General features: G+C 47.4%; 4 protein-coding genes, 1 long non-coding RNA gene and 1 pseudogene across 10 annotated transcripts in view; 4 read left to right on the forward strand and 2 right to left on the reverse strand.

Annotated features, from left to right (window-relative positions):
* The first annotated feature begins 5,176 nt into the window (after positions 1-5,176).
* Positions 5,177-106,239, forward strand: PAK1 (p21 (RAC1) activated kinase 1). 2 transcript variants are annotated; one of them, XM_083499711.1, is made up of 16 exons: positions 5,197-5,428; positions 23,918-23,979; positions 63,562-63,772; positions 70,176-70,276; positions 73,163-73,310; positions 74,992-75,029; positions 85,177-85,293; positions 85,894-86,071; positions 88,723-88,786; positions 92,299-92,347; positions 92,564-92,676; positions 98,745-98,862; positions 100,874-100,973; positions 102,921-103,117; positions 104,459-104,596; positions 105,441-106,239. In XM_083499711.1, the coding sequence occupies exons 3-16, from the start codon at positions 63,583-63,585 to the stop codon at positions 105,525-105,527; spliced, it is 1,638 nt and encodes a 545-aa protein (XP_083355837.1). In that variant the 5' UTR covers positions 5,197-5,428; positions 23,918-23,979; positions 63,562-63,582; the 3' UTR covers positions 105,528-106,239. The 2 variants fall into 2 exon arrangements, with proteins under 2 accessions (XP_083355836.1, XP_083355837.1); XM_083499710.1 differs by lacking the exon at positions 23,918-23,979 and having other exon boundaries at positions 5,177-5,428.
* LOC310705709 (large ribosomal subunit protein eL8-like) lies at positions 21,927-23,468 on the reverse strand (annotated as a pseudogene). The gene is made up of 2 exons: positions 23,036-23,468; positions 21,927-22,358 (listed from the first exon to the last, which is right to left on the reverse strand). The product of its transcript is annotated as a large ribosomal subunit protein eL8-like (transcript).
* Positions 106,240-112,477: 6,238 nt separating the features above from the next.
* On the forward strand, positions 112,478-118,886 carry LOC310705321 (uncharacterized protein). Its single transcript, XM_083499965.1, has 2 exons — positions 112,478-112,764; positions 117,837-118,886. Exon 2 carries the CDS (start codon positions 117,884-117,886, stop codon positions 118,775-118,777), a length of 894 nt encoding a protein of 297 aa, XP_083356091.1. The 5' UTR covers positions 112,478-112,764; positions 117,837-117,883; the 3' UTR covers positions 118,778-118,886.
* A 9,093-nt stretch (positions 118,887-127,979) lies between these two features.
* On the forward strand, positions 127,980-168,875 carry GDPD4 (glycerophosphodiester phosphodiesterase domain containing 4). 4 transcript variants are annotated; one of them, XM_083499666.1, is made up of 16 exons: positions 127,986-128,167; positions 135,347-135,541; positions 136,516-136,619; positions 143,396-143,489; positions 144,531-144,590; positions 147,571-147,669; positions 148,768-148,861; positions 153,628-153,773; positions 154,976-155,058; positions 156,063-156,213; positions 158,308-158,532; positions 158,995-159,152; positions 161,446-161,593; positions 162,715-162,797; positions 164,903-164,985; positions 168,312-168,875. In XM_083499666.1, exons 2-16 carry the CDS (start codon positions 135,374-135,376, stop codon positions 168,338-168,340), a joined length of 1,725 nt encoding a protein of 574 aa, XP_083355792.1. In that variant the 5' UTR covers positions 127,986-128,167; positions 135,347-135,373; the 3' UTR covers positions 168,341-168,875. The 4 variants fall into 4 exon arrangements, with proteins under 4 accessions (XP_083355790.1, XP_083355793.1, XP_083355792.1 ...); XM_083499664.1 differs by lacking the exon at positions 168,312-168,875 and having other exon boundaries at positions 127,980-128,167; positions 164,903-165,104; XM_083499667.1 differs by lacking the exon at positions 147,571-147,669 and having other exon boundaries at positions 127,984-128,167.
* A 334-nt stretch (positions 168,876-169,209) lies between these two features.
* The window catches only part of MYO7A (myosin VIIA), a 177,150-nt gene continuing 137,699 nt past the window's right edge, over positions 169,210-208,660 (reverse strand). Inside the window, exons 32-51 of the mRNA XM_083499152.1 lie at positions 205,646-205,819; positions 202,053-202,280; positions 200,249-200,419; positions 197,827-197,944; positions 196,733-196,859; positions 195,656-195,825; positions 194,141-194,331; positions 193,230-193,354; positions 190,102-190,259; positions 188,223-188,376; positions 187,157-187,312; positions 185,536-185,641; positions 184,376-184,489; positions 183,430-183,517; positions 182,017-182,123; positions 178,633-178,818; positions 177,383-177,499; positions 175,869-175,952; positions 174,908-175,027; positions 169,210-170,021 (exon numbers count right to left, since the gene is read on the reverse strand). Coding sequence (XP_083355278.1) covers positions 169,932-170,021; positions 174,908-175,027; positions 175,869-175,952; positions 177,383-177,499; positions 178,633-178,818; positions 182,017-182,123; positions 183,430-183,517; positions 184,376-184,489; positions 185,536-185,641; positions 187,157-187,312; positions 188,223-188,376; positions 190,102-190,259; positions 193,230-193,354; positions 194,141-194,331; positions 195,656-195,825; positions 196,733-196,859; positions 197,827-197,944; positions 200,249-200,419; positions 202,053-202,280; positions 205,646-205,819 — 2,784 coding nt within the window. The 3' untranslated portion in view covers positions 169,210-169,931. The remainder of the gene's footprint in view (positions 170,022-174,907; positions 175,028-175,868; positions 175,953-177,382; positions 177,500-178,632; positions 178,819-182,016; positions 182,124-183,429; positions 183,518-184,375; positions 184,490-185,535; positions 185,642-187,156; positions 187,313-188,222; positions 188,377-190,101; positions 190,260-193,229; positions 193,355-194,140; positions 194,332-195,655; positions 195,826-196,732; positions 196,860-197,826; positions 197,945-200,248; positions 200,420-202,052; positions 202,281-205,645; positions 205,820-208,660) is intronic.
* Positions 200,434-208,660, forward strand: part of LOC310705444 — a 15,834-nt gene continuing 7,607 nt past the window's right edge. Inside the window, exons 1-2 of the long non-coding RNA XR_014525288.1 lie at positions 200,434-200,724; positions 202,105-202,303. This is a non-coding gene — a long non-coding RNA (uncharacterized lncRNA). The remainder of the gene's footprint in view (positions 200,725-202,104; positions 202,304-208,660) is intronic.

Genomic DNA, 208,660 nt, shown 5'->3' on the forward strand with positions numbered 1-208,660 from the left:
CATCAACATAATAACCATGATAATCATAATAAAAATAATAATAATAAATATTATATTATTAAACATGCACTATTTAATTAATCAGGCGGTGAAGGTCCTGCGTGAGTGTCTGGAGGCGGTTGGAGGATGGATGGCGGCTAACAGATTGAGGTTGAATCCTGACAAGACAGAAGTACTGTTTTTGGGGGACAGGAGGCGGGCAGGTGTGGAGGATTCCCTGGTCCTGAATGGGGTAACTGTGCCCCTGAAGGACCAGGTGCGCAGCCTGGGAGTCATTTTGGACTCACAGCTGTCCATGGAGGCACAGGTCAATTCTGTGTCCAGGGCAGCTGTTTACCAGCTCCATCTGGTACGTAGGCTGAGACCCTATCTGCCTGCAGACTGTCTCGCCAGAGTGGTGCATGCTCTGGTTATCTCCCGCTTGGACTACTGCAATGCACTCTACGTGGGGCTACCTTTGAAGGTGACTCGGAAACTACAACTAATCCAGAATGCGGCAGCTAGACTGGTGACTGGGGGCGGCCGCCGAGACCATATAACACCGGTCTTGAAAGACCTACATTGGCTCCCAGTACGTTTCCAAGCACAATTCAAAGTGTTGGTGCTGACCTTTAAAGCCCTAAACGGCCTCGGTCCAGTATACCTGAAGGAGCGTCTCCACCCCCATCATTCTGCCCGGACGCTGAGGTCCAGCGCCGAGGGCCTTCTGGCGGTTCCCTCATTGCGAGAAGCAAAGCTACAGGGAATCAGGCAGAGGGCCTTCTCGTTAGTGGCGCCCGCCCTGTGGAACGCCCTTCCAGCAGATGTCAAAGCGATAAACAACTACCTGACATTCAGAAGACATCTTAAGGCAGCCCTCTTCAGGAAAGTTTTTAATGTGTGATTTTACTGTATTTTTGGTTTTATGGAAGCCGCCCAGAGTGGCTGGGGAGGCCCAGCCAGATGGGCGGGGTATAAATAATAAATTATTATTATTATTATTATTATCAACTAATGCACAATTTGCTGCTTTTTTGAGATAGCCAACTCTGCTGCCTGAGGCAGCTGTCATATTCTGCCTAATGCCTGGGCCAGCCCTCCATTCACTTGCAGAATGAATAAGCCATGTATACAGTTTCCTGGAAGAGAATTTCTGAAAACCAGCTGATGCAGCTGCGGATCCCAGGGTGTGCTTTATGACTTGGAAAGCAACAAAGGAATTGCAAACAAGGGGAGGGCGTTCTGTCTCTATGTGGCATGCTCTCTGTCCTGCTACTTCTCTAAGACAGCCTTTGGAGCAGATCTCCAGGTGTTCCACCCGAGACAAAAAGCTGTTAATGAAACCCCAAGCACTCCTTCGGAATCTCAATGGGGCAAGCATTCCAAGGAAGCCAGCCGGTTTCTTGCATAACCCCAACCAAGGAGAAAAACAGCTATATAGGAAACAATGCAATGACCCATGGGGGCGTATTAGCAAGGGAAGCTGTCAGAAGCTGTGGACTGCTGTGCTTAGGTGATGAATCAACATTCTCAGCAGGGCTGTGGCCTCCACCTTCCTCAAGCCTGGAGGGTGGTTTAGAGGTTGTCACAAAAGGTTTGCTTCCAAGTAGTAGCCGTTAAACCACAGAGCCTAGGGCTTGCCGATCAGAAGGTTGGCGGTTCGAATCCCCGCGACGGGGTGAGCTCCCGTTGCTCCGTCCCTGCTCCTGCCAACCTATCAGTTCGAAAGCACGTCAAAGTGCAAGTAGATAAATAATTACCGCTCCAGCGGGAAGGTAAACAGCATTTCCGTGTGCTGCTCTGGTTTGCCAGAAGTGGCTTAGTCATGCTGGCCACATGACCCGGAAGCTGTACGCCGGCTCCCTCAGCCAATAAAGCGAGATGAGCGCCGCAACCCCAGAGTCAGTCACGACTGGACCTAATGGTCAGGGGTCCCTTCACCTTTAAACAGCAGCAGGGAACTGCATGTGGCACTGTAGCCCCCCACATCACAAAGAAAGTCCTCTCTCCCTTCCACTTTAGAAAAGAGACGAACTCTTCTATTTTTCCAGAAAACCACTTTGCTGATGTGCAAAAGCTATAGAAAGGTAGAAAGGGAGGACAATTACAGAGGGAGCGGCGTGATAACCTGCTGTTGCAGCAACACACACACACTTGTGAGGCTAGCAGTACCTTAGAGATCGATCACTTCTCCTACCTAGGCAGTTATCTTTCCACAAGGGCCAACATTGATGCCGAAATCCAGTATCACCTGAGCTCTGTGAGTGCGACTTTCTCCCGATTGAAATGCAGAGTGTTTGAGGACTGGGACATTCGCAGGGAAACCAAAATGCTCAAAGCTATTGTACTACCAACCTTACTGTATGCCTGTGAAACATGGACCACTTATAAACGCCATCTCCAACTCCTCGAAAGATTCCTTCAATGGTGTCTCCAAAAAATTTTACACATTACTTGGAAAGACAAGTGAACTAATATCTGGAAGAAGCAATGATTCTTCAACATCAACTTCGTTGGACTGGTCATGTTATGTAGATGCCTGATCATCGCCTTCCAAAGTAACTACTCTGTTCCAAACTTAAAAATGGAAAGCGTAATGCTGGTGGTCAACAAAAGAGGTTTAAAGACTCTCTCAAGGCAAATCTTAAAAAATGTAGTAGAAACACTGACAACTGGGAAACACTGGCCTGCGAGCGCTCCAGTTGGAGAACAGCCTTTCCCAAAGGTGTCATGGGCTTTGAAGACACTCAAACTCAGGACACAAGGGAGAAACATGTTAAAAGGAAGGCACGCTTGGCAAATCCACACCATGATCGACTCCTGCCTGGAAACCTGTGTCCCCACTGTGGAAGGACATGTGGATCCAGAATTGGCCTCCACAGTCACTTACGGACTCACTGTTAAGACCGTGTTTATGGAAGATAATCTTTCTCGGCTATGAGTGATCGCCAAAGAAGAAGTATCATGGGAGCTGATGTGGTTTCACCCTAGCACCTCATGGGCTGGAACAATGCAGGTTGTTTGCATGGCTCAACTGGGTGCAGGAGGGCTCTCGATCCCCAGCTGAGCCAGCCCCGGTGCTCCCACCACACTTGCGCGAGAGGTGGAAGCACTGGGGAGCCAGTGTGGTGTAGTGGTTAAGAGCCGTAGTCTCATAATCTGGGGAACCGGGTTCGCGTCTCCGCTCCTCCACATGCAGCTGCTAGGTGGCCTTGGGCCAGTCACACTTCTTTGCAGTCTCTCAGCCCCACTCACCTCACAGGGTGTTTGTTGTGGGGAAGGAAGGGAAGGAGAATGTTAGCCGCTTTGAAACTCCTTCGGGTAGTGATAAAGCGGGATATCAAATCCAAACTCCTCCTCCTTTGTGCAGCCAGCATGGTGTAGTGGTTAAGAGTGGTAGACTTGTAATCTGTGAACTGGGTTCGTGTTTCCGCTCCTCCACCATGCAGCTGCTGGGTGACCTTGGGCTAGTCACACTTCTATGAAGTCTCTCAGTCCCACTCACCTCACAGAGTGTCTGTTGTGGGGGAGGAAGGGAAAGGAGGATGTTAGCCACTTTGAGACTCCTTAAAGGTCCCCCTGACCATTAGGTCCAGTCGTGGCCGACTCTGGGGTTGCAGCACTCATCTCGCTTTATTGGCCGAGGGAGCCGGCGTACAGCCTCCGGTTCATGTGGCCAGCATGACTAAGCCACTTCTGGCGAACCAGAGCAGCGCACAGAAACGCTGTTTACCTTCCCGCCGGAGCGGTACCTATTTATCTACTTGCACTTTGACGTGCTTTCAAACTGCTAGGTTGGCAGGAGCAACGACCGAGCAACGGGAGCTCACCCCGTCGCGGGGATTTGAACCGCCAACCTTCTGATCGGCAAGCCCTAGGCTCTGTGGTTTAACCCACAGCGCCACCTGCGTCCCAATAGTAGCACCTTAGAGACCAACTAAATACAGGTATGTTCTGGTTACTGTACAAGCTTTCGTGTGCATGCACACTGCGGGACTAGATGGGGTACTGGCCTGATCCAACAGGCAGAGTCCTAAGCTCTCTTTTTCAAATTTTTCTTACTTCTGTACTTCAACGTGCAAATTTACTCTCAAGTAAACTTTGTTTAATAAGGAAAGCACAACCTGGCTGGTCAGTATTTCCCAGGAACTGCATTTTGTGTGAAAGGTACTTACTTCTTATTTTCCCCTGTGTTTGGCTGTTTAAACTCTTGAACTACCCGTGCACAGTGGTACCTCGGGTTAAGTACTTAATTCATTCTGGAGGTCCGTTCTTAACCTGAAACTGTTCTTAACCTGAAGCACCACTTTAGCTAATGGGGCCTCCTGCTGCTGCCGCACCACCGGAGCACGATTTCTGTTCTCATCCTGAAGCAAAGTTCTTAACTTGAGGTACTATTTCTGGGTTAGCGGAGTCTGTAACCTGAAGCGTATGTAACCTGAAGTGTATGTAACCCGAGGTACCACTGTACTTGTTCTTCTGGTGGCTGAGTAACGATTTCCCCCCTTCCTGTATGAACACATAGACTTTGTAGGCTGAGAGATGAACTGCCCACCCTAGATCTTAAGACCTGTTTAAAGGGTTCTGATTGAAACTGGGCATTTCCCTTTCCCGTTTAATTCCTTAGTGAACGCTTGTGCCTGCATGATAGAAGAACGACCGTGTGACCTTCCCCAGTCGTGTTTGCGTGCCTATAATAAGGCAGCGTTAATCTTGCTGAGAATTGGAGGCGTTGTATGTTGAGATGCCTGCATTTCAGGGGGTTGGACTAGATGACCCCAGGGTCCCTTCCAACCCTACAAATCTATGTCTATGAATGATGGCCCCCCCTCTCTCTTTCTCATATTCCAGCTGATTCCCATTTCCGCCGATCGATCCCCGAAGCTCTCACGCAGCGAAATTCCCCGCCGTGCGTAATTACGCTTCGCCATCCCTAATCCTGCCGCTTCCACCGGGAAATCATGACGGTGCGTTTCCCCTCTCCAAACTTTCCCCGGCGCTCTGCCGGCCGGCGCAGCCCTTTTGGCTACGAGCTCCCCTCCTTCTCCGCCCGCTTCCGACCCCACCTCCCCGTCCAGCCTCCCTACCTCCTGAAAAAAGGCGACGGCGCCGAGCAGGACACCCCCCGCAGCCATCGGAGAGAGGCGGGGCCGAGGGAGGCGAGCCAATGGGCGAGGCGGGGGTAGGTGGCCACGGGGGCGGGCGCTGCCGCAGTCCTCGGGTGGGCAAGGTAGGAGCAGGCGGAGGCTGGCCGGCCGCTCTGACAATAGGGGCGGGCCGAGGGCACGACGCGGCTGGGCGGGCGGCCTCGCCTCGCTGCGGAGCGCCGGCCGAGGGATCGCCAGCCGGAGGAGCCGCGGAGAGGAAGGCGGAGGAGAGGAAAGCCATCCCGGCTGCGCGCCCGCCTGGCCGGCTTGCAGCAGCAGCAGCAGGAGGCGGGGAGAAGCCGGTAAGTCCCCTTAGCGCGATGCCACCAGCCGCACACGCGGAAGCAGCCGCAGAGCCAGCGCTGCTCCGACCAGCCGCGTCTCCAAATTCCCAGGCGCGCGCCGGCGCTGCCAAGTTTGCGCCTTCGCCGGCAAGACTTCCTTCTCTCTCTCTCGCTCTTTTTCGCAGCTGGAAGGGCGAGGACGAAAGGGATCCTCCTGGTGAAGTTTTTTTTTTTGGGGGGGGTCCGATTATTTATTGGGGGGGGCGTTGCGTAGTGCATCTGCCGCACCAAAACGACACGACACGACAGTATCGCCCTTCCTGGAAGGGCCGGTTCTCGTTCTTCTGCATTTCATAGAATCCCAGCTTTCCCCGCCCCCCCTAGGTGTGGGGGGTGTGCGCGCATGAAATTGATTTTCACACACACACACGCCCCCACGCGAAAAAGGCACCTATGGAATTAGAAAAGGCGCTCGGCAGATGCTTCCTTGTCAGAATGCAAAGCTGCAGGTTTTGTTTGCCCACCTCTCTCCACGCCCCCTTCCCCAAATAATCAAATAAGAAGATCTCCCCCCCCCCCCGAAAGTGGATGGCGATGGGCCGACTCCGTGTCCCTTCCATTCAAAAGAATCTCCGCTCTTTCGACGGGCCATTTAACAAAGGGACTCGACTCTGGGCTGCCGGCGCCCCTCCTCTTTTCCCAGGCTGAGTTGAGGACTCCTTGCCTCCGGTGGGAGGATGGGGGCCGCCGGGTGTGTGAAGCACCTGGCTCCTTTTATCCGCCATCCGCTTGAGGAATTTAACAGCCCCCCCTCCCACAACAAAGGCTTTAAAAATTGTTTGGGAGGCTTAACAGTACAATTCTCAGAAGTATGTCCACCGCCCCCCAACACAATTAGGTTCATTGGGACTTACTCCCTGGGAAGTGTCTTTGGGGTGGCAAAGATCCGTGCGTGACATAAATGCAATTTTTGCAGAACTGCTGAAATGTTTAGTTCCCCCTTAAAAAAAATCAGTTTTGCTTTGCTTTGGTATAATTGCAATGTGCTTTGGACACTGGAAGAAGAGGGTCAGAGTTAAATTTCCCTAGCAACTCAGGGAACAGGATGAAACAAAAGTTGATCTGTTTTGTCCAAAGCTCTAAAGTATTAGTGGGATGGGTAGGTGTGAGTGAAATTTCCCAGCCTAGCCTTTTCTGGTGGGGGGGGGGGGAATCTTTTCCAAATAACAAACCAGGGCTCTTATTTTCTAATTGCCCCTGTGCACCCTGGGGTATTTCTGGTGCTGGTGGGATTGCATACTGAATATTGCTTAATGCAAATTAATTGCGACTTAGTATGCCTTAAGGGACGTGGGTGGCGCTGTGGGTTAAACCACAGAACCTAGGACTTGCTGATGGTCGGTGGTTCGAATCCCCGCGACGGGGTGAGCTCCCGTTGCTCTGTTCCAGCTCCTGCCAACCTAGCAGTTCGAAAGCATGTCAAAGTGCAAGTAGATAAATAGGTACTGCCCCGGCGGGAAGGTAAGGGGCGTTTCCGTGCGCTGCTCTGGTTCGCCAGAAGCGGCTTAGTCATGCTGGCCACATGCCGGCTCCCTCAGTCAATAAAGCGAGATGAGCGCCACAACCCCAGAGTTGGCCACGACTGGGGTCCCTTTACCTTTAGTATGCCTTAATCTTTTCATTGACCGCAAAATCACTGGTATGGTGGGTTGTTTTTTTTTTTAAAAAAAGCATTACTTTGCCCTTTGGAGGTGTTGATTCAGATCTGCCTGCAGATCGCTTGATGACTGCAACATGATGACTCGCATGGGGGAATGAGGCATCATAGAGCAAACCTTTATACTGTATTGGCCCACCACTCTGTTTCTCAGTGGAGGCAGTTCACACATCTGAGCAATGTACATTTCACATGTGAACTAGACTTGATGTATGTGATGTGGGATGGGAGCAGAAGAGCATTGAGTGTGCTCCTGCAGCACGTGAGACTGGAGGTGCAGATCTTTGCTAGTTGTGGAGAATGAAAGCCCAAATTGAATAAAAGGTAAAGGGACCCCTGACCATTAGGTCCAGTCGTGGCCAACTCTGGGGTTGCGGCGCTCATCTCGCTTTACTGGCCGAAGGAGCCGGCGTACAGCTTCTGGGTCATGTGGCCAGCATGACTAAGCCGCTTCTGGCGAACCAGAGCAGTACACGGAAACACCATTTACCTTCCTGCCAGAGCGGTACCTAGTTATCTACTTGCACTTTGACGTGCTTTCGAACTGCTAGGCTGGCAGGAGCAGGGACTGAGCAACGGGAGCTCACCCCGTTGCGGGGATTTGAACCGCCGACCTTCTGATCTGCAAGCCCTAGGCTCTGTGGTTTAGACCACAGCGCCACCCGTGTCCCCTCCCAAATTGAATGGGATGCGCCAACACAGTACCATGTAGGCTGGTGCTTCCACTTCCACAGCTGAGAGGTAGAAGGGGTGCTTTTCATTCAGAAGGTTTCCTGCTCATTCCCTGGTATCCCCAGGTAGAGGCAGAAGGATCAGGTAGGTGGTGGGAAAGACTGTGCTTTGATACTTTGGGGAGCTGCTTCCAGTTAGAATAAACTGAGCCTGGGGTAAATGGACCAGTGGCCTGACCCACTTTTTGTCGTTCTCGTTGGTACCGTATGTCTCGAGACGCCTCCAGGGTTGAAGCCAAACCGCTGCTTTTGCAGCACAGAAATGACCTCCCTGGGGCAGAAGCCTGGGCAGTGTTTATGGAGGCCCAGACGACAAGACCCCTCTTTCGGCCTCACTGATATGGTCCCAAAAAAAGCCGGGCAAGATGTTTGCCACCAGCTTTGCTGCGGGAGTTGCCAGGAGGAGGCGTACAAGGCCCCATCCAACTGTCTTAGGGACTCCACTGGATTAGCATAGCCTTTAATTAGCCGGAGGAAGCCTTTTACAGAAATACCGTATTTTTTGCTCTATAAGACTCATTTTTCCCCTCCTAAAAAGTAAGGGGAAATGTGTGTGTGTCTTATGGAGCGAATGCAGGCTGCGCGGCTATCCCTGAAGCCAGAACAGCAAGAGGGATTGCTGCTTTCACTGCGCAGCGATCCCTCTTGCTGTTCTGGCTTCTGAGATTCAGAATATTTTTTTTCTTGTTTTCCTCCTCCAAAAACTAGGTGCCTCTTGTGGTCTGGTGTGTCTTATAGAGCGAAAAATACTGTAAGTATCTTGGATCCTGAAAGCCTTGCGAGTCAAACATTTTGGCTCCCGAATGCTGAAAAACTGGAAGTGAATGTACCGGTTTGCAAACATTCTTTGGAACCCGAACGTCCGACGCGGCTTCCGATTGGCTGCAGGTGCACGTCTGTGCACACACAGATTGCGATTTGGTGCTTCTGCACATGCGCAAAGTGCGATTTAGCGCTTCTGTGCATGTGCGACTGCCAAAACCCAGAAATAACCCATTCCAGTACTTCTGGGTTTCTGCGGGCCTGTAACCTGAAAAAACGCAACCTGAAGCGTCTGTAACCCGAGGTATGACTGTACAGCCGTACCTTGGTTGACAAATGTCTTGCGAGTCGAACGTTTTGGCTCCCGAATGCTGCAAACCTGGACGTGAATGTTCTGGTTTGTGAACATTCTTTGGAACCCGAAATTCCGGCACAGCTTCCGTGACTTCCGATTGGCTGCAGGAGCTTCTTGCAGCCAATCAGAAGCCGCGCCTTGGTTTCCAAACGTTTTGGAAGTTGAACAGACTTCTGGAACAGCTTCTGTTTGGAAAGGCAAGAAATGGATAATTTCTGAGCATCAGATCAGTAATGATTTCCCCCAGCAATTCCTCTTCATCTCTCTCTCTCTCTCTCTCTCTCTGCTTAGTTAGTGGAAATACTTTCAGGAGAAGCACTGGATTCTCTTCAAATTTGAGTAGCTCAGGCTTTGCGGGTGGCTTGTGACCAACCGTCTGTGGCAGCGCATGATTCCTGGGAATGGTTTGGGTGTGCATTGTTTTATCCGGTCGGGGTCATCTTGCCTAAATGCCCTGGGTCAGTTTCCCCCACTGCTGCTGCGGAGAAGGATGGGGGAGTTGGGAGTGCAGAGACGGATCGTGCTCTTTCTGCCGGGCAGAACTCTATAGAGGGCATTCACTTTCAGAAAGGGAGACTCACCAAGAGGCTCCTTCTCTATTGAAGGCATTGTTCGCCAGCCGTCAATGCAAAGTGTCGGGACGTGATCTTTGCCCCCGTTAACGGCCCCTGCAACCGTCCAGTAATGCCAGCGTCTTCGGTGCTGGCAAAACAGAGCTGCAGCCCACGCATTTCTCTGGGTTCAACTGAGCTTTTATGGGGAATTGGTTTGCACTAAGATAAAAAGGAGCAGAAGGCTGTTTCAGCACATGGCCTGAGTTTCCTGTAGGCCATCACAGCCAGACCATCATTTGAAAAACAAGATTTCAGAGCCATCTTACCAAAAAGGGCAACCAGACATTCCATTTTGGCGACTGCAACTTTGGTTTAAGGGGCCATTTGGTACCTAGCTTATATATCTTCAGCTTCTTGCGCTGCTTTCAACCTCACCTCGTGTATCATACCCTGAGTTCAAATCTCGCCTCTTTCCAGAAATGAGTCTCTATGCTATACAGGGCACTTTTTTTTAAAAAAAGCTTCAAGCTACTTCCTTTTCAGCGAAAGGGAGTTAATCGCAGGGGTGCCTGATGGGTTGTTAAAGCTGCGAATGAAATAAACGGCCTTTCTTCTGAAAGCCCTTAAAGACCTAATGGGAGGCTGGCCGGCCGCTCTGTTGGACACAAGGATCCCGATTGTGAGTGTACAGTTTCTAATGATGTGTTTTAACAAGAACCATGTGTGATTTGAAAACATTCCAAAATAACCCCAAACAAGCCACGCTCCTCTGTTCTTTTTCGTCCGCCCGCTCCTCACGCCGCCACCCCCTGACTAATGCCAGCCCACACGCCATCTCGAAAACCCGTGTTCCAACTGCAGGTCTTGCATGATTCCAAACACCTAAATATTTGAGACTGGCCCATTCTGGGAAGCCTTTTGCTTCCTCCTTACTTTGCAGGATTTTTTTTTAAAAAGTGATGCTGCAGCCGGGTCCTTTGCAACACCTCCTTTGTCTGAAACGGATTACACAACCGCTAGGGTTGGAAGTACAGAAGCTCACTGTGCAGGCTGTTTTGCTTTCCCGAGGAACCTGTATACAGCAGGGGTTAACGTTTAACCTGCCCCACCCTGCCCAATGACCCGGGCCAGAATGACAGACTATCGATGCTTAAGGAAAGCAAAAGCCCTTGTTCGCAGCTTTGAGCAACTGAAAGGCAAGATGTGATATGCCTCTGTGGGTTCGGGATCCAGGCCTCTGGCACACCTATGGTTGTGCACTGCAGTCTGGAACCCAGCTGGAGATCTGGTATCAGTAGATCAGCGCCTGGGCTGTGCAGCTTCAGGGTGTGGGTGGGATCTCACAAGACTGACTGCGTCTCCTCGCAGAGGTTTTCCCCACACAGAGAAAAGTAGCTTGTCTGGGAGAAAGCTAGGCTACTGCCCTTCTAGCTGATATGCCAATACGACTTCTTGGTTCCTGAAATTCCTTCTGATTAAATGAATATAATATAATATAAACGGCCTCAGTCCAGTATACCAGAAGGAGCGTCTCCACCCCCATTGTTCTGCCCGGACACTGAGGTCCAGCGCCGAGGGCCTTCTGGGGGTTCCCTCATTGCGAGAAGTGAGGTTACAGGGAACCAGGCAGAGGGCCTTCTCGGTAGTGGCACCCGCCTGGTGAAATGCCCTCCCATCAGATGTCAAAGAGATAAACAATTACCTGACATTCAGAAGACATCTGAAGGCAGCCCTGTCAGGTTAAGAAAATTTTCAGGTTAAGAACGGACCTCCAGAATGAATTAAGTTCTTAACCAGAGGTACCACTGTATTTGCCTCCCACAGCTAGAATCCCCATACTGGTTTAACATTCCATTTCTCTTCCCAGAAGCCATGATAGTCACATCCATACAATACATTTAAAGCACTAAGTCCTAAGAGGAGCAACTGAAAGAACTGGGTAGGAGGTCCCCTAGGCATGTACCTCCAGATGGTGGAGACATCAGGCGCAATCCTGGCACCTGGGCATCTTCACTTGGTTGCAAGTGGCTGATAGCCAGGCGCAAAAATGCTCCTGGGAGGAGTGGGAGATTAAGGCGGACATGATTGGCTGCCTTCAAATTTTTGAAGGGCTGTCGCTCAGAAGATGAAGCAGGCCTGTCCTCTCTTGCTCCAAGTGAGCAGCACGAGATCCAGTGGGTGGAAATTGCGGCCAAGCGAATTTTGGCAAAACGTTGGAAGGTATTTCCAGAATGCGGCAGCTAGACTGGTGATTGAGAGTGGCTGCCAAGACCATATAACACCGGTCTTGAAAGACCTACACTGGCTCCAAGCACGTTTCTGAGCACAATTCAAAGTGTTGGCGCTGACCTTGAAAGCCCTAAACGGCCTCAGTCCAGTATACCTGAAGGAGCGTCTCCACCCCCATCATTCTGTCTGGACACTGAGGTCCAGTGCTGAGGGCCTTCTGGCGGTTCCCTCCCTGCGAGAAGCAAAGCTACAGGGAACCAGGCACAGGGCCTTCTCGGTGGTGGCACCCGCCCTGTGGAACGCCCTCCCATCAGATGTCAAAGAGAACAACAACTACCAGACTTTTAGAAGACATCTGGAGGCAGCCCTGTTGAGGGAAGCTTTTAATCTTTATAGTGTTATAGTGTTTTGTTGGAAGCTGCCAGTGGCTGGGGAAACCCAGCCAGATGGGCTGGGTATAAATAATAAAATATTAGTATTAGTATTAGTATTATTGATGGTAGGAGATTCTTGATAGTGGAACAGGTTGTCCCAGGAGTGGGTGAGCTCTTCTTCGCGGTAAGTACTTAAGGTGAAAGCCAGGTGGCCATCTGCCAGGGATTCTGGAGTTTGCTTCTTGAGCTGCAGATCCTGCAATCTGCATGTGGTTGGACTGGGTGACGTCCAAGGTACTTTCCAAGGTTCTTTGGGGGAAAGGCCACAGCTCAATGGCACAACATCTGCTTTGCAAACTGAAGTTCCCAGGTTCAATCCCCAGCTTCTCCAGGAAGAGTTAGGAGAGATTCCCTGCTAGGGCTGGGCAACATCTGGTTTTCAACATCTAGATATACCACCACCTAAACTTTGCGATATACCAATATATCACGATGTCTGAAATAAGCGTGGGGCTATGTAGAGGCATTGGCTGGTTTCATATGACCAGTGTGGTGTAGTGGTTAAGAGCGGTAGACTCGTAATCTGGTGAACCGGGTTCGCGTCCCCGCTCCTCCACATGCAGCTGCTGGGTGACCTTGGGCTAGTCACAGCAAGCACAGCTGCCTCCCGACAGTATGACTTCACCCCCAAAAGGTGCCCTCCTCCATTGTCTCCCGAGATAGAGGGATGCCAGCAACAACCATTGTTTGATCTGCTTGATTTTGTTGTGAGCCACCTAGGGATATTATTGTTTTATTAAATTCTTGAAATGCTAAGACCAGTAATGATGGACAAAGTCTGTCTACTGCTGCTGCCAAACCTTTCCTGCAGTGCCGTGTTCATGTGTTCATGTGAGGCAAGGCTGAGATCTAGAAGGAAAGTTCTGTGGAAATATCAGCCAGTGTGGTGTAGTGGTTAAGAGCAGCAGATTCGTAATCTGGTGAACTGGGTTCGCGTCCGCTCCTCCACATGCAGCTGCTGGGTGACCTTGGGCCAGTCACACTTCTCTGAAGTCTCTCAGCCCCACTCACCTCACAGAGTGTCTGTTGTGGGGGAAGAAGAGAAAGGAGAATGTTAGCCGCTTTGAGACTCCTTTGGGTAGTGATAAAGCAGGATATCAAATCCAAACTCTTCTTCTTTCACATCTGCCGTTGCTCAGGGATTCTTACGAACACCCATATCAGCTTTGAAAAGTCCGTCCTGCCATCTTGATTCAAAATGATGTCCAGTTTTATCAAGACGTGGGCAACAGCAGATCTCATGAACTGTCTTGCAAAATTTGGTTACGACACCCTCAGAGGTGTCCAAATGCATAACAAGTAGTAGATTTGGGCTGGCAGTTTTTGGAGGGCCATCGGTGCAAAATAAGCACAGTAGCAGTTGGGTTTCATGCATGTGTATTTGCTTGTGTATATGTTGTGCAGCCAAGATGAATCTAATTCAGGGATAGACGGATTCCGTTGGCTGAATTCCCACATGTTGGCATTGGGTTGGCCAGAAGCCAAAGGGGGTGTGTGTCTCATTTTCTGCCCCCCTGCCCCCCCAGCTGCCATGGAACGGACAGAGTATTCTTTCCAGAGATCAGACCTGATTTCTTAGCAAAGGCTGTATACAATGTCCTGATCCAATCCACTGCCCAGATACATTTATATATCCTTTTTATATGTTCAGATTCTAAGTATGCAGCTGACTTAACTCTCAATGTATGCATGGTCATTATAATGTATGTGTGTGGAAAGCACTCTGTACGTGGCCAGGAACACTGCAGTAGGGGCTCCCTACAAATGCCCCAACCAACATGTTTCCCGCCTGCCCTGCCCCACTGTCTGTTTGCTGTAAGCCAGGGGTCAGCAAACTTTTTAGCAGGGGGCCGGTCCACTGTCCCTCAGAACTTGTGGGGGACTGGACTATATTTTGGGGGGGGAAATATGAATGAATTCCTAGGCCCACAAATAACCCATAGATGCATTTTAAATAAAAGCACACATTCTATTCATGTAAAAACACCAGGCAGGCCCCACAAATTACCCAGAGATGCATTTTAAATAAAAGGACACATTCTAAAAATACGCTGATTGTACGCGGGCCAGATTTAGAACGCGATTTGGCCGGATCCGGCCCCCGGGCCTTAGTTTGCCTACCCACACATTCTGTATATACCTGGCAAGGGCTCCTGTAGAAATCTGAAGAATTCTAGGGTAAGTTTGTGTAAGCGAAACAATTTTTCGAAAGGAAGGGGGAGTAGGGGTGCAGACTAAGCAGGGGGTATCCCTTGCAAGTCAAGACTGCTGGAGCGCTTGACATAAGTTGCAGCAGCTTCCCTGTGGGTGGTCTGAGTCCCTCTTCTTCCCCAGTGCCTGTCAGTTGCAATTCCACTGCGAAAAGAGGATTGTCCAACTCTTAAGGCTGTAGACAGAAGCACTCTGGTGGGAGCCTTGGATATCACCCGCTTGAGTGGCTCTTTGTGACATTCCTTCCCCTTCTCAGCACTGTAGCAAACGTGCCCGTTTCCATCAAAGATGCTTCAGTCTGGTTCTGCAAGATCAGTTCATGCGGGATGCTCAGCGTGGATCAAAGACTTGCAGCTTTGGCTTGCTGCTTCCTATCGATAGCCTTAATTTGGATTGCTCTTTATTTTTACGGAGTGAGATCCGGTTTTCCTGGCAGTGATTTTTTCTGCATCGGCGGGGGAATTGGACTAGATGACTTTTGAGGTTCCTCCTCTAGTGACACTCCTCTGTCAGCGCTCACAAAACTTTAGGAGGTGGAGGGCGGGGGGGGGGTAGGACCTTGCCCCTAGGACCTTACAATCTAAAAAGCCTTCACCTATTCCCCCATTGGGGACGCGGGTGGCGCTGTGGGTTAAACCACAGAGCCTAGGACTTGCCGATCAGAAGGTTGGCGGTTCGAATCCCCGCAACGGGGTGAGTTCCCGTTGCTCGGTCCCTGCTCCTGCCAACCTAGCAGTTCAAAAGCACGAAGTGCAAGTAGATAAATAGGTACCTCTCTGGCGGGAAGGTAAACGGCGTTTCCGTGCGCTGCTCTGGTTCGCCAGAAGCGGCTTAGTCATGCTGGCCACATGACCCGGAAGCTGTACGCCGGCCAATAAAGCGAGATGAGCGCAGCAACCCCAGAGTCGGTCACGACTGGACCTAATGGTCAGGGGTCCCTTTACCTTTATTCCCCCACTGGAGCCTTTTAAGGGGCCTTTGGATGAAGGGTGTTATACAGTGGTACCTCCGGTTATGAACTTAATTCGTTCCGGAGGTCCGTTCTTAAGCCGAAACCATTCTTAACATGCTGCGCGCTTTCGCTAATGGAGCCTTCCGCTGCTGCCGCTGCGCGACTTCTACCTGTGTCCCAGGGCAAAGGTTGCAACTAGGGGCGTCTCCTTCTGGGTTAGCAGAGCGCGTTACCTGAAGCATTCGTAAGGGGGACAGTATATAACATGAGGTTCCACTGTACAGATTTGATCATTGTCAACAACATATTGTCAACTCTTATCCGTTGGTGATCTCCCACCTACACTCTCATGTGCCTCCTTGATTTATAGCAGTGGTGGCCAAACTCCCCCCCCCCCCAAGATGTTTTGGGACTACAATTCCCATCATCCCTGTCCACTGGCTCTGTTAGCTAGGGATGATGGGAGTTGTAGTCCCAAAACATCTGGAGGGCCGAGTGTGGCCACCACTGATTTATAGGCTCGTAAACCACTGCTTGATGCGGGCAGACACCCAGGGCTAGAGCATCTGTCTGTGGGTCCCTAGACGTTGTTGGACTACAACTCCCATCATCCCTGAGCTCTTGGTAGCTAGCTATGGGTGATGGGAGTTGTAGTTCAACAACATCTGGGGACCCACGGGTAGAGAAAGGCTGGAGCTGGTGCTTGAAGGCCTTCAGCCAAAGAGAGCCCACCTTTCCTACAGGAGAGAAATTAGAATCTTTGGGAAGGCTCTGCAATATTTCTGCTGTTCAGCGAATGGTTTTAGGGCCATAATTCCTGAATTGATCAGCTACTGTGCCATTAAGGAAGGAATAGCTGGCTGGAGCAAATGTTTCATTAAAGTGCTTCTCCATGCTAGAGATTTCTTGCTCTCTCTATAATTTATTGCTTTGGTCCAATCAGCCTGTGCTGGAGATGGTTAATGCTGCTGTCTCTGCATTGGGCGTAACAGCGGTTAAGAGACTGAGCCATAAACCTCTCCCATCTTTGTATTCCTATCTGCAACATGGGATAATAACGCTAGACTGCCTTACAGGGTGGTTGTAAGGATTATTAAGACAGCAGATGTTTTTGACACTCAAAGTGTGTTTTGAATGCAAGTAGCAGCACTTATTCCAGATGCAGAGGTGCTGAAGAGGGTCCCATCATTGGAGGGAGGCTGTTGTGTCTCTGCAAGAGTTGCTGCTCTGGCTTCTGTAGTTCTGTTGCTTCTGCGTTTTGGGTGTGGCTGGAACACTTGGTTATGCCTTGTTCAGATATACAGCCAGCTGGCACTCAGAGAGGCTTCCTGGTTTTATCTCTGAGTTGCATTCGTAACTCTCCATATCTTGGTTAAGACACTCGTGCAGAAACACGGGAGAGACTTGCCTCACCAGAACGCGGGAAGAGCCCTGTTGCGTCAGACCAAAGGCACATTTAGCAGAAGAAGAAGAAGAGTTTGGATTTGATATCCCACCTTTTACTCCCTTTAAGGAGTCTCGAAGCGGCTAACATTCTCCTTTCCCTTCCTCCCCCACAACAAACACTCTGTGAGGTGAGTGGGGCTGAGAGACTTCAAGGAAGTGTGACTGGCCCAAGGTCACCCAGCAGCTGCATGTGGAGGAGCGGAGACGCGAACCCGGTTCCCCAGATTATGAGACTACCACTCTTAACCACTACACCACACTGGCTCCCCTTTTCTGCAGTGGCCAAGGAGATGCATCCAGAAAGCCCAGAAGTTGGTGTGAAAGCAATAGCCCTTTCAGGCCTAGCAAATGGAGTTCAGCAGCTTCTTGTTGTTGTTTAGTTGTTTAGTTGTGTCCGACTCTTTGTGACCCCATGGACCAGAACACGCCAGGCACTCCTGTCTTCCACTGCCTCCCACACTTTGGTCAAACTCATGCTGGTAGCTTCGAGAACACTGTCCAACCATCTCGTCCTCTGTCATCCCCTTCTCCTTGTGCCCTCCATCTTTCCCAACATCAGGGTCTTTTCCAGGGAGTCTTCTCTTCTCATGAGGTGGCCAAAGTACTGGAGTCTCAGCTTCAGGATCTGTCCTTCCAAGTGAGCACTCAGGGCTGATTTCCTTCAGAATGGAGAGGTTTGGTCTTCTTGCAGTCCATGGGACTCTCAAGAGTCTCCTCCAGCACCATAATTCAGAAGCATCAATTCTTCGGCGATCCGCCTTCTTTATGGTCCAGCTCTCACTTCCATACATCACTACTGGGAAAACCATAGCTTTTACTATACGGACCTTTGTTGACAAGGTGATGTCTCTACTTTTTAAGATGCTGTCTAGGTCCCTCCAGATATTTCGGACTAAAACTCCTATCAGCCCAACACCAACATGATCAAATGGTCAGGGATGAAGGGAGTTGTAGTCCCACTTCTGGAGGTTTGCGGGAAGGTTGCCTTACCTCTTACGAGATTCCAAACTAATCTAACAAATACATTTATGGGGATGGGCTATAGATCAGCGGCAGAGTGTCTGGTTTGCAAGGTCCAAGGTTCAATCCTCAGGATCTCCAGTTAGGATTGGGAGAAGTCCCGGACAGCTGCTGATAGACAGAACTAATCTAGATGGACCAGTAATCTGACTTGGCATAAGTCAATTTCCTATGTTAACACATCGGTGAAGCGCAGGGATTCTAGTTGTTGTGGGGGGAGACCACCCAAGGGAACGACACCTCCGAGGCAGATCTGAAAGTTCCCCGCTGTTTCTTCCTGCAAAGCTTGACTGCCAATTCTCATGTAATATAGTGACTGCAAGGACAAAGGCAGAGTTTCCAGTGTGTACAAAATTAATTAGCAGCGCAGGAAAAGAATATCGCTTTTGGTGAGCGCTCCCTTATCAACGCAACTGCAAGCACAGCAACTTTAAGGCAATTGTTCTAGGCCTTTATCAAGCAAAAGAAGGAGACAGAATCTCGTTTTCCCCTCTTTCTGTATCCCCATTCGTCCCCCAAACCCTCAATCATCTTGCACTGGCTTTTATCTGCGATGCTCTACTGGCACAGCAGAGAGCATAAGCCAGACTCTTGCTGAAGTCTCTCGAAGTCTTGCGGTTTGAAAAACGTTGCCAACCCAAACCCACTTGGCGTCAGTGGTCCATTGCAAGGGAATGTCTCGAGCGCCAGGAAATTCGAACTGCCACCAAGAGTTAAATCTCTTTTGTGGTCTGAGGAGGAAATGGGTGTTTCCACCACTGAAGGCAGCCCTGATGTATCACTTTCCAGGTCGCAACGTGTAAAATTATTCCCCTCTGCACAAACGTGCGCGCGCACACACACAAAAAAGGAATTTGGAATTTATATGTTTGGGTTTTTTTAAAAAGGTATCTTAATTGTCTTAATGAATTAGTTTTATAAATATGTGAAAGCCTGGCTGTTGCCAGCTTTTGAAGCCCCCCACCCTCCCCAGCCTAACAATTTGCTAGCTTTTAGTCTTCATACCCAAAAGCTGCTGCCTAACTCTGTCGAATGATAGGGCCAGTCCCAAGAGTTGTTGCTAAACACCGTGAACAGAACTGAACCAGATATAGATCAATGGTCTGGCAGCCTTTCTGTGTTGCTAAAATGGAACCGCCCAAATTCATGAACAACCCTATCGATGGTTACTGGCTAGGGTGCAGTGTTAGTAACACAAATATATAAGCTAATTGCCAAATGGCACCTTAAACCTGGGTTATGGGGGCCACAATGAAATGGCTAGGTGAATTATTATTATTATTATTATTATTATTATTATTATTATTATACATTTCATTTCTATACCTCTTTATATTTTAAAGAGAAAAGCTCAAACTGGTTCACAACACATTGAAACACCAAATCAAACAAAATAAAACGAATTCAAGCTTCCAGGAAAGTCTTTCAGATCCTTCGCTAAGGGACATTTTGCTATCTCATATTTACCGTATTTTTTGCTCTATAAGACTCACTTTTTCCCTCCTAAAAAGTAAGGGGAAATGTGTGTGCCTCTTATGGAGCGAATGCAGGCTGCGCAGCTGTCCCAGAAGCCAGAACAGCAAGAGAGATTGCTGCTTTCACTGTGCAGCGATCCCTCTTGCTGTTCTGGCTTCTGGGATTCAGAATATTTTTTTTCTTGTTTTTCTCCTCCAAAAACTAGGTGCGTCTTGTGGTCTGGTGCGTCTTATGGAGCGAAAAATGTGATGCGTCTTATAAAGCGAAAAATGCGGTATTTACCTACAGCCATACCTCCACTTACGTATCCCTCTGGATATGTAATCTTCAGGATGCGAACGCGGCGAAGCCAGAAATATTTTTCCAGGTTTCTCCGCACGTGCATGCGCAGAAGTGCTAAACTGCGCTGCGCACATGCACAGAAGCGGTCCTGCGGTTGCGAATTCCTCGGGACTGTTCTTGCAGCTACCAGCATGAGTTTGACCAAACTGTGGGAGGCAGTGGAAGACAGGAGTGCCTGGCGTGCTCTGGTCCAGGGGGTCACAAAGAGTCGGACACGACTAAACGACTAAACAACAACAACAACAACATCTGGAGGGACACCAAAAGCGATGTGTTTTTTCTTTCTTTCTGGAAAATGTTAAACTGTTCTCCATTTCCTGGGTGGGTGAACCAGAGCTGTAGCTGAAGTGAGGTTGGAGTTGAACCGGAATAAGCTAGCACTGCCTATGGGAGCCTGATGGGGTACTGTTATCCCAGCAGCGGATGGGGAGAGACTCCAAGGCAGTGTTAGAAACTCAGATATAAAACCTGGGTGCCAAATGGCTCCTTAAACCAGGGTTTCAGTTGCCAAAATGGAATATCTGGTTGCCATTTGGGGGGCAGACAGCTCGACAGCCGTATTTTTCTCTATGACTTTTTGCTTCCTGACATTTGTTCTGGTTGTGCAGATAAAATATCACAGATAGAATTCTACAGGGTGCGTTGTTAGTGTGTGAAAACAGCCCGATCCAAGGATCCCCAGGCGTGCACCTCCAGATGGGGAGACGTCAGGCGTCATCCTGGCACCCAACCATCTTCACTTGGTTGCAAGTGGCTGATAAGGTAAAGGGACCCCTGACCATTAGGTCCAGTCGTGGCCGACTCTGGGTTTGCGGCACTCATCTCACTTTATTGGCCGAGGGAGCTGGCATACAGGGGTAACTGTGCCCCTGAAGGACCAGGTGTGCAGCCTGGGAGTCATTTTGGACTCACAGCTGTCCATGGAGGCGCACCATGGTCTACCAGCTCCATCTGGTACGCAGGATGAGACCCTGTCTGCCCACAGTCTGCCTTTTCCAGAGTGGTGCATGCTCTGGTTATCTCCCTCTTGGACTACTGCCAGGCGCTCTACGTGGGGCTACCTTTGAAGGTGACCCGGAAACTGCAATTAATCCAGAATGCGGCAGTTGGACTGGTGACTGGGAGTGGCCGCCAGGACCACCTAACACCGGACCTGAGAGATCTACATTGGCTCCCAGTATGTTTCCGAGCACAATTCAAAGTGTTTGTGCTGACCTTGAAAGCCCTAAAAGGCCTCGGTCCAGTATATCTGAAGGAGCGTCTCCACCCCCATCATTCATCCCGGACACTGAGGTCCAGCTCCGAGGGCCTTCTGGCAGTTCCCTCGCTGCGAGAAGTGAGGTTACAGGAAACCAGGCAGAGGGCCTCCTCGGTAGTGTTTGCCTCAGACGTCAGCAAGACTTGCCCTCAAATCAACTCACCCAGGACTGCAGCATGTTATGAATGAATAGTTATTTCCATATATATGTTTATGCAGTATCAGGCTTCAAAAGTTGCCAGTTTTCGGACTCCACGCATCTCAGTGTACCAGATGCAACACAGAGCCACTGTAGCGACGGTCAGCCTTTTTGAATCTGGCGCCTCTTCCAAGTCATAGAATCATAGAGTTGGAAGAGACCACAAGGGCCATGGAGTCCAACCCCCTGCCAAGCAGGAAACACCATCAGAGCACTCCTGACATATGGTTGTCAAGCCTCTGCTTAAAGACCTCCAAAGTAGGAGACTCCACCACACTCCTTGGCAGCAAATTCCACTGTCAAACAGCTCTTACTGTCAGGAAGTTCTTCCTCATGTTTAGGTGGAATCTTCTTTCTTGTAGTTTGGATCCATTGCTCCGTGTCCGCTTCTCTGGAGCAGCAGAAAACAACCTTTCTCCCTCCTCTATGTGACATCCTTTTATATCTTTGAACATGGCTATCATATCACCCCTTAACCTCCTCTTCTCCAGGCTAAACATGCCCAGCTCCCTTAGCCGTTCCTCATAAGGCATTGTTTCCAGGCCTTTGACCATTTTGGTTGCCCTCCTCTGGACACGTTCCAGTTTGTCAGTGTCCTTCTTGAATTGTGGTGCCCAGAACTGGACACAGTACTCCAGGTGAGGTCTGACCAGAGCAGAATACAGTGGCACTATTACTTCCCTTGATCTAGATGCTATACTCCTATTGATGCAGCCCAGAATTGCATTGGCTTTTTTAGCTGCCGCGTCACACTGTTGGCTCATGTCAAGATTGCGGTCAACCAAGACTCCTAGATCCTTTTTGCATGTACTGCTCTCAGGTGTCACCCATTCTATTTTTTTTTTTTTTTGCAGTATTTTATTTTTATGGGAATAACTTCTTGAGGCAAATCTGACCCATCTATCCAAATTTAGTGGCCAGTTCTTTAGCCTTGGCTTTTTCAAGCTTAGCAATGCGGGCCACTGACTTCGGCCCCAGAAGATTGCCGCCCCAGTGACGACGAATCTCGTCGTATCTCTCATTGTAGTTGGTCTTGACAGCTTCCACGAGTTTAGCTAGAGCTCCCTTGTCCTCGGAATTAACCTGAGTGAAGGCAGCACAGGTACAGGTCTTTTGGTGGACAAGGCGGCCCTTGTCTTGCCTTTGATGATGCAATAGGGCACTCTCATTTTTCTGCACAAGGCAGGCAGGAGAACTACCAGCTCAACGGGGTCTCCATCATGTGCGATCACCACCAGCTGCGCCTTCTTGTTCTCCACCAGAGTTGTAATAGTAATAATAATAATAATTTATTATTTGTACCCCACCCATCTGGCTGGGTTTCCCCAGCCACTCTGGGCGGCTTCCACAAAGACCAAAAATACACTAAGATGTCACACATTAAAAACTTCCCTGAACAGGGCTGCCTTAAGATGTCTTCTGAATGTCAGGTAGTTGTTTATCTCTTTGACATCTGATGGGAGGGCGTTCCACAGGGCGGGTGCCGCTACCGAGAAAGCCCTCTGCCTGGTTCCCTGTAGCTTTGCTTCTCGCAATGAGGGAACCGCCAGAAGGCCCTCAGAGCTGGACCTCAGCGTCTGGGCAGAACGATGGGGTGGAGACGCTGCTTCAGGTATACTGGACCGAGGCCGTTTAGGGCTTTCAAGTTCAGCACCAACACTTTGAATTGTACTTGGAAACGTACTGGGAGCCAATGTAGGTCTTTCAAGACCGGTGTTATGTGGTCTCGGCGGCCGCCCCCAGTCACCGGTCTAGCTGCCGCATTCTGGATTAGTTGTAGTTTCCGGGTCACCTTCAAAGGTAGCCCCACATAGAGAGCATTGCAGTAGTCAAAGCGGGAGATAACTAGAGCATGCACCACTCTGGCAAGGCAGTCCGCGGGCAAGTAGCGTCTCAGCCTACGTACCAGATGGAGCTGGTAGACAGCTGCCCTGGATACATTTCTAATGGTGTTGACACCTGCTCTGATAGAGACGTCACCTTTCCCTGCAGCCTTTTGCTCTGCACGGACCAGCAGCCTCTGCTTCTTCTCCTGCTTCGTCTCAGGCCTGTATTTGTGCGCCCATTTCAGAAGCTGAGTAGCTGTCTGATGGCCCAATGCTTGAGTGAACTGGTTAACTGCTGGAGGCACCTTCAGCCTTTTGTAGAGGTTGGCTCTTTGGCGTTGAAGTCGGATATAACGAGGCCATTTCACAAAGCGAGTCAGGTCCCGTTTGGGCTGAATGTCCTGCCGAAATTCTTGGGCCTGTTCTCAAAGAGAGGATTTACAACCTTCATGGCCTCCTGTTTCTTGACCACAGCAGGGGCCGGAGCCACCTTCTTCCCCTTGGCCTTCTTCCCCTTGGACATCTTGGCTTCTGCTTCGAAAAGGAAAGCAACTTGGCATTCTAGTTGATTAACCTGCTGATCTAAAGCTTAGGTAAAGGTAAAGGGACCCCTGACCATTAGGTCCAGTCATGACAGACTCTGGGGTTGCGGTGCTCATCTCGCTTTATCGGCCGAGGGAGCCGGCGTACAGCTTCCGGATCATGTGGCGAGCATGACGAAGCCGCTTCTGGCGAACCAGAGCAGCACATGGAAACGCCATCTACCTTCCCGCCGGAGCGGTACCTATTTATCTACTTGCACTTTGACGTGCTTTCGAACTGCTAGGTTGGCAGGAGCAGGAACTGAGCAACGGGAGCTCACCCCGTCGCGGGGATTCGAACTGCCGACCTTCTGATCGGCAAGTCCTAGGCTCTGTGGTTGAACCCACAGCGCCACCCGCGTCCCTTGATCTAAAGCTTAGGCAATAATAATAAATTGTTTTCTTCTGCCCCAGCTCATTTTCCTTCCATCCTTTTTGGCACGAGACGCCATCTGTTTCAAGTTTCTGCAAGGACAGTAAGTTATGTGTCTTAATTATTATATTCGGCTGCGGGGGTTTGAATATTTGATTTGGGACAGGGGCCCTAAGCTCCTCAGTCAGCAGGAGGGGCTTTCACGACGAAACAGCTGTGATTGGCAGAAGCTGATCTCCATGAAGCGGGTTTTTTTTTTTTTTGAAAAAAGGTTATTAAAAATTCCAAAGCACCTGCTTATGTTATTCCTGGTTCAGTTCCCCCTCTTTTTATGAACAGTAAGATTCTCCATTCGGAGCGCTCCAAAGGCATCAGAGCAAAAGGGAGGCTGTTTTATTTATGTGCAAGCTGTTCTGTTTTCCTGGGTCTCCTTTCATCAGTGCTAGAATATTGCAAGCAGAACCAGCAACAAATGGCTTGCAGTCCGAAAGTTCTGCTCTTCGGGATTCCAGCCACTCCGTTCCACCCCCCCCCCCAATAAAAATAAAATAAAAACCAGGTCCAATCAGAAGAAGTATTAGCTGTGAAACCATTCTGGGAGTTGTAGCTGTCTGAAAGAACTGGGTGTCCCCTAGCAACTATCAACACCCTTAAACTACAGTTTCCAGGACTCTTTGGGGGGGGGGGGAAAGCGATGGCTGTTAAGGTGGTATCATAGTGCTTCCAATTGTGCAGGTAAAATATAACTGATATACATTGGTACCTCAGGTTAAGAACTTAATTCGTTCTGGAGGTCTGTTCTTCACCTGAAACTGTTCTTAACCTGAAGCACCACTTTAGCTAATGGGGCCTCCCGCTGCTCCTGTGCCGCCGCCACGCAATTTTTGTTCTCATCCTGAAGCAAACTTCTTAACCCGAGGTAATATTTCTGGGTTAGCGTAGTCCGTAAGCTGAAGCATCTGTAACCTGAAGCATATGTAACCCGAGGTACCACTGTAGAATCTTAAGAGTCGGAAGGGACTGTCAGGAGTTAATCCTACACTCGAGTAGGACCCTGGCAGAGACACATGTCCAACTGGCATGTTCTCTCCCTCCTGGTAGATTGTTCGGGAGCTTCAAAAGCTTTCTTCAGCCCGAATATCACAGCGACCGATGCCAACCGACACCGGCACACTTAGGGATCTGCAGAGTTTGCGCACCATGCGTAACAAACCTCAGCAACTCAGCGTTTTGGCTAATCTACTTTATTTACATATAAACACACACCGAGCACTGCAACATGGCTCCCTCTCTCTCTAGCATCAGACAGCAAAGAGAAAAAGAACAAAGGACAATAGTCCCACTTCACGGAACACAGTAACACAAACATCCTGTCTCCGTCACTTCCCACTCGGTGGAGTCAAAACATGCACCGTCATGTGAAAGACAACAATCCCATGACTGCAATCGTGGAGCAGGAATTCTAACAGAGACCCCGAGGGTCATCTAGTTCAACCCCTCTGCAATGCAGGAATCTCAGCTAAAGTATCCAGGATAGATGGCCATCCAACCTCTGCTGAAAAGCTTCCAAAGAAGGAGAGTCCACCAGGTCTTGTAAGAGTCTGTTCCACTGCTGAACGGCTCTTATTGTCAGAAAGTTTTTTCGAATGTTCAGTCGGAATCTCCTTTCTTGTAACTTGAAGCCATGTGTTCGAGTCCTACCTTCCAGAGAAGGAGAAAACAAGCATGCTCCCTATTCCATGTGATAGCCCTTGAGATAGTTGAATATGGCTATCTTATCTCCTCTTAGTCTCCTCTTTTCCAGGTTTGATACAGGTGAAACTCGAAAAATTAGAATATCTTGGAAAAGTTCATTTATTTCAGTAATTCAACTGATCAACTGCTAGGTCAGCAGCCTTCCCCATGATTGTGCTTCCTACTGAACCAGACTGAGAGACCATTTCAAGGCTCAGGAACCCATTGCAGGTGTTATGGATTGAATAGCTACTGCACCTTCTCACAATATTCTAATTTTCTGAGATTGTTAATTTGGGGTTTTCATCACAATTATAACAAATAAAGAGACAGAATGTTTGTGTTACTGTGTTTCATGAAGTGGGACTATTGTCCTTTGTTCTTTTTCTCTTTGCTGTCTGATGCTAGAGAGAAAGGGAGCCATGTTGCAGTGCTCCGTGTGTGTTTATATGTAAATAAAGTAGATTAGCCAAAATGCTGAGTTGCTGAGGTCTGTTATTCAAGATGCGCAAACTCTGTGGATTCCTAAGTGTGCTGGCTCCGAACGATCGACCAGGAGGGAGAGAACATGCCAGTTGGGCATGTGTCTCTGCCAGGGTCCTACTCGAGTGTAGGACGAGCTCCTGACATGAAATACACCCCCTTCCAGCTCCTTTCCACTTGGGGAGGAAAAAAAATTGGCACCCCCCACCTTAGTGTAGACTGTTTCCCCCAGGATAGTTCACCAACAGCATGCGGCTTTACCCCAAAGATTATCTTTAAATTGCAAACGACTTATCTCTGATTGATGTCATCTTCCCCGGTGGCCTTCAGAGATAGGGGCACGTGAATTATGTATTAATTAAGAGTGAAGAAGGAGCTGTTTTGCATAACCCCATTCCAGAAATCTATATTGGGAGAGGCAAATGTGCCCTAAGGGATTGCCAGGGGCAAGGCAGCGTGGGGGTGGGGGGTCTGGCAGGTGGGGGTCTTGCTTAGAGAATCTGTCGAGCACTGCATTTTTTATCCCATCCAATTGTGTTCACACACCGGAGATTTCCTTTAGCGACCGTAGTTGGCGGGATAAATCTGCACTGGAACAATTTTGTAAGAGGCTTCATGTCATATCTGTGTCGAATAGGCACACAATGTATAGAAGGGGGAAAAATTAACTCAAAAGTCTTAGCGAGCTTTTCTTGGTGCAGCAGAACAAGCCAAGCGAGGGGAACAGTGTTTGTGTCTGTGTGTTTAAAAATGCAACGTGCTAGTTGCGGATTCATACAGGACTCTTCCGCCAGGCCAGGGTGTTCAGGAATGAAAAATGGTGTGTTTTTGTGTGTATTTATTATATACAATTCATATACCGCTTGGTTGTAAAAGCAGTACCTCAAAGCAGTTTACAAAAGCAATGAATATAAAATTGTCGATAGTTTTGACCATTTCGAAACCAACTCTTACATAGAATTGCCGAGTTAGAGGGACACCTCTGTAAGTGTGGAAAGGCCCTTACATTTAATAGAATCGTATTAAATCGAGGGAGACCGTTCCACTGTTGAACCATCAGAAAGTTCTTCCTAAAGCAGGGGTCAGCAAACTTTTTCAGCAATGGGCCGGTCCACTGTCCCTCAGACCTTGGGGGGGGGACGACTATATTTTGGAAAAAAATATTTGGATCAATTCCTATGCCCCACAAATAACCCAGAGATGCATTTTAAATAAAAGCACACATTCTACTCATGTAAAACCACCAGGAAATAACACAGAGATGCATTTTAAATAAAAGAATACATTCGACTCATGTAAAAACACGCTGATTCCCGGACCGTCTGTGGGCCGGATTTAGAAGGCAATGGGGCCAGATTCAGCTCCCAGGACTTAGTTTGCCTACCCATGCTACAAACGCACAGCTTAAAAGTGTTTAATTAATAGCACAATGAATAAATGGATATAGTACAGGATAAACCATTTTTTAAGGCAACTACTCCCCAGAAGCACATATACTGTATTTATGCACTATCAATTTAATGTGTTGATAGTTCTCAGAGTCTTCTTTCCACCACCGCCCCTTGAAATCTAAATAATGCAAGCAAAGTGGCACGCTGTCGAGTTGTCATGTCTCAAAACATTTCTACAAGTGTCCTGATGCTTGACATCTTATGGGAGGGCGTTTCACAGGGCGGGCGCCACCACCAAGAAGGCCCTCTGCCTGGTTCCCTGTAATCTCACTTCTCGCAGTGAGGGAACCGCCAGAAGGCCCTCAGTGCTGGACCTCAGTGTCTGGACAGAACGATGGAGGTAAAATGCTCCTTCAGGTATCCTGGACCGAGGCCATTTAGGGCTTTCAAGGTCAGCACCAACACTTTGAATTGTGCTTGGAAACTTACTGGGAGCCAGTGTAGGTCTTTGAAGACCGGTGTTATATGGGCTCGGCGGCTGCTCCCCGTCACCTGTCTAGCTGCCGCATTCATGCTGTGGAAGACTCCTTAAATTTCCAAGGATGGCTCTTTAAAAGCCTTCTTCTTTTTTCTGTCCCCTTTTCTTTTCACCAATTTAATTTTCAGGCTCATTCTGCGGTCTCTCTTAGCATTCCCACATGCTGAGCTTCTACGTAGGTGAGACCCAGATTTTTCAGGTGCTACTAAAATATCTCCCTTGGTCTGGTCTCATGGGAAAGTCAGATGAACCCCAGCTATCAAACTGAGGAATACCTACGTATTAGAATTACTTGTTTTGATTTCACACCTTATTGCTTTCTTCTCACCTTTTTTGGGGGGGGGGGCTAATGTGCTATTTTCTAGTCTCCCCCAAAGCAGGCAGCTGTAATATTCAAGGGCCTGGCTTTGGACTGTGTATTTATTTGTACAGCAACTTGATAGTCTGCTCTTAAAATAGTTCTGGATAATATATCCACCTTTCCTCATAGCGTCTGCTGCCCTAATTTAAAACTTCCTGTCCAACACAGCCATGATTTTCTTCAAAGAAAAACCCTCAAAAATTGAGAAAAGGCTGGTAAATCTTAAAACTGATAAGCAACTTAGGGGATAGATGGCTACGTTTGTGGCTTTGAGAGACAATTAGTCTTGCATGTGTCATCTTCTTGTCATGACATCTGAAACATGTGGACTTTGTGTAAACTTTTGAATCGGGAGGGTATTTTGCTGCTCTGTAAATTGAATTGGACCCAATTTTTAGCATGTGCGTTTGACTACAATTTAGTTAATGGGGAAAAAATGTACTATTTTGGTTTTATGTGCTGTATAGCTGTCAGAATTTTGACCCGTTGCTTAAGAGCTTTTGAACTAAAGGGAAAGGTAAATAACTTTTATATACCACACTGTGCACTTTCTATTCAAACAAATGCAAATCTCTACTTGGGGATTAATTTCCTCGGGACACTTGTAGAAATGTTTTGAGACATGGCAACTCGACAGCGTGCCACTCTGCTTACATTATTTAGATTTCAAGGGGCGGGGGTGGAAATAAGACCCTGAGAACTATCAACACATTAAATTGATGGTGCATAAATACAGTATATGTGCTTCTGGGGAGTAGCTGCCTGAAAAAAATGGTTTATCTTGTACTATATCCATTTATTCATTGAGCTATTAATTAAACGCTTTTAAGCTGTGTGTTTATAGCATGGGTAGTCAAACTAAGGTCCGTGGGCCGGATCCAGCCCCATCGCCTTCTAAATCCAGCCCGCGGACGGTCCGGGAATCAGTGTGTTTTTACATGAGTCGAATGTGTCCTTTTATTTAAAATGCATCTCTGGGTTATTTCCTGGTGTTTTTACATGAGTAGAATGTGTTCTTTTATTTAAAATGCATCTCGGTTATTTGTGGGGCATAGGAATTCGTTAATTTCCCCCCTTCCAAATACAGTGGTACCTCAGGTTACATACGCTTCAGGTTACATACGCTTCAGGTTCCAGACTCCGCTAACCCAGAAATAGTGCTTCAGGTTAAGAACTTTGCTTCAGGATGAGAACAGAAATCGTGCTCCCGCGGCGTGGCAGCAGCAGGAGGCCCCATTAGCTAAAGTGGTGTTTCAGGTTAAGAACGGTTTCAGGCTAAGAACGGACCTCCGGAACAAATTAAGTACTTAACCTGAGGTACCACTGTATAGTTCGGCCCCCCACAAGGTCTGAGGGACAGTGGACCGCCCCCCTGCAGAAAAAGTTTGCTGATCGGGTATTTATAGTGGTGGAAAAATTTCTGCGAAAAAAACACAAGTCTGTTCCTCTCTCTCTCCTGCCCATTCTTCATTGCCTTTCGGGGTGAAATCGGCACATTCATCCCTAGCCTAAGCTTCACTCCTCTTGTCATTTGAGAAGCCCGGATATCTGTGAACAGAGGTGTGCGCCCTGATTCCTTTGCACTCCAGGCTTGCCATTTCAACCCTTGCAGTCCTCTTCTGCGGTGATTCACTCATTCCTCAGTGCCCTCAAAAGACTAGCTGTCAAAAAATCTCCCCCCGGGCCAATTTTAAAGGCTGCTTTCTCTCGCCCCTTGTGTTATTAAACTTCCCTGACAGCTGGCGAGATTTGATTTGGGCTTGTGTGAGGGAGCTCCCTAATTTGTGATTTAGCTGCCTAATCCGGGGGAAATGGTTCCGGGAATCCCTGCGGCTACGATTGGGCTTTGGGGCATGATGTGAAAGCGAAGGCAGAACAGAAGCAGGCTTATTGTGGAACAACTCAGCGAGGCTTGCTTCTGAATAAGCATTCCTAGGGCCAGGGTGTGGGGTTGCCAACTCCCAGAGACACCCCTCCCTGCCTGCTTCTCGACTCCCCAGCTCTCCTCTGGCACCCATGCGCACTCATCGTGATTCGCAAGGTATCGCCACATTGAATACAGTGGTACCTTGGTTCTCAAACTAATCCGTTCCGGAAGTCCGTTCCAAAACCAAAGCGTTCCAAAACCAAGGCATGCTTTCCCCATAGAAAGCAATGCAAAACGGATTAATCCGTTCCAGACTTTTAAAAACAACCCCTAAAACAGCAATTTAACATGAATTTTACTATCTAACGAGACCGTTGATCTATAAAATGAAAGCAATAAGCAATGCACTGCAGTCACACAATCAATCAATCAATCAGTAGCAGAACTGGGTTCCACACAGTCACAGAAACAAAACAAAAAAGCCTCAAAAGCAGAAATGCAAAATAAACAGCAAAAACGGACAGACTTCAGTGTAACACTCAAAACGGAAGCATAACACTCAAAACGGAGCATGTTCGGCTTCTGAAAAAAGTTTTCAAACCAGAACACTTCCTTCTGGGTTTGCAGTATTTGGATTCCAAGTTGTTCAAGCACCAAGGCGTTTGAGAACCGAGGTACCACATTGTATTATGAAACTGTTTCCACAACATGAACTTCAGACCAATTTTGGATGTATTGATACATCGCCCAGCCCTAGCCATAAGAATCAGGATTCTGGGTGTGCCACTCAGCAGAAGGGAAGGAGACAGATAGAGCAGGGATCAGCAAGATTTATCTTGCCTGGGCTGGATTCTGAAATTTACAAACAATTGTCAAACAACCAAAATAAAAAGAGAATTCTGTAGATTCCCCTTGAATTCCCCTCTCCTCTTTGTGGGTCCTTAGTTAACCTTTTCGTCTTGCATCTTCTTTATTAAATCTGTTACATTTCCATTACAACCATAGTTCAACATTAAACTACAAGTATTATTTCAACCCTACTAATAATTTTAATTGTTTAACAATGGTTTTTAAGGTAAATGATATATTTTCCCCATTCCTTATTAACGTTTTGGTCTTCCTGATTTCTGATTCTTCTGGTCATTTTTGCCATTTTGCCATAGTTCATCAACTTAATCTGCCCTTCTTGTGTGGTAGAGACTCTGTCTTCTTTCCATCTCTGGGCTAGTAACATCCGAGCAGCCATGGTTGCATACATAAATAGTCTTTTCTCATCTGTTGGTATTTCGGCACCTAGAATTCCTAGAAGAAAAGCTTTGAGTTTGTTTTTTTAAAAGAAAAAGTTACTTAAACATTTTTTTTCAGTTCATTGTAGATCATCTCCCAGAATTCTTTTCCTGCTTTACAAGTCCACCACATATGTTAAAAGGTGCCTTCTTTTTCCTCATATATGAGTTTCTAACACCAACCAACCATTCTGAGGTTGGTTGGATGGGTTGAGATAAATTGGGCAGCCTTCTCCATCTCTGATTTTTAATCTGAGGCAGAGAAGAACTGAGGACCTTATAATGTTTGTCTTCACTATGTGGCGACCATTACCCAAAACCCTTAAATTTGTTCCTGGGCCTGAGTCCCGCATGTTTTGCCAGCATCACTAATGAGAACCATATTCCCTTTCAAGTGAAGTATCAAAAGCTTAATGGAACCCCTGGTTTTTAGTTGTATTTTTAGCCAGTAGAAATTTTGCAGTTCTTTGGAACAGCTGCCGCATTTCCCCCATGTCTAATAATCTAGGTACCCTTCTACATGTTACGGGCATCTTGGCACAATTGGGTGTGCACAAAAACTATATGCAAGCAGATGTTCACACAGAGACTCCTTTGCTGCAGATGACCACAATAATGTCTATCTTGGGACCGTGGTGGAAACAAAGGGCTGTGCACGTGCTTCAGAAAGAACCCAAATTCTTCCAGATTTCGTGATGCTAATGAATTATGCAAGCTGATCAATTTTGCAAAGATCTGCATCTTTTACATACTGTGTTGTGCTTGTGTTGGAACAACCAACTTCACTGAACACCAAAATTATATCCTTGGGCTACTGGGAATCCCGATGGGTCTTCCCGTAGCTTCGAAAATGTGACCAGGTGTTGCCCGTATGTGATATTTTGTTCTTTGTATAGTCTCTGTATCCGTAAGATCTATAAACTTCAAAGCCCTGGGTTCAAGTTATTCAGGGTAGTAGATTCTGGACTTTGATACTAAGTCCTGCAATTGTGTGGCGTAATTCGTATTATTTGCAGTTCGTTTGTTTATTGTGTTTATATCCCACCCTTTTCCTCCAAGTAACTCAGGTAACCTCACCCATCTCATTTAACCCCCGCAACAACCCTGTGAGGTAGGGTAGACTGAGAGGCAGTGGCTGGCTCAAGATTCACCAAGTGAGTTTCACGGCCATGTGGGGGTTTTGAACCCTGCTCTTCCAGGTCCTAGTCTGACACTCTAACCACTACACCACACTGTTTCCATCGCTGTACACAGCGCTTCTACAAATAAATGCAAGCAACGAAAATGTGTAGGTCTCTGTCCCGAAGAGCTTACAACAGGGGTTAGCAAACTTTTTTTTGAAGGGGGCCCGTTCACCGTCCCCCAGACCTTGCGGCGGGCTGGACTGCGTGTGTGTGGGAGGAGGTGTGTGTGTGGGGGGGAAATGGTGCCAAAAAAGGTGCCAAAAAAAATAACATTAACAAACAGAATCGCTGTTCCATGGAACGTCCGCTGGCTGGATCCTGAGGGCAATTGGGCCAGATCTGGCCCACGGACCGTAGTTTGCCGACCCCTGGCTTACAACCTGAATTTATATTTTATTAGTAGATAGGTAGCCGTGTTGGTCTGCCATAGTAAAAAAAAAAAAAAAAAAATTCCTTCCAGTAGCACCTTAAAGACCAACTAAGTTAGTTCTTGGTATGAGCTTTCGTGTGCATGCACACTTCTTCAGATACACTGTGTATCTGAAGAAGTGTGCATGCACACGAAAGCTCATACCAAGAACTAACTTAGTTGGTCTTTAAGGTGCTACTGGAAGGAATTTTTTTTTATTATTATATTTTATTGTTTGTATAATTGGCTTTTCATACACGTGCATGGCTCAGAATGCTATTTTGGCATCAAGCAGTATATAAAGAAATAATAATAATAATAATAGTGCCACGTTTGATTCTCAGGGAGGCTTCAAAGTGGAACCAGAGATGATTGTGGGGAGCTGTGGATAACTCTACCTTGCCTCCAGCTGGGGATGAGACCCAAGGGAGGTATGCTTGCCACCCAGGTTATGTTGAACGGAAATTAGAATCCTGCTGACGAGGCTTTAAAAACATCCATATTGGTGGCCTTAGGGGAGACATCTTGCCTGCGTTATCTGTCACTCTTTGATTCCGTCTTTAGCAGTTTGACCGTTGGGGAGAATCATGCGACTCCAAAGGCCTTTAATGAGGCACTTGAGAGTTGATGGATTGTTCCTGATGACATGATAGAAAGCGTCTCCCCTTAGCACTAGGCGCACAGAGCCAGCTGTTCTCCGTTGGGAGACCTGCCTGCCACACAAATCGTCTAGCTGCATGATCAAGATAGACGCGAACCCTCCGTGTAGATTTGGGGGGGGTGCCCTTTACGGTTGTTTTGTCAGCAGTTTTGGGGGGCAGGAATCTTTGCAAAGCGCAGTGACGTGTATCTTGGGGGTGAGGGGCCCGCACAGTCTGCCATGCTGCTCCTCTCAAAGCCGCCCCTCCCCGCCGTGCGTTTGATTTTCGCTCCATTCTTCAGGAACGCCGCTCGGTGCCGAAGGCCAGTGATGGAAAACGCAACTCATTGGAATTGCAGATCGTTCTTCGCTCCTGCATAATGCATGTGGCTGGCGATACATCTGTGCAGGCTGGGTGGACGGCAAGCAAGGGGCGTGTTTGGGGAGGGGAGGAATCCTTTGCTAAAACCTTAAAAAATATATGACAGGATTAAATGACACACTCACCCGTGTGCCCTTAATTTCATAGCCCCCTACCCTGTATGGACCTCATCCTTCGCTGTGTCCGGCCACCTCTGCTCTGGAAGTCTTTGTCGAAGGAAATTGGGGAGGGGACACGTGGAAGGTCCTCATCTCATCTCCTTGCGTCTCCGATTAAAAGCAGCGGTGACTAACCGTTTAGGCTTGAGGGCTGCCGCTGCCCTGCTTTTCAGATGCCACAGAGCTGTGGTGCGTGTGGCCTAGGCAGTTTTACGCACACTGTCAAAGAGTGAGCCGGCCAGCTCTTTACTAGCAAAAAACATGTTGAGAAAAGCAGCTCATCTCTGCTGGGTCTTGCCCCATGCATCAGTTGCCGAGACTGAAAAGTCCCTGCCTAAGTCCCCCCCTTTCCAGGGTTTGCCCAAGCAATATGAGACTGCGCCTGCATGAAGCCTCTCCCCTGCCCTTTTCATGCCTCTTTTGGTTCTGGGAGACAGCAGGGAGGGGAGCTGGTCGCAGCCAATGTTAGAAACTCAGATGTATAAGCCGGGCGACAAATGGCTCCTTAAACCAAGGTTACAGTTGCCAAAACGGAACGCCTAGCTGCCATTTTTGGGTAAGACGGCTCTAAAGTCTTCTTTTTCAACTGATGGACTGACTGTGATTGATTCTCAGTTAAAAAAACTGGCTACTTCAGATGGCAGCCTTGAGCTAGGTTAAGAACTGTGAGAACTTAAAAGAACAAAAGTCACTTGATCCAGGGACAGTCCGCGTCTCCGTTGGCCTATTCCAACCTCTTTTTCCTAATGGTGACTGCTCCTGCGCCACAACCCCATAGTCGCTTTAGACTGGACTTAACCGTCCAGGGGTCCTTTACCTACTAAATAACTTATGTATCAGTCAATAGGGAAGCAATTTAAAACATAGCACCAAGGTCACCTGAAATCTTTATTCTCAAACCTGGAGCTGTGTCAGGTTTGCAATCCCAATAATGCAAGTGATCCTTAATCGTTAAGAGTTTATTTCAGCAAGAAAGTCCCCAAGCTGGCTCACAGAAGTTAACACACAAATACAAAATTCAATGAAAATAAAAATGCAAAAATTCAAGACAGTGGAATCTTACCGTTTCAAAAAAGGCCCAAGTCCTATCTGCACTGTACATTTAAAGCTGTGTTGTACCACTTTAAACGCTCATGCCATCCTGCAATAATCCTGGCAACTGTAGTGTGTTAAGGGTGCTGAGAGTTATTCCCCTTGCAGTGCTACAATCTTCACAAGCGGTTTAGCAGTCAATCCTTCTACAAAGGGAACTCTGACAGCTGTGAGTGGAATTAATCATAACTGCACATTTAAATTTGATACAAAATAAAAAGACGATTGTTATCTGTGATGCATCACGAAAATGCCTAATAAATTGTAACTCATTGAACCCACCAAATGTATCCAGACCCACATAAAAATGTAAACCGGGATGGTATTTCATTGAGATATTTCAGTTTTGTTGTATAATCAATGAAATCAGGCCAAAAAAATTTAAAATCTGCGGGGGGTTTTATCGCCACCCTAAATAATTGCACTTTCTGGGTCAACTCCCCTGAAACTGCCAAAAGTGATACCTTTTCATACCACGCCTGTCTAGAGAAATTCTTGAGGGCTGACTACAGAGAGAGGGAGGATTGGCCTCATTCTGCCCTCTGGGTTTGAGATTCCTTACCCTGTGCTAATAAGAAACCTTCCGTCAGGAGAAGGATACCGTTGAATTCAACCCAACATTTGCGTCCAACTCATGATAGGAAATGTAATCAAGTGCAGCAACTTTCCTGTAGGAGAATGACCAAGAATTCATCTCCCTCAAGAATATTGTGTGTGTGTCCTTATTTTCAACTCTGCGCCAAGGTTATATAATTCTGGCTAAAGAGAGAGGCAACATGGGTCATCGTTGCTCAACAGCATTTAGACAATGTTCAGGAAGTTAAAAAGGTAAAGGGACCCCTGACCATTAGGTCCAGTCGTGACCGACTCTGGGGTTGCAGTGCTCATCTCGCTTTATTGGCTGAGGGAGCCGGCGTACAGCTTCCAGGTCATATGGCCAGCATGACTAAGCTGCTTCTGGCGAACCAGAGCAGCACACGGAAACACCGTTTACCTTCCTGCCAGAGAAAGCACTTTGACGTGCTTTCGAACTGCTAGGTTGGCAGGAGCTGGGACCAAGCAACGGGAGCTCACCCCGTCACGGGGATTCGAACCGCTGACATTCTGATCGGCAAGCCCTAGGCTCTGTGGTTTAACCCACAGCGCCACCCGCGTCCCTGTGCAGGAAGTTATCCTACTGTTAATCCTGAGTTCCTGGGGCTCATGTGTGTTTTCATCCAAAATGCCCAGAGGACCCCCAGATTGGCAAAGGTCGTTCTCCAGCTTCAGCTTATTTGTGTTGCAAAAGCCTTCTTTTCTTTCTCAAGTATATGTAACTGGAGCACTTTTAACTCAGCCTGGCAGGGTTGTTGTGGTTTAGTCGTGTCCAACTCTTCGTGACCCCATGGACCAGAGCAAGCCAGGCACTCCTGTCTCCCACTGCCTCCCGCAGTTTGGTCAAACTCATGCTGGTAGCTTCGAGAACACTATCCAACCATCTCGTCCTCTGTCGTCCCCTTCTCCTTGTGCCCTCCATCTTTCCCAACATCAGGGTCTTTTCCAGGGAGTCTTCTCTTCTCATAAGGTGGCCAAGGTATTGGAGCCTCAGCTTCAGGATCTGTCCTTCCAGTGAGCACTCAGGGCTGATTTCCTTCAGAATGGAGAGGTTTGATCTTCTTGCAGTCCATGGGACTCTCAAGAGTCTCCTCCAGCACCAGAATTCAAAAGCATCAATTCTTCAGCGATCAGCCTTCTTTATGGTCTAGCTCTCACTTCCATACATCACTACAGTGGTACCTCGGGTTACATACGCTTCAGGTTACAGACTCTGCTAACCCAGAAATAGTGCTTCAGGTTAAGAACTTTGCTTCAGGATGAGAACAGAAATTGGGGTACGGCGGTGCGCCAGCAGCAGGAGGCCCCATTAGCTAAAGTGGTGCTTCAGGTTAAGAACAGTTTCAGGTTAAGTACGGACCTCCGGAACTTAACCCGAGGTCCCACTGTACTGGGAAAACCATAGCTTTAACTATACACACCTTTGTCGGCAAGGTGATGTTTCTGCTTTTTAAGATGCTGTCTAGGCTTGTCATTGCTTTTCTCCCAAGAAGCAGGGTATCTCCAGGTAAAATGAAAATAGCTCTTCCGTTTCTACGCGGTGGTCTCTTTCCAAAGCTCTTTTTGTTTTGTTTTGTTTTGGAGCAACTTGTAATTCCCAGCTTTATGCAGTAGTGGCACAAGACACTCACTCGGCTGAAGTCTCTATCTCCCCTCCTAAAATCTTCAGCGCTAAAGTTGGTTCCTGATGCCTTCTCTGCTGGCTCTGCCTTCACAGTACCTGCAGTTCTTTAAAGAACAAATGCATTTTCTCTCCAGAGCATTCGGATGGAATACTGAACCTTAATCTATCATTTTGTGCACGAGTCTTGAGATTGTGTGCTCCCATGCAGTTGCATGCAAGAGACCAGAAATGCCTCCTTTAATTTGAAATCAACTGGTTGGTTGCCCTTTCACCCAACAGGGGCAAATGTGGTGGGTTTAAACTAGGGTGGGGTGAACCTTTAAAGCTCAACACCCTCACTCCCTGGAGCTGAATGCTAATTGTGGGTGAGGCCAGAGGCAAAGGTGTGTGTCTTTCATGGGGGCAGCGGCTTCCTATTGCTGGAGGACACAGTGCAATGCATGGATCTGATAACGGTCTATGCACTGATGCGCTGATACGATGGGGAGGAGAACCCAGAGCATCCCAAGAAAAAGAAACCAGGATTCCTTGAATGACACACAAGGAAAAAGGTACAGGGAGGGAAGAGGAAAAACCCAAACCAATTCTGACATGGTTCTTATAATGACCAGCTGGCTCAGTTCAGGGGTAGGAGGTGCCTGACGGAGCTGAGCTTTTGGCAAAGATGACGGGGTGAGCCCTGCTTTCCCCATCTCTCCCGCTGAGGGAGTTTGCTAGAATGGCTCCCCTCAGGTGACAGCTGAGGGAGGGAAGGCCTGAAGGTGCTGATCTGTCACAGCAGAACTGATGGAGATAATCCCTGTGTTCTGGTGACGGGTAAGGAGGGTCTGGCACTCTAACCATTGCACTATACCACCACTTTGACGGTGCCATGTCATCAAATGGATGGAATGCAGCGAGGCCTTTTGGTGATAGGAGAGCTCGTTGCTGGGACTTTTGCTATTCCCTCTTTGCTGGAGGGCAGACGATGAACCGCGGTTGCTGTTTGAATCGTATCTCACGTAACGGCAGTAAATACATAATAGATAAATGCTGTCAGAGCAGTGGAAGAAAAGGAAGAGGGCTTTTCTCTTTTTTTGCGGGTTCCCTCATCTTCCATGAAATGCTATTAAATCCGGCAACAAGCTTTGCTGGGTGCAATTAATCAACAAAATCTTAATCCAGTTTTAAAAAGCTTCAACAATGGGTCTGCCGACAAGCAAAGCACTTGGGTTGGGGGCTCTGCCACGTCATAGGTTTCAGAAATGTGCAGGCTTTATAATGAGAGTACGCGGCCTCTTTCTATTTCCAAATTTATCTCGGAGACTAGGAGGGAGCCTGTCCTTTCCAAGGTGAAACTGCAGTTCTTTTTGGTCAAATGATCATAAGAACCGCAGGTTGCCGAAGCTAACAAGGATTCGCTGGTATTGATGTATCTTTGCAAAATATGGGTCTTTCCATTCTTCTGTGTCCTTTTGAATTTATTTCTATATCTTTTCAGCCACGTTGACTCTGCTGCGATAGGGAATGTTTTCTAGGTGGGAGAAAAATAATTACCGTATTTTTTGCACCATAACACTCACTTTTTTCCTCCTAGAAAGTAAGGGGAAATGTCTGTGCGTGTTATGGAGGAAATGCCTACGGATGGCATGCCTACAGATTTTCCTCCTCTAAAAACTACGTGCGTGTTATGGTCGGGTGCGTGTTATAGGGTGAAAAATACGGTAGTCCAGTGATGAAATTCTAGGTGCACAAACTCTGAAGTTAGTCCTGTTGCGTTCAGCAGAGTTTACTCTTCAGTAAGTGCAGACTGGATTGCAGCCCCAAAATGGTTTTTTCCCTTGTGGTGCAGCCTCCAGATACTGTTGTGTAGCCTTATTGGAGTTCACCGATTGGGTCTCCGTTGCTCCCGGACAGGAGGAAGGAACTCAAATGACACCGAGGGTTGGTTCAGAGAAAGAGTTCTTTATTTCTGCTCTCCGGAACAGCAGAAAGGCACTTGCGTGGTCAGTCCACAGCAAGTCCAAAGAAAGAGAAATTTAATGCAGTATATATATCCTCCAGGCACCCTCTCCCTCCTTCCCCAGGAATCCAACCACGTCAGCCTATACACGCAGGTTGACATCACATATGTTCCTGCTCCGGTATTCTTAACCATAAAAGGGTATTCCTTCCTGTACTTCTGACCATAAAAGGGTATTCCTGTTCCTACTCTTATCTTGGAGCAAGAGGTCACCAACTCCAAGAACACACTCTGCCGCTGTTCCCGGACTAGGTCTGTGCATCAGGACGTAAGATAAGACCTAGACATGTCATCCCTACTCCACTGAAACAGCCAAGGTCATCCTTGCCGTCATGACCTGATAAAGGAGAGGGCTCTGAAAAACTTCCTCTCTTTTCCAACACATGAAAGAAACAGGACACGAAATTAATTTTGCAGATTCCAAATTGCTCTTTAACATGGAACATCACCACAAGAGAATAATCATGGAAGCCATCGAGATAGAGAAACACCCTCACAACATGAACAAGCGTGACGACACGTCCCGCCTGCCAGACATCTGGAAATTAGCCCTTCCCACAAAAACCGACACCAGAACCAGAGGCACACAGAACACCATCACCAATCAACCACACCAGACCCAAACCCAGACCCTCTCCACAGATAAATTACAGACACCATCCAGTAGCCAAACCATAGTGGCACCTCCGGATGCTGCACCCCCCTGCAATCCCGACACAGATCTGGCTGGCACAGGGCACAAAACCACAGCTCGCCCCTATACACGAAGCCAAGCCAGAGCACAACTAAGTGCAGTACAGCCATCTTCTCAGAAAAACTCTTCATAAGCTCAAGAGGTCAAGACACGAAAGCTTTAGCAACTAATCCACACTTAATGACCCACCTAAGTGGTACTCAGAATATCACTCAAGAAATCACTCAAGATATCCCTCAAGTAATTAAGGAACAAAAGAAGAAAAGGCACACTAACCTGGGAACTTCCTCTCTGCCCAGAACGTTGGAGGCTATACACCACACCCCCTCAACAGTATTTATAGGAACTCAAACACTGAGATCCTGCTCTGTTCCAGTAACAAGAAGCCGAAAGCACCAGCCTGAAGATGACGAGTGAGACCTCGTCGAAACGTCGCCTAGACACCCCAACTCTTACACGGGAAGACACCCGAAGACACCAAAACCTGCATTCCTATACCCGTGAAAATCTACGAAAGCAAACAACCAAGTTTTTGTTTATACATTGACTCAGAGCTCAAGTTAATGGATTTTAGCTAAGGAAAAATAGGGATTTTGGTGCCCGTTTCAAACTGCCTGCACAGTCAGTTTTGGGTTTGGGAAACCCCATTCCTTCAGTTGGACTGCAACTCCCATCAGCTCCAGCCAGTTTGCCCAATAGTCAGGAACGACAGGAGTTGGAGTCTAGCATCAATTGTCATTTCAAGCCATAGGAAACGGGCTTATCTCTGATCTTAGTGCTGTAGACTCACAGCGCTAAGCCTCTGCTGCTGCCTTTAACCACTAAGCAGAAGCTTTTCTCCTACCATGGCGCTAAGGTCGGAGAATAGAGAAATGCTGGCTTCTCTTTGAGAGTTGACTGTGAAAGTGTAGGCAAAGATTTTTCCTCTGATATTAGCGCTCAGCACCACAGCGCTACAATCGGAGATGTTACCTTTTATTTTAGCGCTATGGTGCTTAGTGCTACAATCAAAGATAAGAGATCCTTTATATTCAGTCTTGATGCATAGCAGCTGAAAGGTGGCAATCCTTGCCCAAAATGCAGTGTTTGAAATGCAGGTATATCAGGTAATCAACAAATGGCACCTTAAATCTAGGTTACAGTCACCACAACAGAATGTCTAGGCACCCTTTTTGCAGTGAATTTTTAAATTGTTGTTATTGTTGTTGTTGTTCATTTAGCCGCCCTGAGCCCGGCTTCGGCTGGGGAGGGCGGGATATAAATAAATTATTATTATTATTATTATTATTATTATTATTATTATTATTATTATTATTTCATTTCATTTCTATACTATATATTTTAAAGGAAAAACTCAAAGCTGTTTACAACACATTAAAACACCCAATAAAACAATCCAGAATAAAGCAAATTCAAGCTGGCAGGGAAATATTTGAGCTCCTTCTCTAAGGTGGAAACTAGGCACATAAAAAAAAACACAACGATGCGAAAATGCTTTTTTTTTAAAAAAAAAAGTTTTTAAAAATATACTGAATTTTCCATAGCTCACCATTGCCATCTAGTGTTACATTTGTATAATGCACATTTTAAACATTTTATTTGCAGCTGTATAGCTGAGTCTTAAGTGACGTTTTGCTTTCCCCATATTTATTTCCCTTCTTAATTTATAGAGCTGCCCCATAGCAGAAGGACTCTAGGAAGCCCGTGTGGTGTAGTGGTTAGAGTGTTGGACTAGGACCTGGGAGGTCTGGGTTCAAATCCCCACTCAGACTTGGAGCTCACTGGGTGACCTTGGAGTCAGTCATAGCCTCTTGGCTCTACCTCACAGGATCGTTGTAGGAATTATCTGAGGAGGGGGAAGAACCACGTATTCCTTGGAGAAAAATGTGAGATGTAAATGCAGTCTCGGTATTTCGATTTCTGGGAATACCGAGTTGAGAGATGACCTAACCTGGGGAGAAAACAGCAAAGACCAGATCTGCTCTGGTCAGACCTCACCTGGAGTACTGTGTCCAGTTCTGGGCACCACAATTCAAGAAGGACACTGACAAACTGGAACGTGTCCAGAGGAGGGCAACCAAAATGGTCAAAGGCCTGGAAACGATGCCTTCTGAGGAACGGCTAAGGGAGCTGGGCATGTTTAGCCTGGAGAAGAGGAGGTTAAGGGGTGAGATGATAGCCATGTTCCAATATATTAAAGGATGTCACGTAGAGGAGGGAGAAAGGTTGTTTTCTGCTGCTCCAGAGAAGCGGACACGGAGCAATGGATCCAAACTACAAGAAAGAAGATTCCGCCTAAACATTAGGAAGAACTTCCTGACAGTAAGAGCTGTTTGACAGTGGAATTTGCTGCCAAGGAGTGTGGTGGAGTCTCCTACTTTGGAGGTCTTTAAGCAGAGGCTTGACAACCATATGTCAGGAGTGCTCTGATGGTGTTTCCTGCTTGGCAGGGGGTTGGACTCGATGGCCCTTGTGGTCTCTTCCAACTCTATGATTCTATTCTATTCTAAGAGAGCACAGCAGAGGTTATATTTTCTGAGAATCCTCTGGATTTCCACTACTGGGGAAACCATAGCTTTAACTATACAGGCCTTTGTTGGCAAGGTGATGTCTCTGCTTTTTAACATGCTGGTCAATAGCCAAGTGCAATATATGCGTCCCTTGGTGCTTTCTGAGCCAGATGATCTGTGGGCAGCGCAGCACTCGAAGACAGCATTTTTTTTTTTTGCTGCGCTTTCCCGCAGATCAGCTGATTTGCACAGCAGTGCAGCACCAAAAGAGGCATTTCTTTGGGTGCAGTGCCACCCCACAATGCAGCGGACTGGCACGGCATGGCAGCAGTGCCAGCCAGCTAGATGGAGATGTTAGTTGCCAAACTTGGCGACCAGACATCTTCACTTTCTCGGAAAAGGCCAATTGCCTGTTGCAGTACAGTGGTGCCTCGCAAGACGAAATTAATCCGTTCCGCGAGTCTCTTCGTCTTGCGGTTTTTTCGTCTTGCGAAGCACGGCTATTAGCGGCTCTTAGCGGCGCTTAGCGGCGCTTAGCGGCTATTAGCGGCTTAGCGGCGCTTAGCGGCTATTAGCGGCTTAGCGGCGCTTAGCGGCTTAGCGGCTTTAAGAAAAAGGAAACAAACTCGCAAGACGTTTCGTCTTGCGAAGCAAGCCCATAGGGAAATTCGTCTTGCGGAACGACTAAAAAATCGCTAAACCCTTTCGTCTAGCGAGTTTTTCGTCTTGCGAGGCATTCGTCTTGCGGGGCACCACTGTATGAGACTGGTGCCTGGTTAGTTTTGAATGCTGCTAGACTCTACTGAGCTAAGTAGACTCGTAGGCGCTATTGAGAGATTGTTGAAATATTACATAGCATATAAGTTCTTCCAAATGAAAAATATGCTTCTGTGTTGACACAACCTGAACAATCTTTTTGAGTTTTCTTATCTTTAGCTAGGGTTGTCTTTATGTGTGGAATTTCTCAGACAAAGTCGGAATACAGTGGTACCTCAGGTTACATACACTTCAGGTTACATACGCTTCAGGTTATATACGCTTCAGGTTACAGACTCCGCTAACCCAGAAATAGTGCTTCAGGTTAAGAACTTTTCTTCAGGATGAGAACAGAAATCGTGCAGTGGCAGCAGCAGGAGGCCTCATTAGCTAAAGTGGTGCTTCAGGTTAAGAACAGTTTCAGGTTAAGTATGGACCTCTGGAACGAATTAAGTACTTAACCTGAGGTACCACTGTACTGCATTCGGAAGCAATGTCCAGGCGGATATTGCTGAAATATCTGGGAAAAACCGGACATATGGAACTCTGGATTTTGATGAATTTCCTTAAAAATAGCTCAGAAATTCTTTTTTTTTTTTTGAGATTTTGCCCACCCCCAAAAGCTCAGTCGTCTGGCCAGCAATTCCCTGGCTCTGATTTTTGAAAATGAGCAGCCCCTGGAAAAATTTAACAGGAAAGGTAGCTTTTGAGGGAGATTTTTTTTGAAAAATAATTCCTCCTTCAGCTCTTTCGATCTTCTCAGGCAACGAAAGGAAACTCAAAGCCTCTCCAAACATCAAAAGCCAGCTTGGATGCAAAGCTAAAGGGACTTGTTATAACTAATGAAATGCAATTAATTAATTAGGCACCAATTAGGAGTGGTGCCCCATGCCTGCAAGTTTTGCTAACTTTTTGGGAATCTTCTTTCCTTTGATGCCTACGAAAATGTGAAAGGGAAACTGCCTGGTGTCTCTCCTCCTGCCCCTCTTGCTCTGCTCCAAAGCAGGAAAAATGTTTTTGGGGTTGATGTCATGCGTCAGGTGAAGGCTTGCAGCATCAAGAGACAGGTTGACATGTGGCAAAATGCCTTTGGCCTTTGGGATGCTGCTGAACTACATCTCCCACCAACAGGATCTTCAGTCCTGGTCTAGCCTATCACAGCAGCAGAATGAAGTGCTGGAGCATACTGGTTTCTCTCATATATAGTGGTACCTCGGTTTACGAACTTAATCCATTACAGTGGTGCCTCGCAAGACGAAAAGAATCCGTTCTGTGATTCTCTTCGTCTAGCGGTTTTTTTCGTCTTGCGAAGCAAGCCCATTGAAGGATTAGCGCTATTAGCGCTATTAGAGGCTTTTAGCGGCTTATCTGCTGATCGGATCAGCTGATAAGCGGCTTACCGATATTAGCGGCTTATCTGCTGATCGGATCAGCTGATAAGCGGCTTAGCACTATTAGCGGCTTATCTGCTGATCGGATCAGCTGATAAGCGGCTTAGCGCTATTAGCGCTATTAGTGGCTTTTAGCTGCTTTTAGCGGCTTTTAGCGGCTTATCTGCTGATCGGATCAGCTGATAAGCGGCTTTGCGGCTTAGGAAAAGGGGGGGGGGAGGGAAAAAAACCCAGCAGGAACTCGCAAGACATTGTCGTCTTGCGAAGCAAGCCCATAGGAGATTCGTTTTGCGAAGCACCTCCAAAACGGAAAACTCTTTCGTCTAGCGAGTTTTCCGTCTTGCGAGGCATTCGTCTTGCGGGGCACCACTGTACTTTTTTTTAAAAAAAATTGTTTATTAATTTTTATATGAAATTTTTAAAAAAAACATACAACATATTTTCTCATCTTGTTCAGACAATGACATCTGATGATTTTTTCAATCTTTATCACTTAATGTGCGTTTCATTAATTTCACTATTACTTTTAATAATCCTTCACTAATAGTTCTATTCGTACTTTTCTCTGCAATATTTCACATAGTCCTCCTTACAAAATGTCTTGCAATCGTACTAGCATAATCTATTGATTACAATTGCTTTTCAAATAGTTCACATATTTACTCCAGTCCTCTGAGAATCTCTGATCCCACAGGTTTCGAATCCTTCCTGTCATCTTGTCTAATTCTTCATAGTCCATTAATTTTGTCTGCCATTCCTCTTTCATCGGTAATTCTTCTTCTTACCATTTCTGTGCCCGAACTTAATCCGTTCCAGAAGTCTGTTCTTAAACCGAAACCGTTCTTAAACCAAGGCATGCTTTCCCTGATGAGGCCTCCCACCACTGGTGCCCTTCCAACGTTCGGATTCCGTTCTTAGACCGAGGTAAAGTTTGTAAACAGGGACACTACTTCTGCTTTTGCAGAGTTCGTAAACCAAATAGTTCGTAAACAGGACTGTTCTTAAACCAAGGTACCACTCTGTGTGTGTGTGTGTACACACACACACACACACACACACACACACACACTCATATCTATCTATCTATCTAATCTCGACACCCACCCACACATTGATTCTGGAAGGAATAAGTAGACTGAGTGGTTCATTAAATTTAGCCACCACCCAATAAACAGGAATGTCAGGTGCAGAGTTGTTGCTGCTGCTATCATTCTGCCTCGAGAAACAGTGGAACGCACCTCTGGAGGTGAAGCTAAACCGCTGAGTTAGCAGCACCAAAGTGACCTCTCTGGGGCGCAAGCCTGGGTAGTGTGTCTGCCCAGATGACAAGACCACCACCCCTTTTGGCCTCACAAATTCATTCATTCATTCATTCTGTATAGCACCCTTTACAGTGGTGCCTCGCAAGACGAAATTAATTCGTTCCGCAAGTTTTTTCTTCTTGCGAGTTTTTCGTCTTGCGATGCATGGTTTCCCATAGGAATGCATTGAAAATCAATTAATGCGTTCCTATGGAAACCGCCTTCAGACCAGGTCCGGGGACAGTCTGTCCCCCGACCTCTTCTGAAGGCTGGGGGGGGGACAAGGGCTTTTCTTCCCACCCCCAGCATTTTAAAAACCCCCGGGACAGCGGAGGACTTCTCCGCTGTCCGGGGCAATCTTAAAATGCTGGCGGGCGATGTAAAAGCCCCTGGGAAGGCAGGCAGGGGGGACAAAGACTTTTGCCCCCCCCGCCTTCAGAAGAGGTCCTGGACCTCTTCTGAAGGCGGGCGGGGGGCGAAAGTCTTTGCCCCCCCGCCTGCATTCAAAAGCCGTCCGGGACAGCGTAGAAACGCGCTGCCTTTCTCCGCTCTCCCGGGAAGGCAGGCAGGGGCGAGCAAAGACTTTCACCCCCCACCCGCCTTCAGAAGAGGTCCTGGACCTCTTCTGAAGGCGGGCAGGGGGCGAAAGTCTTTGCCCCCCCGCCTGCCTTCAAAAGCCGTCCGGGACAGCGGAGAAACGCGCTGCCTTTCTCCGCTCTCCCGGGAAGGCAGGCAGGGGGGAGCAAAGACTTTCGCCCCCCGCCCGCCTTCAGAAAAGGTCCTGGACCTCTTCTGAAGGCGGGCGGGGGGCGAAAGTCTTTGCTCCCCCCCCGCCTGCCTTCAAAAGCCGTCCGCAATAGCGGGAAGCGCTTCCCTGCTATCCCGGACTGCTTTTAAAATGCTGACGGTGGGGAGCAAAGCCTTTCGGCCCCCGCCGGCCTTCCTGGACCTCTTTTGAAGGCCGGAGGGGGGGGAAAGGCTTTGCTCCCCACCACCAGCATTTAAAAGAGGTCCCCGGAGATTTCCCTATGGGCTTTCGTCTTGCGAAGCAAGCCCATAGGGAAATTCATCTTGCGAAGCACCTCCAAAACAGAAAACCCTTTCGTCTTGCGGGTTTTCCGTCTTGCGAGGCATTCGTCTTGCGAGGTACCACTGTATCTGTAGATCTCACTAGATTTGTAGATCTTAGTGCAGTTCACAACATAAAATTACAACACAAAAACCCTAAAATACATAATAAAAATATGCATTTGCAGTCCAAAGGAAAGCAGAGCAAGACGTTTGGCACCAGCTTGGCTGCTTTACTTTTTGAGAATACTAAGGAAAAACCATCTTCCGCAGAAACTGCTGCTTGCCTTCTATCACTGTGCCATTGAGAGCGTGCTCACTTACGGCTTATGTGTGTGGTACGGAAGCTGTACTACCCGGGACAGGATGGGGTTGTGCAGGGTTGTTAAGGCAGCAGAGAGCATTGTTGGCTGCCCACTCTCCACCTTAGAGCAGATTTATGCCACAAGGTGCCATAGGAAGGCACTGGACATAGTAAAAGATCCATCGCATCCTGGTCACTGTCTCTTCGAGCTCTTGCTGTCGGGACGGAGATACAGGACGATGAAGACAAGAACGAGTCGTCTTAAGAACAGCTTCTTCTCCAGAGCGATCTCGGCCCTGGATGGGAAGCCCGGACTTTGAAAGTCATCTAATCTCCCTTGCTGTATTATACTGTATTGTTTAATTAGTGTTTTTATGGAGCAGTCAAGTAATTTCGTTGTCCCCGAAGGGGGCAATGACAATAAAGATGATATTATTATTATTATTATTATTATTATTATTAGATGCCGGAAGGAGGCGTACAAGGCGCCATCCAACCGCCTTAGGGACTCAGTTCCAGGTTTTCGTAGGGTTGACGTAGGGAGATATCCACAAGACAGTGGAAGTTTAGGATAAGTGTTTTCCTTCTGCTAGATGGGTTCCTTTCCCAGGTGGATGAGACCCATCTGCCCCTCACATTTACAGCTTGTGCAGAAGCCGCCTTTGGTCTCGTCCGCTCCATCTAGGCAGAGTGAAGATGGTCTCCAACTCCTGCTCCTGTAGACTGACATACGGTTTCTGGTTCTCCTACCCGGTTTTTGCAGCAGGGACCTTGCATTAAGCCTTCCTCTGAACGGAAGGCCACTGGGGCAAAGCTTCAAAACATTAGCTGGAGAGAGAAGCGTCCCTTGACAGGCGAGGCTAAGAAATGCTGGGTGCCTGCCCAGTGATAGCCTTTCGGTGAATGGCGGGGTACAGGGTTTTGCTGAGTGAGGTGCTTTATAATTAGAAACGCTCAGCTCCATCCAAGCAGCCCTCTTGGGAAGGGATGTCAGCTAAGAGAATAATGTCTCTGCACCTCTGCCGGTTGGCTGAAGCCAGGGCCGTTGCTTGCAGAAATCGGATGAAACCAGGACTCTGTTAAATGGGGGCTGTGGAAGCTAGCAGGGCTGTGTTTGTGCTCAAGGAGGTAGTTAGGAAGTTGGCAGTAGCAGCATGGGAGCTTTTTGGTGGAAGGTTGTTGTGGTTTTTCTTCTCTGTTGAGGGTAAAAGGTGAAGGGACCCCGGACCATTAGGTCCAGTCGCGGATGACTCTGGGGTTGCGGCGCTCATCTCGCTTTATTGGTCGAGGGAGCCAGCGTACAGCTTCCGGGTCATGTGGCCAGCATGACTAAGCCGCTTCTGGCGAACCAGGGCAGTGCATGGAAACGCTGTTTACCTTCCCGCCGGAGCGGTACCTATTTATCTACTTGCACTATTTATCTACAAGTCCTAGGTTTAACCCACAATGTCACCCGCGTCCCTATCTGTTGAGGGATCTCTGGATAAACCTGCCAAGTTTGTGCCAGATGTAATCTTGGTCATGGTTTCTGGACGCGAGCCATGCCCCAATTAACCAGAAAATAAAACTTCCAGGTTTTATTAAATGATAGTTTACTGGTAGAGTTGCAGCAGGAAACCATGGCTGCTTCCAAACTAAAAGGTAAAGGGCCCCTGGATTTAAGTGGGATATCCTGGAATTACAGAAGCAATTCCTGGCTTCTGACTGGATCCCAGAATGTTTTTTTGTTCCAGCGCTCTGGTGAGTCTGCTGGCTCTCATGGGACCCCAAAAAATCTGAGCATCCCAATTTGGATCACTCGGATGTTGATGGGTATGGTAAAGTAAAAGGCAAAACGTAAAGGACCCCTGGACAGTTAGGTCCAGTCAAAGACGACTACGGGGTTGCGGCGGTCATCTCACTTTGAGGCCGAGGGGGCCAGCGTTTGTCCACAGACAGCTTTCTTGGTGATGTGGCCAGCAGGACTAAACCGCTTCTGGTGCAACGGGACACTGTGATGGAAACCAGAGCGCACGGAAACGCTGTTTACCTTTCCGCCGAAGTGGTACCTATTTATCTACTTGCACTGGTGTTCTTTTGAACTGCTAGGTTGGCAGCAGCTGGGACAGAGCAATGGGAGCTCACCCCGTTGCCAGGATTCGAACCGCCAACCTTCCGCTCAGTAAGCCCAAGAGGCTCAGTCGTTTAGACCACAGCGCCACCCGCGACCCGCTTCCTAACTAGCATGTTGGTTTCATATACAGTGGTACCTCAGGTTACAGATGCTTCAGGTTACAGATGCTTCAGGTTACAGATTCCGCTAACCCAGAAGTAGTATCTTGGGTTAGGAACTTTGCTTCAGGATGAGAACAGAAATCATGCGGCGGCAGTGGGAGGCCCCATTAGCTAAAGTGGTACCTCAGGTTAAGAACAGTTTCAGGTTAAGAACGGACCTCCAGAACGAATTAAGTTCTTAACCTGAGGTACCACTGTATATCTAAACACAAGTTGTTTCCTGAAGAAAGAAATAGTCTCAAGTGTTTCATTATATGTAGCCAAAATCCTACATATAAAGGATGCGTGTAAAGGTTGCATAACTCGTCTCTGCTACTGTCTCGCTTGGTCACGGGGGGATGCCTTGTTCGTTGGGTGAAAAACTGGCGATTCCTCGGCAAGGGTACAACAGCTACAGCTGAGATCTTTTGCAGGATTGGTCAGGAAGCATTTCTTAGTTAGCAGGTTTAACCTGCACTTAAATAAAAAAAGAAAGACAAAAACTCGCATATGAAAGAAATGAGATTAGCTCAGCAGTTCTGTCTGCATCTAGGCGTGCATGAATTATAAATGCTGTGCTTTTATGAGTGCTGGTGAGACTCCAACAATCAATATGCTTTAGATATCCTTATCTGTGTGCCCTTTAGATACCCTGTACCTGAACTATATGCTGCTGATGAAATGGTGAGGGCCACAACTTACGTGATTTTCAGACAGAATTAAATGAAGGATATCGGTCTGTCAAAGCTATTAGCTGCATCACCGAAACAGAGCCTCCATATTCAAAAGCAGTTTATCCTGTGTACTGACAACACACTGCTCTTCAGAGCATGGGTCTTTATGTACCCAAAATGGCCGTGTCAACACAGAACAAGGAGTCGACGGCTGACTTGAGGAACAACGGCACCATTTTCAGAAGTACAAAAAGTGGTTTGGGGAAAAAACCCAAGCGGGATGTGGAGACGAAGGACCCCTGGGAGGTCTTCATGCTCAGTGTATGAGGGATTCTCGCTGATTCTTGAGTGGGAGGGAATGGGAAACCATGGGGTACGTAATGGAGTGTTCTGGAAGTGGGCATGGCTGGCTGGAGGGAACGCTGAGCAGCAGGAGCCTGCAGTGAAACGCTTTATTGCAGACCACACATATACTTTTGAAATTTTCAGGGGAAAGCCATTGTTTCCGTGTTCTGTGTAGCAGATGCTTCTGGCTGACTATTTCTTTAGAGGTAGATTCTTGGACTGGAGATGTAATCGCCATCTTCAGATGTCTGAAGGGCTATCACGTTTTGCTCTGGAGCAGGGGTCAGCAACCTTTTTCAGCTGTGGGCTGGTCCACCAACCCTCAGACCATGTGGTGGGCCGGACTATATTTTGAAGGGAAAAAAAAAAGGAACAAATTCCTATTCCCCACAAATAACCCACAGATGCATTTTAAATAAAAGCACACATGCTACTCATGTAAAAACACCAGGCAGGCCCCACAAATAACCCAGACATGTATTTTAAATAAAAGGACACATTCTACCCTAAACGGCCTTGGCCCAGTATACCTGGAGGAGCGTCTCCACTCCCATCGTTCAGCCCGGACACTGAGGTCCAGCTCCGAGGGCCTTCTGGCGGTTCCCTCATTGTGAGAAGGGAGGTTGCAGGGAACCAGGCAGAGGGCCTTCTCGGTGGTGGCTCCTGCCCTGTAGAACGCCCTCCCATCAGATGTCAAAGAGATAAACAACTACCTGACATCTAGAAGACATCTGAAGGCAGCCCTGTTCAGGGAAGTTTTTAATGTGTGACATCTTAGTGTATTTTTGGTCTTTGTGGAAGCCGCCCAGAGTGGCTGGGGAAACTCAGCCAGATGGGCAGGGTACAAAGAATAAATTATTATTATTATTATTATTATTACTCGTGTAAAAACACGCTGATTCCTGGACCGTCCGCGGGCCGGCATGAGAAGGCGATTGGGCCGCATCCGGCCTACGGGCCTTAGGTTGCCTACTGTCAGGGAACTGACATCAGAGGCACGGGAGAAGGAGAGGGTCTCTGATTCTGCAGGAGAAGGTCCCAGCGCTAGGGGGAGACTCAGCTGGGAAGAAGGGGAAGAGAATGAGTGTAACACCAGGGATCCAGGAGAGCAACGGGACAGGGAGGTGCAGGGGCTCCAGGACTCTTCATTGGAAGTTAGCAAGGAGAGCCCAGGCACCCCGCTGCCCACGCCCACCCTGCGCAGGAGACTCCCGCGCAGTGAGAGGCGGAGACGCTTGGGCGTCAAACAGCTCTTATGTTGGCAGCGCTTTAAGAAACGCCCACAGACAGATTCTACGAGTGACTAAGGGCAGCCACGCTGAGATGGGCTGTGCAGTCCGGAGGGTTTAACCAGGCAATCCAATGCTCAAACGGGGCAGGATTACACACGAGTAACTCCCAACCACTACACCTACCCATGAGGGTAGGAGCCAAACCGATGTATTCAAGTTAGAAGAAAGCAGATTCCAGCTTAACATCAGGAAGAACTTTCTGACAGTAAGAGCTGTAAGACAGTGGAATGGTCTCTCTCTGAAGGTTATGGACTCTCCTTCCTTGGAGGTTTTTAAGCAGAGGTTGGACGGCCACCTGTCATGGATACTTTAGTTGTAATTCCTGCATTCCAGGGGGTTGGACTAGATGACCCTGGGATCCCTTCCAACTCTACAGCAGTGTTTCCCAACCGGTGTTCCGCGGCACACGAGTGTGCCGTGAGACGTTGCCTCGTGTGCCGCGAGATGCCTGGAGGGAGGCGGGCGAGTCGGGCGGCGAGAGGCGGGGCGGCGGCGGCGAGGAGAGGCTGCGTCTCCTGCTGCTGCCTGGCGCTCCTCCTCGCAGCCGGCAGCGCTGCCTGGGCGCCTCCGCGCGACTCTGCCTCGCTGGGTTTGGTCTCCCAGCAGAGATGGGTCACACGCGCACCTCCCTCCCTCCCTCAGCCTGCGCGGAGGGAGAGCCAGAGAGAGGCATCGCTCCTGCGCGGCGGGAGAGGGAGCAGCCGGAGCGATGCCCCAAACGAACGCATGGGACCGGAGGGGAAATCCTCTCCGAGGAGGATTGAGCGCAGCCGAGAGAAGCCTTTCGAGGAGCTGCCGTGTCCCCTGGAAACCCCCTTCCCAGCTCTGCCTGCCTGCCTGCCGTGGGGCTCGTATCGCCCTTTAAAGGGCGCGGGAAACTAGAAATGTGGGGACTTGGGGTTTTCCTCAGGCTGAATTCCGAGCTGAATTCCGAGCGAGGGACTGAGGGACGGCGGCAACTGAGGCGGCGGCGAGGATCCGCGTCGAGCCGGGGGCGGCTCCGCGGTGGTGGTGCCGAGCGGCGGGGCAGCGCGTGCAAAACGGAGGAGCGCGAGACAGCGGAGGAGGAGGAGGCCGGCATGTCCGGGCAGCAACAGCAACAGCAGCAGCAGCAACTCCCGGCGACGGCTCCTCAAGCCCCGCCGCCGCCCCCTCCTCCGCCCGCTATCGCCGCCACCACCACAACAGCCGCCGCCGCCTCAGTTGCCGCCGTCCCTCAGTCCCTCGCTCTGCTGCCTCCTCCCACCCCCAAAGCTTGGAGGTTCCCCGGCAAGGGGAAGGGAAAAAACTTTCACTTTTGTGCGTCCTCCCGGCGTGACGCTGCGCGCTGACGTCACGGGGCGGGGCTTTAATGGTGGTGTGCCGCGAGATTTTTTTTCAGTAAACAGGTGTGCCGTTGCCCAAAAACGTTTGGGAAACACTGCTCTACAGTTCCATGATTCAATTCTGTGATTCTGTAACTGTGGTTTGATCCAGCAGGGCTGCTCTTCTGTGCTTGGATGTCTGCATGAAATCTTTTCCGCATGAGATCAGCTGCCAAGTGGGCTCTTCTCCACAGTTCAACCTTAATGGTTTTGGGTTGTTGTTTTTTTACTTTCTCAGCCGAACTTTCAGATTGTGATCTGAATTAATACACACACTTGAAGTATCCAATTTGGTTTTCTTGGCTTCATGTTGATTACAGGACAGGTGGTGGCGACTTTGAAGCTGACGCAGAGGAGTCTAAATTTAGTAGCTTTGGGAGATGTGGTTAAACGTCGCTGTTGAGAATTAATAACGCTCTCCATTTAAATAATGCTTTCAGAGCCAGCCTCGCACACATTATTTGAGTGTGAATGGCAAAGATACTTCAAAAGCTGCAATTATCACTGGTGTTTTGTGCCTTGGATGGAAGGCATCAATTTCTGAGCTTTAATTTCTCAGACTTCTTTTGAAGAACTCTGCTTTACGCAGCATATATATATATATATAGTCCCCGCATTGGTTCATTTTCTGAGGCTTGACCTGGAAGATGATATATGAAGGCAGTGCGATTGTGCCAGAGCATGAAAGAATTGTCCCCGTCTGAGTCGTCGTGAGAAGTTGGCTGCTTAATTGGGTTCTGCCTTTAATATTTACAGATGATGAATTTGTAAGACGACTCTTCCTTTCCCTTTATAGCACTGTGAAAAACACTAAATCTTGCATAGCTCATCAGCCTCTCTGGATTTTTTATTTTTTCTTTGCTTTGTGCCCAGAAGACTTCCAACAAGGATTGTGGGTCTGTGAGGGTGATGTGCTGGGGCAACAATGGGCTTTGCTAAAAGTAAGGATTTGCAGGCAGCGCTGGGATTTCAGCAAAGTGTGAAAGGGACAGCCAGCCTTCCTCTGCCATTCCCTGCAAGATGTGGGGCAAGATTAGTTGGGAGGGACCGGTGGGGTGGGGAAGGAACTGCTGAGTCTGCGCCCCCACCAAGCAGTAAATGTATCTTTTTATTTTTTTTTATTTCAATTTATATTGAAGTTTACAAGAAAAGAAGAAAGAGAAACAAAGAACAATACATAACACCGTAAATACATTTATACACATGTTTTCCAAAATGCAAACTAAAAAAAAGACAAAAATTATTGGTTATGAAAGGTATTTTTTTCTTTTCTTTTAATCAATAATATTACCCAATTCATGCTTCAAACCTTACAATATATAAATCCTAGTTAAAATAATACAAAAGTCTTCCACCGCATTCACCGCACGTCTCTTAGTTATCTCGCTCGCCTTTCCATCTGTTCTCCAATCATTTCCCTTCCTTAGGTTCTTTCATAATCCGTCAAATCTTTATGTTCTCTATATTCTCCACAAGGTAAGTCTTAGCACAACCAAACTTTTGTATTTGAGCCCTGCTTGTATAGATATTCATTTAAGCGTTCCCATTGATTCTGAAATATAGTTTTGGGTTTATGCCTTATTAAATCCGTCAATTTTGCTAACTCCAGGTACTCACATAGTTTACTTAACCATTCCCCTTTTGTTGGGAAATGTATCTTTGTCTGCAGACGGCGTTCGAAATTCGCCAGGCACCAGGTGCATTTTGCACTTGGCTGTCGGCCCTTGCGACCAAGTGAAGATGCCCGGGGGCCAGGATGGCGCCTCGTGTCTCCACCATCTGGAGGTGCTTGCCTGGGGATCCTTGGATCGGGACCGTTTTCACACACGAAAAACACACCCTGTAGCCTTCTATCCTTGATATTTTATCTGCACAGTCAGAACAAATATCAGGAACCAAATTCATATTGAAAAATGCAACTTTTGAGCTGTCTGGCCCCAAAATGGCAACTAGACATTCTGTTTTGGCGACTGTAACCCTGGTTTAAGGAGTCGCTTGGCACCTAGTTTATATATCTGAGTTTCTAACACTGCTTGCAGAAGGTCTCAGGGCTAATCCTCAGTATCTGCACTTTAAGAAAGATCGGGTTAACAGGTTTTATTACAAAAGAATTTCATAAATAGACTGGAAAGAGAAGTTGCTGAATTGCAACTTATTACCAACTTATTACCAAACTTAAAACCATGGAGAGACCTGGTCTGAATAGATACCCTGGATTCTTATCTTATTATACATGATAAATATAAATATCCATTTAATAAATATAAATATAAACATAAATATACATTTTTAGCCATCTCAACCATTGCTTTTTCCTGTAAGACCAATTGCAGTCATTAACAGTCATCAACAGGTTTACCACACCTATCAGCCAATCACCCATTCCCACCACCTTTCTGAGTACAGTGGTGCCTCACAAGACGAAAAGAATCCGTTCTGTGATTCTCTTCGTCTAGCGGTTTTTTCGTCTTGTGAAGCAAGCCCATTGACGGATTAGTGGATTAGCGCTATTAGCGGCTTTTAGCGGCTTATCTGCTGATCGGATCAGCTGATAAGCGGCTTAGCGGCTTAGAAAAGGGGGGGAGGGAAAAAACCCAGCAGGAACTCGCAAGACAATGTCGTCTTGCGAAGCAAGCCCATAGGAGATTCGTTTTGCGAAGCACCTCCAAAACGGAAAACTCTTTCGTCTAGCAAGTTTTCTGTCTTGCGAGGCATTCGTCTTGCGGGGCACCACTGTAATACCCCTCCCCACCCTCTCACTATATATAAGGGACTGGTGACTTCTCTTTCAGTGTGTCTGAAGAAGTATAGTGCATGCACACAAAAGCTCATACCAATAACAAACTTAGTTGGTCTTTAAGGTGCTACTGGAAGGAATTTTTTTTATTTTGTTTTGACTACGGCAGACCAACACGGCCACCTACCTGTGACTAGGTGATGGCTTAGAAAGAGATCCATTCACTTCAAAGGAGAGAAGTATACTAATGGCCATTATTCATGTAAGCATAGCCAACCTGCAAGTCCAAAGTCAAGACTTGATTTTCATAGACCTGGGGTTCTAAACAGGTACCACAGTGCCTTCAGATACCCAATAGCGCCTGCCAAGGCCCCTTGCCTTTCTGAATTGTTAAATTTTTGCTTTTGTGTGCATGTGGAGGAGCGAGGGCTGGTAGCTTCTTCTTCTTCTTCTCCTCCTCCTTCTTCTTCTTCTTCTTCTTCTTCTTCTTCTTCTTCTTCTTCTTCTTCTCTTCCTCCTGTTTGGGGGAGAGGTTCTGAGAATCACCACTATATTTCTTCCGTGAACTGAATATTTTTGTGATTCCCACAGCAGTTTCTGGCGTTTCCAAGCATGTCTCTGGTCTGGAAAAAGGTGGCCATCCCTGAGATGGGGGATAATAACCTGTTATCCTGTTAATAACCCCCATTCCACCCCATTTTTAAGTTCCTTACTCCCTTGCAGTTCTGAGACTGCATGCAATTGCTGGCATGGTTCACCTTCCATCGTTAGACGATGTCGGCTATTGAATGAGCATTCAGTCTGATTGTTCATGGGGAGGTTGGACGATGTTGCGCCAAAGTGTCACCTCACACTTTCCAGTGCCTCTGCCCCACCCTCACTGCCCTTAAAAGTGAAAGTCCAATCTTTTTGGGGAAGTGGATTTGTTGCCCAACTCTCCATCCCCAAATCCACTGCTCCGCCTGAATTTTGTGGTCTCCGATTGAATCCCACCCAAAAAGTGTGGCAGTCCGGAAGCGCCCCATGTCACAAGCATAGCTGTCAACCGTCCCTTATTTGGCGGGAAAGTCCCTTATCCCAGCGCCGTGTCCCGCTGCTGTCCCTTATTGATGATGTCCCTTAAATTTCCCGGGTTTCAAAGGAAGCAGCTCCTCTCTCTCCCTCCCTGCCGGCCAGGGAGGAGGGAGGCTCCAACTGTGTTGCTTGGCTGCATTGCTCACCCAATAAGGAGTCTAAGAATGACTGGGGGGTGGAGCTTGCATGCCTTGTGCCGATCAAATGGGCCGCGTTGCTGGGGACTCGCCTTTGCTCAGCGCTTCCCAGCGGAGAGGTGACGGTGGTTTTCCTTGCTGCATCCCCTTTGCCAGGTTGCTGCGCTGTGGGAACCACCGCTTGAGGCTTCGTTTGGCTGCTGGCTGGGCTTTCTGCCTTTGGCTTGGAGGGGCTCAGAAGTTGAACATACCTGTGCTGGGAAAATCCCTTATTTGGGCTGCTGATCCCTTATTTTCGAGGCTGCTGGTCCCTTACTTTCAAATCTGTAAGTTGACAGCTATGGTCACAAGTGATGTATTTTATTGACAAACACGACAGCGCGTTTTAAAATGCAGCCGAGGAGAACTCCCCGGAAACTTTTCAAGCAGCTCCGCTTCTCTGTCTCCCCTTTCCCCAATCCACCTGTGCCTCCAGCTGTCAGTTTTCGTTTTTCTCTGGCGTGAGATCACGCTGGGGGAATGTCTAAGGTGGCTGGCAGCCAGGGGCGTGAACAGCAGGAGAGGGAGAAAGTTGGTGTCTGAAACACCCACCTGGACAGCGGAGCTTGCTGGAGAATGCTTTCATTTGCCAGGGAGAGAACTTTGCCCAGTGAACAAATCCCTTCCTGCGGGGATTTCCTAATAGAAAAATGTCCCGGGTGCTGAGAATCAATTACGGTGCCGCTCGTTTAAAATGCCTCCTGCGCCGGTAAATCAGGAATGGACAACTCTGAGCTTGGAATCCTGTAGGATGCCAGCTTGGGTGAAGTTTTTGGTACTGTGTTTTTGGATTTTGCAAGGGTGTGTGTGTGTATAAGATTTTGCATGGGTTTGGAGAAAGAGACTAGGGAGAAAACTTCTGACATAACGCTAGAACTTTTGGACACCCAACGAAGCTGATTGTCAGAAGGATCAGTACAGGCAAAGGAAAAGACTTCTTCCTGCGGCGCGTAGTTCAACTGTGGAACTCACTGCCACAAGAAGTAATGGTTGGCTTTAAAAGAGGGGTAGATAAGTTCACGGGGGATAGTGCTATTGATGGCTACTAGTCATGCTCTCCATGTCCTGCCCATTGCATGCTCACGGAGTCCCCTCAGCCATCCAGTTGGCCGCAGTGAGAACAGAAAGTTAGGTGGGCATTGGCCAGATCCAACAGGCCTGTTCTTCCCATCTTGTAACCATCCAAAATACATTTTCGTTATGTGAATAAATGCAGTGCAGCTTACATAAGTAGCACACACCTGATTCTTTTATTTAAGACAGTTTCTCCCTTTTAATTCCTCCCCATCAGCCATGGATATGTGAAAACAACAACAACAACAAATTTATTTATACCCCACCCTCCCCTGCCAAAGCTGGGCTCAGGGTGGCTAACACCAGTACAATTCAGGGAAACATAAGGGTAATAATATTAATTTATTTATTTATTTATTTATTTATTTATTATTATTATTATTATTATTATTATTATTATTATTATTATACTATATTACTTATACCCCGCCCATCTGGCCGGGCCTCCCCAGCCACTCTGGGCGGCTGCCAACAGAATATTAAAAACACATTAAAACCTCAAACATTAAAAACTTCCCTAAACCGGGCTGCCTTCGGATGTCTTCTAAAAGTCAGATAGTTGTTTATTTCCTTGATATCTGAAGGGAGGACGTTCCACAGGAGGGCGCCACCACCGAGAAGGCCCTCTGCCTGGTTCCCTGTAACCTTGCATTTTGCAGCGAGGGAACACACAAAAAACAAACACGCAAAATTAGTTTCACTTCATCACATAATACAGGCAAGGAATTTGGATCCCTGGTGTTAGAATGCAGCGTTCCAACAACCATAAAGGTTAAGGGACCCCTGACCATTAGGTCCAGTCGTGGCCGACTCGGGGGCTGCGGCGCTCATCTCGCTTTACAAGCCAAGGGAGCCGGTGTACAGCTTCCGGGTCATGTGGCCAGCATGACTAAGCCGCTTCTGGCGAACCAGAGCAGCGCGCGGAAACGCCGTTTACCTTCCCGCTGGAGCGGTGCCTATTTATCTACTTGCACTTTGACGTGCTTTTGAACTGCTAGGTTGGCAGGAGCAGGGACCGAGCAATGAGAGCTCACCCCGTCATGGGGATTCGAACCGTTGACCCTTTGATCAGCAAGTCCTAGGCTCTGTGGTTTAACCCACAGCGCCACCCGCGTTCTTCCGACAACCATGGCGTTCATTAAATTCAAGCAAGTTTTTGACCTTATGGCAGCGGAGGCTGTTATGCCCTGATGCTTGGGGAAAACATCAGCAAGGCTGAGCCAAACTTTAGCTGGGTGAGAGGTAAGCAAACACCAACGTTCTCCCTAGATGTTTTCCTCTCTCTCTCCCGCCTCCTTCACACACCGCCCCCCCCCGGCCATGTTCTGCAGAGGCAAAGCAAATTATGCAAAATAAACCGGGCTGCTTTGCATATCTGATTTGAGATTGCTGTGTTTGCGTGACCTTGGGGCACACTCTGAATGCTTTCCTACACTGGTTCCCGTTTTGGTGGGAGCGGCGGTTTTCAGATTTCTCCTCATCGTGCCGAGAATCCTTCCTAAGTGATAATATATAATAATTTATTATTTGTACCCCGCACATCTGGCTGGGCTTCCCCAGCCACTCTGGGTGGCTTCCAACAAAGATTAAAAATGCATTAAAATGTCACACATTAAAAACTTCCCTGAAGAGGGCTTGGTCCTCTGCCGGGTGATGGAAGCACTGAATGACCTATGATCTGTGGGCTAATATACCCAAAATATGAGTCCCGGTTGCAAGTATTTATGCAGTGACTCCAGCTTCCTTGGGGTGATTCCCCAGGTAATGCAGTAATCTACAGAAGGTGCCAGAGAGTTAGCAAGTCTGTCTTACCATAACGTAAAAGGTGGCGCTGTGGTCTAAACCACAGAGCCTAGGACTTGCTGATCAGAACGTTGGCAGTTCGAATCCCCGCGACAGGGTGCGCTCCCATTGCTCTGTCCCAGCTCCTGCCAACCTAGCAGTTCGAAAGCACACCAGTGCAGGTAGATAAATAGGTACCACTGTGGCGGGAAGGTAAACGGCGTTTCCGTGCGCTCTGGTTTCCGTCACGGTATCCTGTTGCACCAGAAGCGGTTTAGTCCTGCTGGCCACATGACCCGGAAAGCTGTCTGCGAACAAATGCCGGCTCCCTCCGCCTGAAAGCGAGATGAGTGCCGCAACCCCGTAGTCACCTTTGACTGGACTTAATTGACCAGGAGTCCTTTACCTTTTGCCTTTTACTTTACCGTACCCATTAACATCCGAGTGATCCAAATTGGGATGCTCAGATTTTTTTGGGTCCCATGAGACCCAGCAGACTCACCAGAGCGCTGGAACAAAAAAACATTCTGGGATCCAGTCAGAAGCCAGGAATGGCTTCTGTAATTCCAGGATATCCCACTTAAATCAGGACAGTTGAGCTGTATGTTTTAACACCTTCTTCCTCACCTTTCTCTAGGTTGAGGTCCTCTTCAGCCACTCAGATACACACACACACACACACACACACACACACACACACACAGTGGTACCTCGGGTTAAGTACTTAATTCGTTCCGGAGGTCTGTTGTTAACCTGAAACTGTTCTTAACCTGAAGCACCACTTTAGCTAATGGGGCCTCCTACTGCTGCCACGCTGCCGGAGCTCGATTTCTGTTCTCATCCTGAAGCAAAGTTCTTAACCTGAAGCATTATTTCTGGGTTAGCGGAGTCTGTAACCTGAAGCGTATGTAACCTGAAGCGTATGTAACCTGAGGTACCACTGTACACACACACACACACACACACACACAAATATAGTACAAAGACAGGAAGAAACACTATGGACAGAACAAGAAGAATAAAGACAGAGTATGAATGCTTCACCTATAGGATTATAAATCATTTAATGTGTTAATGCGAATGGAAATCGCTAAAATTGTAGCTGTGGTATAAGGGTTTGTTTTTCTGACTGGTGTGTAATCGCAATAAGATTATGGAACGCAGAAATTATGTAAATAATCAAACTCTAGCAGGCGGGTGGCCGCATAAATTGTACAATTTGGCATTTGAAAGATTGGCATTATTAATTGTATTATAATTTGGTATTGACATATTGAGGCTTTTATTGGATTATTGCAGTGCTTTTTTCTGGGGGTACGCATACCCCTAAACATTTTGTGAATCTAAGTTTGACCTCATTGAGGGGGCAGTGTTTCAATATGAGTAGGAAAATGAGAGTACACCTAAACATAATTTTTTAAGAAAAAAAGCACTGGATTATTGAAATTGAAAATTAATAAAAAATATTACTGGGGGGAAAGGAACTCAGATATGTAAGTCTCTCTATTAATTCATTTAATCCTCTTTTAAAGCCTCCAAGTTGGCAGCCGTCGCTGCCTGCTGTAGCAGCGAGTTCCATAGTTTAACTAAGTGCTGTGTGAAGAAGTACCGTATTTTTTACTCCATAAGACACTCTTTTTTCTTCCTAAAAAGTAAGGGGAAATGTCTCTGCGTCTTATGGAGCGAATGCGTGGTCCCTGGAGCCGAATTGCCCAGGGGCAAAAAGCAAATCATGCTCTCTTTTTTTGGAAAGAGGGAAGTGGGTGTTGAAACAAAGCCGCTGATCGCAAGCGATCAGGAAGGGAGATAAGGGACGCTAGCGATAAAGGAGGCTGCCTGGGAAGGGGGAGGTAAATACAGCAAACTTGCAAGGAGAGGAGACAGGAAGACTAAAGCAATGAGGAGAGAAATTAGAAGAAAAGGAGGAGCAAAAAACTGCTCCCGCTAAGGAAAAGACACTAAGGCAAACAAGAGGGAAGAGGGTGCTAAAAGGAAGCAGCTGATCAGTAAGCAATTGGAAGGGAGATAAGGGACTCTAGAGATAAAGGAGGCTGCCTGGGAGGGGGGAGGTAAAAGCCCATGGATCCTCAGGATTTTTACATTGGGTCACCCCAAATTCACCATCAGATCACATAGCGTGTCCATGGCTACAGCCTGCACCAAAAAAATCACGCATCCACTGTTTTCTGGGGTTGCAATGGCGCAAAAACCTGGGTACAAAGCACGGAACCACATGGATTCTCAGGATTTTTGCATTGGGCTACCCCAAACTCACCTTCAAATCACCACAGCATGAACCACAAAAATCATACATCCACTGTTTCGTTCAGAATATTTTTTTTTCTTGTTTTCCTCCTCTAAAAACTAGGTGCGTCTTATGGTCAGGTGCATCTTATGGAGTGAAAAATATGGTACTTTTTTACATACATTTCAGGCCAAGCACCGCTGAGGCTTGTTGGGTCTCCGAACTGGGGTGAAAACCCCCCTCTGCTGATAGCTGCCATCTTTGCCAGCTGCTGGCGGCACAAGAGCAGGCACTGCCAGTTTTTCATCTGGCATCCCTAGCCCTGCCATCATCGCCAACTTTTCTCATTTTTGCATGTGGCTAAAAATAGTTGGAGCCACTTGCTTTCTAACCGCTGCCTGACCTGTGGCAATTTAGCAGGGGGAAGCTTTTCCTACTGAATCGATAACTGGAAAAGCTTTGACTTCCTCAACTCTTGCTTGCTGCAGAGATCTTTCAAAGGCACAGGTAGCGGCGACTGCTGGTTGGAAAGCTGGGATCATGAGATTCAATCCATCATTTTGGTTGAATTTTAACTAAACAGTTCTAATTGGATTTTGAATAAATATGCAATTATTCGTGACTGCTTCAAATGTCATTGTGATATTATCTTCCTTAGCAGTTGTGCACACCGCTTTCTGAATAATGCTTTTTATAGGGGAGGGAGCTGTATGCCGGCTCCCTGGGCCAATAAAGCGAGATGAGCGCCGCAACCCCAGAGTCGGCTATGACTGAACCTAATGGTCAGGGGTCCCTTTACCTTTACGACTGTACATGGAAAAATATGTTATACCCGCCTCTGCCTGATTTCCGTGCGCCTCCATTGACCGTGTCCAAACCCCGTGTTTCTTTTGATCCTAGTTGTAGCTGTCGTCGCTGAAGATGTCCAATAATGGCCTAGAAGCAGAAGACAAGCCCCCGGCTCCTCCAATGAGGAACACCAGCACGATGATAGGCAGCGGGAGCAAAGAGGCGGGACCCTTGAACCACGGCTCCAAACCTTTGCCTCCTAATCCGGAAGAGAAGAAGAAGAGGGACCGCTTTTACCGCTCCATCTTACCAGGAGACAAAAGTACGCTGGCTTCATTGTTGTCTTTTGCTCACTCATTGATTTCATTTGAGAATTGCTCCCCGTGAAACCGCTGTTCTTCCAAGAGGATGTTTTTAAGCAGAGGTTGGGTGACTGCGATTCCCTGCGTTGCCGGGTGTTGGACTAGAGACCTTTGGGTTCCCCTCCAACCCCACCTTTCTAGGATTCTGTGTTTCTAGAGTCTCGGAATCGTGTCGCAGAATTGCAGAATTGGAAGGGACTCCAGGGATCATCTAGTCCAGGCATGTCCAACAGGTAGATAGCGATCTACTGGTAGATCGCCGGGTGTTCCTGGTACATCCTGGTTGATCTCTGGCCCTGCAGCGATCTTCTTACAAAAAAGCACCCCCCCCAAACTTTGGCTTACTAAAAAAAGCTCCACAACTTAAATATCTGAAGGAGCGTCTCCACCCCCATCGTTCTGCCCGGACGTTGAAGTCCAGCTCTGAAGGCCTTCTGGCTGTTCCCTCACTGCGAGAAGCCAAGTTACAGGGAACCAGGCAGAGGGCCTTCTCGGTGGTGGCGCCCTCCCTGTGGAACGCTCTCCCAGCAGATGTCAAAGAGAAGAACAACTACCAGACTTTTAGAAGACATCTGAAGGCAGCCCTCTTTAGGGAAGCTTTTAATGTTTGATGCATTACAGTATTTTAATATTTTGTTAGAAGCCGCCCAGAGTGGCTGGGGAAGCCCAGCCAGATGGGCGGGGCATGTATAAATAAATAAATAAATAATAATGGTTAGATCAATGCCAGTTTTTTTATACTGTGATTAGATCGCAGTCTATGGGGAGTTGGCTGTCCCTGATCTAGTCCAATGCTGGACTAGTCCAAGAAATGCAATTGCTTGGTTTCATTGACACGAGCCCTTCGGATCATTTGACAGAGCCCTCTGTTGCCCCTTGCCATCCTGGTTTCGCACCCTTCTTTTTCTGGCAGGCCTCTTTCTGCGACAGGCCAAAGCTCAACAGGTGAAGCTTCGACACCGCTGCATCTCTATGCTGGGAAATGCCTAACCTGTTGAATGTCTGCCAGCCACATTGCCGTTTAAAAAGCAAACTCTTCTATCGGCAGGAGATGTGGCTTCGGCAAGTCAGATCAGGAAAACATCTCATTGCTGTTTCTTCAGTCGTGAAGAAGTCAAACAAATCCTTTGCATATTTTTAGCAGCGAGTCAAGATTGTTTACTCTTGGGTTTAAGTTGCAATCTTGAGCTAGAATTCTAATTGAGGCTAGAATCCTCAAGACACGTCCTTGGGTGCAATTTTTATTTTAAAGCGAGAGAACCTGCGGCTCAAGTAAATATGTTTGGAGCCGACATATTTACTCAGACATAAGCAGCAACTTTGAGAGAGGCCAGAAAGGGAGATGTGGACATCAATAAAGTCTTTCCGAAGGAATTGCTTCCCGTGAGACACCCCCAAAGTGATTTCGATATATGTATAAAACAGTTAAATATATAACATCTTGCTTATTGGAAAACAATGAAAAAAATAGATATAATTTTTTTTAAAAAGCAACCGCACGGACACAAAATCAGTATTCAGTCGTACCTTGGAAGTCAAACAGCTTAGTTCCCGAACATTTTGGCTCCTGAACATTGCAAACCCGGAAGTGACTGTTCCGGTTTGTGAACTATTTTTGGAAGCTGAAGTCTGATGGGGCTTCTGCGGCTTCCGATTGGCTGCAAGAGCTTCCTGCAGCCAATCAGAAGCTGTGCTTTGATTTCTGAACGTTTTGTAAGTCGAATGGATTGCGTTCAGCTTCCAAGATGCGGCTGTAGTTCCAAGTTAGATGCCAACGGGGATAAGTGTTTTAGAAGGCTTGTTGAAAGAGGAATGCCTTTAACAGGGGCTGAAAAGCTGATAGAGAAGGCATCCCCTCTGATACTAATAGGAGAGAGATCCTATTAGTAGAGGAACAATCATATCAGAAGACCCAATTCTGACATCATGAGGATCAGACCTTCCTGATAGAATGGTAGCCGTGGGTTGCACTTATGCAAAACACAGCTATCGGTTGGATATGTGGGAATATTTTGCCCCTCCCAAGCTATGTAGGGCTTCGTACATCAAAAACATACCTTGTATAGTATTTCCTTACTATTTCTATATTAAATTAATATGCTGCCCTTTATCCGAGGATCGCGGTGCGGTTCACAGTATAAAAATGCAGAAATGCATAACAAGGAAAACAATACCCCCCTCCCCACACGTTTAAAAGGCAATAGATTATTTAACTAGCCCAAGCCCTGGAAAGAGAAATGTTTTTGCTTGGCACCCAAAGTTATATGTTGCCACCCTCTGGACCTTTCCTGGAGGAAGCACACAAAGAAGGGCCACAGATGATGGTCGCAGGGGCCGGGTGGGTTCATATGGGGAGAGGCGGTCCTTGAGGTATTGCGGTCCTGAGCCATTTCAGGCTTTATAGGTCAAAACCAGCACTTTGAATCGGGTCCGGAAACCAATTGGCTGCCAGTTTAGTCGAACCGGGATTGGTGCTCAAACCGTCTTGTCCCAGTGAACAGACTAGCCGCCAAATTCTGCACCAGACTGTCTTCAGGGGCCGTTCCAGGTATAATGCATTGCAGTAGTCTAACCAAGAGGTTAAGGGACACGGGTTAAACCACAGAGCCTAGGACCTGTCGATCAGAAGGTCAGCGGTTCGAATCCCCGCGACGGGGTGAGCTCCCGTTGCTCAGTCCCTGCTCCTGCCAACCTAGCAGTTCGAAAGCACGTCAAAGTGCAAGTAGATCATTAGGTACCGCTTCGGCAGGAAGGTAAACGGCGTTTCCGTGCGCTGCTCTGGTTCGCCAGAAGCAGCTTAGTCCTGCTGGCCACATGACCCGGAAGCTGTACGCTGGCTCCCTTGGCCAATAAAGTGAGATGAGCGCCGCAACCCCAGAGTCGATCACGACTGGACCTAATGGTCAGGGGTCCCTTTACCTTTAACATGAATTTCATTATCGAACGAGACCATTGATCCATAAAATGAAAGCAATAAAGAATGTACTGCAGTCACACAATCAATCAATCAATCAATCAGTAGCTGAACTGGGTTCCACACAGTCACAAAAGGTAAACGGCGTTTCCGTGCGCTGCTCTGGTTCGCCAGAAGCGGCTTAGTCATGCTGGCCACATGACCCAGAAGCTGTACGCCGGCTCCCTTGGCCAATAAAGCGAGATGAGCGCCACAACCCCAGAGTCGGCCACGACTGGACCTAATGGTCAGGGGTCCCTTTACCTTTACTCTAACCAAGAGGTTGCCAGAGCATAGACAGAAGTAGTTAGGCTATCCTTGTCCAAATAGGGGCACAGCTGGGCCACTGTGGCCAACTGAGCCCCAAGCGGCAGCCAAGGGTCCAGAAGTACCCCTAAACCACGTACCCCCTCCTCCAGAGGGAGTGTAATCTAGCCCAGCTTGGCCCCCGACCCACAAAGGCTGAAGGACCTTCGGCCCCCTATATTTGGCGTCCCAGCATGCCATGATCTTCTGCACAACAACCTGGTGGAAGTTACTGGTTTTTGGCTAACCTTCTACCAGTTTGGGGAAAGATTAACCCGTTAGAGAAGGGAGAGGCCCGCTTTTAAGAATCCTGGTTGTAAAAGTTTTAAAGTTCTGGCCTTGCTTTTAAAGGCCCCGTCGAAAATTCTCACAAACGCTATCAAAAGGGATTAGATTGCAAATCCGGGTTCAGTGGGCCTTAAAATTGCTAATCCCCGTAAGCTCCTGCCTCACGCTGCTCTGTACAGTGTTTTAGCATTGCGGGGGGAAAAAGAGAGAGAGAAAAAAGGAAAAAAAAGGATTATAGCGTTAATATTTTAATGCGTTCAGACTCAGACCGCCAAAGCTCTTCGGATTTTGGACGGCGAAAACCATCTGTTGCTCGTATGCTCTTGTAATCCGCCCCCATCCCATAACAACGTACGGGCCAGTGGTATTTAACGGGGTTTGAAGGTAATTAATGTAGTTCTCCGTAGCTGCAGTCGTGTGTTTTGCTTTTAAACTGCTTATGCAAGAACACAGAAAGAGTTAATGGCATTAGGAAAGAACCTTCCACGCTGGGCTAATTTAGGGGGACTCTCTAAAGTGGGCAGCCGAGTGCCCCTAGTTAGCATGGGTTTCTGCATTTTAACAGCTTTAGGATAGCATTAAAATACCACATGAAAATTAAGAGCGAACTCTTAAACGTTCTTTTAAAAATTGTGTTCTAATATTCATGTTTTTTACTGAAAGAATTACCATTTAAAAGAAATAAAGTGGTACGAAGAAAAAAAGGGAGGAAATGAGGGGGGGGGAGAGAACAAAGATGTGTAAAAGAAAGGGGGGTGGGAATCTTCAAAAATGCAATGTAATATACTCCCATAATACATTCTTACATAAATTGATATAGTGTTATTATCTCAATGCATATATAAACGTTAATAGCCTAAGACATTCCAAATGTTATCATATTTATCCAAACAAAGTATATCTGTAAGTAGACTGTTCATAAGTTGCAAGTGTTGTCTGGGGAAACCCAGCCAGATGGGTGGGGTATAAATAAGAAATTATTATTATTATTATTATTATTATTATTATTATTATTATTATTATTATTATTGATTCAAGGCTTTCATATTCTTCCAATTCATCAATATCACTCTTAATAAAAATAAAAATAAATTTTATTTATACCCCGCCCTCCCCAGCCAAGACCTGGCTCAGGGCGGCTAACACCAGGTAAAAACAATTGATTAAAATACAACTTAAAAACAAGATTAAGTACAACATTAAAATGCAGCCTCATTTTAGTAGACACTCAAATCAAAAACTTTTGGGGGATGAAAACGTCAAATCTTCCCCAAGGCCAACTATCCAGACTGGTCCTACATGGGCCAGAAAAAAACCAGAGAAGTCCACATCACAGAAGGAGAAAGGAAAAAGGTCACCATTAGGGCACGTAGAATTTTCGGTGTCCTGTTGTTAATTTCCATACTGCAGGTATATCGTTCGAAAGAATATTCTCTGCTGAGAGATTTAACTTTTTCTGCACAGTCAGAGTTATACAGTTCAGCACTTCCTCCTAAAACTTGTTAAGTATATAACGCTCAAATGTTATTGTGAGTTTCATTCCTCTCCCCTAGCTGCCTCCATGCTTAACAGCTGAAAGAGCAACCTTTCCATATACTTGGGTTTCTAGCTGAGGAAGAGCCATACCAGTTGGATTTCTGCCTGCCCACAAAACTTCGGGGATTTTAAAAAAAAATCAGTCTCAGCCCTACCCTCTTGTTTAGGAGACCGTAGTAGCTATTAGCTCACTAAGGCCCCGTCTGCACTATGCATTCAAAGGACTTCATTAGCACTTTCTACAGTCACGGTTTCCCCCCGAAGCATCCTGGGAACCGTAGTTTGCTAAGTGCAAGGGCTCTTGAGGTTTAGCAGGTCCGTGTGGGTACAGTCAAATAACCTGCTCCCAACCTGCTTAGGGCAGGAATAGGGAACCTGCTGCCCTGAAGATGTTGCAGGACCCAACTTCCATCATCCCCAGCCAGGCTGGCAAATGCCCAGGGATTATGGGAGTTGTAGTTCAGCAGCCTGCAGGTGAGCTCTCTGGTCTGTGCTGAGAAAGACCTGGGAGTGGGGGCTTATTCCATCTTGTGCGCCAATCCTCTTATCAATATGGCAGCTTCTTTCCCCATGGCTCAGAGCTTTCCAAACCAGGGTGGATTTGATTTAAATCACTAGTCAGTAAGTCTTGATTTGAAGCATGTATAAACTATCTTGTCTGTCTATATAAATCATAGAATCATAGAATAGAATCATAGAATCATAGAGTTGGAAGAGACCACAAGGGCCATCGAGTCCAACCCCCTGCCAAGCAGGAAACACCATCAGAGCACTCCTGACATATGGTTGTCAAGCCTCTGCTTAAAGACCTCCAAAGTAGGAGACTCCACCACACTCCTTGGCAGCAAATTCCACTGTCGAACAGCTCTTACTGTCAGGAAGTTCTTCCTAATGTTTAGGTGGAATCTTCTTTCTTGTAGTTTGGATCCATTGCTCTGTGTCCGCTTCTCTGGAGCAGCAGAAAACAACCTTTCTCCCTCCTCTATGTGACATCCCTTTATATATTTGAACATGGCTATCATATCACCCCTTAACCTCCTCTTCTCCAGGCTAAACATGCCCAGCTCCCTTAGCCGTTCCTCATAAGGCATCGTTTCCAGGCCTTTGACCATTTTGGTTGCCCTCCTCTGGACACGTTCCAGTTTGTCAGTGTCCTTCTTGAACTGTGGTGCCCAGAACTGGACACAGTACTCCAGGCGACACAGTAATCAACAGTAACAGTGCTGGCTAACGTAGTCCCTTCCCTTTGGGGGATGGTTTTTTTCTTCCCCTTCAAACAGCCAACAAGAAGAAGGAGAAAGAGCGCCCTGAGATCTCCCTCCCTTCCGACTTTGAGCACACGATTCACGTTGGGTTTGATGCCGTCACAGGCGAATTCACAGTAAGGAGAAACGGGGGACAGCCGGGGTGAGGGGTGGCAGCGAGAGATATGAATGGAAATGGTGGACGGTTCTTACCTACTTTGCAGATGGATATAAACTGCAGGCCATCGGTGATCTATTTAGTAACTGATGGTTGGGGTATTTATTTTCTCTCTACCCAGTGATTCATTCATGGGCCTCACTGTGGGGTCTTGCCCTCACTCTTTTATTCTGACAACAACCCTGCGTTTTAGGGCTGGGCAATATCTGGTTTTCAGCACTGCAATATTATCACCAGTGATATACTGATAACATCACAATGTCTGAAATAAGGATAGAGTTTTGTAGAGGCATTTACTGATTTTTTGAATAGCACACACACAGAGCATGATTCGCGATATGTTGCCATGTTCAGACCGAGAAACCTCCCCCCTAAATAGATTCACACTTGACTCAAATTTTGGTTTTTGACAGAATTTAGGCCACAAATTTATTGATTACAGAAAGCAAATGGTTGCATAGGCTCCGGTTCGACTAGCTTCCTGCCAAGCAGGTAGCACTGACCCAAGGTTCCGGCACAGGTCAGCCAAGGGTGAACACCTGGATAAGCGGAAAGCCAGGAACAGGCTATGTCTGCCACCCAAATGCCCCCCTGGACTCAGGCACGGGCACAACCCCCTCTCAGGGGTTGACCAAACCATCAAGCCCCTGGATTCCTTTAATGGAATACCCTTCACATAGGGATGGCGAGAGCGTTCTCCCACCCCTATCACCTGAACCAGAGCCTATCTGCAACCTTACAAGTTGTGACGATTTGCTACGTGGCAGGCGAAACCCAAACGGCAACAGCCAATCAGCCAAGTGGGGGAAATTCCTGCTGTGCCCCTGTCCCAACGATACACGATGGCATAGCAAGGTCAAGCGCAAAGCCCTAAAAGTAGGGAGAGGTGGGCGGGTGTTCCAAATGCATGCGCTGAAAGAGGGTCACGTGCATGGGCATAAATAGGTCCTTCGAACTGTTTGGACTGCGTCCCATTGGCCAGATTGCACCCAGCTACGAGGGACCTGGGATGCTGGGTGGTGCTGTGGGTTAAACCACAGAGCCTAGGACTTGCCGATCATAAGGTCGGTGGTTCGAATCCCTGTGACGGGGTGAGCTCCCGTTGCTTGGTCCCTGCTCCTACCAACCTAGCACTTCAAAAGCATGTCAAAGTGCAAGTAGATAAATAGGTACCACTCTGGCAGGAAGGTAAGCGGTGTTTCCGTGTGCTGCTCTGGTTTGCCAGAAGCGGCTTAGTCATGCTGGCCATATGACTCGGAAGCTGTACGCTCGGCCAATAAAGCGAGATGAGCGCCGCAACCCCAGAGTCGGCCATGACTGGACCTAATGGTCAGGGGTCCCTTTTACGAGGGACCTACCAGTCGGGTGTTGTGGCTGACCAACTGTACCCACCCCCACACAGGGTGTCGGTTATCCAGGTCTCACCGCAATATGTGCCCCCTTAACGGAGGACCCGATCTCTGGAACCGACATCACTATATGGACTTCCAAAGTGGTGTTGGATGATCTATTGATATATCTCCCAGCCCTACTCTGCGGTAGGAGGGGCTGTGAGAGAAGGTAGCTGAGCTACGCTCACCCATGGCTGAGAAGGGAGCGCCCTAACTGTTGAAATATGGCGGCTCTCTTAACAATGCATGCTGAACTGAGTGGCACCTTGATTTTTATTTACCCCCGCCCCCTCCATAAAAAAGCACACCTTGTGCTCTTTTAAGCAGCCTTGGCCAGCTGTGCTGGCAGGAGCTGGTGGAAGCTGTCGTTCACAATATCCAGAGGGCACCAGCTTGGCACCAGCATAAAGGCTGCTCTTTATGCATGAGTTGCACGCGTGCGATTGCTTAAGGTAATAAAACTGCAGCCATTGCTGTGGTCCTGAATGGGGTAACTGTGCCCTTGAAGGACCAGGTGCACAGCCTGGGAGTCATTTTGGACTCACAGTTGTCCATGGAGGTGGTCAATTCTGTGTCCAGGGCAGCTGTCTATCAGCTCCACCTGGTACGCAGGCTGAGACCCTACCTGCCCGCGGACCGTCTCACCAGAGTGGTGCATGCTCTGGTTATCTCCCGCTTGGACTACTGCAACGCGCTCTATGTGGGGCTACTTTTGAAGGTGACCCAGAAACTGCAATTAATCCAGAATGCTGCAGCTAGACTGGTGACTGCGAGTGGCTGCCGGGACGACATAACACCGGTCCTGAGAGATCTGCATTAGCTCCCAGTAAATTTCCGAGCACGATTCAAAGTGTTGGTGTTGACCTTTAAAGCCCTAAACGGCCTCGGTCCAGTATACCTGAAGGAGCGTCTCCACCCCCATCGCTCAGCCCAGGCACAGAGGTCCAGCTCCGAGGGCTTTCTGGCGGTTCCCTCATTGCGAGAAATGAGGCTACAGGGAACCAGGCAGAGGGCCTTCTCGGTAGTGATGCCCACCCTGTGGAACACCCTACCTTCAGATATGAAGGAAATAAGCAGCTATCCTATCTTTAAAAGACAGCTGAAGGCAGCCCTGTTCAGGGAAGTTTTTAATATTTAACGCTGTATTGTTTTTAACACTTGATTGGGAGCCGCCCAGAGTGGCTGGGGAAACTCAGCCAGATGGGCGGGGTATAAATAAATAAATAAATAATAATAATAATAATTTATTACATTCTGCTTTGTGTTCAGAAGGCCCCAGGCTCAATTCCTGGCATTCCCAGCCATGGCCAGGATTTCTCCCCGTTTGAAATCCTAGAGAGCTGCTACCGTTCAGTGCAGACAGTACTGAGCTATATGGTCTGACTCTGTGTAAGGCACCTTCCCGCGTTGCTACAAAACTGTCCTCATGGCTGCGCTGCTTGCCCTCTTCCCAGGGGATGCCTGAGCAATGGGCCCGCTTGCTGCAAACCTCCAACATCACCAAATCGGAGCAGAAGAAGAACCCTCAGGCCGTGCTCGACGTCCTAGAGTTCTACAATTCCAAAAAGACCTCCAATAGCCAGAAGTATATGAGCTTCACAGGTAGGTCATGATGAGTGGGTGGATGAGAAACCCTTCTGTTATGTACTGAGTTGAATAGGATCCAAAATGCAGCAGTCTGATTGGTCCTAGAACAATAGGATTCAGAATGCAGCAGTCGGATTGGTCCTAGAACAATGCAGTAGTATGATTGGTCCTAAAACAATAGGATTCAGAATGCAGCAGTCTGATTGGTCCTAGAACAATGCAGTAGTATGATTGGTCCGCAGGAGCCACCCAATCCAGCTCCAGGTGGAAGTGAATCCACAACCTGATTGGCCTACAGGAGAATCCTGGAATTAGCCAATCACGTGCAGCCCATTGTGTAAATAATGTATATAAAGCAGATATTGTGGGGGAACTTCCATTCCTCCTCACCACTATGAGCTGAATAAAGAGCATGAAATCCACTCTCAACTCCGAGTATATTTCACCTTCCTTGCACAGGTAGTCAGGTGCGCTTGGCTTGCCTGTGAGGTATTTGTTGTTTTTTTTGAGACGCCAAGAGAATTTGCACATATCCTGGCTACAAACCGACCTGCTGGATGTTCTGGTGGTGTTATATATATATATGTGTGTGTGTGTGTGTGTGTGTGTTAGCGGGATTAAGGTAAATTCAACAGTACAGTCATACCTTGGTTTTCAAACAGCCTCGTTCTTGGACTTTTCGGCTCCCAAACGAACGCAACATGGAAGTGAGTGTTCCGGTTTTCGAACGTTCTTTTGGAAACCGAATGTCCAACAGGGCTTCCATGGCTTCTGATTGGCTGTGGGAGCTTCCTGCAGCCAATCAGAAGTCACGCTTTGGTTTTTGAACGTTTTAAGTGATTAAAAATGAGATAGTAGGTGCTCTTGGTGATGGAAGCAGGTGTGTTTTTCCCTTCCTCAATGTGACGTTTAGGGACACTGGTGGCACTGTGGGTTAAACCACAGAGCCTAGGGCTTGCCGATCAGAAGGTTGGTGGTTCAAATCCCCATGATGGAGTGAGCTCCCGTTGCTCGGTCCCAGCTCCTGCCAACCTAGCAGTTTGAAAGCACGTCAAAGTGCAAGTAGATAAATAGGAAGGTAAGGAAGGTAGGCAGGTAAGGAAGGTAGACAGGAAGGTAAACGGCGTTTCTGTGCGCTGCTCTGGTTCGCAAGAAGCGACTTAGTCATGCTGGCCACATGACCCGGAAGCTGTACGCCGGCTCCCTTGGCCAGTAAAGCGAGATGAGCGCCGCAACCCCTATCGTCTGCGACTATACCTAATGGTCAAGGGTTCCTTTACCTTTACCTTTAATGTGACGTTTAAGCCTCTTATCCTGAGAAGTCTTGGACGGGGGACTAAAATTGTGTAAGCCTTATTTATTTAAAGTATTTTTACCCCACTCTTCAGCCAGATCAGTTTGCAGTGGTCAGTTCTAAGATGCTCTCTGCCTTCGGCCTCAAATTGGAAAAGAAACATCACAAAAGGAAAAGGGATTGGGAGGGAGGAGGAAGAAAGCAAACTCCAGCACTAGCTTTTGGTTACAAAGTTCTTATGGAGGAAAGGTTGTTCTGAAACTAGTGGCTCTGCAGACTTAGTCTCTTTGCCTTTTCTGTTGGTGATCGGAGAGAATATGTCTTCAGTGGTTTGATCGGGATTGCCTTTGGTTTTAATTTGATTTCATCTGAAAGGTGTTCTGTTTTTCTTTCCCCTTCCAGATAAATCTGCAGAAGACTATAACTCCTCCAACACACTGGTAAGTTGAAGTTCAGTCTTGTAGCTATATCAAAGGCTGCAGTCGCAGGCAGAGTCAGCGCTAAAACCAGGAGGCTGATATGTCCCTAACTCAGGGGTGGGGAATCTGGGGTCTGCAAAACCACCTTGCTCAGCGGTTCCTAAGCACCTGGCAGTGCCAGTGCCACAGAGCCAGTGTGGCGTAGTGGTTAAGAGTGGTGGACTCGTAATCTGGTGAACCGGGTTCGCTTCCCTGCTCCTCCACATGCAGCTGCTGGGTGACCTTGGGCCAGTCACACTTCTCTGAAGTCTCTCAGCCCCACTCACCTCACAGAGTGTTTGTTGTGGGGGAGGAAGGGAAACGAGATTGTTGGCCGCTTTGAGACTCCTTTGGGTAGTGATAAAGCGGGATATCAAATCCAAACTCTTATTCTCTCTTCTGGCAATCTGCTGATTGTTGGGCGCTGCCAAGCTCTATCATCATCACTTGGAATGCAGAACGTGTGATGCTTTCAACATTGAGGGACTCCAGTTTGCATGTGCCCCAGGTAGCATGGCAGCATCTAGGGAGCCACAGGTTCCCCATTAACCCCATCACTACACCAAATTTTCTTCTTCTTCTTTGGCGATCCCTCGTAGCCGAGTAAGATAGTCTTCCATGAACACAGTCTTAACAGTGAGTCCGTAAGTGACTGTGGAGGCCAATTCTGGATCCACACGTCCTTCCACAGTGTGAAGATAGGTTTCCGGGTGGGAGTTTATCATGGGGAGGGTTTGCCAAGCGTGCCTTCCTCTTAGCTCGTTTCTCCATTTCATCCTGAGTTTGAGTGTCTTCAAAGTCCATAACACCTTTGGTAAAGGCTGCTCTCCAACTGGAGCGCTCACAGGCCAGTGTTTCTCAGTTATCGGTGTTTATACTTCATTTTTTTATAGATTTGCCTTGAGACAGCCTTTAAACCTCTTTTGTTGACCACCAGCATTACACTTTCCATTTTTAAGTTCGGAATAGAGCAGTTGCTTAGGAAGATGAAAATCAGGCATCTGAACAACATGACCAGTCCAACGAAGTTGATGTTGAAGAATCATTGCTTCAACATGGGTGATCTTTGCTTCTTCCAGTACACTGGCATTGGTTTGCCTGTCTTCCCAAGTGATATGTAGAATTTTTGGGAGACCATTTATGGAATCTTTCAATTTTCTCCCGGTTGAAGTGCAGAGTGTTTGAGGACCATGACGTTCGCAGGGAAACCAAAATGCTTGTTTACAAAGCTATTGTACTACCAACGTTACTGTATGCTTGTGAAAAATGGACCACTCATAAACGCCATCTCCAAATATTTGATGGCTTTCAGCGGAATGTGTGAGAAGACTTTATGTCCTGTTCTGAAGGGAAGAGGGTGATAGGTACCGTATTTTTCGCTCTATAAGACACACTTTCCCCCTCCTAAAAAGTAAGGGGAAATGTGTGTGCATCTTATGGAGCGAATGCAGGCTTCGTGGGCTATCCCAGAAGCCAGAACAGCGAGAGGGAGCGGTGCACAACGCTCCCTCTTGCTGTTCTAGCTTCTGGCTTAGTTGCGCGGAGCCTCCGCAGGGCAGTGGGGAGCCTTCATCCCACTGCTCTGTGGAGGCTTTGCGCAGCTATCCCTGGCTTTTGCGGGAGGTGGGGGAAGGGACAGAGCGCGTGGCTCTGTCCCTTCCCCCACCTCCCAGAAAAGCCCCCAAGAGCCGCGCTCCCTTTAAAGAGCGGGAGGTCGGCGGAAAGCCAGGAGGCTTGCTTTCGCTGAAGCCAGGAGAGCAAGTGGGATCGGTGCGCACCGATCCCGCTTGCTCTCCTGGCTTCAGGAATAGCCCCACAAAGCCTCCTGAGCGAAGAGGGAGGAGCGCTCCCTCTTTGCTCCGGAGGCATCTTATTTCTTGTTTTCCTTCCCTGAAAACTAGGTGCGTCTTATAGAGCGAAAAATACGGTATTTGGGGTTTTCTATTATCTGTTGCCCTGCTTCCCAGTTTGTGTGAGATTAGGTCCCTCCGATGTCACTGGCATAAAGAGAGCATTGTGATAGGTGCTGTTGCATCAGGGATGGGGGCCTGTGGCACTCGGGTTGTGGCTCCCATCATCTCTGGGGCCGGTGGCCTTTGGGGCCCGAGAACAGCTGGAGAGAAATAGGCTCCCCATCCCTGCATCACATCTTCGTTTTCCAGCCTCCACCTCTCCCATCCCACCGTGGCAGATGTGCAAGTAAATGGGTAATCTCCTTTCAGATACCTTTTCTGTGCTACCCCAGTGGTGGTCATAGTATACCCACCTTCGATTTCGGCCAGTTTGCTCCCTTACGCTCACTGGAGGCAGTTGGAGAATGGATGACGGCTAACAGATTGAGGTTGAATCCTGACAGAAGTACTGTTTTGGGGGGACAGGAGGCGGGCAGGTGTGGAGGATTCCCTGGTCCTGAATGGGGTAACTGTGCCCCTGAAGGACCAGGTGCGCAGCCTGGGAGTCATTTTGGACTCACAGCTGTCCATGGAGGCGGTCAATTCTGTGTCCAGGGTGGCTGTCTACCAGCTCCACCTGGTACGCAGGCTGAGACCCTACCTGCCCGCGGACCGTCTCGCCAGAGTGGTGCATGCTCTGGTTATCTCCCGCTTGGACTACTGCAATGCGCTCTACGTGGGGCTACCTTTGAAGGTGACCCGGAAACTGCAATTAATCCAGAATGTGGCAGCTAGACTGGTAACTGGGAGTGGTTGCCGGGACCACATAACACTGGTCCTGAAAGATCTACGTTGGCTCCCAGTATGTTTCCAAGCACAATTCAAAGCGTTGGTGCTGACCTTTAAAGCCCTAAACGGCCTCGGTCCTGTATACCTGAAGGAGCGTCTCCACCCCCATGATTCTGCCCGGACGCTGAGATCCAGCGCCAAGGGCCTTCTGGCGGTTCCCTCATTGCAAGAAGTGAGGTTACAGGGAGCCAGACAGAGGGCCTTCTCAGTAGTGGCGCCCACCCTGTGGAACACCCTCCCATCAGATGTGAAGGAAATAAGCAGCTATCCTATCTTTAAAAGACATCTGAAGGCAGCCTTGTTTAGGGAAGTTTTTAATATTTAATACAGTACTGTTTTTAACATTTGATTGGGAGCCGCCCAGAGTGGCTGGGGAAACTCAGCCAGATGGGCGGGGTATAAATAATAAATTATTATTATTATTATTATTATTATTATTATTATTATTATTATTGGCTAAGAGACAGGCTAAGGGACTTAGGCGATCAAGACAGGCTTAAGCAGGAACAGGTGTGCTGAATGCAGAAGGCATGAAGTTGAATCTCTATCATTTCCGCACACAGCAGTTCCTGGGAAAGGTGTCTGCCTTAGATCTTGGAAAACTGGGTAGATGATTACCACCGTCTGACATTTAAAGCAGTCTCATACCAGTCATGGCTCCCCCAAAAAAGAATCCTGGAAACTGTAGTTTGTTATGGGTGCAGAGCGTTGCAAGGACGTCCCCTTTTCCCCTCGCAGAGCTACAATTCCCAGAGTTCCTGGGGAGGAAGGATTTGATAGTTAAACTCAGGTTACCGGACGTCCCCGTTTCCCAGATTTACAAATCAGTCCCCTGACAAAATCCATCTATTTACTAGGAAGTTGAAAAGTGTCCCCGGATTCATTGGAAAAAAATCTGGTAACCTTAGGTTAAACCACTCTGTGGAACTCCCTTCCATCCGATGTCAAGGAAATAAACAATCACCTGGTTTTTAGAAGAAATCTGAAGTCAGCCCTGTATCGGAATTTGTTTTTCAAAATCTGATGTTTTCCAATTTTTAATGTGTTGTAAGCCGCCCCAGAGTGGCTGGGGAAACCAAGCTGGATGGGTAGGGTATTATTATTAATAGTAGTAGTAGTAGTAGTAGTAGTAGTAGTAGTAGTAGTAATAACAATAATAATAATAATTTTATTTATACCCCGCCCTCCCCAGCCAAGACCGGGCTCAGGGCGGCTAACAACCAATAATAAAAACAAGTTAATTGAAATACAACTTAAAAAACAAGATTAAATACAACATTAAAATGCAGCCTCATCACAGGAGGAGAAAGGAAAAAAGAAAGAAAGAGGGGGAGGGAGTCAAATTGATTCCAAGCCAAAGGCCAGGCGGAACAACTCTGTCTTACAGGCCCTGCGGAAAGAAATCAGATCCCGCATGGCCCTGGTCTCATTAGACAAAGTGTTCCACCAGGCTGGAGCCAATGCTGAAAAGGCCCTATCTCTGGTTGAGGCTAATCTGACTTCCTTAGGGCCCGGGACCTCTAGGGTGTTGCTATTTATGGACCTTAAGGTCCTCTGTAGGGCATACTGGGAGAGGCGGTCCCGTAGGTACAAGGTAGGTATAGAATCATAGAATCATAGAGTTGGAAGAGACCACAAGGGCCATCGAGTCCAACCCCCTGCCAAGCAGGAAACACCATCAGAGCACTCCTGACATATGGTTGTCAAGCCTCTGCTTAAAGACCTCCAAAGAAGGAGACTCCACCACACTCCTGGGCAGCAAATTCCACTGTCGAACAGCTCTTACTGTCAGGAAGTTCTTCCTCATGTTTAGGTGGAATCTTCTTTCTTGTAGTTTGGATCCATTGCTCCGTGTCCGCTTCTCTGGAGCAGCAGAAAACAACCTTTCTCCCTCCTCTATGTGACATCCTTTTATATCTTTGAACATGGCTATCATATCACCCCTTAACCTCCTCTTCTCCAGGCTAAACATGCCCAGCTCCCTTAATTATTAATTTAATTGAGAATCATAGACTTGTAGAGTGGGAAGGGACCCTGAGGATTATCTAGTCCAACCCCAAGCAATGCAGGAATATGCAGCTGAATTGTAGCGGCGCGAGAGGAGTAGGGGGTCCGCGAAGGACTTTCAGCACCCTTAACAAACTTCAGTTCCCAGGATGCTTTTGGAAGGGGGCAAGCCATGAATGTTTACAGCGCTGAGATACTGCTTTAAACATTTAGTGCCGGTGAATCCTTAGACCGAGCTGCTATACGGACCGCTTCTCTTATTCATTGCTCAGTGGAGATTTGAAACCTGAATCTCACCTGCACAACAAATGGGGGGGGGGGAGAGTGTTGTTGTCCCCAGGTCCTACTTGTGGCCATCGTGAGAGAAGGATTCTGGTCTAACTGGGCCTTTGGACTGATCCAACAAGGCCTTCCTTATTTCTTAATAAGTGTTAGTGCCTCCAGCAGCTGGACGGCAGGCAGAAACTCCACAGGTCAATAAAGCACTGAGCTTCCAGGCAGGGGCACGCTTCACCTGTGGAATTTTGGCCTGTTTTCAGCCGCTGTGAATGACAGCAGCTCAGGAGGTTTGCTTTCCCTTTTAAAAAGTTCAGGTGAGGCCTAAGGGCAGAGGGGATGGGAAATGAATCTGACGTCAGGGAGAACCGGCAGGGCTGGAAAAACTGTTTTGCAAATTGGGAAGGTGATCTAGTTTTGCTACTGTGGTGGTTGTTCTGTTCTTGCCGGAAGAAAGGAAAAAAACCACACACACACACACACACACACACACACACACACACGAGTTGAAATCGAAAACAAGCGCAGGAAAAATAGTAGGCATGATGTAATTGCATTAAAACCATCTCTTCCAAAGAACGAATAAAACTAGACATCTGTATTTAACACCTACACATTCATCTAGCTTTCTCACTTTGGAGAGATCGTGCTCATTTTTCTTTTGCCAAAGATATTGTTGTGGACTCTCCTTCCGCGGAGCTTTTTAAGCAGAGGTTGGATGGCCATCTGTCACCAGTTATTTAGTTGCGATTCCCACACTCCAGGAGGTTGGAATAGATCATGGGTAGGCAAACTAAGGCCTGGGGGCTGGATCTGGCCCAATCCGGCCCAATCGCCCAATCTCAATCCGTCCCACAGACGGGCCAGGAATCAGCGTGTTTTTACATGAGTAGAATGTGTCCTTTTATTTAAAATGCATCTCTGGGCTATTTGTGGGGCATAGGAATTCGTTCATCCCCCCCAAAAAAATATATAGTCCGGCCCCCCACAAGGTCTGAGGGACAGTGGACTGGCCCCCTGCTGAAAAGGTTTGCTGACCCCTGGATTAGATGAACCTCAGGGTCCCTTCCGACTCTACAATTCCATGATTCTACAATATCCTGCAAGGCAGCAGAGATATAGGATCAAAGCCCTCCTTAAAAATGTGGGTTTATCAGGGACTGAGGGAAGTTTTAACTTCTCCCTGTCTTCCCCAAGTGTTCCAGAAATGAGTTTTCTGCAGGAGCAGGGAGGTGCGAGAAGTTGCCCAGACACTTTCTGCCACCTTCAAAACTCTTTTCAAGACTTCAGTAGAGGCGACATCTTTCCACCTGGCCCATCTACAAGAATAAGCGTTTTATTGTTGTTTAGTTGTTTAGTCGTGTCCGACTCTTCATGACCCCATGGACCACAGCACGCCAGGCACTCCTGTCCTCCACTGCCTCTCGCAGTTGGGTCAAACTCATGCTGGTAGCTTCGAGAACACTGTCCAACCATCTCGTCCTCTGTCGTCCCCTTCTCCTTGTGCCCTCCATCTTTCCCAACATCAGGGTCTTTTCCAGGGAGTCTTCTCTTCTCATGAGGTGGCCAAAGTCTTGGAGCCTCAGCTTCAGGATCTGTCCTTCCAGTGAGCACTCAGGGCTGATTTCCTTAAGGATGGAGAGGTTTGATCTTCTTGCCGTCCATGGGACTCTCAAGAGTCTCCCCCAGCTCCATAATTCAGAAGCATCAATTCTTCGGCAATGGAAGTGGTCCAACTCTCACTTCCATACATCACTACTGGGATGCGTTTTATTTGTCAGGTACAAAAGGCATGTGGCGTTCTTATTACCGAGCAGGTGAGACAGCAGTGCTTCGCGAACAAAAGAAGTCCGGGGAGAGCGAGCGAGAAAGTGCCCAGCGAGTGTTTTGATAACCAGAGCAATCAAAGCAGTTGGCGTGGGCCGTCGGCCAAAGTGTCCTTCGTTAGCATGGCAAGAGCACGTTGCTGTGCCAACGAACTGCCTTTGATGTCGTCTGGTGGTTTTTCTAAAGAGCGAGTCTGGGGGAAATCGCTTCGCTCTCAAGCGCGGCGGTGGCAAACGGTCTCTTCCCTCCCCTCGCCCCCTGCGCTTCTGTTTTAAAAATAAATGGCTGTTTATAAATTATAATAACCACCTGAAGTTAGGGAAAAGTTAAGCCTTTTGGAAGTATGGGTCTGATTACAAAACATTGCAAATGGTTGCCTTTTCTTTGAATATTTTAATTGGCCGACGTGTCTCTTTCTTTGTTGTTGTTGTTGTTGATTAGTCGTTTAGTCATGTCTGACTTTTCGTGACCCCATGGACCAGAGCACGCCAGGCACTCCTGTCCTCCACTGCCTCCCGCAGTTTGGTCAAACTCATGCTGGTAGCTTCGAGAAAACTGTCCAACCATCTCGTCCTCTGTCGTCCCCTTCTCCTTGTGCCCTCCATCTTTCCCAGCACCAGGGTCTTTTCCAGGGAATCTTCTCTTCTCATGAGGTGGCCAAAGTATTGGAGCCTCAGCTTCAGGATCTGTCCTTCCAGTGAGCACTCCGGGCTGATTTCCTTCAGAATGGAGAGGTTTGATCTTCTTGCAGTCCATGGGACTCTCAAGAGTCTCCTCCAGCACCATAATTCAAAAGCATGTCTCTTTCTTTAATATGCCCAATTTATACCCTTATCCATACATGCAGTTTCACGAGCTGCCAAAAGTCATTCCTTGTGGAAAAATCTGGAGATTGTGGATTCTCCTTCCTTGAAGGTTTTTAAGCAGAGGTTGGGTGGCCATCTGTCATGGTTGCTTTAGTCGAAATTCCTGCACTGCAGTGGGGTTGGACTAGATGACCCTCAGGGTCCCTTCCCAATCCACAGTTCTGTGATTCTTTATAGAAGACACAGATACTGTCCCTTTTTTCCAAGACCACCTTTGCTGCCACCAAAATATTAAGCGTGAGTATCTTCTTTGCTCAGTCCATTCTAGGTGACGGCCTCTTTTAAGATAATTCTTGAATCACCCATGCTTAGATTCATATGAGTTACCTGAAAGATTTCTGTGTCGCATTCCACCAAGGCACCTTGAGCTTTGACCACCTGATAGGATAGGATAGGATGGGATAGGGACGCGGGTGGCGCTGTGGTCTAAACCACTGAGCCTCTTGGGCTTGCTGATCAGAAGATTTGGCAGTTCTCTAACCCAGCTCCTGCCAACCTAGCAGTTCGAAAGCACACCAGTTCCAGTAGATAAATAGGTACCAATGTGGCAGGAAGGTAAACGGCGTTTCCGTGAGCTCTGGTTTCTGTCACGGTGTCCCGTTGCGCCAGAAGTGGTTTAGTCCTGCTGGCCACATGACCGGGAAAGCTGTCTGCGGACAAACACCGGCTCCCTCGGCCTGAAAGCGAGATGAGCGCCATAACCCCATAGTCATGTTTGGCTGGACTTCACTATCCAGGGGTCCTTTACCTTTTTACCTTATAGGATGCAGATCTGCAACATTAGCACTCTACTTTCCTACCATCTACGTGTGGGTGGGCAAACTGCAGCTGTGCAGCACAATGCGCCGTCTCTCAAACCCAGACCCCTTTCAATGGACCATCCTGTTCTCTTGTCAACTATGCTGATAATGCTTCCGGCTTGCTTGCTTGCCTCTGTGGATCTCTGACTTCTGCCTGCCTGGAATGCAGCCAGCTGTACGAAATGACATCCATAGTCCCGCCCATGTTTTCCCTCTGGCCCCGCCCACCATTGGCATGCGGCCCCCGGAAGGCTTCTCAATAGAGAATGTGGCTCTTGGGCTCAGGAACGTCCCCCACCCATGATCTAGTAAATTGACCTGAAATACATTAGCTTTTGTGACATCGTCGGTAGAGCCCAGTTCTCTTAATCTCAGGGTTGTGGGTTCGAATCCCACGTTGGGCAAAAGATTCCTACATTGCAGGGGGTTAGACTAGATGACCCTCATGTTCCCTTCCAATTCTACGATTCTAAACATTACTTCCTTCAAGATCCGCAGTCTCCCCCCACCTCCTTTCTTTTTTTTAAAGTGTCTTCTTTTTAGGAGGAAGAAAGAAAACAGGCCGGCTGAAGTTTGCCAGCAGGAGAAAAACAGATTAGGAGGAAAGTTTGGCTTTCCTTGGCAAAACAGTTGTCCTTATCATGCAGTTTGTACGTCAGTTTTGCCAGTTCCGCATAGTCCATCAATTTCTCCTGCCACTGTTCTTTTGTTGGGGTTTCTTCATTCTTCCATTCTTGTGCTATTAAGACTGTTGTCGCATACATAAATATGTTCTTGATTTTCCTTGGCAGGTCTTTTCCTACAATCCCTAACCCAAAATGCTTCTTTTTTTTCTTTTTTTTTACAAATGTTAATTTAAACATTTTCTTCAACTCATGGCCTGCTATACATTCCCATCCAGATACACTAAACCCACAACTTACACATAGGTTTTGGGGACCATGCCTGCAGCGAAAATTGCGTCTAATCCAAACACATTAGATTGAACGGTGGGTGGGCTTGCCAAAGTCTTTTCCCCCCAAATGCCCGTCCCTTTTATAATATTCTTAAATTTGTTTTGCCAAGTGTGTGAAACTCAAGGCGCACAAGTTACCGTATTTTTTGCTCCATAGGGCGCACCGGACCATAGGGCGCACCTAGTTTTTAGAGGGGGAAATCAAGAAAAAAAAATCTTACTCCCCCCCCCAGCCCCAAAGAGCAGCGTACAGGCTGCGCACAACCTCTCCCCACTGGAGGGGTTGCGTGCGGCCATGGCACAAGCCAAGACAGCGAGTGGAGACCCTTCTGTTCCTCCTCCGGCTTCCAGGCGGGTGCGTGGCTGAAGCCTTTGGAGCGCAGTGGGACCTCGCGCTGCGCTCCAAAGGCTTCGGGTTCCTTTGGCTGAAGCCAGGAGAGTCTTGCTCTCCCGGCTTCAGCTAAAGGAACCTGAAGCCTGAGGAGCGCAGCAGAAGGAGCCTGCATTCGCTCCATAGGACGCACACACATTTCCCCTTAATTTTTGGAGGGGGAAAAGTGCGTCCTATAGAGCGAAAAATACGGTAAATGTGCGTGAATTGAGAGCTTGCTGTGGTTTCATTTCCCTGCCTCCTAAGCGCCTCTCCTTTCCATGCAGAATGTGAAGGCGGTATCTGAGACCCCCGCCGTCCCCCCTGTGTCGGAGGACGAAGATGATGAAGACGATGCTGCCCCTCCCCCGGTCATCGCTCCCCGGCCCGAGCACACGAAGTCCGTAAGTCGAAGTCTCAAAGCGTCTGAGCACCTTCGGAGAATTGATTCGGGTGTCTTCTGCCCCGCAAATATAATGTTGTCTGGTGAAGGGCAGGCCCCTATCCATTGCATGAACGTAACCATGATAATAAAAAATTATTATTAGATAAATTATGAGTAGGGATTTGAACTCTGCCCAATACCATCCCTGAGGCCCTGCTTCACTGCTTAAAAGTGCAGAATTATGTTATTCAGTCGTTGGCTAGCCAGATGCCTCAAACTTGGGTCTCCGGCTGTTTTTGGACTACGATTCCCATCGTCCCTGACCACTGGTCCTGCTAGCTAGGGATGATGGGAGCTGTAGTCCAACAACGGCTGGAAACCCAAGTTTGAGAAACCCTAGAGCAGGCTTTCTCAACCAGGCTTTCTCAACGTGTGCTGCTCTGGTTCGCCAGAAGCGGCTTGGTCCTGCTGGCCACATGACCTGGAAGCTGTATGCCAGCTCCCTCGGCCAATAAAGCGAGATGAGCGCCGCAACCCCAGAGTCGGCCACGACTGGACCTAATGGTCAGGGGTCCCTTTACCTTTATTTACATATATATTCTACCTCCCCTCCCTGCAGATATACACCCGGTCGGTGATCGAACCCCTTCCTCCAGCCCCGACCCGAGACGTGGCCACCTCTCCGATCCCATCGCCTTCCGAAAACAGCACGACCCCTCCAGACACGTTGGCGAGGAGTACGGAGAAGCAGAAAAAGAAACCCAAAATGACAGACGAGGAAATCTTGGAGAAATTAAGTACGTCTTCTCACTGCTGGGTTTTTCAAATGGGACCTCAGGGAAATGGATATATTTCAGGTCACCTCACACTGTGAGGTTGTCGCCACTTCACAACTGCACTCTTCTCTCTCAATCTCTGTCACACACACACACACACACACACACACATTCTCCCCAGGCTCCACCTTGTGCAAAATTTAGCGCTTTCACGACACCGAAGAGATGTTTTCGTTCTTCAAAAACCCCCAGCTTTCTGAATCCTCTCACAGTGGTGTCAGCTGGTGGGTTCAGCTTCTTCAAAGGAGGAGAGATGCTCTCTCTCTGTGTGTGTTTCTGTGTTAGGTGTGAATGTCAGAGCTACCCTAGAAACTCCTTTCAGTTTCAAAACCCTGGGATGTGTGAGGCTGTATTCTAGCCTTGCTGGGGAATGCAAAAACATTTTGAACGCAAGAGCGGCCCTGTTGGATGGGAACAAAGCCATCCTGTTTTCCAAAAGTGGCGAACCGGACGCTTCGAGAAAGCATTCTGGTCGTGTGTGAATGCAACAGCCTTCTCATTGCTGCCTGTCCTCTGACCCACACCCCACTCCTTGAAGCTATATATTTTGGAAAGCATGCTATGGCCCAACGTGGGCATTCTGTTTAGCCTGCTGGTAGACCTGTCCTTCACGCGACATTCCCTCTATTTCAGATGTCTGGACAGTGAGTGCTGTTCCTTATGACGCCAAAATGCATTCATGCCCATGCGCAAGAGGGAAGTACAGTGGAACCATGGTTCTCAAACTTAATCCGTTCCGGAAGTCTGTTCCAAAACCAAAGCGTTCCAAAACCAAGGCACGTTTTCCCATAGAAAGTAATGCAGAATGGATTAATCCGTTCCAGACTTTCAAAAAAGACCCCTAAAACAGCAACTGAACATGAATTTTAAGCGGGTGGCGCTGTGGGTTAAACCACAGAGCCTAGGACTTGCCAAACAGAAGGACGGCGGTTCGAATCCCTGCGACAGGGTGAGCTCCTATTTCTCAGTCCCTGCTCCTGCCCACCTAGCAGTTCGAAAGCACGCCAAAGTGCAAGTAGATAAATAGGTACCGCTCCGGCAGGAAGGTAAACGGTGTTTCCGTGCGCTGCTGTGGTTCACCAGAAGCGGCTTAGTCATGCTGGCCACATGACCTGGAAGCTGTACACCGGCTCCCTCGGCCAATAAAGCAAGATGAGTGCAACAACCCCAGAGTCGGCTATGACTGGACCTAATGGTCAGGGGTTTAACATGAATTTCATTATTGAACGAGACCATTGATCCATAAAATGAAAGCAATAAACAATGTACTGCGGTCACACATTCAATCAATCAGTAGCTGAACTGGGTTCCACACAGTCACAAAAACAAAAAAGATCCTCAAAAACACAAAATAAATAGCAAAAACAGACAGACCTTAGCGTAACACTCAAAACGGAAGTGTGGCACTCAAATCGGAAGCGTAACACTCAAAACGGAGCACGTTCGGCTTCTGAAAAATGTCCGCAAATCAGAACACTTAGAGTTTGCAGTGTTTGGGTTGCGAGTTGTTTGAGTACCAAGGCCTTTGAGAACCAAGGTACCACTGTATTTGCAGACTTTGACGAAGCCTAGGGTCAGTAAGGTAATCAACAACCTTTAGAGCGTCCCCCACCAAAAACAGCCCACAGAGGACTTGCTCGGTATCGCAGAATTGTAGAGTCGCAAGGGCCATCTCTTCCATCTGTGAAATATATCTTATAATTTCTGTTCATATGTCTTAGTTGTAGTGGATTGGGATCAGCATGGGACTCATATAGAACTTATATACCCTGTATATAATGCATATTTGTGTTAGAATTCCTGCTCCACGATTGCAGTCATGGGATTTTTGCCTATCACATGACGTGGTATATTTTGACTCCACAAAGTGGGAAGTGATGGAGACAGGATGTTTCTGTTGCTGTGTTCCGTGAAGTGGGACTATTGTCCTTTGTTCTTTTTCTCTTTGCTGTCTGATGCTAGAGAGAGAGAGAGGGAGCCATGTTGCAGTGCTCCGTGTGTGTTTATGTGTAAATAAAGTAGATTAGCCAAAATGCTGAGTTGCTGAGGTCTGTCATGCAAGCTGCGAAAACTCTGCGAATCCCTAAGCGTGCCGGTGTCGATTGGCATCGGTCGCTGGGATGTTCGGGCAGAAGAAAGCTTTTGAAGCTCCTGAACGATTGACCAGGAGGGAGGGAACATGTCAGTCGGGCATGTGTCTCTGCCAGGGTCCTACTCGAGTGTAGGACGAGCTCCTGAAAATTTGATGCAGGCACCCTGAAGGCATCTCATATAAAGGACAAAAGCAGCAAAACACCACAGTGGTTAATGTATCAGCTGACAGCTAAAGCAATATTCCTGAATACCTGGGAACTTTAAATCACAAGACAACAGAAATGGTTATGCCCAGTGCCTAAGAGGTAACAGAGATGGCACCAGGTGAACGTGTCCTTAGTTTATCTGCTTAGCAAAGCTAATTGCATTCCCAGGGGTCTGAGGTCTTGCAAGGAGCTCTGATCAGCTCAGATTCTGTCATGCTTGCTTTTAAATTTGTTTGTTCAGGAGAGCTGAGCGGCCTTCCAAAGCTCTTTCATTTTATCCTAATTTTTCTTTTCCTTCTTTTTTTTTGGAAGGAGGTATTGTGAGTGTGGGTGACCCCAAGAAGAAATATACAAGTTTTGAGAAGATCGGGCAAGGGTTAGTATATGGTCTCTGGCTTCCTTCACCTCTTTTGCCTTCAGCATGAAATGAGCATGGATCTGGAATTTCTCAAAATGCATTTTATCCTTTGCTAGAGCATAGCGACCAGTTGTGATGGCGTATTACTGAATCCCAATTGTGACTTATTAAAATTTAAAAATCCCTGGGCTGTTTCCCAGTTTGATTAGGTGTGACGAGATGACTCTACAGTTCTATAAAATCATAGGATTGTAGCTCTGGAAGGGACCCCTAAGGTCATCCAGTCCAACCCCCTGCAGTGCAGGAATCTTTCCCCCCCAATGTAGGTTTCGAACCCACAACCCTGAGATTAAGTGTCTCACGCTCTCCAGCTGCTGAGCTGTGAAAAAGCAGTCATAGCTGATTTGATTGACTCAAATCCACACACATCTTCCAGTAGAAAACAGCAGTTTTAAAGAAACCAAAGCAAATACCGTATTTTCCCGTCTATAAGACGCCCCCATGTATAAGATGCCCCCTATTTTGTGGGGACTCCGATTTAAGAAAATGTGGGGAGATACTATCTGTGTATAAGACGAGCCCAGATTTTGAACATTAGTTTAGAGCAGGGGTCAGCAAACTTTTTCAGGAGGGGGCCGGTCCACTGTCCCTCAGACCTTGTGGGGGGCTGGACCCACCGCCTCCCGAAAGCACCCCGCCTCCCGAAAGGCCCCCCCGCATATGCCACTCACGCCGCAGCTGCTGACGCTGCCTCGTCTTCGGCAGTGTCGGCATCCTCTGTCTCTGCGGGGCACAGAGCCCTTGCCGTTGGCCTGGGCGGCGGAGGCAGCCTCCATGCTGCTCCCGCTTCCTTCCTGCTCTGCTGCTTCCTCCCACTTGGCCACCTTAGCGGGAAGGAAGAGGCGGTGCCCAGAGGTGTCCTGCTTCCTGCAGCCAATCAGAAGCTGTGCCACGTCGTGGAAGTCAGTCTCCGCACGGCGAGGCCTCTGCACCGCGCCTGTTTACCTATGGGGGCTTGGTGAAGAGGTTGACTCACGGTCCGAGCTGTGAAAATCTTCAGCCGAGGCGAGCGTTTGCCTTGATGTCACGTGAAATGAGCTGGCAAGCATTTGCAGAGAGCAGTTCAGAGAAAGTCAAGCTTAAGCATGTTAAAATTAGCTGAATGTTTGCCTCTAAGACAGTGAGGATGAAAAGGTGCGCACAATATTCCTTTTGTGTGTGTGTGCGCGCACAAACGCTCTTGACTCTCACAGCTATTGTGTTCACCTTCTCTATGGTCTATTCTGGGGCTGCTAACTTTCCCTCCCAGCATGATCCCAACCCATTAGTGATGGTCGTGAGACCAGAATGATGTCATGGCGCCATACAACCAATTGCCTCTTGCTGTGCAGTCATGCCGCCAAATAGAAACAAAGCCTCAGTGAAAAATCCAAGAATTCTGAAGCTCTGCTGGAATGACTAACCTTGGCTTCCTCCTACTGACTACCAAGCTTTTGCTTACCTAAGTTGCTTGCAGGCCACTTAACTTGAGCTATTCTTTTTCCAAACTCTCCTCTATCTGTGGTTGTTTTTAGCTGAGTTTGGCTTGTAACAGGCTAACTTCCCCTGAAGGCCTATAGCTTAGTTGCAGAATATCTGCTTTATGCACAGAAAGTCCCTGGTACAACCCCCTATAGCATCTCCAGATAGGACCATTCCCCGCTTGCAACCTTAGAGAGCCACTGCCAGTCCGTGCAGACAGTGCTAAGGTGTTGTGGTTGTTTAGTCGTTTAGTCGTGTCCGACTCTTTGTGACCCCCTGGACCAGAGCACGCCAGGCACTCCTGTCTTCCACTGCCTCCCGCAGTTTGGTCAAACTCATGCTGGTAGCTTCGAGAACACTGTCCAACCATCTCGTCCTCTGTCGTCCCCTTCTCCTTGTGCCCTCCATCTTTCCCAACATCAGGGTCTTTTCCAGGGAGTCTTCTCTTCTCATGAGGTGGCCAAAGTCTTGGAGCCTCAGCTTCAGGATCTGTCCTTCCAGTGAGCACTCTGGGCTGATTTCATTAAGAATGGATCGATTTGATCTTCTTGCATCTCAAGAGTCTCCTCCAACACCATAATTCAAAGCTATGGTTTTCCCAGTAGTGATGTATGGAAGTGAGAGCTGGACCATAAAGAAGGCTGATCGCTGAAGAATTGATGCTTTTGAATTATGGTGCTGGAGGAGACTCTTGAGAGTCCCGTGGACTGCAAGAAGATCAAACCTCTCTATTCTTAAGGAAATCAACCCTGAGTGCTCACTGGAAGGACAGATCCTGAAGCTGAGGCTCCAATACTTTGGCCACCTCATGAGAAGAGAAGACTCCCTGGAAAAGACCCTGATGTTGGGAAAGATGGAGGGCACAAGGAGAAGGGGACGACAGAGGACAAGATGGTTGGACAGTATTCTCAAAGCTGCTAAAATGAATTTGACCAAACTGCGGGAGGCAGTGGAAGACAGGAGTGTTTGGCGTGCTCTGGTCCATGGGGTCACAAAGAGTCGGACACGACAAACAACAACAAAAAGTCCACGATCGGTCAGAGAATAATGTATGGAGGCAGGATCCAGTGGAAGAAAGGGAGATCTTTATTTTTAGGTTCCAGCAGAGACACACACACCCCTTGCAAGGAGGTGAAGCCAAAGAACAAAGTGCACAGGAACCTTTAATTATTTTAGGTGTTGCCCAACCCCTTGGCTAAAGACCACCCAAAAAGCACCGTTTATACATCACAGAAAGAGGCAGCTTCTCTCCTGTCTGTCAAGGTGACCTGATAATGTTTTAACGATTGCATTACCTGGGTTGCCTGGCCATTCTTTTGAGACAGTAAGTAGGTCACACAGGCCTTACCCTATTCATACAGAAAATATGCCCTTAAGACAGGATTTGTATGATTTGTAAGTGAAAAGAACTAAGGGGAAAGGTTTCTCAAAGATATTTCCTTCTGCAAAGGAAATATTTGGGGTCATGAAGAATCAAGATGGCTTCAGGATTGCTTTCCTGTACTATTTCAGATATGGGACATGGGTGGCGCTGTGGGTAAAACCTCAGTGCCTAGGACTTGCTGATCGTAAGGTCGGCGGTTTGAATCCCCGCGGTGGGGTGAGCTCCCATCATTCGGTCCCAGCTCCTGCCCACCTAGCAGTTCGAAAGCACCCCTAAGTGCAAGTAGATAAATAGGTACCGCTTTCTAGCGGGAAGGTAAATGGCGTTTCCGTGTGCTGCGCTGGTGCTGGCTCGCTAGAGCAGCTTCGTCACGCTGGCCACATGAACCGGAAGTGTCTTCGGACGGCGCCGGCTCCCGGCCTCTTGAGAGAGATGAGCGCGCAACCCTAGAGTCGGTCGCGACTGGCCCGTACAGGCAGGGGTACCTTTACCTTTACCTTTACTATTTCAGATGTGGAATTTATATACTTGTGTATACGTGTGTTTTACCTTGTGCATTTATGAACATTTATTTATTGAACATTTACAATAAAAGCATGCCTTAACGGGTTGTCCTTCCTTTCAGAGCTTCAGGGACAGTTTACACGGCGATCGATGTAGCTACAGGACAGGAGGTAAGTGTTATGGGGATACTGGAGCTGTTTCACTAAATGAGAGGTGTTCTGGCTTTGATTTTGAGCCTCACTTCTCGACCCCTGCTCCCCAATTCGCTCCAATTCGGAATTGTGACAAAGGGCACAAGAGTTGGAAACTTAAATTAGACCCAGCTTCAGACAGCTAGAGACTTAATTGTAATTATTCCTCTTCCCTGTTCCCCGCCCTCATTTCAGGTTGCAATTAAGCAGATGAACTTGCAGCAACAGCCCAAGAAGGAGCTGATAATTAATGAAATTCTCGTCATGAGGGAAAACAAGAACCCCAACATTGTCAACTATCTGGACAGGTATTCACAGTTTTTTTCTAAGAGGGAAGGTCACGCGTACAAGATTCAGGGCAGATGAAAGAAATCACTTATTTATGAAGTGCATCGTTAAACTGTGGAACTCTCTGCCACAGGAAGCAGTGGTGGCTGCAGCTTGGGTGGCTTTAAAAGAGGATTGGACAAATTCAAGGAGGAGAGGGCTATTGATGGCCACTAGCTGTGATTGCTATGTTCTACACATAAGGCTGGAGGCAGTAATGTTTTTGAATGCCAGTTCCTGGAAACTGTAGGACGAGAGAAGGGCTCTTGTGCTCAGGCTTGGTTAGGGACAAAACCTGATTGGAATACAGTGGTACCTCGGGTTAATTACTTAATTCGTTACCGGAGGTCTGTTCTTAACCTGAAACTGTTCTTAACCTGAAGCACCACTTTAGCTAATGGGGCCTCCTGCTGCCGCTGTGCCGCCGGAGCACGATTTCTGTTCTCATCCTGAAGCAAAGTTCTTAACCTGAGGTACTATTTCTGGGTTAGCGGAGTCTGTAACCTGAAGCGTATGTAAGCTGAAGCGTATGTAACCTGAAGCATAGGAATTCAAGGGCATCCTGATCAAATTTGCAGATGACACCAAACTGGGAGGGGTGGCTAACACCCCAGAGGACAGGATCACACTTCAAAACGACCTTGACAGATTAGAGAACTGGGCAAAAACAAACAAGATGAATTTTAACAGGGAGAAATGTAAAGTATTGCACTTGGGCAAAAAAAATGAGAGGCACAAATACAAGATGGGTGACACCTGGCTTGAGAGCAGTACATGTGAAAAGGATCTAGGAGTCTTGGTTGACCACAAACTTGACATGAGCCAACAGTGTGACGCGGCAGCTAAAAAAGCCAATGCAATTCTGGGCCTCATCAATAGGAGTATAGCATCTAGATCAAGGGAAGTAATAGTGCCACTGTATTCTGCTCTGGTCAGACCTCACCTGGAGTACTGTGTCCAGTACTCGGTTAGGAATTCAGTGCCTGTCTTTGGCATCTGACTTCCATTTGGTGAATCTTGAGTGTCTAATAAAAAAAATAAAATAAAGCGAATTCCACAAGCCTCAAGTCTGCCTGCCTCTGCAACACTGAATCCCAACCACAAAAAGGCCTGAAGTTCATATCTGTATGCTTTGCACATATCCAAGTCCCCCCCCCCCCAAATTTTAGTTTTTGTATATCATATCTGTTGATGCCTCCTTCTAGTGTGTGGATGATGCAGTTTTGGCCGCATAAAGAGCCTCAGAGAATGTCTGCTGTTACTATGCAAGTTACATGCACTAAAAAAAAAAGGGGGGGGGAGACGATTTACTTGGAGAACAATGGCGTCCCTGATTAACATTCTCTTGAGCAAGAAATGTACACATCTCATGTTGGCCCAAACTGTCTTTTAAAATTAAACCACAGTTCATAAGTTGAGAGGAGCATTTTTTTAGCAGCTTCTGAAGACCAGTGGTTTCCCCACAAAATGTGTGTCTTATTTTCCCCACCAGTAGTTTCACCAGCTCCTAAGTAGGATAGTAGCTTTGCGCAATAACAAAGGATAATCTCTTCAGGAGACGGGAAGATCTTCTTAACTTGATGCAGCCTCCAACTTTAGTGGACTTTGATTAAGAACATAAGAGCCCGTTGGATCAGGCCTGACTGTTAATGGGGAGGGAACAAAAAACTTTGGAGGTAGACTGGAGTATGGCAGAAGGGGGCATGGCTGGCTGACTAGCTGGCTGGAACAGGAGTGGCCACGTTTAGACATTTTTGGAATAGGGTAATATAGGGTAATAGCGGGTGGCGCTGTGGTCTAAACCACAGAGCCTAGGGCTTGCCGATCAGAAGGTCAGCGGTTCGAATCCTTGCAACGGGGTGAGCTCCCGTTGCTCAGTCCCTGCTCCTGCCCACTTAGCAGTTAGTTTGAAAGCAAGTAGATAAATAGGTACTGCTCCGGCGGTAAGGTAAACGGCGTTTCCGTGCGCTGCTCTGGTTTGCCAGAGGCTGCTTAGTCATGCTGGCCACATGACCCGGAAGCTGTCTGCGGACAAACGCCGGCTCCCTCAGCCTATAGAGCGAGATGAGCATGCAACCCCAGAGTCGTCCACGACTGGACCTAACGGTCAGGGGTCCCTTTAACTTTACCTTTTAATATTGAATGATAAAATTAAGTATGTGATTGGAGATTGTTCAGCGAACATGGCAATGGATCAATTAACCAATGTGAGCAATCCAATAAATAATATTAGAATCATAGAACTGTAGAGTTGGAAGAGACCACGATGGTCATCTCATTCAACCCCCTGCAATGCAGGGATCTTTTGCGCAAAGTGTGTCTTGAACTCACAACCCTGAGATTAAGAGTTGCACTCTGTACGAACTGAGCTATCCCAGCAACCTATTTAATCCCGTTCAAGCACTATGGACTTTAACACCGCAGAGGATCACGTTTGCAAAAATGTGGAAGAGTAGCCGAGGAAGAAAAGAATCAGTTGGAAGTCGTAACAGTAAGAAAGAAGCCCACGGGAACAGATGGCAGTTGTCAGGTTGACAATAATCTGGTTTTTTTAGAAAGGGGAATTGGCGACCTCTTATAAAAACATTATTGAGAAGCTGGTGACCATACGGTCCTAAGACATTGGATGCTGTGAGTTCAGGTCAGAAGGGGGAGCATCATCTTCCTGCTAGCTTCTATACCTGCTGCTTTTGGCTCGTTTTCTTTCCTCCGGGGAGGAGAAGTGGCTGCTGCTCTGAGCGCTTCGCTTCCTCCTTTCCCAGCGGGGCAGAAGTTGCAGTGGGGCCAGCTGAGCTGCCTTTGCCAGAAACATGTTTGTGCTGAGATTTTCCGGACTGAAAAAGTCCCCTGCTGCGGCCGTCCCCGAAGCAGCCGTCACAGATGCCCTTAGCTGTCACAGTTCTCCGGCAGCCCAGTCCCTGTTCATTCATTCAAAGCCATTTTAGCCTATTCTGAAAAACAGCACTGAGTTGTTTTGGTGGGGAGGAGGACAGAAACACCAGGATATTTTTGTTAAGAGATGGGGGCACCTGTGAAAATTCATGGGTGGAAATGAAAGGTGGGGAAATTAACCTCGAAACATCGGAAAGGGGCATATACCAAGTCAGACTGCTGGTCCATCTAGTGCAGCATTGCATACACTGGCTGGCAGCATCAGGATTTCAGACAGGGAAGACCCCTGGCCGCAGCTGGAGATGCAAGGGTTTGAACCAGGCACCTTCTGCATGCAGGTCTAGTGCCTCCACCACTGAACTTATGGCCATCTCTAGCACACACTGCTGCTAGAAGGGTCCTTTAGGTTGGGGAAGAGCTATAGCTCAGTGGTAGAGCATCTGTTTTCCCCATAGAAGGTCACAGGTTCAATTCCTGGCATCGGCAGGTAGGGATGGAACCATCCCCTGTCTAAAATCCCAGAGGACCACTGCTGGGCAGTGTAGACAAATTGGATGAAGACAGAACAATGGCCTTAAAAGGTAGCTGCTTATTATTAGGGCTCATCCACCAGGGAAGGGGATGCAGGTGGTGCTGTGGGTTAAACCACAGAGCCTAGGACTTGATGATCAGAAGGTCGGTGGCTTGAATTCCCGCGACGGGGTGAGCTCCCGTTTCTCGCTCCCTGCTCCTGCCAACCTAGCAGTTCGAAAGCACGTCAGAGTGCAAGTAGATAAATAGGTACCACTCCGGCGGGAAGGTAAACGGCGTTTCCGTGCGCTGCTCTGGTTCGCCAGAAGCGGCTTAGTCATGCTGGCCACATGACCCGGAAGCTGTACGCCGGCTCCCTCGGCCAATAAAGCGAGATGAGCGCAGCAACCTCAGAGTCAGCCACGACTGGACCTAATGGTCAGGGGTCCCTTTACCTTAACCTGGGAAGGGAGCGCTGATCTAGGAGAAGGAAAGCTCTGATCCTAAACCTCTGCTGCCTTGAGGGACATCTTTGGGAGCAGAAAAGGCCATGGAATAAACCCTACACAAATCTGGAGTCAAACCCCTAAGACAGTTGGGTGGCGCCTTGTACGTCTCCTTCCAGCAATTCCCGCAGCCAAGCTGGTGCCAAGCGCATTGCTCTGCTTTCCTTTGGGTCACATCAGCGAGGCTGAGAGGGGGGTCTTGTTGTCTGGGCAGCCCAGGCTTGTGCCTCGGGAGTAGTGGATCAATTCAGTCCTGCTAATGCAGCAGTTTGACCTCACCCCCAGAAGTGCACTCCATTGCAGACGGATGCCAGCAACTAATCTGCTTATGTTCCATCATCAAGCTGGTGCCCTTCGGATATTTTGGCCACGCTGGGAATTGTCGTCCAAAGCATATGAAAGCTACCAGGCTGGCAATGTTTGACGCAGACCCCTCTTCCCCCCGTCATTTGACACATGAGATGTGTGGCCCACCTTATTCCCAGAATTATCATTTGTTTTCAATTTCAAATTGTTGTAACCTGCCCTGGGACTCGCTGGGTCATAAATTTGAGGATGATTTGTTTGCCTGCCCAAAGGAGTCCTACGGAAACGGGGGACTGGGGTGCCACTTCTTCAGGGTCGCAGAATGTGAGAACACCCCACCTGAGTTCTCTCTGAGTTCTCACTGGCAGAGCCAGTGTGGTGTAGTGGTTAAGAGCGGTGGACTCGTAATCTGGTGAACCGGGTTCGATTCCCCGCTCCTCCACATGCAGCTGCTGGGTGACCTTGGGCTAGTCACACTTCTCTGAAGTCTCTCAGCCACACTCACCTCACAGAGTGTTTGTTGTGGGGGAGGAAGGGAAAGGAGAATGTTAGCCGCTTTGAGACACCTTCGGGCAGTGATAAAGCGGGATATCAAATCCAAACTCCTCCTCCCCCCCTCCTCCTCCTCCTCCTCCTCTTCCTCCTCCTCCTCCTCCTCCTCCTCCTCCTCCTCCTCCTCCTCCTCCTCCTCCTCCTCCTCCTCCTCCTCCTTCTTCTTCTTCTTCTTCTTCTTCTTCTTCTTCTTCCCTGCTGGTGTTTCCTCCCTTTTCTGCTAGCAAAATACTCAAATGTATTCTCACCACAAATTTCCCAGCAACTGCACATTCCCTGGTTCCTTTCTTGACTCATTAGGGACAGTTTTCAAGCTGGGGAGAAGACAATATACCATTTCTCTCTCCCCCTACCCATTTTGGGCCACGCACAGGGACTTTCTCGGCCACATATAGAAACCCCCATCGATCCTGCAACCATCCCTGTCACGCTTTAGAAGACAGCCACAAGGTTCCTGCCTGTTTCGCCCTCACAACAACCTTGCGAGGTGGGTTAGGCCGAGCAAGAGACTGCCTCCTCCCTGTACTTTGGCTTGCCGTTGTTTTATTGATTATAGTTTAGAAATTATTTATTGTAACTGTTGAGTGGATTTCTGTTTAACTTTTATACGTCACAGCCATACCTCGGGTTGAAGTAGCTTCAAGTTAAGTATTTTTGGGTTGCGCTCCGCGGCGACCCGGAAGTAACGGAGCGCGTTACTTCCGGGTTTCGCAGCTCGGGCATGCGCAGACACTCAAAATGATGTCACACGCATGCGCGGAAGTGGCGAAATGCGACCTGCGCACACGCAGACGCGCAGTTACGTTTTATGTTTACTTCAGAAAGCGAACAGAGCTCCAGAACGGATCCTGTTCATATAAAGAGGTACCACTGTATTATTATTTAATACGATTCTAATGATTGTTGAATGTTACTTTTTTGATATAGGTTGCCTCTTTTAAAGTTTTATTATCACATTTTTGTATTGCATTAGATTGTACATTTTTTGTTTCTTCAGCTTGTAAACGGCCTTGAGTATTGTAAGATAGAAAGACGGTATACAAATTTAAAAATGATGATGATGGCCACTCAGGAAGCTGAAACACGGAGCAGGAATTTGAACCCGGGTCCTCCCCCAGCCCGATCCATATCCGACCCGCAAGCCTGTTACTTTCCACCGTCCATTTTGCGCTACCATCTGGCTCTGCTGTCAAAATAGCTCTGCTCTCTTGGTTTGGCAATGCGGTTGTGTGTGTGGTGAAAGGGACACAATGACCGTCTGTTATTTCTCTGGCTTCCCGCAGTTACCTCGTGGGGGATGAATTGTGGGTAGTCATGGAGTATTTGGCAGGCGGTTCCTTGACAGATGTGGTGACAGAGACCTGCATGGATGAAGGGCAGATTGCCGCCGTGTGCCGGGAGGTAAGGACTTAAACTACGTATATATTTATTTCATTCCAAATGGAAGTCCAGGGCTTTGCTGGCGAATGGGATGCGCCGCTTGGAGTTCCTGTGTGTGTGAGAGAGAGATGGAATTATTTGAATTTCCTGGAGTGCCTCCAGACTGTCAGTATATTTCGGGAGGGGTGCAAGCGCATTCCAGGAACTCTAGGCGTGTGCAACTGAAGTAAGTCGAAGTGCTCTGTCGCCCCAGCACAACAAATCCACTTTTTTCAAAAAAGAAACAATGTTTTCTAAGTCATGGGGAAATGCAGTTCAAAGCATTGGGATGAATGAAAGATTAACAGGAAGACATTTATGCACCCTGCAAGCGGATCAGGATGAATGCTGGATAAATGTTGTGGTTTAAACAGGTGTCTAAAAATAGAGCGGTGATGTTTAGGGGGTCGTGTTCAAATCCTGGCACCGCTAGTCAAAAAGGATCAAGTAGCAGCTAATGGAAAAGACCCTTCTCTGCCTCAGTCCTAGGACAGCTGCTGCCAGTCTGTGATGGAGGAACCTTTGTCCTCCCTGATGCCTCAGCCAGCACGGCCAAAGACCAGCTGTGACGAGAGTTGTAATATACTTGTTTACAGTGGTGCCCCGCAAGATGAATGCCTCGCAAGACGGAAAACTCGCTAGACGAAAGAGTTTTCCGTTTTGGAGGTGCTTTGCAAAATGAATTTCCTATGGGCTTGCTTCGCAAGACGACAATGTCTTGCGAGTTCCTGTGGGTTTTTTCCTCCCCCCCTTTTTTCTAAGCTGCTAAACCGCTTATCAGCTGATCCGATGAGCAGATAAGCCGCTAAAAGCCGCTAATAGCGCTAATCCGCTAATCCGTCAATGGGCTTGCTTCGCAAGATGAAAAAACCGCTAGACGAAGAGAATCACAGAACGGATTCTTTTCGTCTTGTGAGGCACCACTGTATTATTTTATTTATTAACGTTATATACTGCCCTTCATTTGAAGATCTTGGGGCAGTTCACAAGATAAATACAGGATAGAAGCACAAAATACAGTGGTGCCTTGCAAGACGAAATTAATCCGTTCCGCGAGTCTCTTCGTCTAGCGGTTTTTTCGTCTTGCAAAGCAACCCTATTAGCGGATTAGCGCTATTAGCGGTTTAGCGGCTATTAAAGGCTTAGCGGCTAAAAGCCTATTAGCAGCTTAGCGGCTTAGAAAAAGGGGGGGAGGGGAAAAAATCGCAAGACTCGCAAGACGTTTTCGTCTTGCAAAGCAAGCCCATAGGGAAATTCGTCTTGCGAAGCACATCGAAAAACAGAAAATCCTTTCGTCTAGCGGGTTTTTCATCTTGCGAGGCATTCGTCTTGCGGGGCACCACTGTAAATACTTGAAATGAAACAAAACAAAAACAAATTTGAAACGCTGTAGAATATGAATCAGCCCAAGGCCTGGTTGAAGAGGAACTTTTTTGCCTAAAGGTGTATAATGAAGGCGCCAGGTGAACTTCCCTGGGGAAAGCATTCCACAACCGGGGAGCCACTGCAGAGAAGGCCCCGTTCTCGTGTTGCCACCCTCCGGACCTCTCACGGAGGAGGCACAGAAAGAAGGGCCTCAGAAGATGATCTCAGAGTTGGGGGTGGTTTATATGGGGAGAGGCAGTCCTTCCAGTCATTATATGCGCCAGAATGAATTTTCCGCAAAAGCATTCTGTGAGAAGTGACACACATATACTTACCTAATTTCATTTATGCACTGCCTTTCCTCAAGGAGCTTGAGCTGGCGTTATGTTGATCTCCACCCCCCATTTTGTCTGCACAACAACCGTGTGAGGTAGGCTAGGCAGAGAGTGAGTGACTGGTCCGAGGTCACCCAGTGAGCTTTGAGGCTGAGTGGAGATTCGAACCCTGGTCTCCTAGGTCCTAGTCCAGTGCTCTAACCATTACACTACACTGTCCCGCACAAAACCTCCTTTGTTGTTTGCAGTACTGTGGCTGATTGTTGCTGCCTGTTTTTTTTCTACTTCCACAGTGTCTCCAGGCATTGGAATTCCTCCATGCCAACCAAGTCATCCACAGGGACATCAAGAGTGATAATATCTTGCTGGGGATGGATGGCTCTGTCAAGCTAAGTATGTTGACAGGATGGATGGGGAGAATTGTACACCTGGAATTTCAAAGCCACCCTCTTCTGTTTTGTTTGGAGGATGGATGGATGGTGGCTAACGGATTGAGGTTGAATCCTGACAAGACAGAGTCCCCCTGTTTTGGGGGGACAGGAGGCGGGTGGGTGTGGGGGACTCCCTGGTCCTGAATGGGGCAACTGTGCCCCTGAAGGACCAGGTGAGCAGCCTGGGAGTCATTTTGGACTCACAGCTGTCCATGGAGGCACAGGTCAATTCTGTGTCCGGGGCGGCTGTCTACCAGCTCTATCTGGTACGCAGGATGAGACCCTACCTGCCTGCAGACTGTCTCACCAGAGTGGTGCATGCTCTAGTTATCTCCCGCTTGGACTACTGCCATGCGCTCCATGTGGGGCTACCTTTGAAGGTGACCCAGAAATTACAACTAATCCAGAATGCGGCAGCAAAACTGGTGACTGGGAGCGAAACTGGTGACTGGGAGCGGCCGCTGGGACCACATAACATTGGTCCTGAAAGATCTATATTGGCTCCCAGTACATTTCCGGGCACAGTTCAAGATGTTGGTGCTGATCTTTAAAGCCCTAAATGGCCTCAGCCCAGTATACCTGAAGGAGCGTCTCCACCTCCATCGTTCTACCCGGATACTGAGGTCCAGCTCCGAGGGTTTTCTGGTGGTTCCCTCCCTGTGAAAAGTGAGATTACAGGGAACCAGGCAGAGGGCCTTCCCGGTAGTGGCACCCCCCCTGTGGAACACCCTCCCATCAGATGTCAAGGAACTAAACAACTATCTGATGACAGATAGGTAGCCGTGTTGGTCTGCCATAGTCAAAATAAAAAAATTCCTTCCAGTAGCACCTTAAAGACCAACTAAGTTAGTTCTTGGTATGAGCTTTCGTGTGCATGGTATCTGAAGAAGTGTGCATGCACACGAAAGCTCATACCAATAATAATAATAATAATAATAATAATAATAATAATAATAATAATAATAATAATTTATTATTTGTACCCCGCCCATCTGGCTGGGTTTCCCCAGCCACTCTGGGCGGCTTCCATAGAAACCAAAAAACACTAAAATATCATACATTAAAAACTTCCCTGAACAGGGCTGCCTTAAGATGTCTTCTGAATGCCAGGTAGTTGTTTATCGTTTTGACATCTGATGGGAGGGCGTCCCACAGGGCGGGTGCCACTACCGAAAAGGCCCTCTGCCTGGTTCCCTGTAGCTTTGCTTCTCGCAATGAGGGAACCGCCAGAAGGCCTATCTGCATATTGATGGACACCCAGTCCAAACCCCCTGATGATCTCTCCCAGCGGCTTCATATAGATGTTAAAAAGCATGGGGGAGAGGATGGAACCCTGAGGCACCCCACAAGTGAGGGCCCAAGGGTCTGAACACTCATCCCCCCCCACCACTTTCTGAACGCGGCCCAGGAGGAAGGAGCGGAACCACTGTATGACAGTGCCCCCAGCTCCCAACCCCTCTAGACGGTCCAGAACTAACTTAGTTGGTCTTTAAGGTGCTACTGGAAGGAACTATCTGATGTTTAGAAGACATCTGAAGGCAGCCCTGTTTAGGGAAGTTTTTAACGTTTGATGTTTTACCGTCTTTTTAATATTCTGTCTGGAGCCGCCCAGAGTGGCTGGGGAAACCCAGCCAGATGGGTGGGGTATAAATAATAAATGATGATGATGATGATGATGATGAAGATGTTCCAGAAGGGAAGAAGCTGTAGCCCTGTTCTGTTTTCCTACCTCCCCTGTGATGGCTCAGCCGGTAGAGCGTAAATATTAAAGAAGATAAGACCTTGCAGTCTAAAACTTGGACGCGAAAACTGAATTCTGCCCGGGACTCCTCCAAAACAAAGGAAAACTGTTTCTTCTACTTCTGCTGTTTTTCTGATTTTCCTCTTCTCTTCTCTCCTTCCCTGTCAGCCGATTTCGGCTTCTGTGCTCAGATCACTCCCGAGCAAAGCAAGCGTAGCACCATGGTGGGGACGCCATATTGGATGGCGCCTGAGGTGGTGACGAGGAAAGCCTATGGACCCAAAGTGGACATCTGGTCTCTGGGGATAATGGCCATCGAAATGATAGAGGGGGAACCTCCCTACCTCAACGAAAATCCACTGAGGGTGAGCGTTTCCGTTCTAACTGACTTTCAGCGTCGCTTTTCCTCCAGAAAAGGCTTCCCAGACTCTCTGGCAGTTCGTTTAGTTAGGCCAGCTGTCCCACCGGGGATTATAAATGTTTCTCATTTATCCAGGGTGGATAAAAACCAATGATTAAAAATATGCATTTTTAAAAAATGTAATTGGATTTTTTTATTATTTAAATTGGATTTTTCAAATAAAATGCTTTCGGAGGAATTTTTTCTTCTCACGATAGTTTTCTGTTTAAGTTACATTATAGTCCAAAGGCTATTCATCAGGAAATAAGGATTTGTTTTAAGTTTTTCATGTGTGCTAAAATTCAGGTTTGTTTTTTTAAAAAATTATTTAACCACATCAGTTAACATACATGGATACATATGCTATAATGTTATTGTTTTAGTTAAATAAATTGTTATTAAGAAAATGATTATTTTTCTCCTTCCAATCAAGAACAGCAGAAAAGTTGTCCAAATATAAACAATTTACTTATTAAACCTCACAATAACTTCATAATTATCTGTCTATGTCAGACAGATCAAATAGGATAACCAAATCAGTAATTTTCAATATAACTGTAAAAACTACTCTGAAAACTTATTATTCCGAAAATGAAACCTTCATCTGGTTGTAAATATTAAGATGATACCAGCAAGAATGAGCCTTTCTGTGAAAATATGATATAAATCAAGTCTTACTGACTGGTGATTTAAATCATGGGTTTAAATCGATTTGATTTAAATCAAATCCACCCTGCATTTGTCTGACTTTGCATTGGTACCTCTGGTATTTATTTATTACATTTATATCTCACCTTATTCTTCCGAGGAGCTCAAGGTGCTAAACATGGTTCTCCTCCCCATTTCATCCTCACAACAAATCTGTGAGGCTGGTTAGGCTTAAGAGATGGTGAATGGCCCAAGGCCATGCTGTGAGTTTTATGGCCTAGTGGGGATTCGAACCCTGGACTCCAACACTGTAACCCAGGGGTAGGCAATCTAAGGCCCATGGGCCAGATGTGGCCCAATCGCCTTCTCAATCCGGCCCACGGACGGTCTGGGAATCGGCATGTTCTTACATGAGTAGAATATGTGCTTTTATTTAAAATGCATCTCTGGGTTATTTGTGGGGCATAGGAATTCGTTCATTATTTTTTTCTCCAAAATATAGTCCAGCCCCCCACAAGGTCTGAGGGACAGTGGACTGGCCCACGGCTGAAAAAGCTTGCTGACCCCTGCTGTAACATTATGGCATAAAATAAAATCTCTGAGCTGAGCTCTTTCTTCTTCTTCGTCTCTTCCCACTCGCCTCTGTCCTGTCTTTTAGGCTTTATATCTTATTGCTACCAACGGGACCCCCGAACTGCAGAACCCAGAGAAGCTTTCGCCCATCTTTAGAGACTTCCTTAATCGCTGCCTCGAGATGGATGTGGAGAAGAGGGGGTCTGCGAAAGAGCTCCTCCAGGTAAACGCCGCAATTTGAAGAAAGATTGCTTGTTGTTTAGTCGTGTCCGAGTCTTCGTGACCCCATGGACCAGAGCACGCCAGGCACTCCTGTCTTCCACTGCCTCCCGCAGTTTGGTCAGACTCATGCTGGTAGCTTCAAGAACACTGTCCAACCATCTCGTCCTCTTCTCCTTGTGCCCTCCATCTTTCCCAGCATCAGGGTCTTTTCCAGGGAGTCTTCTCTTCTCATGAGGTGGCCAAAGTATTGGAGCCTCAGCTTCAGGATCTGTCCTTCCAGTGAGCACTCAGGGCTGATTTCCTTCAGGCATTTAAAGGCAGGATCGTACCACTTCTAAAGGGACAGAGCCTTTAAACCAAAGATCCTAGGGCTTGCTGATCAGAAGGTCAGTGGTTCGAATCCCCGCTACGGGGTGAGCTCCCGTTGCTCAGTCCCAGCTTCTGCCAACCTAGCAGTTCAAAAGCATGTCAAAGTGCGAGTAGATAAATAGGCACCACTGCGGCAGGAAGGTAAATGGCATTTCCGTGAGCTGCTCTGGTTCTCCAGAAGCGGCTTAGTCCTGCTGGCCACATGACCCGGAAGCTGTACACCGGCTCCCTTGGCCAATAAAGCGAGATGAGTGCCATAACCCCAGAGTCGGTCAGGACTGGACCTAATGATCAGGGGTCCCTTTACCTTTTACTCTCTTTAACATCCCCACAACACTGAGCTCATTGGATCAAAGCTCTCACCCAGCTCTCAGGCAGCTTCCCATGTACCAACCCATTTTTAAATTTACCGCCATTGGTTTATCGCTTGAGCCGGCCGGACTTCCTTTTCCGAAACCTTTCTCCTTCTTTTCCAGCACCAGTTTCTCAAAATCGCCAAGCCCCTCTCCAGCCTCACTCCTCTGATCATCGCGGCGAAGGAGGCAGCGAAGAACAACCACTGACGTGCTCCATGGGGCCGCCGTCGCCGTGCCAAACTCTCTTGGCTTTTAACTTTCCCCGAAAACACCTGTTTCAAAGAGCCCGGCTCTCCCCCGACTTTTATGGCCGTGCCCCGAAGCTTTTCGTCGTTCAAGATCAGGACCGCGGCATCGACGTGCACCTGAAACTCAAAAGCAGACACCTGGAGGTGGAGGCAGGTCTCACCCTCAAAACTGCGACCTCCCACGTGGAATGGATGTGTGGGGCGGAATTTGTATGTTTGAAAGGGCCATTAAGGGGCTGTCTGATCTCGAACAAAATAAGTTGCCAAGCCAGTATGTTTTCATATCTTTTAGTGTGTTGTTGAATTTAAGAAGAGAGGAAAACATGATTCCATGCAACCTTTAGGACAATTGGAGGAATTGCATTTCTAACTGCCTGTGTTTTCTTTTACCTCTGCGAGAAGCCCCCTGTTCTTAAGACTACTGAGAGACTGGCATAGTTTGGATTACGTGAAAATGAGCACAGGGAGTGTTTTTCTTTTTAAAAAAATAATCTCAAGGGAAATGGAATTTCTTCCACTGAACCAGAAATGAGCATCCTGTATCTGTTGGAAGATGGCAGTTAATGAATGTTCATCATGCTGTGTGTATGGGGGCTGGATGGTGGTGGGTTTTTTTGTGTGTGAAACTTAATTGCCCTCTGATTAAATTCTCGTCCTTGTTTCCACCCTTCTGACTGGCATCATCTGTCTAAATCTGTGCTTTTAATTGTGTTGTGAATTTGTCAGAAAGGTGAAGGCGCTTTGTATACGCAGAGGGCTCTGTTGGCCAAAAGGCCATGTCTGATATCAAAGGACAATTGAAAGTGCAGCAATTCAGAGAGACCAAAGTACCAGAGGCTAAACTGCGAGTGCAAGAGACATTTGGGGACACACACACACACACACACACACACACAGTATTTGTCTGTGTTTATATACTACTATAATACTAAACATCTCCTAGCCAAGATGGGCGAGATGGGGTGCTCGGTCTTGCAGGACAGTCTGGATTATCAGCATCGCCCTAGAGCCAGTGCACCAACTGGACTCATGCACCTCAACCCCGACCGGGCTAGGCGAGCTGGGTAGCACCGCCAGAGACCTCCTTTCTCACAGGAACAGGTCACAGTGCTGTGGACCCACAGCTCAGAGCTGAGAGCACTGGATTCACTGTCTCAATAATACAGTCGTTGCGCAGCAGAGTTTTGCAGAGTCTTGCAGAGTATAAACCACTCGGAGAGCAGCTCTGTAGAATATCTTCCTTTTATTCTGTAACTACAACTATGATACAAAACTATATACAGAGCTGAATATTCTAAGCATAAATCAATGCTACACTGAGAGTCTGCAGCTGCTCTTAGCAGCAATCTTATCTCTAGAATCTCTAACACTCTCACTTTCTCCGATACACTGACTGACTGACTCTCACTCACACACACACACACACAATGATATGTTGCTGGGCAGAATAAGTAGATAGGTAGGACACGCCTCCTCCTCTCTGGAGAGTCAGCAGAGACCATCAGGAGATCATCAGGAGATTCTTGGGTATGGGAGGGGTGAAATCTCCTCATGGATATGGTGCATGCAACGGATCCTTGGAGGAACGGGGAGAATAATAGAATTGTAGAGTTGGAAGGGACCCCAGGGGTCATCTAGTCTAACCCCCTGCAAGGAAGGACGGAGACGTTGCACTGATGTTGGTGCCACTCTGTACTTTAAAGAAGACATAAAGGTTGTCCTATATGGGGATCGAACCTGCAACCTGGGCTGACATGTTGGAAGGTATGAAATACCTGAAGCAGTTCACATCCCCTGCTTGTGTGTAAGGGGTTTATCCACACTTAACATTCCTCTGGTCGTCCGAAGCACAGTCCGTGCTTTAAAACTCCATGTCTGAGCGGCTTTTTCTTGCTCTGCAAAAACTTGCTCTTTAAAGCTGAATCAAGCAAATAGCAATCCATGGAAAAACTGAATTGATGTTTGCTCCGATTGAGCACCAAAGAGCAGGTTTATATTGGGCAAAAAACCACACACTGATACGGAGAAACCTGTGCCTAGAATCAGCAGGGTGAAAAATTAGTCTGGATAAGTCAGGAAATGCAATTTGCATGATGATGCGGATACAACTCCCGTCTCTCTTATTTCTGCAAATGCCTCTCTAGCAAAGCCATAATAATCTTATTTATAATTTGCTGGCTATAATTTATATGCTATGTTATCTGACAGTGGCTGCACCTGAGACAGCTAAGAAATGAGCGAAAATGCAGTAAAATCCCATATTAAAACCACTTGCCGGTTCAGTATATAAGCACATAAAGGTAAAAGACCTCTGGACGGTTAAGTCCAGTCGAAGGTGACTATGGGGTTGCGGCGCTCATCTTGCTTTCAGGCCGAGGGAGCCGGTGTGTGTCCACAGACAGCTTTCCGGGTCATGTGGCCAGCAGGACTAAACCACTTCTGGCGCAATGGGACACTGTGATGGAAGCCAGAGCGCACGGAAACGCCATTTACCTTCCCACCACAGTGGTACCTATTTATCTACTTACACTGGCGTGCTTTCGAACTGCTAGGCTGGCAGGAGCTGGGACAGAGCAACGGGAGCTCACTCTGTCGCAGGGATTTGAACTGCCAACCTTTCAATCGGCAAGCCCAAGAGACTCAGTGGTTTAGACCAGTGTTTTTCAACCACTGTTCCGCGGCACACTAGATGTTGCCTGGTGTGCCGCGGCGGCGGCGAGGAGAGGCCGCCCAGCGCGGGGCTCTCGCCGTCTGCCTGCCTGGCTGCCTGCAAGCTCGGTGGGCAGCGCCTCCATCCGCAGCGCCCACCTCGCGGCTCTCATCTGTTTAACCTTGAAGTCCCCCCCCCGCGCACTCTCCTTCCTCGGCGCTCCAAGCGGCGCTCCGGCTCCGGGGGGCGGAGGAAGAAGCTCCCGGGCTCCGGCGTGTCCTCCCGGGCGAGCGCCACTCGAGAGACTTCAAGGTTAAACAGATGGACGTTGTGACCACAATCAGTTTGAATCCCTCTTTTTTTTCTAAGAAAATAAACATTTTACTGTTTTTAGGTATTCTCGTCTTATACCCATTCATGCAGTCCAGTGTGTTTAAAGAATAATTGGGTAAACAGGGTGGGAGCAAAGCACCCCTTTGGAATTATCCTGTGAGAGGATGTTATTTTAAAGCACTTGTGCCAATTTGGGATGTCTGTAGAGTTTATTTTTCCACATTATAAAAATATGATACTCTCTTTTCTCAAAGGCAGATGTAATATTTTTAACAAATATTGTCATGAGTAAAAATAAGCCTAAGGATTAAAAAAAAGAAAAAGTCAAATTTTCGCCCACTAGGCGGGCGCCGGACTGTGTCCACCCTATTTCCCATCCGTCTTGGGTGGGGATCAGATCGGATGGGATCGGATGAGAGCGGACAGGCGGTCTGCTCTCATCCGATTCCCCATAGAGAGCAGCGGGGCTCTGACATCTCCCTCTCCGCACACAGTGGTGGTGTGCCTCGTGATTTTTTTCATGAAACAAGTGTGCCTTTGCCCAAAAAAGGTTGAAAAACACTGGTTTAGACCACAGCGCCACCTGTGTCCCTGAAACATAAAACTTGGGCCCAAGACCGATCTTGACACAACCCTATAAAATCCACAAAATGATATAGAAATGGCTCAGCATCTTTGATTTTGGGAAGCTGTCTCCTCACCTGCAGATGTCATGGCGGGAGGGATGACAAATCTGTCACAGAAATGCCCCATGATGGAGGGTGAAAGCTAGAAAGTTACTTTGAGATAGACTCAGTTACCTTTTGGAAGAATGTTATCGGGCTGCCTTTGGGCAATAATAATGGCATTCAGAAGCACAACTGCCTCCACAGCTGGAGGCAGGAATGCTTCTGAATGCCAGTTACTGGAAACCACAGGAAGGGGGAGTTGGACTTGCGTTCGAATCCTGCTTGCTGCATTTCCAGAGGCATCTGGTCAGCCACTGTGAGAACAGGAAGCTGGACTGGATGGCCCATTGGCCTGATCCAGCAGGTAGGAGTAGTAGTAATAATAATAATAATTTAAATTTTTTTTTTTATTTATACCCCAGCCAAGACCGGGTTCAAGGCGGCTAATACCAGGTATAAAAACAATTGATTGAAATACAATTTTAAAACAAGATTAAAACACAACATTAAAATGCAGCCTCATTTCAGTAGGAACTCAAATCAAAAACTTTTTTGGGGATGAAAACATCAAATCTTCACCAAGGCCAACTATCCAGACTGGTCCTAGGTGGGCCAGAGAAAAAGCCAGGGAAGTCCCCAAATAGGAGTTCCAACACAGAAGGAGAAAGGAAAGAGGGTGAGGGGATCAAATTGATTCTAAGCCAAAGGCCAGGTGGAACAACTCTGTCTTACAAGCCCTGCGGAAAGAAATCAGATCCCTCAGGGCCCTGGTCTCATGAGGCAGAGCGTTCCACCAGGCCGGGGCCAGTGTTGAAAAGGCCCTGGCTCTGGTTGAGGCTAATCTGACTTCCTTAGGGCCCGGGACCTCCAGGGTGTTGCGGGATTTGATTTCTTTCCGCAGGGCCTGTATGACAGAGTTGTTCCGCTTGCCTTTGGCTTAGAATCAATTTGATTCCCTCCCTCCCTTTCTTTTTCCCTTTCTCCTCCTGTGATGAGGCTGCATTTTAATGTTTTAATTGTTTTAATGTTGTATTTTAATCTTGTTTGTTAAGTTGTATTTCAATCAACTTGTTTTTATTATTGGTTGTTAGCTGCCCTGAGCCCAGTCTTGGCTGGGGAGGGTGTTGTATAAATAAAATTTATTATTATTATTATTATTATTATTATTATTATTATTATTACTAATGGACCTTAAGGTTCTCCGTGGGGCATACCGGGAGAGGTGGTCCCGTAGGTACGAGGGTCCTAGGCTGTGAAGGGTCCTTAACAATGATGAAATCAATGGTACTAATATAATGAACACCTACGCACCTCCTGACACCTCCACTCTTTCAAATATTTGCTTTATTTATTTATAAAAGCATTTACCTGCCACCTTCTCGCAAATTGTTGGGGTGAAATTATAGAGCAACACAGAAACATTTAACGCAATAAAGAGCAATCACTGAAATGACTGGTGACTTAAAAAACTGGACAGCTGCATACACCTGTTGGCATAAAAAAAGCCGCCGAGAGGCAAATGAAAGTCAAATATCAGGATTTTCACCGGGCGGGAGAGAGTGCGCCATAGCATGTGATCAGCGATGACACTCGATGCCGGACTTCTGGTCGAGTTCAGTCAGGGCTTCAACAGGGGGGACAAATGGCAGGTCTCCTCTGGAAACAGGCTGTGATAAAAGGGTTCAGGTGGACCAGCGGTGGTCAAGTCAGACAGATGCCTCTTGAGAAGCTCACAACAGGACCAGAGGCAATGTGGCGTAGTGGTTAGAGCATCAGACTAGGACCTGGGAGACAAGGGTTCAAATCCCCGCTCGGTCATGAGGCTCGCTGGGTGACTGTGTGGACTGCTCACTGCCTCTCAACCTAACCTACCTTGCAGGGGTGTTGTGGGGAGTTTAAATGAGGAGGGGGAGAAAACGATGGAGCCCCCCTTGAGCTCATTAGAGAAAAAAGGTGGGAATTGATTGCAGGTCAGGTTTAAGGTGCTGGTTTTGATCTTTAAAGCCCTACATGGCATAGGACCCTCGTACCTACGGGACCGCCTCTCCTGGTATGTCCCGTGGAGGACCTTAAGGTCCATAAATGACAACATTTTGGAGGTCCCAGGTCGCAAGGTGGTTAGATTGGTCTCAACTAGGGCCAGGGCCTTTTCAGCACTGGCCCCGACGGTGGAACGCTCTGTCACAAGAGACTAGAGCCCTGCGGGACTTGACATCTTTCCGCAGGGCCTGCAAGACAGAGCTGTTCCGCCTGGCCTTTGGTTTGGACTCAGTCTGACCCTTATGTTTCCCTCCCCTTATGGCTTTGATCTATGGGCTACTTTTAAAATGAGGCTGCATTTTAAATGGCATTTTAACCTGTATTTTAAATTTCTCTCCCCCCATTATGTTTTTACTGTAATTTTACTGGTGTTAGCCGCCCTGAGGACGGCTCTGGCCGGGGAAGGTAGGGTTTAAATTATTGTTTATTATTAGTAGTAGTACTAGTATTAAAATAAATAAAACAAATAAACAGAATTAGCAGTAACAGACACGGAGATAAATACCCCCCTCTGTGAATTGTTCTGCCTTTTTAAAGGCAGTGCATGGCTGCTGACATGTGCAGCTGTAACAACAGCAACAGCAGCAGCAGCAGCAGCAGCAACAACAACAACAACAACAGCAACAGCAACAGCAACAGCAGCAGCAGCAGCAGCAGCAACAACAACAACAACAACAACAACAACAACAACAACAACGTAGAGTCGGAAGAGACCCAAGATTCATCTAGTCCAACTCTCTGCAATGCAATGAGTTGTTTATTGTTGTTGTTGCTGCCTTATTATATTTGTACCTCACCTTTCTCCCTGACGGGGACTCAAGATGGGCAGCTTACAGATAAAAATAAGAACCGCCAAAACCACAGGGAAAAAGCCCCAATCATTTAAATCCTGTGTTTTATTACTAGGGCTTTGGACTAGGGCAAGTTACAGGGAACCAGGCAGAGGGCCTTCTCGGTGGTGGCACCCGCCCTGTGGAACGCCCTCCCACCAGATGTCAGCGAGAAAAACAACTACCAGACTTTTAGAAAACATCTGAAGGCAGCCCTGTTCAGGGAAGCTTTTAATGTTTGATGCATTACTGTATTTTAATATTTGGTTGGAAGCCTCCCAGAGTGGCTGGGGTATCCCAGCCAAATGGGGGGTATGTATAAATTAATTAATTAATTATTGGACATGAAGGCAGTTTATCCCAGTGGCCCAACTCCTCCTTCCCCTCCTTTAACCCAAAAGAGTGGAAGCGCGTGAGCCGTGAAGCCTAAGCCGGACGGAACATTTTGAGTCTTTCAATCTGTGGTTAAAATGGGTCGGTGCTTGTCCTCTTAATTCTTCGAGCACCAGGCCTTTTCTGCACCAGCTCCCTTTCCACACCCTCTGAGAATGATCTCAGGGCTGGGCATTGTGACATCAGCTGCAGGCCAGATTCCAGCAGCCAGCCTTGGATTGGTTGGGGCTGAGTTCCAGGAGAGCATGTAGGCAAAAACCTATCAAAAACTCTGGCTCTTGGGTGAGTAGGCAAAGCTTGGCTTTCTGCTTTCATTTCATCGCCTCCTTTTCTACACAAAACCAATCAGAGTCCCTGGCCAGGAGTGCCAGCTTGGCCCCGCGACCGTAGGTGCCCGAGGCGTGGGTGCCATGCAAAGTGCCTTGCCATGGCACCAAACTTTGTGGGTGCCCGGCACCTTCACGGGAAATTTTGATATGTACTGAAGTTCTCACCCTGGGCCAGCAGGGGGATACTGTAGATAGTTTTCACTCAGGTCCAAATACGCAAATAAGGGATTGAAAGTGACGTTCAGTGATTGGATAGTTACAGAAAATGGTTACTGTTGCGTTCTAGTGGAGCTCTATATAAGCAGGCTGGCTGAACCCTTTGGTTCAGTTCTGTTCTGGCCTGTGAATAAACAAGAGCTGTTTGAAGAATCGCTGTGTCGTCTGATATGTTCACCCACAACTTAACAAATTTTGTGGGTGCTCAGACACCCAGGGCCCCCGGGAGTTGGCACCTATGGCCCTGCCATTTTGAGATTGCTTGAATTTATTTCCACTGCACCCAGAGCATCTTACAAATGGCACCCACTTATTCTCAAATCCAAAACAAGGGGGAGGGTGAGAAAGCAGTTCACAAAATGTATCAAGCAATACAGAAATCAGCCCTGTTAACAAACAGAGAAGAAACTCAGTACAGTAGTACCTCTGGTTGCGAATGGGATCCGTTCCGGAGGCCCGTTTGCAAAATGAAAGGAATGCAACCTGCAGCGGCGCATCTGTCTATGCGTGAGATGCGATTTGCCACTTCCGCGCATGCGCGTGATGTCATTTTGCGCTTCTGCGCATGCACGAGTGACGAAACCCGGAAGTAACCCTTTCTGGTACTTCCGGGTCGCCGCGGGATGTAACCTGAAAGAACGTAACATGAAGTGGAAATAACATGAGGTATAACTGTTTTGCAAAAGAAATAATCTAGACTTAAGTAAGTAAAATGCTTTTGCGGTTTCAGTGGTACCTCGGGATGCAAACGGGATCCGTTCCGGAGCCCTGTTTGCATCCTGAATAGAATGTAAGGCGCGTCTGCGGGTCGCATTTTGCCGCTTCCCCCATGCACGTGACATCATTTTGAGCATCTGCGCATGGGCGAGTGGCGAAACCAGGAAGTAACGCGCTCCGTTACTTCCGGGTTGCCATGGAGCGCAACCCAAAAGCGCTCAACCTGAAGCACATTCAACTCGAGGTATTACTGTATTCGTTTCATAAAATTTATTCGCTGCTTGATTGTAAAAAAACAAACAAAAATAACCCAACAGCGTCAACATGGTTTTAAAATTATTGGGGGGGGGGGTGAAACAGCTGTTTAAAACATTCAAAATATGTAACCAGCAATGAACTAAAAACAGATTAAAACATGCATCAACATTCTGCTGGGTAGGCTTGTCTAAACAAAAATGGCTTTAGCGGGCACCGAAAAGAGTACAGTGAAGGCGCTTGTCTGATGTCAATAGGCAGGGAGTTCCAAAGGCTAGGTGTTGCCATGCAAAAAGATGGATTTTTTCCAAACATGGAGCGAGTGTTATGTGGCGTCTGCAAAAGTACCAGTCCTACAGTGCCACCAGTGCCACTGTATTCTGCTCTGGTCAGACCTCACCTGGAGTACTGTGTCCAGTTCTGGGCACCACAGTTCAAGAAGGACACTGACAAACTGGAACGTGTCCAGAGGAGGGCAACCAAAATGGTCAAAGGCCTGGAAACGATGCCTTATGAGGAACGGCTAAGGGAGCTGGGCATGTTTAGCCTGGAGAAGAGGAGGTTAAGGGGTAATATGATAGCCATGTTCAAAGATATAAAAGGATGTCACATAGAGGAGGGAGAAAGGTTGTTTTCTGCTGCTCCAGAGAAGCGGACACGGAGCAATGGATCCAAACTACAAGAAAGAAGATTCCACCTAAACATTAGGAAGAACTTCCTGACAGTAAGAGCTGTTTGACAGTGGAATTTGCTGCCAAGGAGTGTGGTGGAGTCTCCTACTTTGGAGGTCTTTAAGCAGAGGCTTGACAACCATATGTCAGGAGTGCTCTGATGGTGTTTCCTGCTTGGCAGGGGGTTGGACTCGATGGCCCTTGTGGTCTCTTCCAACTCTATGATTCTATGATTCTATGATTCTACAGACAGAAGCGCTTGTGGGCGTACACGTATTGGGCAAGGCGATCTTGCAGGTAAATTGGTCCCAAGTTGTGAATAAACAGTTTAATTGCAAAATAATCCTCTACAGGTAAAAAAAGCAAATTACAGAAGCATTAAAATATAATTAAAATATGCAATAAAGCAATGCCATTCCATTATTAAGTCCAGTCAAAGGAGACTATGGGGTTGCGGCGCTCATCTCGCTTTCAGGCCGAGGGAGCCGGCGTTTGTCCACAGACAACTTTCCGGGTCATGTGGCCAGAAGAACTCAACCGCTTCTGGCGTAATGGAACACCGTGACAGAAGCCAGAGCGCACGGAAACTCCGTTTACTTCCCGCCACAGTGATACCTATTTATCTACTTGCACTGGTGTGCTTTCAAACTGCTAGGTTGGCAGGAACTGGAACAGAGCAACAGGAGCTCACTTTGTCGTGGGGATACGAACTGCGACCTTCTGATCGGCAAGCCCAAGAGGCTCTGTGGTTTAGACCACAGCGCCACCCGCATCCCTACGCCATTCAAATAGCATAGCAGAGATCCTAGTATCATGCCATCATAGAATTGTAGAGTTGGAAGTGGCCCAAGGATTATGTAGCCACTGCAGTGAAGGGCATCTCAACTAAAGCATCTACAGTTCTCCTGTTAGAATAGCTCTTACGGTCAGAGAGTTCTTCGTGAAGTTGAGTCGTGCTCTCCTTTCTTGTAGCGTGAAGCCATTGGTTCAGGTCCAGAGCGAGAGAAGAGGGAGCAGCTTGCTCCCCCTTCCATGTGACAGCCTGTGGCGATCACACAGGGTCCCCGGACGTTTCACCGTCTATTGATCCCTGTGCCACCACTTTATTTCTCGCTGCCACCACCCAGGCCCTGCCTGGTACAATACTGAGTCCAGTCAGGGTTTATTTATTTTTTTATAAGATATTTATTAAAGTTTCAAAAAAAAAGTTGCAATAATAATAATAATAAAGAAAAAAAGAAAAAAGAGAATACAAAATACAAAAAAGTAAAAACAATTAAAAACAAATCAATCTTTCCATATCTTGTCTTTCATTCACTTGTTTCCCTGACCTCCTCACACCTCCCCTTTTTGTATTACAGTTCAGTAAGTTAATTCAGCAAATCCTTTCCCTCTTTGTTTTTCTCTTAGTCCTTTGTCTTAATATGTAATAACTGTATATTCTCAACTGTTAGCAGACCATTTTTACATACTCCTTATAACATTGCTACTAAAACCCCTTAGCTTCATTCCGACATCATTCTAACATTCATTAATTTTACAGTATTTCTGTAAATAGTCTTTAAATTTCTTCCAATCTTCTTCCACCGACTCTTCTCCCTGGTCTCGGATTCTGCCAGTCATTTCCGCCAGTTCCATATAGTCCATCACCTTCATCTGCCATTCTTCCAGAGTGGGTAGATCTTGTGTCTTCCAGTACTTTGCAATAAGTATTCTTGCTGCTGTTGTGGCATACATAAAGAAAGTTCTATCCTTCTTTGGCACCAATTGGCCGACTATGCCCAGGAGAAAGGCCTCTGGTTTCTTCAGAAAGGTATATTTGAATACCTTTTTCATTTCATTATAGATCATCTCCCAGAAAGCCTTAATCCTTGGGCACGTCCACCAAAGGTGAAAGAATGTACCTTCAGTTTCTTTACATTTCCAACATTTATTATCGGGCAAATGATAGATTTTTGCAAGCTTGACTGGTGTCATGTACCACCTGTATATCGTTTTCATAATATTCTCTCTTAAGGCATTACATGCCGTGAACTTCATACCTGTGGTCCATAACTGTTCCCAGTCAGCCATCATAATGTTATGTCCAACATCTTGTGCCCATTTAATCATAACAGATTTCACTATTTCATCTTGAGTATTCCATTTCAACAGCAAGTTATACATTCTTGACAAATTCTTAACTTTAGGATCTAACAGTTCTGTTTCCAGTTTTGATTTTTCCACCTGGAAGCCAATTTTCTTGTCCAAATTGTATGCCTCCATTATTTGATAATAATGAAGCCAAACTCGCACTTTATTTTTGAGTCCAGTCAGGGTTTAAATTGGAACATAAACTTCAGTTTATTTATTGCAGTTTAACAAGCGTGTGGTTTCATAAACGGTATTGGTCAATTACAATCATGGGGTGCCTATCCAGACCTATAACTTCCGCTACCTGCTCTCACTCACTAAACCACCTCTCAGATATTGACTTGCCTTCCTAGCTCCTAACTGTTCCTGACTCAGCTTATTTCGCTACACTAACTCAACCTCCCCACATACTCTATCCCAATTCACTCCCACTCCAACCAACCACCAACTCCCAACAAACTCCACCCTTTGCCCCTCCCAGAGCTGGTTTTATAGTCCCTCTGACTCCACCCCCCCGGGTTCTGATTGGGTAACTATTTCACCTCCAACACTCTCATATGCTAACGTCACACAGCCCTTAAGATATTGAGAGGCCAAGAAAGATGAGACGTTGTTTATGTTGGGATACTGCCAGGGAGATAAAGTCCATCATGGCCCCAAGCCGTCTGCCGGATGATCCATCGATCTCCCGTAGGCACGCAGTATCAGCAATTAGCGACACGAGTTTCTAGAAAAAAGCTTGCCACATTCTAGAGCTCATGCACACTCTATCAGCAGATAATTCACAGCAGAAGTTGCACACAGGAGAGCATTATTTACAAGTTTTATTCAGCGTTGATCAGAACAAAGAAAGACATGACTGCCTGCGTCAGTGTCTCCAGCACAGAGAGAGAAACAAAAGCAAAGACACAACAGAAACATCCTGTGAAAACAGGAAATACGCAGGCTGTGACACAAACATCCTGCTCCCTTTTAAGGTGGAACGGAAATATCCTAACAGTTTATTCCCACGTTGTCTTTTTCATCTCTGCAGAGCCCACAGCCCCTTTGTTCCTCTCAGAAGCCAAGCCCTGTTTCACCATGGACAAGTCTGCGCTGTGCCACCTGACAGATGCCAACGGGAATTTGAAAAACCAGATCTGGGACCTGAGAGAGACGGCCGCCAACCTTGACGCTGAGAAGCAGGAGATCCTGACGGAGAACAGGAGCGTCAAAGAGCAGAACCGGAGCCTGGAAGCCAAGATTGAGTGTTTCAAAGCCATGGCGGAGGACTTCGAAAAGGAAGAAGAGGAGCTCCAGGGAATGCTGAGGAAGCTGGAGGAGACGATCGCGCAGATGGAATCCCAGAGCATGGCCTTGAAAGGCACCAACAAGATGCTCAGGACCGAAATACAAAAGGTGTCCGGCCACATCGTTCTCTTTCAGGATTACAAGGCGACGCAAGACCAGGACATCTGTCGCATGAAGCAGGTGATGGAGCACATTGTGAGCTACTTCAAGCAGCTGGAGTCAAAGATCGAGACGGCCGAGCAGAGATTCGGCGAGGAGCAGAGTGAAGCCGCCGAGCTCCAGCGGACCTTGGATGAGCTTGAGCAGATCCGCGAGGTCCAGGAGAACGAGATCCTCTGCCTGAAGGACCAGCTGGAAGAGGCGTCCTTCATGAGGCTGGAGAAGGACGAGAGCCTCAAGGTCCCGTCTCTGCTGCACGAGATGGTCCAAGCCAAGCTGGTCCAGGATTCCTTGGCCATGCAGAGCAGCCTCATCCTGCTGTTGTCCAAAGTCGTGTGGCTGTTTCTGGCGGTGGCCGTCTGCCTAGGGTTCCTGAGCGTCTTGGCCAAAGTCTACCTCTTCGTCTTCAACCAGGACTTGGAATCCGGAAGCCAAGCTCTGCTGTTCACGGACCGCCTCCGCCTGCTGGCGGAAGTCCTCTCTCCACATCCCATGAGGAGGTCGAATGGCTTGCTGCCCTTTTGAGACGGGCGCCGCGGCGCGGGAAGCAAACCTGGTGGAGCTAGCTGCCCATTCTTGTATCAAAACCGTGTGCCTTCAAAAATTAAAAGGACTCCCTCCCCCACTTAAGAAACGCCCCAGCCTAAATTTCCACTTGATCTTGCCAGAATATTCAGCACAGGTGTGCCCCCCACCCACTAACATTCCGGTACCCTGCCTGCATAAGTGAAAATTGCATAATTGGGGAATCCCTCTCTAAACCCCCTTCAACCCCCCTCTCTGCCACTCTCTTTCCCACCCAGACCAAAATTTGAAATCCAGACCAAAATTCAAAGTAGGATTGAAGCCCTGGGGCTGGCTGGAGGCTGGAGGACAAGCAGGAAAGTAGCTGGCTGCTGCTGCGCTACCACACGTCTCAGCTGTTCGGTGGGGAGGCTGAGCAGCTGTCAGGCAGCCAACAAGGAGAACAGGTTATTTGCAGATCAGAGAAAGAAAGTGAAACTCTGGCTAACTTGCAGCTACCGTATTTTTCACTCCATAAGATGCACTTTTTCCCTCCTAAAAAGTAAGGGGGAAAGTCTGTGCGTCCTATGGAGTGAATGCAGGGGGGAGGCAGGCAGGAAAAGCCCCCAAAGAGCCACACACAAGCTCCGTGCGACTCTTGCGGGCTTTTCTCCAGGAGGGAAAAGGGACTGATGCAGCCAGTCAGTCCCTTCTCCCTCCTCGTAGAAAAGCCTGCAGGAGCCACACGCTCCTTAAAGGGTGCGCGGCTCCTGTGGGCTTTTGTGGGAGGTGGGGGAATTGCCCTAGCACTCCCGGCTGGAGAGGTTGTGCGCCGCTAAAGAGGAAGACAAGACAGCCAGCGGGATGGATCCTGCTTGCTGTCTTGGCTTCTTTGCTCAATGGGGCTGGGAGGGGGGAAACCCGGCCTTCCCCTGGCAGCCCCGAGAAGCTCTGGGAGAAGCGGACAGGCTGCATACAGCCTGTCCGCTGCTCTTTGGAGCTGGGGTGTGTGTGTAAATAATATTTTTTTTTCTTGATTTCCCCCTCTAAAGTCTAGGTGCGCCTTATGGTCCGGTGCGCCTTATGGAGCAAAAAATACGGTAGTTTCTTTATTAAGGAAGCAGAATAAAACGCAGAGATTACCGAGGGTTGCTCTTGTCTAGGTGAAGTGGTTGCTCATGCTGGCTTGCAACTCCCCCTTCGCTCCCCATCCCTCTTTGTCAGGCCCCTTCCTCTGTCTACAGCAGTGGCGTAGCGTGGGTTGTCAGCACCCGGGGCAAGGCAAGTAATTTGCGCCCCCTAACCAGTGGATTTGCGCCCCCTAACCCTAACCCCCAGATGTTGCACCCGGTGCAGCCAGCCCCCCCTGCACCCCCCACGCTATGCCACTGGTCTACAGCGAGCCCCAAGGGACCCTCTCTGTGTCTGCCTGACTCTCTGCTCTGTAACATGCAAAAGATGTCTTGTTCCGGAGGCCCATAACATAGTGAGCCCAATTCCCATTCTATAGTTCAGTCCATATAACTATAGAATTGTACAGTCGGAAGGGGTCCTGAGGGTCATCTAGTCCAACCCCCTGCAATGCAGAAATGTCAACTAAAGCATCCAGGACAGATGGCCATCCACCCTCCACTTAAAAACTTCCTATGAAAGGAGAGTCCATCACCTCCCAAGGGAGACTGTTCCACTGTCAAAAGCTCTTACTTTTTCTGATGTTTAGTCAGAATCTTCCTTTCTTGTAGCTTTAAGCCATTGGATCGGGTCCTACTTTCCTGAGCAGGGAAAAACAAGCTTGCTGCCTCTTCCATGTGACAGCCCTTGAAAGATTTGAAGATGGCTTTTGGCTTGGGTTCAAATCCTACCGCCACCCATGAGCAATTACTCCATCTTTGTGGGGGTTGCCTTGTGGTTGGCTGAGACAAAACAAAAACTCTGCGTCAACACTTTCCACAGGCTAAATAGACGGTTGAGAATTGGCAGTTTATGCTTCTGAACATTCATGACCAAGCATTATGGGAGCTCCCCCATGTGGAGTATGTTGAGAAAGTGCAGACTTAATTTTAAACATATTCTGTTGCACCCTCTGGAGGCTGCAGCTAGATGGTTTTCATCCACCATGCTCAGGTTGTGTTATTTGCTTTTAAAAACAGTCTATGCTTTAAACATCTAATCTGATTTGCATATGTTAATTTGCATTATTGAGTGTTCTTTTTGCAGTGTGAGGGAGGAGCAAGGGAACATTTTGAACTGATATACCTTATGCACAACATCTCTTGTCTTTGAAACAGTCTCTCAGAACTTCCCACGAATGCTAAATGGCTGTTACTATCATTATTATCAATAGCGATGATTTCTTTCCATTATGAATTGCTTCCCGTGAGAAATCCTGAAGTGGTTCACAATATAATAAAAACATTTTTAAACAATTGCATACATAAACATGATGTTTAAGTGTGTCCACGCACACACACACACACACACACACACACGTCACACATGAATTATTTTCAAATACAAAAATTCCTTCCAGTAGCACTTTAAAGACCAACTAAGTTAGTTCTTGGTATGAGCTTTCGTGTGCATGCACACTTCTTCAGATACACTGAAACAGAAGTTGCCAGATCCTTCTATATAGTGAGAAGGTGGGGAGGGGTATTACTCAGAAGGGTGGTGGGAATGGGAGATTGACAGATAGCTGAGATGAGCCTGTTGACGACTCTTAATGACTCTTAACCATGGAGAGACCTGGTCTGAACAAAGACATTGGATTCTTATCTCATTATACATGACTAAGCCATTTTTCACCTTCTCACCCCTTGCCTTTTCCTGTAAGACCTATTGCAGTCGTTAAGAGTCGTCAACAGGCTCATCTCAGCTATCTGCCAATCTCCCATTCCCACCACCCTTCTGAGTAATACCCCTCCCCACCTTCTCACTATATAGAAGGATCTGGCAACTTCTGTTTCAGTGTATCTGAAGAAGTGTGCATGCACACGAAAGCTCATACCAAGAACTAACTTAGCTGGTCTTTAAGGTGCTACTGGAAGGAATTTTTTTATTTTGACTATGGCAGACCAACACGGCTACCTATCTGTAACTATTTTCAAATACAACAGAGATACCAGTTGATGAGCTGGTAAATATGGATCAGGACTGTACCACTTCCGATTACAGGTGGAGAAAAACCTATGATGGAAGACTCCTTGTTTATGGGGAAAGGAGGAAAGGAATAGAGTGTCTTTCCCTGGCATGGCAGATGCCAAGACTGAGGATATACAGTGAGGGAGGAAGGTATTTGATCCCCTGCAAAATTTGCCCGTTTGACCTCTGACGAAGAAATGACCAGTCCATAATTTTAATGGTAGGTTTATTGCAGCTGTGAGAGACAGACTAACAACAGGAAGAAGAAGAAGAAGAGTTTGGATTTGATATCCCGCTTTACCACTACCCGAAGGAGTCTCAAAGCAGCTAACATTCTCCTTTCCCTTCCTCCCCCACAACAAACACTCTGTGAGGTGAGTGGGGCTGAGAGACTTCAGAGAAGTGTGACTGGCCCAAGGTCACCCAGCAGCTGCATGTGGAGGAGCAGGGAAGCGAACCCGGTTCCCCAGATTATGAGACTACCGCTCTTAACCACTACACCACACTGGAAAACCCCCAGAAACCCAGAAGACAAAAGTCAGAGATGGATGTGCATTATAAGGAGTGAAATAAGTATTTGGAAAAGATGACTTAGTACTTGGTGGCAAAACCCTTCTTGGCAATTACAGAGGTCAGACGTTTCTGGTAGGTGGCCACCAGGTCTGCACACATCTCAGGAGGTATTTTGTCCCACTCCTCTTTGCAGATCCTCTCCAAGTCAGTAAGATTTCGAGGCTGATGTGTAGCTACTCGAACCTTCAGAATAACCTTCGAACAGTTATTCTGTCTCTCACAGCTACAATAAACCTACCATTAAAATTATGGACTGGTCATTTCTTCGTCAGAGGGCAAACGGGCAAATTTAGCAGGGGATCAAATACTTTCCCCCCTCGTTGTAGAGCATGCTCTTTCACGTTCCTTTGGGGAAGACCCCTAGATCAGTGGAAGAGCACTTGTTCTTTAATGTAGAAGGCCGCAGGTTCAATTCCTAGCGTCTCAAAAGACTTGCCGCCTGGAACCCTGGTGAACTACTGCCAGTCAGTGTAAAGGTAAAGGTAAAGGTAAAGGTAAAGGTAAAGGTAAAGGTAAAGGTAAAGGTAAAGGTAAAGGTAAAGGTAAAGTGACCCCTAACCATTAGGTCCAGTCATGGCCGACTCTGGGGTTGCGGCGCTCATCTTGCTTTATTGGCCGAGGGAGCCGGCGTACAGCTTCCGGGTCATGTGGCCAGCATGACTATGCCGCTTCTGGTGAACCAGAGCAGCACACGGAAACGCCGTTTACCTTCCCGCCAGAGCGGTACCTATTTATCTACTTGCACTTTGACGTGCTTTTGAACTGCTAGGTTGGCAGGAGCAGGGACCGAGCAGCGGGAGCTCACCCCATCGCAGGGATTCGAACCGCCGACCTTCTGATCGGCAAGTCCTAGGGTCAGTGGTTTAACCCACAGCGCCACCCACCATCTATTCAAAGCACATCCCCACCTGCAAAAGTGTAGGGTTGCCATATGTCTGGACATACCTGGAATACTGCAGTCGGCAGCAGTGTTTGGGCAGAAATTGGTTGAATGTCCGGGAAAATCTGGACAAATGGTATCCTGTGTCGGCAGTGCCTTTTCTGCCAATTTTCTATAAAAATAGCTTTAAAATGGGGTGGGGTTTTTGTGATTTTGCCCAAAAAAGCTCAACAACTTTGGGCAAAACCAAAAAAGGCTCAACAACTTTGCCAAAATTTTCACTGTTTGAAATACGGCAACCCTACAAAGTGTGTCAAAAAAGGGCTTCCTTGCTTAGGCCTCTGGGTAAAGAAACTGCTTTTTGGCATTCAAAACAATTTTATCGGGCTGAGTCATTGCGTTATCTAGCTGTACTCTGTTTCAAGGCCAGGAATGAGGCCTGCTAAATGGGAAATGGTTTCAGCTGTGTGGGAATGCATGTACGCCAAGGTTCCAGAAGTTTCCAGCCTCAAAGCTTTCTGATTGGCTCAGGAGACTCACCTTGGTTGCTATGCCCTTTGCAATACCTGGAGATCAAGCCTTTTGAGGTATGGATTATAGCCTGCATAAATGATCTTATGGACCGTATAGAGTTAGTTCAAGTTAGCGTTGTTATTTTAGTCTTAGAGGTGCAGCCATGTAATGGCTGCAACCCAACCGAGCCTCAAACTTCCCCAGCGAGAGCTAGGACTTGCAACCATGTGTTCTGGTGGCCTTGGGGCACATCCTGTCTCCTTGGCTAACCAGACCTCCTGGAACTGGCTGTGGAACATCGCTCTGGTCAACAGCGCTTCGACCTTCACCGGACTGGCCCTCTCTGGAATCAGAAGATAGGAATGGCCTGAGGGTACTTTGACCCAAGGGTCCAGATGATCGCACCCAGTGATTTCATAACGGATCTCAAAAAGTATGGGGAGGCAGGATGGAAACATGGAGAACATCACAAGCTAAAGCTCGCTGGGTGGACCAGCCGTCTCCCAGCAGCACCTTCTGTCATGGCTCTGGACCAGCGACCCTCAGATGCAGAGACCTCTTGCATCAGGAGAGGGATACACTCCCCAGTCCTTCCAGTAAAGACCAACTGCTACCAGAGACTACATTTTGTCCCTGGAGGCATAAAGAAGCATCTCTGCCGCTGGACACAGGTGAGTGGACTATATACTCCTCGGAGGACCAGGAAACAACAACAACAACAACAACAACAACAACAACAACAACAACAAATTATTTATACTCTGCCCATCTGGCTGAGTTTCCCCAGCCACTCTGGGCGGCTACCAATCGAGTGTTAAAAACAATACAGCATTAAATATTAAAAACTTCCCTAAATAGGGTTGCCTTCAGATGTATTTTAAAAATAAGATAGCTGCTTATTTGCTTGACATCTGCTGGGAGGGTGTTCCACAGGGCGGGCGCCACTACCAAGAAGGCCCTCTGTCTGGTTCCCTGTAACCTCACTTCTCCCAATGAGGGAACTGCCAGAAGGCCCTTGGAACTGGACCTCAGTGTCTGGGCTGAACAATGGAGGTGGAGACGCTCCTTCAGGTTTACTGGGCCGAGGCCGTTTAGGGCTTTAAAGGTCAGCACCAACACTTTGAATTGTGCTCAGAAACATACTGGGAGCCAATGCAGATCTCTCAGGACCAGTGTTATGTGGTCCCGACGGCCGCTTCCAGTCACCAGTCTAGCTGCTGCATTCTGGATTAATTGCAGTTTCCGGATCACCTTCAAAGGTAGAGTGCATTGCAGTAGTCCAAGAGGGAGATAACCAGAGCATGCACCACTCTGGCGAGGCAGTCCATAGGTTGGTAGGGTCTTAGCCTGCATACCAGATGGAGCTGGTAGACAATCGCCCTGGACACAGAATTGACCTGCGCCTCCATGGACAGCTGTGAGTCCAAAATGACTCCCAGGCTGCGCACCTGGTCCTTCAGGGGCACAGTTACCCCATTCAGGACCAGGGAGTCCTCCACCCCCCCTCCTGTTCCCCCCCAAACAGTACTTCTGTCTTGTCAGGATTCAACCTCAATCTGTTAGCCGCCATCCATCCTCCAACCGCCTCCAGACACTCACACAGGACCTTCACCGCCTTCACTGGTTGTGATTTAAAAGAGAGGTAGAGCTGGGTATCATCGGCATACTGATGAACACCCAGCCCAAACCTCTGATGATCTCTCCCAGCAGCTTCATATAGATATTAAAAAGCATGGGGGAGAGGACAGAACCCTGAGGCACCCCACAAGTGAGAGCCCAGGGGTCTGAACACTCATCCCCCAACTCCACTTTCTGGACATGGCCCAGGAGAAAGGATAATATATTTATACCCCACCCATCTGGCTGGGTTTCCCAGCTTTGTAGCTTTAACCCTGCTGCCTAGATGAAGTCAATGGCTAAAGGAAAAGACACCTGCCATTTAACTGGAAAATTGATGCTCACAAATCTTACTTGGGGTGCAGGGAAATACCTTCCCAGCACAGAACACAGAGATCAGTCTGACTTGGAGAAATCATTTCCTTAATGACAGGCAATTCTCTCTCCTGCTTGGTCTCCCATCTACCGGACTTTTTATTCATTTCGGCAACCCCATAGAGTTCAAGGTGTGATTGCCATCATAAAGTGCAGTGCACATGTTATAAAACGATGTCAATCCTCAGATTTCCCCCCCGCATGCCACGCGCATTTCAGAAATCAAGTTTATGGCTTCATAGCTCTCTGGGGCAGTCATCAACACAGAGCAATTTCCCCTTAAAGTAAAGGATGTTGACCCTCAGAGTGACACTGCGGCAGAGAGGTTGTTGTCAATTCAACATATTGTGAACCAGGAGTGGTTTTATGGTAGATGATCTTCGGAGTTTCACAAACTGGCATTGAGGAGGGGAAAGCTCTCACTTCAGAGCCGGAGAATAAGCCTCATCTGTCCTAGGCATTTAAAGCAGGATCGTACCACTTCTAAAGGGCCTTTAAACCACAGAGCCTAGGGCTTGCCGATCAGAAGGTCGGCAGTTCGAATCCCCGCGACGGGGTGAGCTCCCGTTGCTCGGTCCCTGCTCCTGCCAACCTAGCAGTTTGAAAGCACGTCAAAGTGCAAGTAGATAAGTAGGTACCACTGTGACAGGAAGGTAAACGGCGTTTCCGTGCTCTGCTCTGGTTTGCCAGAAGCGGCTTAGTCATGCTGGCCACATGACCCGGAAGCTGTACTCCGGCTCCCTCAGCCAATAAAGTGAGATGAGCGCCGCAACCCCAGAGTCGGCCATGACTGGACCTAATGGTCAGTGGTCCCTTTACCTTTACCTTTACCACTTCTAAACAGTCATGGATTCCACCTCCCCCAAAAATCTCTCTCTCTCTCTCTCTCTCTTTTAAATGAGTTTATTTACAGTACATACACACATGCTTGTAAAACTAAACATGAAAATAATAAATAATAATAATAATAATAATAATAATAATAATAATAATAATAAATAATAATAAAAATACACAATCGAAAGAAAAAACCAAAAACCAAAGAAATACAAACAAAGCATAACAATGTACGAAAACTTATACAAAACCAATAGCCAACAATTTATATACACCATATTTCAGTTCTTCTTTTCTTCCAATTGACTTCCTTCATCCTCAACAAGGTTCTCTTTTCGTTTTTGGTAAACTGTCTCCTCCTTAGTTCGTTATTACGCCTTTTTCTTACAACTTTTTTGTCCGGGTTTTCGCTTTTTGAAATATGGCAGCCCTACTTAACAGTCGACCCCTCTTCCCTGGGAACTCTGGGAATTGTAGTTCTGTGAGGGGGGAATTAGGATCTCCCAGCACCTCTTGAGGTGGAGGGACCATTGCCCAATTAGCGAATGATTTGTAAGGAGCATTTCAAGGCTGACACCAGAGCTGTGTTTCTTGAAATTCTCATGCCACTCAGGGGTGAGGTATGCCATTCTCTAATCAGAGCTTCACGGATTTCCTGCTTTTCAAAGGGCTGTGGCCAAATTCATATGCCCTAACAGCCTCAGACAGTTACACAATAGCAAACAAACTTCCTTTTGTGCGGCTGGTAGTTCCCCCACTCCTTTATTCTCCGGCCTTCCTCCAGCTTCCCAAAAAGAGGGCTCTTTTCTAATTGGATTTACATTTTTTCAACTTCAAAGTGCTCTTGTCAGTCCAAGATAGTTCATCAGGATTTCTTATTAAGTTCAAGCACTGAGATCCCAATCTGAATGAGACACCAGGAGGAGGAGACAGAAAATGGAAAAATTATTGCATGTAATATGAACAAAAAACTGTTTTCTGTAGATACCTTAAACAATGGAAAGGATTTCTTCCCACTTGCCATACTCCAGATCTGCTTTATGATTTTTCTAAGCGCAGATGCTCAAAAATAATAATATCTGTTGGCAGAACTTTTAAATCAAATTGTCTGATGCGGAAGCAGGAACACTGAGAACCAAATTCTTCCTTCTTCCTCCCTCCCTCCCTCCCTGTCTTGCAGCGCCATATGGCAAACAACTTTCCCCATTTGGATTACATCTCAATCTTTTCCAGTCGCTTTTGGATTGAGCTTTTAAAGAAAAAGAACAACGGTCACAGATGGCAAACGCCCCGCCCACTGTGGGAGGAGCTTAGCTGTTCACAGCCCTCCTTTCCTACTTCAGAGATTCCAGCTGTACTTCTCTTTGGCTGCGGAGATATAAGAAGCAGAGGTCACCACCACGGAAGGGAGGCGGTGAAAGGGAGGGTGCTCAAAGGAGGAGAACTGCAAATCCTTTGGGGCAAAGAAATCTGAGGTGAGTGGCATCTCTCCCCAAAGGAGCTGTCCTGAGTGCTGCCTTGGTTGTTAATGCCCTTATTAAGATTCCCTGCAGAGTAACGGTTTTGGAAGTGTGAGGATTTCTCTTCCATTTGCCCCCAAACTGACCCCAGATCTCCATCTTCGGTGGATGGGAAAAGAGTGCTAATGAAGCAACCTTTTGCAAACGGGCGAGCAGGAACAAATCCTTTGGCAAAGGGGAAAAACTCACCCTTGGCTCGGACGGATGCATTTTATTAAGAAGTCTCGAAAGCCACGCAGCGTTCCAAGTGATTTCTTCCTATATAACGGGCCGTGAGCACGCATCTAAAACCGATGGATGTGTAGGGCAATCCTCTCTTTTAGCCAGCGCCAACAGCAGGAGGGGATCAGTGGCAGCGAGGGTTTGCAAAACATCTGGCAAGGAGGCTTCCCGTCAGCTTGCAAATGGAGCAACAAGTAATCTGTGAAATGTTAACATCTGGAGGGAAGCTGTAGCCAGTTCCCAAAGTTGTCGCTGAAGCCAAAAGAACCGAAAGGCAGAACCACACTTTCTCAAACTAAATAACTCTTTATGTGGTTTGCAAAAGATTAATTGGATAGCTCAGTTGGAAGAGTTGTTCTAGCTTGAAACAGAACGATGAAGCGGGTTTAAAATTATATTTTGTTTTGCTGGTAGAGCATGAGACTCTTAATGTCAGGGTCAGGGGTTAAGAGCCCCACCTTGGGCAAAAAAAATTCTTGCGTTGCAGGGGGTTGGACTAGATGGCCCTTAGGGTCTCTTCCAACTTTCCAATTATATGATTAGCAGGTAATGTATGAAAATTCAACACCTTCTAGTACTTAAGTGATATTTACAATGCCAAAACAATAAAGGCATACACAACTCAATATCTCAAAGCCAAAGAGTCCAAATATTCCTCAACAAGTCCAAGAGAACAACTCTTTGTGAAGAATCATATTTTCAGTAAAGCACACGTCTGTTGTTATAGATTTAAGCACAAGCAATCTATCAGTTTTAACAGCCTTTAACAGTATATGTATATATGTTTAAAAAATGGGTGATTTCTGTTGCAAATCTATTGTGAACAGTGTTAGGAAAGTTGTTGCATATGCTAGACAACCGGATGGCGCTGTGGGTTAAACCACAGAGCCTTGGACTTGCCGATCAGAAGGTTGGTGGTTCCGATCCCCGGGACGGGGTGAGCTCCCATTGCTCGGTCCCTGCTCCTGCCAACCTAGCAGTTCGAAAGTGCAAGTAGATCAATAGGTACCACTCCGGCGGGAAGGTAAACGGCATTTTCGTGCACTGCTCTGGTTCGCCAGAAGCAGCTCAGTCATGCTGGCCACATGACCCGGAAGCTGTACGCCGGCTCCCTTGGCCAATAAAGCGAGATGAGCGCCGCAACCCCAGAGTCGGTCATGACTGGACCTAATGGTCAGGGGTCCCTTTACCTTTTACTAAAAGAGAGATGGGGAAAAGGCTTAAAGTTGGGTTTATTTTTAGACACCTGGGGTTCAATTTAAAGGTTGTCTTCTACAGGGATGGAGAAAGAATTCAATTTTGTTTGCATTTTAATGAGAAAACACCCATTCCACACTCCTCAAACCAATATGCAAAGTGAAACACTTTCTTTGAAATTCGATGCAATTTTCCAACCAAAATGTGTATATCAAAGGAAAGTATATTAGTGAAAAATAACATACATAACGCATCAGATATGAAGAAATTACTGGCAAAAAGTATATATTCAAAGAGGAGTAGTAAAAAATGTGTTTATTAGGAGAAATTCACACTAAAATGCTGATGAATTTTCACTATTGGGTTGTTTTTATTTTTATTACTTATTTTGTGGTTGTTTTACATATTGATTTTATTGTGTGAACCACCCTGAGACCCACAGGTATAGGGTGGTATATAAATTCAATTAATGATGATGATGATGAATATAATTGTAAATTGCTGCTGAAATGTGAATTTGCTCAAACTCCAGCTTTGCACAGGATTCAGTGGTTGGTGCAAAGGCTCCTGGGATTGCACTTGCAAAGGCTCATGGGAGTCCTGTTTTTGTGCCCTCTCTTCTGGGCTACTTTAGGGCCAGTTTTGCCATTTTAAAAGTCGCTTCTGGGGCCAGTTCAACACGTGCTTCTGCTATTAAAGAAAAGAGCCACATAATCCAAGAGAACTGGATTCCTCCACTCCCGTTTGCTTGGGGATCAGATCGCACTCTTGCATATTCTATTTCTGTAATTCCTCCTGCCCTGAAATATCCAGTTACTTTCCCCATCCACCCCTTCACTTCTGTTTGATACAGGATCCCTTCCAGTAAAGGAACCAGGACGGAATCTGCTGGGTTCGTAAAAGTTCTGTGCATTCTTACCACTTCTTTCGCCGTTGGAGATCTAATGTGAAACTGATTCCCACCTTTGCCTGGTCTAAATGAACTGGGTTGGAGGAGAGAGAGTTCCCATCCTGCTCCAGTTTCAGGTAGCAAGTGGTCAGGGATGATGGTAACTGTAGTCCAACACCATCTTGGACATTAAGAGTGAAGGGGGCCATCTTGGAAGGGAGGAGGGGGTGGTAGCCTGCAAGAGAGAATTCTCTATAGGGAGCTGTAAAATGCATGCAAGCCAGTAGTTTAGTTTGTAGTAAAGGTAAAGGTACCCCTGACCATTAGGTCCAGTCATGGACGACTCTGGGGTTGCGGCACTCATCTCGCTTTACTGGCCAAGGGAGCCGGCGTACAGCTTCCGGGTCATGTGGCCAGCATGACTAAGCTGCTTCTGGCAAACCAGAGCAGCGCACAGAAACACTGTTTAGCTTCCCGCCGGAGTGGTACCTATTTATCTACTTGCACTTTGACGTGCTTTCGAACTGCTAGGTGGGCAGGAGCTGGGACCAAACAACGGGAGCTCACCCTGTCGCGGGGATTCAAACCACTGACCTTCTGATTGGCAAGCCTTAGGCTCTGTGGTTTAGACCACAGCGCCACCCGCATCCCTGTAGGGAGAGTAGGAGAGCTGAAAATAATGCCGATATATTTCGCATCTGCCAACCAATGCACCCCTTTGGTTTCAGATGGCACATGGGCAGACGAGTCCCAAAATCCCCAGGAAACAAATTTCCACCGCCCTCTAGCAGATAAAGGGCTCATTTGTCATCATTAATGTTTTTAGCGTTAACTCTGGAAGTGGATCCTCGATTCTGACCAAACTAAGCCTATTTTTGCAATTGTAAAGGTAAAGGACCCCTGACAGTTAAGTCCCATCGCGAACGACTCTGGGGTTGTGGCGCTCATCTCGCTTTACAGGCCAAGGGAGCTGGCGTACAGCTTCCGGGTCATGTGGCCAGCATGACTAAGCTGCTTTTGGCAAAACCAGTGCAGCTCACAGAAACGCCGTTTACTTTCCCGCTGCTGGAGCGGTACCTATTTATCTACTTGAACCTTTTGGGGTGCTTTCGAACTGCTAGGTATGCAGGAGCTGGGACCGAGCAACGGGAGCTCACCCTGTCATGGGGATTCGAACCGCTGACCTTCCGATCGGCAAGCCCAAGAGGCTCAGGGGTTTAGACCACTCGCATCCATTTTGTGACTGTACGTTGTATTAAAGTGTTCCTAATGTTGCTGATAATCGTAACATTCCTTAGGAACTTATGGTGAAGGACAGATGAAAAATATCTGGAGGATGATATTGTTAGAATTCCTGCTCCATGATTGCAGTCATGGGATTGTTGTCTATCACATGACAGTATATGTTTTGACTCCACAGAGTGGGAAGTGACGGAGACAGGATGTTTGTGTTACTGTGTTCCATGAAGTGGGACTATTGTCCTTTGTTCTTTTTCTCTTTGCTGTCTGATGCTAGAGAGAGAGGGAGCCATATTGCAGTGCTCCGTGTGTGTTTATGTGTAAATAAAGTAGATTAGCCAAAATGCTGAGTTGCTGAGGTCTGTTACGCAACTGTGAAGACTCTGCGGATCCCTAAGTGTGCCGATGTTGGTTGGCATCGGTCGCTGTGATGTTTGGGCTGAAGAAAGCTTTTGAAGCTCCCGAATGATCGACCAGGAGGGAGAGAACATGCCAGTCGGGCATGTGTCTCTGCCAGGGTCCTACTCGAGTGTAGGATGATCTCCTGACAGATATCTGGAGGACCACAAATTCATTGGTCCTGTGTTAAATGTAATAATAACTGAGGACAGGTTGAAGGCCTTTAGAGGACAGAGATGAAATGGGGAGCTCCCAGTGTGGAGAGCCAGTGTGGTGTAGTGGTTAAGAGCGGTAGACTCGTAATCTGGGGAACCGGGTTCGCGTCTCCGCTCCTCCACATGCAGCTGCTGGGTGACCTTGGGCCAGTCACACACAAGTCTCTCAGCCCCACTCACCTCACAGAGTGTTTGTTGTGGGGAGGAAGGGAAAGGAGAATGTTAGCCACTTTGAGACTCCTGAAGGGGAGAGAAAGGCGGGTTATCAAATCCAAACTCTTCTTCTTCTATTCCTCACACAGAGCTACAATTCCTAGACTGGCTTAACAACCAATCCCTCTTCCCAGGGAACTCTAGGAATCAAAAGGAATAGGGGGTCTCCTAACAACTCTTAGTACAAAGACAAATGAAGGCTTCGAGACATTAAATGCTGTCTGTCAGAGCCGCTTCCAGGTCCCAGCTCACAGAGGACCACGCTAGCCAGCAGTACTGTACAAAAGTCTTTATTGAGTTACAGTTTCCATTCCAAAGCCGGAGCGCGCAGCTCTACGTCTTAGAAGCTAGACCGGCGAAGCTCCGTCTGAGTCTCCGCCCCCTGTACACCAACTTAATACTCTCGCCTTGCTCCACCTCTTCCTTCTTTCCTTTCTCCTCTGGGTCCCTCTACCCCCCGTGGTCTCTTCCTTCCTGGACTCTTCTGACGCTGACCCCCCCGACTCTTCTCCCTCTTTGCGGCGGGCTTTGGGACCTGGCTCTCTATCCGGGCTGCTTACTGCGCCGCCTTCCTGTGCATTTGAACTTGGCGCGCGCGCGCAGCCTTCAACCTTCCTCTTGACCGTTTCCTCGCTCCCCGATGGAGGTGTGGCCACTCCTGACTCCTGTCCTCCCTCTTGCGGAGAGCCGCCTGATCCCGATACCTGGGACTCCTCCCCCCTGCTGCGCTCTGGTGGGGACGCTGGTCCCGATTTCCAACTGCTGCTCTCTGAACCCCCTCTGGTCCCTTCTTCCTGGGGTGTCCCCCTAGGCGCCCCCCTTGCTCTGACCACTGGCGCCCCTTTCTGAGAATCTTCCGACTCACTGGAAAGACTCGGAGATCTCGGTCCGCTGTCGTCGCTCATATTACCTTCGGATTCCTCCCCCTCGCTCTCTGTTTCCTCCCTCTCCTGTGCCTCTGCTCCTGAACCCCTGACACTGTCAGTTCAAACTAACACCTAATCCACAATTTGAGGGCTTACGTGAGCCAACCTCATTTTTTAAAAAACGGAATAAATTTTGATTTGATCAGAACAGAAACCAACTTGGTTCCCCTTGGCCAACCTTTCCAAAAACTGCTGCCCTACAGATGTTCTGGACTCTACAATCTGGACACTTTCTGAACTATTGTCCTCATCTAAGCATTTTTCATGGTGACCTGGATTTTTTGAAAGTTGCAATAGTGCTTGTTCCAACACATTAGAAGGTTCTGTGGCAGTTTAAGTGCTTAACTGGGAGGCCTGTGGATTCTGCAATGTTGATTTCTTGGCAGAAAGATACCTTGGATTGAGTAGCAACTGAGGTACATTGGGTAAGGACAGGGAATAGAACTGGCTTCCTTGAGGGTACATAAATCAGATCAGTCAATTTATTCCGGATTACATAGTACCTGGGTGGGGACCCTTCTGTCTGTAGGAGAAGGGCAGACACTACTAGGCTCTCCTGAAAAGGTTCCTGCATTTAAAAACGTATATTATGCTCATAGCAAAGCCTCTGGTTGATGTTTACAGACAGCTTAAAATCACAATACAAACAAGTAAATCAGACCCTCCAAGTGTCCCTATTTTCCAGGGCCATCCCTGATTCAGAGAAGCTGTCCTGGTTTCTGATGTGATCCTGGAATGCGGCTACTAGATGGGTGACAGGGACCGGCTTCTGGGACCATCGGTCCTAAAGGATCTTCAGTGGCTCCCAGTACGTTTACGAGCACAATTCAAAGTGTTAGTAAAAGGTCAAGGGACCCCTGACCATTAGGTCCAGTCGTGGCCGACTCTGGGGTTGTGGCGCTCATCTCGCTTTATTGGCCGAGGGAGCCGGCGTACAACTTCCGGGTCATGTGGCCAGCATGACTAAGCCGCTTCTGGTGAACCAGAGCAGCGCACGGAAACGCCGTTTACCTTCCCGCCGGACCGGTACCTATTTATCTACTTGCACTTTGACGTGCTATCGAACTGCTAGGTTGGCGGGAGCAGGGACCGAGCAACAGGAGCTCACCCCGCCGTGGGGATTCGAACCGCCGACCTTCTGATCGGCAGGTCCTAGGTTTAACCCACAGCGCCACTCGCGTCCCCCACAATTCAAAGTGTTGGTGCTGACTTTTAAAGCTCTGAACGGTCTCAGCCAGTATACCTGAAGGAGTGTCTCCACACTGGACACTGAGGTCCATCTTCGAGGGTCTTCTAGTGGTTCCTTCACTGCAAAAGGTGAAGCTACAGGGAATCAGGCAGAGGGCCTTCTCAGTGGTGGCGCCCGCCCTGTGGAACAGCCTCCCGTCAGATGTCAAGGAGATGAACTACACAACTTTTAGAAGACATCTGAAGGCAGCCCTGTTATCGGAATGTTTTTAATATTTAATGTTCTATTCTGTTTTTATATCTGTTGGAAACCACCCAGAGTGGCTGAGGCAACCCAGCCAAATGGGCAGGGTATAAATAATAAAAATATTGCAATTTTTATTATTACTCAGTGGTATTCTCTGACTCCATAAAGTACAAGTTTTAGGACATGCTCAGGACTTGAAGTCGAAAGAGAGTTGCACGCGTAAAGAGAAAGTTTGTCCACAAGCTGCACACTTCACAACAGACTAGAGATGTGATGTTTTAAAAACAAAAAAATTAGGAGCCCTTAGGAGACAGGGTCCTATATTCCCCTTTGGCATCCTGCTGTAGCATATGCAAAGACCTGAGCAAAAACAGTTGACTCTCAGAGTTCTTATTTCAGGTGGAGGATAATGTAAAAGACCAATAAATGGACGTCCGCCTTGTCACCGCCGGACAACTAAGGAAACCTTGGATGAGTTTGCTGCGTCATTATGAACACCGCTGCTTCATCCGCTGCCTGGCTGGCTTGTACAGCTGTCAGTGGCAACGGGATCGCCAGAACAGGATTGAGCGGGGCCAGTGCTGCTGCTGCAAGGTGAATGCAGATTCCCGTTAGATTCCTTCAGAAATGAGTCCCAGCGCATTGGTGGAAAACCTCGCCCCTCTCTTCCTGTGGTGTAGTGTGGGTGGCCGACACCCAGGGCTGCTCAGAAGGGGATAGGTGGGAGCGAGGTAAATGGATGGAGGATGCATGCACATTCAATTGTCTAATGGCGTCCGCATCACCAAGGAGACCGCAGCCACAGAAATAAAAAAAAACAAGAGTCATTCCATTGTCTGGAGAGGTCACTTCCTGGTTCGCCCCTAACAATTTTGCGCCTGGGGCAATCGCCCTGTGGTGCTCCCAGGTCACACCACTGCTCTCTCCCTCTGCCCAATGGCCCTATTCCTTTGGGGGGAACTGGCTGAGGCATGGGAGGGTGGTGGTCAGACCCCAAAGCGAGTGGGCCAAAACACGTACACCGTACACACTCCTCCTCCTCCTGTCTCCTTCCCCTGTCTCTCTCCATCTTCTCATTCTCTGAACTGGGTAGAGGAAGGGGTGTGTGGTGGGGGTGGGTCACCCCGGGTGTCACCACTGAGGGGGGTGACAAAATGCCGGGCGGCACTCTCCACGGGGCCTGCAGCGCGCCCAATCCACGTGTCTCTCCTGGGAGTGACGCAGTGGCTTGGGCGCCCGCAGACTCTGGCCACAGAATCCGTGGCCTTTTAGAAGTGGGGGGGGGGGGCGGGTTCCCAGTCTGTTTGGTTGTTTGGGTTTACGTCAATTTGGGTCGCTTTGGGCAAGGCGAAGCCACTAGCAAATGAAATAAATAAATGCATGAGAGCATTTTAAAGAAATCACCTCTGTAGATAAGGAGCAAGCTTTCTTATTCAACCGAACCAGGGGCTGCCAGCCATTTTGCACATTTGCAGAGGGAACAAACTTTTAGTTTCAGTTGAAAAAAAGAGCTTTTATTTTTATAATTACTGACCTCTCATTTGGGTTTTCTTTCCCTTTGTTTCCAGAGGGAGTGCATCTTTTTCCTCTTGGTCTGCCTGGCGTTCTGCCTTTGGTTCGTCTTTCTGTACCTGTGGGGAGAAACCAAGAATGACTACCATAATTTTGACTGGTAGGTTCCCTGGTTATCTGACCTCTGAAAGCGACATCCTTAAAGAAAGGGGTTGATTCTAGGAGTGGGGGAAGTGGTAATACAGACCACGACCGATTTACATGTGTCCAACTGGCGCACAACCGCACATGTGCGCATTGTGGTGACCCAGAAGTGGCCGGAAAAGGGTGCATAACGGGGTGGAAGATGATGCGTTATTTTTAACTGGGTATGTACTGCGATTTTATTTCTTGTATTGTATGCTATTGTGTTACAATTTCGAATTACATAAACACCCGCAGGGTCCTGTTGTAAACAAAAATTGCCCTTTTCCCTTATGGGGTATCCAAGAGCCCATATAGAGTCCTTACATAGGTTCCCTATTGGTAGGAGAGAATAACAGAGGCCAACCAGAGAATATTGAGAAGCAAAGCAGCTAGTAAGCTTGATCTTTATTGATCTGTTGCAACAGGGTGCTCCCCTCACCCACAGGAGAGAGGAGGGACCCAGAAAAATGGCGTGCAAGGCCTTATAAAGACTTTTGAAATTGCCACCCTGTAGATCAAGACCACCCCCAGAAACATCATACCTACATCACAGAAAAGGCGGTCTTAAAACAGAAATTTGAATGTTGTTTTTCTCCTGTCCTTGTTTATCTCCTGTCTGGCAGGTTACTTGATTGGATTGCCTGGGGAGCCTGGCCAGTCTTTTGTAATGATAAATACTTAGTTCCTAGGCCAGGTCACAGGCTCACACCCTATTCATATCTTAAATGTGTCCTTAAGACAGGATTTGTGAGGAAAGAGACAATGGGGAGGTTTCCCACTTTGACCTTGCAGAGAAAACATTGGCTCAGTTTAGGAATCACAATGGTTCCAGGTTGGTCTTCCTGTGCTGATCTATGTATGTGCTTGGTTGGTACACTTATGAACATTACCATATATCTAAGACCATAAAATTCCCATCACAGTCCACATTGCCATTGTTTTTCAAAGATAGGACATGGACCATGGGAATGAAGCCTGTGGAACGGTGGTGTTCTGCAGACCGCAGTCTGGGAGCCCCTGGTCTAGGATAATGTCAGGGACTGGACTAAGGAGGAACAGTGGAGACCTCCTTGTCGGATTACGCCAGGGCATCCACACAGCCCCCGAGATGAGACAAACCTCTCCAGGCGTCTTCCTAAAGTTGTACAGCTCTGGGATGTCCACAAATCATCGGTCCCTGCACGCTCCAGCGACACATAGCAGATGCCTATGTGCACACACACTTAGCACAGATTAAGCAGAAACAAACGGGTGGCGCTGTGGGTTAAACCACAGAGCCTAGGGCTTGCCGATCAGAAGGTTGGCGGTTCGAATCCCCGCGATGGGATGAGCTCCCGTTGCTCGGTCCCTGCTCCTGCCCACCTAGCAGTTTGAAAGCACATCAAAGTGCAAGTAGATAAATAGGTACCACTCTGGCGGGAAGGTAAACGGCGTTTCCGTGCACTGCTCTGGTTCGCCAGAAGCGGCTTAGTCATGCTGGCCACATGACCCGGAAGCTGTATGCCGGCTCCCTCGACCAACAAAGCGAGATGAGCGCCACAACCCCAGAGTCGGCCATGACTGGACCTAACGATCAGGGGTCCCTTTACCTTTACGGTTATATACAGGACAATGGACGCGGGTGGCGCTGTGGGTTAAACCACAGAGCCTAGGACTTGCCGATCAGAAGGTCAGCAGTTCGAATCCCCGCGACGGGATGAGCTCCTGTTGCTCAGTCCCTGCTCCTGCCAACCTAGCAGTTTGAAAGCACATCAAAGTGCAAGTAGCTAAATAGGTACTGCTCCAGCGAGAAGGTAAACGGTGTTTCCGTGCGCTGCTCTGGTTTGCCAGAAGTGGCTTAGTCATGCTGGCCACATGACCCAGAAGCTGTACACCAGCTCCCTTGGCCAATAAAGCGAGATGAGCACCGCAACCCCAGAGTCTGCCACGACTGGACCTAATGGTCAGGGGTCCCTTTACCTTTACCTATTTGCAAAACAAAGTGACCATGGCGTCCTCTCACTTCAGTTCCGAGAAAGAACAGAAAGGAAAAAGTACAAAAACACAACAGAGCGGAAGAGATAAGGCTAGCTTCTGTTCTCAGGTTTGCCAAGCCTAGAAAGTAAACACGGACATGCGATATAAAATAAAAGACTCCTTCAGGCAAGGCCACCTTCCACCTTCCACCTGCCTTGCCTGAATCTCTGCTTCTCAATGTGTATTGTATTGTTTTATGTACTGTGGCTTGTCATTGTTTTACTGATTATAGTTTAGATATTATTGTAACTCTTGAGTGGATTTCTGTTTAACTTTTATATGCTGATATTATTTTATACTATTCTAATGATTGTTGAACGTTACTTTTTTGATGGAGGTTGCCTATTTTAAAGTTATGTTTTATTATCACATTTTTGTACTGCATTAGATCGTTATAAGATGTACATTTTTTGTTTGTTCAGCTTGTAAACCCCCTTGAGGATTGTAAGATAGAAAGGCGGTATACACATTAAAAATGATGATGATGATGATAACCGTCACACATCAGCAACGGAGGAGTGAAATGCTTACACTCCTCCTGAACCTTCCCGAGAAGAGGAGGACAGTGTGGATTTACAACAGTGGTTTGCAGAAGGCTGCAGAGGGGAGAAGCTGAGAAACATTGGGAGGGGGCAGAAGGAAGAAGATGCACCAGGGAAGAGACAGCTGACAGACTCAGTGTCTTTGGAAAGCATTCCTGATGCCCTCCCTCCCAGGACCTGATGGGCATTGAGATTAGGAGAACAGAAAGCTCAGATCAGCCAACGCTGGGATGACGTAGAATAAGAGAGATGGAGGGGGTGGGACTTTACTCAGAGAAACACCATTATCTAAGAGAGATGGCATTTCTATCTCTCTGCCCCTGATGTTGGGGAAGATGGAGGGCACAAGGAGAAGGGGACGACAGAGGACGAGATGGTTGGACAGTGTTCTGGAAGCTACCAGCATGAGTTTGACCAAACTGTGGGAGGCAGTGGAAGACAGGAGTGCCTGGTGTGCTCTGGTCCATGGGGTCACGAAGAGTCGGACACGACTAAACGACTAAACAACAATAAGAAGAAGAACTCTTCTTGTTTAACTACTTCTTGGCTGGCGCCATGGGAGGGTGAAGCCTGACAGATAATGATTTTTATACTGTGTCTTGGGAAACCCAGGGATTCCTTACTGAGAAATGCAGTAATGGTAGGCAACCCTTTCTGAAATCCAGCTTCTTCTTGCCCGTCTTCCTTCTGCAACCCACAGGCCCCATCACCCCCATAAGGAATGGCCAGGCAGGTACCGGAGCCAAAATGCCTGCGAGGCACAACCGGCCCTACTATTAGATTAGATAAAAACAGCGTTCATAAAATATAAAATATACAATATAAAATATACAATCGGAGCAGATTGCAGCAATAGCTCATGAGTTAAAATTGAAATATATACATACACCCATATAGCTGAGATTTGGGCTACCATAAAAAATTGACCCTGAGGCACTCCAACTTCAGCATTTCCCTAGTAAGCTATTTTATTCTAGAGGATGGCCTGTGCCTACAAATCTGGGCGCAGAATCTGGCTACCAGCCAGGTCGTTTTATGATCTTTGCCTAAGAGGAGAAAATTAAGTTTAGACTTGTCTGAAAGACTGGCAAGCCTTTTCAGCAAAGGATCAATTGTGTCTCTACGAATCTCAGCATAAAAAGGACATCTAAAAAATATATGTTTGAGGCTTCCTATTTCCTCTAATGGGCAGGCGCAAAGTCTCTGCGCGTACGGGACCCTTCTATAGGAGCCTTCCAGAACCGGTGAGGGCAAGGCTGAGCTTCTTGTTAAGTTGTGGGTGAACATATCAGACGACACAGTGATTTTTCAAGCAGCTCTTGTTTATTCACAGGCCAGAACAGAACAGAACTGAAGGGTTCAGCCAACCTACTTATATAGAGCTCCACTACAACGCAACTGTAACACTTTCTGTAACTATCCAATCACTGAACGTCACTTTCAATCCCTTATTTGCATATGTGGACCTGAGTGAAAACTATCTACAGTATCCCCCTGCTGGCCAAGGGTGAGAATGTCAGTACATAACACTTCTAGCAAGAGTAAAAGCCCAACTTGCATTTCTGGATGTAAGGAAATAGAGATATGCTGCTGGAGCGGCTACGTATCTCCCGTTTTCTATGATTTTATAATCGGGGACCCTTGTACAGTCCTGTTGTCTCTCTATGTCCATGAGGCCCTACTATTAGGCGAAGTGAGATGATAGCCTCGGGTGGCAGGTTCAGGAGGGCAGGCTCCCAGCAGTTCCTAAGCCCTGCCCCCTGACCAGTCCCTTCTGTTGGAGTACAGAGATGTGTCTACCACATATCCTGGAAGATTGTGGAAGGACAAAATTGCTTAGTTAAATTATGGGATTTACTCACATGAGAAGTAGTGATGGCCACCAACTTTGTTGTTGTTGTTTAGTCGTTTAGTCATGTCCGACTCTTTGTGACCCCATGGACAGAGCACGCCAGGCCCTCCTGTCTTCCACTGCCTCCCGCAGTTTGGTAAAACTCATTTTAGTCGCTTCAAGAACACTGTCTAACCATCTCGTCCTCTGTCGTCCCCTTCTCCTTGTGCCAACATCTTTCCCAACATCAGGGTCTTTTCCAGGGAGTCTTCTCTTCTCATGAGGTGGCCAAAGTCTTGGAGCCTCAGCTTCATGATCTGTCCTTCCAGTGAGCACTCAGGGCTGATTTCCTTCGGAATGGATCGATTTGATCTTCTTGCAGTGCATGGGACTCTCAAGAGTCTCCTCCAGCACCATAATTTAAAAGCATCAATTCTTCAGCGATCAGCCTTCTTTATGGTCCAGCTCTCACTTCCATACATCACTACTGGGAAAACCATTGCTTTAACTATACGGACCTTTGTTGGCAAGGTGATGTCTCTGCTTTTTAAGATGCTATCTAGGTTTGTCATTGCTTTTCTCCCAAGAAGCAGGCGTCTTTTAATTTCGTCACTGCTGTCACCATCTGCAGTGATCAAGGAGCCCAAGAAAGTAAAATCTCTCACTGCCTCCATTTCTTCCCCTTCTATTTGCCTGGAGGTGATGGGACCAGTGGCCATGATCTTCGTTTTTTTGATGTTGAGCTTCAGACCATTTTTTGCGCTCTCCTCTTTCACCCTCATTAAAAGGTTCTTTAATTCCTCCTCACTTTCTGCCATCAAGATTGTGTCATCTGCATATCTGAGGTTGTTGATATTTCTTCCAGCAATCTTAATTCTGGCTTGCGATTCATCCAGCCCAGCTTTTCGCATGATGAATTCTGCATATAAGTTAAATAAGCAAGGGAGACAATATACAGCCTTGTCGTACTCCTTTCCCAATTTTGAACCAATTAGTTGTTCCATATCCAGTTCTAACTGTAGCTTCTTGTCCCACATAGAGATTTCTCAGGAGACAGATGAGGTGATCAGGCACTCCCATTTCTTTAAGAACTTGCCATAGTTTGCTGTGGTCGACACAGTCAAAGGCTTTTGCATAGTCAATGAAGCAGAAGTAGATGTCTTTCTGGAACTCTCTAGCTTTCTCCATAATCCAGCGCATGTTTGCAATTTGGTCTCTGGTTCCTCTGCCCCTTCGAAATCCAGCTTGCACTTCTGGGAGTTCTCGGTCCACATACTGCTTAAGCCTGCCGTGTAGAATTGCCACCAACTTGGGCGGCTTCAAAAGAGGATCAGACAAATTCACAGCTATCAAGTGGGCATTATGTTATGCATTATTTCCCACTACTCTCCCTTCATTGGGAAGGATTGCAGCTTATTGGTAGAAAACCTCTTTTGCATTCAGAAGGTCTCAGTTTCGATCCTCACATCTCTAAGTAGAGCTCTCTGTCTGATTTCCAGGAGAACTGCTTCCAGCCTGTGTAGACAATATTGAACTTGATGGACCATTGCAATATAAGGCAGCTGTTTATGTTCTTCTCCTGCTTAAATGTTTGGACTCTCCATGGGGACATGGCTGTCATTGTAGCCTTATTAGACTTTACTGATTGGTGGGCTCTGCGTTGCTCCCGGACGGGAGGAAGGAAGTCAAATGACACCGAGGGTTGGTTCAGAGAAAGAGTTCTTTATTTCTGCTCTCCGGAGCAGCAGAAAGGCACTTGCGTGGTCAGTCCACAGCAAGTCCAAAGAAACAAGAGATTTCATGCAGTATATATATCCTCCAGGTACCCTCTCCCCCCTTCTCCAGGAATACAGGCACCTCAGCTTGTACTTGCAGGTTGACATCACAGATGTTCCTACTCTGGTACTCTTAACCATAAAAGGATTTTCCTTCCTGTACTCCTGACCATAAAAGGGTATTCCTGTTCCTATACTCTATCTTGGATTAAGAGGTCACCAACTCTAAGAACACACTCTGGCGCTGTTCCCGGACTAGGTCTGTGCGTCAGAGTGTGGTCAGGATGTAAGATAAGACCTAGACGTGTCATCCCTACTCCACTGGAACAGCCAAGGTCATCCATTGCCGTGACTGATAAAGGAGAGAGCTGTTTATACAGCTGTGTTCTTGTTATGCATTTGCTCAACAGCTCAAGTTAATGCATTTTAGAAATGCTCCCTTGGAGAAAGAAGAAAAGGGGGTTTTGGGGTCCCGGTTCAAACTGACTGCACAGAAACCCATTCCTTCATCATGACGAGCCCCTGCCTTTCAAGATTTAGAACCCTGGCTCATCCCATACGTAACGAGTTTGCATCACACTTTTAGGTACAATTATGGGAACTTGGGCTTCTGGTTTCACTGGTCTGCCGTCTTCCTGATCCTCGCTGCCGTCGTTTTCACCTATCTCTTGTTATTACTGGTAAGCACAACTCTCTTTTGATTAAAGGCTTCCCCAGGGGATGGTTCAGGTTGGCAGCCAAGTCTCCATCAAGGTGCAGTGCTGAGGCTGTAAAAGCTCTGGGAGGGGACCATATCTGTGGAGACTGGAGTCATGGGCTGTGTAGGTGGCATAATGCGCAGGTTGCTTGTAGAATGTATTGGGTTCAACACCCAACGTCCCTTGATTTGTTTTAGCAGATTTGCCCCCTGCCTTTCAACCCAAAGATATAAGGAGATATTTGATAGCAGTACTGGAACAGGAATAGACTCTTCGAGAGACCCTCAAGAGCTGCTGCTATTACGAACAGACCTGGGGTCTCCAACATGGTGCCCATGAGCCCCAGAGCACCCTCAGGCACCCTCTGCAAAGCCCACCAAGGCCTCCCATGTATCCCAATTTTTGAAGCTGTTGTGGGGAGTTTGCCTGTTTGGGGTGTGTGCGTTTCTGAGCATCCCCTGACTTTCTCCTGTGAAACAGATATTCGGTGGTATCCATGAGAGTTCCTTAGATTTCCAAATGTGTCTTTGGAGCCATAAAAAGTTGGTGATCACTGGAGCGAACAGTTGTGGACTAGACGGACTCATCTTCATATACTCAGCATATCAAATGATCTTCAGATGGGCTCGATTCCCAATTTTATGTAGCTTTGTGCTTTTCTAACTGCCCTGTGATCTTCGGATGACGGGCAATGAATGAATTTAATCGAAATCCATACCCCCTCCTTTCGTAATCCTCATAGAACACTAGCCCAATGGTTGCCATTAGATTCTGAATTGATTTTAGAATGAATTGATTTTAGAATATATTTCAATTAATATATTGTGATTTTATGTGTTACTTTTACTGTTGTTAGCCACTCTGAGCCCGGCTTTGGCTGGGGAGGGTGGGATATAAATAAATAAATTATTATTATTATTATTATTATTATTATTATTATTACTCCCATCATTGAAATCAACCAGGCTCCAGGGCTCTGAGTTGTGGGTACGACTAAGTACCTTCCTGCCAATGTTTCCACAGATCATAGCGGTGTGTCTGATATCAGAGAGACAGCGGTTGTATCTGCACTGGAGTCACAAGGTAAATCATTTGACCTGCTGCCCTTCCTTGTAATAAAACGATTTCAGGCCCAAGTCTCTGTGTAGCAACCGGATCACCCTCTGAACTAGTGCCATAAGAGTAGCTGAGACTGGCAAGGGCACCAGCGGCAGAGCAACTGTGTCAAATCATGCTAGATTCAGGCCCCAGCCCCACCTAGACCAGCGTCCTATTCTTAAAGTGGCCAACCAGATGTCTCAATGTACAGCGTAAAAGCAAGACTTGGGCACAACATCATTTCCCCCACTTGGAGTGCCCAGCAACTGCGCGTACTGCCTCCGATAACAGCTTGATTGGTTGATTGTATTTCTCGCTGCGAGAAGTGAGGTTACAGGGAACCAGGCAGAGGGCCTTCTCGGTGGTGGTGCCTGCCCTGTGGAACGCCCTCCCAGCAGATGTCAAGGAAATAAACAACTATTTTACTTTTAAAAGACAACTGCTTAGGGAAGTTTTTAATGTCTGACGCTGTATTGTTTTCAATATTCGGTTGGAAGCCGCCCAGAGTGGCTGGGGAAACCCAGCCAGATGGGCGGGGTATAAGTAATAAATTATTATTATTATTATATTCTGCGCCACATTTCTTTCAGATGAATCCCAAAGTGGCTTACGGAAAATAAATAACAAAAGCACAACAGAGCATAAACTTAGACATAGAGCATAGCCATTGCAGCTACTAGTCCATGGGTAGGCAAACTAAGGCCCGGGGGCCGAATCTGGCCCAATCACCTTCTAAATTCGGCCTGCGGACGGTCTGGGAATCAATATGTTTTTACATGAGTAGAATGTGTCCTTTTATTTAAAATGCATCTCTGAGTTATTTGTGGGGCATAGGAATTCGTTCATCCCCCCCCAAAAAAATATAGTCTGGCCCCCCACAAGGTCTGACTGGCCCCCTGTTGAAAAAGTTTGCTAACCCCTGTTACTCATTGACTTTGAGGAATCAGAGAACTGTAGAGTTGGAAGGGACCTCTCAGGGTCATCTAGTCCAACCCCCTGCAACGCAGGAATCTCAGCTGAGTCATACATGGTGGACGGCCACCCAGCCTCCGGCGACCGCACACTTGCAGGGTTAAGAAATCATTTTCAACTCAGACTGAAATTCCCAGGTGTCAAAAAAGTTTGTTTATGTATGCCAATACTGCGGCCCGTGGAACGCGGGTGGCGTTGTGGCTTAAACCACAGAGCCTAGGACTTGCCGATCAGAAGGTCGTCGGCTCGAATCCCCGCGACGGGGTGAGCTCCCGTTGCTTGGTCCCTGCTCCTGCCCTCCCAGCAGTTCAAAAGCACGTCAAAGTGCAAGTAGATAAATAGGTACCGCTCTGGCGGGAAGGTAAACGGCATTTCCGTGTGCTGCTCTGGTTCGCCAGAAGCGGCTTAGTCATGCTGGCCACATGACTCGGAAGCTGTACGCCGGCTCCCTCGGCCCGCAAAGTGAGATGAGCACTGCAACCCCAGAGTCGGCCACAACTGGACCTAATGGTCAGGGGTCCCTTTACCTTTACTGCGGCCCATGTTTTGTTATCCCCAAAATGGAAAGTGAGCAGGTGAAGAGCTACCAAGGGAAGGTAAAATACTTTTTATGTATGAAATGATGCCAGCGAGAGTGCTCCTAGCCCAGAGATGGAAAGGAGGAGAAGTACCAACAGAAGAAGAATGCCAGATGAAACTGATGGAATATGCGGAAATGGCGAGACTGATGGGGAAGATCTGAAACCAGGAAAACCAGTACATTTCCGAGCACAATTCAAAGTGTTGGTGCTGACTTTGAAAGCCCTAAATAGCCTCGGTCCAGTATATCTGAAGGAGCGTCTCCACCCCCATTGTTTTACCCGGACACTGAGGTCCAGCACCGAGGGCCTTCTGGCGGTTCCCTCACTGTGAGAAGCCAAGTTACAGGGAACCAGGCAGAGGGCCTTCTTGGTGGTGGCACCCACCCTGTGGAACGTCCTCCCTTCAGATGTCAAAGAGAACAACAACTACCAGACTTTTAGAAGGCATCTGAAGGCAGCCCAGTTTAGGGAAGCTTTTAATGTTTAATAGGCTATTGTATTTTAATATTCTGTTGGAAGCCGCCCAGAGTGGCTGGGCTAGATCGGCGGGGTATAAATAATAAATTATTTTTATTTTTAATATTATTAAGTATTTTCTAAAGACTGGAGTAAATTTGTAAAATATTTAAAAGACCACTGTAAACAGTTAAAATCATTGGCAGAGATGTAATGACACTTGTAATGTGGAATTATTTATGATAATTATGGTTATTAAACAGATGGATAAGGGCAAAAGATACAGCAAACTTAAATTTAAATAATGGACCCATGGAGGGAGGGAAGGAGGTGTGATGGTTCACAGGAACCTTGTATTTCAATGTTTGAAATGGATATGTTAAAATATATAAAATTATGAAAAGCCAAAAAAAAAAATTTAAAAAAATTTAAAAGAAAGTGAGTGAGGTCCTAACCAAAGAGGATTGGCAACTTAAGCTGACAGAATATGCACAGCTAGCAGACTTAACATATAGAATAAGAGAACAGGAAGAACATACATTTAGAGAAGATTGGGAAACATTTATTAAATATATGGGAAATAACTGCATACAGCTGAAAACACTGGCAGGATTAAGATGAATCCGACAGTATAAATAAGCTTTGATGGATGCAATAAAGGAATACTGAATGGTATAGTTTTTGTAATATATGCAGGGATTTTTGATATGTAAAATGAGCCATAGGAAGAAAAGAAGGGAAGTCATTGATATCTTAAGGATGTAAAAATGAGTAACTTAAATTGTAAAACAGAACATTCAATAGAAATTATATATTTTTAAATTTATTTTAATACATTTTATATTTAAATTATATATTTTATATTATATTTTTATATTATAAATTTATATTATATATTTTAGTATATTTTTTAAAAAAGGGGGGGAGAAATTGTTTTTAATGTTTGATTCCCTTAGATCGCGACGGTGTTGTCCCTGGGTTTCTCCTGCTTTGCCTTTGCCGTGGTAACGCTTCTCTGGACTGCGCAGTGGAGCACCTTCTACCTGTCCTTTCAGGTGAGAAAACTGCTAGGCTTTATCTTCATGCTGCTTTATCTTCATGCAGCCAGCGTTTTCAGCTGTACACAATTATTTCCCGTATATTCAATAAACCTTTCCCAGTCTTCTCTAAACGTATGTTCTCCTTGTTCTCTTATTCTATATGTTAAGTCTGTGACTTGCGTATATTCTGTCGGCTTAAGTTGCCATTCTTCTTTAGCTGGGACCTCGCTAGTTTTCCATTTTTGTGTGTTTTTAAAGAGTTAGGTGTCAATTTGTTGTTTAGTCGTGTCCGACTCTTCGTGACCCCCTGGACCAGAGCACGCCAGGCACTCCTGTCTTCCACTGCCTCCCGCAGTTTGGTCAAACTCATGTTGGTAGCTTCGAGAACACTGTCCAACCACCTCGTCCTCTGTCATCCCCTTCTCCTTGTGCCCTCCATCTTTCCCAACATCAGGGTCTTTTCCAGGGAGTCTTCTCTTCTCATGAGGTGGCCAAAGTATTGGAGTCTCAGTTTCAGGATCTCTCCTTCCAGTGAGCACTCAGGGCTGGTTTCCTTCAGAATGGAGAGGTTTGATCTTCTTGCAGTCCAAGGGACTCTCAAAAGTCTCCTCCAGCACCAGAATTCAAAAGCATCAGTTCTTCGGCGATCAGCCTTCTTTATGGTCCAGCTCTCACTTCCATACATCACTACTGGGAAAACCATAGCTTTAACTAGACGGACCTTTGTTGGCAAGGTGATGTCTCTGCTTTTTAAAGATCAAAAGACCATATCACAAAAAGACCATATTCAAAAGACCACATCACAGTCCTAATCATATTACATAACTTTCCTTACTATACATTTTCTTATTTATAACTTTAATTCCATTTTAATCCTAGGCCTAATTGTTTCTTTCAAGTAGTTACATATCTTTAATATTACAATATTTATTCAAATTGTCTTTAAATTTCTTCCAGTCTTCTTGGTGTTCCTCTTCTTTCTGGTCGCGGATTCTCCTGGTGAGATCAGCCAGCTCCATAAACTCCATCATCTTCTGAGTGTGTGTTTTTTTTAAAGAGCGATGCGTCAATTAGCCCCAAGCGTCTCATGGGGACACTTTGTCTTCCCAACAGGTCACAGCTCCCTTCCTCCACATGGTTGCCGTATTCATCATGGTCCTCCTGGCGTGGCCGGTGGCTCTTCATTTCTTCTGGACAGACAACAAAGGTACAATGAGCTCTGGTTACTATGAGGAACATCTCTTTGCAGCTAGGGGCTGGGGCTCTTGCTCCTGGGGGAAGGCGTCTGACTTCGGCTGGGTCCTTGGCATGGGTCTGCTGATGGGCCCCCCACAACCACAAAGTTTTGTTGCATGACCCTCCTCCCCAGTCTCCAAGTGGCACAAGATCTGAGGGCTTCCAGGTACTTACCAAAAGTTTGGTTTCCTTGGAATGGGAGACAGTGGAAACTGTGGTGTCTTTAAGATGTATGGTTTGTTTACACATACCGTATATTTCGCTCTATAAGACGCAGTTTTCCCCTCCTAAGAAGTAAGGGGAAATGTGTGTGAGTGTCAGCTTCATTCTGGAGCTGACAGAGGCTGGGAATGAAAGCAGGTAAAGAGAGATAAGGACACTGGAATGTGAGCTGGAATGTGAGAGGGAGGAGGGATTCTCAGCCTTGGTTAGAGGTAACTTGCCTTTCTCCAGGCATTCGGCTGAGATCCTGGCTGACCTCCCCGTTTGCGTCTCCCGGCAGGATACAGGCAAGGTCTTTCCGGCGATCCCACTCAGTGTGAGAGGGACACACCAACTCCTCCCTCCTCCCTGCTTCCCTCAGGGAGGGGAAAAGAGACAGACAGAAATCTATTTACATGTCTTTATTTCTGTCATTCCAGCAGTACAGAGAAACGTGTCTGCACTCTTCAGACTCCAACAGTAGAGTCTAAACTCCACCCCTGTACTTCCAGTACAGGTCAGATGACACTCTGAGCTAACATCCGGTGCTCAGTACAGTGAATAGACTGCCCCTTTGTTCCAATAGTACAGTCCCAGACATCAACATCCTGTTTTGCATTCCAGACACCTGCAGCTGGCTTTCGCATTGCTGCTTTTTCCTGACAGCAGCCTAGTGGCATAGCTTCAGAGAACAGAGAGCAGGCAGCAGATAGCAAAGATCCACAAAATACCAACCTTAGCTCAGAAACAGATGGAGAGAGGCCAGGAATAGCTAGCCCAAAAACTCAAAGGCGCGAAAAGGTCAGTGAGAGGAGGGGAAAAGAGCGGAAGCGAAAGAGTTTTTCCCCCTGTTGGAAGAAGAGGAAGGGGCGGAGTTTAGACTTGGCAACTGCAGACTTGGAGTCAGACATGGAGTGAAGGAGCTCCGGCGTGATTTATGTGTTTGAGCAATAAACCTGAGATAATTACTGCCGGTGTCTCACTTCTGTGGGAGAGCCAAGCCATTACAGTGCGTCTTATGGAGCGAATGCAGGCTCCATGGCTTCAGTGAAAGCAACGCGGAACCTCCGGAGTGCAGCAGGAGGTTATCCCTTGAAATATACTCAGAGTCGCAAAGTGATTTCATGCTCTTTATTCAGCTCATAGTGGTGAGGAGGAATGAATGAAAGTCCCCTCACTGTATCTGCTTTATATACATTATTTACACAATGGGCTGCACATGATTGGCTAATCCCGGAATTCTACTGTAAGCCAATCAGGTTGTGGATTCACTTCTATCTGGAGCAGGATTGGGTGGTTCCTGCCAACCAATCATACTGCTGCATTGTTCTAGGACCAATCAGACTGCTGCATTCTGAATCCTATTGTTCTAGGACCAATCAGACTGCTGCAGTTTGGATCCTATTCAACTCAGTACATAACACCCTGAAGCCAGGAGAGCAAGAGGGGTCAGTGCGCACCAACCCCTCTTGCTGTCCGGGCTTCAGGGATAGCCGCCCGAAGCCTCCGGAGCACAGTGCGTGGCTATCCCATAAGCCAGGAGAGCCAGTGGGATCACAGTGCTGCGATCCCGCCGGCTGTCCTGGCTTCTTGCTTGGCCTCACGCAGTCTCTCCCTGGCAAGGGGAGCCTTCATCCCCTGCCCGGGAGAGGCTGCACACGGCTATCACATAAGCCAGGACAGCCAGCAGGATCGCAGCGCTGCGATTCCGCTGGCTGTCCTGGCTTCTGGGATCCAGAATATATTTTTTTGTGTTTTCCTCTTCCGAAATCTAGGTGCGTCTTATGGTCCGGTGTGTCTTATAGAGCGAAAAATACGGTATATACAACCCAAACCAAAGATGGAAGGGTTCACAGCATTAACTCCCCAAAAGGAATGGCTTCTCCCATACTCATAGCCTAGGAATTGAGCAGAAATCTAATAATAATAATAATAATAATAATAATAATAATAATAATAATAATAATTTTATACTAAGGTTACCAGATTTTTTTCAATAAATCTGGGGACACTGTTCAACTTCAATGGATTTTGTATGGGGATTGATTTGTAAATCCGGGGACTGTCCCCGGGAAATGGGGACGTCTGGTAACCTTAATTTATACCCCACCCACCTGGGCAGCTCCCAACAGAATATTAATAACATGATAAAACATAAAACAATAAAAACTTCCCAGAACATGGCTGCCTTAAGATGTCTTCTGAATGTCAGGTAGTTGTTTATCTCTTTGACATCTGAAGGGAGGGCGTTCCACAGGGTGGGGGCCACCACCGAGAAAGCCTCTGCCTGGTTCCCTGTAGCCTCGCTTCTTGCTGAGAGGGAACCACCAGAAGGCCCTCGGCGCTGGACCTCAGTATTTGTGCATAACGATGGGGGTGGATACACTCCTTCAGGTATACTGGGCTGAGGCCGTTTAGGGGCTTTCAAGGTCAGCACCAACACTTTGAATTGTGTTTGGAAACGTACTGGGAGCCAATGTAGGTCTTTCAGGACTGGTGTTATGCGGTCTTGGCGGCCACCCCAGTCAAGCATGGCTCTCACTCTCTGGCTTCTGCCTGCAGCCTGTTTTCTGCTCTCAGCTCACACACAACTGCTTGGGCAACTGTCCCTCTAGATACCAGCCGGGTGAGGAGGGAGAAAGATTCCTCACGGGGTCCCTGCCATGGAAGCATATTCACCCAGTGCTATACCAGTTGCACTTGCTCCCGGTGGAGTATCGGGTCAGGTTTAAGCTGCTGGTTTTGACCTTTAAAGCCCTTTATGGCTTAGGGCCCTCGTATTTACGGGACCGCCTCTCCTGGTCTGCCGCATAAAGGACCTTAAGGTCCACGATTAATCATAGTTAGAGGTCCCGGGCCCTAAGGAAGTCAGAGTATCCTCCACCAGGGCCAGGGCCTTCTCAGTGCTGGCCCCGACCTCGTGGAATGCTCTGTCCCATGAGACCAGGGCCCTGCAGGATTTAACCTCCTTCTGCAGGGCCTGTAAGACAGAGCTATTCCGCCTGGCTTTCAATTCGAACTTAGCCTGATCTTTCATTCCCCTTCCTTCCCTCCCCCTCTCCTTTTTACGAAGATTACCCGCTCTGGGATCCCACAGCTAATTCTCCCCTGGTCTTCTCGCTGGCCCAGATAGGACTAATTTAGCCAGCTAGCCCTGGTGATCATCTAATGTTTATTGGATGGATTTCCCCTAAATTGATTTTTGAATTCTGAATTTATTGTTATTCACGTTTTATGCAGTATTTTATGCTGGTTTTTTTGTTGCAACAATTAAGTGTTTTAAATTTGTTGTTAGCCACCCTGAGCCCGGTTTTCTGAACTGGGAAGGGTGGGGTATAAATAAAAAATTATTATTATTATTTGCCCCAAAGGGCCCCATCACTTCTTTTGTTATGCAAATGATGGCCGTTCTCTCGCAAAGAAACTTGCCTGTCTAGTTGAAGGATGGAATCCTCCATTAGAATTTAATGCTTGCTTGCTTCAGGACCAAAGGGACTCAGGCATCATGCAGACTAGCCCCACAAAGTCACCCCCACAGTGCCGTGGGACCACCCTCTAGAGTGGGGGGTGGGTGGGTCTGACTTTTCATAGCAAGTGGGCCTCAAGAGGACTTCGACATGGGACCCGTCGGAAAGGCATCAACTTTCAAACTGTGTGTTTTGAGAGAGAATCCACTAACAACCTGTATTTCTAGTTACAGGTAGGTAGCCACCATGTTGGTCTGCCATAGTCAAAACAAAACAAAACAATAATAATAATAATAATTCCTTCCAGTGGCGCCTTAGAGACCAACTAATTTTGTTATTGGTATGAGCTTTCGTGTGTGCTACTGCTCATACCAATAACAAACGTAGTTGGTCTCGGTCCGTATAGTTAAAGCTTTGATTTTCCCAGTAGTGATGTATGGAAGTGAGAGCTGGACCATAAAGAAGACTGATCGCCGAAGAATTGATGCTTTTGAATTCTGGTGCTGGAGGAGACTCTTGAGAGTCCCATGGGCTGCAAGAAGATCAAACCGATCCATTCTGAAGGAAATCAGCCCTGAGTGCTCACTGGAAGGACAGATCCTGAAGCTGAGGCTCCAATACTTTGGCCACCTCATGAGAAGAGAAGACTCCCTGGAGAAGACCCTGATGTTGGGAACGATGGAGGGCACAAGGAGAAGGGGACGACAGAGGACAGGATGGTGGGACAGTGTTCTCCAAGCTACCAGCATGAGTTTGACCAAACCGCGGGAGGCAGTGGAAGACAAAAGTGCCTGGCGTGCTCTGGTCCATGGGGTCACGAAGAGTCGGACACTACTAAATGACTAAACAACAACAAAGTGCTACTGGAAGGAAAAGAAAATGGTTTAGAAATGTGGGGTTTCGTGCTGGTTTATTTTTATTTTTATATTAGGGCAAAGAAAGGAAAATGGGATTGGGGGTGAGAAACATGACATGACCCAGTCCAGCAAATACTTATTCATTCCTACTTGGACTTGTCCCCCTTCCCATTCAGCATAGCAAAGACCATGACTATTCTTCTTTCGTTCAGTTCTGCAGGTATTGATTATTTCCCCCTACGTGGCCATCCTCCTCTGCCTCCTCTTCATACCCCTGGGGTTCCATTCTCCCTGTATTATGGAGAAGGGGGCGCTGGGTCCCAAGCCGCACCTGATTGGCCACAGAGGAGCACCAATGGTAGGTTGAGTAGGAAGGCGGGGGGGGGGGGGCGACTTCAGAATAACCTGACGCCATTACGCTTCCTCCTCTTTCGGATAGTTGGTTTGTTTTTAACCTTTATAGAAATCCAAACCATTTTTCTCACCTGATGAAGAGCTCCTTTGCCACCATTTAATACTACTACTACTACTACTACTACTACTACAACTACTACTACTATATTATTTATACCCTGCCCATCTGGCTGGGTTTCCCCAGCCACTCTGGGCGGCTTCCAATAAAACACTAAAATACAATAACCTATTAAACGTTAAAATCTTCCCTAAAGGTTTGGTAGTTATTTTTCTCTTTGACATCTGGTGGGAGGAGATTCCACCGGGCGGGTGCCACTACCGAGAAGGCCCTCTGTCTGGCTCCCTGTAACCTCACTTCTCTCAGGGAGGGAACCGCCAGAAGGCCCTCGGCGCTGGATCTCAGTGTCCGGGCTATGATGGGGGGTGGAGACGCTCCTTCAGGTATACTGGACGTTTCTGCTGGTCATACTCAATTAGGGACTTCGGACGACAGTCAACATGTGTGCCGTTACACAATACACAGGACCGTTGTGGCGAATATTTGCACAGTGCCTGGGTGGGGGAACTTTTTCAGTTCGAGGGCCACATTTAATTCAGGTTAGCTTTCCAGGGGCCACATGCCACGAGTGGACAAGGGCAGGGGCAAAAAGAAGTGAATTTTACAAGTGTGCAGTTGTCTTGTTTCTCCATGCAATTCCATAGCTCTATCCAGGCCAGTCAGAAGCATTCTCAGAATTCATTTCAAGGAAGGATGGGAAAGATTTGTAATTTATTTAAGAGACCACTGTAAGCAAATGGAAACATTAGCAGGATTTTAACAACACTTGTAAATGTAACAAATGCGTTGGATAATATGGAGAGATATTAAAATATTGATGGTGAAATAATATGCAGTTGGAAAACATGACAATAGGACCCGTGGAGAGGATGGAGGGAAGTCTAGAGATTCAAAGGAATCTCTAAATCTGAGTATGTATTTGATACTGTTAAAATGTTACACTTGTAAAATCAAATAAAAATTATTTACCAATAATTTTAAAAAGCATTCTCAGAGTTCCTTTCCAAGAAATGCTTAAGGAGGTTGCAAAACAGGGATTGGGGCTGTTTGCCCATCTGTCATGTCTTCCTCTCTCATTTTTATAACAGGTAGCTCCCGAAAATACAGAGATGTCGTTCAGAAAAACTGCCGCTTACGGTGCTATCGGCTTTGAGACGGATGTCAAAATTAGGTGAGCTTCTGGAGCACGGCTTCCCAGATGGGGGTCAATATTTTTCCCCCATATGTGCTCTGCTCTCTTAAGGGATCGTTACTGCCTGCTGTGTTTAAACCATCCCTTTCAACTCACAGACTGTCGCTGGCGTCTTGGTGCTGCTTTAAGAACCTGCTAGATCAGGCCAGGGGCCAGTGCCAGATTTACGTTGAAGCTAAACAAGCTATAGCTTAGGGCCCCACTCTCTTGGGGGCCCCCCAAAAAATTAAAGCGGAAAAAACAGGATGTACATTTCCAAAATATAAGATAAAAAAACAAATAAATTAAAGCTACATGCAGCAACAGTGTAGGCTCCTATGATGTAAGTCATGGGCCCCGCCCGCTAGCCTGCTCCCTCAAATATCAATGGTTTCAGGCCGTTGGTTCGAATCCCCGTGACGGGGTGAGCTCCCGTTGCTTTGTCCCAGCTCCTGCCAGCCTAGCAGTTCGAAAGCACACCAGTGCAAGTAGATAAATAGGTACCACTCGAGCAGGAAGGTAAATAGCGTTTCCATGCACTCTGGTTTCCATCACGGTGTCTCGTTGCACCAGAAGCAGTTTAGTCCTGCTGGCCACATGTCTATGGACAAACGCCGGCTCCCTTGGCCTGAAAGCAAGATGAGTGCCGCAACCCCATAGTTGCCCTTGACTGAACCGTCCAGGGATCTTTTACCTATCTTACCTGTACCTCTCACTGGGCGTGTGAGAAGCCTACAAGCAGGGCATGAGCTCAACAGGACTCTGCCCACCTGCGATTCGCAGAGACTGCTATTCAGAGGCATAATTCCTCTGACAGTGGAGCCAGAACATAGCCATGGTTGTTAGTAGCCGTCCAAATAAATCACTGTGGTTTCCCACTATCCCCTGAAAACTGGAACCATAGAGAATATGTGACACATCTCAGCTGTTCTCAGGCGACCTGGCGAACGGCCTGCCTAAGACCCCAAGCGTGACGCGCGAAATTGCTTTTCTGTTTTGAACAGCTTGGACGGCGTCCCCTTCCTCATGCACGATAAGACGCTAGAAAGGACCACCAACATTGAGGCTGTCAATCGCACGTGGGCGAAGGCGCTTGCTGACTACTTCCCCTGGAGCGAACTGGAGAAGCTGAACTCTGGAAATTGGTTCTTTGAGGTATGTTTGAACGGGACTTGAAATGGAACTCAGCCCATCACATCTCCCAAGTTGGCTTCTGGGGAGCTGAGTAGCGGAATAGCCTTCCAAGAGCAGGTTTGCCCATGTTTGCAACTACAGCCCGGGCCTCTGCGTGGTCTGCCTCAACCAAACCAATATAAATCAACCAATATAAAAGGATGTCACATAGAGGAGGGAGAAAGGTTGTTTTCTGCTGCTCCAGAGAAGTGGACACGGAGCAATGGATCCAAACTACAAGAAAGAAGATTCCACCTAAACTTTAGGAAGAACTTCCTGACAGTAAGAGCTGTTTGACAGTGGAATTTGCTGCCAAGGAGTGTGGTGGAGTCTCCTTCTTTGGAGGTCTTTAAGGCGAGGCTTGACAACCATATGTCAGGAGTGCTCTGATGCACTGGCGTAGCGTGGGGGGTGCAGGGGGGGCCGGCAGCACCGGGTGCAACATCTGGGGGTTAGGGTTAGGGGGCGCAAATCCACGGGTTAGGGGGCGCAAATCCACGGGTTAGGGGGCGCAAATTACTTGCCTTGCCCCGGGTGATGACAACCCACGCTACACCACTGGTCTGATGGTGTTTCCTGCTTGGCAGGGGGTTGGACTCTTGTGGTCTCTTCCAACTCTATGATTCTATGATTCTATGATTCTATGATTCTATGATTCAAATTACCACTGTCCGCCTTAGAGCTCACCCAAATGACCCTCCATTCGCCATACATCTCACCCACGTTGCCGCCCATATTCACTCTTCTCCCCAGCCCCTCCCTCCCTCCCTCCCTCCCTCCCTCCCTCCCTCCCTCACCAAACCCCCATTCCCCTTGGACTTCACCAACACTCCTGTATGCCTCTCCAAGCCATTCCTCTTACAGCTCACCCAAACTCCCTCTCTCTGCTCTGAGGTAACCCAGACTTACAACTCACCCAGACAACCCCACCCCATAGACCTCCTTAGGCCACAACAGTTTCCATTTTGGGGGCCCTGAAGTTTGAACTGTTATGGGTGTCTCTTCTTAAACAGCATTGAGGTCTGGGTAACCAGTGATTTTACTATTATTATTGTTATTATTATTACAGTGGACGCTCGGGTTGCGAACATGATCCATGCGGGAAGCATGTTTGCAAGCCGCAGCACTGTGTCTGCGCACTCGTGGGTTGCGATTCAGCGCTTCTGTGCATGCGCAAAGCAGATTGGCAGGGTACAGTGGCGTAGCGTGGGGGGTGCCAGGGGTGCCGGCCGCACCGGGCGCAACATTTTTGGGGGCGCGTTTGGCCGGCCCCCCTCGAGGAAGCGGGAACCTCTCCAAGGCGCAGCGCGCTGTCGGTGGAGGAAAAGAGCCTCGCAGCAGCAGCAGCAAAGCCGGGAGGAGGAGGAGGTGGAGCGAGCCTGCTAATTGCTTGCTGGGAATTAAGCGGCTCAAAGGCAAAGGAAAAGAGGTGGAGCCGCTGGCCCGGCCGGGAGGAAGCTGGAGAGAGCAGCGCGCCAAGCGCACGTGACGCAAAGGGCCTGCCCACGTGCAGGCTGAGCTCCGTGTGGCGGGGGCGGAGGGAGGCGCTCGCTCTTTCCAAAGAAGGACCTGGCTACTGGATCAAGGCCACAAGGGCCCATGTAGAGTGAGTGGCCAAGCAGACGCGTCAATGAGAAACACTCAAAGCAGGACCGGGGCACAAGAGCGCTCTCCCTTCCTGCTGTTTCCAGGGGGTGGAAGCGTCGCTGTCTCGAGGGCTTCCGAGATACCCTGGGGTGAAGTCCCGCTTCACCTTCTTGGGAGTCCCTCCAGTGGCGTAGCGTGGGGGGTGCAGGGGGGGCCGGGCGCAACATCTGGGGGTTAGGGTTAGGGGGCGCAAATCCACGGGTTAGGGGGCGCAAATCCACGGGTTAGGGGGCGCAAATTACTTGCCTTGCCCCGGGTGCTGACAACCCACGCTACGCCACTGGCAGGGTATTCTTATCCTTAATAAATAAAATGGTCATGGCTCCCCTCACGAAGGAATTCTGGGAACTGTAGTTTACCTCTCACAGAGCTACAATTCCCAGCACCTTTGACAAGCTACAGCTCCTTTCCCCCCTAATTCCTTTGCAGAAGAGGCCGTTTTTCGAAATGCCCCCGCTCTCGCCTGAGGATGAAAAACTGGCAAGAAAGCAGAGAGTCTACAAGCTCAGCGATCTCTTGAAACTTGCTTATCAGGAGGACAAACTGGTCCTCTTTGATCTTCAGCACCCTCCAGCGCATCACCCTTACAGGGACACCTGGATCGACAGAACCGTGGAGGTCCTCAAAAACGAAATGGGGAACAAATCTCACTTGGTACGAGACGTCCCCTCCTCTGAAACCCCACCCCTCTTTATCCAACTTGAATTTGCCCCCGAGTATGTTGCATGTGGGCCAGATCCTGACCCACCAGGTATCAAATCACCTGGTTGAATATGTTTGATAGCAAGCCCAGTTGAAAACACTCAAAATAAAACAACACAAACCTGCGGCAACTGCAACAAAATGTTGCAGCGTGAAGTGCTCACTGTTCCGGCCAGCCAAACCCTTTGCTAGAATACTCCATTTGATTTCCCTTCCCAACCAGTTTTCCATTCCTCCCTCTCCATCCCTCCTCATTCTACATTGGGCTGCCATACTTCTGCAAACGTTGCCCGCTGGGTCCTGACCTTCTTCTTGTGTGTTGAGGCTGCCGCCGTGGCTCCAGAAGCACCTCCCTTTGCATCTGCACCTGGAAGACGGAAGGAATAATTTCTGTTCATCTTCTGCCAATTGCAGGTCTTATGGCTGGAACCAAATCATAGATCCATTGTCCAGAGCTTAGCTCCTGAATTCCAGCAGACCTCGGGCGTGGCTTACCCAGTCGAGGTCCTCCAGATGTCTCGCATTTCCAGGCTCAACTTGGACTACAGAGATTTGCGCTGGGTAGATATTCGGTAGGTTGGATGGTGGCTAACAGATTGAGGTTGAATCCTGACAAGACAGAAGTACTGTTTTTGGGGGACAGGAGGCGGGCAGGTGTGGAGGATTCCCTGGTCCTGAATGGGGTAACTGTGCCCCTGAAGGACCAGGTGTGCAGCCTGGGAGTCATTTTGGATTCACACCTGTCCATGGAGGCACAGGTCAGTTCTGTGTCCAGGGCAGCTGTTTATCAGCTCCACCTGGTACGCAGGCTGAGACCCTACCTGTGTGCAGACTGTCTAGCCAGAGTGGTGCATGCTCTGGTTATCTCCCGCTTGGACTACTGCAATGCGCTCTACGTGGGGCTACCTTTGAAGGTGACCTGGAAACTACAACTAATCCAGAATGCGGCAGCAAGACGGGTGACTGGGAGCGGCCGCAGAGACCACATAACACCAGTCTTGAAAGACCTACATTGGCTCCCAGTACATTTCCGAGCACAATTCAAAGTGTTGGTGCTGACCTTTAAAGCCCTAAACTGCCTTGGTCCAGTATATCTGAAGGAGCATCTCCACCCCCATTGTTCTACCCGGACACTGAGGTCCAGCACCGAGGGCCTTCTGGCGGTTCCCTCACTGCGAGAAGCCAAGTTACAGGGAACCAGGCAGAGGGCCTTCTTGGTAGTGGCGCCTTCCCTGTGGAACGCCCTCCCACCAGATGTCAAAGAGAACAACAACTACCAGACTTTTAGAAGACATCTGAAGGCAGCCCTGTTTAGGGAAGCTTTTAATGTTTGATGTATTACAGTATTTTAATATTTTTTTGGAAGCCGCCCAGAGTGGCTGGGGAAGCCCAGCCATATGGGCAGGGTATAAATAATAATAAATTATTATTATTATTATTATTGGTTGACTCTGCCACCCACCCTCAGAGAATAGATCGGAAAACCGAGTCTTGATTTCCGCAGTGAATGTTTCGGGCAAATTTCAGCGAGACATTTATGAACCGGCAGATCAATGGTTCCCAAAGGGGGGGGCGGTACTGCCCCCTGGGAGGTGGTGGGATTGCCTAGTGGGGGTGCTAAGGGGCAAGGGGGCAGCAGGAGGGTGCTGGAAGTGGCGATTTAAGACCCCCGCTGAGTGACTTCAACCCACATATTGGGAAACTGGTATCCCTCCATCAAGTCCACTCATCACATTAAGAGTTGTTTCTAAGTGCCTAAAATGGGGAGCCTGAGTCAAAATACCTCCAGGGCAAATGCCTGTTCTTGAAGCTGAGCTATGGAACTCCTTGCCACAAGGCCGATGCTGCTGCAGAGAATTTAGCAATACTGAAAGACGGCTTAGGTAGCACTGGGGAATGATGTTGGCCCTTGCCAGCTGATTAATAATAATAATAATAATAATAATAATAATAATTTTTATTTATACCCCGCCCTCCCCAGCCAAGACCGGGCTCAGGGTGGCTAACAACCAATAATAAAAACAAGTTGATTGAAATACAACTTAGAAAACAAGATTAAAATACAACATTAAAACAATTAAAACATTAAAATGAAGCCTCATCACAGGAGGAGTAAAGAAAAAAGAAAGGGGGGGGGGAGGGAATCAAATTGATTCTAAGCCAGAACAACTCTGTCTTACAGGCCCTGTGGAAAGAAATCAGATCCCGCAGGGCCCTGGTCTCATGAGACAGAGTGTTCCACCAGGCCGGGGCCAGCGTTGAAAAGGCCCTGGCTCTGGTTGAAGCTAATCTAACTTCCTTAGGGCCCAGGACCTCTAGGGTGTTGCTATTTATGGACGACCTTAAGGTCCTCCATGGGGCATACAAGGAGAGGCGGTCCCGTGGGTACGAGGGTCCTAGGCCGTGAAGGTCAAAACCATCACCTTAAATCTGACCCTATACTCCACCGGGAGCCAGTGCAACTGGTTAAGCACTGGGTGAATATGCTCCCATGGCAGGGACCCCGTGAGGAGCCTCGCTGCAGCATTCTGCACCCGCTGGAGTTTCTGGGACACCTTCAAGGGCAGCCCCGTGTAGAGCGAATTACAGTAGTCAAGCCTGGAGGTGACCGTCGCATGGATCACTGTGGCCAGGTCGGGGCGGGAAAGGCAAGGGACCAACTGCTTGATGCGCCAAAGGTGGAAAAATGTCGCCTTAGCTGTTGCTGTAACCTGCAACAATTATGCCCAACTCGGCCTCTGCCCACCACCGGGTTTGCCCCGGCGTCACCATTTTGTGACTGGCGGGCTCCGTAATTTGCAGCCACTGAAAGCAGGGCCTCAAGAACTCCCTGGTCTAAGAGGAACCCCTGTGCTCACTTGACAGGGAATACGCGAAAGCCAACATCTCAACCAACCTCTGGGTGGTCAGTGAGCCATGGCTGTTCTCCTTGGCGTGGTGTTCTGGGGCCGATTCCGTCACCACCAATGCTGTCCACACCCTGGGGAACCTCCAGCGGCCTCTATTCCTCTTGGTAAGTGGAGACAGCATCTCCCGGTCAGTGAAAGGGAACCACGACTACTTGTCGTGGTTGATAGCCACTGAGACACCAGCACGCCACAAAATTTGGACTGCCCTTGCAGTGGTACCTTGGTATTCAAACGCCTTGATTCTCAAACACCAAAAACCCAGAAATAAGTGTTCCGGTTTTTGAACATTTGTCGGAAGCTGAACATCCGATGCGGCTGTTGGCTTTTGTTTCAGGGGCGGCTGCACCAATCAGAAGCTGCGCCTTGGTTTTTGAACATTTTAGAAGTCAAACGGACTTCCGGAACAGATTAAGTTTGCACTTTTGTTTTTGCTATTTATTTTGCGTTTTTGTTTTTGAGGCTTTTTTGGTTAATTTGTTTTTGTGACTGTGTGGAACCCAGTTCAGCTACTGATGGATTGATTGATTGTGTAACTGCGAAAATGGATAAAAGCCCCCCATCCAAACAATGACTATCATCAGTGCAGGGAAGAAAAAAAATTAATTGTAATTTTTATCATCTACAATACTGTCTTTATTTTATAGTACAGCACATTGATTATTGCTTTCATTTTATGGATCAGTGGTCTCGTTAGGTAGTAAATTTCATGTTAAGTTCCTGTTTTAGGGGTTGTTTTTCAAAGTCTGGAACGGATTAATTCGTTTTGCATTGCTTTCTATGGGAAAGCGTGCCTTGGTTTTGGAACGCTTTGGTTTTGGAACGGACTTCCGGAACGGATTACGTTTGAGAACCAAGGTGCCACTGTACTTAAAAAACGTGTTCACTTATGGCAGACTATCATTTATAAGAGAGTTGGTTTGAGTGAGGTTTCACTGCCCATCTCCAGACCTTCCAAGTGCCCTTATTTTCCAGAGACAGGACCAGATTTACAGAAGCCGTCCTGGTTTCTGATTTGATCCCAGAATGCCCCACTTTTCCTTAGGACGTCCCCATTTTCGCCGGAGAAATGTTGGCGGGTACGGATAGAACGTCCCTATTTTCATCGAACTGTTTCACTGTCAAATGGTCCAGGTCCTTCTTTCTCATCATTCTTTTCAGAGTCCCACCCCCTCTCTGCAGTTTCACCTTGAGGTGTGACTCCAGTTTGTCCCCTGTTCTGTTACAGACACCCAGCGAGTACCGGAGTATGTGGATAGCGACAGACGTCTTGGCGGTCCTCTTCATCCTTCTCATATTCGCTTTTCACTGGTAAATACTTCCCCCCCTCCCCATTCACCCCCAGGGTGACAACAAGAGCAAGTCCTTCTCAAGGCCTCCAACCTTAGCTGGAGCTTCTAGAGCAGCGGTTCTCAACCTGTGGGTCCCCAGATGTTGTTGGACTACAACTCCCATCTTCCCTGACCACTGGCCATGCTGGCTAGGAATGATGGGAGTTGTAGTCCAACAACATCTGGGGACCCACAGGTTGAGAACCGCTGCTCTTGAGGTTGGATGCCCATCAGTCCCGGATGCTATAGTTGAGATTCCTGCACTGCAAGGGGGTTGGACTAGATGACCCTCAGAGGTCCCTTCCAACTCTACAATTCTATGATTCTGCAATTCCTCCCGAGACATCTGCTGGTCCTGTGTCATCAAGGGGTTGGGGCTAGGGTTTCAACTCACTTCTGGGTCTGGTGGCATCCCAGTAGCCCCCCCCCCACGTTGCTATGGGGTTTGGGGAGGGGCAGGTTCTGCGGTCTCCTGGCTGGCACAGTGCTGTCTTAAGAATATGCGGTGCTGGGGTACAAAGATCTGCCTGGCACCCCCTCCCCCAGGTTGCCCAGTCCCAGGCGCACAGGAGGGAGGAGCCGGCCTGTGGCCTCAGCGTCTCGCTGGCTCGGTCGCCCCCGAATTCACGACACAGAGCTGTCTGCTTCTACCAGTCCACAATAGAAAGTGTCCTTTCCTACTGCATCACGGTGTGGTACGCTGGTTTGAAATAGCCGCTGGATGAAATAGCGGAAGAAGGTTGCCTCAGGAGAGTGAGGAAGATTCTCAGGGATGATTCACACCCTGGCCGGCACTTTCTTGATCTCCTGCCCTTATAGAATATAAGAAACATAATTAGTCGCACCAACAGGGTAAAGAACAGCTTCTATCCGTGGGCTGTTAGGATGCTGACTGAAAAGATAACAAGAGGGCAACTGACTTTCGAGTTTGGTGGATGTGCATCAGTAAACGAGGGGAATTAAGACTAAGAGAGCTGAGTGGGGGGTGCTTGTGTAATCTCACTGTATACAAGTTGTACAAGTGACAATAAAGTATTTCAAAAAAAGAGCCCTCTGCGGCATTCCGACCGACGGGTGGACTCTTCTCCGGGCTCAATTCTTAGGCTCCGGACTCTCAGCCTGGTGCCCCTGAGAGCCCAGTGCCCGGATGCCCCGCACCCCTAGCACCTATGGGTAAGATGGCCCTGCTCCTAAGGGCCATAGCTAGTGGACTAATTCCACAGTATTATCTCCCTGAGAGCTAGACTGGGGGGAGAAAGCTCTTCACTGGGTCTCTTGCCCCACCTGGGAGCAGCCACCGAGACCACATAACACCGGTCTTGAAAGACCTGCATTGGCTCCCAGTACGTTTCCGAGCACAATTCAAAGTGTTGGTGCTGACCTTCAAAGCCCTAAACGGCCTCGGTCCAGTAGACCTGAAGGAGCGTCTACACCCCCGTCGTTCAGCCCGGACACGGAGGTCCAGCGCCGAGGGCCTTCTGGTGGTTCCCTCACTGCGAGAAGTGAGATTACAGGGAACCAGGCAGAGGGCCTTCTTGGTAGTGGCACCCGCCCTGTGGAATGCCTTCCCATCAGACGTCAAACATAGATATATGATTCTTAAAAGCCACCTGAAGGTAGTCCTGTTCAGGGAAGTTTTAAATTTTTGATGTTTTATCGTGTTTTTAATATTCTGTTGGGAGCCACCCAGAGTGGCTGGGGAAACCCAGCCAGATGGGCGGGGTATAAATATATTATTATTATTATTATTATTATTATTATTAAGCTAGTTGCCAGGGGATTGGACTAGATTACTCTTTGAGACTTTTCCAATTCTTCAATTCAATGATTCCAAGTTTCTCTCAATTGAATCCAACCCTGCTGGCATGCGAACTCCTGTGTATGCAATTAAAGGAAATTATTTTTAGAGAGCACAGCTCACATATTCCCCTCCCCCACCAGTAATCCTTACAACGGCCCCATAAGGTAGGACAATATTTGCACACCCACCCACCCGTTGCAAACAGAGACCTGGAGGTGAGTGTTGGGGTGTGTGTGTGAGTTTCATGGATTGTGAATAATAGTATATTCTCTCCCCCCGCCCAGGTGGAGAGAGGTGGGCTACACCTCCTACGAAGCTCAAAGCAACGGGACCTTTGATAATGGTCCATGCAGCACACCTGAGACAGGTGAGCCTTGCCCTCTCTGGGGTTGTGCCCTCAGCAAACAGGAAGCTACCTTCTGGCAGGCAAGAGTATTTGTTCATCCAGCACCAACCCGCCGCAGCTCTTAAGGAGAGCTTCTCCGCCTTCACCTGATCCTTTAATTCAGGGGTGCTGACCTTTAAAGCCCTAAATGGCCTCAGTCCAGCAGACTTGAAGGAGCGTCTCCACCTCCATCATTCTGCCCGGACACTGAGGTCCAGCACAGAGGGACTTCTGGCGGTTCCCTCACTACGAGAAGCCAAGTTACAGGGAACCAGGCAGAGGGCCTTCTCGGTAGTGGCGCCCGCCCTGTGGAACGCCTTCCCATCAGATGTCAAAGAGAAAACTAACTACCAAACTTTTAGAAGACATCTGAAGGCATCCCTGTTCAGGGAAGCTTTTAATGTTTATTAGGTTATTGTATCTTAGTGTTTAGTTGGAAGCCGTCCAGAGTGGCTGGGGAAACCCAGCCAGATGGGCGGGGTATAAATAATAAATTATTATTATTATTAGGGGTTGGCAAGCTTTACCGACCATGGGCTGGATCACTCCCACAGAGATTGTCCGTGGGCCGGACTGGCGTAGCTTGATGCCCGAAATCGCTTCTGCGCATGCCCAGACGCTGAAAATCGCACCTGCGCAAAAGGGATTTTTGGTGTCTGGACATGCGCAGAAGCGATTTCTGGTATCTGCGCATGCACAGATGCCATTTCTGGCATCACTCGGCAAGTCCCCGTGCCGTGCTGTTTTAGTGCAGCGCACAGGGGACTTGCTGAGCGGGTGGCTCGGTTTGCTGGTGGCTCGGTTTGCGGGTGGCTCGTGGGCCAGTAAAATGGTCTTCGTGGGTCGCATCCAGCCCATGGGCCGCACGTTGCTGACCTGTGCTTTAACTGAAGATGGAAAGCCATTTTGCTCAATGAAGACCTGTGTGGAACAGGAAGTCCTTGCAGTCTCCTTCCTGCCCAGGAGCATCCAATGGCCAGCTTGGGTGGACGGAGCCAGACAGGGTCTGCTTTGCCGAGTGGGCAGGAAACTGCAGGACAAAGTTTCACCATGAGGGGCAGGTGATGCAGCAGATTCTCACACAAAGAAGGGAAAATCCAATATATTCCTGTCCTGCTTGGGAGCTTTCCAAAGGGTACTTGACTGAGAATGTGATATACAGTGGTGCCCCGCAAGACAAATGCCTCGCAAGACGGAAAACTCGCTAGACGAAAGAGTTTTCCGTTTTGGAGGTGCTTCGCAAAACAAATCTCCTATGGGCTTGCTTCGCAAGACGAAAATGTCTTGCGAGTTCCTGTGGGTTTTTTTCCTCCCCCCCTTTCTAAGCCGCTAAGCCGCTTATCAGCTGATCCGATAAGCCACTAATAGCGCTAATCCGTCAATGGGCTTGCTTCACAAGACGAAAAAACCGCTAGACGAAGAGAATCACAGAACGGATTCTTTTCGTCTTGCGAGGCACCACTGTACGTTGTTTGTACACACACACGCACACACAACACGTAGAAGGAGAAGAAGAAGAAGAGGAGGAGGAGGAGGAGGAGGAGGAGGAGTTGTTGTTTGAATTTGATATCCCGCTTTATCACTACCCGAAGGAGTCTCAAAGCGGCTAACATTCTCCTTTCCCTTCCTCTCCCACAACAAACACTCTGTGAGGTGAGTGGGGCTGAGAGACTTCAGAGAAGTGTGACTGGCCCAAGGTCACCCAGCAGCTGCATGTGGAGGAGCGGGGAAGCGAACCCGGTTCACCAGATTACGAGTCTACTGCTCTTAACCACTACACCACGCTGGCCTGATACCCCTGCTTTCTCTGCTTGCCTACCCCCATCCCCCACACCTGACTATACTCCCTTCGCTTTGTACCCCCCCTCTCTCCACCACAGCTTGCCTCAAGCGCCACCGACTTTTCAAGGAGCGCGGAGGCGCTTCACAGAGCGGCTTGCTAAACCGCTGTGCGAAGCAATGGCGCCGACTTGGGCCTTACTCTCTGAGTGCCCAGCATGACCCACCCACACTGTGATGTCATGATGCATACGCCATGACATCATGATAGTGGGGGGTGAGCTTCAGTGGTGCGGCAACTGCCCCTCCCTCCTGAACGCCATTCTCTCTCTTCCTCCAACTCTTGTGCTCTCTCTTCCACTCCACGCTCTTTCCATAGAGTGTGGTTCCTGCATGCCCGCCCCTGTGTTTTGTGGGTGCCCAGCCCCTATATGGGAAATTTTGTGGGTGCTCAGGCACCCAGATGCCTGGGGAGATGGCGCCTATGGTGTGAAGCTTGCTTTCTGTTAAACTGCAGGCACATTTGATGGAGGGTGCAGGTGAACAGTGGCGTCCCAAAATCGCTTTATGAAGCACTTCCACACTGCCACTGAACAACTCACCTGGGCCTGCCTGCCATTCCCCGTGCTGCATTTGGCGTGGGCACCTATTGTGGTCACACACTACAATATATTACATTACATATTTATGTATACGGGAATATATATTGGTATCTGTATCTACACACACACACACACAGCTCAGTTGTTCAAGTTCTGGTCGAAAGTTCATGGACTAAATACAGTGGTACTTCAGGTTAAGTACTTAATTCGTTCCAGAGATCCGTTCTTAACCTGAAACTGTTCTTTACCTGAAGCACCACTTAAGCTAATGGGGCCTCCTCCTGCTGCCGTGTCGCCGGAGCACGATTTCTGTTCTCATCCTGAAGCAAAGTTCTTAACCCGAGGTAATATTTCTGGGTTAGCAGAGTCTGTAACCCGAAGCGTATGTAACCTGAAGCGTATGTAACCCGCAGTACCACTGTATCTTGATTGTCCACTGTATTTTATACATCCCAAAGACCAGATTTTGTAAATATAATTCCACTGTTTCAGGCTTCTGTGCTTGTGAGCTCCCCTCACCACTTTTCATGCACATAGGATCAGAAGATGGTGCTTCTGGTTTTCAGCAACCCACAGTTCCCCCATGACATCTGAATTCAGGGACCTGTGATCCATTTAAAGGATGGCTAGTGAGAACAAGCTACAAAATAAACTGTGGCTTCGGATCCTGGCTGTTCTCAAACCATGCTTTAAACTAACCACAGGCTTCTGAATCTTGTTCCACGTCACATGGAACCTTGGTTAGTTTAAGCTTGAAAGCAACCATTCTCCTCTGGAATACGAGAGCAGTGGGGAGGAAGAAGTGTACAAACCTTGAGATTCACCATAGTAGGAAACCAACCAGGTTTTCCTAATATTTATGAACTGGTCTACAGGCTATTCCTTGCATATAGTGGTGAGATATATTTCATCCTTATATTTTTTCAGAACTCGACAGGATGCCGATTGTGGCTTGAGAGTCTCGCATACCAGCTGTTTAGTGAAGAGAATCCTCTAGACAGAAGATTCTTTCTCATCCAAGAGCTTTGCTCTCTAGGATGAGGGCACTCACGGCACGGCGACTGGAATTGTCGGGAGATAATGCCCGCCAGCGCTTGGATTTGCACAGCTGACGGTACGCCGTAGACCAGCAATTCCCCATCTTTCTCCCTTTCTTCCCTGACTTCTTAGGAGATGCAGAATCAAGCTCAAGTAGATTGTATCTTGTCCTCATGCACAAGACACTGGACCATTCTTTGGAGTGGCAAAAAGGCGCCCACCTTTCGGACATTTTGGTTGGGTGTTTCTAGTGAAAATCCAGGGCCTTTCTTTGCCCGTGTGGGTTCCTACTGCAAGGTACCACAAAAGCAGGGCTGTGCTGGCTCAGTGGAGAGGGGTCTGCAGCCAGTCTTTTCCCCATAATGCCCCCTGCTGCAAACCTAATCATTACTTTAACCTTTTTCTATATATAAGAAAGATGAGTTTCTTCAGAAATAAAGGAAGTGAATTCCACACATTGAATCCCGTTCTGTTTACTTCTAAAGTTTGGTGTACCTTGATATGCTGGGTAGCTCTGGAACCGCCAGAATTTACAGCGTCCTGCTTTCAGCGCTTACTCTTCTCCTTTGACCCAAGACTGGAAAATTCTGGGCACAACGTGAAAAATGCCTTTGCCAAACAACCCACCACACCAAATATTCCTGTTCAGGTCTTTCCACTGAATTTCCTCATTTAGGAGGAAGTTCTGTTCAAAGCCCCCTCCAAAGACAGCCTCTACAATCTTACCAACCGAGAAAAGCCACCCGACCCCACTATGTTAAATAAATAAAAGGAATACGAAACAAACAACCGTCAGAACCAAACCTCCTTAAATAAGTCCAGCTATTGCACATTTAAACATTTCACACACACCCCACACCCCCGCAGTGTACGTTACATCTCAAGTCAATCTATGCTTTTGCCCTTCAGGTTATTATTATTTTTGTTTCCTTTTGTGAAACGGGCTTCCTCTCCCCGGCCTTTTACATTTCATTTTGAAAACAAGCAAACAAAAAAAGTATTTCGCTTCTCATCTTCCGAAAAGAAAGAAAGAGAAAGAATGAAAGCCCCGAATCCACTAGATTTTTATGAGATCATTCCGTTTCTGGCACGGGTCCATCTTGTCGCTGGTAATGTGTTTCAAAGGCCTTAAAACAAGCAGCGTGGAGGTTTTCCCTCCACACAGTCCTTGGCGTGTCCTGCCATTTTGGTTCCATTTTTTTTCTTCAAAAAACCACGCCAGAGTTTTGCTGTAGCCTCAGGGTGACGGAAGATGCGCTGAGGCTTCAATCCAGGAGCGGGGAGAGGAAAGGGGAGGCGACGTAAAGGCTGTTCTCACAGATAGTCATCCTCACTGGAAGGGGACGTCAGCCCACAGTCCTCGGAATCGGAGTCTGACATGCTTTCGGAAGGAGTCCGGCTCATCTTCCACACGTGGGTGGAGAAGGTCTTCCCCCAGCTGCAGGGGTAACCCACAGTCCTCAGCTGACAGAGTAACTCCAGGCCAAGAGGCCCGTGGCTCCTCTCACTTCACTTGCTGCCTTTTGTACTCCTCTGTTTGCTCATCGCCGTCAACATCTGGCTGATGTAAGACGTCAGTAGGTCGTCCATCTTGTAGCCCTGGGGGAAGAGACGAGAGGGACAAGGTTGACACACCCTGATAGTGTTAGAATTCCTGCTCCGTGACTGCAGTCATGGGATTGTTGTCCAGAGAAGCGGACACGGAGCAATGGATCCAAACTACAAGAAGAAAGATTCCACCTAAACATTAGGAAGAACTTCCTGACAGTAAGAGCTGTTTGACAGTGGAATTTGCTGCCAAGGAGTGTGGTGGAGTCTCCTTCTTTGGAGGTCTTTAAGCAGAGGCTTGACAACCATATGTCAGGAGTGCTCTGATGGTCTTTCCTGCTTGGCAGGGGGTTGGACTCGATGGCCCTTGTGGTCTCTTCCAACTCTATGATTCTATGATTCTTTCACATGACGGTGTATGTTTTGACTCCATAGAGTGGGAAGTGACGGAGACAGGATGTTTGTGTTACTGTGTTCTGCGAAGTGGGACTATTGTCCTTTGTTCATTTGATATGATACAATATGATACGATATGATACGATATCTTTATTGTCCCATACAGAACAATGAAATTGAAAAATCTACGTAAGACATTCAAAAACCCCTAAAAACTCTGAAACCCCGTTTTAAAATACAATATACTCCTATAGAGACTCCTTATACTGCGTTTAAAACCAGAATTGCATTTGGGTAGAAACCAAATCCTGTCTGAAGCTAGAGAGAGAGGGAGCCATGTTGCAGTGTTCCGTGTGTGTTTATATGTAAATAAAGTAGATTAGCCAAAATGCTGAGTTGCTGAGGTCTGTCACGCGAGATACGCAAACTCTGCGGATCCCTAAGTGTGCCGATGTCTGATGGCATCGGTCGCTGTGATGTTCGGGCTGAAGAAAGCTTTTGAAGCTCCTGAACGATCGACCAGGAGGGAGAGAACATGCCAGTCAGGCATGTGTCTCTGCCAGGGTCCTACTCGAGTGTAGGACAAGCTTCTGACAGACAGCACCCCCCCAGTACGTTTCTGAGCACAATTCAAAGCCCTAAATGTGTGGGATGTAAAGGTGCCGTCAAGTACAGCATTCTGACTAAGGACTAACGGCCTCCATGTTCTAACCGGTCGCTGTGACAACCAGTTTGTCGGTTGCTGGTAGTTTTGAAAGATAACTGCTCAGTTGCAGTCGCCTGAGGACCAACGTCCCTCTGGTATAGTTCATTTGCTTGTTATGTAACCTAAGCCTGCCTTCAGGTACGGTTCTGTAAACCTGAATGAATCTGAGAGGAAAATAGTTTTATATTAACATGAATCCGATTCGTGTTAAGAGGGATTCAAAGGGATTTTTAACCAGGAAGTCATCTTTATTACTAGAACTCAGACAAGTCAGCAACAAGCTGATTGCTGCACAAACTTCTAAAGGGGATTGTTTAAATCTGCTAAAGTAAGGTTACCAGATTTTTTTTCAGTGAATCCGGGGACCCTTTTCAACTTCAATGGATTTTGTATAGGGACTGATTTGTAAATCTGGGGACTGTCCCCAGGAAACGGTGACATCTGGTAACCAAGTGCTAAAGTAAACCTTCCCACAAAATGGCCTTGGCCCAGGATACCTGAAGGTGCGTCTCTACCCCCATCGTTCAGCTCAGACACTGAGGTCCGTTTCTGAGGGCCTTCTGGCAGTTCCCTCCCTGCGAGAAGTGAGGTTGCAGGGAACCAGGCAGAGGGCCTTCTCGGTGGTGGCGCCTGCCCTGTGGAACGCCCTCCCGTCAGATGCCAAGGAAATAAACAACTACCTGACTTTTAGAAGTCATCTGAAGGCAGCCCTGTTTAAGGAAGTTTTTAATGTTTTATGTTTTATTGTGTTTTTAATATTCTGTTGGGAGCTGTCCAGAGTGGCTGGGGAAACCCAGCCAGATGGGCAGAGTAATAATAATAATACGGTAATAATAATAATAATAATAATAATAATAATAATAATAATAATAATATTTTCTCCTCCTCGGGTGGGATCCTTCTTTCCACCTCAGGCATCAAGGTGGGGTCTTGGATGTGGCCCCCCAGACCTTACCAGCTGGCCCTCAGAATTCTCCTCAAGCCACCACCCTGTCTGACACCCCGAGTCTTTGGCTTGGTTGACGTTTCTCCTTGAACGTGGCTGGAATGTGGCCTTACAAGGAAGCAGGCAATCTATTTTGCACCTTTCTATATCCTCCAACATTCCTCCGATGAAAATAGGGACGTCCTGCCCCGTAACAATATTAATTATAATTTTATTATTTATACTCTGCTCATCTGACTGAGTTGCCCCAGTCACTCTGGGCGGCTTCCAACACCTCTAAAAACATAATAAACTTTTAAAAACCTTCCCTGTCCAGGGCTGCCTTCAGATGTCTTCTAAAAGTTGTATAGTTACTGATCTTCTTGGCTTGGGTGTCGCATAACTCCATTCCCTCCAACATTTCTCCACTGAAAATAGGGACATCTTAAGCAAAAGTGGGACATTCTGGGATCAAATCAGACAGCGGGACGGCTTCTGTAAATCTGGGACTGTCCCTGGAAAATAGGGACACTTGGAGGGTCGGATATTTTCTTAGGAGTCAGGTTGCAGGAGAAAAGGGAGCTGTTCTCTGAAGTGAGCTGTTGGGGGGTGTACCCCACACTTCCTCCTCACTGCCTGGAGAATGTGCTTGGTTGGGGGGAATGGGTGGGGTCCAGCTCTGAAAAGCAGACCTAGCCCCAACCGTTCCTCTGCTCAGGGTAATCATCTTTTCTACTCTCCATCTAACTTAGCAGGCCTATGCTAGCATATAAAAAGGAAAGGAACCCCTGACCATTAGGTCCAGTCATGGCTGACTCTGGGGTTGCGACGCTCATCGTGCTTTATTGGCCGAGAGAGCCGGCGTACAGCTTCCGGGTCATGTGGCCGGCATGACTATGCCGCTTCTGGTGAACCAGAGCAGCGCACGGAAACGCCGTTTACCTTCCTGCCAGAGCAGTACCTATTTATCTACTTGCACTTTGATGTGCTTTCGAACTGCTAGGTGGGCAGGAGCTGGGACTGAGCAACGGGAGCTCACCCCGTCACGGGGATTCGAACCGCCGACCTTCTGATTGGCAAGTGCTAGGCTCTGTGGTTTAACCCACAGCACCACGCACGTCCCACATGCTAGCATATACACGGTACTTATTTTGTCATCACCTCAGTCTCCATAGATTTCAGTCATCTTTTTCCAGCCCTGAGGTCCAGAAAGCTTGTTATTACAGTGATACCTCTGCAGCAAACGGGATCCATTCCGGATCCCCATTCGCAACCTGAAAGGAATGCAACCTGGTCTGTGCATGCACGGGTCGTGATTCGCCGCTTCTGCGCATGCGCGTGATGTCATTTTGCGTGTCTGTGCATGCGCGAGTGGCAAAACCCGGAAGTAACCCTTTCTGGTACTTCCGGGTCGCCGCGGGAGGCAACCTCAAAATACGTATCATGAAGCAAATGTAACAAGAGGTATGATTGTATTATATATATATTTATGAAGCAAAAGCAGAATTTCTCATGCACTCTTGGTTCTGTGCCAGGATCCAAATTCTGCCCTGACAGAAGGCGCAAGGATCTGACAAACCCATGGCAGAGAGGGCTATCTCCTGCCTCAGATGCAGAAATGCTTGTGAATACCATTTGCTGGAAACCCCAGAGGCAGGGAACAAGGGACGGTGCTCTTGTGTTCAGATCTTGTTTGTGGGTTTCCCACTGGGAGAACAGGATGCTGGACTAGACAGGCCACCGGCCTGATCCAGCAGGCTCTTCTTACATTCGTATGAGTGTATCTAAGCTAGGGTTAAAATAAAAAAATTCCTTCCAGTAGCACCTTAAAGACCAACTAAGTTAGTTCTTGGTATGAGCTTTCGTGTGCATGCACACTTCTTCAGATACACTGAAACAGAAGTTGCCAGATGCTTCTATATAGTGAGAAGGTGGGGAGTGTCAGGAAAAAGCACCAAGGCAAAAGCCAGCTCCAGATGGCTTGAATGCAAAACAGGATGTTGTGGTTTGCAGGTGTACTGCTGGGGAAAAGGTGGAGTCTATTCTCTGTACTGAGCACCGGATGTTAGCTCAGAGTGTCATGTGACCTGTGCTGGAAGTACAGGGGTGGAGTTGTGACTCTTCTGATGAAGACTGAAGGGTGCAGTCGCATTTCTATGTACTGCTGAATGACAGGAATAAAACATGTAAATAGGACTCCTGTCTGTCTCATTTCCCCTCCCTGGGGAGAATGCAGGGAGGGAGAGTAGCAGAGAAGCAGAGGGTGTGTTCTTTCTCACGTCTAATGAGAAGAATCGCCGGTTTGTTTACCTAGCCTGCCGGGAGGACGCAGACGGAAGGTAAACACAGTATCTCACTCAATTGCCTCGGGGGAGGCCAGGTACCTCTGACTGTGAGCTGAGATACTAACAGGGAGGGGTATTACTCAGAAGGGTGGTGGGAATGTGAGATCGGCATATAGAAGGATCTGGCAACTTCTGTTTCAGTGTATCTGAAGAAGTGTGCATGCACACGAAAGCTCAGACCAAGAACTAACTTAGTTGGTCTTTAAGGTGCTACTGGAAGGAATTTTTTATTTTGACTATGGCAGACTAACACGGCTACCTATCTGTAAGCTAGGGTTGTGGGGCTGGGATCTGGCCAGCATTCCACATCATCTCCTCACCACCTCGGGGATGAGGTTTGGTCGGGAGGCGGTGCCATTGACCTACCAGTCACCTGATATCACAATGGCACCAGGCGGCCATTTTAAAACTCAACGCATGCAGGCCAACTCAACGCCCACAAAGCATGACCAACAGTGGATGGCCAAGGCCTTGGAGGAGCTATGTAGAGGCTCCACAGTCTGAAGGTCCATTTTCCTCCCCATTTGGGAACTGTGCGCGCCCGGAAGCATTTTGGGTGACTTACCAGCGAAGTCTCGCAGAGCAGCTTGCTCCCCCGCACCAGGTTGCCGATGGTGATGTGGAAATAGGTGTTGCCGCTGCTCCAGTTGGAGATCTTTGTGAAGGGGTGCGTGATGAGAATATCCTGGGGACATGGGAAAGGAAGTCAGGAGTGTCACCGCAGACCCGACTCTGGACCCTGTCTCCCCACTCCATCAACTCAGCCTTTAGCAACTCCATGGAAACAAGGGATCCACCACACAGAGTCATGGGAGGCTTAGACAGGACACTCAATGGTAGGGCCGGGGGGAAATGATTTGGCTCGGTCTGCATCTTAATCTGGACCTACCTCATCTGCACTTCCTGAAATGATGTGTGAAACTCACATTTCGCCAGGTTTTGTGATGCAGTTCTCCAACCAAAAGTAGTATATAAATATGGGAACATTAGGCATTGGTTGGAGGCATCTGTCTGTCTTCAGACACAACGGAGTGCACCTCTGGCGGTGAAGTCAAACCACTGCCTTAGCAGTACCGAAGTGAGCTCCCCGGGTGCAAGCCTGGGCAGTTTCGGTGTAAATGTGCATAAAAATGCATATATTGGTGAAATCGACATATAAAAATGTGTTGCATTAGGGAAAATTGCATACAAGAATGTGTGTTGTAGGAGAAATACATTCAAAATATTTATGAATTTTTGGGACTTGGAGGATGTTAAAAGCAGCTATCACAAATTGATGCAGAATGCCTTGAACTGAATATAAGATAAAAAAAACTGAAGCGGGCAATTTTAGCCATCTCTAGTCAGCGACAGAGCGCAGGGAAAAGGCCTTTAGGTTCCGTCTCATCATCTACATCATGTAGGTGAAACTTTTTGGCTGCAGGCTGACTCTGACAGATGGGCGGGGCAACACACCTGCCAATCTTGATACTTTGCATGGGTGACAGAGAAGCCTTAGGGAAGCTGCAATGAAAGACTTGCCTTACCTTGGTTTTGCGATCAATGAGGCTGACGCCGTGCTTGTTGATGGCGATCAGGAGGAGTTCTGGGTAATTTGGATCAGTTGTTTGCTGTTTGGAGTGCAAAGGTGGAGACATGTTAAAGGACTGGGGGTGGGGGTGGGAATGACATGCACATGCCAAGCACCCTGCCCCTCTCATTTTTTTTTTAAAAAAGTAAGGGTTTTTTTGTGTGTTGCTTTTTCACTGTGTGATGCCAACAATTTTGTCTGTGTTTCATTTGTCTGGAGTGTGCATGCAGATGTTTTGTCTTGTTTTCTGGCTGGGGGGACACTGCCTGCTTCAGTTCTGTGGGATGGCAGAGGGCCTTCTCGGTAGTGGCGCCTGCCCTGTGGAACGCCCTCCCATCAGATGTCAAGGAAATAAACAACTATCTGACTTTTAGAAGACATCTGAAGGCAGCCCCGTTGAGCGAAGTTTTTAATGTTTGATGTTTTATTGTGTTTTTAATATTTTGTTGGGAGCTGCCCAGAGTGGCTGGGGAAACCCAGCCAGATGGGCAGGGTGTGTGTGTGTGTGTGTGTGTGTGTGTGTGTGTGTGCGCGCGCGTGCATACATATAAATAAAATTTGGTACATACAACAATTCAAAGATTGGGGACTCCTGGCTGCCCGTCCAGTAACTGATTGGGTTTCATTTTTTTATTTAATAAAATTTATATACCCCTGGATTGTTAACAAAGAGAAAGAAAACACCTCAAAGTGGTTTACAAACAAGAAAACAATATAATCAAAGAAAAAAAAACCCAACCCTACTTTAAAACATACACAAGTGAAAGCAGATTAAAATTACCTCCACTCTCTAAGCACCAGGGTAAAGGTAAAGGTAAAGGGACCCCTGACCGTTAGGTCCGGTCATGACTGACTCTGGGGTTGCGGCACTCATCTCGCTTTATTGTCCGAGGGAGCCGGTGTACAGCTTCTGGGTCATGTGGCCAGCATGACTAAGCCGCTTCTGGCGAACCAGAGCAGCGCACAGAAATGCCATTTACCTTCCCGCTGGAGCGGTACCTATTTATCTACTTGCACTTTGACGTGCTTTCGAACTGCTAGGTGGGCAGGAGCAGGGACTGAGCAATGGGAGCTCACTCCGTTGCGGGGATTCGAACCGCCGACCTTCTGATCGGCAAGTCCTAGGCTCTGTGGTTCAACCCACAGCGCCACGCGCGTCCTAAGCATCAGGGTAGGCTTGTCTAAGTGTCAATGTTTTTTGTAGGCATTGAAAAAGAGTACAGTGAAAGGGTCTGCTTGATCTCAATAGGCAGGGAGTTCCGAAGAGTAGATGCTGCCGCCCTAAATGATCTACCAGTTTATCTGTGTATATATTACTTTTTGTTATTTGTACCACGCTCCGGGGATTATGAACGAAAGGCAAGAATACAGATTTTGTCACGAAAAGAAGCAAGCAAATATTTCTGATGCCCATGTTCCACACTAGAACCCTGGACCCTCCAGATGATGTAAAAAAGGACCCATATTCACCTTCACTTCGAAGAAAGCCGATCCAAACGTAGGCCACTTGAATACAATCTTCAGGAAGGCAAGCTTGGCTTCTTCTCTCGTTTTGCCAGCGTGCTTGTTGAAATAAGCCACAATGGACTGCACAGAAAGAGTAAAAAACATTTCGGTTTCTCATTCTTCTAAATTTTAAGTTCAGTTTCCCACATTTCCTCCACATCAATTTGTGATTATTATTTTTTTAAGTCCTCATGAAAATTCACCAGCATTTGGGGGCGAAATTCTAATTTTAATGCAGTTTTGCCTCCAGTTCACTTTTTGCAAAGCAATTGTCCGTAAACAATGCATTTATTTGCACATTTCACCCTAGGATATGCATTTTTGTACATATTAATTCAGTTGTGATTCCTGCATTGCGGGGGGTTGGACTAGATGACCCTTTGGGTCCCTTAGCATTCTAAGATACTATGATTCTATGATTCACTGCACTGGAAAAACAAAAGCAAAAACAGAAGTGCTGATATGAAAGGATGCCTGTGTTTCAGTTTGTGTAATGTATCGAAAAGTGATAATCAGGTATGTTTGCATTAAATGCAAACTGAACTGAATTCTACCTCCATCTCAACAAGCAATCAAGGACACCAACCACATAATTTGTGTGCAAATGATGTTAGAGATCTGGGGGTTTTGATCTGGGACAGGGCTGGATTTATGTATAAACTAAACAAGCTATAGCTTAGGGGCCCACTCTCTTGGGGCCCCCCCAAAAAATAAAGGAAAAAAAGAACTGGATGTACATTTCCAAAATATAAGATAAAAAAACAAATAGAATAAAACCTACATACAGCAAGAGTGTTTTGTGTTGTGTAGGCTCCTGTGATGTAAGTCATGGGCCCTGCCTGCTAGCCTGCTCTCTAAAATATCACTGTTTCGCTCATTTCTATATATAGTGTGCCCCCATTCTGCATGGACTGATTGCATGGCAACATGTGCAAATGGCTTGAGATACCTATTAGGTCCATAACTTACCATATAGCATATATTCAACACAAAAAACAGTGACATTTTGTTGTTGACAAAGGAGAGCTGGACATAGAAAGGGCCCCATTACCTTCAGGAGCTTAGGGCCTCATCGAACCTAAATCTGGCCCTGATCTGGAAGATGGCAATGCTGCAGAAGACATGCAGGTGGGATGGAAAGGGTGCAAAGGGGGGGTGTCCAGGGGTGCAACTGGGACATTGGGGTGGGTTGGTGGGTGTTGGAGCAGACCTACCCTCTTCCAGTCATCTGGAGACAGCTGCCGAATGAGAGACTCAGGCACCAGCTCCTTGAGGAGTTTGGGAATGGTGGGGAAATAGGACTTGTCGTCTTCAAACTTCACCCTATAGATGAGGGCCCCAAGTTGCAGGACTTCCTCCCTCGAGCATTTATGGTAGCCGCGAAGGTACTTTGGTAATTCCTGCACCAGAGCGAGAGAGACAGAGAGATACAGAGCATTTTGCAAAGTCACACCAGCAAAAAAGACGACTCTGCCCATAGAGATGGAGAGCACCGTATTTTTCCTTGTATAAGACGACATTTTTTCCCTTAGAAACAATAGGCAAAAATTACGGGTCGCCTTACACATGGATAGCGGGGGGGGGGGGGGCAGGCGATTGGTGGTGTGATAGGAATTTTGAGGTCTTAGATATATGTTAAATGTTCATAAGTGTACCAACCAAGCACGTACATAGATCAGCAAAGGAAGACCGGCCTGGAAGCATTTTTGGATCCCAAACTGTCCCAAACTGACCAAATGTTTTCTCGGCAAGGTCAAAGGAAAATGGAAAAGCCTCCCCATTGTCTTTTCCTTCACAAATCCTGTGTTAAGGGTATATCTGTGTTTGAATAGGGTGAGCCTGTGACCTGACTCAGGAACTAAGTATTTATCATTACAAAAGACTGGCCAGGCTCCCCAGGCAATCCAATCTAGTAACCTGCCAGACAAGAGGTAAACAACGACAGGAGAAAAACAACATTCAAATTTCTGTTGTAGACCCCCTTTTCTGTGATGTAGGTATGATGTATCTGGGGGGTGGTCTTAGGTTACACCCCTTCTGTGATGTATTGTATGATATTTCTGGGGGGTGGTCTTGATCTACAGGGTGGCAATTTCAAAAGTCTTTATAAGGCCTTGCATGCCATTTTTCTGGGTCCCTCCTCCCTCCTGCGTGTGAGGGGAGCACCCTATTGCAACAGATCAATAAAGATCAAGCTTACTAGCTGCTTTGCTTCTCAATATTCTCTGGTTGGCTTCTGTCATTTTCTCCTACCAATAGGGAACCTAGGTAAGGACTCTATATGGGCTCTTGGATACCCCATAAGGGAAAAGGGCAATTTTTGTTTACAGCAGTGGCAGCAGCCAGCAGGAGATTGGCAGCGGCGGTTGGGCGTGGGATTGGTTGCTGTGGCAAGGCCTGCTGATGACTGGCTGTGGCAATTGGGCAGTCGATTTACGGCAGCGGTGAGGCGTGCGTGCAATCGGCTGTGGTTGCGTCGAGTGGGCAGGTGAGCTTTTGGTGGCGAGTGTACAGACGATGTGTGTGGTTTTCAATGGTGGGCAGTCTGTAGAGCCATTGGCAGCCGTGGCCCCCCCCCCAAGAAAAGGTCAACAACTCTGGGCAATCTCTCCGCCCCAAAAAAGCTCACCAAGTTTGGGCAATTTCCTGCCCAATTTTTTTGTTGCGGTCCCAAAAAACAGGGGTCATCTTATACAAGGGGGCATGTTATACAACGAAAAATGCGGTATATCTTTCTTTCATAGTTTCTGGATGGGTTCGAGGGACGGTGTCTTGCACAAAGCCTGGAAGAGACTGTTGTTGCCTCTGACAAATAGTGAAAGAAGCAAATTGTGCTTTGGCCATTTCCCAGAAGGCTACTTCTCCCTCACTGCTTCTAAAAAGATCCCAAATGTAGATGCCTGAGGTCAAGAGTTAACTTTTCTGTTAACGTGACCTTTGTCTCATTGCTTTTGCAGTTGCTTATGTGAGACTGCAAATGCATAATCTGTTGTGGCATTTGCCTCCTAGGTGGGTCATAAGGAAAGGGTTAAATGAGTGTGTGATGTGATTGGCCAGTACGAATGCAAGGGGAGGAGTAAAAGTTAGAGTGGAAGGTTTTGAAAGTCAGTTGAGGTTTGGGAGTTGAAGAGGGAAGAGGGAGGATAGATCTGTGGGTTGGTAGAGTTGTATTGTGAGAGAGTGAGAGGAATTGTTAGGTGGAGTCAGATAGATAGTTGGGAATAATCAGTTTGAAGTTGTTAGGAACTAAGATTAAGAAACTGCCAAGAAAAACTAGCTGTAACCATAAGCTTGTTCCTGCCTTTTAAAATAAACTTGATTATTTGTTAATGTTAACAACTGACTGGACTCCGTGTGTCCCCGTGAGATACGGGGTGGTGGCAGCGGAAAAAGCAATCGCAGTGGTGGCACAGGGTCAATAGACCGTCAAACGTCCGGGGGCCCTGTGTGTGATCGCCACATCTGTCAATTTCAGTTTCTCATTTTTCCATCCTCAAGTACATATTTCTTTCCATATGCACATTTTGGCAGGCAAATCTTGCTTAATATACGCTTTTTCTGGCAAGCAATTCCCCACCGATATGATGTGTTTTTGTACATTATTGCCACGAACATGTGCTTTGCTTAGAGAATGGCACCTCAGTACTCAGAGACATGCAGATTCCCAATAATAAGTACATTACAGTTTGCATATCATTTCAGGATGTGCAAACTAGGCGGGTTTGCGTCAAAATATGAATGGAACCAAATTCAACCCCGCAGCTGGCTGCTGTTCTCTGACTCCCAGCATTGGTTGCCCGAGGCAGCCGCCTCGCTTTACCTAACGATAGAGCCGGCCTTGATAGAGTCCTTTTTGTTGTTATCTTTCCTGGAGTCCCTGGGGAAGGTGCCATGTTGAAAGCTGCTCAGCAAATGCACCCGCCAATCATCTTTTCGCTTTGAGCTATGTTCGGAGGCCTTGCCTGCTTTGGGTCTGTCCACCCCCCCCCGGGCTTCAAGTTCCCTTGGTGTTGCTGTTCCTAACTCAGAAAGGCTGGGGTTCTGCTCCCCTAGACTGCTTCTTGGGAGAAAAGCAATGACAAACCTGGACAGCATCTTAAAAAGCAGAGACATCACCTTGCCAACAAAGGTCCGTATAGTAAAAGCTATGGTTTCCCCAGTAGTGATGTATGGAAGTGAGAGCTGGACCATAAAGAAGGTTGATTGCCAAAGAATGGATGCTTTTGAAATATGGTGCAGGAGGAGGAGACTGTTGAGAGTCCCATGGACTGCAAGAAGATCAAACCTCTCCATTCTGAAGGAAATCAGCCCTGAGTGCTCACTGGAAGGTCAGATCCTGAAGCTGAGGCTCCAAGACTTTGGCCACCTCATGAGAAGAGAAGACTCCCTGGAAAAGACCCTGATGTTGGGAAAGATGCAGGGCACAAGGAGAAGGGGATGACAGAGGACGAGATGGTTGGACAGTGTTCTCGAAGCTACCAGCATGAGTTTGACCAAATTGTGGAAGGCAGTGGAAGACAGGAGTGCCTGGCGTGCTCTGGTCCAGGGGGTCACGAAGAGTCAGGCATGACTAAACGACTAAACAACAACAACAATACCTGATAATAGTGGAATATGGAGTCGGCCATCGAATCCTTTCCAGGCACAGTGTTTGTCCACAGCTTTTTCATGAAGAACACTTGGTAGGTGAGAGAAGGCACTATCCCTGCCCAAAGAAATCATTGCAAAATTAAGCTAGGAAATGGCTGTGCATTCTAGGGCAGCAGGCTATATGTGGAACTACCGACTTGTTCTCCCTGAGGCCTGGGGTGGACCACTTTAGATAGGAATGTGTGAACCAGACCATTTTGCTTTTTCTCTGTTTGTCGCTTTTCCAACCTTAAATTCGGCGCTCTGCACTTCCAGATCAGTTTGCCATTAAAAATCAAAGCTCTCATGAAAATTCATCAGTGAATATATGCATATCTGATGCATGCGGCTTTCCCTAATATACCCATCTTTGCATGCAGTTGTGCCAAATATTCCCATTTTTGCAAGCGTTTCCCACAAATATAATGCATTTTTGCACTGCATTTTGACTAACGTGATATATTTTTGTGCACGCTCCACTGCAATGCATTGCATTTTTCTTCATGTTACTTGGTTGTAGAATTGCACTGCAAAATCTGGAAAACCACACTGAGATCTGCGAGTGAAGGGCAATATACAAATTATAATAACAATAGCAATAATGGTGATGATGTGTGAATTGTTTTGGGAATTGCAAAATGGGCACGTTTGCCTTTTAAATGCGGCCTGAACTGAATTTCTCCCCCATTGGTGGACAGTGAGGTGAAGAAATGCTCTTCCATTTTTTACACACAGACACACACACACACACACACACACAGACACACACACACACCCTTGCCCGTAGAAAACTAGTACGTCAGGGAGAAGGGTTCTAGTTCCAGCCTCAAAAGAGCAGGCAGTCATGAGTTAGAGTAGTGTAGTGGTTAGAGTGTTGGCCTATGACCTGGGAGACCAGGGTTCGAATCCCGATCTGCCATGCTGCTCACTGGGAGACCTTGGGCCAGTCATTCACTCTTAGCCTAACCTACCTCACAGGGTTGTTGTGGAGATAAAATCGGAGAACCATGGCACACCATTTTGATGAAAAGATGGCAGATACAGTGGTACCTCAGGTTAAGTACTTAATTCGTTCCGGAGGTCCGTACTTAACCTGCAACTGTTCTTAACCTGAAGCACCACTTTAGCTAATGGGGCCTCCTCCTGCTGCTGCTGTGCCACCGGAGCACAATTTCTGTTCTCATCCTGAAGCAAAGTTCTTAACCTGAAGCACTATTTCTACATTAGCGGAGTCTGTAACCTGAAGCGTATGTAACCCAAGGTACCACTGTACATATATTTTTTAAAATGTGATAAATAAAAGAAAACTGACGTTTCCATCAGGCTACTATTATTAAGCACTCTCCAAATGAAAGGACACAGGCAATTATACAGCTATTTACCATCTTTTGGTGGTCTGGCTTTCTTGATCCAGTCTGTCAGGTGCCTGACAAAGTCAAAGAAGAAGTCCCCTTCAGGTACGCTGATGACCTGAAAGAAAACATGGCAATGAACCAAAGGCAAAGCGGCCTGTGATTCCACTTGCCAAGCGATTTCCACCTGCTGATTTGTGCTGGTTTTGGAAGGGGCTCAGGCTAGGGCTTTGGTGAGCCTGCGTGGAAAAAGCATTTCTACAGTGGAGGGGTAGCCAGCCACCAAGGATGCTGTGATACCTTGGGCTCATGGATGGCCAACTGCAAGGATATTCTTGGTCAACCTTTTCAACTGCCCCATTTGCCCCAACCAGCCCCCTGAATTAAGCCTGGAGGAAGGAATGTCACCTGTTGGCTCTCTGGTGGCAATATCTCCGTATAGTTAAAGCTATGGTTTTCCCAGTAGTGATGTATGGAAGTGAGAGCTGGACCATAAAGAAGGCTGATCGCCGAAGAATGGATTCTTTTGAATTATGGTGCTGGAGGAGACTCTTGAGAGTCCCATGGACTGCAAGAAGATCAAACCGATCCATTCCTAAGGAAATCAGCCCTGAGTGCTCACTGGAAGGACAGACGTGAAGCTGAGGCTCCAATACTTTGGCCACCTCATGAGAAGAGAAGACTCCCTGGAAAAGACCCTGATGCTGGGAAAGATGGAGGGCACAAGGAGAAGGGGACGACACAGGACGAGATGGTTGGACAGTGTTCTCGAAGCTACCACCATGAGTTTGACCAAACTGCGGGAGGCAGTGGAAGACAGGAGTGCCTGGTGTGCTCTGGTCCAAGGGGTCACAAAGAGTCGGACACGACTAAACAACAACAACATGGCACAATGGGGATTTGTATGATTCCAGCGGGGGAAGCTGTCCACAGTCCTCTGATATAACGCCAGATGAAGCCCTGGTTGTCCACTCACCTTGTCAGAGATTTTGACAAAGAGGCTGAAACCCTCCGATGATTTAAGCAGCAGCCGGTTGGAGATGTTCTGGCAGAAGTCCTTGGCTTTCGTGCTCGATTCCACTTCAAACGCCTGCCAAAAAAAATGGAGCAGGAACTTGAGAAGGTTGTGGTGCTTAAGGCCTGAGACCTTATTTCTTTATTTCATGTATCGCTTAATGCCAACATCGTACTGTGGAGGGGGTTATTGTTTTCGTTTTCACTACTGTGATCCTTGGCTGAAGGGCGGTATAGAAATTGGATAAATGAACATGAAAATGACACGGGCTTCTAAGTGGTTTGCATAGTATTAAAAGTAAATAAATAATTTTTTTATTACATTTGTGTTCAGCCCTAAACCTGTAGATCTCAGGGTGGTTCACAATATATAATTGCAATTAAAAAAACACAAAGGAATACATGATAAAAATAAAAACAAAGACAACCCAATAGCCCCCCCCCATGCAACAATGCAATATAAGCATCCCTCATTAAAACAATCCCATTAAAACAAGAAAATGTTCACCCAGTCCTGCTTCCCATCTGTAGAAACCTAAACCCAGAATCTTCCTTGACTGAAGATACTCTCAACAGCCTTGTTCCCAACCTACAGACTACAGCTTCTCCACAGGCTGTGGCCTTGCTTATTTTGTCCAATCCCCCCCTCCCTCCTTTCCTTTCTGTCAGGGACCTGCCATCAGAGCGAAAGGCGAAGAAGAGGCTCCCCGATTCTGCAGGAGAAGGTACCAGCACTAGGGGGAGACGCAGCTTGGTAGAGGAGGAAGGAAATCGGCGTAACACCAGGGATCAAGGAGAGGAAATGGGGGAAGCGGAGGGAGAGCTCCGGTATTCTTCCCTGGACGTCAGTGAGGAAAGCACTGGTCCTCCACTACCCATGCCCTCCCTGCGCAGAAGACTCCCGTGCAATGAGAGGCGGAGATGACTGGGAGTCAAACAGCTTTTATGCTGGAAAAGGTTTAAGAAACGCCCACAGACAGATTCTGCTAGCGACTGAGGCAGCCACGCTGAGATGGGCTGTGCAGTCAGGACGGTTTAACCAAGGCAATTAAGCCCCTTACGGGGACAATTTACGCACGAGTAACTCAAACCCATTACACTTTCCTTTTTTTTTGCTTTTACCTCATCTGTGTCATCTGGGAAGTACACTTTATGGAAAATCTGAGTTGTTTTGTGCTGAATCGCCTCGACTTCTACCAGATGGGGTGGGTACTTCCGAGATCCGTTCCTGAAAAACAAAGCAAAACAAAAAACTTGCTATAGAGAACAGCTTGGGGGCACCTCTTTATTTATTTATTACAAATTACTTAATGTATTTAATATATCCTTTCTCTCGAGCTGGGGTTCAAGGCAGCTCCCAACGTTTAAAAACATCACTGATGAAATACGAAGGAAGAAAAACAATCTACAGTCGTACCTTGGGAGTTGAATGGATTCCGTTCGACTTCCGAAACATTTGGAAACCAAAGTGCGGCTTCCGATTGGCTGCAGGAAACTCCTGCAGCCAATCGGAAGCTGCGGAAGCCCCATCGAATGCTCAGCTTCCATCGTTTGGGAGCCAAGGTGTTCGATATCCAAGGTATGACTGTAGTTGAAAACAACTCCAAAGAAGTTCCAACTAACATTTGTTTAAAAACCTGAAGCATTTTTGTTAGGGATTGTAGGAAAAAACCTGCCAAGGAAATTGAAAAATATCTTTATGTATGCGACAATGGCGGCAAGAGTCTTAATAGCACAAGGATGGAAGAAGGAGGAAATCCCGACTAAAGAACTGTGGCAAGAGAAATTGATGGACTATGCAGAATTGGCAAAACTGACACACAAACTACATGACAGGGATAACTGTGACTTTAAAGATGAATGGGAACCCTTTACAAAGTATTTAAAGAAACAACAAAATGAACTGGACTCCTTGGCAGGTTTTGAATAAACATTCATAAACTTTTTATTGTTAACATCAGATAGATAAATTAAGGATATGTACAGTTTTGTAACATGCAGAAAATAACATATGTTGATTGAAACCAGAGAGAGGAGCTGAGGGAAGTGTGAGAGGGGGAGGGGAGGGGGGTTATGTTTTTGGGGAGGGGGGAGGAGAAAATGTGGGGGGATTTAAGGATGATATGTTTTTTTGATACAGTGTGATATAGGTAAAGGTAAAGGGACCCCTGACCTTTAGGTCCAGTCGTGGACGACTCTGGGGTTGCAGCGCTCATCTCGCTTTATTGGCCGAGGGAGCCGGCATGACTAAGCCGCTTCTGGTGAACCAGAGCAGAGCACGGAAACGCCGTTTACCTTCCCACCGGAGCGGTACCTATTTATCTACTTGCACTTTAACGTGCTTTCGAACTGCTAGGTTGGCAGGAGCAGGGACCGAGCAACGGGAGCTCACCCCGTCGCGGGGATTTGAACCGCCGACCTTCTGATCAGCAAGTCCAAACGGAGCGGTGGTTTAACCCACAGCGCCACCTGCGTCCCTTAATTTGGTGCATATGCCCCCCCCCAAATCCTGGGAGTTCTAGTTTGTTAAGGGTGCTGGGAGACAGCAATAGGGGGGCACAGCAGGCCAGGAGAAGGAGTTTTCTGTTCATATAAAAGAAAGAAAACAACTCGAAAGAAGATCACAGGGTCTGGGCTGGTTTGTAAGGGGAGAAGCGGCTCTTGGGGCATTGCGGTCCCAGTCCTTCTGCGTGCAAAACAGCTGCTCCACCCGTGAGGTGACAGTCCCTTCCCAGCAGCTTACCTGAGTGCTTTCTGCAGCCTCTGAATGCAGTCCGTGGCAAGCAGGTGATGCTTCCGAGACTGAACAAACCGCTGGACATGGGGCAGGAGAACGTTACTGGGGGGGAAGAGGCCCGTGCAAAGCCAAAGCAGCTCCCAGCCTCTCTCTTCGCTGTACCTTTCCAGCAAGAAAACAAGAGAATATGGTGAAGAAAACACACACCGAAAGCCCATTTGTTTTGGAATTTTAAAAAAGAAAGAAATCTAAATCAATCGAAAACATCTTTCTCAGTTATTTGGCTTCCATTTGTCAAATTTGTGCCAGCAGTCCTTCCTCCATATTTTTGTCATCTGCTATGGACTGGCATCATACCTAAACTTTTTTGGGTCCTTAGCTTAATAAAACATTTTTGTCAGCTGTTTCTACACCTTCTCCATTATTGGGTTTCCCCTTCTTTCTGCACATTTACAAACAGCACTGGGACTAAGTTTATAGTCGAGTTTTGTTATGTGCATCGTATTTGTTACTGTGTATTTTTCGCAGATCTGAAAAAGTTCATTCAAATTAACAAAGTACCAGGAGATCAATAAAGAACAGAGAAGCTTATTTCTGATAGGTTTGATTTTGTGGCCTGTGCCAATATCCAATAACACAGTCAGTCTCCGCCATCAAACACATCTCCCTTTTATGTACCCATTTCCTGAACTTGCAATATAAAAGAATTCTTTTTTTGTTGTGCTTAAATTCTACGATCCTTGAAGATTGTTTGCCCAGTGTCTTCATTTGCATATATCCCCTTGCCATAATAGGGTATGATTTATTTATTTTTAAAAGACACCTTGGTTATGCCAATTATTATTAAGTAATTGATTTGATATTTAGGATTTATCAAAGCTCAACAAAAATCTGTAGCAAAGAAAGAAATGAAAAATGAACTGCACACAAAATCCCACTTGCACCTGCAAGCACATTCCTGGCTGATTCTCAGGTGGGACAGAGCTGCTACACACTGGCAGTGAATCTTTCTCTGTCCACAGAAAGTTCCACTGCAAACGTTATTCCCGTGGAGAGATGCAGAACCTCTTACTTAATGTGGTTGTCAGTGAGCTGCTTCAGGACTTGCGAGTAAATCTCATCTTTGAGTGGTTCGGCTTTCAAGGCGCCTTCAAATATTTGGTCTGTTAGCTCGTTCACCGAGCGGGTTCTTTTCGAAGGGTAGTCGCCCATGTACTTCAGGATGGGTGCACAGGAAAGGTTAAGGGTACAACAACCGGAACAGGCAGGAAATAATAAGGTAGAATTCCTACATCACTTTTCTTGCGAATATTCAAGACGGCTTCAAAATCAAATTGAAACAATAGTCGTACCTTGGTTTTCGAACAGCTTAGTTCTCGAACGTTTTGGCTCTCGAACGCCGTAAACCCGGAAGTGACTGTTCCGGTTTGCGAACTATCTTTGGAAGCCGAACGTCCGGCGGGGACCCCTGTAAAGAGGCTGCATCCTAATTTTAATCTTGTTTTTTAAAGTGTATTTTAATCAACTTGTTTTTATTATTGGTTGTTACCCGCCCTGAGCCCGGTCTTAGCTGGGGAGGGCGGGATATAAATAAAATTTATTATTATTATTATTATTATTATTATTATTATTATTATTATTATTATGTCACGGTTAAAAATTAGCCGCTGTTTCTTTAATGCTTAAAAAGCTGGGTCAGCATGAATCAGCAGCCTGCACCAGGTTGTATATAGAGAGTGAGAAATGTTAGTTTGTTGGGTTGGTTGATTGGTTTGTTAGTGAAAGCTGGTTGTGTTGATGTGTGTACAGTTGGTCAGTCGCTTTTGCAGAAAGACTTTTAAGAATAAAAGCAGAAAGTACTCTGCAAGGATACTCTTCTTGTGGACTCTTTTGTGCTGACAAGGATCTGAGGACCAGGCTGAGGCGACAAAGGGAGGTCAGAACCCTTTCTCTTTTTTTTACAAACACTGACATCATCATCATCATCATTATTGTTATGGGAGTCATTTTGGACTCACAGCTGTCCATGGAGGCGCAGGTCAGTTCTGTATGCAGGGCAGCTGTCTACCAACTCCACCTGGTACGCAGGCTGAGACCCTACCTGCCCACGGACTGTCTCACCAGAGTGGTGCATGCTCTGGTTATCTCCCGCTTGGACTACTGCAATGCGCTCTACGTGGGGCTACCTTTGAAGGTGACCCGGAAACTAGAACTAATCCAGAATGCGGCAGCTAGACCAGTGACTGGGAGCGGCCCCCAAGACCACATAACACTGGTCTTGAAAGACCTACATTGGCTCCCAGTACGTTTCCAAGCACAATTCAAAGTGTTGGTGTTGACCTTTAAAGCCCTAAACGGCCTCGGCCCAGTAGACCTGAAGGAGTGTCTCCACCCCCATCATTCTGCCCAGACGCTGAGGTCCAGCGCTGAGGGCCTTTTGGCGGTTCCCTCATTGCGAGAAGTGAGGCTACAGGGAACCAGACAGAGGGCCTTCTCGGTAGTGGCACCCGCCCTGTGGAACCCATCAGATGTCAAAGCGATAAACAACTACCTGACATTCAGAAGACATCTTAAGGCAGCCCTGTTCAGGGAAGTTTATAACGTGTGACATTTCAGTGTATTTTTGGTCTCTGTGGAAGCCGCCCAGAGTGTCTGGGGAAACCCAGCCAGATGGGAGGGGTACAAATAATAAAATTTATTATTATTATTATTATTATTATTATTATTATTATTATTATTCTCTTATCTAATGCCATGGGGGGTGGGGGGTGGGGAGCCGATTCCCCAAAACCTGTCACCAGTTTGTCTTTCAGACTCTGCCAGACAGGCAAAATGAGACCGCTGGATTGTGGCCGAATTCAGGAACGGGACGGCCAATGCTGTCCACTTCTCTCTCTGTGGCCTCATTCATGCCCGTTGACTCAGCAGGGGCACAGCACTTGGAAGGATATCAATGAATGCCATGCAGGCTTCTTGCGAGAGCTCCTCGCTTCCCAGGACCTTCTTCAGCAAAGGCTGCTTGATGGGCTCCCGCGTGTAGGACCACATCTTGTCTTTCCCTCGGTTCTTGGTAATCATGACTCTGCTGAGCGTATGCTTGGGAGGAGGCCTGTGGGGAAGAAGACAAGGCAGTGAGGATCTCTCCCCTGCTTGCTGCTTTAACTTCCAGTTCTGTTAAGCATTGTTGGCAGGGGCATCCCCAAGGCCTTTAGGGAGGTATTCTTCTATGCAATGGCCGTAGCTCGGACTTTGGTGGCCAAGGGGTGGAAGGAACAAGAAGCCCCGACAATAACGGATTGGCATTACAAGCTACAAGAATTTGCTGAAATGGCGCAGTTAACAAATACCCTGGGAGGCAATTCGAAACAAAAAATTATGGAAAAATGGGATAGATTTAAAACGTATGTTCAAAAATACATTAAAGGTTCGCTATCTATGCTAGCGTTCAATTGAGTTAGAGTAAGACTGCCTTGAGAAACAAGACTAAGAGCACATATTGATATAGGAATGTATTAGATAATATGTAAAGAAATATACAATAATAAGAGTACATTCATTTGTAAAAAAAGAATATACAACAGGAAAGACAGGAAGTCTAGGGTGTTGGTATGTATATGATTTTGGGGGGGAAATTGTTTTTGTTTTTTCTCTTCTTTCTTTCTTTTCTTTTTTTCTTTTGTTTCATTTTCTTTCAAGGTATATAAAATTTGTATATAATTTTTGTATGCATGTTGGAAATTACATTCTAGTAAGTCCTGTAATGTAATATGTCAATGTTTACCGATGTAATGTAAGAATGTTAACAAATAAATAAAATGCAAATTCAAAAAAACAAAACAAAACAAAACCTTCCGGTTCACATCACAGTGCAACCTCCCCAAAGCTCTCAGATCCCTTTTTGCTTTGGTCCTTCTCGTTTTCTTTTTTTTTTTTTTTGAAATTTTTTTATTGGTTTTTCACAATTTATATAAACACAAAACAATACAAACAAACAAACACATAAACAAACATGTATAATTTCAGATCTTTTTTTCCTCTTAAACCTTACTTCAGCGACTTCCCCGTACCTTCCCTTTCTGTATCCCAGTTTCCAAATTTGTTCAGCAAATCCTCACCCTTAAATTTATCTAATTTTCACTTTGTTTTTTTCTTTTACTTAATCTTCTACAGCCGTAATCCCCATTTTTCTAAAACCTCAGCATTTTAGCATTCATTAATTTTACAATATTTCTTAAGATAAATTTTAAATTTCTTCCAGTCTTCATCCGCCGTCTCTTTCCCCTGGTCTCGGATTCTGCCAGTCATTTCAGCCAGTCCCATGTAGTCTATCACCTTCATCTGCCATTCTTCCAGAGTGGGTAGATCTTGTGGTCCTTCTCGTTTTCTGCTGAGTTGAAGGAGGGCCATTTGCCATCTCCCACAGAGCCCCCTTCCTTTGTTCTCCTTACACCTCACCAGGAGGTTAGCCCGGCTATTCCAAAAATTAGAAGCCTTGAAAAGATGTCAACATTTGCTGGATCCGGGGATTAAAGAGGTCTGGAAGGTCATGGACTACATGGAATTGGCAGAGATGACTGGCAGAATCCATGACCAGGGAGAAGAGTCGGTGGAGGAAGACTGGAAGAAATTTAAAGATTACCTGCAGAAGCACTGTAAAATTAAGGAATGTTGAAATGACGTTTGATTAAAAATAAGTGGTATTGGTAAAGAGATGCTTAAGAAAATGTAAATAGGGATTGATAATTGGAAATGGATATTTATAATAATAGGTTAATATATGGAGTAAGGATAAATGTTAGAGGGTAAGGATTTGCTGAATTTAATATTTGAATTGGAATACAAAATGGGAGGTGTGAGGAGGTCAAGAAACTAGTGAAGAAAATATAAGATTTGAAAATATTAATCTTTTTTGTTTTTAGCCCTGAACTTTGGTATTTTTCTTTGTCTTTACTCTTTGACTTTACTCTTTATTCTTTATTTTTCTTTTCTTTCTTCTATCAACTGTTTTTTTACTGTGTCTTTTTTATTTTGTTTTGCTTTTGTAGTTTAAATGTTGGAATTGGTTTTTATTGTTTGTGAAACATTAATAAATATCATTAAAAAAAAAATAAAGAGGTCTGACACCCATAAACTCATAGCAACACCTTGTCTTTTTATGTAACAATATTAGGTTGCATTGCAATGCATTCTAAGTGGCGCCTGCAGCAAAATGTTGCAGTATCTCTTCCTACCTAAGTAGGATGGCTGCCATTGGGACTCCATTTCTGTCCCACTGCCTGAGCTTGCTGTTAGAGCAGGGGTGTCAAACTCAAATTCATCGGGGGCCGCATCAGCAGTTTGGTCACCCTCAAAGGGCTGGTTGTATCTGTAGGACTACAAGTGGAGGTTTCCTGAATGCATGTAAAGTGGAGGTTTCCTGTGATAAAAGGTGAAGGCTGGCGGCCGGCGGCGGCTACACGGGCCAAATGACGAGGTCTGGCGGGCCGGATTCGGCCCGCGGGCCTTGTGTTTGACACCCGTGTGTTAGAGGAAGTGATATGAAACTCCAACTTTCTGCCTCAATTAGAAGCATCCAGTTTAGAACAACAAATGAAACCAACATTTTTTAAAAAACAAAAACACCCCACGACACACACAATTAGCAGGCAAACCATCAGGCAAATGCTGACTGTCAATGGAGGAGGAATGTCTAGAAGACACAGATAGATTTCTCCTCTATAGTTTTGTCCGATACTCTTTCAAAGCCGTCCAAGTCGGTGGCCATCTCTGTCTCTGATGGAAACTAATTCCATAGATGTGATGTGACAAACTTTCCCTAAATCAGGGGTCAGCAAACTTCTTCAGTAGGGGGCCAGTCCACTGTCCCTCAGACCTGATGGGGGGCCGGATTATATTTTGAAAAAATAATAATGCCCTAAATCTTCCAAAATTCAGCTTTGTTGGGGCCAAACGGGTTCTAGCATCGTGAGAAGCAAAGGAAAACTTCTCCCTGCCTGCTTTTCTCCAGCACAGAAAGGGATCCAGCTGCAATTTCAAGAGACCGGCAGACTTCTCTGCTCCCGTTTTTTTAAACGCTTACCTAAAATAATCGTAGGAGAATTCTTCCAGGGTATATGGCTTCACTCTTTCTTCGCTGTCCGACATCACCAACTGAGCTGTCCTTATGACATCCTGCCTCTGGTCTGGCGTCATGGTAACCAAGGCCTGGAGAAACGTCCACCATTAATTACGGCACAGAATAACAATGAAATGACATTAATATGGCATGGAGCAGTGGCTCTCAAAGGAGCGGCATGCCACACCGGTATGGCAGAAGAGAATGGAAAGTGTGGCAGGAAGATTCAAGGATAATCAATCCAAGAAACAGTTAAACCTTTCAGCGTAGTATAGAATCAAAATGTTTTTCCAAGCTGACAACATATGTGTGTCTGCAGCTCAGACACCACTTTTTAACTTACATTTTGTACTTTTGTAACTTAGCTAGTAGTTCTAAACCTGCCTTCCTTTTGCTACTTTAATTGCTGCTTGGAGACTGGGTTATGTAAGTAAATACTACTTTTATTTCTTTACAAAACAACATGTGTGTGATTGTTCTCTCTCTCTCTCTCTCTCTGTGTGTATTCTGTTTTACAATTTAGAGTACTTTAAACAACCTTAAAATATCAATGACTTCACTTCTTCTCTTTCCATGGTTCATTTTGCATAACGTAAATCCCTGCATATTTTACATAAACTAACCCATTCTGTATTCCATTATGACATCCATCAATACTTACTTACACTGTTGAATTTATCTTAATGCTACCAATGTTTTCAAGTGTACCCAATGTTCCCCCATATTTTCAATAAACATTTTCCAATCTTCTCTAAACGTATGTTCTTCTTTTCTCTTATTCTATATGTTATATCTGCAAGCTGCACATATTCTATCAGTTTAAAGAAGAATGGTAACTGTGATTGCTGTTTTTAACCACTGTTCCTGCAGCTTACCACAATCTCCATAGGAGGCATGGTGACCGTGGGCAGGACGTAAACAGAATCTGTTGGGAAGTCCCCTTTCTGTTTCGTCCTCTCATTGATCCCATTAGCCCAGCCGGAATTCATCACGTTCTCTCCTGTGTCCTGATCCAGAATGATCAAGTCTCCTTTGAGGAAGCTGAGGAACCCCGATTCTTCACCCGCTGTGGGAGACAGAAACAGCCATTCATCTTAGTTATGTCGGATTCAAGCCTTATCAGAAGAAACTGGCCACTCTCCAGGCACCCGGCTTGATCTCCTTGTTGACCTCCCTGTCTGCGTTTCCCGGCAGGATACAGGCTAGGTCGCGATCGGCGATCCTCCTCAAATGTGAGAAGGACACACCACTCTTCCCTGCTCCCTGCTCCCCCCCAGGGAGGGGAAAGAGATAGACAGAAATGTATTTACATGCCTTTATTTCTGTCTTTGCAGCATTACAGAGAAACACGTCTGCTCTCTTCAGACTCCAACAGCAGAGAGACAAATGACACTCTGAGCTAAATCCGGTGCTCAGCACAGTGAATAGACTGCCCCTTTGTTCTCACAGTACAGTCCCAAACATTCCCATCATGTTTTGCTTTCCAGCCAGCTGCAGCTCGCTGCTGCATTGCTCCTTTTCCGTAACAAGTTATTCATCCTGTCCAATCCCCCCCCCCCAAATCCAGGATTCTCAGGTAAGACATTGCCCAGTGGGGACTGTCGTCCGACAACAACTGGAGGGCGCAAGTTTCGCGAAAGCTGTTCTAGGGTACACACACAGGCCAAACACAATTTTTGTGTGCGCTTTTAATTTAGAAGATGCGCTCTCCATGGGGCTACCTTTGAAGGTGACCCAGATCCTACAACTAATCCAGAATGTGGCAGCTAGACCAATGACTGGGAGCGGCCACCGAGACCATATAACACCTTGGCTCCCAGTACGTTTCCGAGCACAATTCAAAGTGTTGGTGCTGACCTTGAAAGCCCTAAACGGCCTTGGCCCAGTATACCTGAAGGGGCGTCTCCACCCCCATCGTTCAGCCCGGACACTGAGATCCAGTGCCGAGGGCCTACTGGCGATCCCCTCATTGCAAGAAGTGAGGTTACAGGGAACCTGACAGAGGGCCTTCTTGGTAGTGGCGCCCTCTCTTCAGATGTGAAGGAAATAAGCAGCTATCTTCTCTTTAAAAGACATCTGAAGGCAGCCCTGTTTAGGGAAGTTTTTAATATTTAATGCTGTATTGTTTTTAACACTTGATTGGAAGCCGCTCAGAGTGGCTCAGCCAGATGGGCGGGGTATAAATAATAAATTATTATTATTATTATTATCATTATTATTATTATTAACCAACGGAACTGTGCTCTAATTCACAAGCAAGCTCAGTGGTATCCGTTCAGATCAGTCCACTACGAAAAGTGACCCAGACAATATCATCCCCCTTGATAGTGTTTGAAGGATTGAACCCTGATATTTCCCTAGGTACATTTTGTTCAGCTCAGTTTCCTTACTAGGATTTGGGTTGTCCTGGAGCGTGACCACAAACTTCGACCTCTTCCTCAGCCCTTCTAGGAATATGACCACCAGACCTCGGATGTCCTCTGCGTTGTTGGACGTGAAGGTGTATTCGTCTCCCTTGATTGTGGCCAAGGTGAAGCTCTGTCCCTGAAGCTTCCCACCTCTAGAATAGAAATACTTTATTTTCACAGTACCAGTGAGATTAAATGAGTCTCCCCCAATCTCTCAGTCCTTGTTACACTCTGTGTGCTGTCATATGATTACCAACCCCGAACGTCAGCTGCAATGTTGCTGTCTTCCATTAAGCAGCCTCACGGCCCACAGGTAGAAACTATTCTTTAATCTGTTGGTGTGGCTTACCATGCTTCTATATCTCCTGCCTGATGGCCCCTTTTGCCAATATATACATTTTATGGACACCATGCCTTTGGACATACCCTTACCCATAAAAGGTAAAAAGGATAAAGGTAAAGGACCCCTGGATGGATAAGTCCAGTCAAACACGACTATGGGGTGAAGCGCTCATCTCGCTTTCAGGCCGAGGGAGCTGGCGTTTGTCCACAGACAGCTTTCTGGGTCATATGGACAGCATGACTAAACCGCTTCTGGCTCAACGGGACACCGTGATGGAAACCAGAGCACACGGAAACGCCGTTTACCTTCCCGCCGCAGTGGTACCTATTTATCTACTTGCACTGCTGTGCTTTCAAACTACTAGGTTGGCAGGAGCTGAGAGAGAACAATGGGAGCTCACCCCATTGCAGGGATTCGAACCCCCAACCTTCTGATCAGCAAGCCCAAGAGGCTCAGTAGTTTAGACCACAGCGCCACCTGCGTCCCAACCCATACCTGTATCAGCATACCTGTTGAAGAGGAAAGGGTCATAGAGACCTTTTCCTGTCTCTTTGCTTTCATGTAGAAAGTGGCTGAGATGAGTCTTTGAGATTGGGGGCGGGGCATGTTACAGAGGGTTACCACTTTCCCCAAAGACCAGAGGACTGAACACTTCAGCACATGGCTTGGCTGCGTGCAAACAGACTTACTGATTAGTTAGCATTTTGCCACCTTACCTGCTGCTGGAGACGGCGGTGATCTCTGGGAAGGAAAGTTCCAGAAGGACCTGCTCTTGTTCATCCACAAAGTACACTCCTGTCCAGTTCACAGCTACAATGACGTCGTTTTTGGGAAGGCTGGGACCTGGGTTTGAAAAGATATGCAATAAGATGTGACTCCATCAGGCTTCAGAATAGAGAAGGGAAGCAGGGCTATTCCATCGGGAATTTTAAGAGAGCAGCTGCCTCTGCTGCTTCCCCAGTGATCACCGAATAGCAGCTGTTTCACCAGCCTCCTTGAACTGTTCCCAGCTGGTAATGAAGGGGGAAGGAGTGCAGTCAGTCTGAAACGGGACCCAAAATCCTCATTTATCCTTCTCCAAGGGAGCATTTCTAAAATGCATTAACTTGAGCTTTTGAGTCAATGTATAAACAGAAAGCCAGCTGTATAAACAAGTGCTCAAAGCCCTCTCCTTTATCAGTCCGTGACGGCAATGGATGACCTTGCCAGTTCCGTGGAGCAGGGATGGCGCGTCTGGGTCTTATCTTACATCCTGACCACAAAAAGATGCACAGACCTTGTCAAGTCTGACAAGAGACCCGGGAAAGGGGGCCAGGAGTGTTCTCAGAGTTGGTGACCTCCTGCCTCAAGATAAGACTATAGGAACAGGAACAACCTTTTATGGTCAAGAGTACCGGAACAGGAATATCTGTTTACGGTCATGGATGTCAACTTGCGTGTATGAGCTGACGTGGTTGGATTCCTGAGGAAGGGGGGAGAGGGTGCCTGGAGGATATATATACTGCATGAAATTTCTCATTTCTTTGGACTTGCCGTGGACTGACCACGCAAGTGCCTTCTGCTATCCGGAGAGCAGAATAAACTCTTTCTCTGAAACGACCTCGGTGTCATTTGACTTCCTTTCTCCCTCCCTCCCGGGAGCAACGCAGACCCCACCAGTTGGTAAAGTCTAATAAGGCTACAGTCCTTATAAAAGAACGGTAACTAAAACTTAAGAAGTGAGCTTGCCGATAGATTGCCATTTTTCACCACCAACGCCTATAGTTATGAGCTGGGCAACATATCATGAGGCCTAGTTTCTTGGGGTTACCTGAGAACTTGAAAGCTTCGTAGAATCTGGAGAACAGCAAAGGCCACTTGAAGCGGGCAAAATCCACCACGTCTTCCTTGACTTTCTTGGGATCCGTTCGCTTCTGGGTATAGATTCCCTGTAGGAAAGAGAAAAAAAACAAAACACCAAGTTGATAAACCTCAGTGAACATCTTGTAGGGTTTTGGGTGGATCAAGAAGCACTGAGAAATCTCAAAAATATATTCAGCAGTTGTACTCTTGTCCCACTATAAAGATACAGTGGTACCTCCGGTTGCGGACGGGATCCGTTCCGGAGCTCCAGTCAGATCCCGAGGTTTCTGTAACGGGAAGGACTGTTTCTGCACATGTGCGTGGCGCGGTAGAACGCTTCTGTGCATGCGCGCATGGCGAAACCCAGAAAAATACTTCTGGGTTTGCTGCGTACGTATCCCGAAGGATACGTAACCAGAGGTGAACGGAAGTAGAGGTCCCACTGTACTTAGATCACAATCCTATATCCCAGGAATGGAGAACCAGTGGCTGTTGCTGGACTACAATTCCCATCATCCCCTGACCATTGACTATTCTGGTTGGGGCTGATGGGAGCTGCAGTTAAACAAACAACTGAGTTGCTGCATGTTCCCCAACCTAGATAGTTAGATAGATAGAGTTGTTGTTCGCATGTGTGTGTCTCAAGAGACAATGGAATGCACCTCTGGGAACGAAGTCAAACCACTGGAGAATCACAGTGCCTGCTGTGGCTGTAGAGATCAGGAACTCGTAACTGCTGCCTCCCGAATTAGCATCACTGAAGCGGCCTCCCCGGGGTGCAAGCCGGGGCAGTGTGTCTGGAGGTCCTGGGCTGCCCAGATGACTAGACCTTCCTCTCGACCTCACTGATGTGGTCCAAAGGAAGGAGGCGTATCAGGCGCCATCCAACCGCCTTAGGGACCCCACTCTGGTTTTTTGTATGGTTGACTCCTTAGCCTTTTCTTCTCCCAACGATGTCCTGCAAGGCAGGAGGATATATCACATCTGGGAATAAATCCCATTAAACTCAGTGGGACTCCTCAGTAGACATGCACCGGATTGCTCTATTAAGTGTGCAAAGAGATTTTTAAAAAAACAACAATGAAAGGAAAACAACTCATTCTTAACCCAAGAATAATCTGTAATCTGTAATGCTTTCTTCCCCTTTGTTCAGAATTGTCCCCTCCAGCTTCTCCCAACCTGGTGCCTTCCATATTTTCGGACTGCGACTCCCATAATTCCTGACTATTGCCCCTGCTGCCTGGGGCTGATGGGAGTTGTAGTCCAAAATACTTGGAGGGCACCAAGGTTGGGGACCAGGTGCTTGCTCGACGCGTGGCAGCTCGTGTCAAAAGATCTTTCGCATCATCTGCTGTCTGGATAAAAGAAAACCTCTGGATTTAAACTTGGATTCTATATTTGCAAAGCATGTATTTAAAGCTGTAGGGCAATTTGGTGCATAAAAAGGTGAATGTAGGTGGCACTGTGGGTTCGGGTGGCGCTGTGAGTTAAACCACAGAGCCTAGGACTTGCCGATCAGAAGGTCGGTGGTTCGAATCCCCGTGACGGGGTAAGCTCCCGTTGCTCGATCCCTCCTCCTGCCAACCTAGCAGTTCAAAAGCACGTCAAAAAGTGCAAGTAGATAAATAGGTACCGCTCTGGCAGGAAGTTAAACGGCATTTCCGTGTGCTGCACTGGTTCGCCAGAAGTGGCTTAGTCATGCTGGCCACATGACCCGGAAGCTGTACGCCAGCTCCCTCTGTCAATAAAGTGAGATGAGCGCTGCAACCCCAGAGTCAGCCACAACTGGACCTAATGGTCAGGGGTCCCTTTGCCTTTACCTTAAAGGGACCCCTGACCATTAAGTCCAGTCGTGAACAACTCTGAGGTTGCAGTGCTCATCTCGCTTTATTGGCAGAGGGAGCCGGCGTTTGTCCGCTTCCGCAGACAGTTTTCCAGGGTCATGTGGCCAGCATGACTAAGCCGCTTCTGGTGAAGCCAGAGCAGTGCACAGAAACACCGTTTACCTTCCTGCTGCAGTGATACCTATTTATCTACTTGCATTGGTGTGCTTTCCTGCTAGGTTGGCAGGAGCTGGGACCGAACAATGGGAGCTCACCCCGTCATGGGGATTCGAACCACCAACCTTCCGATCGGCAAGTCCAAACGGCACAGTGGTTTAACCCACAGCACCACCTGCGTCCCTTAATTTGGTGCATATGCCCCCCTCCCAAATCCTGGGAGTTCTAGTTTGTTAAGGGCGCTGGGAGACGGCAATAGGGGTGCACAGCAGGCCAGGAGAAGGATAAAAGGATGGATGCAAATTTCAAATTAGGACGCTGCCACTTAAAATGAATGCTTTTTCCTAAACTCTGGCAGCCTTGGCGCAAGAGGAGCGCTCAGCAACGTGCCTTTTTGTGGGCAGCTATGATGAACTGGGCCCACTTCTCGATGGTTTTCGACGGCGTGATCTCTCTGTCGGGGATGTAGGAGGGGATCAGGTTCATGAGCCGCTCCAAGACCATTTCCGACCCGTAATCCACGTAGTACTGCTGGGAAGCCAGCTCTGCCAGGTCTTCTTCCTGTGGGAAAGGGGTTCCGGAACAGGAAAACACAGGCAAGACAATTGGGAAGAGGAAAAAGGAAGCTGTTCTTTCTGCAGTACCATAACATAAGAAGATCCTGCTGGAACTAGTCCGGCTTATATACACACAATAATTACCAAAATAAGTATTCATTCTTTATCGATCTTCTGAGAAAAATACAAAACCTTGTGCAAAGCCACAGAGACTTACGAACTACTCAGCCTAAGATGAACTTATAATGTCTGGTTTCAATGGATTTTTCAAATGTTTAACTCGGTCTTTTGTTTTCTTTACCTTTTTAGGTAAGTTCATGAACAAAAGGTAAGTTCGGTGTTGTTCACAATACCGAGAGATGCTAGTGGAGTTGTAGATGGATGTAGTGGTCTAATTTCAAGGCCTTGATACGTATGTTGATATTCAGTTTCATAGAGAATACTATTTCTTGGCTTAAGCTTAAGAGACTGATTTGCTTAGAAATAGTATTTTTTAAAAAGAAGAAAAAAAGGCTAAGGTCACTGAAGAAGCCCGGAAAACTACCTTGGGAGAGGGCGAAACAGGTGCAAAATGCCAGCACCCTGTCTACAACTTCATTAACATCCATCTACGACGTCACTAGCATCTCTTGGTACTGTGAACAATACCAAACTTACCTTTTGTTGGGGGAGAACAATGTACACCACCTTCATCTCCTTAGCAGAAAACATGGGATGAATGTGATTTTTTTAAAAAATGCATTATGGACTGGAGTGAAGTTTCACACTTAAAAACTTTTCTTTCCACTTCCTTCCAGTTTATTTAGAAAAGTGGGATAAAATGTTCAAAATAAAATCAATATATTACAAATGTGCCATGATGTGTTTATGTGATAAAATTTTGAGCAAGGGGAATGCTTTCTTGAAGTTTTCACTCTAAATGTTTTTGTACTGTATATGCTGGAAGCTGCCCAGAGTGGCTTGGGCAACCCAGTAAGATGGATGGGGTACAAATGTTGTTGTTGTTATCATTATCATTATCAAACTTGTAGGACCACAGCCAATCAGATTCATCTATGCCAGGGGTCAGCAACATGCGGTCCATGGGCCAGATGCGGCCCACGAAGACCGTTTTACCGGCCCATGAACTGCTCCCAAACTGAACTGCTCGCTCGGTCCCCCACGCGCTGTACTAAACCAGCGCAGCGCGGTGCGGGGACTCGCTGAGCGGCGCCAGAAATCACACCTGCGCATGCACAGATACCGGAAATTGCGTCTGCGCATGCACAGATGCTGGAAATCGCCTCTGCGCATGCACAGATACCAGAAATCGCTTCTGCGCAAGCATGATTTTCGGCGTCTGGGCATGCGCAGAAGCGATTTCCGGCATTGCGCTGTGCCAGTCCGGCCCACAGACGATCTCCATGTGAGTGATCCGGTCCATGACAGGTAAACCTTGCCAACCCCTGAAGATTCTATGCAGTCGCTGTACGAAATCCGCCTGCTGTCAGAATGAGCAAACTCTGTTGACAGTCCCATCGCAAACCACCAGACGGGATACCCTTTTTCACATGGGAGGCCAACGTTTGTCCAAAATTCATCCTAGTAATTCATCTCAGCCCCGGTTTTTACAGGGGGAAATGTGCCCAGCAGCTTACCTTATCGCACCGGTATTCCCCAAACTTCACCCCTCTCACGATCTGTTGATAGATGAGGTTCGTCGCCACGTTGTCCTCGTTGGGGTTGTGCCAGGGCGTGAAGATCTCCTTCCTGAAGAACAGCCTCCAGGGGGCGTTGCGTTCCTGAGCCCCCTGCTCTTTGGCGTACTGCTCACACTGAGATACGGCATCCATGACGTGGTCGCTGCCGCTGCCAAGGGAGGAGACCTGGAAAGGGGAGAGGAAAACAGGTAAACGTTTGGCGCCCTCCCCTTCCAATAAGTGGTTGTGAGGCCCTAAAAAAACGGGGTTCGAGGCAGCCCAGCCCAGCCCAGCGGTTCCACCTACCAAAAGCATTGCTTTTATCCCCTAATCCAGTGGTTCTCAACCTGTGGGTCCCCAGATGTTGTTGGACTACAACTCCCATCATCCCTGAGCTCTGGCCTTGCTAGCTAGGGGTGATGGGAGTTGTAGTTCAGCAGCATCTGGGGACCCACAGGTTGAGAAAGGCTGCCCTAATCGCTTCCAGCGGTTTGAGACCCGCAGGCGCTGCCTGGCTTTTTAAAAAATTTAAAAATTTAAAAATTTAAAAATTTAAAAATTTAAAAATTTAAAAATTTAAAAATTTAAAAATTTAAAAATTTAAAAATTTAAAAATTTAAAAATCGGGGTTCCCATGGTGGGAAATCCTGGTCTTCTGTGCACCCTTGTTGCTGTGTGGGCAGGGCTGGATTGAGGTTTGATGAGGCCCTAAGCTACTGAAGGTAATGGGGCCCATTATATGTCCAGCCGTCCTTTGTCAACAACAAATTGTCACTGTTTTTTTGTGTTGGATATATGCTATATGGTAATTTATGGACCTCATAGGTATCAAAAGCCATTTGCACATAACAAAATACGTATTTGTCAGAGCTGCTTGAAGATCCTAGCTCACAGAGGATCACGCTAGCCAGCGGTCATTAAGTAAAAGTCTTTATTGAATTACAGTTTCCATTCTCACGCTGCTGCGCGCAACTCTACGCCTAGTAGCTAGGTCGGCGAAGCTCCGTCTGAGTCTCCGCCCTGTGTGCACCAACTTAATATCCTAGCCTTGCTCCACCTTTTCCTCCTGACTGTCCTCCTCTGGGTCCCTCTACCCCCCGGGGCTTCTTCCTTCCGGGATTCTTCTGACGCTGACCCAGACCCTCCTGCCTCCTTGCGCCGGGCTTTAGGACCTGGCTCTCTTTCGGGGCTGCTTACTGCGCCGCCTTCCTCTGCATTTGAACTTGGCGCGCGCGCCCAACCTTCCACTTTCCTCTCAACCGTTTCTTCGCTCCCCGATGGAGGTGTGGCCATCCCCGACTCATGTCCTCCCTCCTGTGGAGGTGTGGCCACTCCTGACTCATGTCCTCCCTCCTGTGGTGAGCTGCCAGCGTTTCCCCCCTGGCTCCCTTCCTCTTCCCTGCTTCCTGGCGGTGACGCTGGTCCCGATTTCCAGCTGCTCCCCCCTGAGTCCTCTCTGGCTCTGTCTTCCTGGGGTGCCCCCCTAGACTCCCCCCTGGCCCTCGCCACTGGTGCTCCTTTCTGTGAATCCTCTGATTCACTGGAAAGACTAGGAGATCTCGGGTCGTCGTCGTCACTCATCTTTTCTTCTGCCTCCTCCCCTTCGCTCTCTGTTTCCTCCCTTGCCCGTGCTTCTGCTCCTAAACCCCTGACAGTATTTTATCAAAGTAATTGCTGAACTGAAATACAATTCAGAAGAAGTCTATTAATAGTGAAATAATTATTAAGCTCTAACTTAAAATTATTTTTTATTCATAACAAACTGAATAATGCAAACACATTGGCATTTGGCAATAACAAAAGTTCCTTTAGAAACACAATTGACGAAGACTCAGAAACTTGCTATAACGTGAAACAATAATAGGTGTAAATATATAATGCAAACTACTAATAATTATAAATAGCAGAATGTAGGCACCCTATATATAGAAAGGAGCAAACCAGTAATATTTTAGGGAGCAGGCTAGCAGGCAGAGCCCATGACTCACATCATAGGAGCCTACACAACACAAAACACTGTTGCTGTATGTAGGTTTAATTTTATTTTATTTTTATCTTATATTTTGGAAATGTACATCCAGATTTTTTTCCTTTAATTTTTTTGGGGGGGCCCCAAGAGAGTGGGGCCTTAAGCTATAGCTTGTTTAGCTTATACATAAATCCGGCACTGTGTGTGGGGAGGGTTTGTCTATGGAGTCCTTTACAGTTTGGTCCTAGGCAGGGCCGGCCCACCCATGAGGCAACATGAGGCAACCGCCTCAGGCGGCAGGATCCACAGGGGCAGCAGATCCCAATGTAGATCTTTATCCCCCCCCCCGTGTTCCTCAAATAGATATTCACTCACACCCTTCGTGAGGAGGGGGGCACCATTTTGTGGTTTGCCTCAGGTGTCAAAATGTCTTGGGCCGGCCCTGGTCCTAGGAATTATTATTCCTACTAACGTCATCGTAGCGGTAGTAGTAACAGCAGTTATCTTATGAATCTTCTTCAACATGAGTCTTACATAAAAGCAACGAAACGTTGCTTTAAAAACATCACAAAAATAACAACAAAGTTTAACTTTTTTGTAAGAAAATAGGTTTATTTCCTTCTCAAGCAAGAAATTTAGTGAAGATATCATACCATATTAATTATTTTTCTAAATTTAAAGTTATGATTTGGGTTTTCTTTCTGCTATGATAGTGGATGGAAAATTTTGTATAATCTATTTCCTGTTTGTAATTGTGTGTGTGTGTGTACACACACACAAATTTCACACACATATTGTATGTGCCAAGTAACGTGTACAAAAATGCATATACTAGGGTAAAACATGCATAAAATCATAAATCATGCATTTTTATGAACACTTCACCCTAGCGCGTGTATTTTTATCACATATTAGGAGAAAATGTAGGAGACCTGCACTGCAAAATTCAGAGAAGTGCAAATTTCAAAGGCTGGCTGTGTTTTGGTTCTCGTACTGCTTTGGAAAATGCAAAATATGTAGGTCCACCATTAAATGTGAAGTGGATTTCTCCCTCATCTCTGTAAACAAGGACAAACGGTTTGTGTTGGATGCTGGAGACTGGAGACCTAACTCCATGAACGCCACCTTCCCTCTTAGATGGGTTTTGAAAGCAGCATGTGAAAAGCACACCTAGTTTCTGTGGAGTTTGGAACTGACAGGGTTAAAACTCCGTGGTGGGAGGAGCCTGGGAGGAGCCTGACGCAGGGAAGTGCGTCAGAGTCTGTGCTGTTGTTCAGACTTGCTTTCGATTTTGCCAGAGACGCAGCTTGGCTCAGAGGCTGCCTGTGTGTGCTTTTGGAGCACAGAGAATGTCGGAGGTATCTGATGGATTTATTGCTTTGTAAATAAACGCTTCTAGAGATAAGAACCGAACTGTCTTTGGACTTGATTTATCCCTCATCTCACACGGACGCAGGACCGCTGCGACTCTGCATTTCCTGCCCGGGTCAGCTTCAAGCTCGAGAGCAGAGCTGCACAGGGGAAGCGCTGACTGGACGGCAGGATTAATTTCCCCAAAGTTTCCCCTATACCTGCGGCCTACCTTGTCGAACAGAGCAATGTAAAGTGAGAATCCAAAGTGGTCCTTCAGGCTTATCTTATCCGCCAAAGAGTTGCAGAGCTCTTTGGCTGTTGTCGCAGAGTCTGTCAACAAGGTCTTGGTCGTCCCGTCCATGAACGTCACGGGCAGCATGATGGGCTTCTTAGATTTGGTTGCCTAGCAGAAGGAAGAAAAGCCATTAATTTTTTAATAATAATAATAATATAAATCTAAGACAACTGTAGATTGCAGGCTTCAGATTTTCGACCTAATGTAGGACCTCCAGTAAAATCTCCTCCCGTGCTTGGTATTGTAGCAAATATTTAATGTTCTACGCAATACCTCTAGGACCTCCTCTTCCCATATGAACCTACCCGGACCCTGTGATCACCTTCTGAGGCCCTTCTTCGTGTGCCTCCTCCTCGAGAGGTCAGGAGGGTGGCAACACGAGAACAGGGCCTTCTCTGCAGTGGCTCTGTGTCTGTGGAATACTCTCCCCAGGGAAGTTTGCCTGGCGCCTTCATTACACACCTTTAGGAGCCAGGCAAAAACATTCGTTTTTAACCAGGCCTTTGGTTGATCTTATTGACATCCAACACCCTTTTAGAATGTGGCTTTTGGGGGGGGCGTTATTGGGTTGTTGTTTTTATTTTTATTAGGTATTTATTTTTATTAGGCCTTTGGCTGATCTGATTTACATCCTATACAGTGGTGCCCCGCAAGACAAATGCCTCGCAAGACGGAAAACTCGCTAGATGAAAGAGTTTTCCGTTTTGGAGGTGCTTCGCAAAACAAATTTCCTATGGGCTTGCTTCGCAAGACGACAATGTATTGCGAGTTCCTGCTGGTTTTTTTCCCTTCCTCCCCTTTTTCTAAGCCGCTAAGCCGCTTATCAGCTGATCCGATCAGCAGATAAGCCGCTAAAAGCCGCTAATAGCGCTAATCCGCTAATCCGTCAATGGGCTTGCTTCGCAAGACAAAAAAACCGCTAGACGAAGAGAATCACAGAACGGATTCTTTTCGTCTTGCGAGGCACCACTGTACCCTTTTAAAATGTGTTGTTTTTTGCGGGTGTATGTGTGCTATTGAGTTGTCTTTATTTTTATTAGGTATTTTGTGGTTTTATATATTGATTTTATTCTGTGAACTGCCCTGAGACTTCTGGGTATAGGGCAGTATATAAATTCAATAAATAATAATGATAAGAATAAAAAAAAAGGATTAAAATAAGACCCCATAGGCACCACACGTTCAAGGCAGCATCATACCACTTTAAACAGTCTCCCCAAAAGAAATTCCTGGGAACTGTGGCTTGTTAAGGGTGCCAGAGTTTCTTTCCCAGAGTTTCTTTCCCAGAGTTCAGATTGTTAAACCAATCCAGGAATTGTAGTTCTGTGGTGGGAATAGGGGAGATTTGCCTGGTGCCTTCATTATATATATTTTAGGTGCCAGGAGAAAACATTCCTTTGCAACCAGGCCATTGGCTGATTAATATTCTATGGCCTTTTAAATGTGTTTTTCGGAGGGGGGCGGTTATAGTTTTTTGCTTCAGTTACTGTGTTTTTATCTTGTATTTGTATTGCGTGGCAAGTTTCCTCCCCCATATGAAATGAAGACTCAGACACATTGTTTAAGGTTAATGGGCATAAAAGGCCACAACTTTATTGATTACGGAATTGAAGGTATTGGCCTTAGGCATTGGCTTCTATCGACTACCCGGCATGGTGACTGGGAAGGGTTGAACACAAACCGCGGGGGTCCTGTTGAAGTACGCCAACTAGGATCCCACGGGTGTCACCGCTCGGGGGCGTGCCGGAGGCCCTACCTCTCCAGGCTTCGGATAAGGCAACGCCCCCCCGGGAGTCCTCTACCGGACTACCCCTTCTCATTGGGGGAAGGTGATGGCGCTCCCTTCCCCCCTCCATTTCCATAACAATTGCCCCATGCCAATGCCTAACCGCCAATACCGCAAAAGTTGTGACGATTGCTACGAGGTAGGCGAAAAAACCAAAAGGCAAGAAGTGTGCCAACTTAGAAAAATTCCTACGAGGCCCCTTGCAGCGACCAACCGGAGTCCATAGCAAGGTCAATTCTAGCTAAACCTAAGGGTGGGTGGGATGGGAAAACCGCTCAGCTGCTGGGCGAGGGGGAAAAGAGGGCGGTCCCTAGGCGTGCCGGGCCTTAAGTAGCCTAGGCCGCGCCTCCCCCGCCCGCCAATTGGCGGGCTGGGTTGCAGGCACGCCCAGGGATTCCCCAACTCTCGCGGGGGGCAAGGGAAGCCCCCGCGAATGTGGGAGGGTCCTGCCCGCAACACCCTCTCCTCTGCAGGGGCGGAAAGGGCTTTGTGTGCCCTGAGATCTTGCGATGAATGAAGGGCAGTCTATAAATTATAATACTGGTGGCGGTGATGATTCCCGGAAGCCGTAACAAACTACAGTTCTCAAGATTCTTTGGGGGAAGCTTTGACTATTTAAGAGACATCACCTTGCCAACAAAGGTCCGTATAGTTAAAGCTATGGTTTTCCCAGTAGTGATGTATGGAAGTGAGAGCTGGACCATAGAGAAGGCTGATCGCCAAAGAATTGATGCTTTTGAATTCTGGTGCTGGAGGAGACTCTTGAGAGTCCCATGGACTGCAAGAAGATCAAACCTCTCCATTCTGAAGGAAATCAGCCCTGAGTGCTCACTGGAAGGACAGATTCTGAAGCTGAGGCTCCAGTACTTTGGCCACCTCATGAGAAGAGAAGACTCTCTGGAAAAGACCCTGATGTTGGTAAAGATGGAGGGCACAAGGAGAAGGGGACGACAGAGGACGAGATGGTTGGATAGTGTTCTCGAAGCTACAAGCATGAGTTTGACCAAACTGCAGGAGGCAGTGGAGGACAGAAGTGCCTGGCGTGCTCTGGTCCATGGGGTCACAAAGAGTCGGACACGACTAAACGACTAAACAACAACAACAATGACTATTTAAAGTGGTACGAGACTGCTTTAAATGTAAAATGCAGATGGGGCCCTAAA

The sequence above is a fragment of the Podarcis liolepis genome (assembly GCF_965112155.1).
Source record: "Podarcis liolepis genome assembly, chromosome: 4".
NCBI classification, from domain to species: Eukaryota; Metazoa; Chordata; class Lepidosauria; order Squamata; family Lacertidae; genus Podarcis; species Podarcis liolepis.

Excerpts from the sequence above, each read along its gene's own strand:
- PAK1 (XM_083499710.1), top strand. The coding sequence starts at position 63,583 with ATGTCCAATAATGGCCTAGAAGCAGAAGACAAGCCCCCGGCTCCTCCA. Across the intron at positions 70,277-73,162 it reads CCGTCACAGGCGAATTCACA|GGGATGCCTGAGCAATGGGC; the intron begins GTAAGGAGAAAC and ends CCCTCTTCCCAG. Across the intron at positions 73,311-74,991 it reads GAAGTATATGAGCTTCACAG|ATAAATCTGCAGAAGACTAT; the intron begins GTAGGTCATGAT and ends TTCCCCTTCCAG.
- LOC310705321 (XM_083499965.1), top strand. The coding sequence starts at position 117,884 with ATGGACAAGTCTGCGCTGTGCCACCTGACAGATGCCAACGGGAATTTG.
- GDPD4 (XM_083499664.1), top strand. The coding sequence starts at position 135,374 with ATGGACGTCCGCCTTGTCACCGCCGGACAACTAAGGAAACCTTGGATG. Across the intron at positions 153,774-154,975 it reads GCCACAGAGGAGCACCAATG|GTAGCTCCCGAAAATACAGA; the intron begins GTAGGTTGAGTA and ends TTTTTATAACAG. Across the intron at positions 162,798-164,902 it reads CTCATATTCGCTTTTCACTG|GTGGAGAGAGGTGGGCTACA; the intron begins GTAAATACTTCC and ends CCCCCCGCCCAG.